Raw genomic sequence first — 288,358 nt, 5'->3', positions numbered from 1 at the left:
GAGCCACATAAAATCACCTTCATCTAACCTAGTGAATCATGTTTTTTTCTATTATACTTCTCATCAAGCCTTTCTGTGAATTTTTATTTAGATTTTAAATGTTGTTTGTCCAATAGTCTTTTCTGTAGGAATTTGGGCACATTTTAATAATGGTTCACCCTTTAAATTTAATTTTTATGTGTATTAAAGTGAGACATATATATATAATTTAAAAGTCAAATATTTCTATAAACACTTTAAATAAATGATATCCCCAACTCTTTTTACCCATGATTTCCATCTTCCAGAAGCAACCATTTTTCAAGTCATTTTAACTGTTTCCTCTAGTGTTTATATCATTTTAAAGAATCTGATTAAACTCTTATTTCTATCTGCTTGTTTGCTTTAGGTAGCATCTATTGACTGTCGTGATAGGTGAGAGGTCTCTGTAGTGATGGGTTGGCCTGGGGAGTGGCAGGCTTTACTCTGAGGTAACAGTGTGAACTCAGACATTTCATTGGGGGATCACTATAATTAGCATCTATAGTATTATCACTTTCCTATTTTGTTTATCCAAGGAAAATCTCCTAATCTCTCTGGGAGTGGGCAAAGCACGGTGTGGAATGAGAATATAAGCATGGATGGCCACCGAGGGAATGACAGTTGGACAGTTTCATTTTTAACTGAGTAGGTTTTTATTGAATTCTTTTATTTTCAGTAAAGTACCAAAATCCTCATCTGGCTTAACGTCAATAAACCCAGACTCCCTCTTTTCCAACCCATCCAGAAAATATATCTCCAGTCCATTGCCGATGATGAAGGAAGTATGGTCACCAAGTTACTTTGAGAATCTAAGTGTCTTTGAAAAAGAAAGAAAGAAAGTCCCATCGCATTTGGGATAAAATCCAAATTTCTCCTTATCAAGTTGGTTTTCTAACCACCCAATCTCTAGTAGATCTGAATCTACCGTAACTCTTATCCTTCCCTCCTCCCTCCCTTCCACCTTCCCTTCCTTGCTTCCTGGCTTTCTTCATTGCCCTCACTATTAGGATGTAAACTTGCTGTTGTCTTATAAACCACTCCAGTACCTAAACCAATATTTGGTGCCTAACTGCCCCTCAATAAAAACATTTTGAATGCTTGTTGGTAGAAAGCTCACGAATCAAACTTCCTTCACCAAATGCTTTGCTTCATCCTCAGCTGGGGGAATTAGCACTTTTATTCATGAGAGTAGGGTCTTTAGAAACAAGGTTTTGAGCTGCAACCCAGATTCATGACTTAATGTCATACAAATCCCTTGTCTGTGAGAATGATGGCAATAATACCAGCATCACCGAGTTGTGGGAGGATTAAGTGGCTGCCATTTAGAACACATTCCACAAATGTCAGTGTCCTGTCCTATCCCTGAGACGAGAAAAAATAACTTCCACTCCCTGATCCTGTGTATCTGTGAAGTGTGAGTGTTCTCAGTCTTTTCTCTCCCTTGGTCTGCCAGAGGGTCCTGGCTTTGCCTGCTCAGTTCTCGGTCCTCTTCATCTCTCTAAGGAAATTTCTGCTGTTGCCACATTCGTGGTTTTTTTTGTTTTGTTTTTTGCTTTTGATTTCAGCATTGCAGAATTGGAAAAAAAAGGTCAAAACATAGAAGGTTATAACTTTCCTGGTAGGCTGTGGAGAGAAATACAGTGGGAGTAAAAGAGGAACCGTGGGCTGTGACAGTGAAGGTGGAAGGTGAGGACAAAGGGGTTCCAGAGGAGTTCAGAGGGGAGTCTGTGTTTGTGGATGGGGGATGGAGAGAAATGGAAGGGACAGAAAGTCATGAATGAGGAGAAGGGTCCTCTCAGATGCTATTGAAAATAGCTAATGTTTATTAGGTGTTTCCAATCAGTCAGTTCAATAAATCTTACTTATTCCTTGTAATAATCCTATGAGGTAAATACCTAAGAGATATGGGGTTTTAGAGAATAGGAGACAACCTAGAATTTTTATAAGCTTTCCTGTGAAACATGGCTCCTTATATTCTTCTAGAGAAATGAAGAAACAATAAAATTCTTGTTTAGACTATACATTTCTGCAAGAGAGATTACTCTGAGATTGACCCATAGGGGTCACAGCTTCAAAAGATGACATGTAATCCATTTTACATATATTTCTCATCCCTTAGTATTAGCTATGAATACAACAGACCTTCTCTCTGCTATCCAATGCTGGAAATTCCTTTACTTTATAGGAGTGAAGGACATAAATTTTAAAAACTCTAAAGACAGAAACATTCAAAAGATGATCTCAAGTAAATTAAGCCATGGTCATTCTCTGTGGTGGGGACCACGACGAAAACAAGTGAGAAAAGAATAGTTGATGGTTTTTCTCCCCAACAATTTTGGCATATAATTATTTAAACCTGGGAGAAAGACCCCATATTTTAAAAGGAAAAGAAACCACACAATTGGAATTCAAATTTTATTCAAATTATAATTTTTTTTTAATCTGCTACTGGAATTAAATTAGTTTTCAATTAACTTCTCTTTTATTGTATTTTCTTTGATCCTGTGGAAGGCGGAAACTTTATTGATTATAATTATTTTTCTTTTAGAAATACTGTGCCTGGATAATAGTGGTGGTAAGTGGGTTTGCAATTCTGTAAATAAATAGATTTACACTCACATCAAAGAGTCAAAAGAATACATCCTAAAATATATACTTGTGTCTAGTGAGGGGTTCTTTTGTGCTTCTACTACCCACAGGTTGTCTTGTCTATAAGACTCATTTTTTCTTGTCTTTAATTGAAGGAGTAAAAAGCCCTAAGAATATTAAGGGGACAGCTACACTTCAGACCCATATGTTACCTTATTAGGCTTGGCTTTTAAGTGTGTTTAATTTTCATTTTCATTGCAAAGGCAAACTTCTAGCTCCCTGATCTTTAAAATCATGTGTCTGAATTATTTTAATTCATGTAAGCATAAAATAACACTTTTTATTGCACCATTTTCAGATGATTATTTTTTTTGACCAGTTGCCTTTTCAAAATAACAACAAAACAAAAGCATAGATTTGCATAACACTCATACTTTCAAATCAATTTCATATACTTTGTCACATTTTCTCCTTCTAAAGCTTTATGGGGTATGGAGGCTGGTATTATTTTCCACACTTTATAGATAATGAAACTGAGGTACAGAGAGTTTAACACACTGGCCCAAGGGCACATAGCTAATAATGATAAAATAGAACTATAACCCAGGCCTTCTCTTTTCTGATCCACAAAATAATAAATCATATGTGTTTTTTCAAGCCTTAATTTCTACTCTAACCAAGCTTTTTACCATTAGCTTTTACCAGGTGTTTATGTTATTATTACAACTATCATTATGTTCTAGTGGTGAGCCAAAGTTTGGAGCTAGAGTTACCTCTATTCCCTTGTTTGTTAAAGGGAGATGCTGACAAAATCTAGCTCATTGTGCTGTGAGAATGAAATGAGTTAACACAAATAAAGGGGCCTTCTATGTGAACCAACCTGGGGTAAAATCTTGGCTCTTTTGTACTAGCTGTGCAAACCTGGGCAAGTTACCTCCCCTTCCCGACTCTATAAAATAAGGACCGAGCTCAGCTCATAAGAGTCTTGAGAGGATTAACTATGATACTTGCAAAGCTCCGGTACAGTTCAACTATCAGATAAGCGGTAGCTGCCACTGCTGTTGTCTTCCTAGGTACTAGTCCTTGTCACCACTTGTTTCTGTTTTCCTCTGCTTGGTATTAAGTGCTGCGATTCAGGATTTCATTCCAACATTTACTTAGTTGATTAACATTATTAGTTACTTTGGGGATAGCTGTCCAACGAGATGGAAAAGTACTTAAACTACTCACCTACTTTTTCCCCATCTTTCCCACTGGATATAGTGAGATATTTTTCAGAGGCCTTAATAAAAATAAACCTAGTTGTCTGCTCCATCCACTAGATCCCACAGCACTTAGTTTGTACCTCTGTAATAGCACTTCCTTATGGTTTTTGTTTTTACTTCTATCACCTCGAAGTCAGATGCCAGCAAGCTGAATGGAACCATGGACCAAGCCTGCAGTGTCCCAGGGAACAGGGCTCTGCCCAGAATTTCAGGACCTTGTGCCCATGCTGGCAGCTAGAGAACTAAGGAGCAATTACCAGAAGTAACACCTTACATGGGTACACAGTCTACTGTCTGAAGCAGGGTGACCTAATCCAAACATGATAAAGTTAAATGGTGGAGACCAATATCTTAATCTAAGTATGTCAGGAACTGATGAATCAAGAATTGATGAAGCATGATCTGATGAATGAAAAAATTTAAAGTGTATATGAAGGAAAGGTGAAACTGGAGAAATTCTCTGAGCTAGAATTCAGGTAGTATCCGATTCGAGTTTTTATGTGCCTGCTTGGAGCAGGGGCATTTATGAGAACTGATGCAACGAAGGGAGCAACAGTGTCCCATTTATTCTGGTTTTCCCCGTGCTGGGCACTGAATGAAAAGCTTTCTTCACAGCCATGGCAAGCCCACCTGCAGCTGCCTCTTAACCCCTCACAGGAGGGTTGTCATGTTAAGTCTTTTCCTCCCGGCTTATTAGCAAGGTTCTTCCCATTTGGCGGAGCCCATGATTCTCCTGTGTATCAAACAGTCCCCACTGTTCGATATCCTGTGTTTCTTCAAACAGTTCCCACACACTCCAACAAGGAAATCCTCTTAACTTGGCTAAAATTTCCATGGTGGATAGGTTTTCTGTTTGTGCATCTTATTGTTGCTACGGTTTTCTTCTCCACTATTTACTTTGAGTCACAAATTTCTAATCACAAACGTCCTATCATTGATTTCCTCTGTTCCCATGCCTACCTGGCTTACTTCTTCCAACCTGCCTAAGAACAATTCACCCTTTCAATAAAAGAGCATTCGCCAAAGGTTTCCTTTCCCCTTTTCCTCTAGCATGGAGATGCACTTGCAGTACACATAGCTAATGATCATCCAAAGCAAAAATACATGCATAGCACATAAGCTACAGATCACTGGGACAGATGCCACCATGCTCCAATGTAATGGGTCTCAGGAGTAATTCTTTAGCTCCCCTGATATATTTCTCCATATACATACTATGGGAATTGCCTCTTTGCAGCTCCTGTTTCCCTAGGGAAGAGCTACTGATGACGTGCTTAAGACTCATCCTCTTCTATTTGTTGATTTGTAAACCCGCTGTAGAAGGTTAGCTTTAAACAAGATTTCAACCCTGTCTCTGGAACCCTCACCCTCAAAGAATATACAACAGAACCTTGCAACAGAATTCACTCTCTCTCACGGGCATTTATGCCTTGGTAGCATTACCTGCTTCTCCTATGTTATATGGAATCTGGAACTGGAAAAGACTGTCAGCATGAGAATAAATAAGTTACTGTTTTCTTGAGTAACTGCAGAGGAGAAATGGGTGTAATGCAAGGGTGTTATAAATATTGGAACGTGAGGTTGAGAGAACGGTGCTGAAAATAACTCTAAGATTTTAGGTCAGAAAGATCAAGAGGAAACAGCTCACATAATATTAAAATTTTAAATTATCCTGAAGCTATTTGAATTTTATTCTAGTCATCCCAGAGCTCTGGAGCCCCTAACATTAGCTGAGGAGTATATATGCAGGAAGTCTATGACTCTCACCCAGGAGATGTCCAAAATGAGCAACTTAACGCAGTGTAATTTTTCTAAGAGTATTTGGAGCACTTTTTGTTCCATTAATATTATGTCATACCACAGAAAACTCATATGAGCTACTGACTTATCAATTAGCATGTCAATTAATTGGCTCCTTAAATATGAATATATATTACATATATATATATATATATATAATCTACAATATCTGGCTCTAAGTGGTAGCCTAAGGAAAACTCTCAGCCTCTTTGATTTCAGATGATAGGCAGCAAAGGCATGGCTGTTAATTTTTATACCTGTTTTCTAATTCTGTCTTTCATCTTTCAGATATACATATGTGTGAATATATACAAAATATGTACTATATATATATTTCTATTGTATATATACCCATCTTTAATACTAAAAATGACTCACATTATGTAGTTTGAAGACTTCTATTACTCTGAAAATTAGAACATTTTCTCCTATTGTCTGCCATTTTTAAGTGACAGGCACCAATATTTCTTTCTTTAGTTCTTTAAATCCTTCTCTTGTTCTTCTCTCTTCCTCTTTTCTTTCTCTTCCCATCCAACCTCAGCCCTCTTCTCCCACTACCAACGATCCCACTTCAACCAGGCAATGATGTCTGCTCAAGTACAAACATCCAATATGACAACCTCAGAATTTCTGAGCTTCACCATGTCCAAACCAGAAACGCTCACTTTCCTTTCAGAAACTTATGCTAGATGGAAAGAAAAGATACACTTTTAGCTAAAGGTCCAATTAACTGAATGCCCAGAAAAACATAAATGCTCTATAAACATTGCCAATAATCTATTTCCATAAACAAAGGAGAACAACCACTTTCATATCTAGTCTTTTTATAACCCCAAACTCATGAAGACGAATGCTACTAAGTATCTATCATCTTGAGTGCTTGTTCTGTATCAAGCACTGTGTTAAGCAAAATACATTATTTTGTTTAATTCTCACTATGATGCTATGACAATAGTATAAGTAGTATTACTGTCATTTCTCAAATGAGAAAATTGAGATATAGGATAGATAAACAACTTACCCACAAGTCAAAAAGCTACTAAAAATGTAGACTTGAAACCCAGGTCGGACTCATTTTAAAACACACAGTTTTAGCCCCTGAACTCTAATGCCACCAGGGCTTTTTTAAGACTTTCAAAATATACTTTGAGGTAAATGAAAATAAAGTTCTTGATCAAATGGAATAAGAGACATTTTTTCACTAAACTCTAACTTACAAATGGAACATCTGCCTACTCGTTTTCTTTTCAAATAGAGTTCCATTAAGATAATAAAAACCAAGGGAACTTACAATGATTTTGGGGGTCATACTTAAAAGCAAATTTCTGATGTTTTATCACTTCAACTTTTAAATAATTCTGTAAGAGTATCTACAAAACATAGACATTTAACTGTATAATGGTATTATCATACCTAAGGAAATCAATGATAACTTTTAATATATAATAACTGGTTTACATTTTTTTTGAATTAAGTGCAGTTCTATGCTTAACAAATGCAGAATCAAAGGCCAAATGAGATCCATATATCATAATTAAATACTTAAAATTTTATACTAAATATTTAACCACTAAATAATAATTTTAAAACTATATGTCAAGCAAATGAATTACTAGATACATTATTTTTATTCGTCTACATTGACAAATATACCTTTACATAATAAAAAACTTGAAAAATATGCATACAGCTATGGTTCTTATATAATTGAAAGTTTAAAAAATATCAAAAGATTATTATTACTGCAAATGTCTGGGTGTTCCTTGGTCAGCTGGTAATGTTTGGACGTGTAATGAAATACAGATATATGTAATTCATAACTTATTTATTATATTTTATTTTTCTTGATTTCAACAGAAACACTGATTTTTATCATTCTGATCATGATTTAGTATAACTTGTGCTGTATTGATACATATTTTCAAAAGTTTATTAAATTTGAATATACTTCATTAAATGCTATCAAATTTTTTAATTAAAATTATTTTGTCTTATTTTCTTATAAAATATTCTGTCAACTATTAAAATCATAAAATTAATAATATTAAAATTTAAATCCATTACTTAAAATCTGATGTTTGTGCTTAATTTTTGAAAATTTTAATTAAGCCATTACTTTTTGATAAGACCACTATTCTCAGTTCTTGCAATCAATGCCCATCTTGTTGTTAATGTAAAAAACTAGTGTCACACTTCACCTAAATTACCTCTAGATCTACATACACACACAAGGTGAGTAAATACCAATGATTTTTTATTGTAAAAATTTCTCAGTCATCATATGCAACTGTTGTAAATTTCATGCTATGTCATTAGTACATCCAGAACCATGAATTAGAACAGGAAACTAAGCAAAATAAAGGACTCTCATCACTACTGAGAAACAATATTTCATTATACTGCAAAATCTATTGCAGTCATGCTATCTGGAAGGAAGCATCTGACAAGTTAATTAACATGTCTTTTCTGCCAATGAAGCATTTCTGCCTCTCAAATCCTTCCTGTACTATAAAACATTGTCAATTTTCAATGTTCATGAAGGCATAATCCCCAAACCTTCACCACATGTGGAGGCCATCTCCTGTGATTTCTAGGAAAAAAAACTAAAGACGTGGAGACGCTTTTCCCTGGTGCCTGAATGGAGCTGGCCACAAGAATAGATGCTTAGGACTATAAGCCATGTTATGCCAGTGCTGAGTGCCAGATCTCAAGTGACAGAGGTATCCTTTTTTTAAAGGTTGTTTTTTGTCTGTATTTTGTATTTTTGTGTATGTTTGTGCTATAAAGGAATATCTAACTTGCTGACCCAAGGAAGGAGACCCTTTTGTCCAGGTCAAGTTTAGGGGTCATAGGTTATTTCCAATGTTAGAGGAGCATTTGTTGAAGAAGCCAGCAATTCTAAAAACTTGGAAAGGTCCCTCAATGTTGTTTCAAGTTAACCTAATCAGGAACTCCATATATGATTTACTTTTGTCCAATTTGTTTGACAATGGTATGCAATATTTCAAACCCCATCTGTACTTCCCTAGCCCAGAAAAGTAAATCATCTGTGGAGTAGTGTCCACTGGGTCCCATCCAACACTGGACAATCAGACTAAAATAAACTTATAATATAAAAAAGTAAAGAAAGCTGTTCATCATTGCTTCTATGCAATTTTACTTTCCACTATACCAAGAAAACTCATCAATACAAAACCAATAAAAGAGATTTTAGGAATGGGAATTACTCTGAAGATTTTGCAAACCAGTGCTTAAAAAATAAATTTAAAAAGGTACCTATTCTCCATTCCAAGAATGGGAGATTTATATTCACCAAAGGAAAACAAATATGTGTCAAATTGCTACTTAATCCTTGTCCAGGCAGAATTCCATCAGGGCAAGGTGCATGATCAAATTGCTAGGATAAGTTACTGAAGTTTTAAGTATGACAATTCTCACAACAGAAGGAAAAATGGGCTATCAATATCCATATATTTAAGAATATATGGATAGTAAATGGGAGAAACAAGTTACAAAACTGTCTATTCTATTTCAGAGTATAGATGGTACTAATGTAATATGAAAAGCTTTATGCTGATACAGAAATTCTGTTAAAATGTGTGCATGTTTATTAATATTTGTTATATATGAATACACATACATGTAATATATATATACACACCTAATATATACACATACATGTAATATATATATATACACACACATACACGTGTACATGACTATGTTTGGATAACTGTACCAGAAATTTTATATAAACACCATGGATTGTATTCAAGTAAGAATGAAAGTAACTAAATAGATAAAGGCACTGATGTACAAGGACAGACTAAAATAAGTAAATATATGAAGTTTGAAAGTAAAAACATTAATAGCATAATCACATCACGCAACATCCGAAAAAACTGTAGCATGGATATGGAGGATGTCTTAATTTGTAAAGTAGAAGAAGAGCAACACATGAAAGTACAGGTCGGTCTTCCTTAATTATCAAAAATATTTCTTGGAAGTTAGAGAAGTAGGAAATAGAATGCAGGGAAAAAGATCTTTTGTGAAATGAGTCAGTGACAATTAGGGTCCTATATACACCATCACCAGTTCAGAGCACCAAAATATTTCTGCTAAATGTTTCCAAATTTGAATTTCAAGAAACCAGAAGGAGAGCATGAGTCATTAAGATGCCCTGCTCCAAAATTCCCTCATGTTTTAAGTACTACAAAATTCAGTTTGCTAAACTCAGAAGAGAACAAAAACATCTAATTTCTTACAAGCATTTTCTAGTGAGAATAGGGGGCGTTGTAGTTGTTTGATTCCTCTGTTATATGTGTCACTTGCAACTATACTAGAGATCCCATGCATAATGAGGGCATTTCAAATTAATAATAATAATTATAATGATGACAGTAACAATGTAAATGAAGTTTCTTTTCCAATCAGATAAGAAAGTCACAAGAGACTATTATTCCCACTCTAACAATAACAACAAAAAGCCAGATAAGCTACAAAAATCATAGTTTTTAAAACTCATTGAAGAGTTGAGGACACAATGAAACTTCAATGAACTAATGTCCAGAAAGTGCCAAGTTCTTCATAGAAGAGAAAAGAACAAAGGTGCTGAGGAAGAATGACATAGGGTGGAGTGTGGGAGGGGCATAAGTAGACATTAGATACAGACTTAAAGTGTTAACAGTCACTTGTGAGCTGGCACTGCAGATTGGAATTAGAACTCCACCCACAGACCAAATCCACACCTACCCGCCAATTCTTGCTCAAGTGTAAGGAGTAATACACTAAAAGCAGTGGGGAGTGGTGTCAAAGAATGAGAGCTAAGGAACAGCCCCACCGACATGTACAAGGGCTCAACTGAGTACAAATCTCCCTATGCGGGGGAGATATTCCACAGTTCTAAAAGCTTACAGCTCAGCTTTGAAGCACATGCAGATCTCTGGAGTCTTGGCAGTGCTCTGATCTCAAGCCTAGCAGAAGGAAAAGTCCTGATTCCAATCCTCGAAACGTTTGAAGACAGTGGGAAACAAAAATAAGCTAATGTTGAAGTAAGTCAAACGCAGCTTAACTAGATCATATAGACTCAGTCCCTGCTCTAGTGGCCTAATTTAAAAATGCTCCTTTCTAAAAGCAAATATTATTTACTTCAGTTCCTTCTTTCTTTTATACAAATACGTGGCAAAAAATGAAAGGTTATAAGACAACAAAAAAAGCAAAATATATGACCAATGGACAAGAGAGGAAATAGTGAATAGAAGTAGATCTAGAGAGAGCTCAAATGTTAGAGTTATCAAACCAGCAATTTAAAATGACCATGATTTTTTAAAAAGTTAAAGAATATAGTTAAAATGGTGGATAAATAAGCATGAAGAAATGTTAAGTTTCAGCAAAGACTTAAGAGATCTAAATAGAAATGTTATATGTCAAAATTGTGGTAAAAAATGGACTTAATAGACTGGACACAGCAGAGGGCAGTATCAGTACTGAAAGCAGATCAATAAAAAGCTTCCTAAGAGAAACATAGAGAAAAAAATAAAATAAAAATAGGAATTAAAATAGGAATTAAAACGAACAGAATATCTAAAATATGAGGGATAGTATCAAACAGTGTAATACATATGTAATTAGGCTGCCCCAAAAAAGATGAAAGAAAGAATAAGGCAAACTACTCGACGAGATAATGGCTGTTAATTTTTCAAAACTGATGAAAAAAAATCAAACTATGCATTCAACGGACTCGGTGAATTATAAGCAAGATACATACCAAAAACCGAAATAAAACTCGAGGTACATCATAATCAAGTTTGTCTTTGGAAACCATAGACGAAGGGCATGTCTTAAAGCATCTAGAGAACAAGGACACCATAGAGGCAAAATATGCCCCTGAGTTTCTCCTCTCATCTCATACTATACTTCCAGAACACTTCTGGGGACCAAATGGGGGAGGTGTTTCCCACACCAAGCAATTCTGTGACATGAGCTGGATGTCCTACAATTTCCTTCAGTTCTGACACTGTCCACCTGGGGTTATCATCAGATCCCACAGGTTAAGGTCTCAGTCCTGCAAGACTGAACCCTCACCTCCACTTCAGACATCAATCTCAAATCCAGGTAATCACCTCTGCTTTTTGTAAGGTCAACTGGCCCGAGGCAGGGGAACACAATCAGATTCACAGGTTGCATCAGACCGAAATTCTCCGGACCACCCAGTTCCAGAAACTGCCCTGGAGACATTCCGGACCACCCAGTTCCAGGAACTGACCTGGGGACTTTGAACCCGGCCCAGCCTTCCCGCCTTTCGAGGGGCGGGACTAACGGTTCCCCAGGATACCCAAAAAGACCACCAAATAAGGAATACTCTGCGCCCTCCCAGATTCACCACACCCCTCTCCCTTCTTCCCCTATAAAATCTTGCACGACCCTCGCCCGGGTGCGACTTCTCTGGCCCCTTTCTCTCGGACCAGTGAACCTCGCCCGAGAGCGCTCCCTAATAAAGCTCACTTGAAACTTTCCTCTGTTTCGCGGTGCCGTTTGTTAAGATCCGACCTTACACTTTGACCAACTGGTCATAAATTTCACATTCTTAAAACTTACTAGATTACCAGTTTATTATAAAAGGCTATAACTCAGGAACAGCCAGATGGAAGAGATGTATAGGGCAAGGTATGGGGGAAAGGGTAGGGAGCTTCCAAATCTCTGGGCACATCACCCTCCCAACACTGCCATGTGTTAACCAACCTGGAAATTCTCCAAACCCTTTCCTTTGGGTTTTTATGGAAGCTTCATTACACAAGCGTAATTGATCAAATCATTGGCTGCTGGTGATTAAGTCACTCTCAAACCTCTCTCCTCTCCCTGAAGGTCAGGAGTGGAGCTGAAAGTTCCAACCCTCTAATCACATGGTTGATTCCTCCTAGCAACAACTCCCCATCCTCAGGGGCTTTCCAAAGGTCACCTCATTAGCATAAACTCAGGTTGAAAGAGGCTTGTTAGGAATAACAAAAGATACCTTAATCACTCTTGTTCTTATCACTTAGGAAATTCCAAGGGTTTTAGTTTTAGGAGCTCTGTGCCAGGAATGACGATGAAGACCAAATACATATTTCTTATTACAAATCGCAGTATCACAGACACATTATGCAGAGTAGAATAATAGTTGACTTCTCAGCACAAACAATGGCAGCTAGAAGAAAAGGAAATAATATCTATAAGGTGCTGGGGGGAGGGGGTCAGTACTGTGAACTCAGAATTAGATATACAGCTAAAATATCCATCAAAATTGAAGGCAAAATAAACATTCTCAGGCAGACAAAAGCTGACCGTAGTGCAGCAGTCCCTTTCTAGTATAAGTGTGATACCAGATAGAATTCTGAAACACAGGGGAAAATGAAGAGCATAAAAGAAAGTAAGTATGTTTGTGAAAATAAAAAGTGTTTTAAATTTATATACATATAAATGTAAAGCTTATATAAATATAAATACATATAGTTTATATTTATTTCTGAATTTATTTAAAAGAATATGGGCTGCATAAAACACAAATTAAAACAATGTATCATGGGGCTGTGGAATAAATAACAATATAAAGCAAAAAGAGTACAAAGGGTAGAAGGAGGGTAAAGCAAATTTTATTGATGTAAGGTAAATGAAGCAATACAATATCACTTATAATGTGTGCTATAGCAAAGTGTGCCAACTTAGTGATACCTAGTGTAATGTCTAGAGAAAACATGTAAAATAATACAAAGACTTATATACAGCTAAAAATAAATGCATGAGATAAAATGGAATACTAAAAAATATACAATGTACCCAAAATAAGGCAGTAAACAGGAAACAGAAAACAAAATTAAGATGATATATTTAACTCACCAATAATTACATTAATTGTAGTGAACTAACTATAAACAGAGTGTCAGGATAGATAAAAAATTCAAAACCAAACTCTATGATGTTTAAAAGAAACACACCTTGAAAACAAAGACACAAGTACGTTAAAAGTGAAAGGGTGGGAAGATATACTATGCTAATACTAAGCATGAGAAAGTTGAAGCGACTATATTAATGTAAATAGATTTCACGAAAAAGAGTAAGACTAAAATAGATAAATTTCATAATGGTAAAATGATCATTTCAGTAGGTACATAAAAAGTATTTGACCAAATTTTCCACATCTTCATGAAAAAACTTTCAATGAACTAAGAATGGAAGAAAACTTCCTCAAGTCAGTAAAGTACATCTCTTTAAAAAATCTAGTTACCATCATAATTAATGATTAAATATTGTATATTTTTCTCCTAAGTTTGGGAATAAGGCAAAGATATCCACTTTCAACACTTCTAGTAAACAATGACTAGAGTACCTAGTCAATAATTAGGCAAGAAAAAAAATAAAAGGCACAAAGATTAGAAAACTTATTACTTGTAGATGATATGATTATGTACATAGAAAACTATATGGAATCTACAAAAATAAAATCTACTAGAACTAATAAATGAATTAAGCAAAGTTGCAGGTTACAAGGTCAATATGCAAAGATCTATTTTTTTTAATGCTAGCAAAGAAAATAGATTTAATTTAGAAAATTCAATTTTAATAGCATCAATAAACATTAAGTAATCTGGGAATCAATTTAATAAAAGGTGTGTAAAACATCTAGGATAAAACTGCAAAGCTTTGCTAAAAGAAAGTAAAGAACACCTAAATAAATGGAAAGATATGCCATGTTTGTGCGCTGTAAGACAATTTTTTAAGATAGCAATTCTCCCCAAATTGATCTATCAATTCAACAAGATCTCATATCATGATTATAGCAGGATTTGGTTTAAAAATTGACAAGCTGAGGGCTTCCCTGGTGGCGCAGTGGTTGAGAGTCCGCCTGCCGATGCAGGGGACACGGGTTTGTGCCCCGGTCCGGGAAGATCCCACATGCCGTGGAGCGGCTGGGCCCATGAGCCATGGCCGCTGAGCCTGCGCGTCCGGAGCCTGTGCTCCGCAATGGGAGAGGCCACAACAGTGAGAGGCCCGAGTACAACAACAACAACAACAACAACAAAATTGACAAGCTGATTCTAAAAATATATGTGGAAATGCAATGACTCTAAATATAGTCACAACCATCTTGGGAAAAAGACACAAATTTGGAGAACTTACACTACCTGACTTCAAGACTCACTAATGAACTGCAATAATCTAGAGAGTGTGGATGTTTTATTAGCATAAGAACAAACAGATCAATGGAACAGAATAGAGAGTCGAGACATAGACCTACAAATATAGAATAAAATGATGTTCCATCAAGGTGCCAGGTCAATGGAATGAGAAAAGGAAAGTCAATAAACAGATGAGAAATTCAGTTTTCTTAAATGGAGAAAAGGCTTGAACAGATATTTTAAAAATGAGTTAAATACGTGGCCAATAAGTACATGTAAAAGCACTCCAAACCACAACAGAATGCCATTTTACAGCTTTCACAATGGCTAAATTAAAAACAGAACAAAACAAACAGAAAAACAACATCATTAAATGTTGTCAAATATGGGGAGAAACCGGAACTCTCATTCTTTGTTAATGGGTACATAAAATGATACCATCATTTTGGGGAACTGTTTTGCACTTTTTATAATATATATATACCCTATGATCCAGAAATTTCACTCCTAAAGTATTAGCTAAGAGAAATAAAAATATATGACCACCAAAATATTTCTGTAAGAATTATGATAGCCACCTTGCTCATAAATGGCCCAAAACTGGAAACAAACCAACAGGAAAATGATTAAACAAACACTGGTGTAGTCATAATGAAATACTACTCAGAAATAAAAAATAATATACTACTGATACATATAACAACATGGATGAATCTTAAAATCATATTGGGCAAAAGAAGCCAGACACAAAAGAGTACACATTGAATATCTGCATTTATAAGAAGTGCCAGAAGGCAAAACTAACTATAGGTAATGACATCAGAAAATGACTGACCAGGAAAAGGAGGATGGGAATAGAGTTGACTGGGAAAATGCATTTGGAAATTTTTTATAAGTGATGAAAATGTTCTATACTTAGAGTGGTGGTTACAGTGGTGAACCCGATTGTCAAAACAGTCGAGCCAAACAATTAAGATATGTGCATTTGATTGTACAATAATTATACAACAATAGAAAAAAGAAAAATAAATAAATAAAAATTGTTCCTCTGGAAAGATTACTATTATTAGTGGGTAACTATAATTCTTGTAGAAAAAAGAGAAAGTAAAATGACCACTGAATAAAAGGCTTTCAATTAGAATATCCTAAAACTGTCTTTGATTGCTGTTTGCTTACACCCCAACTGTTTTCACATTCTTATCTCCAGTACTACAATAAAATAAAAAATAGGCTCAGCAAACATATAGAATTAGTGAATGTTCTATCATTCCTAGTGGCTGAAACACATTATTTATTCAATAAATACTTAGAAAGGGCATTTATCCTAAAATTAGGAAGTTATCAGCCCCACACTAAAACAGTGGGGTAAAAGGTAATTTCAGCTCTCTGAAAGTTTTAAAACCACAAACTTGACAGCATTCAAATTTTTAACTTCCACTTTTTCCATTATGTCCATTTCCTTTTTCATCACATATTTTATATAATGACTCTTTGCAAAACATGCAAACAGAATTCTTCTTTGAGTATCAATTTCTGTTGATTTCTTAGAAAACAAAAGGAGAAAACACACAGAGTAGCAATCCAATACATTCTTTATTGGCCCTGTCAACAGACACACAGACACTCATGCACTTGTGACTGAACAGCACTCCCTCATGGCTGGTAAATTATCCCTTCTCACCTATGGTTAATCTTTGGAAGAGTCATTTGTGAAGCAGTAGGGGAAGAAGGAAAAGCCTTTATACCCAGCTGGCAAGTGGAAAGAACTCTGTTGTCTTCACATTCAATAAATAATTTCTTGATTAATTTGAAAATTATCTATATAGTACTACCCACTGGAAATCTGCTCCAACTTAATCTTATTTTCCACTTCGAACAGAAATTTAGATATCTCAGCTATTGAAACAGGAACGGCACATCTCTTCCCTTCCCATGCTTACAGAAGACATCAGTATCAATCACCATGCTCTATCCTTCTGAGCCAGGTATGGCCTCAGAATCTTTCTTACCACAGTACCTGAGACAGCCACTACCATTATAGTGAGATGAAACTACTTGCCATCCTTGTTCCGAATTTCCATTAGTATGACCTTACTTGATCCAGATTCTATAGCTATAAAATGAGGAGAGTAATATTTATGATTTAAATCAAGGAGTCAGAAGTGCAGTACTAAAACCATCATGGCATCTTCTAGCTTCAAATGAAACAGAGACCATGTGAGTTAAAATGAATTACTATTTGCTATGCTTTTTTAGTGCATTTGGTGAAACAGGCTGAAAGTGCACAGGGATACATTATTATTTTCAAAGTGTTTTAACTTGCCTACCTCTAGCAAACTGGAAAAAGACATGCAAGTTTCCTAAAATGACACATAAAACTGAGATTTCAAACAGCTGTAGTCAAATCAAAACAAATATCCTTGTTTATGACATCAAAGAATTCTGTTTTTTTAATAAGTACTTCTTAAGCACTATTTCTTCCTTGGAGTAGACCTTCTAATATGTCCACCTCAAATTCACCATGTTAATGTATATTGCTAATATAGGAAACAACTTTTAGAACAAAAATGCTTATTTGTGTAATCATCTCTAATCTAATTCCTTGTTATTTTGAAACCCAAATTCTTTTTTCTCCAAGGTGACCAATTTACTAGATTGTAAGAGTCCTCTGGTCTTCTCAACTAGAAACAATCCCTTGTTGCAGACCAGTTATTGATACCAATAATTGTTAAATAAAAATGCAGTAGTTGTGTAGATAAGGTGGAAAAGTCAAATGAGAGTGATATAGAGTCAGAGAAAGCAATAGTCAGAGAACGGAAGAATATATCTACCATTTATATACTTTAAAAAATTGTTGCATTGAACATCCAGGCAAGAGACTGAAGACAGTCCCTTCTTGTGTTCTCTAACAAATATTAACAAAAGCTTTTGTTAGCTGAAAATAAACAACCAATAAGATTTTAGCTATAGAATCCAAAATTTAAGACACTGTAATATACTAAGATTAGAGAAATGAATATTTCTAGACTTCTCTTACTGCACTCACTACAAACTGAATTCTTAGCACAATTAATTCAAATCAAATATACCTTTTTTATTTTTGATAGCCCGGTACTTTCTGCAAAATTGTTAAGTTTATAACAAATACACTAAAAATCAAATTTATTTAAAATGTATGAGACTTTAAACTCTGCTAATTTTGGCAGACTAAGTCATATATTAAGAAGCTGATTTATAAAAACTATCAACAGTGATTTGGTACCTTTTATTAAGGATTCATCAACTGACTTTAGAAGTCCTCAACCTCTCCCTTTAATTTGGGTTTTCCTGGCTCATCAACATCAGTATTCTCCTCTGGGCACAGGGACAATATTCTCTATCCTCCCTGTAGTAAGGCTGGGTCATCGTGTCCATCTGTGACCTATTTTCTCCCAGATCCTTCAGCCCTTTCCCTTATCAGCTCTGCATTTCAGGGCACTGACCCCTGCAGCCTGTCTTTCCCAGGCTTGCAGTAGTAGCTTGAAGCTGGATTTGGCAAATGAGAGGTACTGGAGGAATATCAGGGCGTAGGAGGAAGGGAAAGACTTTCATGGCTCCAGCTCCCACCAGACAGTGCCACCGTGATTTCAGCTTCCAAAAGCAACGTGATGTAGATTCTGATAACACTGCCTCCTCCAATGAGAGGGGCTAACCGTTTCCTGTTACTGCTAATCCCTGAGGCTAGTTTAGTGTCCCTTGTTTGGCTACTCAGCTTTGTTATCATCTGTGTCATTTTCTGCATTAAATTTCTTGTAACAAATTCTTTATTTTAGATCCTTAAAGTAGTTTCTTTCTATCTGATGGGGCTCTGACTGCTAACACCACGTTTCTGAGTTCTGATCAAGGTAATATGAGCAGAAATGATGAGTAACGTTTCCACTAGAACTTCTCATGTGTGATCCTCACTCCTTTTTCCTTTCCCCTACTGAATAGAAATGACTGGCAGGACTTAGAAGACATGAGTCCTCAGCCCACTGTCATACATTGTATATGAGCAAGGAATTAAACAATTATTAAGTCTCTGAGCTTTCAGGGTGAATCTACTGCAGTATCTAGCATTTACCTTAACTAATACAGGTACCTTTCTGCTTTTCCCACACCCTGTGATTCTTGGGTCTCTATATTCACACATGGAATTATGATTTTCATATTTCCTAATATGCAAAATTAGAGTTTAATAATATTTACCAGGTAATTTAATTTTTGGATTAATTCTCAGTAACTCTCTCCAGAAAAAGTTATTAAAAAGGTGAAGTTAGACTTTGGTATATCTCATCTGTTCTTTAAGGTGAATCCTCCAAACTGTTGTGAACCGACCTCACGTTAACATAGCGATCTTATTGTCTTTTAAAATATGTGGACTTAAACAAAATAAAAAATTATGTTTTCTCATATATGGATAAGCAAAGATAGTCCAATGCTAGTAGGATGACTCAGGGGCATTAGGGATTTTTTTTCTTCTTCTTATTTTGCATCCTTGTTTTTTTTGTCCTTGGATTTATTGTCAAAGATGGCTCCCCACCATATCCACACTCCAACCTCAGGGAGGAGGGAGAGCAAGAAGAATGTAAGGATAGAGAAGTGGAGGAAGTTATTTTTATTCTAGATGTCCTAGCCAGAAATTGCATATATAACTTCTGTTTGCATCACATGGACAGAACCTACTCACGTTGTCATAGCTGTAAGGGAGATTGGAAATGTGTTCAGTCAAAAACCACTGTTCCTTTAGGAAGGGGTAATGTACATGAGGACTGGAGGGGTGACACAGCTGCTGCTTCTACCACAGAGGCCTGAAAACCAAATGAGATCAGACTGTTAAAAGGTTCTACATAAACATCAAGAAGAAAGTGATTCCCTACAACAAATACTACATTAAGGAAGCTGACGATCTTAGTGAAAGACTTTACTGAAAGATCATACACATTTTAATATCATATTTCATTGACTTTAAAAAGCCATCAATTAAATGATTATTAGATGTACCACTATCTTATAACCACTAAGAAAATTTCCCATTAAACTATGCCACAATGCTTTCTTATTATTTAGAATTTTTATTTTATACTTATTGTATTAAGTTTTCAAGTTTTATTTATATACGCATTTTAGCACATATCCACTGCTGTTTCCCATCTTTCTACGTACACAACAACTCTGTATTATTGCTGAATCATAATGTACTCTTCCTGATGATATTTTAAATAGCAATTAAACTCAATGTGTGTAGTACCAACATTGTGAATCATTCAATTGAAATGATGATATTATGAGCAACTGTGATCAAGTTTTCATATAAGTAGGCAATTACTACTAGATCACTGACCACTGCCTGGCCAACAATAATTATAAGGTGCATCCCAAACTTAAAAGTGTTCAAATGTTAAAAACAAAAAGTTCATCTTCAAATGAATGAAATACAGTAATTATAATGCATTATATGTACTCTCCCACTCTCCCTCTTCCAACCTCCACCATGTCTGTTAGCTATGTTTCTTTCTGAGCAACACAGGTTTTGTAAAGTAGGAGCACACCATCTTCTTTTAAAAGATTAAATTTCACCTTTGTTTTATGGTGTATATTTACATAATTTTGATTTTATATATGTTGGCTATTGTTTCTGTTTTTAGATACCACCTATAAGCATAGCAAGGAAGACTGATATACAGTAATGGAACAGAAGGTAAGTAATAATACCCTTGACAACAAAAATATAAAGATGTAGTAATAGGCAATTGAGAATTGGAGAGAACATGGAAAGATGAAGGAATATATAAGGGCACTAATTCCCTAAGTTTACATTCTGAAAATGCAAGCAGTGCTGTCTAACATTGGCAGATGATAAAGACTAAGATGGTAAATGAATCTTTAAATTTAATAAGACCTAAAAGGAAAATCACGACTATCAGAAATATGCAGATGGAGCAAAGGGAGAAGAGAAAGTGCAGACCAAGTGAACTGAGTTCTTCATCTTTAATGGTGGGGAATCAACAGATACAGTCTATTCTTTCTAGCATTCAGGTGAGGAAAGAGAAAAAAGGAGCTATTCATTTTCATCATATAACCTCTATCATTTTGGATTTTTTTTAACTTTTTAATTTCAATAATTACATTTTAAAAGTTCTTTTTCTTTCTCTTTTAAGAATAACTGAAAGTTTTTAATGATTACTTATTGTTTTCTCAATTTATATTCCATTTTTTCTTTGCAAGTTCCAAAAACATTTAACTTGTACACTTTATCTGATAATTCCAATCACTGAAGTCCTTGAAGATCTACATCTTGATGTTTCTTCCACATCAAGTTGCTTATTGCCTTTGGTTTGCTGTTGGTTTTATTTTCTTTGTGAGTTCATATTTTTTTAATCTAACTTTTGGGAAGGATTATCCTAAAGGCTTGAATTGGGTAAACTTCTCAGGGGCACTATTGCTCTGGAGCCTCATGAGTCCCATTTAAGGATTTTTTCTGGTCTCCTGTCTTGCAGTGAAACTCAGTCTTGGTCTCCAAGTGCCAGAAACAAGTCGATATTTATCTTAGGGGAAGATTTCCATGCATAGGTTTTAGTTTATTTTGTCCTTAGAAGTATCTCTTATTTTCTGTGATGTTAGTGATTCAAGTAGTACATTAAAAAATGTATATTTTAGCTTGAATTTTGTTGTATTATTGTGGGAGAGTCCTTCATAGTTTTCAGTCAGCTGTGCTAGTAGAGGTAGAAAAACATAAAATTCTTTAATGATTTATTAGTTATCTCTTACTGTGTAACAACTTATCCCAAAACTGGGTGGCTTGAAACAACAAGCATTTCTTAGCTCACAGTTTCTGTGGGTCAAGAATTCAACATGGGATTGGGAGGTTAGCTGGGTGTCTCTGGCTCAGGGTCTCTCACAAGGCTGCCATCAAGGTGATGGCTGGAGCTTCAGTTATTTCAAGGCTGGGCTGGAGGATGATATGCTTCCAAGCTCACTCACTCACTGAGGCCTCTGTTGGCTGGTAGCCTAGGTCATCAGTCCCTTGCCCCATGGGCTTCTCCACAACCTGACAGCAGGCTTCCCTCAGAGCAAACCAGAGATGGAACAAGCAAGGATGAGATGGAAGCCACAATCTCTTCGTAACCTAATCTCAGAAGTGGCATCCCATTACTTAGGTCATAGTCTGCTCTTTAGAAGAGAGTCATTAAATTTAGCCCACACTCAAAGGAGGGGATTACACAAGGAATAGAAGGCAGAAGTCATTGGGGGCTATTTTATAAGCTGCCTACCACAATTACAAAAGTACATAAGTTTTAACAGAAAAATTTGGATTTATATAAATCATTTTATTGACATATCTTTCCTTGAGTCCTTATTACTATGTTACTCGACTGAACTGCCCTCCACGAATCTCTTCTACCTATTTTATGTGTATGCCTTTAAACTATCTTTCCTGCTTACATATTTTCATCATGCAATTCCTCTTCTATAAAGCTTTCTTTAGCTCTTTATTTTTAACCTCTCTTCTGTTCCCCTGATCTATCCTATTTGATCAACCTTATTTCCTCTCCCCCACTAGGAAACAATTTGCCCTTTAACTGGTTTGTTCCTTGCCACTTCCTTATCTTTATTCAAGTTATTTTACATGCTTAGCTTTCCCTATTTCTAGCCTCCTAACAAAAAGTCTCATAATCCTTCAAGATCTGGTTTGTTCCATCTCTTCTATCTACGTCTTCTCTTCTTCCAAGCCCATAGAGTGACATTTTATTACCTATATCAGTCATTTGACAGTTAAACACATACTATTTTGTGGCAGCTCTTATATGAGTATTGCTTTCAACTCCCACTGATATTTAATGTAAATATAATATTTCTTCAGCTAGATTATTAGTACCTCAAAAGCAGGAATTGGTTTTATAGAATACTTACACCAGCCAAAGTGTACCTAGCATATAGATGTCAATCAAAAAACCATCTGAAACATTAACTTATACAGAAATAAATGAAAACTTTCATCTTTAAATCTACTTTTAACCTACGACCATCTGAAGTCTAACCTACCCAATGTATTAATGAATCTTTTTTTGTATTCCAACAAAATAAACGTTTTTTGGGGTACTCGTATGAAAAATTGATATCCAAACAAAAACCATCAATTAAAATCAAAAACGAATAAAAATCAGTGATGACTGACTTTCAAAGTTTACATGGAATTATAAAGAAGTTTTAGGAAAATCAAATTTAATGATCAACCTTTACAATCTTGGTTTTCACAACTGTGAGTGCCTAATTTTCTAAGTGCAGACATCCCTAAAGATGTGAGGGGGAAAATGACTGGGCTACTCATAAAAGACATGGAACATGAGTAGGAAAATAACCATAGCAGGGTCCTAAATGATTAAATAACCCTAAAAATGAAAAACAAAATTTAATCCTATTCCCACTCATGAAACAAAAATCAGGTTAAAATGTTGGTAGTCAGGGCTTCCCTGGTGGCGCAGTGGTTGAGAGTCCGCCTGCCGATGCAGGGGATGCGGGTTCGTGCCCCGGTCCGGGAAGATCCCACATGCCGCGGAGCGGCTGGGCCCGTGAGCCATGGCCGCTGAGCCTGCGCGTCCGGAGCCTGTGCTCCGCAACGGGAGAGGCCACAACAGTAAGAGGCCCGCGTACCGCAAAAAAACCAAAAAAACAAAAACAAACCAAAAAATTGTTGGTAGTCAAGTCCTCTTTGTGGCATAGTAAGACAGCATCACTGGAGCCTGGGCAGCGAGCGGATGTTTTCCCTATTACCTTGCTGTAGGATGACCTAATGCAAGGCAATAGACAAGAAAATGGTAGGTTAGCCATACTCCAACTTCAAAGATGGCTTTTGAGGAGATCTTCACTCTAAGTCCAGAAAACTTTCAATCTTATTTCTGTTACAAATTATGCTTGAACAAGTCACAGCAGGACACCCAGGATCTCAAGTGCTTTAAGAAAACAGAGGAACAGCACAATGAGGAAAACTAGAATTTTCTCTTTCTAAACACAATTTAGTTTTGAAAAAAAGGAAAACCTTACTAGGTTACAATGTGTTAAGTGAGGTGCCCAAGGGCAGAGAATGACTCATGGCAAGGCTAAGAATAAAACATGGGTTTTACACCCTAGAAAACATTTTTTTAAATAAAAATTAAAAACCTACGTGTAATTGAAAAAGTTTTCTTACATATTTCTAAGTGTTTCACAGAAAAGTTCCTCTTCTCTCTCTGCCTCTGTCTCTCTCTTACTCTCCCTCTTTCAATTTGAGGTCAGCACTTGCTAAAATGTTATTACTCTTGGGATATAGAAGCCTTAAATATACAGAGCAGAAAGGAGAAATGAAAGAGGGGAGAGAGAATTAAATGAAGTTAACATTTATAATTTTTGCTGTAGTTGGACTACACTAATAAGCATTTATTTTTAAAATAAATTGTCATGTAGTACAAAGAACATAAGTTCTAGATCAAACAATCTGAGTTCAAATGCCTGTACTGCCCTATGAGACCTGAGTCTCACTGAGTTTGAGCTTCAGGGTCCTTATCTGTAATTTAGGTTACTGCCCAGCCCAAGAGAGATATTGCGTGTAAAAATCCTTTGTAAACTCTAAAGCTTACATAAGTATTAAGTCATGTTTGGCTCCCAAGATTTTACATTTTTGCTCCTAATGCATGAAAGGATAGAAGCTAGCTCTAGGCAAAATTGTCAGATAGACCACATTTGATCTCATGGCTCCTCCATTTTCCGTTTCATCCTCTTCATTATTTCTCACCCATGTCTGCTGCTAACGGTAGAAATACAATTGCCTCTCCCCTTCTATTACTTTCTTCCTTTTCCACACTCAACCAAGATGAGAAGAAGGTCCATACCTGTATGTACACACACACACACACACATATATATAGATATACATATATGTGTATATCTATATATCCCTGTAGTATAGCCATAGAGGGAGGAAGCCTTATGGAAGAAGAAGTAAGATCTTCCTCCCTACTGGTAGCAGTTTACCAGTGGGCTCCCAAAAACAGTGTCCCCTTTGCATATTCCAGAAAATTTGCTGCTATGATGCAGATAGTGGACCATGTGAAACCGAAGACATATCCCAGTAAAAAAGGAGTTTGGGGAAAAATTAAAACTTTTTGCAGCCCTACTCATGGAATAAGATACCAATCACTGGCACATGCCTTCCATTTACTTTCTATTTTGTTTTTAGAAACAGCTTAAAGATAATTTCTGGGCACATGGCTATATTTGTAGGGCTCTAACTGACCTTAATGAAGTTCAACACTAGAACCACTAAGGTTTTTATGAAATAATGTTACTCAATATGAACAGTATCCTTTTTTTTTTTTTTTTTTTTTTTGCAGTACGCGGGCCTCTCACTGTTGTGGCCTCTCCCATTACAGAGCACAGGCTCCGGACACGCAGGCTCAGCGGCCATGGCTCATGGGCCCAGCCGCTCCGCGGCATGTGGATATCTTCCCAGACCAGGGCACGAACCCGTGTCCCCTGCAAGTCCAACAGTATCCATTTTTAAAGATGGAACTCCACGTGGTATTAAATAGCAATTTGAATTAAAATATACTTCAGCCAGATTTACATTTATAGGCTGAATGAGTGCCAAGGTATATTTTCACTTTTTTGTCTGGGAGACATTTTAAATGTATGAAAAGCCCTGCAATATGCAGAAAAACTAAGTGAAACAATAAAAAGCAGCCCACCATAATCTGAGCGACTTGTTCTGGTGATGTAAGCACCTGTAGAGTCTCTAGTATTTTTCTGATTACCATTTTAAAATGCATTTTAATAAGAATAATTACATACTCCAAGGTAGACTTCTATACTACTCTTGTACCAAGAAATTTGATAGCATTATGTATATAGACTTTAAAGGATCCAGGGGTTTCTCTCTATCTCATATGTATTATTTCCAAAACCACTTGATTCTAACCTGGAATATGCATAATTTTGACATCAGTGAAAACTGCTTCAGAGGTTGATTGCTATTAATTTCATATATTTTAATACTGTCAGTGTGTTCTTCATGTACCATATGTAACGCTATTTTTGTCCAACTGCATATTTATGCTAATAAGTAAAGTTCATCAATGATAAGAGACTTCACAAATGACATAGGAACTATTAACATTTTTTTGCTGACTTCAACAATTATTACCTAGCAATTTTAAAATCAATTTCCTATTGCTTGTAATATGTGCCCCTTAGTTAGGAAACTGCTACATCTATATCCTCCTAAAGTATACTTATGTACAATAAATTCCCATTGACATTATAGCAGTTTTCATTTTCATGTAATATTCCATCATTTTTCTACAATAAGGTAGTATTTCAACATGGCTAATTGAGACAATTTGTAATTAATTTACTTCTAGTTTTACCACTTTCATTAGAAAGTCTTGGCAAGCACCTGTCTTTGCAAATCAAACTTCCTATGTGGGCCTTTTACTTGAAGATGTAAAGTTCTTCTCCATGTCCTTCAATCCTTATCTCTTCATTTGAAGATGGGAAGTTCCTCGTCTCATTGTTTCTCAATTCTGCCGCTCAGGCCAGGAGCCTTTTGACATTCATTACACTGCCTGGCACACCCCAGCCTTAAACAAATTTCACTGCCTGCTTTCTCAGCCTCTACATCAGTGCTTCTGAGCTCTGATGGAGAAAATCACGCAATGGCTCAGATCGATTCCAATTTATGGCCTCCACATTCACTGGGCACTCACAACTGCCTGGCAAACTCTCTGTGCTTCTGTAGTCACCCTCTCTCCCAACCTCAAATTGGCAATTTCAAACATCCTCCCCGCTCCTCAAACCTTCCACCTCGTCTCCTGATTTGTCATTCTCATCACAGGACTCTTCTTCCCATCCAGAGCCTTTAGATCCTCCCTACTGCTGAACTGTCCCTCTCCCAAGCCTGGCTGGCCCCACGTGTGTCCTGTACCCCAGATGTTTGGCTTCCTCAGAGAACTTTGCCCTCACACTCAGGGCCTCTCCCTCCTTTTTGCAGCATCCCTCTTCTGCTTATGGCCTCCTTCCCACTAGCCTTGACCTTCCCAAGTGTTACCCACATTAAAATAAACGTTCTTGGGCTTCCCTGGCGGCGCAGTGGTTGAGAGTCCGCTTGCCGATGCAGGGGACACGGGTTTTTGCCCCGGTCCGGGAGGATCCCACATGCCGCGGAGCGGCTGGGCTCGTGAGCCATGGGCGCTGAGCCTGCACGTCCGGAGCCTGTGCTCCGCAATGGGAGAGGCCACGACAGTGAGAGGCCCGCACCGCAAAATAAATAAATAAACAAATCAATAAATAAACGTTCTTGATCTCTCCTATACTAGTTACTCCATTTACTCTCCTCCCATTCATTGCCCAATTCCTAACATCTCACCCCATCCCCAAACTACCAAAACTGCCCCTGCCAAGCCGCCAATGATCTCTTCTCACTGATCCAATATATGCTTCTTAATCCTCCTCTGATTCGATCTTTTCGGTCTCTGTGATACTATTTATTTTTCTTTCCTAAAATTCTTCCTTTTTGCATCTTCTATGGTACTACACTCTCTGGATTTTCCTTGTCCAGTATTCAATGCTCTTTCTAGCTCTCCAGTCGAGGTGTTCTGCCTATCCTCTTCAGGCAGGTTATCAAGGCTCCACCCTCAGCCTGCTTCTTTTGTTATGTTAAATACGGTCCTTTGATGATTTAATCTACTTCTGTAGACTCACTTACCGCTTATATGCTGATAACTTCCAGAATTATAACCCAGCTTTCTCTGCTGAAACTCAGACCCTTATATATAACTACTCACTAGATATTTCCACTGAGACGTGCAATAGAGTCCTAAAACTCGTATGTTCAAAGCATAACTGGACAGGGACAGGTTGCCTGCTGCAAATCCATCTACCCTCTCCTGGTTCTCTGTGAATTTCTCTGGTTTAGTAAGTAGCACCTCAAACTCCCAGTTTCTTAAGCCAGAAGCATATGTAAGTATGCACGTATAAATTGAGTTATATATATATATACACACACGCACACACACACACACACACACAGACATACACACACATGTGTACACATTTTTTATAACATCATTTCACTTTAAACATAAAATCCATGCAATTCTTCCTTCTCCATATACCTTGATTCTGTCAGTTTCTCTCTAAGCCCACTGCTGCTTGCCTAATTCACACCATCATCATACCTGGGTTAGTGCTGGTGGGAAGGAAGCCGTAAGCAGAAGAGGGATGCTACAAAAGCAGGAGGGAGAGGGCCTGAGTGTGAGGGCAAGTTCTCTGAGGAGGCCAGACGTGTGGGGCCTGGGACCCAGGCGGGGCCAGCCAGGCTTGGGAGGAGGAACTCAGCAATAAAGATCTAAATGCTGTCTCTCTCTGAATGAGAGGAGAGGTCTTGGGTTGAGAAGGACAAATCAGGAGATGAGGTAGGAGGTGTGAGGAGAGGGAGGATGTTTGAAATTGCCAATTTGAGACTGGGAGAGAGGGCACCTAAGGAAATCCTCTGTAGACTACCGTTATAGCTTCCAGCTCATCTCTCTGCCTCCCGTGTGGTCCTTCCTACATACCGCACACTGCAGCCAGACTGACTGTTTAAAACACAGACCTCCTGGGCTTCCCTGGTGGCGCAGTGGTTGGGAGTCCGCCTGCCGATGCAGGGGACACGGGTTTATGCCCCGGTCCGGGAAGATTCCACGTGCCGCGGAGCGGCTGGGCCCGTGAGCCATGGGCGCTGAGCCTGCGCGTCCGGAGCCTGTGCTCCGCAACGGGAGAGGCCACAACAGTGGGAGGCCCGCGTACCGCCAAAAATAATAATAATAATAATAAAACACAGACATCCTTTTTAAATACTTCAATCCCTTTCCATAATCCTCAGGAATTTCTAACCTGAGCATGACATGGAGACCATCACAGCCTTGGGACTCCTCAGGAGGTCCAGAGGTTAAGACTCTGTGCTTCCACTGCAGGGGGCACTGGTTCAATCCCTGGTTGGGAAACTAAGATGCCACATGGCAGGGCAAGAAAAAAAAAAAATTCAAAATCACTATCTTGTTCCTCCTCAGCCCTGCACCTCATCCCTTGTCACCCACCATCCCAATCCAACTGAATTCTTTGAAATGCCCCACAAGAGTAATGTTCTCTTTCCTCTCAAGCCTTAGCACATGTCCGTACCTCTGTCTAGAATGCCTGGATCTCCCTACTCAGCCCGCCCTCTTCCTCTGTGTAGTTCCTCTTCCTGTTTCCCCAGTCTTTCTTCGGAGGTTATCACCTGCAGAAAACCCTTCTGCTACACTCCCTGCCATAGGTTAGTTGCCCTCACAGTGGTTCCTCAGTACCCTGTGCTTTAGCCCTTTATTGGCATGCATACTGCATCATGATTTTCTCTTATTTTTTTATCCAACTAGCATCACGGCAAGGCCGGAGTAAGTGCTATGTAAACAGTTTTGAATGCATGAAAAATTAAGTCACCCTGTAGCAGGTATTTGTTGTACAAGTGTTTATACCTTATCCATGATTCATTTCCCAAACAAATATGGAAGAGAAGGCACAATGTGTGTTCTCCTTAGCTGAATAAGTACATTCATTTTAAAAGAGAAAGTTGAAACATATGATAATCACTCAGCAGGCGGGAGAGACAGAGTATATATTATATGAAACCTGGATGTGGTTTAAGACTGTTGAACTCAGGCAGGTCAGAAGCTGGACCTCTCTTATTTGCCATCAGTAATAAGGCCTATCAACCAGTGAATTGATGGCAGAAATGTCAGCAGTCACAGAAGCTAATGTGTAGCTCCTGTTATCTAGCTCATAGGCTCTAGCTACTAAATACACAATAGGTTAATAAAAGGGAGCAGTACAATAATTTTCCACGCGACCATCATTTTTCACAAGCAGCTGAAGATTAAGAAAATACTGGCCCAGCCCACTAGTTAAATGTTACACTTACTTAACACTTACTAAAATTTTAAACTCTTCTAAGTTTTCTTTCTCCATGTTAATATACAAGCTACAAAGGTATTCAACTCAATTCCTAAGCCAGACACAATTTTAGTATTTTCTGCTTTAAGTAAAAAGTCTGATAGCTTTTCTTTCATCTCTCTCTTCTTCTGGTAACAGACCTTTCCTATCTATCACTCCATGTAGAGTCTTTAGGTCTATTCAGGGATTAGCCTGGCAACTTCTTATGTCAGTACTAAAATGTCACACAGTTGTTGTTCTTTTAAATTTTATTATAGAAGTGGTATTACAACCTGGGCAAAAAAAAAAAAAATAGAAAAAATGACACCTTCCCCATCCCATGCTGCATAGGTATCAAACAACTACCTGGCTTCTGTCTTTACAAACTAATGTTCTATTTTTTGCTGTAATGCCCTACTTGTCCAGTCTAACTTGTTGAGACAGAATAAGTTGTTATTTACCGTTATGCAGAGTTGCCAGTCAGAATACAGGACACAAAGTTAAATTTGAATTTCAGATAAACAATGAATAATTTCAAATGTAATATCCCATGCAATATTTCTATTATACTAAAAATTATCCATTAATCAATGAAATTAAATTTTAACTGGACATCCTCTAAGTTTATTTGCTAAATCTAGTAAGCCTAGCTATGAGGGCTGAAGCCAGGAAGAGATCATCTCAAAAATCACTTTCTATTTCCTAGCCAGCCACATCCCACCCACCCTTCCCACCATCTCATCTCCTTACCTGAAAAGCCTCACCATAAAAGTTACCAACTCAGAGATGCAACAGGAAAGGGCTTAGCTGTTCAGGTCCAGATCCAAGCCCGACCTCCTCATTTTCCATTGAGGAAACAGGGGTTCAGAGTTCAGTGGCTTCAACAAGGACACACAGTAATGGGCTAGTGGAGCTGGAAGGGGTCCCATTATTCTGTTGTTATTGTTGTTGTTATTAGTTACAAGCCTTGCATTCTAAAGGTCTTAGACTGTGGGGGGGAAAAGCAGAGTCATTTTCTTCAGAATGCCACTAACAAAGATAGCTAAACTTGGTTGGGTGGGAGATGGTTATGTCCTCTCTTAGAAAGTAGAAAGGTCACATAAATATCCACTTAATTGAATTGCATGCAGTATAATGCTCAGCAAACCAGTGGTTAAACCAGGAATAAGAATATGTATATGGAGGTGTAGCAAGAGGACACAGAAAAGAGTTAGCACTAGAGGTGTCTACATGTCCAAGGAAGCAGAAAAGCCCCTGGGGACCCTGATGGTTTCTCCTCAGGACTGTACAAGAGCCTTTATAAACCAGTGATGGGCTTGCGTGGCACAACTGATACTTACCAATGTAAAGGCACATCAGAAGACAATCAACATAAAATGATACATGTATATCTGAACATATTCAACTTATTTATGCTTAGAGACAACTGCCTTTGTGGGTCCAAGTCTGGGCCTGGTCTTCTCATGAACTTTCACTCTACTCCCCCACAGATAAAACATCCATCTATATGGCATCTCTTGTGTGTTCCTGAGGTGTACTATAATTTTAATACTGTAAACTCTCAGACATATGATTCTCAAGAGCATACCCAGGCTCCTGAAGGACGCAGCCATCAGAGAATTCAATGGAAATAACACTCCGAGCAGAGAAAGGCCTCATAATACGTGAAGCTCAGAGCCTGTCTGCTGTCTGTCTTGAAGGTGAGCTAAGTGGGAATTTAGCATATGCTTTGGAACAAGAAGGAGTAACAGGTTTACATTGTGCTGGTGGCTGGAGTGATGTGATGTAGTCAGGCACAAGGGAAAGGCAGTGTACGTGATCAAAGGGATCCTGTGACTATGTAAACCACACAGAAAAACTGGCTTGGAACTAGAAAACCGAGCAAAAAGAAGACCTGGTCTACTAATAAATGCAATTCATGAAACTTAAAGAAGACAGAGAGAAATGGATTAGGTGCAAAAGCCATAGAGACATTTAGGACTGAAACTCAGATTGTGCCTGTTAAGACAGACATATACAGGGTACTGGAGCCAGCTCTGGCTAGCCTCTGGGGGCCAATGGTGTACTTCTCTTCCCAGCGTCTCATGTTGGTAGTTTGAAAGTGGCCATGGTAGGAATATTTATATATGGAAATTGACAAATGCTACTAATCAGTGTGTGTTTGTTTTGCTTTCCTGAGAGCCAGTTTACATACACAGCACTGCCCACTATCTAAAACCCAGTAGAAGAAACATGACAGGAATGGTATAGCACCATCAAGCCCAGGATGCCTTCAAAGAAGATGGCCTGGGGCCAGAGGATGTGTTCACTGAGGCAGAAGAGGCAGGCCCAGAAATAGAATTGGAAAGAAGAGTCTGGTATAATTTCCCCAGATTTAAAAGTCCTACCTATCTGAAACTAATTCAGAATAGAAATTTAAGCAGTTTATCTCAAATTACGTTGAGGTAGAGAAAAGAGAACATGTAAATTTTAAATAATATTTAGAAATCAATGCTCTGTAAACATGCACATTTTAATTTTTATTTTGTTTGCTTCCCGAATTTTCTTTAAAAACAATTTCAAATCCTGTGTTTGCTCTCCTAAGGAGTATTGTTTCTAAACCTTAGTCTTGATAATCCCAAATGATGTTTCTGGAGCCAGGGCAGGGAGTGGGACAGAGATACCAAAATGGCAAGAAGGATGTAAAGTTAAACTTTGCCCATTTCCAAACAGAAACTAATAGCTATTTGAGCAAGCAGAGCTATACCTGGAATTTGCAAAGCTGCCTCCAGAGGGTCCAGAGGACCCCCACACACCAGTAAAAGCCCCAAATACATGAACAGCGCTTCAGTTGGCACCCTCAGGGGTAGCCCCTGAATTTGCTCAACAATATCAAAATTGCCCATTAATTTGCTTTTCCTGTAACTTCAAGACAAGGACAAACCTTTGACAATCTGTGTTTGTATGGGCAAGCAGATCATCACTTTTACACTTAAGCAGGAGATAATTGCTAAGCCTATTCCAAAGAACAGAAAAGAAACACATTTCTTGTATTTTCTGTACCAAAAGTTTTGCCAATCCTGATAAAGAATTTTTAAAACAACTCTGATTATGAAATTACCCAGTATGTGCAAGAGAGAGCATTCATCTCTTTTGCTCTGATGAGAAATTATTTTACTTACTACTGCAAATGTAATCGTCAGTTTATAAAGAATATGTAAAATAATGACTAGGGATATTATCAAAACTAAGTACAAGTATACGGTATACTCTGTGTGTGTGTGTGTGTGTGTGTGTGTGTGTGTGTGTTGGGCTTTCTACTTTGAGCTCATGTAAAAACCTTCTTGATGTTTCTTTTTAAAAACTCATACTTAAAAACTCATTATTCAAGAAAATCTTCATTTTAAAGTGTATATATATATGTATTTACTGTTTTAGAGCAGGAAAATTATCATAGTAATCAATCAATTCGAAGCCTAGATGCTACAAATGAGGAAACTGCTGGTTTGTTAATGGAAGAGCTCAAGTCCAATCTTCTGGCTCTGAAACCAGTGTTCTTTCTAAGACTATGATACACTGCTTCCCTGAAAAGGAATACCTTAATAACTACTGACTGAGGGGTATAAAATATTAAAGTATGTGGTATATTTAACAATTCAGGTGGAGTGAGGGCAAAGCAGGTTAACCAAAAGCAAAATACTATGAAGCCTGGATAATCCTACCTGCAGCAACCCAAGAGAGCCTCAGCTGGTGGCTTCAGTTAGGGCCATCTGCAATCTCGAATCCTTCCTCCTAACTTCGTGGTGAATGACTTTGACCAAGTAACCACAACGGGTAATTGCAAGACAAGAAGGCCTCTAAAATGGCTTCTACTGTAAAATGCTCATTGCTAAGTGCATGGTCACTTTCTTATCCACATGAGTACTTTCCTATGTGCTGGCTTGCCAAGTAACTGCTATTACAGAATCTGCATTGCAATTGCCTGGTATTTGTAAGAAAATGTCCAACTCTCTTTTGACACATGGGAAGTCTTTATATACACCCACAGAGAGTGCTTTGACTGTATTTCTACAGGGACAAAGTTGCTTTAAATTTTTGCCTCAGCATTATTTTATGTTTTCGGGAACAATGAATGGCACTGAGGTACCAAATTTTTGTATCAATTGTTTTGACAGCTAAGAGCAAAGTTCAGAATGAGGTTTCTAATCCCCCATCACTTATTCTATTTCTAGTTTACACTGACCTATGCTTGAAAAGCACTTGTTATTACAAAAATTAAATAAATATTGAGAAATTGCTGATGATGCAGGTGTGGATCAGTAGAATTCCAAGGGATGCCATTCAAGTCATAATGGATGTGGATGGTGCCCCCTCTGGGGTTGTGCTATGTACAACCTGCATGGCCATGCGAGTGGCATCATCTCCTTGGGGGCTCATTTTCCTATAATTATAAGAGGTGATCTCATACGTTTCACACTCTTCAGCAACTACTACCTCCTGAGCCCAGTTTGGCAAACTCCTCCCCTGGGTCTCAAATTCACAGATACCATACCCAACAGAACCACAACTACTGGTCTGTGATGACAAAGGGAAAACTTTCAGCTTAAAACTATCAGAGGTAGAGGATCTAAGCGGGAATGTACAGGTTCAAATGCCCATCCAGCAACCTGAGCAAGTCACCTATGGACTCAACCTCACTCTCTTCAGCGGTAATGTGACAGTAGTGAAACCCGACTTTCCTCACTCTCTTACTGCAATGAGGTAATGAAATTGAAATCATCCATCGCAATCCTGTCATCTACAGGGAGGGCAGGGGATTCAACAGATATTAAAGAACCCTGAAGGAATTCCTATGATAGTCCTGAGATTTAGGCCAATAGTTGACCTAAGGACCACAATTCATTCAGTTAACCTAAGGGACTCAAGCACAACAGCTGCTAAATCATGGAGAAACCAACGTCAAAACGTGAGGAGACTGGGGAAAAAATGTATAAATAAATCGTAATAAAAAAATAAATTAATAATAAACATGCGTAATCAACCTCACCTGCAATCAAAGGAGTGCAAATGTAAACATCAAGCAGAAAATATTTCTCACTTATCAAATTAACAAATCTTAAAAAATATTGGGGAAGTTGAAATGAGATACTGTTCCACACCACTAGCAAGACTATAAATTGGCATAATTTTTTAGTAAAGCAATATGACAGAAGGATACTAAGCCATTAAAAAGTTAGTGTTCTTAACAAAAAGAATAAAATACCTAGGAATAAACCTACATAGGGAGACAAAAGACCTGTATGCAGAAAACTATAAGACACTGATGAAAGAAATTAAAGACAATACCAATAGATGGAGAGATATACCATGTTCTTGGATTGGAAGAATCAATATTGTGAAAATGACTATACTACCCAAAGCAATCTACAGATCCAATGCAATCCCTATCAAATTACCAATGGCATTTTTTACAGAACTAGAACAAATCATCTTAAAATTTGTATGGAGACACAAAAGACCCCGAATAGCCAAAGCAGTCTTGAGGGAAAAAAACGGAGCTGGAGAAATCAGACTCCCTGACTTCAGACTATACTACAAAGCTGCAGTAATCAAGACAATATGGTACTGGCACAAAAACAGAAACATAGATCAATGGAACAAGATAGAAAGCGCAGAGATAAACCCACGCACCTATGGTCAACTAATCTATGACAAAGGAGGCAAGGATATACAATGGAGAAAAGACAGTCTTTTCAATAAGTGGTGCTGGGAAAACTGGACAGCTACATGTAAAAGAATGAAATTAGAACACTCCCTAACACCAATCACAAAAATAAACTCAAAATGGATTACAGACCTATATGTAAGACCGGACACTATAAAACTCTTAGAGGAAACATAGAAAGAATACTCTTTGACATAAATCACAGCAAGATCTTTTTTGATCCACCTCCTAGAGTAATGGGAATAAAAACAAAAATAAACAAATGGGACCTAATGAAACTTCAAAGCTTTTGCACAACAAAGGAAACCATAAACAAGACAAAAAGACAACCCTCAGAATGGGAGAAAATATTTGCAAACGAATCAATGGACAAAGGATTAATCTCCAAAGTATATAAACAGCTCATGCAGCACAATATTAAAGAAACAAACAACCCAATCCAAAAATGGGCAGAAGACCTAAATAGACATTTCTCCAAAGAAGACATACAGATGGCCAAGAGGCACATGAAAAGCTGCTCAACATCACTAATTATTAGAGAAATGCAAATCAAAACTACAATGAGGTTATCACCTCACACCCGTTAGAATGGGCATGATCAGAAAATCTACAAACAACAAATGCTGGAGAGGGTGTGGAGGAAAGGGAACCCTCTTGCCCTGTTGGTGAGAATGTAAATTGAAACAGCCACTATGGAGAACAGTACAGAGGTTCCTTAAAAAACTAAAAATAGAATTACCATATGACCCAGCAATCCCACTACTGGGCATATGCCCAGAGAAAACCATAATTCAAAAAGATGCACGCACCCCAATGTTCATTGCACCACTATTTACAATAGCCAGGTCATGGAAGCAACCTAAATGCCCATCGACAGACGAATGGATAAAGAAGACGTGGTATATATATACAATGGAATATTACTCAGCCATAAAAAGGAATGAAATTGAGTCATTTGTTGAGAGGTGGATGGATCTAGAGACTGTCATACAGAGAGAAGTAAGTCAGAAAGGGAAAAACAAATATTGTATACAATGCATGTATGTGGAACCTAGAAAAGCGGTATAGATGAACCAGTTTGCAGGGCAGAAGTTGAGACACAGATGTAGAGAACAAACGTATGGACACCAAGGGGTGAAAGCTACGGGGCAGTGCGGATGGTGCTGTGATGAATTGGGAGATTGGGATTGACATGTATACACTGATGTGTATAAAATTGATGACTAATAAGAACCTACTGTATAAAAAAGCAAATAAAATAAAATTTAAAAATTAAAAAAATAAAGTTAGTGCTTTTTGTCTTAGGAATTCCATTTTTAGGAATAATCCTAAAGAAATAACCCAGAGATTTACATTAAAAGATATGCAAGAGAGGGGCTTCCCTGGTGGCGCAGTGGTTGAGAGTCCGCCTGCCGATGCAGGGGACATGGGTTCGTGCCCCGGTCTGGGAAGATCCCACATGCCGCGGAGCAGCTGGGGCCGTGAGCCATGGCCACTGAGCCTGCACGCCCGGAGCCTGTGCTCCGCAACGGGAGAGGCCACAACGGTGAGAGGCCCACGTACCGCAAAAAAAAAAAAAAAAAAAGATATGCAATAGAGTACATGTGCTTGGGAGAAATTGCCCTCCCCCGCCAAAAACCAAACCCTGTACTTCCAATAAAATCATGGTACATCCATCCAATAGACTATAAGGCAAAAACTACTTTTTAAAAGCAGAATGTTAAATGGCATGCAAAATGACTCTATACATGTCAAGTAAGGAAGGCAGGATATAGACTTGCAATATGTGTAGTTAGCATATGGAGTGTACTTTGTAAAAGGTAACTATAATCAATGGCAGTATTGAACAGGAAAACAATGACTGGACTATTTTTAAAAAGTTCAAAAATCGGCAAAACTAAACTATGGTGTTAGAACCAAAGACAGTCATTACCTTTGGGGAATAGAAAAGGGATAGTGATTAAGAGGGTCTTCTGGGGTGCTAAGAATGTCTTATTTCTTTTACTTGGGTGGCAGTTATCCTGGTGGGTTCACTTTGTGATAATTCATTGAACACACTTGCAGTTGACTCCTTTTTCTGTACGTGTGCCATACTTCAATAAAAGTTATACATATATTTGTTAAAGTATAAAGAAAAGCAAGGGAATGTTTGTCATACAATTCATAACACTGTTGAGGAGAAAGATTCAATCCTTATGTATGGATAATGTTCTACTTCCTGAAATGTGTGGAAGGTATATGGCTGATCTTTTCATTTTTTTTAACTTTTTAATGTATACAACACAACTTTAACTCCTACATACATATACTTTAGAGTACAAAAAAAAAGTTTTAGAGTATTTTTCTTTAAAAGAGAAAAGATATACAAAATCTTATGAAGTATATTTATGTATACCCTACCTGTGCATTTATGTGTGTGTGAAAGAGGCAGAGAAGAAGCATGATCTATTTGTTTATCAATCTGTTCATGGTAAAGAGATTGCAAAGATAATACACTAGAATGGTCTTAGTGTTTCTCTTAAGACTACAGGTTATTTTTATTTTATGTACATCTTTTTGTATTTTCCAAAGTATTTTTAACAATCATATTACTTTTAGAATCTGAAAGGAAAAATACAAACTCTTTCTACGATTGAAAAAAAAAATAATCAGGTGCCACGCACGTATCACGCAGGTGTCACGGGCAGGCAGGGTTTGTGGGTGGGGCCGCGTGCACAGAGGCGGGGCCGTGTGCAGAGGGGCGGGGCCTTGCGAATGTGATGTTTCAAACCTGGGCTTCCACGAGCACACAGACCAGCGTGGCCTCGGACTGGGACGTTTGGATTCTGACGCGGCCAGATGCGGCAGCTGGGAGGAATCCAGAGCTTCGCACCGCCTCCGCTGGGCTGAGGCACAACTGCGTAGGTAGGTAGCCATTCAAGTCTGGTCGGTTAAAACTTTTCAATTCCCCTGGCTGGGTGAGAAGGAAGGGGGCCTTCAGGAAGAAGCTCGAGGAAGCTGGAGAAAGTAGGACCTCCTTTCTTCCTTACCACTCGAAGAACGTTGCCTATTGATAACCCTAATAAGTAGCCAAGAAATCATTTCCTGCAGGCAGTTAGAAGACAGGGAGTTCCCGAGTGGCTCCCTGTCCCCTATACGCGGCACCCCCTATCACATTTGATGAGAAAGTAAAGGCCAAGATCCTATTTGGTTCCCGAGTAACAGACTTTTACTTTTTATTTTGTTTTGTCCTAACTTGTATTCCTTCATAAAGTGTATAATATGAGGACATTGACCTCTGGTCAAGCGAAAGATGATCACTAGTGCAGAGTCCAGATTTTATTACCACCTGTTTTCTCCCTAACTCATGATATTACTGTGTCTGTAACTCATCACTGAGGAACTGAAGACATCCTGTGTCACTGAGTGTGGTTTTAGGCAGAGAGACAATCTGACACAATTCTCTCTCTGACAACTGTCAGAGAGACAATCTCTAAGACACAGACCATTTCTTCATTTGTGTACTCTAACATCATACCTGGCATAAAATGTGTGCTCCGAGATGTTCGATGTATGAGTGACTGAATGAATGGTTGAATGAATAATTGTCTTTAAAAGGAATCTTCCATTCAAAGGTGGCTCGGCATGAGCAATGAAAAATTGTATCAAGCTTGTTTAAAGTTTGCTTTGCACATTACTTGTCTATAAAATATTTATAGGTATCAGTAAGAATCTCTGTTTTTGGAACACCAGCAGAATATTTACCACTTTTAGTAAGCCACTAGTTTTAAATAAATGCATAAAAATTTATTTGTAATGGTAAATATTTTTGTTTAATTCCCTATGATTACATTTAATGTGCTAATAATGTTATTATACACAACAAAGGGCTGTGGGTCTTTCACATGTCACCAGTAAGACCTTGGGCGCCATACAGGTGCTCTCTGTTACATATTATTGCAGGCCGGATGGACTCTTTTCCTCCAAATGGAAAAATAAATTAGGACCCAATTATAACATTTTACAGGTTTTTCCCCCCCTTCATGTGAGACAAGAGCTCAAGGATTTTTGTAAAAGGAAAGGTAAATAAAGGTAGAAGAGAAAAAGAATGCACTGGAAGCAAGAGATAGGCCAGAATCCTTCTAACCACCTAACTCTGCACACAGCATGTAGTTTTTCTTCATTGTCCTGATCTGAATAAGGAGTGAAATATTGATTCTGATATGGGAGAAAGGGATACGACCGGAGGCGAGACTGTGTTGTGTAGTATTTCAAAGAGGCTTTTAATTTTAAGCCTCTTTTTCAAGTGCATAGAAACAACGTAAACTGGTGAGTTGTCATGGTGTTTAACACAAATACATAATCAAGATAGAACTGAGATTTCTTTTATTCCCAAAGTGAAATTTTCGCTGAAGTACCTTTTCAACCCTATTATTATAACCAAATAGCTAAAACCTCCAATCTGGTCATTTTCAAAGATCTTTCCAAAGAGAAATAATTTTAAAGGCCATTCGAGAAAAATTCCCTCTCCTTTATTCTTTTTTCTTTGTCAGAGTTGGGAATGGAAAATAACTACTTGTAACAGTATCTGCCCTAAATTCATAAAGCTGTTCATCTTCTGAGCACTGAAACCAGTAAGCTGGAAATTAATTACAGCTTAAAAGAAAACAACAAATGGACATGAATAATAATCACGATATACAGGACCTTAAAATGGTCTCCAGGCATACACCCACAGTTCATTCCTTACAGCAGGAGAATTTTTTCTAATTAAGAAACACAATGGGACTTCCCTGGTGGCGCAGTGGTTGAGAGTCTGCCTGCCGATGCAGGGGACACGGGTTCGTGCCCCGGTCCAGGAAGATCCCACGTGCCGCAGAGCGGCTGGGCCCGTGAGCCATGGCCGCTGAGCCTGCGCTCCGCAATGGGAGAGGCCACAGCAGTGAGACGCCCGCGTACCGCAAAAAAAATAAAATAAAATAAACACAATGACTAAAGCCACATCTCTCCACACAGCATTTGACTGCAATTTCTTTTTTTTTTCCTTTTATGTGACATATCAGTTTAAAATAGATGAATAGGTACCCAAACAATGGAAGGCTATGGTAACAAAAGCCATACAAACACCATATGCTCATGGGTGTTTAAATCCTTTTATATCAGGGAGCCTGGATTATTGTCTCTCAACTAGTGTAAAATATATTGAGTCATCTTCCTGGAAAGTAACATTCAAGTTGTAACATTTTGCACCCATGAAGAGCCTCGTTGAATTTTTTTCAGGCTGTTAATAAAATATTACAGCAGTCTAGTTTAAAGATCACTGAAGTAGAGACTATAACTTATCACAGCTCTGGCTAAATTTCAAAATACACATGATGAATGAGCATGAGTGAGGGGTCCAATAGAAAGAGCATTTTCCTGTCTAATTTTTTTAAATTGCTGAGCAATAATAACAACACTAAAAAAGATGACAATAGTATAACAGCATTTTTCAAGCACTTACTATTACCAGGCAACCTTCTTCTATTACTCTTGTCAACAACTATGAGGCAGATATCATTAACTCATTTTGTAAATGAGGAAACTGAGAACACAATAGCCATTACCAATATCAACATCATTCCAGATTCTCCATACGATGGGAAAAATAACTGTGATGGCAACGATTCAGCTTTACCTCTACATTTTAGAAAGCCTTAAGGGGTAAATTTATTTACATACCATATGATGTGGTATACAGCTGTATACACCTAGGTATGTCTATTATAAAATGTTGAGGATTCATGTATTTGAACCACTAATATTTCACAAATTTTAGGCAACTTTGAAAGGTAACTGAGCTGATTTTACACAGGATAAGCATTAGAATGTGTCCCTTTAACCTGAATTAGCAGAAGCTGAAGCTGTAGTCACATTGCAGTCTAGAATTGCATGACACGTGGAAAACTGATACGGTTTTAAGTAGATCATTTAAAAAGAAATGTTTCAGGAAGACGAGTGTTATTATCACCGGCTAGAAACAGAAATTACCAATAGAAATCAGAGCTCTTGGCAATTTCTTTTCATAAATGAATTGGTTGTTCTATCTATTTACTTAAATAAATGATTTATTAAACTGTAATAGATACATGATAAAACAGTAATTAATTGATTAAAAATATTAATAGATAAATAAAATTTATTAAAGTAAATAATACAATTTATTCTCTCAAGATTTACTTAAGTTGCATGTGTGCTTTTCAAGGGTAAGCATTAATATATGGAATCAAAATTAAGACAGTAGGATTAAATTCCCTTTAACAAAGGAAGAGACTTGTATATAACTCTGTTTAATCTGTTGTTTTTAAAATGTGCTTGAAAAGACAGACTTGAAAATATTGGTCTTGCTTTTCTTCAGGCACCTTTAGTTGTTACTTATTAGGATGATAGTTCCACATGTTAGTTTAAAAGCTATTGGCACTCAACCTGGGTGGTGTTTCTCCACTAGAATAACTTTCCTTAGGAAATTCCAATTCTGGGTGTTCATCTGATTCCACATGCATGAATGCTTCAATGCTCTCCTACCAGTTATCACTTAAGCTCCTATTAGCCAGTATAACTCAAGCAGAAGAATTCAATGCTGTCTTTGAAGATCACCTAACTTACAGTTTGAAAAGACATTGTATTGTCACCCCTCCTTCCAAAAAAAATGTGCAATTAACTGGTTAGAAATCAGCTCAGATTTGTTAAGTTTGAAGGAAGGTATAAGGAGCAAAACTATGACATAGAAACCATTTCACACCTCTGTTCAACAGACATTTGGAAACCTAGGTTGAAGCACAGAAAAAAAGGAATGCAATAGTCCCGTGACCTCCACAATCAGCTCTCAGCATATATTCCCAAACGTAACTTATCTGTTCTGCTTTAGGCAGGTGTGTGTGTGTGTGTGTGTGTGTGTGTGTGCGTGTGTGTGTGTGTGTGTGTGTTGAAAGCCCATGGGATCCTACTCAGATGATGAAGATAATGGAGGAAGGCATCTCAATGTCCTTAGGTACTGGGAGCAAGGCTTAATTAAAGACTCAAAAGTTCAGACCTCACTTAATTCCCTCATCTTGTGTTAAATATGAGAGCCATTACCAGACTGATGGGCAAGACTTGATATACGTTAAAAATCACAACATTTATTAATTTAAACATTTCAACCTGACTGCCTACAGAATCCCTTCAGATGTTGCCCATACATTCATTGGTCAATTCCATGAATACAGAAAAGTATAATCTGCAGTTCACAGAGGCTCCGTCTTCTCATGCAGTTCCCATTTCTTCCCATTTTCCTCCCAGAGATTCTGCCTTCCATGGGCCTTCATGTTATTCTGTCTGTTGTCACAGAATTTGTTCAACCAGTACCCACACTACACTGGTCATCTGGCTTTGGTTTTATCTACCTGTTTTCCACTTATCTCTCCCTCTCCCTAATTCTCAATATTTTTCATTCTTCCAGATCTTTCGTATCTACAATATGCTGTCAAGAATAATGGGACAGAGTTGGGTTATGGGTGGGGAGGGAGAGGTAGTTTAAAAATGTCCCCCCAGGAGCCTGACGCATCTCTTCCTCCAGCCTTGAGAACACTGCTTCACTTTGGGACATTCATACCAGGAGATGTTACCTATGATGGTATGGATGTTTTAAAGTGAGGGCAGAGGAAAAATGATTCCATTAATTTTTGTAGCAGAATTCATTGAGTGAGCTCTTGAGGCCTCATTTCTTTTAAAGTTGGAAAGTAGGGATGCAGAAAGGGACTATTTCTACTTACCAATCAGAGATAACTCAGTAATGATTTAAAATAGCCTCTTTGGGTAAATATCTTCCTCCTCCCCAAGACGCAGGACAGGGGAAGCTTACCTTCATGGCAACCGAAATGGGAAGAGGCCTTGTGTCAATGCCTTCTCTAGTCCTCCCTGGCCTCTATTGATACATCCTTCTTTCCACCTTTTCCCCAGGATTGAGTGTTGACTTAAGTACGGTACAGTTGATCCTGAGTTCCTTGATCTGGTCCTCATGTCATCAGATTAACCAGTGAATATATCAAACAGTTGCAGGGAGATTGGGTCATAAAAAAGCAAGACTGGAGGGATTTTTTTTTTCCCTTACCATAACTAAACTTTAAAAAATTATGATAATGATAGCAAGCAAATCATTCATGCCCAGTGCAGTTTGTTCAGGCTCTTCAGGGCCTTCAGAAACACAGGCAGAGAATCTCTTTTACTCTACCTACCCTACACACAATCTAATAATTCCCAAGCCAGTCACATGAACCACATTTCATTTGTTTTGTGTGGTTTTGCCCTCCTGGAGAGTTCTGTAGAAAAACACCTTCTGATTTACTGTCAAATTTTTTCCCTGCCTTATTACTTGTATTCTCAAACAGAGCAGAGATTGTAGGTGGGGGAGTAAAGGGCATGTGTTTGGGAAAGTCTTACCTCTATTGCCTTGAACATATTAGAGATATTTTAAATTCCTAGCTAACTCTTATATCTCAATCACCTATACATATGTTTCTATTGTCTACTTTTTCTTTTGATTTTTGATTATGTTTTCTTGGGGTGTTTGAGGCATACTTAGTAATTTTTTGGGTTTTTTTTTGCTGTGTTGGGTCTTCATCGCTGCACAGGGGCTTTCTCCAGTTGCAGCGAGCGGGGGCTCTTCATTGCCATGCGTGTGCTTCTCATTGCAGTGGCTTCTCTTGTTGCAGAGCACGGGCTCGAGGCACGTGGGTTTCAGTAGTTGCAGCACGCGGGCTCAGCAGTTGCGGCATGTGGGCCCTAGAGCACAGGCTTCGTAGTCGTGGCGCATGGGCTTAGCTGCTCCACGGCATGTGGGATCTTCCTGGACCAGGGATCGAACCCGTGTCCCCTGCATTGGCAGGCGAATTCTCAACCACTGCGCCACCAGGGAAGTCCAGTAACTTTTTATTAAATGTTGACTATTTTGTATAGGAGACTGTAGAAGATCCAGGTGATGTATCCTGCTCTATAATGGATTCATCATTCCCTTCACTAGGCAGACAACACAGTAATTCATCTTAATTTAATCGGGGACTGTTGCATGTTGAGACTGGGTTGCAGGCCTGGAAATGGTCTATCTCTAGTTCACTCTGGTTCTCAAGAGTTTTCAGCTGTAAGTCTGATGTTTCTTTGAGGCCATTTCTCCTGCAGCTCTCACAAGACTGCCAAAACTTTGCATTGCTTTGCAGAGGCTTCCTACTTAGGTCTTTAGCATCCTGCCCCGTGTAGCCCCCCAAGTTAGCCTTTTCTCTGGATAGTAAACATCTCTGTGCTTGAATTTCCCCAGATATCTACCCAAAACCATACTGGTTTCACCCAGTACCCTAAGTAAAATGCTGAGATTCTCAGCCCCCTCCCCATACCAAATTGGCAAACATTGCCCTGATTCAAAACGGCTGTAAAAGTCAGCTCATTTCCATGAAGAAGTTATACCCTATCCATTTCTCATTGCCTGCCAGTACACTCATACTGATTACCTGGTATTTAATCCTGCTTTTCTACTTGGTCTCAACAGAAATTCTGGTCTGCTACAAACTACTCCACCCGGATAAGCAGAAGCTAACATGTAACTGAATAGTTTGAATGATATACTTTGGCAGGTTCAAACTGTTGAAATAGTAATTTTGAAATATGACTTTTTTTAAAGTTTGATACACATCAAAACTATTTTTTTCCCCAAGAAGTTCTTTGATTTCATGGTTCTCTTTTTCTGAGATCAGTGGGGAAATATTAGTGGATGATTGATATACAACCAGTTTTCAAATATTATTCAACTCTGTAAACCTGTAAATCTTCATTAAATTTAATTGAAACATGATTGAAAAAATAAAAAATGTATTTCTAAACTATTTTGATATCTTCTCTAGCTTAATTCCAAAATTAATTTCTCTCATAGACAAATGTATTGATTTGTCTATGAGAGAAATTATTTATTCTAGAAAAAGTATAATTATTTATACTAGAAAAAGAGTCAGAAGAAATCTTCAAATAATAGTACTAAAAACTATACAAGAAATTAAATTATTATTTTTCTTTACTTATTTTATTTTTCATGGGGGAAGAAGGGGCAGTGTAGTGTGGTTGAGAGGAGAGGCCCAGGGGACTTTCTTTGCCCCTTTACCCCCTTTTTATATCCCAAAGGAAAGTAGAGGGAAGCTGCCTCTGCCTTGAAATGAGGCTATGTGCTTCAAACCTGGGGACAGGGGTAAGAGAGGATCTGTGCTTTGGGCAACCTGAGCCAGAAGCAGAGGGGTATTGGGGAGGATACATGATGCTTATTGCTTTGTATGTTTCACTGGGAAGGAGGGCACCACCGACAGTAGCTCACAGATTTGTAAACTGAGCCTACTGGCTTCAAGAGGGGAGCAATGAAGTCAAATTAAATATGAGTCATTTGTGCAAAAATAACAAACAAATATATACAAGATATAAATAGTTCCATTTGAAAGAACTTCATAATTATCTTTAGTAAAATATCAAACTAAAACTCTGGCAAAGAATCAGGTAAACCCTACTTTTAGCTCAGATATTTATGATGTGAAATGGCTTGGCGTGCATAGGAAGGTAGATAAATAGTTCATATTCTAATCCTTCTCTCTCTCTCTCCTTCTCTCTCTCTCACTCTTTTTCTCTTCTCTGCCAGGTTCCATGGTAAGTGCATATAACATTGTACCATTAATCCACAGGCAAATCATACAAAAATACCTTATCCAATAGTTTCTCAAGTGTTAAAAATGCCTTTTATTCTTCAGCCTCTAAAGGAGAAGACAGTTTAGGGTAAGTTAAAAGGCACTGTAAACATACTAGAAAATATTACAATGACAATAGTGATAATTCTGTTATACAATATGTTTGGAGATTAGGGGATTTCTATGTTCACTCTCTACCTGTCTCCACCCCACCCCAAAAAATAGTTTACAGAGATTTATAATGATCTTAGGTGAAAATAAATATCCAGTTCAGCCTCAGGGGAAAATAATTTAGGAGCAGTCTCATATTCATGCCTCAGGTTCTATTGAGGTAAGAGTGGCAAATATTAATTATTCATGCATTACCCATGGTGCACCCATTTTATGGATCATGCACTATGTGACTGGTTATATATGATAACAGTGAAAATAGATTAGCTATCCCTCTTTGTGTGGATATTCTCCCATTTGACCAACTGCTCTCCAGGACACAAAATTCCCAGAAAATAAATATCCTGAGATTCAATTTTTATGTAAATATTAGTCGCCAACTTTTGAAATTTAAGAAGAAAAATGATGTGTGTGTGCGCATGCGAATGTAAACAAAGCTTCACAAGGTAAAGCAAAGCATCAATTATTAGAAGTCATTAGTATGCTTTATATATGAATATGATGTTTATAATTTGCTCATGATAGAGTATATATGCTATATGTAACACCATAATAGCTACCCTTTGTAGACAACTTATATGCTAAATGATGCATTAGTTCCTAACAAATGTTGCTTTGTTAATCCTTCAGTCATCCCTATGAGGAATGAACTGGATGAAAAACACAAGATCCATCAACGTAAAATAACTTACTGAAAGTTTCTTCAGCAAAGAAGGAACAGTTAGGATTTGAGCTTATATGTCCTCAACTCTAAAACACAGGTCCTGTCTACCATGCCATTTCACTTCTTGAGCTTGGAGCACCCTCCCAGGAAAGTCAGATAGCAGTTCTGAGCTCTTACTCCCAAGCTCCTATGAAGCACAACCCATTTTATTCACCTTTATAATTCCCCAGGAAAGAGCCTAGTATTTTCCCCTAGTAGGAACTCAACAAGTGTTGACTAAATGGATGAATGAACGTCTAACAATAGTCCATCCTCATAAACTTCTTTTTCGGGAAGCTCATCACATAGACTTTAAAGTATTTCCTTAGCATCAGATAAAGGAAGCATCTATCTACCTATTAGACTGCTTCATCAGTGCCAGCCCAGGTACCAGTTTTACCACAGCAACATGAAATATATACATCATTGGCTCAGTGCCAGCATGGTCACCCAACTACCTATACCAGACTCCAATGGAGTAGACTGACCTTGGACATACTTAGAGCACCAGTAAAGTAGCATTACCAAGAGAATAATTCTCTAGGAAAACCTTGCATTTTATCACTGTATTGTGTTACATAAGTGAAATCTCATTGATCTTAAGAAATGTACACTGAAGTAATAAATGGTAATGAGACATGATACATGCAACCTAACCCACAAATAACTCTGAAAAAAATAAATAATATAAATGTATATATGTGTATGTGTCTCTGTATACCTGTCTACACTACACACACGCACACACACACACACAATTATAAATAAGGGCAAAATGTTTAAAATTGGTAAATCTGGGTAAAGGGCAATTGAGAGTTCTTGATATTATTCTTACAACTCATCTATAAATTTAAAATTATTTCCAAAAAGTTAATTAGTTCATTTTATTTTTTTTAATATCTTTATTGAGTATAACTGCTTTACAATGTTGTGTTAGTTTCTGCTGTATAACAAAGTGAATCAGCTATATGTATACATATATCCCCGTATCCCCTCCCTCTTGTGTCTCCCTCCCACCCTCCTTATCCCACCCCTCCAGGTGGTCACAAACCACTGAGCTGATCTCCCTGTGCTATGCACCTGCTTCCCACAAGCTATCTATTTTACATTTGGTAGTGTATATATGTCAATGCTACACTCTCACTTCATCCCAGCTTACCCTTCCCCCTCCCCGTGCCCTCAAGTCCAGTCTCTACGTCTGCATCTTTATTCCTATCCTGCCCCTACGTTCCTCAGAACCTTTTTTTTTTTTGATTCTATATATGTATGTTTTAGCATACAGTATTTGTTTTACTCTTTCTGACTTACTTCACTCTGTATGACAGACTCTAGGTCTATCCACCTCACTACAAACAACTCAATTTTGTTTCTTTTTATGGCTGAATAATATTCCATTGTATATATGTGCCATGTCTTCTTTATCCATTCATCTGTCAGTGGACACTTATGTTTCTTCCATGTCCTGGCTACTATAAATAGTGCTGCAATGAACATTGTGGTACATGACTCTTTTTGAATTATGGTTTTCCCAGGGTATATGCCCAGTAGTGGGATTGCTGGGTCGTATGGTAGCTCTATTTTTAGTTTTTTAAGAAACCTTCATACTGTTCTTCACAGTGGCTGTATCAGTTTACATTCCCACCAACAGGGCAAGAGGGTTCCCTTTTCTCCACACCCTCTCCAGCACTTATTGTTTGTAGATTTTTTGATGATGGCCATTCTGACCAGTGTGAAGTGGTACCTCACTGTGGTTTGGATTTCCATTTCTCTAATGGTTAGTGATGTTGAGCATCCTTTCATGTGCTTCTTGGCCATCTATGTGTCTTCTTTGGAAAAATGTCTATTTAGGTCTTCTGCCCATTTTTGCATTGGGTTGTTTGTTTTTTTGATATTGAGTTTCATGAGGTGCTTGTATGTTTTGCAGATTAATACTTTGTCAGTTGCTTCATTTGCAAATCTTTTCTCCCATTCTGAGGGTTGTCTTTTCATCATGTTTATGGTTTCCTTTGATGTGCAAAAGCTTTTAAATTTCATTAGGTCCCATTTGTTTATTTTTGTTTTTATTTCCATTTCTCTAGGAGGTGGGTCAAAAAGGATCTTGCTGTGATTTATGTCATAGCGTATTCTGCCTGTACTTTCCTCTAATAGTTTTATAGTGTCTGCCCTTACATTTAGGTCTTTAATCCATTTTGAGTTTATTTTTGTGTATTGTGTTAGGAAGTGTTCTAATTTCATACTTTTACATGTACCTGTCTAGTTTTCCCAGCACCACTTATTGAAGAGGCTTTTCTCCACTGTATATTCTTGCCTCCTTTATCAAAGATAAGGTAACCAAAGGTGTGTGGGTTTACCTCTGGGCTTTCTACCCTGTTCCATTGATCTCTATTTCTGCTTTTGGGCCAGTACCATGCTGTCTTGATCACTGTAGCTTTGTAGTATAGTCTGAAATCAGGGAGTCTGATTGCTCCAGCTCCATTTTTCTTTCTCAAGATTGCTTTGGCTATTCGGGGGTCTCTTGTGTTTCCATACAAATTGGGAAATTTTTTGTTCTAGTTCTGTGAAAAATGCCATTGGTAGTTTGATAGGGATTGCATTGAATGTGTAGATTGCTTTGGGTAGTATAGTCATTTTCACAATGTTGATTCTTCCAATCCAAGAACATGGTATATCTCTCCATCTGTTTGTATCATCTTTAATTTCTTTCATCAGTGTCTTATAGTTTTCTGCATAGAGGTCTTTTGTCTCCTTAGGTAGGTTGATTCCTAGGTATTTTATTCTTTTTGTTACAGTGGTAAATGGGAGTGTTTTCCTCAATTTCTCTTTCAGATTTTTCATCATTAGTGTATAGGAATGCAAGAGATTTCTGTACATTAATTTTGTATCCTGCTACTTTACCAAATTCATTGATTAGCTCTAGTATTTTTCTGGTAGCATCTTTAGGATTCTCTATGTATAGTATCATGTCATCTGCAAACAGTGACAGTTTTACTTCTTCTTTTCCAATTTGGATTCCTTTTATTTCTTCTTCTTCTCTGACTGCCGTGGCTAAAACTTCCAAAACTATGTTGAATAACATTGACGAGAGTGGGCAACCATGTGTTGTTCCCAGTCTTAGAGGAAATGGTTTCAGTTTCTCACCACTAAGAACAATGTTAGCTGTGGGTGTGTCATATATGGCCTTTATTTTTATTTTTTTTAACATCTTTATTGGGGTATAATTGCTTTACAATGGTGTGTTAGTTTCTGCTTTATAACAAAGTGAATCAGTTATCCATATACATATGTTCCCATATGTCTTCCCTCTTGCGTCTCCCTCCCTCTCACCCTCCCTATCCCACCCCTCCAGGCTGTCACAAAGCACCGAGCCAATATCCCTGTGCCATGCGGCTGCTTCCCACTAGCTATCTACCTTACTACGTTTGTTAGTGTGTATATGTCCATGACTCTCTCTCACCCTGTCACAGCTCACCCTTCCCCCTCCCCATATCCTCAAGTCCGTTCTCCAGTAGGTCTGCGTCTTTATTCCTGTCTTACCCCTAGGTTCTTCATGACATTTTTTTTCTTAAATTCCATATATATGTGTTAGCATATGGTATCTGTCTTTTTCTTTCTAACTTACTTCACTCTGTATGACAGTCTCTAGGTCTATCCACCTCATTACAAATAGCTCAATTTCCTTTCTTTTTATGGCTGAGTAATATTCCATTGTATATATGTGCCACATCTTCTTTATCCATTCATCCGATGATGGGCACTTAGGTTGTTTCCATCTCCAGGCTATTGTAAATAGAGCTGCAATGAACATTTTGGTACATGACTCTTTTTGAATTTTGGTTTTCTCATATATGGCCTTTATTATGCTGAGGTAGTTTCCCTCTATGCCTACTTTCTGGAGAGTTTTTATCATAAATGGGTGTTGAATTTTGTTGAAAGCTTTTTCTGCATCTATTGAGGTTATCATATGGTTTTTACCCTTCAATTTGTTAATATGGTATATCACATTGATTGATTTGCATATACTGAAGAATCCTTGCATTCCTGGGATAAACCCCACTTGCTCATGGTGTATGATCCTTTTAATGTGCTGTTGGATTCTGTTTGCTAGTATTTTGTTGAGGATTTTTGCATCTATGTTCATCAGTGATATTGGCCTGTAGTTTTTTTTGTGACATCTTTGTCTGGTGTATTTGTCTGGTTCTGGTACCAGAGTGATGGTTGGCCTTGTAAAATGAGTTTGGGAGTGTTCCTCCCTCTGCTGTATTTTGCAAGAGTTGGAGAAGGATAGGTGTTACCTCTTCTCTAAATGTTTGATAGAATTCACTTGTGAAGCCATCTGGTCCTGGGCTTTTGTTTGTTGGAAGATTTTTATTTTTATTTATTTATTTTTTTTGCAGTACGCGGGCCTCTCACTGTTGTGGCTTCTCCCGTCCCGGAGCACAGGCTCCGGACACACAGGCTCAGCGGCCATGGCTCACGGGCCCAGCCGCTCCGCGGCATGTGGGATTCTCCCAGACCTGGGCACTAACCTGTGTCCCCTGCATCGGCAGGCAGACACTCAACCACCATGCCACCAGGGAAGCCCCTGTTGGAAGATTTTTTTTTTCCTTTTGCGGTACGCGGGCCTCTCACTGTTGTGGCCTCTCCCGTTGCAGAGCACAGGCCCCGGATGCGCAGGCCCAGCGGCCACGGCTCACGGGCCCAGCCGCTCCACGGCATGTGGGATCCTCCCGGACCGGGTCACAAACCCACGTCCCCTGCATCGGAGGCGCACTCTCAACCACTGCGCCACCAGGGAAGCCCTGGAAGATTTTTAATCATAGTTTCAATTTCAGTGCTTGTGATTGGTCTGTTTATATTTTCTGTTTCTTCCTGGTTCAGTCTTGGAAGGTTGTACTTTTCTAAGAATTTGTCCATTTCTTCCAGGTTGTCCATTTTATTGGCATAGAGTTGCTTGTAGTAATCTCTCATGATCCTTTGTATTTCTACAGTGCCAGTTGTTACTTCTCCTTTTTCATTTCTAATTGTATTGAGTTGAGTCTTCTCCCTTTTATTCTTGATGAGTCTAGCTAATGGTTCATTAATTTTATCTTCACAAAGAACCAACTTTTTGTTTTACTGATCTTTGCTATTGTTTCCTTCACTTCTTTTTCATTTATTTCTGATCTGATCTTTATGATTTCTTTCCATCTGCTAACTTTGGAGTTTTTTTGTTCTTCTTTCTCCAATTGCTTTAGGTGTAAGGTTAGGTTGTTTATTTGAGATGTTTCTTATGTCTTGAGGTAGGATTGTATTGCTATAAATTCCCTCTTAGAACTGCTTCTGCTGCATCCCATAGGTTTTGGGTCTTCATTTCTTCATTGTCATTTGTTTCTAGGTATATTTTGTTTTCCTCCTTGATTTCTTCAGTGATCTCTTGGTAATTTAGTAGCATATTATTTAGCCTCCATCGGTTTGTACTTTTTACAGTTTTTTTTTCTGTAATTGGTATCTAGTCTCACAGCATTGTGGGTGCAAAAGACACTTGATACGATTTCTGTTTTCCTAAATTTGCCGAGGCTTGATTTGTGACCCAAGATATGATCTATCCTGGAGAATGTTCCATGAGCACTTGAGAAGAAAGTATATTCTGTTGTTTTTAGATGTACTGTCCAATAAATATCAATCAAGTCCATCTTGTTAAATGTGTCATTTAAAGCTTGTGTTTCCTTATTTACTTTCATTTTGGATGATCTGTCCATTGGTGAAAGTGGGGTGTTAAAGTCCCCTACTATTACTGTCGATTTCCCCTTTTATGGCTGTTAGCATTTGCCTTATGTATTGAGGTACTCCTATGTTGGGTACATAAATATTTACAACTGTTATGTCTTCTTCTTGGATTAACACCTTCTTGATCATTATATAGTGTCCTTCTTTGTCTCTTGTCTTTATTTTAAAGTCTACTTTGTCTGATATGAGTATTGCTACTCCAGCTTTCTTTTGATTTTCATTTGCATAGAATATCTTTTCCCACTCCCTCACTTTCAGTCTGTTATGTGTCACTAGGTCTGAAGTGGGTCTCTTGTAGACAGCGTATATACAGGTCTTGTTTTTGTATCCATTCAGCCAGTCTGTGTCTTTTGGTTAGAGCACTTAATCCATTTACATTTAAGGTAATTATCAATATGTATGTTCCTATTACCATTTTCTTAATTGTTTTGGGTTTGTTTTTGTAGGTCTTTTCCTTCTCTTGTGTTTCCTGCCTAGAGAAGTTCCTTTAGCATTTCTTGTAAAGCTGGTTTGGTGGTGCTGAATTCTCTTAACTTTTGCTAGTCCGTAAAGGTTTTAATTTCACCACTGAATGTGAATGAGATCCTTGCTGGGTAGAGTAATCTTGGTTTTAGGTTTTTCCCTTTCATCACTTTAAATATGTCCTGCCACTCTCTTCTGGCTTGCAGAGTTTCTGATGAGAGATCAGCTGTTAACCTTATGGGGATTCCCTTGTGTGTTATTTGTTGCTTTTCCCTTGCTGCTCTTAATATTTTTTCTTTGTATTTAATTTTTGACTGTTTGATTCATATGTGTCTTGGCATGTTTTTCCTTGGATTTATCCTGTATGGGACTGTCTGCACTTCCTGGACTTTACTATTTCCTTTCCCATGTTAGGGAAGTTTGCAACTGTAAGCTCTTTAAATATTTTCTCAGTCCCTTTCTTTTTCTCTTCTTCTTCTGGGACACCAATAATCCGAATGTTGGTGCATTTAATGTTGTTCCAGGTCTCTGAGACTGTCCTCAATTCCTTTCATTCTCTTTTCTTTATTCTGCTCTGTGGCAGTTATTTCCACTAATTTATCTTCCAGGTCACTTATCCGTTCTTCTGCCTCAGTTAATCTCCTATTGATCCCTTCTGGAGCATTTTTAATTTCATTTATTGTGTTGTTCATCATTGTTTCTTTGCTCTTTAGTTCTTCTAGGTCCTTGTTCAATGTTTCTTGTATTTTCTCCATTCTATTTCCACAATTTTGGATCATCTTTAGTATCATTACTCTGAATTCTTCTTCAGGTAGACTGCCTATTTCTTCCTCATTTGTTTGGTCTGGTGGGTTTTTACCTTGCCCCTTCATCTGCTGCATGTTTCTCTGTCTTCTCATTTTGTTTAACTTACTGTGTTTGGGGTCTCCTTTCTGCAGGCTGCTGGTTTGTAGCTCCTATTGGTTTTGGTTTCTGCCCCCAGTGGGTGAGGGTGGTTCAGTGGGTTGTGTAGGCTTCCTGGTGGAGGGGACTAGTGCCTGTGTTCTGGTGGGTGAGACTGGATCTTGTCCTTCTGGTGGGCATGGCCACATCTGGTGGTGCATTTTGGGGTGTCTGTGAACTTAATATGACTTTAGGCAGCCTCTCTGCTAATGGGTGGGGTTGTGTTCCTGTCTTGCTATTTGTTTGGCATGGGGCGTCCAGCACTCGAGCTTGCTGGCTGTTGGGTGGAGCTGTGTCTTAGTGTTGAGATGGAGATCTTTGGGAGACCTCTCGCTGATTGATATTATATGGGGTTGGGAGGTCTCTGGTTGTCCAATGTCCTGAACTTGGCTCTCCCACCTCAGAAGCTCTGGCCTGACACCTGGCTGGAGCACCGAGACCATACCAGCCACATGGCTGGGAAGGAAAGGAAGAAAAAAAACACAACCAACAAGTAGAACCCCAATCCAAATCGTAAAAGCAAAAGTAAACAGACAAAATCACACAAATAAACATACACACACGGTCATGAAAAGAAAACAAACAACAACAACAACAAAAATACAAACTGTCAGCACCCTCGGACAGAGGGTAAAAGCAAACCTAAACAGACAAAATCACATAAAGAAACATACACATACACATTCACAAAAAGAAAAAAAAATTTTTTAATATTAAAAAAAATTAAAAATAAAGAAAGAGAGCAACCAAACCAATAAATCCACCAATGATAACAAGCACTAAAAACTAAGATAAACATAAAAACCAGAAGCAAATTAGATACAGAAAGCAAACCCCAAGTCTACAGTTGCTCCCAATGTCCACCACCTCAATTTTGGGAACATTCGTTGTCTATTCAGGTATTCCACAGACTCAGCGTTCATTAAGTTGATTGTGGAGATTTAATCTGCTGCTCCTGAGGCTGCATGAAGAAGTTTCCCTTTCTCTTCTTTGTTCACACAGCTCCTGGGGTTCAGCTTTGCTTTTGGCTTTGCCAAAACCTAAAGGCTCTTCCCCGCCCAGACAGGAGGGTGTTACAGCAGCAGCTAATTAGGGCTCTCTTGCTCACTCAGGCCAGGGAGAGGGAGGGGTACAGTAGTCATAATTCGAATGCAGGATGAGCCTGCAGTGGCAGAGGCTGGCATGACATCGCTAAAGCCTGAGGTGTGCTGTGTGTTCCCCCGGGGAAGTTGTTCCTGGATCACGGGAGCCTGGCAGTGGCGGGCTGCACAGGCTCCCTGGAGGGGAGGTGTGGATAGCGACCCGTGCTTGCCACGCAGGCATCTTGGTGTCAGCAGCAGCAGCATGAGCATTTCATGCCCGTCTCTGGGGTCTGTGCTGATCGCCCATCTCTGGAGCTCATTTAGGCGGTGCTCTGAATCCCCTCTCCTCACGCACCCTGAAACAATGGTCTCTTGCCTCTTAGGCAGGTCCAGACCTTTTCCCAGACTCCCTCCTGGCTAGCTGTGGCGCACTAGCCCCCTTCAGGCTGTCTTCACACAGCCAACCCCAGTCCTCTCCCTGGGATCTGAACTCCGAAGCCCGAGCCTCAGCTCCTAGCCCCGCCCGCCCCAGTGGGTGAGCAGACAAGCCTCTCGGGCTGGTGAGTGCTGGTCGGCACTGATCCTCTGTGAGGGAATCTCTCAGCTTTGCCCTTTGCCCCTATTGCTGTGTTAGTGCGTGGAAACTTTTCCTCCTTCACAGCTCCCTCCTAGACATGCAGGTCCCGTCCCTATTCTTTTGTCTCTGTTTTTTCTTTTTTCTTTTGCCCTCCCCAGGTACATGGAGAGTTTCTTGCCTTTTGGGAGGTCTGAGGTCTTCTGCCAGTGTTCAGTAGGTGTTCTGTAGGAGTTGTTCCACATGTAGATGTATTTCTGATGTATTTGTGGGGAGGAAGGTGATGTCCACGTCTTACCCCTACGCCATCTTGAAGGTCTCAATTGGTTCATTTTAAAGATACATCTCCTACCTCTGGGTAGATATAACTTTAAAACATGTTTGAGGAAAGTTAATCATTTAAAGGGTAAATCAAAGGATAAGAAATCTTTGTGGTTACTGTTCATTAATTGTGTGACTTTCTGCAAACAAAGCACTAAACTGTTCAATATATTTTTCTTCATTTGGAAACTGCAAGTGCGATAACCATTTACCTTGTGTATTATGGGGGAGGCAGTGGAGTGAGGTAGAAAGAACTCTGAGAGTTGCAAGATGTGGTTGAAAGCACTGATTCGCTGTGTGACCATGAGCAAGTCATTTCACCTGCATGAGACTCCATTTCTTCATCAGCAAAATAAGGATATTAGATGAGAGCATATTGGGAAGGCTGTCCATCTCTATCCTTCTACAATTCTGAGTTATAGTTTAAGAAATAAAATGTTAAAGTCTAAGAAGTAAGAGCCATATCAACAGAATTAAAGAGATGGCCGAAGTTGGGGGAAAAATTTTTTTTTCTTTATACATCTGTACAGTCTCAGCCTCTTAGGTAAATAGAAACTTGGATTACTTTTATAGAAGGACAGAGCAGTGTTTGCAAAGAAACAGAACTTTCTCTCAGAATGCCAGTGAATTTGGCAGACTGACTGCATTTGTGTTTCAAGAAGAAATGTAGCCAAATGTCTCTGAAGTACATTGAAACATGACTTGCCCTACCCTCATATTCCTCCCACAACAAATGAGTTACTGTTTTTACAATCAAATTAGATTAAGGATTTTTGAGAAGTACAGTTGTGTCCTCATGGACCACACTTGTAAAGAGAGCAAGTTGTATCATTATCACTTCCCCCAAAAGCTCTGATTTTTCTGATGCTTTTGGTTCTGAATGAGCCACACTTTATGTCAACAAAGAATCAGGGAAATTATTTATTTCTCAACAAAAACTAAAGTAAAAGAGACCAGGATAGGCACATCATAAATATTGTTGAATGAGAGTAGCAAACAATAAAAATAGGAAAAACAAAACAAAACAAAAGACAGAATAAGGATGCCACAGTGTCTGGAGAAGCATTCCATAGTGAAGTCAATCTGTAGAAAGCTAGCTTATATTTAGGTGACTCCCAACTAAACTGTCTAAGTTTCTGTAATATGGTACAGCAGGAAAAAAGAGGTAATTTTGAATTTTTCAATAAATGTACAATAAAATAAGATACAGTCATCTGTTTGTCCAGTTAAAAAATATTAACTGTATGCTTACTCTGTGTCTAGAACATTCTGAATATATAGCAGTGAACTAGCATACAAGGTGTAGTCTCTCAGGGAGCTTATATTCTGTTGGATAAAAGGTATATATGAATGAAATATATATATATATATATACACACACACACATATATACATATGAGTAAATATATCTGTGATAAGTGGTATGGTGAGATTTAAAATAGATATATGACTGAGCGTTGTTACTTTAATTCATTAGAGAAGGTTTCTTTAGGAATAGACATTTAAGTTATGATCTGAGTAACATGAAAAACAGTGAAGAGAACACTCTAGACCAACTAATGCAAAGGCTCCAAGGTGGGAATGAACTTGTTAAATTAGCAGAACAGAATAAAAGCCAGGTGGCTGGAATACAGTAGACAAGGGAGGAAATACGTGATGAATTTTCAGAGGTTGCAGGGGGATGAGGGATTTGTATTCTATTCTAGGTGTTGTGGGCAGCCATTTAAAGGTCTTAAGCAAGAACATGGTGGGATCTGATTTTCATTTAAAAGGACGACTTGGGCTGCTGTGTGTGAGAAAACAATTGCAATAGTCTAGGCAAGGGATCATGGGGCCTAGAGGGTATCGTCATGAATATGGAGAGGTGGACCCTTGAAAGAAATAGGACCTCATGATGGATTGGAGTTAAGTAAAGGAAAGGACCTCATGATGGATTGGAGTTAAGTAAAGGAAAGGATCAAAGAAAACTTGTAAAGTTCTGTCCTGGCCAATGGATGTGGGGGCATGTACTGGAATGGGGAACACTAGGAGATGAGCAAGATTTAAGATGAGATGAGATTTAAGAAACCTGTTTTGGGCTCGTGAGTTTTAAGATGCATATTAGACAAACCAAGTAGAGATGTCACATAAACAGTGGGGTACACAATTTTGAACTTCTGGGAGTATTACATATTACATAAATTATCTTTTTTGATTCTCACGTGATTCTCCTGTACCCAATCATTCCCGTTTCCAGAGGAGGAAAATATCATTTAGAGAGATTGAATAACTTCTCCTAGAGCATACAGTTCATAAGTAATAAATCTAGAATTCAAACCTTTCTTGCATCTCCAAACTGGATGTTCTTTCCACTGCGTAATACCACAATGAAGGCACCTTTCTAATGCTCTCCTCTCTCTGATGCAACACAGCAGTTGTTCACAGTGTACCAGGTACAATGAAGCACAGTTGCTTTGATGCCATTATTCCCATTTGGTGACTTGGTGATCAGCAAATGGTTTGGCAATTTCAAGTCTGAAATCCCTGGAATCCACTCGGCGTGGAAGTCCACATAATGTCCACATTATTTTTTTTCTGAATTTAATGACTTCTGGAATACAACAGGACCATCCTTACACTGGCAACTAAAGACCTTATGAAAAACAATTAAATTCTAATGCGTTTCTCAACAAAGTTGGTTCATATACTTGTTAACCATAAATCGCCGGTTCATTTTGTTACCATTTAAAAAGGAATCCTACCCAATAAAATAGCAGTAAAATTGAATACCTAGTTACTAAACTTTTAAAAATGTTTTCTAAGGTAGGGAAAGTATAAATCCCAATCAATGACGGTGAAATGCAGAGGAATTTATTATCCTATGGTCCAAAAGCTATGGAATTTGACATCGAATGTCCCAAGTTCAAGTCTTAGGTCTGGTAGATTCTCTTGGTGATCCCTCAAGTTGTTTAACCTCTTGCTTTCCTCATTAGTAAAATAAGGGTAATAATATTTATGCAAAAGAGTTGCTGTGAGAAACAAGTGGAATAGTCCAGTGAGATAACTTTGTACACTGGGAGTACCTGTTGGCTGCTATTATTATTCATATAACACTACACAGTATGTTTTATTTTGTATTTCTTAATAAGCATCATGAGCCCAATTCACTCTCCCTTCTGATAATGGTGAACTATTCCTTATGGTTACCTGGATAAAAGAGAAGAAAAATCGCCTGTATAGAGATGCCTCTCATTCTTCCTCCTCTCAAAAGTGAATCTCTTAAACTCCATCAGTCCCACGTTCCCACAGAAGCATGTTCATTATCGCTACCATACTACTCACACCAACCATGCACTCATATGAATAACAAATGTGTACTGAGGACCTACTATGTTCCAGGCTCTGAAGGAACTAAACATCAGTATAGAAAAAAGACTGTGATACATTTCTGCCCCTCCAGCAGTTCACAGTCTTATAAGAGAATGTCTCCTCTGTATAAAGTTATTTCTCTGTACATCCCTCTCCCCATCCTACACCTTTACTCCCAGCTATGAGCTCTAGAATGCCAAGAACACTGTCTTGGTCATCCTTAGTTTCCTTTATAACACATAGCACAGTACATTTCTCTTGGTAGGTGTCCAATAAATAATTATTGGATTAAAAAAAATCTTTCGTAGTGTGTTTTTTAAAATATCAAGGTGTACTAGTGGACTAACAAGCAAGATGTTTTTCCTTATGATGTCTCTCTGGTTACATTTAACAGCAAGTTAAAATTAGATCTTTTCTTTTTTTTTTTTTTAAGAAACAAAACCATAGCAACTGTGATGTTGAATGTTTCAAAGAGCAAATTTTTAAGGGTTCTCTTTTACTGGATTACCCATGTTTGAGCTGCCTATTTCAATCAAAATGCTAATAAATAATTTGTTTTACTAATAGCCATGTAAACCACTGATTGTATCTATGAAGCGATAGAATCTCCCACGTAAAACAGAATGCTTAATGAAATGTTTGTAGAAAAAAATAAATGTATTGAAAATCCACTGAAAAAATTTTTAATGGTTACCCCTTGGAAATGATTGAACATTAACCTCTCCTTGTTTCTAGTACGTGTATTTATTATAAAACTTTCAAGATTGTTCTGTTTCATATCAATATTTGCTGGAGATCTTTTCTTAAGGCATGCCTCTATGAGGAAATCAATCTTACAGTCTTCTAAATGAAAGAATGGGCATTTTTACAGAATGTTATCAGTGAATACTTCTTTGACATACATAATGATTGTCTGATAGTTTTCTCTAAATGTATTTTTATTGAAGTAATGATTAAAGTGTAACTCAGTGCCTCAGGAACACTGACTAATGTCATGTTAATCAACTTGACAACTAAAAAAATAAAATAAAAAAATGAAGAGGTTGATAGTTTAAATCTAGTGGTAGATGATTCACTTGAACTATCAGAGAAGAAAATGTACTTTACCCAAGACCAAATTTAAAACAAAACCAAACAAAACCTAGCGAAACACCTCTCACAAAGTTACAAAACCATACCTTAAAAAAAAAATCCAATTTTGTTTCTCTTAAAATGTTTCAATTAGCCTCTGATTCACAGCATCCATATTGATCAACATCTATTGAATTTCTACTCTATGCAAAGCATTGAACAAATGTCAAGATACATAAAGCACATTTCTACTTTTAGGGAGCTTAGTGGAAGAAATAAGTCATTCGTGCATAATTGCAATGTAGAAAATAGGACTATGAATGCCGTCAGTATTCTGAGGAGGGAGGGGCGGATAACTTCTGGCTAGGTTTGGACAGGTAGAATGAGGTGAGAACAGGAAGAGGGCGAATTCTTAGCAGACAGACTGAAAATAAGTATCTTTCTGGAAGTAACAAGAAGTTCCCCTTGACTTCAGAGCAGTTTACAGAAGGTGTGCTAAATAAATCTGGAAACACACATTGAGCTAGCTGGTGAAAGGCCTTAAATTCCAAATTATTTAAATAGAGTTGTATATTTTTTTTAAAAAGCGGTAAGTGAGCAGTTTCATAACTCTTCTGTACACATGCAACAATTTTTATAAAGAACAGGCTCTAAATCTGAAGCTGACGTCACCCTGTTTGGAACAACACTGAAAAATATTGGTTGGGTTTGGCCATGCTTTTTCAGCCTGTACATTTACACCCTTTTTTTTTGACATTAGGCTATTTATTCTGGGTTTTTGTGGGGACCTGAATTATATGTTTCTTGGACAAATTTGGAATACTTGCTCTTCCAGATGCTTGAAAATGTTACAAATGTTTTTCCTCTGATTGCTCTATATATACAGTGTAAACTTTTTCCCCCTCTATTATTGTTTCTTGTAAAAAACTGCACTGAAGAACAAAATTATGATTTCTATAGAGAGGTTTAAGGACTAATGAAGAAATACCCAGAAACCTGTTTCTTAAAAACAATAAAACTTTCTTTCTTGTAAAGAAAAAGGTGCAAAGTTGGGATGGGGGTACAGACGACTGACAGGAAGATTGGACTAGGGGAATTTGAAGGAAAAGAGGCAGAGGGAGGGAGGGAGGGAGGGAGGGAGGGAGGTGGAGGGGAAGAGGGAGAGAGAGAGAGGAAAAAAAAAACAATTACCTTCTACAAGAAGTGGTTGTAAAGATAAGTTTATATGTTCAAGAGATATGAAATAAATATGAGAGAAGTAATGCTGCTATAGATGTTAAAACTGTTACTAACTACAACCAACTACAGATATTCTGACACATTTTAGCTACTGCTGCTTGAAGTAGGGAGAATGTTTAGAAAAGATACGTGGGAGATACTATGAAAATTTTGAAATAGCTCACCGACATTTCCTGTTTGTATTTTCAAAGCTGATTGTAAGAACAGATATGAATCAGAGATCCTTAAAATCAGATATTTTGAGCTTTAAACAAGTCTCCAGTGCTTCACATCTCTTTTGCATTACAGATAGTATTTGACAAAGAGGGGAACACAAATATAATTTCTATAGTATTCATAAGTATCAAGCTTTATTTGGAACTTAGCCACACTGCAGTATATAAATTTACTAAAAATTTCACGTAACGCTTAAAAGAATCATACAATGCATGTGGGGCACTGGAGTTGTGCTACTTCCATTTCTGCATCTCTGCTACTGAAACTTATCAGTATAAATGTATATCTCAAGTGTCCATCCACTGGAGATCTTAATTCAAGGACTGAAGCTAACTTTTCTCAAACTAAACCATATGCGGCATAAAAGGGCAAACGTAAGATAGAGTTATGGTAGACAGTTTTTTCCTCACCACCCTGAGTAGCCACACTAGTGGTCCAAAAGATATATTGGATGCCAGCAATGAATCCAAGAGAGGAAAAGAAAACAGGACCCTTCCTGAAGTAAAGCTGCAGTAATGGGTCTCATGATGACCAGTCATGGCTATCTCCTTCAATATTGAGCATAACACAGACTGGCAAAATTTTTAATCTTTTAGGTGTCTTCCCCCCCATAGACACAAAACTCTAATACATCATTATAAATCACTGGGGAAATATTTTTCTAGTATTCAACTTTTGCTAATTAACATCCAAGACAGCTGTTACTAAAATTATTTGGAATGCCATCTTTCGTATAAGATAATTTGGATCATCATAGTAGATGTTTTGATACGTCCACGTTTGACCTAAACCTTTTTCTGATGACACAAGTACAGTGGTGGGGAGGAGGAAAGTGCCTCAAAAGTTAGAGTCATACATACGGTTTTGTATCTTCCTGTACTTTCCTTAAGAATCACTGTGTCAAATTTCAGGGTCTTTTAAAGATTTTCTGGGGCAAACCAGTCTTTCAAGCAAACAAATGAAAATAATCAACAACATTAACAAAATCATAAGATTTGACAAGCTAGTCAAGACTTTATCTTGAGTCAGGCACTGTCCCTGTAGTAGATGAAAAGAAGCAAGAATGTTAGCTTTTATCTCATTATTATCTTATTGTAATACTCAGCCCTTCTTTCTTGCATTTTCTCTTTTCCTTGTGTTCTGATGTGAGTTTCCTATTAGCTATCCTAAAGAACAGCATGCTTTAGAGGAAGTACCCCGGACTAGGAGTTAGTGAGTAGAAGTCCCAGGGAGGAAATAGCAATCCAGGTTCTGCTAATGTGACTTTGACAAGCAAATTACCCTCTCTATTCCTTAGTTTCTTTGAAAAATGTGGTCCTTACTCCTATTTATCCTACAGAGTTGTTTCCAGGACAGGATATGATAGGTGAAAGAGTCTTAAAAATAGGAACCAAACTGACTCCATCATTATTAGGTCTTAACACATTTTATGTTTTGGAACTAATCTAGAAGCAGAAATTGTATGCAGAAACCTTTGAGTCGAAAGACTGTTAGTTATATTTTTTGAACATAAGTGATTTAGGAAAATGCCTCATCTTCATATAATACAATATTGATACCATTGCTACAAAAATATGAATAGAGTAGACTGAAGATGAATATGTGACTCCATATTTAATGAGAAGGTGAAGGCCACGTTCTTCTGCTTTCAAGTTCTTTCTGAATAATAGTTACCTTTAAAGCTGTTTAAACTTGAGAGTCCCATTCGTAATAGAAGAAACAAACTGAGGAAACATTGTGCTCATAACATTTCTAGAAGCCTTTCAGAGGAAGCAGCTGTGGTTTCTTTAGACTCACAAGTCTATTATGCAGGTTAACAGTATATTTTATAATGAGTTCTAGACCACCTGCCTTTCTGAAGAAATTAATATTGAGATAGATTTTTTGGGGGGGGGTCCTTTTTTGTCCTCAGTGGCTATGCATAAGCTTTTCCTATTCAATGAGTTTGGGCACCCCATAAAAATGTTCATTCAACGTTGTTCAGCTATAGACGGTTATTTTTGAAAGACATTGTCTAAATGTGTTTTCAACAAATTCTTGGTGAATTCTGAGACTGAAACATATACTTCTCTAGTAAAACAGTCAGCAGATGATGTACATACAGTTTTACTTTAAGGTGATAAATACCTATAATGAATTAAACAGTGTTTTCAATGAATTTGACTATAGTCTGACTAAATTAAAGCCACTGGAATTTCAAAATTTTGTTGTAATTATGTGTCTTCTTCTCACCCCTACAGGTGTTTCAGGGGAAATCAATGGATTCAGGAAGCAGTAGGAGTTTAGAGAATACAGTAAATAGGTTCTATCCTGATCAACTTGTTCCAAAGATAAACACAAACAAGAAAATGTCCACCTTAGCAAACCCACCCAGCATCCTGGAAATGCCACAAGAGATTAAGAAAAGCTGTGGAGATAAACAGGTAGAAATCACAGCTGAGAGAATAAAAATGGCAAAGAGCATCAAAAAAAACCAAAGCGATGATTTAGAGAAAGTGGCCTTTAAACGGAAGGCAGAAGGTGAAGAAAAGCCAGCTGGAAAGAAAGAGGCAAAAGTAATAGACCTTGACAGCCCATTGCTCACCATGCCTCTGCCTCATATCCCCTTAAAGAATATCATGGATGTGGAGGTGAAGTTGGTCTACGTTAATGAAGAGGACGTGAGCTATGAGTTTGTAGAGTCCTACATGTCCACTGGGAATCGGCCAACATGCCAAGCTGCTGAAATAGTAGTAGACCCTTTCCGTGTACCTAATTTCACCTTTCTGCCTCAGATTGACAAATGGCTTCAGGTAACCTTAAAGGGTGCCAGCTCTTGCTACAGACAAAAGAAATACGCCGTGGCAGCAGGACATTTCAGAACAGCACTGGAGGTATGGGATTAAAAAACATAGATTGGTGATGGGAAGCTGTGAAAGGGAAAGTTGTGATTACATTGAGCAGTTCTGATTATACTATAATGAACAGCGATCATGGGGTGAAAATATTGAATGATATCAAGACTATGCAGTTCTCAGTTTACATAAATAAGATGTGCCTGCAAATTAATATGCTTGTGTGCACTTGACATACAGAAATCACCCCAAAAGCACATCTCATGCATTTTCTCTAACAAATTCTGCAGTGGGTAACATATATTAAAATGCAGTTGGTTTTGTAATTTAGATGTATACCTATAAAAACCATAAAGTTTTAGTACAGTGGTGATGGGTAGAGTATAGATTCTCTAGAAATAGGCAGTTAATGAATATACAAATTGTCCCCTTTTGATATGTAGTCTTCATGATTAAACATAACCATCTTACTTTTTAGCATGGGCTGATAATTTATGTATAATACTGATTAAAAACAAAACAACACCATTTTACCTTACCATCAAACTTCCCTTCCCTTCCCATTCTACTGAGCTTTACGAATAATTATTTTTCTCTCTGCAAGCAGGTAAGTTGGTCAATATCTTGGCATAAAGAAATAGCCCATGGGCTAAAATAAATGTGAGAATCACCAATAAAACACAAAAAAGGTCATGGGAAAAACTGCACCATCTCATGACCTACTGAACTTATAAAAGGACCAAAGTGTGTAACTAGAACTCCCATTGGCTTGGCAACATTCGTGACTGCATATTTAATTAACTACAAAAAATAGTTCAAGGCATTTTATATATGCCTGGTGGCCGCTGGAGATTTACAAAATGAGTTAAGACAAGGTGCCTCCCTCTAACAATTGGTGAGGGAGAGAAAGCAGTAAACAGTTAAATAGAGATGGCATAAAGGAGTGACTGATCCACCATGGAACCTGGGGCATGGGCAGGAGTCAGATGTGAGATGTTTATGATGGATATTTAAAAAGTATTATTTACACTGTTACTTGCAGGTTAAAAATGACTACATTTACAATGAATTATTAATGGACAATACTAGACAATGGTGCCACTAAATATTTAAAAAGAAATTCTAGGCACAAAAAAGGAGGCCCAAAGAGACATGAAGTGGTGAGACAGTGCACAAATAGATGCATCTATAAATGTATGTCCTTATAAAGGGTCATTTACACAAAGAGGCAAAGAGTGATGCACTATGTAAACTTCTGAACTACGTAAAAAGTGCCCCCAAATTAAGTTATCCACAAACCACTGAGAACCCTCTGCTGTTCTTTGAGCTAATGACCAGAAGCCACTGACTGGGAAAAGGAAGCTAAGTAAAGACTCCAGGAAGAACCGTGGGCACTTCTGCTAGGGCTATTTTCAGCTGAAATTTGGTGGTGGTGGGTGGGGCGGGTATGCAGGGCTAAAGGTGTAATTTTTTTTTTTGCGGTTCGCGGGCCTCTCACTGCTGTGGCCTCTCCCGTTGCGGACGGAGCACAGGCTCCGGACGCGCAGGCTCAGCGGCCATGGCTCACGGGCCCAGCCGCTCCGCGGCACGTGGGATCTTCCCGGACCGGGGCACGAACCCGTATCCCCTGCATTGGCAGGCGGACTCTCAACCACTGCGCCACCAGGGAAGCCCTAAAGGTGTAATTTTATAGATAAAGGAAAAGAATCATTTTGGCAATGGGAAAAAAAGGCATAAAATAAGAAAGAACATAAAATTCAAGTTAAGCCTATGTAGAAGTAAAAGATATTTGCAGTAACTGGAAGAAAATATCCGTTTTTCCCATAAAACCCAGTGTCCAAAAGTGTAAAATTTGAATCAGGTTTTAATGACCCCAAGATCTGTACTGCAACTGTACTGGAAAATGCTTGTGTTCTGACTCTGCTGTGCACATCCTCTCTCTCTCCCATTCCCTCTCCCATTCCCTTTCCCTCTCTCCCTCCCTCTCTTCCTCTCTCCCTCCCTCTCTCCCTCTCTCCCTCTCCCTCCCTCTCTCCCTCTCCCTCTCTCCCTCTCTCTCCCTCTCCCTGCCTCCTCCCCCTCCCTCAAGGGTTTTTAGGAAAGTGTTGGATGCTGACACAAATTACTGGTAATTAACAAAAGTAATTATTTTGAGACCAAAAGTTAGCTTAGACATCTGGCCTAGCTTTTGTCTAATTACCTTGGGAGTTAACTTTTGAAATCTTACCTAGAATGTCTCTTAATAAACCAAAGTTACTGCTAATAGAAAAGATTTTTAACCTCTTTAACTCTTTCCTCTCCTGAATTTAACTTCTCTTGAATTTAACTTCTTCAGTATTAAGTGTTCTCAGGTATTACTTAATGCACCTCTTGCTTTTCCTTAGGTCCTAACATGACTGAGTAAGATAAGATGGATGACAGAGATCAAGGCATAATGATAAGGATCACACCTGAAAGATAAATGCAACAATGAATATTTCAGTGTGTGAAGTTAGGATTAGATTTGGCTACAAGTGACAGAAACCCAAAATACCTGTGTCTAAAGCAAGAGAGAAGTTTTTGTTTGTTTGTTTGTTTTCGTATAAATGTTAGGTAGTCAAGCGCCGGTATGGTATGACCATCAGGTACCAGACTCTATTTTGTTCCTTAACGTGTGACTGTGACCTCTTAATCCAAAATGCCAGCTCCTGTTGGTGTCATCACGCCCACCTTCTAACCAGCCATAAGAGGGAAAAGGAAGGAAAGAGTCACCCTGCGTCCTTCCAAGCACACTTGATGGGAAGTTGCACACACCATTTCCATTTTTTTTTTTCATTGACCCGAATTTGGTCATGTGACCGCACAAAGCTACAAGGGAGGCTGAAAAATACGGTCTTTATTCCCGATGGCCCTAACATTCATGGTCACTAACATTCTAGCTGTACTTTCATGGGGAAAGCAATAATTATTAATAAAGACCTATAGGAAAACTTAAAGGTCTGGGAATGTGCTAATCGTATTTTTCTTATTCCTATTACTGAAGAAGAAGGGGAGAATGGGTATGGCTATGGAAGGATAACTAGCAACTCTCCCATGGAGTGAGTATTACATGGGAGGCATTGTGAGGCATATAAAATGCTTGGCAACTGAGTGGTACAGAGTCAGCTGTAGAAATATACAGAAGACTGGTTGTGGTTAAAGGTAAGACCACAGAAAAAGAAACAGAAAGTAAAAACTGGGGAAAGGCCCTAGAAATTTGTGAATATTTATTAATAGACACAATAATTTCCAACTTATCTAATCAACGCATTAGAATGTTCTGCTTAAACATTAGTTTCCTTGTGCTCTTGACAAAGTATTAACTCCTTTTGTTTCTATAACATGGTCACAAACTAGACAGGTAAATTTCTGATATTTTATAAATGAAAAAGATAAAAATGATATGCAGTGATTCAGAAGATAACAGTTTAGCTTCCCAAAAGCAGTCAACTTTAATCATTTAGGATTTTAGAACACAGGAGGCATTAACTTAAATGTGCTTGATGAAATAATTTTTCTGTGCTTCCTTTTTACTATGTAAAGTTGAACCAGTTAAGTAGGTTAGATTAGTCCTTAGCTCTGTGACTAACTCATCAATCCTTGTTAAAATCAGTCATCAGACTTCCCTGGTGGCGCAGTGGTTAAGAATCCACCTGCCAGTGCAGGGGACACGGGTTCGAGCCCTGGTCCAGGAAGATCCCACATGCCGCGGAGCAAGTAACCCTGTGTGCCACAACTACTGAGCCTGCGCTCTAGAGCCCACAAGCCACAACTACTGAGCCCGCGTGCCACAACTACTGAAGCCCGCGTGCCTAGAGCCCATGCTCCGCAACAAGAGAAGCCAACACAATGAGAAGCCCACGCACCACAACGAAGAGTAACCCCCGCTCGCTGCAACTAGAGAAAGCCCGCGTGCAGCAATGAAGCCCCAATGCAGCCAAAATAAATTAATTTAAAAAAATCAGTCATCACTTGCTCTTGTGTTTGAAATCACAGCGGAAATCATACCAGATGGGCAAAAGGTACAAACTGAAGATAAAAACCATAAATTCATATTAAACCACAGTTTTATACCTAGATGCTATTACCTATAATTTTTAAAGAACAACTATATAAATTCACCCCCTATTAAAATAGTAGGGATTCTATAAAAAATAAATAAATAAATATAAGACATTGGCCTCATGGGCCAATGAGGCATATCAGGCAATACACACTATTTCCAATAAATTGCTTGGCTGTCAACAAAAAGTAAGAAGAGATTAATTAATAAACATTCTAGCTGTACTTTCATGGGGAAAAGAATAATTATTAATAAAAACCTATAGGAAAACTTAAAGTCTGGGAATGTACTAATGGTATTTTTCTTGTCATTTATAAGTTAGCAAAGGTTCTAATAATTTTGTGGCACGCAACCTAAACCATACCATAATCTCAACCTTACTTATAGGATCTTAGTAATTGAGAGGCTTCCACCTTTTGAATTAGAACAGATCTATACCCACCCTTTAAGATTCACAGCTTCAAACAATCCCACTGAACCAGCCGAAGAAGTCAGACCACAACTTATCCCTCACCAAATGGAACTTTCAATTCTTCCAATTTCATCATGTAGGAACCCCTTGAGGGTTCCACCTTGAGGTGCTAATATTTTTCTTTTTTAATATCTTGGTGCTCCAGTCACTGATCTGTGAAGTTAGAGTAATAACTCACATTTATGGAGCTCTTTCTATGTGTCAGGTACTGTATTTTACATTCTGGGAATATTTACGTTCAATATTCCATTTCACTTTCACAATAAAAATGTGAGATGGGACTATTATTCTTCTGTTGCTAATGAGAAAACTAAGGGATAGGTAGGTTAAGTAACTTGCTCAAGGATCAACAGCTAGCAGTGGTAGTAACAGGAGTAGCTGAACCAAGGTGATCTGGTTCAGAGCTCACCACCTTAACCACTATGCCTTTGCTACTCGAAGTGAGTGTTTGCTGGAATTACAGAACTTTGGACTGTGCCAGACCTGCAGAATCAGAATCTGCATTTTAACAGATCCCAAATGGTCCTGGTACACACAGGCGTTTGAGGAGCATTACACTCTGTGAGATGCTGACACTAGACAAATTTGCCCTCCAATTAAAACTGTGCAGTTTGGTCCCCAATGGAAAAGGCTCTCTGCCCCTTGCTAATTTCATAGGAAAGAATTTCCTTTTAAGCAATTTTTTCTATAACGATTGTTCAGAATTGGGGGATTTCAAGGACCTTAAAACTCTTGTTAGAAGTTGGAGGGGGGAGAGGATTGACTTTGTATTGGTATTGTACAAGAACACTGCAAAGATTACCATCAATTATCATCATTATTTAATTAAAATATGGAGCAGTTGAACACCAAAAAGATAGAAAATAGAAAGGGCATACTCTCAAAAAAGGGCATACGCTCAGAATGAAGGATATTTTTTAAATAGATTATAATTGAATTTTATGAAAAGTTGACTAAATTGTTTTTTTTTTTCATTGCCCCTTGGATCAGTAAAGTATTGGTCTGAGAACCAGCTTTTGGGAACCACTGTTCTAGAACACATTCCCTTTATGGTAAACATTAGGTATCCAGGACCACTGAACCCGCTCCAGGGCCTTCTTATGCGATTACTTCCAGTGTAATGGAATTTGGTATGAGGCAGGTCCATTTTGGAGCCCATGCAAGGGGGTTTATTTAATGAAGTAGCAAAGATATCTCATTATAGGGCAGCCTCACCTATAATTGCTCTGCTGAGAATAATTCTGTAGCAGATCTCTAGGGCATGAAAATATGGACATCCCAGAAAGCTTAATTTAAATGGATTCTAACACTGATAGTTCCTAGTCCAACATAATCAGGGAATCAAGAGTTCACCAAATTCGCTGAATGCCTGAGCCGTCTTTTTACACATCTGTGGATTTGCAGAGAGATTCAGTATGCATTTCTTAAACTACTGCTGGGGGTCCAGGCCCATTTATTTAGATAATCATCAAAACAACCCTCAAAGACAGATATTATCATTCCCCTTTCACAGATAAAAAAACAAAAACAAAAAACTGATGCTCTGAGAAGTTAAAAAAACTTAAAGTGCCCCAGCTAGTTTGTGGAAGGGCTGAGGTCAAATTCAGGTGCCCTGGTTTCACATCTGGAATTCTTTACACTCTTGCTTTTCATACTTTAAAGTTTATAGAAGTTGTATAGGAATATTGTTAAAAATGCACGTGGTCTGTGGTAGAGCATCCAGATGCCTCATTTCAAATAAGCTCCCAAATGACGTCCATGCCGCTGGTCCAGGGACTACTCTGAATAGCAGAGATTTATGCCACACCACTGGTAGGTTTGTAAACACCTGCCATTGCCCATCTGGCAAATTAGCAGTAAGCACTTCGATGTATCTAGCTCACATAACCCTAGGTGGCCACAAGGATCCAGAGCTCTGATGGACAAAGCACTGAATTTGGAGTCAGATTATCTGTATTGGATACTGCTTCTGGTACCTAACTGCTGTGTGACTCTGAGCAACTTTCTGAACCTCTTAGAACACTGTTAAGCAGGAATGGTAAGAACTAATGGCCAACCACAAGGTGCTTTCACAAAGGACTGCTTGTTGGGAAACAATGAGGAACTCTAAATCCATGTTCAAGTTGTCATTGTGTTACACTGTTTTGTTTTGTTTTGTTTTAACATCTTTATTGGAGTATAATTGCTTTACAATAATGTGTCAGTTTCTGCTTTATAACAAAGTGAATCAGTTATACATATACATATGTCCCCATATCCCCTCCCTCTTGCGTCTCCTCCCCCCCCCAAATCCCACCCCTCCAGGTGATCACAAAGCACCGAGCTGATCTCCCTGTGCTATGCGGCTGCTTCCCACTAGCTATCTCTCTCACTTTGTCCCAGCTTACCCTCCCCCCTCCCCGTATGCTCAAGTCCATTCTCTAGTAGGTCTGCATCTTTATTCACGTCTTGCCCCTAGGTTCTTTATGACCATTTTTTTTTTTTTTTTAGATTCCATGTATATGGGTTAGCATACGGTATTTGTTTTTCTGACTTTCTCTGTATGACAGACTCTAGGTCCATCCACCTCACTACAAATAACTCAATTTCGTTTCTTTTTGTGGCTGAGTAATATTCCATTGTATATATGTGCCACATCTTCTTTATCCATTCATCTGTCGATGGACACTTAGGTTACTTCCATGTCCTGGCTATTGTAAATAGAGCTGCAATGAACATTTGGTACATGACTCTTTTTGAATTATGGCTTTCTCAGGGTATATGCCCAGTAGTGGGATTGTGGGGTCATATGGTAATTCTATTTTTAGTTTTTTAAGGAACCTCCATACTGTTCTCCACAGTGGCTGTATCAATTTACATTCCCACCAACAGTGCAAGAGGGGTCCTTTTCTCCACACCCTCTCCAGCATTTATTGTTTCTAGATTTTTTGATGATGGCCATTCTGACCGGTGTGAGATGATATCTCATTGTAGTTCTGATTTGCATTTCTCTAATGATTAATGATGTTGAGCATTCTTTCATGTGTCTGTAGGCAATCTGTATATCTTCTTTGGAGAAATGTCTATTTAGGTCTTTAGAATCTTGACATAATTACAGTCACCTAGGGGAGCTATTAAACATACACACACACACACACACACACACACACACACACACACACACACACACACACACACACACACACACACACACACACACAGGGGTGCCCAAACCCACCCTCAGAAAGTCTTATACAATTGTCTGAGGTTCAGGCAATGACCATGCTTGGGGTTCTGGTATTTTTAAGTTCCCAGAGCAGCTAAAAACAGTTGAGAACTGCTCACACAGAAGATCCTTCTCCTTTAAAATTACCTACAATAGATGTTAACCCATGTGTGCTTTTTTGAAGGGAATTAAGAGAAGTAATATCTAAACATTCTAAAGCTATTACAAAGCATCAAGAAAAATGTGAATGTCACTGTGGTGAAAACGTACTCTTTGGAAATTTACATTTAAAACAATCTTCTCATACTCACTTAAAAAGCAAATTAACTCAATGACTACTTTTCTGTTAACACTAATAAATAGGTTGATACTAAACACCAGTCAGTGGTTAGTTAGCATGTGTCTCTAAATTCATTTCATTAGTGATGACCTCACAAAAAATGAGTTACTAATCTACAGGAAGCCGAGCAAGATCTTTTCAGTGAGCAGGTTCATTTTCATAGTTTACGGGTCATCGTTAGGGGTTGGATTCAAATGACAGTTAACCTTAGGGTATTTTTTTTTTTTTTTTTTTTTTTTTTTTTTTTGCGGTACGCGGTCCTCTCACTGTTGCGGCCTCTCCCGTTGCGGAGCACAGGCTCCGGACGCGCAGGCTCAGCGGCCATGGCTCACGGGCCCAGCCGCTCTGCGGCATGTGGGATCTTCCCGGACCGGGGCACGAACCCGTGTGCCCTGCACCGGCCGGCGGACTCTCAACCACTGCGCCACCAGGGAAGCCCAACCTTAGGCTATTTTTAAATGCTGTTAACTCTGTTTACATTGTTGTGAATCAAAACTCAACCAACTCACTCACTGAAGTCTTACACAACCCTAAACTGTAATTCAATTTGATGATTCCATGTGGAGGTTCACACACATTAAAAAAAAAAGACGACTCGTATCCAAATATTGGATAATGTTGCCCAACATTTCTTCCACTATCCAACTTTCTAAATTTCTTGCAAGGCTTCCAAAGCCAGATGAAGTTTAGAACAGCAATCCTCTCTCTCTTTCCCCTACCCCTTTCCAGCTTTCATACACAACACAGGGTGATGTTCAAACAGACTCTGCATGTAATGAGCAGACGAGGTCCACTTAAATTTGTTCACAGGAATGTAGAACAGAGTAAGGTTGTGGTTACTCTTTTGATTCAGATGATCTAGAAGAAAGTTAGGGGAAAACTTTTATTTAATCATCTAGTTTAACACTTCGGTTGCCTCATTTGACATTCACTAAAATAGAGAAGACTTTCTTTCCACCTGAGAGATGATTCTGTTTCTATCAGAGAACAGGATGTAGATAGGCAGGGTGTAATAAAAAAAGGGGAAGCAAATTTTCATTACACTGTCTCAGTATGGTTTCATTATTTTGAATGAATTGTTATGAGTACTGAGAACATTGGATTCATATATACTTGAAGGCCGCCACCAAAATATATTTTATATCCAGAAATAACTTCTGGAGTACTTGCTTTGGGATATGATGATGATGATTCAAATTATGCTGCTAATCTATGAGTAATTAATCATTGATTTTATGGGATACGTTTTGCTAAGAAATCAACCACAAATTATTAAGTGACAACTTTCTCACTACTTTCTGTCAACTTGTTGGGTGATGTTGGGGTAAGATCACATTATACGACAGGGATTTGGTTCTCAAGGAACTTAGATTCAAGCTTTAGAGAAAAGTTCTATAACTGTAAGGAAATTAGAAATCTATCAAGTGTTCAGTGATGTGCAATGGCCGTGTAGAGCAAAGCTTTAGGATAGGAATGTTTGATGGAGTTTGTGATACACATTTATGAGCATGAACTCGGTGGCAGGCACTTTATCTATACTAACACCTCGAATTCTCACAGTAACCCAGTGAGTTGGGAACTATTATTATTCTCTATTAAAGATAAAAAGATAAAAATGCATAAAATACTCACAGAAATGTTGAGAGGATTTGTGGTGAATTTAAAGGTTTGAATGAACCTCAAAAATAAATAACTGGGGGCTTCCCTGGTGGCGCAGTGGTTGAGAGTCCGCCTGCCGGTGCAGGGGACACGGGTTCGTGCCCCAGTCCGGGAAGATCCCACATGCCGCGGAGCGGCTGGGCCCGTGAGCCATGGCCGCTGAGCCTGCGCGTCCGGAGCCTGTGCTGCGCAACGGGAGAGGCCACAACAGTGAGAGGCCCGCGTACCACAAAATAATAATAATAATAAATAAATAAATAACTGAATGGAAAAGCGGGTGGGAAGAGGGGACAGAAAATGAGTATGATATTGGAGATAAACATTGCTAACAGGATGGAAAACTTGAGGAAAGATGCATGAAACCTAATAAGGACAGCAAAGAGATGGGCAGGCCAGAGGAAGGCGTTATTGTGAAATAAAGGTGGAGAGATGGAGCCATATGCTGGATGGTCTTAAAAACCAGGCAGAGGAAATCGGAATTGGTATTTAAGGCAATAAGTGGGTTCTTGGATAGGGAAGTAATGATGTGGAAAAAAAAAAAAAAAGAAGGATTGCTTGAGAATCAATGAAAAAAATATTGAATAGTTACTACTTTATCAACACTATGCTGGTTACTACTACAGGAGCTACAAGGAAGTATAAGATTTCAATCTTACAGCTCTTTATCCTTTCTTCAGTTACATCTATAATATAACTATACTGTTCTTATAGCAGACATTTTATTTGCTATGATCCAAGTGCTGATTTTGGGAGAAAACAGCCAGGGGGATAAGGGTGTGAAGGAACTAGAAAGAGAAAACTCCAGGGTAAAATAGGAATGCGTAGAATGTTCCTATGGAAGAAAGTGCAGGGCAGAATAGGGAGAAATAAACCTAGAAGAGCTACCAGGTTGCCAGGGGTCATGCATACCTTGTCAAGATCTTGGACATTATTCAGTAAATAACAAGAGGCCTCCCAAAAGCATTACTGTGGGGAATGATGGTGTCAATTACATATTTATTTATTTTTGCTACATCACTCTAGTGTATGTAGAGAACAAAAACAGTGCTCAATCTCTGGGTTATATCTTATTACTGGGTTCTGAAATCAGTTTAATGGATTGTGACCAGCATTATGTTTAACATATCAATAGAATAGAAATACAATAGAAAATATCAGAGTTTATGAAATACTGGAAAGTTTTACTCTGTGAAAATTTTGATCCTGTTATATACCCAGGTATATCTATATCTATCCATAAATAGAAATGTACCTAGGAAGAGGAGAGAGAAATAAATTAATTGTGCTGTCTATCTAGCTCTGTGTGTGTTTGTATGTCCCTGTTGTGATGTAAAATGTATTTCTTATCATGGATCTTGGTCAAAAATATTTGAAAGCCACTGGTTTAGAGGCAGATTTAAGAGGGAAAAGACTAGAGGCCATTAGCAGGTTATACCATGACAATCTTGATGAGAAAAGTAAAGGGCAGAACCAGATAAGCAATAGTAAGTATAAAGAGGAGAAACCAAAATGAGGGAGGGAAGAAAGGAAGGGAGGGAGGGAGGAAATAAAGAGGGAGGGAGGGAGAAAGGAAAATGTTCACACCTTAGTGGCAGTTGAGAAACAAAGAAGCATTTTCTAAGTATCAAAGCACCACCAACTCAGGAACCTGAGGTGAAGAAGATGAATGCAATTTTGGATGTATTTTGTGTGAAGGCTGGTGACAAGCTCAGCTGGTGCAGCACATTTGTTGCCTAGAGACAGGTAGGTAGGAAGCACAGAGGAAAGTTTATGACCAAAGATAGACATTTGGAGGAAGCATCCATACTTGATGCCACCTGAAGTGTAACAAGAAAGAGAGATGATGAAAGAATCCTGGAAAATGTGAATTACCTCTCAGATTAAGAAATAATGAGACAACATTAATTGAGAGACCTCTAAGAAGTTACTCCTCATGGACTGGAGGCTTTAGGAAAACATCTAGTTACAGAGTTTCTAAAGGTAGCATTTAGAGTGAAAAATAATCTTTGGCTGTCAAAGGTCTACGAAGAGAACAATTTTAATGGGTATCACTGCAACTCAACTAGAAAGCAAGAATAGGAGTGGACATGAGCTTAGCAAGCCCGGAGATGAAGTATCTTGGATCTTAAAAGTTAGACTAACCTTGTTCATATGTACCGTATTTAGAACGTGGACTAAAATTAAGCCAGCAAAATTTATACCCTGAAATTTCAGTGACATGATCAGTCTTTGTACTCGTTATATGGTTGAGCATATGATATAATCTCAGTAATCTCTGTTAAAAGAATAAACCATCATCTGAAACTAATGCCTGATTTCATTGCTTGTAATCAAGGATGTGCTTCTAAGACAGCCTTTCTCAATAGAGCTAACTGCCAGAAGCAATGGTGAGATTTGGAAAGGGAAGAAGTAGGCACAGTGTCTAAAATGTTTACCTCGAATGGAAGACGAGAAATGGAACAGTATTTCGAAGGGAATATAGAGTGATGGGCTGATTTTTACTTTTTTTTAAGGATATGGACACTGGTCATGATTATATTGAAAGAGCCCTTAGAGACAGAGAGAGTAAAGGTAATGAAAAGATGACTGAAGGTGTGAGATCCCCCAAGGAAGCGTGAAAGGATGGGGGTCTGGAAACAGATGGAAATGTTAGATTTGAACACATGGAAACCTGTTCCCCTGTGATAGGAAGGAAGAGTTTTTAAGACTTGAGGGTAAGTTGAGAGAATTTTTTGATTTTTTAATTGAGTCAGAAGCAGTTGAGGAATTTGAGAAAGATTGGACAGATAGCAGAGAAAAATTAGACAAAGCCTAAATAGGGTTAAGGCAGAGGATTCAGGGATCCCTAAGAAGAGGGACCATGAATCTATAGTGAGAACAAACTGCAAAGTTATGTGATTTTCTACATTGTGTCTCTGAGCATCCACAAGTTTTCATGGACTCAGACGTGAGGTTTTGATGAAATGGATGAGAGGGCAGAGCTACTGTGATTAATGATGAGAGAATGTTTACCATGGTGGACTCTAGGTCTGGGCTGGGTAAGAAAGGACAGAACAGAGGGTATGTAGTGGCCCAGGGTCTGACAGTTAAAGAAAAGGCATTTGAGGAGAAGAGAGGGAAAGAGCTGAAAGGCTAGAAGATTTGGTCAAGGAGTCGTACTGGAGTATAAGATTTGAGAGGTTATAAGTTTCATGAGATCGGGCTGCTAAATTAGAAGAGTTCAGGAATTAAAAAGAAAAAAAAAAAAAGCGAGAGGCCAGGATACGAGATGAGTCATCCACAGCTGGATACTGGATATCTGAAGTCACTGAGGATGATGTTGTGACAAAGAGCAAAGAGGAACCATAATCCAGGTGTCAACTCTTAGTAAATGTGGGGAAATAATGAGGAGTTTGTTAGGTGACAGAGAGGGTAGGACAGCCAGATGACACGGTTCTGTGATACTGTGCTAAGGGACAGGAAGGACAAAAACCTCCACGTGACACAGGCTTTAGAGGACAAGGGCTCCTTGGAGGGTCCAGCTTAAATTGAAGAACATAGAAAGAACCTCTTGATAAAGGGTATGGGGTGATTTGTTTACAGTGGGAGGGACCATGACCCTGAGAGTAGATCGGAAAGGAAGGAAGGACAGATTTCAGAGAGAAGCCACAGAGCACAGCTGGAATGAGACTTTGGGAATGTCTCATTCAAAAGAAGGGTTGAAACATGCTTGGAGCATCAGGTATGAATTATCCCTCCCCTCCATTCTGACTGGTCAGTGGTCTAGCCCAGGTGTATCCACTTGTGCTCAGTCACAGAAAGCTCAGCAAGCCTTAGTCTGAAGGAAGAGAAAAGAGGGTTTTCATACCCAGCAAAGTAGAAGGATAATTTTCTTCTTTTTGTTACTCATACCTCTCCCATGTCCTTTCTTCCTATGTACAGCACTAATCAAAAAACAGTTAGGGTTATTAGAATTACTACAATGATAAATTGCTTTCATAATACATCTTTGAAGTTAATCAGCAAGGTTGTTTTTATATCTTGGCATGTTCATTTATATGTATTGGATTTTTCTCGTTTTTTGATATTTGGAATATTACTGAATAATAGTTTATGACTGCTTTAGGAGGAAACATATCAATACATATAGTGAGAAGCACACCTTTTTAATAAAAGAGTTACCTTAATTTACCTGAGTGCTTAAAAAATTAATTTAAAATATTGATAAATAAGAATTCTCAGTGGCTTTATTAACATACTGTGTGTTGTGTGTGTGTGTGTGTGTGTGTGTGTGTGTGTGTGTGTGTGTGCACACTCTGTGCTTTTAGTATACTCTATTTGGGATGTTTCCTAGAGCACTGGCTTTGAGATAGGGTGATAATTATTTGCTGGCATGTAGGATTTAAACACAACAAATAAATTATTTTAAATACCAAGCATAATGGTGAAAAATGAAAATTAATGAAACAGTCAATATTCACACTTACTGATGCCTTCCTAAGGTGTGAATGTTGAAAGCTGGTAACCTCACACCAGTTGTTTCTTCTGTTTTTATTTTAATCATTTTTTAACTTTAAAACTTCACTCAGCAATGGACCAAAAAAAAAATACTGGAAGTAGTTTAAAACAGCTCAGTCCTGATACAAATCTCAAATTAGGAATGAAGGAGATGTCCTACCATTTGTATGGGTTATGGGAGCAGCAGTCAAGTAACCACTTAAGCAAAAGAAGTAAGTAAAATATTATGATCTCTAGCACCAGAGACACATGTCATCGTAGAGTATGGGAAGCCATTGCTGGCACCAGAGGCCTGCTCAGCATTTCTGGCTCCCACAGAGCTGTCCTCAAAGATACTTTAAAGGGCTTCCCTGGTGGCACAGTGGTTGGGAGTCCGCCTGCCGATGCAGGGGACACGGGTTCGTGCCCCGGTCCGGGAGGATCCCACATGCCGCGGAGCAGATGGGCCCGTGAGCCATGGCCGCTGGGCCTGCGCGTCCGGAGCCTGTGCTCCGCAGCGGGAGAGGCCACAGCAGTGAGAGGCCCGCGTACCACAAAAAAAAAAAAAAAAAAAAAAAAAAAAAGATACTTTAAAATTGAGTTATTGTATATTTCTCTCCACTTTATTGGCATGAACACTGAGGGTGCATTCTAAAACAGTCCCTACTGCTAAGTAATGGATTCAGGCAGAATTCTTGTCAGAGGAGGTGTCCAGAGAACAGGATCTCACATGTGGTGACGTCCATTTATGGCATCATACAGTTGCTGCCACTGCCACTAGTTAATTTAGGCTAAGGAGGAATATGAAAAAATGAAAATGAACGCCAAAAGGCTTAGCTGAAGCTGGAGAGGTGTAGGTGGCTGTGATAGGTTTCTGACCTCCACTTAAGTGCATACTGATGACAGTTACATGCACAGTGCAATCTCAGGTCAATCATCAGCTCACCCCTACACAGCATGACTATCACAAGTGGGAGGTGTGCCACTCACTGTGTTTGAATTATATATTTTAACTTTCTCACTTATTTTTTGAATAGGTAATATATTTGCATAGTTCAAAATTCAAGAGGTATAAAATAGTATGCAGTGAAAAGTCCCCTTTCTAGTCCTATCCTCCAGCCACTCAATTTCCAAATGGGTAACCACTGTTTATCTTTTAAGTTAATAAATACAAGCAATATGGTAGTACATGATATTCTTTCTGCAACTTGATTTTACTTAGAAGTAAGTCTTAGAGGCTGTTTTATATCAGCATATATTTCCTCCTCTTTATCATTGCATAATATTCTATTATATGGAAGATATCTATTCCCCACTGATGAACATTTGGATTGTTTCCAGTGTTTTGCTCTTAGAAATAGTGCTGCAATTAATAACCTTGTACGCATGTCATTTTGCACAAATGCAGGCATGTCTGCAGGACACATTTCTTAAATTAGAATCCAAGAGTTTGCACATTTGAAATTTTAATAAATATTGCCAAGTTATACTCCCATCAGCTGTGTATGAGAAGACGTAGTTTTCTTTATTCTCACCAAACCAGTGTGTTTGTCTAGGAGTGCAATGGTTTTCAATTCAAAACAAGTTTGAAAAGTACCTTTTGGGCAAATGAGTTTCCCCCTATACAATTCTGGTAATTCTTTGCAGAGTAGGAGAAAACGACTTCCCTTTCATCTGTGTTGGGTTATAAACTTGCATTAGAACTCAGTTACCATCCTTTAGGAGTGCCCATGCTGACCTGATTGGCCATTTCTTACAGAGTGAGGTAAATGTCTCTAAAATGAAGTGCATGCTCATATTTTCAAGAAATGGGATAGTAGTTAAGCACTAACATTTAGAAAAAATATTCCTAGTCTATAAAAGTCAGAAAGCTCTTTATTAGTAGTAAGGTTCTTATATAAAAGCATAATTTCTCTTATATTTAGAGACTGTAAAATCTTTGGCACTTAAGGAATTGTGTATTATTTGAGGTTGTAACATTTTAGATTTTGATGTCGTTTCTAATGCATCAAGTCTAGCATTGTTCTCTCCTAGAAAATCCTTAGAGGAAAAATAAACATGGTAGAAGTTAATAGCTACCTAAATGTAGATTTCACTTGGAATATTCATCTAATAATGTGTTTTATAGGTAGCATATGGTAATGCAGTCATATTAATTCTGGATGAATTTTTCCGTATTAAATTTTGTTGAAAGTGTTACATTTTAATTACTGTCTGGTGTAAACCATTGATTTCAGATAGAAAAATAATGTGACTCCTCCTATTACATATTTACTCTAGAACAAGAAACAAAAAGACTGTCAATAATGGCTAAGTCAATAATGATACCCAACTTTGAAATTCCCTCTGACTGGTGGGAGTGATTTGATGGAAAGGCTGTTTTTATTCCATGACATCAGTGCTGAACTTTGAGTAGCAACTGCCTCCAGGATTACTATTCTTAAAAAAATACCTGAAATCTATAGATGGATTACAGATACATAGGTAGATTTTAAAATTCTCTTTATTCATTCTCCATCTCTAAGAAACAAAGGAGAGGAAAAAAACACTTCCCAGACAAAAAAAAAAGAAAAAAAAACAGTAGTTTTCTATTGTCCTGAAATTGCTTCCATTCAAATACTTACAGGTACAGACCTAACTCTGATTTGCTCTGTTGTTTGTGTGCTTAAGTCAGCATTTATTAAGTGGTCAGTGTGTGCCAGCTATTTACCGACTACACCTCTTTCAGTTCTCACAACCACCCAAGGAAGTAGGATTATCATTAGCCCCATTTTGCAGATAAGGAAACTAAAGCTCTTGGAAGTCAAATAACTTGCTTAAGATCACCCTGCCTGTAAGCAGTAGAGTTAGAGTCTGAACTTAGGCCTATGTGATTCCAAACATATGGTAACTATAACCACTATGTAATGCTGCCTACTTAGTAGTGGAGCCACTTTTCAAATAAAATCCTAAATAGAACCATGAGTGATATTCAAAATATTTTATAATCAACATAGCCAAATCACAGCATAATCATAAAAAGGGCACACACTAATGAACAGATGCCTACAACGAACAGCTGAATATGAGCTCAATAAATTTAGACAAATAAAGTGGAAATGTTCTGAGGCGGCTATGGAGGGCCTATGACTCACCTCTGTGGCCTGCCCATCACAGGAAGAAGCTCATTCCATCCTCACTTCCCCTTTCAACTCCCACCTCACAGAAACTGGGGTTTGGTAATAATGAAAAAAAAAAAAAAAAACTCTCATGAAGCCACATACTGTATTTATTAAAACATGAGCCAATAGAAAAGCTTATATTCCTTTTACTTGTACTCTTTGTAACTAGAGATTAATCCCTTTAAAAAATCTTTTGACTAGACCTAAGTCTAATATTTCTAGTATCATTTCATAGGGAAACCTGTCCTTGTATATTTCAGATTGGAAATATATCTACCTGCTAGGAAATATATGTCTCTCCTTTATGGTCATTTACTGAATGTTCACAACTGTATACTTACAATTCCCCTTTAGCTCAAGATTACTTTCCTTTTTAAAATGTTATGTAGAGAGTATAATGTCCAAGAGGGGATTTGGCTTTTAAACATTTGATTCATTCATTTAAATAGTTACCAGGTAAACTGCACAGTGGGAAACTGGATATTATTCTTACTGTGAGAAAATCAGACAAGTATTAGAGGGAAGAGTGTAAGACAAGCCTAGTAATCATGAACATTCATGTATTGGAGCCTCAACACATCAGTGATTGAGCCAGTTAGTACCTTAGTTTCTTTTCAGAAAGCACATGTGCTGGCTTACTATACAAAGAAACATAGCTAAAATAAAAGCAAAGGAACACAAGTCAAAAAGGGACTCAAATAGGGAAGGGGCAGAGGAAGTAGGACAGGAAACAGGAAACAAAGTAAATCAGAAGACCTATTCTGTGCTTACTAGGAGCCAAGGTGAAAAGGGAAAAGGAATTCATTTAGCTAGCTCACATTTACTAATTTTAAGTAATACTGACCCATAGGAAGAGATAGTCTTTTTATTACTACTGAGTTCTAAAAGAAATTTGTTATGTAGGAATCTTTATGAGGAGTATCAATACCTTTTGAGATCATTGATTTGGAAATATAAGTATACTTTTAGGAACAAGCAAAAGCAATGGCTCCGTTTTTGTCTCAAAATGCATAACTTTTGAAGGCTTTTACCTTGTGGCATTTGCATGCTTAATATAATCTTAATACTTATAGTATCATCATATACGTATTAACCTCTGGGAAATTTTTATTTTGTATTGCAATGTCAATCAACAAAGTTTTTATTATGTGCCTGTTCTAGGTACATTAGGCTCTGGGAATGCAGTCCAAAACAGTCATATTCTCTCCCTTCACGAGGATTCTTGTTCAGAAATAAAAAAGCAATGAAAAAAAATGTGTGTGTTCCAGTGAAGGAAGAATGAGATGCTATGGCATCTGATAGCATCTAAAGCTGTGGTTCCCAGATTTTTTATTTCATGAATGAGTATGATGTTTTTTAAATGGGGGTCAATATAGGTTGCCAATATTTTATTAGCCAAGAAAAGTCATTTAAAAGAGAACAATAAAAGGCACTGCGGTGGACCCTTTAACAACATGGGCTTGAACTGTGCAGGTCCACTTGTATGCGAATGTTTTTCACTAAATGAGTACTTCAGTACTGCGAGGTCCATGGGTGGTTGAATCCGCAGACGTGGAACTGAGGATATAGACAGCTGACTGCAAAGTTTTATGTGGATTTTTGACTGCGCAGGAGTTGGAGCCTCTGTTGTTCAAACGTCAACGGTACAGCCTTCTAACAACATCATTTCATTGAAAGGACACTCTAAATTAAAAATACAGGGGAGAACATAGTCTTAGAATGAAGGGCAGCTTGCCAGTGATGCGGGCCCAGGCGGCCACAGGAAGCCAAGGATACAGCATTACATTTAGTCTTCATGTCTCCACAGGCTCCTCTTGGCTGTGACAGTTTCTCATACTTTCCTCATTTTTCATGCCCTTGACAATATTGAGGAGTACTGCCCTATTCTAAAGCCTCAGAGTCTTCTGCTTCAGTTGGCAGAAGAGGAAAGAGACAGTGGAGGGCCACTTTAGAGTCACAGAAACCCCAGCTTACAGGAGTTGCCCATCCTTTTTACTTCTGGTATGGAGCAATGGAGATCACCTCTAGCATGCAGCGCTAAGGCAACATTTCCAATTTGAATATTCCATTGGTCAGGCTGCTGCAGGCAGCCCGGCTTTAGGAAGACCATCCAGGTGGCTGACAGTCTTGGTGCTCCAGCCGGGTGTCAGGCATGAGCCTCTGAGGTGGGAGAACCAAGTTCAGGACACTGGTTCACCAGAGACCTCCCAGCTCCACGTTATATCACATGGCGAAAGCTCTCACAGAGATCGCCATCTCAATGCTAAGACCCAGCTCCACTCAATGATCAGCAAGCTACAGGGCTGCACATCCTATGCCAAACAACCAGCAAGACAGGAACACAACTGCACCCATTAGCAGAGAGGCTGCCTAAAATCATAATAAAGTCACAGACACTCCAAAACACACCACCAGACATGGCCCTGCCCACCACAGAGACAAGATCCAGCCTCATCCACCAGATCACAGGCACCAGTCCCCTCCACCAGGAAGCTTACACAGCCCACTGAACCAACCTTACCAATTGGGGGCAGACACCAAAAACAATGGGAACTACGAACCTGCAGCCTGCAGAAAGGAGATCACAAACACAGTAAGTTAAGCACAATGAGAAGACAGAGAAATACACAGCAGATGAAGGAGCAAGGCAAAAACCCACCAGACCAAACAAATGAAGAGGAAGTAGGCAGTCTACCTGAAAAAGAATTCAGAGTAATGATAGTACAGATGACCCAAAATCTTGGAAATAGAATGGAGAAAATACAAGAAACGTTTACCAAGGACCTAGAAGAATGAAAGAGCAAAAAAGATGAACAACACAATAAATGAAATTAAAAATTCTCTAGAAGGAATCAATAGCAGAATAACTGAGGCAGAAGAACAGATAAGTGACCTGGAAGATAAAATAGTGGAAATAACTACTGCAGAGGAGAATAAAGAAAAAAGAATGAAAAGAATTGAGGACAGTCTCAGACACCTCTGGGACAACATTAAATGCACCAACATTCAAATTATAGGGGTCCCAGAAGAAGAACAGAAAAAGAAAGGGACTTAGAAAATATGTGAAGAGATTCTAGTTGAAAACGTCCCTAATATGGGAAAGGAAATAGTCATTCAAGTCCAGGAAGCACAGAGAGTTCCATACAGGAAAAATCCAAGGAGAAACACACCAAGACAGATATTAATCAAACAATCAAAAATTAAATACAAAGGAAAGCAACAAATAACATACAAGGGAATCCCCATAAGGTTAACAGTTGATCTTTCAGCAGAAACTCTGCAAGCCAGAAGGGAGTGGAAAGACATATCTGAAGTGAGGAAAGAGAAAAACCTACAACCAAGTTTACTCTACCCAGCAAGGATCTCACTCTGATTCGATGGAGAAGTCAAAACCTTTCCAGACAAGCAAAAGCTAAGAGAGTTCAGCACCACCAAACCAGCTTTACAACAAATGCTAAAGGAACTTCTCTAGGCAGAAAACACAAGAGAAGAAAAAGACCTACAATAACAAAACCAAAACAATTAAGAAAATGGTAACAGGAACACACATATCGATAACTACCTTAAATGTAAATGGATTAAATGCTCCAATGAAAAGACACAGACTGGCTGAATGGATACAAAAACAAGACCCATATATATGCTGTCTATAAGAGACCCACTTCAGACCTAGGGACACATAGAGACTGAAAGTGAGGGGATGGAAAAAGATATTCCATGCAGATGGAAATCAAAAGAAAGCTGGAGTAGCAATTCTCATATCAGAGAAAATAGACTTTACAATAAAGACTACTAAAAGAGACAAAGAAGGACACTACATAAAGATCACGGGATCAATCCAAGAAGAAGATATAACAATTGTAAATATTTATGCACCCAACAAAGGAATACCTAATATGTAAGGCAAATGCTAACAGCCATAAAAGGGGAAATCGACAGTAACACAATCATAGTAGGGGACTTTAACACCCCACTTTCACCAAAGAACAGACCTTCCAAAATGAAAATAAATAAGGAAACACAAGCTTTAAATGATACATTAAACAAGATGGACTTAATTGATATTTATAGGACGTTCCATCCAAAAACAGCAGATTATACTTCTTCTTAAGTGCTCATGGAACATTTTCCAGGATAGATTATATCTTGGGTCACAAATCAAGCCTTGGTAAATTTAAGAATATTGAAATCGTATCAAGTATCTTTTCCGACCACAACACTATGAGACTAGATATCAATTACAGGAATAAATCTGTAAAAAATACAAACACATGGAGGCTAAACAATACACTATTAAATAACCAAGAGATCACTGAAGAAATCAAAGAGGAAATCAAAACATACCTAGAAACAAATGACAATGAAACATGATGACCCAAAACATGTAGGATGCAGCGAAAGCAGTTCTAAGAGGGAAGTTTATACCAATACACTCCTACCTCAAGAAACAAGAAACATCTCAAATAAACAACCTAACCTTATGTCTAAAACAATTAGAGAAAGAAGAACAAAAAAAACCCAAAGTTAGCAGAAGGAGAGAAATCATAAAGATCATTTCAGAAGTAAATGAAAAAGAAACGAAGGAAAGAGTAGTTAAGATCAATAAAACTAAAAGCTGGTTCTTTGAGAAGATAAACAAAATTGATAAACCACTAGCCAGACTCATCAAGAAAAAAAGGGAGAAGACTCAAATCAACAGAATTAGAAATGAAAAAGGAGAAGTAACAACTGACACTATAGAAATACAAAGGACCATGAGAGATTACTACAAGTAACTATATACCAAGAAAATGGACAACCATGAGGAAATGGACAAATTCTTAGAAGAGCAAAACCTCCTGATACTGAACCAGGAAGAAATAGAAAATATAAACAGATCAATTTTAAAATTGGTGATTAAAAGTTTTTAAATCTTCCAACAAACAAAAGCCCAGGACCAGATGGCTTCACAGGCAAATTCTATCAAACATCTAGAGAAAAGCTAACACCTATCCTTCTCAAACTCTTGCAAAATATAGCAGAGGGAGGAACACTCCCAAACTCATTCTATGAGGCCACCATCACCGATACCAAAACCAGACAAAGATGTCACAAAGAAAGAAAACTACAGACCAATATCACTGAAGAACATAGATGCAAAATTCCTCAACAAAATTCTAGTGAACAGAATCCAACAGCACAGTAAAAGGATGATACACCATGGTCAAGTGAGGTTTATCCCAGGAATGCAAGGATTCTTCACTATATGCAAATCAATCAATGTGAAAAACCATATTTACAAACTGAAGAATAAAAATTCAACACCCATTTATGATAAAAACTCTCCAGAAAGTAGGCATAGAGGGAACTTATCTCAACATAATAAAGGCCATATATGACAAACCCACAGCCAACAACATTCTCAATGGTGAAAAACTGAAACCATTTTCACTAAGATCAGGAACAAAACAAGGTTGCCCACTCTCACCACTATTATTCAACATAGTTTTGAAAGTTTTAGGCACAGCAATCAGAGAAGAAAAAGAAATAAAAGGAATCCAAATCGGAAAAGAAGTAAAACTGTCACTGTTTGCACATAACATCATAGTATACATAGAGAATACCAAAGATGCTACCAGAAAACTACTAGAGCTAATCAATAAATTTGGTAAAGTAGCAGGATACAAAATTAATGTACAGAAATCTCTTCCATTCCTATACACTAATGACTAAAAATCTGAAAGAGAAATTAAGCAAACATTCCCATTTACCACTACAACAAAAAGAATAAAATTACCTAGGAATAAACCTACCTAAAAAGACAAAAGACCTCTATGCAGAAAACTATAAGACACTGATGAAAGAAATTAAAGATGATACAAACAGATGGAGAGATATACGATGCTCTTGGATTGGAAGAATCAGCATTGTGAAAATGGCTATACTACCCAAAGCAATCTACACATTCAGTGCAATCCATATCAAACTAGCAGTGCCATGTTTCATAGAACTAGAACGAAAACAGACAGATGGAGAGATATACCATGTCCTTGGATTGGAAGGATCAACACTGTGAAAATGACTGTACTACCCAAAGCAATCTACACATTCAGTGCAATCCCTATCAAACTACCAATGGCATGTTTCATAGAACTAGAACAAAAAATTTCACAATTTGTAAGGAAACACAAAAGACCCCGAATAGCCAAAGCAATCTTGGGAAAGAAAAACGGAGCTGGAGGGATCAGGCTCCCTGACTTCAGACTATAGTACAAAGCTACATCATCAAGACAGTATGGTATTGACACAAAAATAGAAATACAGATCAATGGAACAGGATAGAAAGCCCAGAGATAAACTCACACACCTGTGGTCACCTTATCTTTGATAAAGGGGTCAAGAATATACAATGGAGAAAAGACAGCCTCTTCAGTAAGTGGTGCTGGGAAAACTGGACAGCTACATGTGAAAGAATGAAATTAGAACACTCCCCATACACAAAAATAAACTCAAAATGGATTAAAGACCTAAATGTAAAGCCAGACACTATAAAACTCTTAGAGGAAAACATAGGCAGAACACTCTATGACATAAATCACAGCAAGATCCTTTTTGACCCACTTCCTAGAGAAATGGAAATAAAAACAAAAGTAAACAAATGGGACCTAATTAAACTTAAAAGCTTTTGCACAGCAAAGGAAACCATAAACAAGACGAAAAGACAACCCTCAAATGGGAGAAAATATTTGCAGACGAAGCAACTGACAAAGGATTAATCTCCAAAATTTACAAGCAGCTCATGCAGCTCAATATCAAAAAACCAAACAACCCAATCCAAAAATGGGCAGGAGACCTAAATAGACCTTTCTCCAAAGAAGATATACAGATTGCCAACAAACACATGAAAGGATGCTCAATATCACTAATCATTAGAGAAATGCATATCAAAACTACAATGAGGTATCACCTCACACCAGTCAGAATGGCCATCATGAAAAAAATCTACAAACACTAAATGCTGGAGCAGGTGTGGAGAAAAGGGAACCCTCTTGCACTGTTTGTGGGGATGTAAATGGATACAGCCACTATGGAGAACAGTATGTAGGTTCCTTAAAAAACTAAAAATAGAACTACCATACAACCCAGCAGTCCCACTCCTGGACATATACCCTGAGAAAACCATAATTCAAAAAGAGTCATGTACCACAATTGTTCATTGCAGCTCTATTTACAATAGCCAGCACATGGAAGCAACCTAAGTGTCCATCAAGAGATGAATGGATAAAGATGTGGCACATATATACAATGGAATATTACTAAGGCATAAAAAGAAATGAAATTTAGTTATTTGTAGTGAGGTGGATAGATCTAGAGTCAGTCATACAGAGTGAAGGAAGTCAGAAAGAGAAAAACAAATACTGTATGCTAACACATATATATGGAATCTTAAAATAAAAAAATGGTTCTGAAGAACGTTGGGGCAGGACAGGAATAAAGACACAGACACAGAGAATGTACTTGAGGATGCATGGAAGGGGAAGGGGAAGCTGGGATAAAGTGAGAGAGTGGCATGGACATATATACACTACCAAATGTAAAATAGATAGCTAGTGGGAAGCAGCCACATAGCACAGGGAGTTCAGCTCGGTGCTTTGTGACCACTTAGAGCATGGGATAGGGAGGGTGGAAGGGAGACGCAAGAGGGAGGGGATATGGGGATATATGTATACGTATAGCTGATTCACTTTGTTATACAGCAGAAACTAACACAACATTGTAAAGCAAATATACTCCAATAAAGATGTTAAAAAAAAGAATTAAGGGCAGACTTTCACCAAAAAAAGGAAATAGACAAAGAGAATTTTCAATCTCACCCTGAGGTATATATAATGTTTTAGCTGCAGACAAATCAAAACAAAACCCGATTTTAATTGTAATTTGTAGAATGTGCTACAAAAAGCATAGTGCTTTGAAAGAAAGTATCAGGAGTAGCCGCTTCGGAAAAGGAGAATAAGGAGCTCTCCTTAGAAAAGGTAGAACATTTCATCTGAGGCCCAGAGGATGAGCGTAAGCCAGACAGGCAAGGAGGAAAAAAACCAAAGCATTCCCTGTCGGGAAGGTTTAACACTCTCCCCTCCTTATTTGTGTTTTGCGGTTGCCCTAAAACAGTACCACCAGTTAAACACAATTTATTACCTTAGTCTCACTGATGAAATGAGACTCACTGACTAAAATTAAGGCCCTGGCAGGAGGACTGCATCCTTCTGGAGGCTCGACTTCCTTTGCCTTTTCCCACTTCTAGAGGAGGTCGCCTGCAGTCCTTGGCTCGTGGCCCCTTCCTCCATATCTACAGTGTAGTATCTTCAAATTCCTCCCGACTCTGGCATTGACTCTCTTCTGCCTCTCTTCCACATTCAGAGAACCCTTGCGATTACACTGAGCCCACCCAAATAATCCAGGATGATCTCTTTATCTTGAAGGCAGCCGATTAGCAACCTCCATTCCATCTGCAACCTTAGTTCCTCCTCTCCTTGTTGCACAGGTTCCAAGGGGTAGGATGTAAACATCTTTGAGAAGCCTGTATTCTGCCTACCACACCCTCTGACTCATGGAGAACACAGTATATGCTAAATTGCTTCCTTCTCAACTACTGGCTTGTGAAGAATTGTGAAGAGTATGAGATATTACTTTGCCTGCAAGCTAATAGGATGGCCTGCCAGAGTTTGTGGATGGCAGTAGAAGGCATGAGACTCCTGGGTCACAGACAAAGGACTTTACTATTCGTGGCAGAGCAAGCAGCATGCGCATCATCACATTTCCCTCAGCCCCCCTTATCTCCAAGTCCCACAGGAGTGATACAGATGAGGCCTGATGGATACCTACACCCACTATGGACTGTGTTATAGGAGAACAACCTCAAGTTTAGGGAAGCCGGATCATTTATAATGTGCAGTAAGCATGCCTTCCCTTTTTCTCAGAGGGAGACACTACCTCTTTTTTCCAAGGCTGTTCAATATACAAATATCCTTACAAAGATGATCCAGAACAAAGAGTGGTTACTGCGTCATTTGCAAGATGTATGAAAAAACTAGAGAACCTTGGAAAATTGTCCACAAATATCCCTACACTGCATCTGCTTTTAATAACCTGGTCTGCAGCTTCTGAAATGCAGGGACTAGTTCTTTGAAAAACATTTTAAAATCAATACATTTTAAGTTAAAAGCTTTTCTTTTCAAATATAATTTTTTCAACTTTTTACTTGTTCAAGTCAACCTCTATTTATACATTGCATTGAAATATTTTTCTAGTGCCTAATATGTTCCTTGTTATCCTTGCCTTATCGTCAGATAATTCTGTATGAAAACATGTTGACTTTTTGGCTAGTTTAATAAACAAATGACTAATGCAAAAAGACAGCTTGACCTCAGTTCATAATGAGGAAATAAATATTAGCAAATTTACTAATGAGGGCCCTGATACAAACAGGTAATTTTGAAGAAAACCAGGTGCCAATATGACCTTAATGTGAAATGTCATTCTATGAAAAGAGTGACTTGAGAGGGGGCCTTTACTAAGAAGTGGAAGACAAACAGATTCGTTCATTTCTACGTATTAAATCCAAACCCATTCTGAGAGCAAAAGATGGCTGCAAAGTTAGAGACCCAGTTAAATAAGCAAATGATTATACTTGGTATTAGAAGTATCAACATTTATGAATTTGCTAATGTGTCTATTCCCTCTTTTTCTGACATTCTTTTAAGTTAAAACTACTGATTAGATAGGTTTCTAGTTTTAAGGGCAAAGAAGGTTACAAGGAACATCTTAAAGTATCTAATGATAAAAATGAGTTGGATCAGAAGAAAAAGGAAATGAAATACATTTTAGCCTCTATGTGCAGAAATGATGGTAGATGCATATCAATAAGACATACTCTTTGAGCAACTTTTTCTTCGAAGTGGTAATACATAAGGCAAGTTGTCAATGTCCTCCTGTCTAGTTGTCCTGAGACCAACACTGTGATATCAGACCAAGGGAAAGATGGCAGCCTTTATTCCTAAAAGAGAGTTGCTCAGAAGCCAACTAGATCATATTTATACTCTACATATGTAGTGATTACAATCTTGCCACTCATATTTTATCCTATTAATGGTTCTGAAAAACTGAAATAAATCACCATCCTTACTTTTACCATATCCTTGTGCTTCACTAGATCATTGCTCTCAGGTTAAAGTTATCAATTTGTGTACTATGCTGACAAAAGAAGCTCTTACAAATTGCCAAGGAGCATGACAAACGGCAGCGGCTTTCCTTGACAGGTAAAACGCTGCAGAAATTCAGTGGAAGGCATTTAGGAACCACAATCAGAAAACCTGCACTTGAAATCTGGCTCCTCCCCATCAGACCTCTGTGAGCTCTAAGCCTCAGTTTCCTCATCTGCGAAGAAAGGACGAAAGTGTGACGCCCTGTCTCTGATCTCAGGGTGACATGATGTGGCGTTTGTGGGAGCACCTTAGCTCATAAGGGTAAGACTTTTTTTTTTTCCAATTTGGATTTCATTCTTTGTTTTATTTTTGTTTTGGAATTTTCATTGAGGGAGTTCAGCAGCACCTGTTAACAACAGGATTTTTAGTAAATAGTACATTTGAAAAATCAGTAAATAGTACATTTGAAACTATTTAATAAACAGTTCATTTGAAAAATAGTACATTGAAAAATAGTACATTAGTAAATAGTACATTTGAAAAAGTACATTTGAACATGTTTTAATCATTTGAAAAATCAGTAAATAGTACATTTGAAAAATAGTATATTTAGTAAATAGTACTATTTACTAAACATCATTTAGTAAATAGTACATTTGAAAAATCAGTGCATTTTCAAATAGTACATTTGAAAAATTTTTAGTAAATAGTACATTTGAAAAATGTACTAAAAATAGTACATTTTTAGTAAATAGTACGTTTAAATCAGTGATTATAATCCACAATTTAAGACCTGCTCAAGTCAGAAATCTCCAAGCAGGTCTCACAATCCCACCCACGCCTTAGGGCCTGCTGTGCGGAAAGGGCTGCATGCGCTGAGTACAGGAGGAGCAATTTACCGGCATCTTCCCATTCCCTCCTGCCTGGAGTCCCAACCCCTTCCCTGGCGCTCATCAGTGACCCATCGGTGCCTTTCTCACTGCCGACTGCAACACAGCTCACCATGCTATACCCCTGACGGTGACAGTTCCTCATTCTCACCTTTCAGGTCCTGACACAAAACTGCCACCACCATTTCTAAAGGTCCCCTCAAGTCACAGAGACTTTCACAGAGACCTCATTTCCTGCAGAAACTAACGGGCCCTAGCCTTGTCTCCCCTACAGCTGTCACTGATACAGGCAATCATGCTCTCCGTCTCCTCAGCTGTTAACTACACGTCCTCCTCTCCCTCCCAGTTCTTTCCTGAAGCTTCCTTTCAGGTACTGATTTCCTCAGCCATCCACAGATAAGAACATTTCAATAGCTAAGCCAAGATAAATTTGCAGCGGCCATCAGATGCTGCCTCCTGCCTCTAAAGGAAAGGAGAGTGCTCCGCACAAGATGGGTGTTTTCACAGCCTCTGTCAGTGTTTCCTCTAACTTTTAGTCACAACCTGAAGTGAATTATTACTTTGAAAGCAAGTTCGTCCCTTATGTGCAAACCAATTCTCTACCAAGGTAGTTTGAGTCTTATTTCTCCTCTTTGGTCTCCTCTGGAGCACTTGTCTATGATTTGGGCATGAGATAGAGGGAATCTCAAAGTTCAAAAGTCTTCTGGTCCAATTACATATCTACTTTTAAAAATACCATCACCGGGGCTTCCCTGGTGGTGCAGTGGTTGAGAGTCCGCCTGCCGATGCAGGAGACACGGGTTCGTGCCCCGGTCCGGGAAGATCCCACATGGCGCAGAGCGGCTGGGCCCGTGAGCCATGGCCGCTGAGCCTGCGCGTCCGGAGCCTGTGCTCCGCAACGGGAGAGGCCACAACAGTGAGAGGCCCGCGTACCAAAAAAAAAAAAAAGTACCATCACCGCCAGTGGGTTGTGCAGGCTGAAAGGAATTTGCTTCATCGTAGGCGAACTGTCCATCCTTGAACAGCTCTGACCAGGACAAGTGTTTAACTGAGTTCACTGAAATCTGACTTCCTGAGTGTTACATCCTCTGGCTATACTTTTTCCGATCAGGACATCACAGTATCTTCCATGGTCACTCGCCCGTCTAGTACTATTCATCACTGCTTCTCCATCATCTAACATAGGCTCCCAAAGCATAGCAGGCTCTTAAGAAACATTTGTTGAATGAATGAATGTTTGTGGCCCTTTCTACAGGACTGCAATTTGTATCTAAGACATTTATGAAATATAATCTTGGTCTTCTCCACGCTAGAAGTCCTTAGTTTTCAAAAGGAAAAGTTTCAAGTTCAAGTTACATTTCCTTTCCTCTGGGCTTTCTCCAGTGTGTCGAAATTTATCTCAGTAAACTATATAAAAATTAAAAATATAAATTACATAAAAAGATAAATTATAGTAAAGAGATAAATTACATTTAAATATACATTTTATGTATATGACTATATAATCATGTGTGTGTGAGTATAAGATTCAGTTAATCTACTTTTCTAAATAAAGTTATGTCAACGTATAGAGCACGAGTAAACAAAAACTAATTAAAAGCACTCTCTTAACTGAGAAAAAATATACCTTGGCACTCAAAATCTACTCACAGCTAAGTGGTTTTATTTAGTATTATTAACTTTTTTTTTAACATCTTTATTGGGGTATAATTGCTTTACAATGGTGTGTTAGTTTCTGCTTTATAACAAAGTGAATCAGTTATACATATACATATGTTCCCATATCTCTTCCCTCTTGCGTCCCCCTCCCTCCCACCCACCCTATCCCACCCCTCCAGGCGGTCACAAAGCACCGAGCTGATCTCCCTGAAATTTTTTGTTTTATACAGAGGCTTTGTTATAATATCATTAAACTATTTTTAAAAGAGAAATTTGAACCACAATTCTACCACCCTGCTGCAGCTGTTATCATTCTTGTTTCCCCCCATCTTGTTCATATATAAAAATAACTTTGTTATTGTAAATATATGGTATACATTTGCATTGTACTTTTTTCACTTAAAATTATATTGCACATATTTTTCATATTATCATTAATCTTTATTTTAATTTCATCAGCTTACAGTACTTCATCGATTTGATATACTATAACCATTTCCCAATTAGTCCTGATTTAAAATGTTTCCAGTTTTCTTATAGAAAATGCTGTTAGGAATATTACATACATATAGATTTTCTTCCTAAATATCTTGTCAAATTTAAAAATATTCACTTCTCTCTATTATCATTTGAAAGGATTTTTCAGTTTCTATGCGTATGAGTTTTGGTTATATGTATACTATTTATTTCCAGTTTTATATCAATGTAGTTAAAAGCTAAAGCCTGTAAAATTTTGACTTTTAATTAAAATTATTCATTAAGCCCTGAAACATAATGTTTATAAATTTCACAGATATACTTTAAAAGACATAGCCCCTTTTAAAAATGATTAGCATTTTTTTCATTCTAAGAATATTTATAAATACCTAATTGATGCCAGGCACCAGGCTAGGAACCTGTGATGCAAGAATGAACAGGACAGACCCCTGCCCTTATGGAGTTTAAGGTCTAGCAAGAAACAAAGAAGTGAGAATAAACTGTGGTAAGTATTATGATAGGACGGTTCAAGGTGCTACCACCCTTAGACCCAGGCAAAAAGGGTCCTTGGCCTCGGCCCCAGGTTTCAGAGAACCCCACTCTGGCCCTTCCCCAGCCATGCCCCTTTCTCACCAGGCAAAGAGACAGCAGGCATCTGTGGGGCAACCTGGATATGCCCATCTGGAGCCCACAACAACCATTAAACCTCCTGGGAATAGCAGGGGTGCCAGAATTCCCTGCTCAAAAGGTCCAAACCCACTCCTAGGGCCACAACAGACTTCTCTAGAGCCACCTGCTGAATGTGGAGCCTGTGCTTATGTGTCTACCAGTGAACACGTAAAACACAGCGCTTGGGGAAGGTTGTGAACAGGGACTGAATGTGTGGTCTGGGTTGCCCACACACAGGCAGAAGAAGCCCCTGGCAGCTCTGGTCGGAGGCAGGAATGGGAAGGGAAAGAGGAGTGGCCACAGAGTGAGGACAAGGGGCTAGGCCACTTCCCCCCAGAGTCATGTTCCAGCACAGAGCTCTGAAGATTCTGAAAATTCTAATTTGAACCTTGTTTTCCAGGTGGCTTTGAGGATATATTTGTCAAGGTAGGAGGATGGAACATATTTCATTTAATGTTTTGTTAGCATGATTGATAGTTTTAAAATATTTAGATATATGGGACGTAAGCCTTCATTTGTATTCTTGCCCCAGTCCTTAACAAATGTTGGGGCAGGCTTGGTACAAGGTACCACGGGGACGCCTAACAGGCGGATCTAACCTTCGATGGGGGTGTCATAGAAGGCCTCTCAGAGTAAACCATGGTTCAGGAGCCTAGGCTCAGACACATGATATTCCACTTACATAACCACTACATTTATAGGCTAAAGGTGGAAAAGTCATATGCTCATCTTAATAAATGCCAAAACTGTATTCGATGGAATGCAAGAGACAGTCATGTTCAAATTAACACTTAAAACCCTAGAATAACAACATAGGTAGCACAATACATGCTTTATCTATATGAAATTAAACACTGACATCACATATACATGTTAAGTACCAACGGTGTTCCCTTTAAATTTAACCAAAGATAAGAATTTCAACTATCACTCAATTCTTTCACATGGATGTTAAATCGCTAGCCCATTCATTTTGGCAGATGTTAACTTCTTTTCCCTTTTCCAATGGTTTAATGAACAGTTTTAAGTGAGAAGAACTGTGCCGTGTCATTTACTCCACCACTTCCTTAAAAGTCCTTTACCTTTTCTGGTTTGTCATTGTTGCTGGTCTATACACCCTCTTGAAGGCACGAGTTCCATAAAATTACTACCTGCTTGTTAAAATATACTTTTATTTATTTCAAATTTTCCTCTTTCAAGATTCAGTGGAAGCCTACATTTTCCTCCTTATGGTTTTGTATTTGTTTGGTCAGCCATTGCCTGGAGCTGGTGTTTAGACCAGGAAGCGACTCATTATTCTCCCAAATGGTTCCTGTGTCTCACTTATTAACCCGTATCAGCTGGAGGCAATGGCATTCCCTCTACCCTCCAGTCTTAACACACAGCCAGGAACTTGGCACAGAAAAAGTGTGATGGTGGAAGTTCTGGCCTGCCAGGCTACGAGGAGCAAGCGGTTAATTGAATAGAAACAAGTCATGTGGCATGTTTAATTTGAGTAAGAATACAAGTCTAAAGTTGTTTGCCTGGTCACTGCCAGGCATCTGTTAGCTACTGTGTTTACAGATTCATTCTCTCTATCTTTCTCTTTCCCGATGTCTCTTTCTCTTGTATTTCTAACTATAAATTCCCAGATAAGATTTTGATTTTTGATACTTGATACAGGACTGTTCTGAAACAGTGACTAAAGGAAAGACAAGATATCTTCACGAAGCAGCAGTTTTGGTGTTCCTTTCTGGCTTCTTCTCAAATTTTACAATAGAACACGTGAGAACTGGGATGCTGCCTATTCTCAAAGTGTACTTTCAGAGAAATTACCTCACTCCGAGCTTGTATGAGATACAATTCTCTTCTCCCCTACAATTTAGGATCCATGATAATTTTCTGGACATCAAGCATGTTTATGCAAAAGTCTTCTACTTTAACGAGAAGACAGGACTTGAAGACATGTGCTTTTGATCATCCCTGCAGGACCATTTTATCAGTTCGTAAATCAGGGAATCCACTCAGGATTTGTCTAGCGATGCCCTGTTTGCTTACATTCAAAGTCTTGGCACGATCAGAAATTGCCTAAAACTGATTCTCCCATTATTCATCAAGTATAGTTTGGACAACAAAAGTGATCTCCAAGATACTGTTTCCATAAAATAACAAAATTCTCCATGGTGGCGTCCCCAAATGTCTCCACTGGGCCTCACTTCCCACCATCCTCATCCTCCTTTCTTCTCCATCCCCATTAACCCCTACAGCCCCGGGTCTCAGTAAGAACCATCAAACGACAAGTGGCGGGCACTGAAGTGGCTTCACCTAGCATTTTGGAGTCTCAACATGAAAAGCCCATTCTTGGTTTCTCCTCCTTGAAGGAGAGGGCTCCATTCACCTCTGCAGTGCGCTTGCCTACTTTCTGACTCTCCAGCCTCTGCCTAGGCTTTAAATAACTACTTGATCCTCTGAGGAATTTCTTTTCTGACCCCTCCCTTCTTCAGGGTACTTCAGTGGATTCTGGTAAAAGGAGCCCTGGCCTGAGCCTAAGGGAATCTCTTACCTTAGGGCACTGCCAAACTGTAAGGCTTGTGTTCTGTCCCCTCCCAGACTTCTGTTCTAGAAAATCAAGTTGCATACAACCCCACACACCTAATGCATAATGAAAAGAACATTAAAATCACAAATAATTCCATAACTCAACAATGATAAACATTGTTGATATTTTAGGGTATGGTGTGGCATGGTATGGTGTGGTGTGGTATGGTATAGAATATGTAATACATGAGACATAATTATACTAAACAATTATTCATTGTGTATATAAAATTCAGTTTTAACTAGGTGTCATGTATTTTTATTTGCTAAATCTGGAAACCCTATTACAGCTCTAATCCCAATAGGCTTGTTTTCCTTCACATATATCCTGACCAATAATTTCACATTTTCACTAAAAGAGTGTTTCAGGAGTAATTTTTCCCAGGACATCGATAACATTTGCTACTCACGCACTGGGTGGAAAAACTGTTTCCTTTATTGGTCAGTAGTATGTTAATGAAGAAAAGGAGAGAGATTTTAGTTTACACTTCTATGTTACCGATTGGGAGTTATAGCTTCAACATGTACTAACTACTTGATCTCTGTATACGCCAATTATTTCTGTTGATTCTGAATACTAAGTGATGAAAGAAGACTTTTATTTAAAAGTAGATAAATGATAAAGTTGCCAGACAAATATCATACAAAGGAGAAATAAATTCATGTGGAAAACATATAATAATATCATTGCTTTTTCTTCCTTAATGCATTTTAAAAAATGTGAGAAACACAATTTTTGTAACCCTCTATACAAAGGTAAAAAAAAATGTTATTTTATCAATGATGGGGTTTCATTTTAGGGATGGAGCTTAGAGATTATTTTATTAATTTTAAATTTTTTGGCTTATTTTAAATGAGAAGTTCATCATGGTTATGTTTTTTTTCTTTTTTATGTTCACCATAATATTATCGACAATGCACTCCTTGAACCTAGAAGTGATTTCAAGTCCTAATGAGGACTGCATACAAGATATTTGTGACTTGTCAAGCTCACCAGAAATACAGAGAATTGCACCTGAACTTCTGCCCTATCTATATCAACTCACTGTCGATCTTTTGACAGTATTATATTTCAGACAGTAACTTTATAAATTTGGGCACCTAGAGAAATTCTTCAACAAACTAAAACATTTTCAGGCTGACATTAACGCTAGACATTTTTAGGTATCACATGTAGGCCAGAAATGTAAAATGGGTTTGTGCCGCAAACTTTTCTAAGTTCTTGTAATTAGTGTAACCATAATAGATGGAAAATAATGGCAAGATTTCCTTCTTCTCATCTGCAGACCTGTTTCCTTCTATTCATCATCACCAAAGGCTAGTGTGAAAGATAGCCTAAAGGTTGGGCATTGGAGAGTCTGCAGCTGCTCAATGGGTATTTTTGGAAAGTGAGGTGGCATCAGGGCTCACCAGGACCCTTGAAGGAAGATCTGCAATACTAATTCGGGGAAAAGCAGTTCTCATTCATTTGGCTTGTTCTGATATCATTTCTTGGCAGTAAAAAGAGGCTAAGTTAATGTGCAAATCTGACAATTGGGAAGTCGATGAGTTAAAATAGTACTTGATATCATCTCTCCCTTCTGGTCATCTGGCGTCTGTGCTATTTTGAATATTATTTTCAGTGTTGAAATGATTTTACATGGTCAGAATCACTCAAGGTACGGTCCACAGTAAATATGACGTGGCAACAACGAAAATCAGAATCAATGCATGTTTCTAGTTGGTTCAGCCTTCAAATATATTTAACCAGTTGGTGTGTTTTTTATACAAAGAACTCCCCATCCTAAGGATATGTTGCTTTTAACTGTTTTTCTTTTTTCCCTCAATACATTTGTCCTTTTAACTTTGCCCTGACTGATAAGGGGCAGATTCCTATAGAAAGATATACACACTTCCTGTCTGAGACCCAGCACTATAGTACCAGCACTGTAGTAGCCAGCATTTAAATAGTACTGGATTATTTTTAAATGCAGTAATTTAACTATATATAAAATAAATAACTAATAAGAACCTACTGTATAGCACAGGGAATTCTATTCAATACTCTGTAATGACCTATATGTGAATAGAATCTAAAAAAAGAGTAGATATATGTTTATGTATAACTCACTCACTTTGCTGTATACCTGAAACTAACACAACATTGTAAATCAACTAGACTCCAATAATAATTTAAATAAATAAATAAATAAAATGCAGTAGTTAAGAGAACACCCTCTGGGCTCTCAGTTATGTGAATTTGAATCCAAGATTAGTTGTTTACTATGGCTTTGTGACCTTGAGGAAGTTATTTAAACTGCCTACACCTGAATTCATCTATCAAGTGAAAATAATAAGGTGAAAATAATATTGTATCTATCTTATAAGGTAATACAAGTAAAGGGCTTAGCAGAATTCATGGCATACGAAATAAGTTTCATTTATTACTATAAGAATATTATTAACAAATTTAAGTTACATTATAGTATAAGTCACTACAGAAGTGTTATAATTATCACATTTCCTCATGAATTTTCTCCCCTCACATATGACTAGCTAAAATATTGAGGTAGAAATATATTTTCTCCTTCATACATTTTTCTCCTAGGGGTTCCTGCTATTAGCTAGCATATAGACACAGACAGGAGATGGGAAGTGTTGTCTTTGTGTTAAACCTGTATTTCCCAAACAAGTTTAATACAGAAACTCACTTCCTATTTGTCTGGGTGAATCTTTCCCTTTCTTTCAGAAATGGAAAACATTTTCACAGAGCCTTTAGGAGACTCTGATGCCAGGGTATTATTAGTGAGAGAGAAAGTAATCGTTCCCTTCTTGTGCACTTGGACGGAGAGCCATCAAAGTAAGGTATCCCCTGTTCTCACATCCCTTGAAATCCTGATAAGTTCTCTAGCAAAAGTAGTCCTTTCTGTAATGTCTCACCACCTGCTCTGGGAAACAGTATGCCGGCTTTTACGCTGAAACTTCAGTGGTTGTGCTTTAAAGAAAGTTTTATCCTTGTGTGGAGGGATGACTTGTGTGTACTATAAAAACTTTTCTCTGCATAGATCCATAAATATTGCTTTAAATCCCTTTCAGGAATTCAGATCCTCTTATCATTGCTTTTATGCCTCTTTTTCCCCTAAAATATTTAAACTTGGAAACGATACTATTTTTACTAAACTCTCACCCTTTCTACTTTTTTTCAACTAAAGTCATGAGAGAGAGATGAAGTCTAATTTGTAACATGAACTATATACATTTGGAATCAGCAAACAAACCTTGTGAACAAAACATTTCAGAAAGAAACATACAGAGATAGGGGAAACATACTGAATTTGAAATGAGAAGAATTATTTTTAGTTTCTTCCACTGCTACTTATGAACCCTGTGACCTTGGGCAGGTTACCAGATTTCTCTGAACCTCAGTTTTATAACCCACAAAATGGGACTCAGTGGCTGCCTGACCTGATTCTTAGAGCTTTGGTGAAGAGATAATGTATACAAGGGTTATATAAATTCGAAATCCCCATGCAAATATTTTTAGTAGTACAGGATTAACTGTTCAGCTGCTCTCCAGAAACCCCCTTGAAAGGTTCTGAAGAGTTGCTGCCCTCATAACCGGGGATCATGCACTGCCCTGCCATGTTCACTACTGCCAGAACATCATACACCACATAATCTTTCTTTTGACATTCGAATATATTGATAAGAGAGGGATTATGCAAAAACATGCTGACATTTTACCTGAAAGATAAGTGAATAATTTTCCTTTATCCTATTTTTAAGAGCAAACTCTTAAAAAAGTCACAATACTGATTAATATAATCCCCTCATCTACATAATATAATATATTCTTCAAACTTTTTACTATCCGTGACTGGCTATAAAATCTCAGCTATTTTAAATGATTTTTTTTCAGATTTATAACATTCTATAAAAATTTTAGGTACAAAAAAATATTTTCTACTGAGCTAAAACTGGCCTAGCCTCATGTGTGTTTCTTTAAAAGCTTTATTCTCCATGGCCTAACATCAAGGTGTTAGTTTAAACATGTATTCTGAGAAGGAAAATATCCACTGGTATTGCTAATGTAAGGAAAAACACAAACTTTATACTAACCAGAATTTTACACCTGACATAACAGTATGGATTAAATGATCCCAGAGCTCCATTCTTTCTGGGCCTAGAAAAAAAAAAATCTCTTGACATCCACAAGCATTAATTTCTAGTATGCTTTAAATATGCAAATAAACATCTCTGAATGTTTAAAAAGAGAATTTTAAGAGACAGTGAGACATACCTGGATTTGACTAACTTAATAGTAACATGAGTAACATATACATTGAAACAGAGTATATCAGCTCACACCAATAATATAACTACATTGCCTTCTGATCAGATGTGCTAACCCTGCTTCTTCCTCTCCTCAAATTCTTTTTAGAAACATTTATCTCAAAATTGAGGTATTAACCAGATGCCAGCCCCACTTGAACTAAGAAGGAAAGAAGATGGAAGTTGCCTTAGGATAGCATTTCCCAAAATGAATTTCACAAAATTCTAGGCCCTCAAGATGTTCTTTTTAAAAAAATGAGTTTGTTGCAGGAAGGGAATTCTATGGACAAATAAGTTTGTAAAATATTGTATGCCGTATCTTCCTCTTAGATATTTGCATGTCTTAGTATACATTAGCATGTTAAGTAGTTTTAATAGCTCTAAACTACTAAAACTACTTAACATATCACCTGCTTATTTGATCTGAGAAACGTTTTTGATCTAATAACTCCTTAACTTTCTGTGGAACATACAATTTCAGAACTGTTTCTGTCCTGAAGGAACCTGTGGTACTGAAAGAAAAGGAAAAAACCAGTGGTAGTAGAGACCCAGACTTTTATCTTGTATCATAACCCACGTGGCACACCTTCACATGAGGGTGAATGGATGATGAATTTGAAAAAATAATTTAGAATTTAGAGAAAGAAATCTATTTCTCTCCTTGTAGTAGATTAAACTATTGGTTCCAATTCTTCTCTCCCACCCCCACCCAGTCATAGCATTATTCATCCACATCCCACCAGTCTCAGCCCTTGACATGGGGCTTGGCCATGTGACTTGCTTTGGCCAATGGGATGGGAGTGGACCTGAAATGATTGAGGCTTTAAATGTGCTTGTCCAGTTGTCTTACTCTCTTCTACTCCTGCCTTTTCCATGAGAAGATCATGTCTCAGATAGCTGCTGTTAAAAGCCCTAGTTAACCTAGAGTTAACTACCATCTTAGAGCCAAGCCTAGCTGAACATAGCCTAGATTGGCCAACCTTAGCCAACCTAAAGGTGTGTGGACAAAAAATAATTGCATATTGTTGTATGCCAGTGAGTTTAGGGGCTAGTTTGTTCTACGGTGTTTTCATAGCAATTGCCGAATTATATACTGCTCCACAGGAGTTTGCTCCTAAATAATTAATACTGCTATAAATGTCCATAACAGCTAAAAGAGAACACGGTAATGAAATCAAGTGATGTATCATAGGACGCTGAATTTGTGGATCATTGTTTTATTAATTCCCTTTATTCTTAAATTCTTGAAAATGATGTCCTATCAAAAGCATAAAATTTTTTGATATCTTACTTCTCTTAGTACGGTTATCCCAACAGTTTTAAAGAAAATATACCCTCCCAGACAGCTCAGCTTTCCCCACTTAAACAAAATGAAGTAATGAAAAACATTTAATTGACAGGAATATAAATTTTAAAAGAAATACGTCTGCAGTTTAATATATTAAAACCAAGGATTCCACAGAAACCCCAATTATTATCAAATGTCCTCAAAATATTAATTTTAGTTTTACTGCTATTCAGCAAAGGAGATGAAGAAGTACATCAAAAACTCTCCTGCCTAAGGAACTAGTCATTCTGACATGACAAACTTTGGCCCAGCAGGCACCTCACTGCTACCCGTGAGGCCTTCATCCCTGGACCCCAGGCAAAGACCCCGTGTTCTTGACAAGAACTGTCCTCTTTTTCTCCCCAGAGCACCTCCATTCTCTCTTCTTTTTCTCATTTTTGTGCATCATCTCTCATCCTTCTTCTCTCCATTTCTACACGTTCTAGATTCCTCTGCTTCTAGTCATCCCTCTTTCTATAAAATGGGTGATTGTAGGAATTAAGTGATTCTTGTATATAAAAGTGCCTTCCCTGGTTGCTCAACAAATATTGATTTATCTCTCTATTTTCCTGACTATCCTACCTATCCTACCAATTCCATAATGGTAGTCCAGCGAGCTACAGATACATACATACATACATACATACACAGATATCTATATCTCATTAGACTACTATATAATCTGTCTCACTGCATGTATGAATATGAAAGAAGTAGTCATAAATAAGAAACCAGCGTTAACGATAACTGTTGGGATTCACACCTGTCCTTCTAGGATTTGACTGTGACTCACATTAATGGCCAGCTGAGGAACACACTATCTAAGAAAAACAGGATCTAGGTGAGACAGCAGATCTGGATTTGAATCATAGCTTTAGAACTTACTGTCTGATAAGTTAGTACCCTCTCTTCAACCCAATCTGCTCACCTGAAAATTGGGAGTAATAATATTTAATAGGATACCATCTATAAAAGATAATATCTAATGGAATACTATATATGAAGAGCTTAGCAAAATGCCAAACACACAGCCAGCACTCAATAAATGCTAGCTATTATAATTATTGTACAAGAGCTGAGTTTGTAAGTCATAGTATATTTACTTTATAATATAAACACCTTGAAACAAGCACACTATTAACATTATCTTCATTTTAAAATCACTACCTTTATGAGCTGAAATGCAGAGACAAGAAAGAAGGAAGATTTATTGTATTAATTCATCTCACATCCACCATGTTTCTAATCTGCTTTACACATCAGATAGCTAGAGTTTAGGGGTATCCCTGAAAAAAAAAAACTGAAGATTAATGTGTATCATTTACATGCTTCAGAGCATAAGCAAATTACTGGCTGGTCAGATCAAGGTGAAACACAGTGGAATGCACTCACTATAGCCACGCCTCTATTTTAAGGCTATCTGTAAGGAAAAAAAAAAAAGATTGAAGCATAGCTATTTTAACAAATAGGAGTAGGAGTGATTAATTACTTTTTACTGTCATTCAACAGTGTGTCACCCAGGGAGCAACCTCATTTCTCCAATTCCGCTATAAATTTAACAGCGGTCACATCATGGCCTACTTGGCTGAAAAGCATTGCTCCTGAAACCCTGATGGTACTTTTAAGTCTGCTGATGTGTGAACATAATTCTCTGTGTCTCTTAGCTCCACATACCCTGTCTCTCCCAGGGAGTCACTTTAGTAGATCTATGTGGCACCATGTGGAAAGTTACAAGGGACGAGCTCTCTGATTCTTTCCTCTTTCATGTAACAAGATGAGATAAAATTTAAAACCAATGGGTGTTATTCTACGGTGTAGATATTCTTTCCACTCTGTTAAGGGAATATAAAAAGATATTTATTAAAATTGAAAACTATTAGGTATGGGACCATTGCAGTCTGAACATTTAGTTTGGTATATAAAAAGGGATTGTGAAGATCCCACTGAAAAATTTGCAGGATAGGATGGTGGTTAGCCATTGTGCCTAAAGCCCATCCCTCTATTTGCAGTAACCCACAGGAAGAAGTTTCTAAAAAGTAGGATCATCGCAAAGGCCTGCCAGACACCAGGCAGAATTTCCAAAAAACAAACCCTCAAGGAAGAGCAGATGATGAAAAGTAGATTATCACCTATATCTACTGCATGCCCAACTCAGAGACTCATGTTCAAGGACTCATTTCTGGGGCTCTAAGTGCTATTTCATCCCCTAATTCCAGTATTAGTACTCTCTTTTTGTATCTATGCATAAATGTTAATCCCTTCAACATTTAGGAAGTGGAAATGGACAAGAAATGGTTTATTTCACCTTGAGATATGAAGTTAATGGGAAGAAGAGGTGGTGAAAGAAAGAGCAGTGAACTCTGGAGGTTGAAATTTCTTTGGTTTTTGTTTTCTTATCCTTACAATTCTCCCAGCAAAGAAAGTTCTATAGGTAAGTTCTAACAGTGCCAAGGTGAGCTGCAAGGAGAACCAAGAAGAAGCTACCAACCCAGTCTCTAGTAAACATTTGGCGTGGACCAGGCTCCTGTGCAGTCAGACCTTAAGAAAGATTCTACATGGTGGGAAAAAAAAAAAAAAAAAAAGGAAGCATTAAACTCAGGTGGAATACTGAAGTCATGTTTTCCAAGAGAAAACCACTGGAAGTTTTCATCAGCAGTTCTACTGAATGTCCAACAGAGGTGTTAGGTACCAAGATTTAAAAAAAAAAAAAGAAAATTCAGGAACAGAATAATTTAGAACAAGGAGCCTGATGTGGAGGAAAGAGGACTTTCCATTAAAAAAAAGAAAAAAATCTTGGGGCTTCCCTGGTGACGCAGTGGTTGAGAGTCCGCCTGCCGATGCAGGGGACACGGGTTCGTGCCCCGGTCCGGGAAGATCCCCCATGCCGCATAGCGGCTGGGCCCGTGAGCCACGGCCGCTGAGCCTGCGCGTCCGGAGCCTGTGCTCCACAACGGGAGAGGCCACAACAGTGAGAGGCCCGCGTACCGCAAAAAAGAAAAAAAAAGAAGAAAAAATCAGTTGTAGCCCCTGTTAACTGGGAAAATCACTAGACTTCTCTTGGTATAAGATTTTTTTTTCTTTTTTAAAAAAATTATATAAGTTTCAGGAGGTTAACATTATAATTCAACATCTGTATACTACAAAGTGGTCACCAGCACAAGTCTATTTACCATCCATCACCATGCAGTTGACTTTCTTCACCCACAGGTTTTAATACCTGTCAAATGGGAAAATTTGTTTTATCTACTTTGTGGAGATACTAAAAAGCTAGATGTAATTATATACATGAAAATCTCTTAGAAATTTTAAAAATTCATGAGTAAAGGAGTCTTTAATATCTTTCCTGTTTTAGAGATTGTCCTCTGTAATTCTGATTTGATACTATCACTTATTGATTCTTCTTGCTTCCAGTTTAAAATTATGCTGCAATTTAATTTTTGATTTCTTTATAATTTATTTTCTTCAATTCCCTAATCTCACTGTTTCAAAATAACAAATGTATACTGCCTTTACAAATTATCTTTTCCATTTAGATTCAAGGGAATATCTTCAGAATTCAGTGCTAGAACAGGGAAAGAAATGCAGAACATGCCAAGACACCAGGCATCATGACTGATCTCATAGAAATTAACAAGAAAAAGAGTAAGAGCATAAAAGACAAATGGTAAAGGATCTGACAGATAATCCATAAATAATGAAATATAAATGACTAACAAATATGCAAAAAAAGGTCTAGTCTTACAAGCAACTAAGAAAAGCAGGTGGTAACATTTTAAAGAATAAGAAGAAGCCAACACTTTCTTAAAGAGTTACTGGCAAGAAAGATGGAAGTAAAAGCGAATTCTCTTCCTGAGTAAAGCACACAAGCACACAACACACTTCTATATAAAAAAAACTAAAATAAAAGCCCAGGACCAGGTGGCTTCACAGGTGAATTCTATCAAACATTTAGAGAAGAGCTAACACCTCTCCTTCGCAAACTCTTCTAAAATATAGCAGAGGGAGGAACACTCTCAAACTCATTCTATGAGGCCACCATCACACTGATAGCAATCAATACCAGACAAAGATGTCACAAAAAAAGAAAACTACAGGCCAGTATCACTGATGAACATAGATGCAAAAACCCTCAACAACATACTAGCAAACAGAATCCAACAGCACATGAAAAGGAACATACACTATGATCAAGTGGGGTTTATCCCAGGAATGCAAGGATTCTTCAATATATGCAAATCAATCAATGTGATACACCATATTAACAAACTGAAGAAGAAAAACCGTATGATCATCTCAATAGATGCAGAAAAAGCTTTCAATAAAATTCAACACCCATTTATGATAAAAACCCTCCAGAAAGTAGGCACAGAGGGAACTTATCTCAACATAATAAAGGCCATATATAACAAACCCACAGCCAACATTGTTCTCAAAGGTGAAACACTGAAACCATTTCCTCTAAGATCAGGAACAAGACAAGGTTGTCCACTCTTACCACTATTATTCAACATAGTATTGGAAGTTTTAGCCACAGCAACCAGAGAAGAAAAAGAAATAAAAGGAATCCAAATCGGAAAAGTAGAAGTAAAACTGTCACTGTTTGCAGATGACATGATACTCTACATAGAGAATCCTAAAGATGCTACCAGAAGACTATGAGAGCTTATCAATGAATTTGGTAAAGTAGCAAGATACAAAATTAATGCACAGAAATCTCTTGCATTCCTATACACTAATGATGAAAAATCTGAAAGAGAAATTAAGGAAACACTCCCAAAAAGATATTTTATTCTTTTTGTTGCACTTTTTGCAACAAAAAGAAAAAAATATCTAGGAATAAACCTACCTAAGGAGACAAAAGACCTGTATGCAGAAAACTATAAGACACTGATGAAAGAAATTAAAGATGATACAAACAGATGGAGAGCTATACCATGTCCTTGGATTGGAAGAATCAACACTGTGAAAATGACTATACTACCCAAAGCAATCTACAGATTCAATACAATCCCTATCAAACTACCACTGGCACTTTTCACAGAACTAGCACAAAAATTTTCACAGTTTGTATGGAAACACAAAAGACCCCAAATAGCCAAAGCAATCTTGCGAATGAAAAATGGAGCTGGAGGAATCAGGCTCCCAGACTTCAGACTATACTACAAAGCTACAGTAATCAAGACAGTATGGTACTGGCAGAAAAACAGAAATATAGATCAGTGGAACAGGATAGAAAGCACAGAGATAAACCCACACACATATGGTCACCTTATATTTGATAAAGGAGGCAAGAATATACAATGGAGAAAAGACAGCCTCTTCAATAAGTGCTGCTTGGAAAACTGGACAACTAAAAATAAAAGTATGAAATTAGAACACTTCCTAACACAATACACAAAAATAAACTCAAAATGGATTAAAGACCTAAATGTAAGGCCAGACACTATAAAACTCTTAGAGGAAAACATAGGCAGAACACTCTATGACATAAATCACAGCAAGATCCTTTTTGACCCAGCTCCTAGAGAAATGGAAATAAAAACAAAAATAAACAAATGGGACCTAATGAAACTTAAAAGCTTTGGCACAGCAAAGGAAACCATAAACAAGATGAAAAGACAACCCTCAAAATGGAAGAAAATATTTGCAAACCAAGCAACTGACAATGAATTAATGTCCATAATTTACAAGCAGCTCATACAGCTCAATATTGAAAAAACAAACAACCCAATCCAAAAATGGGTGGAAGATCTAAATAGACATTTCTTCAAAGAAATACACAGATTGCCAACAAACACATGAAAAGATGCTCAATATCACTAATCATCAGAGAAAAGCAAATCAAAACTACATTGAGGTATCACCTCACACCAGTCAGAATGGCCATCATGAAAAACTCTACAAACACTAAATGCTGGAGAGGGTGTGGAGAAAAGGGAACCCTCTTGCACTCAGATATGATTAATCTTCTCATCCCAAATCTCAGTTAAACATGGTAATAATTGTGCTAAAACAAAAGGAGGGGGATAAAAATGAAAGACCTTAACATGATTATTTTTTAATTAAACTTTACTTTGAGATAACTGTAGATTCTTATGCGGTTGTAGAAAATAATGCAGAGAGATCCCATTTACTCTTTATGCAGTTTTCTCCCACTGGTAAGCTCTTGCAAGACTAGTACCATCACCAAAATATTAAGATTCAGGCATTCCACCAATCTTAAAATTTCTCCAACTTTACTTGTACTCGTGTGTGTGTGTGTGTGTGTGTGTGTGTGTGTGTGTGTGCGTGTCTTTACTTCTGTGTATCTACCCACCAAAGTCAAAATACCTTACAGTTTACAGTTCTAACACTACAAGGATTCCTTCCTGTTGTCCTTTTATAACCACAACACCCATTCCATCCCTAACCCCACACAATCACTAATCTGTTCTCTATTCCTGTAATTTTGTCATGTAATCATACAGTATATAACCTTTAGGGATGGGGTTTTTTTCACTCAGCATAATTCCCTAGAGATTCACTTAAGTTGTTGCATTATCATTCACTCATTCCTTCTTATAGATGAACAATACTTTACAGTATAGCTGTACCACCATTTTTTTAATCATTCACCATTGAAGGACATCTAGATTGCTTCCAATTGGGGCTATTATGAATTAACTTGCTATAAACATTCACATATGGATTTCTGTGTGAACATAAGTCTTCATTTCTCTGGGATAAGTGCCTAACGTTGAGTTGTACAGTAGTTGCATGTTTAGTTTTTTAAGCACCCGCCATATTGTTTTCTCCACTGGCTGTACCATTTTACATTCCTGTCAGCAATGTGTGAGTGATCCAACTCCTCACCATTCTCAGATTTTGGTGTTGTCACTATTTTGTATTTTAACCATTCTAATAGGTATGTGGTGATACCTCACTGTAGTTTTAATTTACATTTCTCTGATGACTAATGATGTCAAACAATAAACATGTTGAACATCTTTTTATGAGCTGATTTGCCATCTGCATGTCCTCTTCAGTGAAAAATCTGTTCATGTCTTTGCCCACTTTCAAATTGGAGTCTTTATTTTTTCTTAACTGTTGAGTTTTGATTCCATTATGGTAGCGAATATACTCTGAATGATTTCAGTATTTTTCAATTTGTTGACGTTTACTTTATTGCCCGTGATATGCTCTATATCGGTGACTTTGCCATGGGTGCTTGAGAAAAATATGTATTCTGCTGTTGTTACGTGGAGTGTTTTACATATATGTCAATTACCGTTGGTTGACTGTGTTGCTCAGATCTTTATGATCTTTGCTGATTTTCTTTCTAGTATTTCTATCATTTGCTGAGAGTGGGATATTGAAATATCCAACTATAATTATAACATGAGTATATTTTAATACGTTTTAGATTTTAATTGAAAACATAAAAAGAAGCACAGCATATGAAAAAGAAATGTAAAGATTATATACGATACATAATTTATTATAAAAACATGAAAAGGATGTTAGGAATATGAAAAAATTAATGGCAATTATACATGGTGATAGGGTTATGGGTAACTTACTCTCCATCTTTAGACTTCTTTGTAATTTCCAAAGCAATATAAAAACCTTAAAAATTTCTGATTGGATGAATGATATACACTCTTATTTGTAGCTAATTGATAACTCAAATAATGCCACATTTTTCAAGATTTATTGTTCTCTCCTAGACCTTCAGGGATCACTCAAAATTATGTCCCAGGAATATGGTGGGCAAACACTCACCATACAGTATTCTAATAAGGGAGAATCTATTAGCAATATCAATCTTACTAATGATGATACTAATTAAAGAAAAATGTGTGGCTGTATTTTTAAGAATGGAACCATAATATAATATTTAATCTTGGTTATTTCTGCTATTATTGGGCTTTATATTATTTTTATCTGTGTTTTTAAACAAAACTTGAAATTCCTTTTTGCCACAATTTCTGAAAATAGGTTTGATATTTATTTCTTAAAAGAACTTTGCGATACCTTAGAAAAAGGTTTTGTAACTCTGAAGTATTGCCATCCTGTTTTCAGAAAACTATCAAATATATTTTGTAAAATACGTATTTTTTTAATAAAATTTGAGCTGTGATTCTAATTTACTACTGAAATTTCATTTTAATCTACCTTCTCATGAAAACAACAATACACATAAGAGTCTTCACTGCATTTTCCCTTAAATATTATGCTTTTAACTTGTCCATGCTTCATTCAAAAGTATTTTAGGCTTCTTTTCAAAACAAAAACTAACACATAATTTTTGTTTCCTAATTCAGTCTTCTCACTGATATACTATATCAGGTAGTTTAAAAGTTTTTATTGCCTTATCTCCATGAGTTATTTCACCAAAAAGGTAAAGTGTATAGGTTTAGACAAATATAATTTGAACTAAGTCACCCTTCCTACATTCAAACAAATACATCTCACATTAAAGTTCTTCATCTTCTAGAAAATTAACTTCGCAGTCCCTACAAATGTCTGCATGAAAATTTGAAAATTCAGCAAAATATCTGTAATGTTCTTTATAATCCTGACACCAGTACTTTGTCTATATTTACTATAATTCTACCTTTAACTTCAACATATTTACAACAATTTGCAAAGCTTATTTCAAAGATGCCCCACTTTGGCAAATAAATAAAGCAACCTTTGATAAAATCAGAAAGTACTCTATCTTAGAGTACTTGACTGATAAACCAAGATCACCACAAATATACATAAGCCTACCCAGCAGGCTGCCTGTTCTCCCATTTTAATGTGAACTGAAAAATTATCCCTGTCTCTCCTTGCTGTCTTATAGTTTGGCTTCATAAAGTATACTCTTTAGTGTGTTAAGATTGATCATTTTATTCCTTTTCTGGCCTTGAATCTCACAAAAGTAGAGAATATTGAAGACATTAGGTCAGGCATTTATTCTTCACTTTATCTCAATGTTCATAGGCGAAGTCTTTAATATTATTAAATCTGAAGGTCAGCTTCCTCTTACCATGTAGGATCTGAGTGTCCTTGTAGATGCTACTCCCTGAATGGCCCACATATTCATCCCACAAAAAGCGTGCCTGAGAAAGGAAACATGCCTGCTCCACCACAACAGAGAGGGACACAGCGGAGGAAGGGGCAAAGGACACATACACTGTGGGGCTTGTTTGTTTCTCTTTTGTTTCTTTAAGATGTTATGTGAAAAATCCATGAGATGTGAGCATTTAAGACTTGAAAAAAAAATGCTGATTTAATTTAGAGGATAAAATTAATCAAGAGGTTTTAGAATTTTAATATGATGATATGCTGGCAAATAAAACTACATAATTTCTACTCATTTTGTTTTCTACTGATTTGGGCTTTATAAAGAGCTATGTCATCCAAAAACCTTTTTATTTTCCCCCTGAAAAACTGTTGCTTTAGGTATCTCTGGGTCCTACAGGATCAGGTTGGCCCTACAGATCAGAGGAGAGGTGTGGTCTCAAGCTGTCATGTTCAAACTATAACATTTTCTCTTAAATGATATTTTATTCCAACTATATTGACATTCGTGAGGTCAGACTCTCGGGAATAGTTACCAAATCAGTGTTAAATGCTTTGTCTCTTTTATTATCAATTTTATCAGGTAATCTTTATAAAGCAACCAGACAACATTGACTGAGGTCATTTACTTTGTATCTTCCACAAGAGTCTTTGCTTTTTTTCCCTCCAAATAATTGAGAACTGTACTCTGAGGACCCTTATAAGAACATAAATAGAATTTGACTCTTTTCTAAAGGATAATTTGAGGGGAAAAACTTTTACATTTGATTGTGTGCATATAGTTGTTCAGGAAAAGGAATAATAGATTACATATCTAAAGAGCTCTTATAATTAGTAAGAAAAAGATTATGGAAATAGGCAAGGAATAGAAAACAGGAATTTACATGGAATTAAAAATAGCCAAAATTTATTTAAAAGACCTATCTAATGCAAATTAAAATGTAAGGGCAGTAATTTTTGTCTGACAATTACTAGTAATTACTCAATAACTATATATTGACTGAATGTATGTATTATAGTAACAAATTTCTCCCATCAAATTGGAAAAGACTTTTAAAAATGATATGAATTCTCAGACTTGACAGGATACCCAGGCAAAAGATAGTAGCACCAGGTAACTACCAATTCAAACTAGGGGTGTTTAACATCTAGATTCACCTTCAGCTCGTAGTTGTTGGATAAAATTAAGAAGAGAAATACATTTTCGAACAGAATATAGTCATTCTCAACCCATTTGCACTTTAAAAAATAACTGACAACAATGTTAATGTAAATGAGGTTGCAAGGCAACCTCAACTTACTCTATAAAAGAAAGATTAGGGGACTTCCCTGGTGGCATAGTGGTTAAGAATCCACCTGCCAGTACAGGGGACACAGGTTCGAGCCCTGGTCAGGTAAGATCCCACATGCCGCGGAGCTACCAAGCCCATGCGCAACAGCTACTGAGCCTGCGCTCTAGAGCCCGCGAGCCACAACAGCTGACTGAGCTCGCGTACTACAACTACCGAAGCCCGCGCGCCTAGAGCCCGTGCTCTGCAACAAGAGAAGCCACCACAATGAGAAGCCCAAGCGCCACAACCAGAGAAAGCCCGTGCGCAGCAACAAAGACCCAACGCAGCCAAAAAAATTTAAAAACAGAAAAATTAGTTTAAATAATATCATTTAAATGCAAAGGATTTAGAATACAAGAAATTTTACACTAAGGTATATATAAATAGGTATTAACTCCAAATATTACTATCCCTGGTAAGAAAAGCATAGAGGATACAGAAAAGAGCAAAGAAGCAGATAATCGGAATAAGGTCACTAAACAGAGGTGGAGTTTCTCCTCCCCCATCAGCCTTGATTCTAAGACACAGTAGAAAACTCTGAGGGGAAAAAAAAAAGTGCCGATCTATCCTTGTCATATTATTGACACTTCTTAATGTTTGGGCTTCTCCTCCCAAAATTAATTATTTTCTTCTTCTACAGTTTATCTGTGGTGCCCAGAAACCACTGACTTCCTGGAATTTTTATTAAGAATTCCACATTCCTGCCATGTTTTTCAGATACTGTGGCCTCCGCCAATAAATTCTAATAAATTTTCACTTCTTTTCTTTCAATAACATCCTAGCGAATATGATTCAGACTCAAATTAATCACCGATCATGTTAATGGCTCCTAGGAGTTTACTTCCGATACCCCTTATTATATTAAATCAACTTGATAGTGTGCTAGATCATTGCTCAGCTGGGTTTTCATAAAAGCATTGGTATTTAATATGATTTATATCTGGTTTTCTGCTAATATCTCTGCTTATTGTGTGCTCTATTTTTAAAACAGACATTCTTAGCTAATGGCACCCGTTTAAAATATATCATACTTTAAAAATATTTTACAGGAAGCATTTTACAGTAAAATACGTTACTTATATTACAGTCACTTAATAGTGAACAGGAACAATTTATTTAATTTACAATCAAAATGTTAATATTTGACTTGTAGTTTGGAAAAAGTACATGTACATATATATGTTTTGCTTGTTTAAAAGATCAATTATATGTCAAGATTATTAGAAAATTTAAAGCACTGTATTTTTTTTAAAGCTTTGCAGCAAAGGGGCAGCTCTGGGAAAACCATTTGAAGCATCTGCTGAAGATGTAGCAAGTGTGGCAAGTTTCATTGAGACAAAGCTTGTTACATGCTATCTACGGATGAGGAAACCTGACCTTGCCCTGAATCATGCGCACAGGTAAAATGAAGTATTAATAACTACAAGTAAGTACTATCCATGCAAGCAGAGGGTATTATGTGAGCCTGTATGATTAACTTAGATTCCATTTAAATTTAAAGACAAAACAAAAAACATTTCTTTACTACTCCATTTATGTTAAACGAGGCAATCATAGAGATCACAAAGGGCATCTCAAAACCTAATGGAAGAAAGAGAGCCATAAATAATTATCCATAAAGCCAGACAAAATAAAAAGGCAGATACCTGTAGTAGCAAATTACAGCAGGAAGAAAGGAGGGTACGAATAAGGTTAAGTAAGGAAAGAGAAAGATCAGAAGGATTTCCAAAACTGCCCAAAATACAGAGAATGGTAGAAGGAAATTCCAACTGTGAAACATGAGCAAAGACTCGAAAGCTTATCGCTTATTTGGAGATACCATAGCTGAGTCGAAGGATGCTATGCAGGGGTGAATGTGACGGCTGTCCAAAGGTGTAAAACACTTTTTAATCTATGTCCTTAAAGATTTCTTTTATATGTTTCTATCCCTCTTCAGAACTCTGTTTTAGCTTGTGGCTTCCTAGAATCCTCAGCCCTATCTTTTTTTTCTATAAAAATGTCCTGTTTCCTAAAGGTCTTGCTCTTATCATGGGTAATATTCAGTTTAATCTATGGCAAAGATAAAGTGATTATGTTATGTCTTTCAAATAACTCTTTTCTTAGAATTATGAAGCCTCTACCCCTCTCTGCCTGGCTTAGAGTGATTGACCTAAATATTTAGTCTTGTTCATTTTCTGATCTCACACATCCTGGACTTCTTTTGGATACAAATGATAAAACTAATATCAACATGAAAACATAATGCCTGCCCTGTTAATAACCACGAGGAAACACAATTATCAATTATATTAATACTCATTATGTCAGCAGGAGATCTGCCAACATGCTAAAAATCATTTACAACTCTACATCCACAATGATGTAAGAGTTCCGCCAAAGATTCTTCATGGCTCTAAGGAGACCTCAAGCTTGTAGGCTTAAGCTTGACATCAAGGACAACAAAACCACTTTTAAATTCATAAGATAACCTGCTTGAAAGAAATTTTCTTGCTTTAAGTAAACTGCAGAACCTAAACACAGATTCTCTTTGACACCAAAGAAAATTAGACTCTAGTTTCTGGAAACACCTTATGCAACCATCATTTTCAAACCCAATATCAGGACATATGGTTATGTCAAAGAATTTCATTCCATTTCCCTTTGAAAGGAAAAAGCCACTTGGGTGACTTGTGAGCTCAATGGAAAAAATTATTCAAAATTGGGAATAGCCCAGAAAATCTATAGGCATACATAAACAACACTGAATTGAGATGCACTTGAAAGTAATTATTTATCACCTTCTCCACGGTTTTCACTACACATAAGAAGTGCCACCAAAATGGCCTGCATATTAAGGCCTCATTAATATCTCCTGCGGGCGCAAGCTGCAGCTAATTAATATCTCCTGGATATTAGAATGGTTTGATGGATTTTCAAATCATTTTTAATAATAAAAGGATTCAAAATGGTATGGTCATGTCAATATTTAATTCAGTGTTATAAAAATAAGTAACAAACATTAATCAAAATTGTACTATAAGAAACAAGGATGCAAGGATTAGTTTCAATAGATTCACTATTTAGGCTTAGAAACTTTTATTTTAAAACTAAGCATGCTCTTTCGAGACCTTGAAAATTACTGAAGGGAGGATATATAATGATGAATAGTAAACTAATCTTCCCCATTATGCTAGGATTAACTTTTGTATCCTTTTTATTCTATTGTAAAATAACTTTTGCTTCTTCTAAGTTGAACATTAAGAAATGGAAATCAATAGAGGTTAAACAGTCAATTCATACAATTAATAATGCACCAACTGAAATAAATCATTTTGCTACCCAGCAAAATGTCATATTGCAGAACTGCAGAAGACAGTGCATATGATTCTAATATTTAAATGTTTTTAAAGAGCTCAGATTTTAAAGTAGAGCCTGAAACATAAATATATTTCTCAAAATAAATAAATTAATCAGGATACTCAGTCTATAAATAGCCTACAACCATTATACATTATATATTCAGTTATACACTGAATGCAGAATCTTGCTTTTGTATTATTACCACATTGTGATGGTTGATACTAATCACGGAGCAAAATTAAAATATTCCCTTTTTGCATTTATTTGCATTTGCTGAAGCATCCTTTCTTTAATTTTATGTAAATGTGAGGTCTACTGCATATCTTTAGGAGATTTGTTAACACAAAAATTAGTTTGAAAACCATCACATAGTTTTGCTTCTGATAAAAAGTAACTGCATGTTGTTCTGTCATGTAGAAGACTACAAGAACCATAACTTTATGGTTTTAGGTTCAACAAAGATACATTTTGAAATTAATTAGCCAAGTGTTGACATTTAAAATATGATAATAAGTAATACAAAGGCTTTAGAAACAACTGTTAACAAGTTTTTCTTTTTTTAAATAACATATCCGAAGTGGCAAATATGGGTATCATTTTTTTTTTTTTTTACTTCAACCAAAAGTGATGCCTAGACTCATCAGTCAAACATATCAACTCTGTGCTCACTTCATCAAACTAGTATCATTGTTTATCAGAGGTGTCTTGAACATTCCTAAGGCTGATTTCTAATTACTGCTATCTTATCAAGAATAGAAATCCTACTATAACTCTTTTCCTATCATACAATTATATGTTTATTTGTATAATTGTAAAGATTCTAATGATGCATATCAACTTTTTTGCATATTTCCCACCTTTACATTGCTGTTGTTTGCTTGTTTTTGCTGCAGAATTTTGATGCCACAAGGTGGCAGGCAAGATGAAGTCTAAAATAGCAAATATGTGGAAATGAGCCTCTTTTCAAAATTGTAATGGTGTCATCTACATTCACTCATTCATTCAACAAATATTTATTGAATGCTCACCAAGAGCTTGTGCTAGGCAGTGGGGGTGGTAGTTGTAAACAGGAAATATGTGGTGTTTATGCATATTAGAAGAGGTAGCAAAGTTTAAAAAACAAATACTAATAAATATGAGAAAAAAGAGTGTGTGATAAATGCAACGAAGGTAATAACATAATTTCAAGTTGCAGAGGCAGCATTGTATGTTAAATCAGAGCATGGAGTCTGAATCTGACTGCTCAGGTTTTCATTCTGACTCCCCCACTCACCAGTTAGCCTGAGTTTAATTCTCTTATAATTGTGTTATAATAATACTACCTATTTCACAAATACTATATCACAAGGTTTTGTGAAAATTAAACATAAACCCATAGATTCTCTACTCCACCCATGATAGAGTTACTGGTACTGGGCCTGCCTTCCTGCTATAAGTAAGTATAAAACTGGACAAAATATATGAGACAACTCTGTTTAGGCACTGGAAAATGGTCATAGCAGGACTTTGATCCTTGAGAGAAGGACAGTATACATGGTGAGCCCCACAATTTTCTTAGCTTTTTGCTGGGGTTGTTTTCCTGCCCTTACTCAGGGAGTTGGAGATCACATTAAACGTTAAACTGAAATCTCAATGGGCTGAGGAGGCAGAGATTAGAATACAAGACTGCCAAAAAAGCTGTAATTTACAGGGCAGGTGACCAAAGGAGAAATAGCTTTGTGAATAGGTTGGAGTTAGAAGACTGCATGAGGATTTGCTGCAGGTTCTTGGCCAATATAAGAAGTGAGACGTCAGGTAGCAGAGACTGCCTGCTATGGGACTAAGTGCTAAGTGAAAATACCAGAGGACCTGCAGTGATGGGAGATACTGAAATACCAGTGTGAAGAGACCTCACTGAGTACCTAAGGCATTCAGCTCAAACCCCAGAAAGACCCATGCTTTAAGAGTTAGTACCATGACCTCCAGAATGGATCACTCCTTAGGATTAAACTCAAAGGCAAAACAGACCTGCCTTAATAGAGACTAAAACCATGCATGACAAGAACAAGAGTATTTTTCATTTAATTGCCTGATAGGAAAAATATTCAACAACTTTGCAGGGATGATGTCATAATCTCAATTCCTTACAAAGTTTCATCCAAAATGTCTAGCATAAAATAAAAATTTCTGTACATTCAAAGAAATAGGGAGATGAGACTCATATTTAAGAAAATAAATAGTCCGTACAATCAGACCCCAAGATGACCCAGATGTTAGAATTGGTAGAAAAAGATTTTAAAGAAGTTACAAAAAATAGATCCAAGGATCTTCAGGCAAAGATGATCATAATAAGTGAAGAGATGAGAATCTCAACAGAAAAACAGAAACTATAGAAAAAAACCAAATGGAGATTTTAGCATGGATTAATGAAATATCTAAAATAAAAATGTACTGATTGACCTTGACATCAGATTGAAGACTTAGTACTAAAGAAAGGATTAGTGAACATGAAGACAAATCAGTAGAAATTACCCCATATGAACACAGAGGAAAAAAAGATATTTTAAAAAATTAACCAATGCTTCAGTGACCTATCTATCCTTAGAGACAGTAACAAGCAATCTAGCATACATGTAACTGTCCCAAAGGGAAAAGAAAGAAAGAAAAGGGCATAAAAGTAATCAGTAGAAGTTTTCCAAATTTGTTTTTAAAAAAAGTAAAATCTAGTTAGCCCCAACTAAAATAAATACAAAGAGAACCACATCTAGAAACAGCATAAGCAAACTTTTGAAAACTCAAGACAGAGAGAAAATATTAAAGGCAGATAAAAGAAAACAATATGTTACACACAGGGACAATGATACAAATAACAGGTGACTTTTAATCAGAAATAATGGAGACCAAAATACAATGGAACAGGAAGTTTAAAGTGCTGAAAGAAAAATGATGTCAAACAAGAATTCAACAACAACAACAAAATTCTTCAAAAGGAGAGTGAGATATAAATACATTTTTAAATAAGTAAAGTTAAAATTAATCTTGAGCAGATCTGTACTTTGAGAAATGATAAATAAGATATTTCAAGCTGAAGTAAATGACAGTAGAGTAAAATTTGGATCTACAAAAAGGAATGAAGAGCATCAGAAATGGTAAATAAGTGAGTAAACATAAAACACTATATATCTTCTCAAAATTTATTTAAGGATGAATGACTAAGGAAAAAATAGTGTTCTATCATATTATCTAAGGTAAAAATAATAAGATTACATATTTTGATGTGCAATATTTGACTACAATATCACAAAAACCTGTGGGAGGAGGCACAAATGGAATTTTACTACTAAAGTTTTTACATGAGGTAGCACAATATTAACTCTAAGTAGCCTGTGTTAAATTAAAAATGCATGTTATAATCCCTAGAGTAATCATTAAAAATATTACGAGTACAGCTAGAAAGCCAATTATGGACTTAAAATTATATACTAAAGAATATTTAATTAACTGAAGTCAAGAAAGGAGGAAGAGAAGAACAAATAATGGATGGGACACTGGAAGATAATAGCAGGACAATAGGTTTGAACAAAATCATTAATAATTACATTAAACATACTCACTAATTGACTAAACAATCCAATTATAAGGCAGATATCATCAGTCTGGATTAAATCACAAGATTCAACTATGTTCTATCTACAAAAAGACATAGTTTGAAAGTAAAAGGAAGAAAAATGACATACCATACAGTAAACATAAAAATCTGTTTTGCTGTCAGACTTGGCTATGTTACTATCAGACAAAGTAGGTCTCAGGGAAAAGAGTTATTACCGAGGATAAAAATAAGGCTCAACAAAATTCTGAAAATTTGAAATCTGACAGAGCTTTTTCTCTGACTATAATGCAATTAAATTAGAAATCATTAAGATATCTAGAAAAACCCCTCCAAGTACTTGGAAATTAAGCAATACACATCTAAATAACCCATCAGTCAAAATATAAGAAAATAAAATAACAAAGGCATGGATTTGAATTTCTGCTTCATCACTTACTAGCTTTGACTTTCACAAGTAACTTAACTTCACTTTGCCTCAGTTTTCTCATCTTTAAGTAAACTGGTTAAAATCACTCCTAAATCTTAAAATATATCAGATTTGTATTTTGTTTCAATCCCACCACCAATAACGAATGCAGATTATTTTCAATGGTAATAACAGCAATAAACTCTATATATGCATAGAGGACACTATTATTTTTAAAATACCCTTTAGATGTGAAAAGATGTTCAACATCCTTACTTATTGGAGAAATGCAAGTCAAAACTACAGTGAGATACCACTTACACCAGTCACAATGGCCAACATTAAACAGTCTACAAACAACAAATGCTGGAGAAGGTGCGAAGAAAAGGGATCCCTCGCTACATTCCCATTAGTGGTAATGGGAATGTGCTGCAGTCACTATGGAAAAGAATATGGAGGTTCCTCAGAAAACTAAAAATAGAATCACCATATGATGCAACAATCCCACTCCTAGGCATATATCTGGACAAAACTATAATTCAAAAAGATATATGCACCCCTATGTTCATAGCAGCATTATTTACAATAGCCAAGACATGGAAACAACCTAAATTAAATGTCCATCAACAGACAAATGAATAAAGAAGATGTGGTACATATATGCAATGGAATCCTACTCAGCCATAAAAAACAGAAAATAATGCCATTTGCAGCAACATGGATGCAACTAGAGATTATCATACTAAGTGAAGTAAGTCAGAAAGAGAAAGACAAATACCATATGATATCACTTATATGTGGAAGCTAAAATATGACACAAATGAACTTATCTACAAAACAGAAACAGGCTCACAGACATAGAGAACAGACTTGTGGTTGCCAAGGGGAAGACAGGGTGGGGGAAGGATCAACTGGGAGTTTGGGGTTAGTAGATACAAACTATTACATATAGAATGGATAAACAACAAGGTCTTACTGTATAGCACAGGGAACTATATACAATAGCCTGGGATAAACCATAATGGAAAAGAATATAAAAGAAGAGTGTATATATGTGTATAACTGAGTCACTTTACTATACAGCAGAAATTAACACAACATTGTAAATCAACTATACTTCAATTAAAAAATAAGATAAAATAAAATACCCTTTTTGAACCCAAGATATACTGAATAAAGTAGACAATTTGGAATATTCTATGAAAATACAAGTTTGGGGGGCATCATTATTTATAACTTTGAGGATAATTAAAATGCTCAGAGGTGATATAAGCTTAAACCATTACAGACATTCATGAGTTTTAGAATAAACTGGTTCATAATAGAAATAACAGAAATTTTGAAAATTTCTTGCAGATCTCACGAAATGAGATATTTAAAATACAACATGCTCCTCTTTACCATAACTGAATGTTCAAAGTTTGGCCAGGAGTGACATGAGAAATATGGCAGAACAGGATGTTCCCAGCTTGTATCATCTCCTGGCAACAATAACTTGGCCGCCATTCACAGACAAAAAGTGTCTTTGTGGGAGCTTTGGAATCCAGGCAGGACACTGTGAAACCTCAGGGGGGCCCACAACCAAGGAAGTCTGTTTTAATAAAGCAGGCCCAAACCAAGGGGGATGGCACCCCTATAGTGTCCCTAGCAAGACTCAGAAACAGTTCTGACCCCTGTGGATTTGTCTATAGCCCCCTTTGACCTTGGTCCTGCCACCAGCACAAGATGCCAAGGAACCTCGGAGAAGTCATGCCTGCCTATGCCTCAGTAATAAACCCACAGCTATGGACACTGAAGTAACTCATGATCTGACTCCATCTCCTTTCAGCCACCATCCATAAGCAGTCCTACCAGCCCAGGGACATGGCTGGAGACATACTTATTTGCATCCCCAGAGATCCTGAAATGTCCCTCTGACACAGCTCTAGCCCTTCCCCACTGCAGTCAGGGAACAGTTCTACCCACCTAGGGATCTGGTGGGAGACATGACCATCCATGCCTTCAGAGCTATGACTTCAGATCTCATTTCCAGTTGTGTACCCTGAAGCAATCTTGGGCCTCAGTTCCAGCTCCTATCAACCATAGTCCAGAGCCAGCCAGTGTGTCCAGGGACCCACCCAGTGGCCCAGTAGAAGCCCTCCCAAGGACTCAAAGAGAGGCATATCATTCCACATACCTGATAACAGGACCACTGTCTGAAGACCCAACTGCAGACCCTGAAGTGGAACCTTGTCCCAGCACCAGCCCTACTAATCAAGGTTCTAGAGGCAGTTCTGTCCATCCAGGGATGAAATAGGATCCACCCCAGCCCAAATCCCTGGTGAAAGGCTCACCAAACACAGAGCCCATTGTGAACACAGCAACAGCCAAGTAACCTAGCTCTAATCCATCTCAGCTGTAATTCTGCAGGTAATCTCATCAGCCTGGGAAACCAATAGAAGCCAACATTGGAGCACCTAAATATTTAAGGCAAACATTAACGACTGAAGGACTAAATAGACAGCAATACAATAATAGTAGGGAACTTCAATACCCCACTCTCAATAATGGATAGATTATCCAGACAGAAAATCAATAAGGAAAAAACAGACTTGAATAACACTATAGACTGAATTGATATAATTAACATATACAGAACATTCCATCGAACAGCACAAGAATACACATTTTTTCCAAGCACACACAGAACATTCTCCAGGATAGATCATATGTTGGCCCACAAAGCAAGTCTTAACAAATTAATGAAGATTGATATCATATAAAGTATTCCTTACCAACCACAATGATATAAAACTAGGAATAATAATGGGAGGAATACTGATAAATTCAGAAATACATGTAAATTAAACAACATACTCTGGAAAATCCAATAAAAAAGAAATCAGAAAATATCTTGAGACAAACAAAAATGAAAACACAACATACCAAAAACTTATGTAATGCAGCAAAAGCAGTTCTAAGAGGGAAATTTATAGCAGTAAACAACTACATTAAGAAAAAAGGAAGATGTCAAATAAACAAGCTAACTTTACACCTCAAGGAACTTGAAAAACAAGAACAAACTAAGCCCAAATTTAGCAAAACGAAGGAAATAATAAAGATTAGAGCAAAACGAATGAAAAAGAGACTAGAAAAACAATGTAAAAAATCAACAAAACTAGAAGATGTTTTGAAAAGATAAATAAAATTGACAAAATTTTAGCGAGACTAACCAAAAAAAGAGAGAGGACTCAAAATTATAAATGAACGAGAAGACATTACAGCTTATATCACAGAAATACAAAGGATCATACGAGACTACTATGAAATATTATACACCAACAAATGGGCTAGCCTAGAAGACATGGACAAATTCCTAGAAACATACAATCTGCCATGAAAAACATCAGGAAGAAATAGAAAATCTGAACAGACTAATAATAAATATGCATTTTGAAGCAGCAATCAAAAGCCCCCCAACAAAGAAAAGACTAGGACCAGATGGCTTCACTAGTGAATTATACCAAACATTTAAATAATTAACATCAGTCCTTCTCAAACTCTTTCAAAAATAGAAGAGGAGGAAATACTTCCAAACTAATTTTACAAGGCCAGCATTACTCTAATACCAAAGACAAATAAGGACACTACAAGAAAGGAAAATTACAGGTCAATATCCTTAATGAACATAGATGCAAAATTCCTGAAGAAAATACTAGCAAAGCAAATTCAACAGCACATTGAAAGGATCACACATCATAATCAAGTGAGATCTATTCTTGGGATGCAAGGTTCCCAGGACATACACAAATTAACAAACATGATAGATCACCTTAAGAAAATAAAAGATAGAAATTATATGATCATCTGAATAGATGCAGGAAAAAAGCATTTGACAAAATTTAACATTCTTTCATGATAAAAACTCTCAACAAATTAGGTATAAAAGGAATGTACCTCAACATAATAAAGACAATATATGACCATCATACTCAACAGTAAAAAGCTGAAAGTTCTTCCTCTAAGATCAGGAACAAGATAAGGATTCTGACTCTTGCCATTTTTAATTCAACATAGTACTGGAAGTCCTATACAGAGCAATTAGGCAAGAAAAAGAAATAAAAGCCATGCAAATAAGAAAGGAAAAAGCAAAACTGTCTCTATTTGCGGATGATATGATCTTATAAATAGAAAGCCTTAAAGCCTCCGCAAAGAAATTGTTAGAACCAATAATGAACTCAGCAAAGTTGCAGGATACAAAATTAATATACAAAAATTATTTGAATTTCTATACACAACAGTGACTAACCAAAGAAGAAATTAAGAAAACAATCTTATTTACAGTAGCATCAAAAATAATAAATAATACTTAGGAATAAATTTAACTAAGGAGATGAAATACCAGTACACTGAAAACTGTAAGACTTTGATGAAAGATGGAAGAAGACACAAATAAATAGAAAGGTATCCTGTATTCATGGATTGGAAGAATAAATATTGTTAAAATTCCATACTACCCAAAGAAATCTATAGATTTAGTGTAGATTTATACACTAAATATAAAAAAGTTCAATGGCATTTTTCAAAGAAGTAGAAAAGAATCAGTCAAAATTCATGTGGAACCACAAAAAAACTGAATAGCCAAAGCAATCTTGAGAAAGAAGAACAGAGCTGAAGGCATCAACTTCCTGACTTCAAACTATATTACAAAGCTATCAAACCATAATGGTACTGGCATATAAACAGGCACACAGACCAATGGAAAAGAATAAAGAGCCCAGAAGTAAATCTGTATACGGTCAATGAGTCTAAGACAAGGATGTCAAGAATACAAAATGGGAAAAGGATAGTCTATTTAATAAATGACATTGAAAAAACTGGATATCCACATGCAAAAGAATGAAATTAGACCCTTATATTATATCATATACAAAAATCAACTCAAAATGGATTAAAGACTTAAATTAAGACCTGAAACTGTAAAACTCCTAGAAGAAATCATAGGGGGAAATCTCTTTGACATTGCTCTTGGCAGTGATGTTTTGAATATGACACCAAAAGCACAGGCAACAAAAGCAAAAATAAATAAGTGGGGCTATGTCAAACTAAAAACTTATGCACAGCAAAGGAAATAACAAAATGAAAAGGCAACCTATGAAATAAAAGAAAATATTTGCAAACCATATATTAGGGGTTGCAAACCATGGCAAGGAGTTAGACATCCAAAATACAGAGGGAAGAGATATGGGGATATATGTATATGTATAGCTGATTCACTTTGTTATAAAGCAGAAACTAACACACTGCTGTAAAGCAATTATACTCCAATAAAGATGTTAAAAAATTTATATAGATAGATAGATAGATAGATAGATAGATAGATATATGGAACTCTTACAACTCAATAGCAAAAAAAAAAAATGCTGATTTTAAAAATGGGCAAAAGATTGGAACAGACATTTTTCCAAAGAAGACATTAAAATGTCCAACAGATATATGAGCATCACTAATCATCAGGGAAATGCATATCAAAACAATGAACTACCACCTCAGACCCGTTAGAATGGCTATTATCAAAAAGGCGAGATAACAAGTATTAGCAACGATGCGGAAAAAGGGAACCCTTGTGCACTGTTGATGGGAATGTAAACTGCTATAGCCAAAATGGAAAACAATATGGAGGTTCCTCAAAAAATGTTAAAGGAACTACAATATGATCCAGCAAGCCCACTGCTGGACATATAGCCAAAGAAACAAAGTCAGTATCTTGAAAAAACATCTGCATTCCCATGTTCACTACAACATTATTCACAATACCCCAGATGTAAAACAATCTAAGTGTCTGTTGACAGATGAATGGATAAAGAAAATGTGAAATAGATACATACACACACACAATATTATTCAGCCATAAAAAAGCAGGGAATCCTGCAATTTGTGACAATATGAATGAACCCAGAGGACATTAAACTAAGTAAAATAAGCCAGACACAGAAAGACAAACACTGTATGATCTCACTTATATGTGGAATCTAAAAAGTCTAACTCAGAGAACCAGAGAGTAAAATATTTGTTGCTAGGGCCTGAAGGTGGGGAAAATGTGGAGATATTCGTCAAAGGGCATAAACTTTCAGCATGGTGACTATAGTTAAAACTGTATTGTATACTTGAAATTCGATAAAAAGATGCTGAGTGTTCTCACCACACTGGGGAAAAAAAAAAACTATGTGAGATGTGAGGTGACAGGTGTGTTAAGTGATTGTAGTAGTCATTTCACAATGTATACGTGTATCAAACTATTACATTTTCCACCTTGAATACATACAGTTTTTGGCAAGTATGCCTCAATAAAACTTGGGGGAAAATTAAAATTAAAATAGCTAAGCTAAAAGAAAAAAAAGTGGCCATTAAATTCAACAAGTCAATAGCATTCGATGAAACAAAACAATTCTCACAATCTTAGGTGAACTTAAAACCACAATACTAATAGTAAAACAAAAGAGGACATTGCTGGAGCCAGTTTCTTGATATGAAAAAATGTTTAGGCTACTAAGTATCAGTGTTGATACTACTTATAGGGAGATAATAATAGGAAACACAAAAGAAAAAGATGTGATCTTACCTGAAATATACATAACCCTGGGTACCTCACAGTGCTTTGCTTTGAGAAAACATATGGGTGACTATTTTGTGGACATTGCCATTCATAAAAAGACATTACATTATCCATGCTGTTTTTCTAAGGAAAAGGCTTTTCTTAAGGAAAGGGCTTCAGTTTAAATATGCCTGCTCTTCCTATTCCTATCCTCTGTGTTCCCTAAATTACAGGGTGTTACTTTCAGTTGAATGAAATAAGCATAGTCTGTATGTGTTTGTGTGCCCGTGTATGCTTGTATGTTTGCATGAGCTTGCAAGTGTGGAGAAAACAAGGGGAAATCATGGCATGCCATTTTAAGGATATCAGGTTGGACTTTTAGCAAGTAGGCACTTTGCCTCTTTGAGAAGTTAGGCATATTAAAATACTGTATGAATCATTAGTACATTTATGTCTCTTTCTATTTTACCCCCATAAAAATATATTTACCTATGCAATAAAAAGATGCTTTCACCGAAGATTGTATTAAACACTGCAAGTTTTCCTTTCAACCCTAAAAAGGAATATAAAACATGCCAATTTCAACCCTAAAAAGGAATATAAAACAGGGCAAAGATTGTGTTTACTGTTATCATACTGCAAAGAACAGGTACAATACCTCTCTGCAGTGCAAAGCTGACCACGTTAAGCAATTGTTCTCGAGCAGGAACAAGAACAAGCATTCATTGCACACCTGCCAGGTAGCAGGTGTGAATTAGGCATTTCATATGCCATTTCAGTTAATCCTTCCAAATAACTTCCTGAGAAAGTTTCCTTACTACCATTTACAGATGAAGGAACTACATCCCAGCAAATCTATGATATCACAGTAATTTTTCTTTCTCCTAGATATTCTGGCTGTCATCACATTTCATCCTAAATTATGAAAATCATAGCATCTTTAAAATTTGAAGGGGTTCCCATACTGACGGTGGTGGCAGTGGGATGTGGTGGGCATTTTCCCTGTAATTAGAAAATCTAGGTGCAACTACCATTTCACTGGTGGTTTTGCAAAAGCCTTGATTTCCTCGTGTATGATCTGTGGATAATGCTGCTTAGCTTGGCAAGTTAACTGTACAATATTGATGCAACATAGCCTTTACATCACAAGATTCTAATATAATTACCATTTTTCACCCTTCCTTTACCTGAAGCCCGCCTCTTTTTGTGATCATCACATGAATCAATAAAAACAGCCTTGTAAGGTAAATACATGGCCTTATTTCTGAAAGAAATAAATAATAAGAAAAAAGATAATGAAGATTAAAGCTAATAAATTCCAGAAAACAATTAAACATGGCCATATATTACCCAAGGAATATAAATGGCTAAGTGTCCCAGAGTCACTATGTGCTTATCTTAGTAAGAACCCAAGAAATAGGACACTGATGGCTCAGATACCTTATTAGAAATTTATTTTCTGCAGAAGGAGGAAAGGAGGAGAAGGAGGGGAAGGGAAGAGAGGAAGAGAGGAATGGGAGGAGGAAAAGGAAGAGATAACAATGACCATGTCTGATATGAGAGGAAAATTTGAACACGTAGTAAAGGCAAAAAAACAAACAAACAGAAAAAACCCACAAAACTTATTGACCCCTTCTTAAGTTTTCAATTATAGGAAGGTTCTGAAGCTGGGTCAGGTTCCTTGAGTTGCCTGTCCAAGTTGCAAAAGATGTGATAAAAGGATCATACTCTGTTTATATTACAGAGTAATATAAACAAATATAATAATGTAAATATGTAAATGTATTTACAACCTTTCATGGTTATATCTGTACCACTTTTCATTATAACAAAGCCTGCAACAGATTAATTAAAATAACCCCACCTACAGCATTCCTCTACTGCCTCCATGACCCTTTGCCATTCCTCCCATGGCTCCTCACCGGAACACATCACCTCCTACCCTTACATTCAAGTTGACAGCATTTTACTTTACAATCATCTTGCTTGGTGTTTTATTTCTTATCCTAGCTTCCACTCTTTTTCTTCTAACAATTTAGGCTAGTCTTAACTCTGAGGTCAGTTATCTATTCAGCTTTCATCTTTCCTTTCCACTTACTCATTGAGATAAAAATGGTTCATAAATTAAGAAGCAGTATATTAGTGTATGGGAGTGGTATCTGATGCAACAATGCATCTGTCAATCAGGACCTCTATAAAACTTAAATCTACCAGTTATTGTTGGTTTATTCCCTTGTTTTTGATTTCCATATGGTTCTTGGAAAACAGAACAGACAGCGCTAATGCCCAGTTCCCATGCTGAGTACTGCCTTCAGGAAACGTTCATTTCGGTCCTCGAAGCTGGCAAGAAGGCTGCACAGACACTCCTTGTGGGTGGCTCTGTTCTTACATTATTTAAGAGGATTCTTTTATATTTGTTTCTCACTTTCTAATACACCAGCTTTTTTTTTTTAACATCTTTATTGGAGTATAATTGCTTACAGTGTTGTGTTAGTTTCTGCTGTATAACACAGAAAATCAGCTATATGTATACATATATCCCCATATCCCCTCCTTATCCCACCCCTCTAGGTGGTCACAACCTACTGGGAAGCAGTTACACAGCACAAGGAGATCAGCTTGGTGCTTTGTACACCAGCTTTAAAATCCATTCTGATGGGATGAACAAGTCACTTAGCCTTTCTGCAATTTCTTCCTCTGTAAATTCTCACTGGGATATTAAAAGTAATGAGGTACTTAGAATTTTGAAATGTTCTAAAATTTGTAATTGGTGTGGCCTGGGGTAAGTACACATAATGAGAAAGATGAAATGTTTGTTGCTACTTCCTGAAAGGTCAATTAATTTTTTAAAATGTTCTAGATTTTAAACGGCTAATTCTGTAACTACAAGTAAAGAAGAATAGAGGAGCTGCAAGTTTGCTTGTAATGCAGTGAAACAAGCTTCAGAAACCAAAGTCCTGGAGTTGAATCTCTGCACATCATTGAGTAACCTTGACTTTCACAAGTCATTTAACTTACCTTTGACTCAGTTTCTGTATCTCTGAACAAGGGATAATAACAATACCTTCCTATACACTTGTAAAGGGGGTGAAAGGATATTATAGATATGAAAGTGTTTTGCGGGGCTGGGGGGGAGCACAGGGTGGGATGAATTGGGAGATTGGGATTGACATATATACACTATCAATACTATGTATAAAATAGATACCTAATGATAACATACTGTATAGCACAGGGAACTCTACCCAATGCTCTGTGGTAACCTAAATTGGAAGGAAATCCAAAAAAAGAGGTGATATATGTATATGTATAGCTGATTCACTTTGCTGTACAGCAGAAATTAACAAAACATTGTAAAGCAACTATACTCCAATAAAAATTAATTTAAAAAAGAAAGTGTTTTGAAAATGGAAAATGTTTGTGCAAATCTTTTTTTTTCTTTTATTTACTAAATCAGAGTTTCTAAAAGTATTCCATCTGTCCTGCAAGATGTTCCACGAAAAAGAAAAGGACTCCAGTCTAGAAGTTCATGAAACAGGAAACCCTAATCCTTTCTTACAGGTTTATCAAGCACACTAGCACATTAAGCCTGTGAAAAGTCCTACAGTCGAAAAAGTGATTTAATTTTTTTATTTTAACGTTTTTTATTTTAACGTTTTTATTGGAGTATAATTGCTTTACAATGGTGTGATAGATTCTGTTTATAACAAAGTGGATCAGTTATACATATACATATATCCCCATATCTCTTCCCGCTTGCATCTGCCTCCCTCCCACCCTCCCTATTCCACCCTTCTAGCTGGTCAAAAAGCACTGACTTTCTCCAAGCTTACGCCTTCCCCTCCCCGTGTCCTCAAGTCCATTCTCTAGTAGGTCTGCGTCTTTATTCTCGTCTTGTCCCTAGGTTCTTTATGACCTTTTTTTTTTTTTAGATTCCATATAATGTGTTAGCATACGGTATTTGTTTTCCTCTTTCTGACTTACTTCACTCTGCATGTCAGACTCTAGGTCCATCCACCTCACTACAAATAACTCAGTATCATTTCTTTTTATGGCTGAGTAATATTCCATTGTATATATGTGCCACACCTTCTTTATCCATTCATCTGTCGATGGACACCTAAGTTACTTCCATGTCCTCGCTACTGTAAATAGAGCTGCAATGAACATTGTGGTACAGGACTCTTTCTGAATAATGGTTTTCTCAGGGTATATGCCCAGTAGTGGGATTACTGGGTCATATGGTAGTTCTATTTTTAGTTTTTTAAGGAAACTCCATACTGTTCTCCATAGTGGCTGTATCCATTTACATTCCCACCAACAGTGTATCAGAGTTTCCTTTTCTCCACACCCTCTCCAGCATTTATTGTTTGTCGATTTTTTGAAGATGGCCATTCTGACCAGTGTGAGATGATATCGCATTGTAGTTTTGATTTGAATTTCTCTAATGGTTAACGATGTTGAGCCTTTTTTCATGTGTTTGTTGTCAATCTGTATATCTTCTTCGGAGAAATGTCTATTTACATCTTCTGCCCATTTTTGGATTGGGTTGCTTGTTTTTTTCATATTGAGCTGCATGAGCTGCTTGTAAATATTGGAGATTGATCCTTTGTCAGTTGCTTCATATGCAAATATTTTCTCCATTCTGAGGGTTGTCTTTTCATCTTATTTATGGTTTCCTTTGCTGTGCAAAACCTTTGAAGTTTCATTAGGTCCCATTAGTTTATTTTTGTTTTTATTTCCATTTCTCTAGTAGGTCGGTCAAAAAGGATCTTGATTTATGTGATTTATGTCATACAGTGTTCTGCCTATGTTTTCCTCTAAGAGGTTGATAGTGTCTGGCCTTACATTTAGCTCCTTCATCCATCTTGAGTTTATTTTTGTGTGTGGTGTTGGGGAGTGTTCTAATTTCACTCTTTTACATGTAGCTGTCCCGTTTTCAGCACCACTTATTGAAGAGGCTCTCTTTCCTCCACTGTATATTCTTGCCTCCTTTACCAAAGATAAAGTGACCATATGTGCATGGGTTTATCTCTTGGCTTTCTATCCTGTTCCATTGATCTCTATTTCTGTTTTTGTGCCAGTACCATACTGTCTTGATTACTGTAGCTTTGTAGTATAGTCTGAAGTCAGGGAGCCTGATCCCTTCAGCTCCGTTTTTCTTGCTCAAGATTGCTTTGGCTATTCGGGGTCTTTTGTGTTTCCATACAAATTGTGAAATGTTCTGTTCTACTTCTGTGAAAAATGACAGTGGTAGTTTGACAGGGATTGCATTGAACCTGTAGATTGCTTTGGGTAGTAGAGTCATTTTCACAATGTTGATTCTTCCAATGCAAGAACATGGTATATCTCTCCATCTATTTGTATCACCTTTAAATTCTTTCATCAGTGTCTTATAATTTTCCACATACAGGTCTTTTGTCTCCTTAGGTAGGTTTATTCCTAGGTATTCTATTCTTTTTGTTGCAATGATAAATGGGAGTGTTTCCTTAATTTCTCTTTCTGATTTTTTATCATTAGTGCATAGGAATGCAAGAGATTTCTGTGAATTAATTTTGTATCCTGCTCTTTACCAAATTCATTGATTAGCTCTAGTAGTTTTCTGGTAGCATCTTTAGGATTCTCTATGTATAGTATCATGTCATCTGCAAACAGTGACCAGCTTTATTTCTTCTTTTCTGATTTGGATTCCTTTTATTTCTTTTTCTTCTGATTGCTGCAGCTAAAACTTCCAAGACTACATTGAAAAATAGTGGTGAGAGGGGGCAATCTTGTTTTGTTCTTGATCTTAGTGGAAATGGTTTGGTTTCAGTGTTTCACCATTGAGGACGATGTTGGCTGTGGGTTTGTCATATATGGCCTTTATTATGTTGAGGTCAGTTCCCTCTATGCCTACTTTCTGGAGGGTTTTTATCATAAACTGCTGTTGAATTTTGTCCAAAGCTTTCTCTGCATCTACTGAGATGATCATATGGTTTCTCTCCTTCAATTTGTCAATATGGTGTATCACATGGATTGATTTGCATATATTGAAGAATCCTTGCATTCCTGGGATAAAACCCACTTGATCATGGTGTACGATCCTTTTAATGTGCTGCTGGATTCTGTTCGCTAGTATTTTGTTGAAGACTTTTGCATCTACGTTCATCAGTGATATTGGTCTGTAGTTTTCTTTCTTTGTGATATCTTTGTCTGGTATTGGTATCATTGTGATGGTGGCCTTGTAGAATGAGTTTGGGAGTGCTCCTCCCTCTGCTATATTTTGGAAGAGTTTGCAAAGGAGAGGTGTTAGCTCTTCTCTAAATGTTTGATAGAATTCGCCTGTGAAGCCATCTGGTCCTGGGCTTTTGTCCGTTGGAAGATTTTTAATCACAGTTTCAATTTCAGTGTTTATGATTGGTCTGTTCATATTTTCTATTTCTTCCTGGTTCCGTCTTGGAAGGTTCTGCATTTCTAAGAATTTGTCCATTTACTTCCAGGTTGTCCATTTGATTGGCATAGAGTTGCTTGTAGTAATCTCTCATGATCCTTTGTATTTCTGCAGTGTCAGTTGTTACTTCTCCTTTTTCATTTCTAATTCTATTTATTTGAGTCCTCTCCCTTTTTTTTCCGGATAAGTCTGGCTAATGATTTATCAATTTTGGTTATCTCCTCACAGAACCAGCTTTTAGTTTTATTGATCTTTGCTATTGTTTCCTTCATTTCTTTTCATTTATTTCTGATCTGATCTTTATGATTTCTTTCCTTCTGCTAAATTTGGGGTTTATTTGTTCTTCCTTCTCTAATTGTTTTAGGCGTAAGGTCAGGTTGTTTATTTGACATGCTTGTTTCTTAAGGTAGGATTGTATTGCTATAAACTTCCCTCTTAGAACTGCTTTTGCTGCATCCCATAGGTTTTGGGTGGTCATGTGTTCATTATCATTTGTTTCTAGGTATTTTTTGATTCCTCTTTGATTTCTTCTATGATCTCTTGGTTATTAAGTAGTGTATTGTTTAGCCTCCATGTGTTTGTATTTTTTACAGAATTTTTCCTGTAATTGACATCTAGTCTTATAGCGTTGTGGTCAGAAAAGATACTTGATACGATTTCAATTTTCTTAAATTTACCAAGGCTTCACTTGTGACCTGAGATATGATCTATCCTGGAGAATGTTCCATGAGCACTTGAGAAGAAAGTGTATTCTGTTTTTTTTGGATGGAATGCCCTATAAATATTAAGTCCATCTTGTTTAGTGTATCATTTACAGTTTGTGTTTCCTTATTTATTTTCATTTTGGATGGTCTGTCCATTGGTGAAAGTGTGGTGTTAAAGTTCCCTACTATGAATGTGTTGCTGTCAAGTTCCCCTTTTATGGCTGTTAGCATTTGCCTTATGTGTTGAGGTGCTCCTATGTTGGGTGTATAAATACTTACAAATGTTATATCTTCTTCTTGGATTGATCCCTTGATCATTATGTAGTGCCCTTCTTTGTCTCTTGTAATAGTTTTGTTTTAAAGTCTATTTTGTCTGATATGAGAATTGCTATTCCAGCTTTCTTTTGATTTCCATTTGCATGGAATATCTTTTTCCATCCCCTCACTTTCAGTCTGTATGTGTCCCTAGGTCTGAAGTGGGTCTCCTGTAGACAGCATATATATGGGTCTTGTTTTTGTATCCATCCAGCCAGTCTATGTCTTTTGGTTGGAGCATTTAATCCATTTACATTTAAGGTAATTATTGATATGTACGTTCCTATTACCATTTCTTAATTGTTTTGGGTTTATTATTGTACGTCTTTTCCTTCTCTTGTATTTCCTGCCTAGAGAAGTTCCTTTAGCATTTGTTGTAGTGCTAGTTTTGTGGTGCTCAATTCTCTTAGCTTTTGCTTGGCTGTAAAGGTTTTAATTTCTCCGTCAAATCTGAATGAGGTCCTTGCTGGGTAGAGTAATCTTGATTGTTGGTTTTTCTCCTTCATCACCTTAAATATGTCCTGCCACTCCCTTCTGGCTTGCAGAGTTTCTGCTAAAAGTTCAGCTGTTAACCTTATGGGGATTCCCTTATGTGTTACTTGTTGTTCTTCCCTTTCTGCTCTTCATATTTGTTCTTTGTATTTAATTTTTGATAGTTTGATTAATCTGTGTCTTGGTGTGTTTCTCCTTGGATTTATCCTGTATGGGACTCTCTGTGCTTCCTGGACTTGATTAACTATTTCCTTACCCATATTAGGGAAGTTTTCAACTACAATCTCTTCAAATATTTTCTCAGTCCCTTTCTTTTTCCTCTTCTTCTTCTGGGACCCCTATAATCCAAATGTTCGTGCATTTAATATTGTCCCAGAGGTCTCTGAGACTCTCCTCAATTCTTTCCATTCTTTTTTCTTTATTCTTCTCTGCAGTAGTTATTTCCACTATTTTATCTTCCAGGTCACTTATCCGTTCTTCTGCCTCAGTTATTCTGCTATTGATCCCTTCAAGAAAATGTTTAATTTCATTTATTGTGTTGTTCATGATTGTTTGTTCGCTCTTTTGTTCTTCTACATCCTTGTTAAACGTTTCTTGTATTTTCTCCATTCTATTCCCAAGATTTTGGATCATCTTTACTATCATTATTCTGAAATCTTTTTCAGGTAGACTGCCTACTTCCTCTTCATTTGTTAGGTCTGGTGGGTTTTTACCTTGCTCCTTCATCTGCTGTATGTTTCTTTGACTTCTCATTTTGCTTAACTTACTGTGTTTGGGGGTCTCCTTTTCACAGGCTGCAGGTTCATAGTTCCCGTTGTTTTTGGTGTGTGCCTCCAATGGCTAAGGTTGGTTCAAGTGGGTTGTGTAGGCTTCCTGGTGGAGGGGACTGGTGCCTGTGTTCTGGTGGATGAGGCTGGATCTTGTCTTTCTGGTGGGCAGGTCCACATCTGATGGTGTGTTTTGGGGTGTCTGTGACCTTATTATGATTTTAGGCAGCCTCTCTGCTAATGGGTGGGGTTGTGTTTCTGTCTTGCTAGTTGTTTGGCATAGGGTGTCCAGCACTGTAGCTTGCTGGTTGTTGAGTGAAGCTGGGTGCTGGTGTTGAGATGGAGATCTCTGGGAGATTTTCGCCCTTTGATATTACATGGAACTGGGAGGTCCCTAGTGGACCAATGTCCTGAACTTGGCTCTCCCACATCAGAGGCACAGCCCTGACGCCTGGTTGGAGCACCAAGAGGCTGTCATCCACATGGCTCAGAAGAGAAGGAAGGAACGAACGAACGAAGCAAGAGACAAAATCAAATAAACGTTATTAAAATAAAAAAAATTATTAAGGAAAAATTTTTAAGTAATTAAAAAAAAAGAAGGAAAGAAGAGAACCAAACCAAAGAACAAATCCATGAATGATAACAAGCACTGAAAACTATACTAACAACAAACGGACAGAGAGAACCCTAGGACCAATGGTAAAAGCAAAGCTATACAGACAAAATCACACACAGAAGCATACTCATATACATTCACAGAAAGAGAAAAAGGGGAAAATATATACATATATATCTTTGCTCCCAAAGTCCACCTCCTCAATTTGGGGTGATTCTTGGTCTATTTAGGTATTCCACATGACTATCTCTGGGGTCCGTGCTTTTAGCCACGGCTCGTGCCGGTCTCTGGAGCTCCTTTAAGCTTGCTCTTAATCCACTCTCCTCGCGCACCAGGAAACAAAGAGGCAAGAAAAAGTCTCTTGCCTCTTCGGCAGTTCAGACCTTTTCCCGGATTCCCTCCTGGCTAGCCATGGTGCACTAGCCCCCTTCAGGCTGTGTTCACGCAGCCAACCCCAGTCCTCTCCCTGGAATCCGACCAAAGGCCAAGCCTCAGCTCCCAGCCCCCACCCGTCCCGGCGGGTGAGCAGACAAGCCTCTCCAGCTGGTGAGTGCCGGTCGGCACCGATCCTCTGTGCGGGAATCTCTCCGCTTTGCCCCTCGCACCCCTGTTGCTGCGCTCTCCTCCGCGGCTCCGAAGCTTTCCCCCTCTGCCACCCGCAGTCTCCGCCCACGAAGGGGCTTCCTAGTGTGTGGAAACCTTTCCTCCTTCACAGCTCCCTCCCACTGATGCGGGTCCCGTCCTTTTTCTTTTGTCTCTGTTTTTCTTTTTCTTTTGCCCCATCCAGGTACATGGGGAGTTTCTTGCCTTTTGGGAGGTCTGAGGTCTTCTGCCAGCGTTCAGTAAGTGTTCTGTAGGAGTTGTTCCAAGAGTAGATGTATTTCTGATGTATTTGTGGGGAGGAAGGTGATATCCCCGTCTTACTCTTCCATCTTGAAGCTCCTCCCGTTTGTGCAAATCTGAACCTTAAAGTCACCATCGTGTTTTATTTTCAAACACATCATGTGACTAACCTAAAATTTTACAAGATTCTAGAATTCACAAACTTCTTTTCATGAGCACATTTGCTCTAGTTAACAGTGTTTATCAACAAAGTGAAAACTATTTTGATAGTCCTCACGTGGTTGTTTTTAGCCTCCTAATTTGTTGCCCTTACGTGCAAAAAGATTTCCACACACGTCGTTAAAAAATGGACTAGTTTAAGACCTAGAAGTGAGGAAGTCTAGGGAAATACAAGCTCCTGGTGAACATTAGATGTCCAAAAAATGTTAGAAATAATTAACTTTGAGGGAAAATGGAGGACTATCCACATTTCCAAATTCAACCAACACCATTTTAAGGGATTAAAGCTTATTCCTACTGATTCTGCTTCCCATAGACTAAAATGTAAAATTGACATTTCGGTCTTATTCTCAAAGCAACTTCCTTCAATGTTTTCTCACACTCTCAGTCCTACAGGTCTTTCTGGGGATCCTTGGGGAAGTCACAACATAGGCCATTACATATAGGGCTACAAGTAGCAAGAGAGAAACCTGGAACAGGTCAGTTTGGAGAAGGTGAAAAACATAGCCTAGATGCCTACCCCTATTCATTTCACAGCTCTTGCCAGCCTGTGTTTGATATTTAAAATTTTCTCTTTACTTCTTTGGATTCCAGATAGAAATCTCGTGTTGGGTGAGCCTGACTTGCTCTCACTCTCACAGTTTACCTTAAAAGAGCTGACTACCTTACAAATAAAAGTACAACTCTCCTATCCATCTTACTTTTTCACAACTGACGAATGTGTATATTTCATGGATATGGAATTTTCATGGATATTCCATTAATATTTTATGTCATTGACAACAGAGTACTAGCCTCAACAAGCATTTTGCAGATTCTGAGCTTGTACTGTTACTGCTGTATATACCCAAACCCTTTCTCATTTCCTCTTTTGTTGCTATAGCAGGAATTCCTCACGTTCATCCTGTGACCTTTCCTGATTTTTCATAGAAGTCTGAAGAGCAGACATTTGTTAAGTTACAACCGTTAAAGAAGAGATGATTCCTTAGTGGCATTGCCTATGCTCTGCTCACAGGTCAGAGCTGTGACATATATATTTCTTAAGAATCTTATTCACTGGAGGAAATGCAGACCATGTGTCTTTCCTAGGTCACCTGGGGCAAAATAATTTGGTAATCAGATATACATGGTCTTATGATATTAACAATTATTAAGCTTTTAATAGGAAAGATGATTTTCCCACAGAAGACAGTTAATTTCACAGCAGTATTTGGTTTTTTCTAAGTGTTTCACAATAAGAGATTAGGAGAAGAAAGAAATCTAATAATATAACTTTACTATGTATTTAACCTCATTCTTTTTGATTTTTTAGACTTTTATTTCCCATAAACTTTCCTTATAGAACCTGTTCAATACATACAGGCTCTGAGAAAGCAGTTTTTGGTTTTTGCTGAAAGAAAATAATATGAGAATAACATTGATAAATCACATATACAGACCCCAAAAAAGAAGGGGGAAAGGTATTTGGTTTTAAGACTGAGGGCAAAAGGATAGTGTGATATAATGCAAATTATTAAACAAGTATGTCCCATGTGCCTCTTCATCTTCTTTCTTGTAGTTAAAGCCTTCATGCAAAGTTTACTTGTACAGTGGTCCTCAAACTGGCCTTCTGACCCCATTATATTTTTACACACTACTGAGGATCCCAGAGATTTTTTTGCTGTATGTAGGTTATATTTAGAAAGGTTTATCATATTAAAAAATAAAATTTTAATTATAAACTTAAAAATATAGTTACTAATTTAATAACAATAAACCCATTATATGCTAACATAAAATGCATACTTTATTAAAAATAAGTATATTTTTAAATGCTCACAGGAGTAGCGTTGTTCTACATTTTTGCAAATCTCTTTAATATATGGCATCATAAAAGAAAACTGGGTTCTCATATCTGATTCTGCATTCAATCTGTTGCAGTATGTTTGAACTATATGAAGAAATCCAGTCTGACACAAGATGTATTGTTAGAAAAGGAAAGAGAATGTTAATAGACTTTTCAGATAATCCTGAATATTCTTCTTTGACACTATACCAAGACTTGACAAGCAGTAGTTTCTTAAAAATTAATTGCAATGTGGATTCTGAAACCATATCGATCAACTTGTACTCCGCTTCATTAAAAGCCATTGGTCTTCCTTACACTTTGAATGGGTTGTTTACCCATGCATGAGTTAGTAACATTATACATTGGTTATGTGGGAAATAATGCATCACTTGCAGATTTCTATTATGCAATAGTAAATTTCAAAAATCCCACATGTTAATATCACCAGTATCATCAGAAAAGTCTTTAAGCATTGGGTGGCTGTCAAGCTCACAGTGACAGATATAAGTTTTCCAAAATTCTAATTTTTGCTTGAAAGCTCAAACTTTTAGCACTGGCAATAAATACTGTCAGTTGTGTTCCTTTAAGTGACAGGCACACTCATTTCATTTTCAAGAAATGTATGCCAAATTCCAAGTCTGATCATCATAGTTTGCTAGTTGTTCTTCCAAGTAAAACATGATGTTCCATGGAAACAGCATCTAGGTCAGCTCACAGATGCAAACAATGGCATGAGTGCACAAGTGCTTTTCCTCAAGGCAGCCATCATAGCTTGTTATGCTGGACAGAAGGGTTTTCTGCATATGTCCCTTCTCATCACACCAAATATTAAAAAGACACATACTCAAGGGTTGAGATATGTAATTTTGGGGGTGGCAAGTGCATACAATGGTGAAGAATACACTCAATTTTTCTACAACCATTTGCTATCACTGATTTGATTCCTGCAAAAGAGCCAGCAGTTTTACCCACCATGGCTTTTGCAACATCAGTGCGAATATCAACACAGTGAAAAAGGAAAACGATATCTTAACATTATTATAAAAATAATAATAATATTGTAACACCCCCCTTGGCAATCTGAAGACCGCACTTTGAGAACCACTATACCAGTTTATAGCATACATACTTAGGATCCTCCCAGCCTTTGTATCTCTCATCTTTCTTCAGAATAGTTGCAATGACTGTCTTCTTAAAAAGTGTTTCTAAATGAGGTATTACTTCACACCAGTCAGAATGGCCATCATCAAAAAATCTACAAACAATAAATGCTGGAGAGGGTGTGGAGAAAAGGGGACCCTCTTGCACTGTTGGTGGGAATGTAAATTGATACAGCCTCTATGGAGAATAGTATGGAGGTTCCTTAAAAAACTAAAAATTGAACTATCACGTGACCCAGCAATCCCACTACTGGGCACATACCCTGAGAAAACCATAATTCAAAAAGAGTCATGTACCACAATGTTCACTGCAGCACTAGTTACAATAGCCAGGACATGGAAGCAACATTAAGTGTCCATCGACAGATGAATGGATAAAGAAGGTGTGGCACATATATACAATGGAATATTACTCAGCCATATAAAGAAACAAAATTGAGTTACTTGTAGTGAGTTGGATGGACCTAGAGTCTGTCATACAGAGTGAAGCAAGTCAGAAAGAGAAAAACAAATACCGTATGCTAACACATATATATATGAAATCAAAAAAAAAATGGTTCTGATGTACCTAGGGGCAGGACAGGAATAAAGACACAGACGTGGAGAATGGACTTGAGGACACTGAGAGGGGGAAGGGTAAAGTGGGACGAAGTGAGAGAGTGGCATGGAAATACATACACTACCAAATGTAAAATAGATCGCTAGTTGGAAGCAGCCACATAGCACGGGGAGATCAGCTCGGTGCTTTGCGACCACCTAGAGAGGTGGGATAATCACAGTGGGAGGGGAGACGCAAGAGGGAGAAGATATGGGGATATAGGTATATGTATAGCTGATTCACTTTGTTATACAGCAGAAACTAACAAAACATTGTAAAGCAATTATACACCAATAAAGATGTTTAAAAAAATGTTTCTATCATGTGCTTGCTATGTAATCCCTAAAGCCTTAATAATTTCTTCCATAAAATAAAAATCTTTTAACGAATGAACAAATCCTTAATAGGATTCTGCCTTCCCCTATAGTGAATTTATTACTTTAGCTAAGCAAATTTACATGGCACTTTTTATTACAGTTTACCATACTCTATCACCAAGATATTTGGGGGCCACTCTTCCAATTTGGATTTTCTACCTCTCTTCCCTAAATGTAATCACTTCAAAGTGCAGCTCAAGACTCACTTCGTCCAGACGTCTTTCCAAAGTTTGCAGTTTCCGGTCATTTTAGATCCTCTACACAAACCTTTTGGTTTTTTCCATTGCTTTCATGTGCCCACAACTGTTTCAAGTTTCACTTTATTTACTGTTGGTTATGTGTGTATTTCTGTAATTTTTACAAATGGATTAAGACTTCTTTTGGAGGCTAGTTGCTTAGAACCTAACATAGCTTTTTAAACAAACAAACAAACAAATATATGCTGTTGTATTATATTCACAGAAATGGCAGCACTTTTAAAGATATCTGGAAAATGTATTCTTTCCAGAGTAATGTGAGATGACACCTTTTTTGGCACAGGTCACAACAGGTTGAGACACAGTACTTCCAGGCAAAGAGAACTGGATATCAAGACAGGAGATTTAGTCACCTTTGTCAACAAAAGAGTTAATAAACATATTAGAAAACCCCTTTGAATTTCAAAGAGAAGCCATTAACATTCTCATTTACAGTATTAGTAATTAGTAGACTTCCCTAATTGGAGTCACTTTGAGTGGTGACTCCCCTTATTTGGTCTATAAATAAACATTGTATCCAAAATCGAGAGCCTTTCCCATAATCAAAGTCCATATCCAATTCAAATTTGGCTTTCAATCTGTAAACTATAATACAGTATATAAACTAAGGGTTTGGCTAGAACGGTCACCCTATATATAAATGCAATGCTCGTTGTGGTACATTTCCACCAATTTTGTTAATTCAACAAAGGAAGATCACAGGCAATTGTCAGAAGTCCAAATGTTTCATCAAGCATGAGTCACATTAATATTTATCCTTTGGTATAGGAGCAAAAGGGGGCTTTATCGTAGGTAAAGTACTGTTCCTGGAAGACATTTATTAGTCTCCAGATCAAAATATCATGATGTCACTATGAACAATTTTAAAACTTAATATATGAATAGTTTTGACTGTGCTATCAAAAATCCCTCTAATTCTCATATTTTAAAAGAAATAAGCATCCCATTTCATTATCCAGTAAAACGATATAATAGAATTCACTATAATTTATTTCAGTTCATTTTAAAGATTCTTGCATAATTGCTGGTTGAAGACAGCATGAAAAATAATAGAATGCAGGCAGACATTTATTTCCATACAATGGGGCTACTCAAAATATTAGTTTAAGTATGTATTTACCCTTCTGGTTCTTTTCTTTAGAACCTGTACAGTGTCTGGCACATGGTTTACTCTCAATAATTGTTGCTGAATGAATCATAAGTAATTTCTGGTAGGTTAGAACAGAGGGGAATTTAGTAATTGTACTTTTCAAAGCAATCATTCTAAAATGCAGCCCACCCAAGTAACACAGAGAATAGAAAAAAACATGTGCTATTTGTCATGCTGTTCTTGAGCCACCGCCACCACTACTCCAACTCAATATTACACAGACAGATGAACAGGGCTTTACATCTACAACTTTGGTTTCTGAAACTTGATAGCTTTTCTACAAGAGAGTTGATAGCTGGTATTTGGCTCATGAACCCTACAGAAAAGATAATAGGGCCAACACTGTATTCTTTTTTAAGAGAAAACGTCAAAAACAAAAACTGAAAATGTCAAAAGATAGGTTGATATACTGTATTACTTAAAGACTGTTTTGTTGGGAGAACTGACCAAGTGATTTACTAACAGCTTTTACTGGACAGTCTTTGGCTTACAATGTAGATGAAAAATAAATGGGAATCCATTTCATGTTTACTGTATCTAGGCATTTGACAGATGGAGAAAAAAATGGGAAGACACAATTACAGTCTAGAAAAATGTGGGGTTTTTTTCAGGTTTTCAAATTATGAAAACTAATTTTGTAGTGGGAATTTTTTTCAAAGGGTCTTCTTATCTATATCTCTACATCCTTTTATTACATAAACTGCCTTTCATTCCTCATCACATCTGCACACAGGTAGGGATTATGAAATTGTGTAAAGCTGACATTCAAATGGCATATAGGTGCAAAAGTCAGTGGAGAGAAGACCTGAGTATATTCAGGTCAAAACACATGTAGATCTCCCCGCGAATCTTAGACAAGATTGGGTTCTCTGGTGGCTCCTGAGGAAGACTGTGTTCAGTCACTCAGTAACGTTGCTTTATTCCACAAACATTCATTGAATGCCCATTGTGTGTCACGAATTTGCTAGAGGTCTCCAATACTGAGTAAATAATAGAGTGAAAAAACGAAAAGGAATAGAGAGAAAAAGAAATGGTTTTCGTTGGTCAAAAAAGGCGTATCATTGCACACTTCTAAAGATCCAGTAAGGTGCCATATTTTTGATGATTATTTGATATATGTTAACTGATGATATTCATGTTGATGAAGAATATGGAAGACTAAAATGAATATGGAAAAATATGGAAGCCCTAAAAGCTCCTTCTAAAGGTTCCTATTTCTTGGTATTGATGACCCATTAAATCTGTTATTTGATTCCCTTAATCTTCACTCTAGTTTTCTAAACAAGGAAATCTCATTCTCAAATTCTAAAGTAAAATATACTTAAACATTGATCCTAGTCATTATTTAATGTGTATTCACTATTAGCTTTATAACGAGGACATACAATATAACATCTCCCTTCTAACTATGTATTTTTCAAAACTGTGACAATATAGCAATTTTTTAAGATATTTATCCTATTGACTCTTTGTCATGTCGAGAAATTAGGTATTTGTTGCTCACTTGAGTAATTCCATAATTCAATATTTTCCACATATAATTAATTGTAATTTGGGGGATAAAACATCAGGGATGATATTCAAGTTACTCCCCTATTTGGCTTCTTCTTTAAATTTGTTTTCTTCTGCTGTGCTATGTACATGCTGGGATCTCTAGAAATAGTTGAGAATGATTTCTTGTTGTTGTTTCCCTAAAGAGTTAAGTTTGCTTTCATACTTTTGCAAAAACATGCTTTGCCTCTAATTTGGCAGAGCTATATGCATTATTTGACAACAATCTACTGTAAATTTCTTATTTCAAAAGCCAATGCCTTTAATTCTAATTTTATGCTCTAATACTTCATAAAATAGTTCCATTTATCCCATGTAAATTAAATTGGGTCATTTCATTGTTCTGTCTTGCTTGTCAATGTAAGATATTTAAAGAGAGTATATGTACTTCTCGATTCTTCTCAATACGTTAAGGACTGTTATACTTTATTTTGGCTTTTAATTCTAATTATCAATCTTTCGTAGTGAAGCAAGTGACCAAATAAAATACAACCACTAAGATTTCATTGAATCCTTGTGTAGTGACAGCACTATTGCTTAAGTTTCCTTTACATTCCTATTCCTTTCACCCACCCAGGAATTCTGGTTACTAGATTGAGATTTGGTATTATACCAACAGTCCATGGGGAAAGAAGTTCTAAGAAGCAACCACATGGAACAATTGCTGATCTTTCTATAAATCTGTTACTTAGGACACAGATTGTTACATTATAGGACATCTTTGGATAAGGTAATCTTTCCTGTTGTGCTACAAAAAATATTTGAGTTGAGCAACTGGCTTATTTAAAACAAAATCTATGCCCTTCTTTCCATTAGCTACCAGCAAACCTAGAAGAAAACATGTAGTCCATGTCAACCAAACTCTTAGAATCTTGTGACACGTCTTTTATGTACTAACGTCATCTAGGTGTCAGCTTAACTTCCCTACATTTAATCTTGCTTTCCTCATTCAGTTATTTTTTTATTTTTAATTGTGATGAAACACATGTAATGTAAAATTTACCATCTTACCCATTCTTTAAATGCACATTTATTTTGACTTAACTTCATAAATATTCTATAAGCTGCCTTAAAATCTACCTAAAACAGAACATAAATAAATAATAAAATAATCACTCATTCTTCAATATTAGGTATTCTGAGATTTTTCTACAATATTTTAATTTTTTGGACCTTGTTATGAACTCTTTTTTTATTTGTTAATGGTATGAATGTAACAAACACTGCTTGCCTATCTGAACAAAAATTATCTATGTGGGGAGACAATTCTCCTTGGGTTGTAAACAAGGCATTGACTGGCCTTTGCTCTGAACTATCGTTTCAAAGATGACTGTGTGATAAACAACCTTGGAAGAAAAGGCAAGTCTGCTTATAGGCTTGAAAGATGAAGATAGTGTCTCCCTCTAGACCTATAAACAGGCATGCTTACAATCCATTATAAAACATCTGTATTCTCTAAGCTCAGGAGTCCTCTCCTATAATGCAACCTACTGAAATATGAAGGCTGAACCTGGATTTCTTTGCATTGCTATCTGGGAATTTCAGCTCAAGGAACCAGTACAACAAAAGACTGATACATTGGCTACTGCTGTTGCTATGAGTAAGAAACTGTCCTTTGTCTCTAGCCTTGGAGGTTCAGGTCTTCTACAAGTACCCATGAAACTATGTCATGTTAACTTGTGAGCCTGAAAGTGGGGGGAAACTCAGACCCCTCACAGTGATCAACAATGTATTCTAAGAGATTTTTTGTGAATATCCTTGAAAGTCATTTAGCCTAATCTCCCACTCAGTCAAGAATTTCTTCTACACATCCTGACAGATGGCATTCTAAATGTCACTTCAGTGATTCCAGTAAAAGAAACTCTTCTCAAAGCCTACTGCATCACTGGTTGTTAAGTCCCTCCTTTTCTTGAATTGAACTACCTGTATCTCTATAATACTGGGTTTTGCCAGATCTCATCTGTTTTTACATAGAATAATTATTCTATTTTCCACACGGCAGGCCTTTGTATCCGAAAGTACTTACTTAGTCTCCACTAATCTTACTTTACTCTCTAAACATATCAATTTCATTCTATATTCTTCACACACTATGTTCTCTAGATCCACTGGACACTCTAGACACAACCCAAAACGGTTGTGATTCCCACAGATGTGTCTATATAGCTAAAGCAGAATTCAGTGGAAATATCATTTATCATTTGAACAGAATGCCTTTGATTCATTTAACATAAATTTTATGTACAGTTTTTGTAGCTCTATCATATTGTTCTATCATGTTTAGCTTGTGATTAGTTAAAATATTCAGACTTTTTCCACATGGCCACACTCAAGCCATGATTATATTTGTAAAACTGATTTTTAGAATCCATAACATAAGATTTTTAACCTGCCCATATCATTTTGAATTTTGCTTCTGTTATTAATGATATTATTCTTTGTTAGGTAAAATTTATGCCATCTAAAACATTTATAGGCATCCTTTCAATCTCTTAATCTTAGTCACTAATGGAAATATTATCCACAAAAAGGGCTAAGGACAAGCCATTAAACTTGCATAATAATCTAGACTATACTTCAACAGTACTGGTCAGTTGTTCAACAAGTTATAATCTATTGAATTATGCCATTATCCAGCATAAATATCACCATCTTATCCACAAGGATATCATGCTTTGGCGAAGTAAAAATGTTTCATATCCCTGGCATTCTCTAGGTCTACCAACTATTTCTAAAAGAATATGTCAGCATTTCACTAATATATTAAGAATGTCATTCAGGAGAATGAGTCACTGCTAGTTTACTTTGCTAATGACTAAGCAAGGTAAAGGAAACTGAATTTAGGAATCTTGGCCTAAATAAGAAATTGCTTCCCTGATCCCTAATCTCATAAAAAGACTAAAGCACTAAGCCCCTGAAGTAGTGATAACTAATGTTCTCACTCACAGGTTTCAGGCGTTTGATTGAGATGTAGAAGCAAAACACATCTGTCTCTGGGGCAACAGGTATGAAATTCTCCTGCCTCCATTGCCACTTTTGGATGTGGTTGGGAAAAGTCTATAACTTTATTGTGGTGATGGTTATAAACATCTCAAAATGCATCAAACTGTACACTTTAAAAAGGTGAATACTACTATATGTAGATTATACCTCAATAAAATTGACTTAAATAAAAGTACATTAAAATAAGAAGTTAATTTTCTAAAAATTAGAGAATAAATGTAAAGATGTAAAAAAAGAACATGAAATCAATATTGCCTTTAAAAACAAACTGAATTTTGAAATGGTAATAATCACCATTAAAACTTAGGTCTAGAAAGATCTCCCAAGGAATCTGAGTGAAGTAAAGGTATCTATCTTAATCCTTGACTTTAACATTCTGTTTATCAATTGAATGCTTTTTTTGAATAAGTAATTAATCCAAGTCATCCCTACAAAAGAAAAGGACAAAGGACACAATCATGTTGATAGATCCAGAGGACATTTGAAAAAAAATTAAGCATTTATTTCTGATAATTGGAAAATAATACTTTTTCTCAAATTAATTCATAATCATAATTATCAGTGAAGTACTACAGCATCCCTAGATCACCTCACTTATTTAAATTCCTTTTAAAAAAATTTTAGCCTATGCAGTAAGAGAAGGAAAAAAAATGTAAATATTGAAAAGCAGTACCAAACTTCATTATTTGCAGATGATGTGAATAAAACTAAATTACTGCAATATTAAAAAACAGAGATACAAAACTAAGTAATTTTAAAATACATATCTAAATGCTAGCAATAAGAAGTTAGGAAGTATAATAGAAAAAATCCCATTCTTATCAGACATACATGTGGTGCTTCTCAAACTTTACTGTGCAATCAAATCACCTGAGGTTCTTGTTAAAATGCAGATTCAGTCGGTTTAGGGGTCAAGACTTTAGAGTTCTAGTGAGCTCCCAGGTGCGTGAGTGCACACTCACACACACACACGAATATTATCGGTATAATTCCCATCGATAATTTTTAAACTTTAGAATTAATAAGAAATTTATAAAACCTCTCTATTTTAACATCTTTATTGGAGTATAACTGCTTTACAATGGCATGTTGGTTTCTGCTTTATAACATATACATATGTTCCCATATCTCTTCCCTCTTGCGTCTCCCTCCCTCCCACCCTCCCTATCCCACCCCTCTAGGTGGTCACAAACCACCAAGCTGATCTCCCTGTGCTATGCGGCTACTTCCCACTAGCTATCTATTTTACATAAAACCTCTATTTTAAAAAAGGTAAAGGAAGGTTAAAATATTACTGGAAGACATAAAAGAATATTTGAATAAAGAGAATGTCAGGTTCCTGGATTGGAAGACAATAGTATAAAAATGTGTGTTCTTCCTAAAATTGCTTAATGCCTTTAACACCAGTGAAAACCACTAAATGTGGGGGGGGTTTGCAATTTTAAAAAATGAAGATTATAAACTTCATCAAAGAATAAAAATGCCATATTAGATCAATTTTTTCACAAAGAGATCATTAGGCAGTTCTTTCCCTTCCAGAGAAAATTGACAAGAATTAAAGAGCAGAAGCAAGAAGAACTACAATCTTGCAGCCTGTGGAATGAAAACCACATTCACAGACAAAATGAAAAGGCAGAGAGCTATGTACCACATGAAGGAACAAGATAAAACCCCAGAAAAATAAGTAAATGAAATGGAGCTAGGCAACCTTCCAGAAAAAGAATGCAGAATAATGATAGTGAAGATGATCCAGGACCTTGGAAACATAATGGAGGCAAAGATCAAGGAGATGCAAGAAAGGTTTAACAAAGACCAAGAAGAATTAAAGAACAAACACCAAGAAGAATTAAATAACAAACAAACAGAGATGAACAATACAATAAATGAAATGAAAAATACACTAGAAGGAATCAATAGCAGAATAACTGAGGCAGAAGAACGGATAAGTGTGCTGAAAGACAGAATGGGGGAATTCACTGCCATGGAACAGAATAAAGAAAAAAGAATGAAAAGAAATGAAGACAGTCTAAGAGACCTCTGGGACAACATTAAACACACCAACATTCCCATTATAGAGGTCCCAGAAGGAGAAGAGAGAGAGAAAGGACCAGAGAAAATATTTCAAGAGATTATAGTCGGAAACTTCCCTAACATAGGAAAGGAAATAACCACCCAAGTCCAGGAAGCGCAGAGAGTCCCAGGCGGGATAAACCCAAGGAGAAACACATTGAGACACATAGTAATCAAATTGACAAAACTTACAGACAAAGAAAAAATATTGAAAGCAGCAAGGGAAAAACAACAAATAACATACAAGGGAACTCCCATAAGGTTAACAGCTGATTTCTCAGCAGAAACTCTACAAGCCAGAAGGGAGTGGCATGATATATTTAAAGTGATGAAAGCGAAGAACCTACAACCAAGATTACTCTACTGGCAAGGATCTCATTCAGAGCCTTTGGAGAAATCAAAACTTTACAGACAAACAAAAGGTAAGAGAATTCAGCACCAACAAACCAGCTCTACAACAAATGCTAAAGGAACTTCTCTAAGTGGGAAACACAAGAGAAGAAAAGGACTTACAAAAAAAAAAACAAAAAACAAAACAATTATAAAAATGGTAATAGGAACACAGATATTGATAATTACCTTAAATGTAAATGGATTAAATGCTCCAACTAAAAGACGCAGGCTCGCTGAATGGATACAAAAACAAGACTGATATATATGCTGTCTACAAGAGACCGATTTCAGACCTAGGGACACATAACAGACTGAAAGTGAGGGGATAGAAAAAGATATTCCATGCAAATGGAAATCAAAAGAAAGCTGGAGTAGCCATACTCATATCAGATAAAAGAAACTTTAAAATAAAGACAATTACAAGAGACAAAGAAGGACACTACATAATTATCAAGGGATCAATCCAAGAAGAAGATATAACAATTATAAATATATATGCACCTAACATAGGAGCACCTCAATACATAAGGCAAATGCTAACACCTATAAAGAGGGAATCGACAGTAACACAATAATAGTGGCGGGGGGGGCCTTCCCTGGTGGCGCAGTGGTTGAGAGTCCGCCTGCTGATGCAGGGGACACAGGTTCATGTCCCGGTCTGGGAAGATCCCACATGCCATGGAGCGGCTGGGCCCGTGAGCCATGGCCACTGAGCCTGCGCGTCCGGAGCCTGTGCTCCGCAACAGGAGAGGCCACAACAGTGAGAGGCCTGCGTACTGCGAAAAATAATAATAATAGTGGGGGACTTTAACACCTCACTTACACCAATGGACAGATCATACAGACAGAAAATTAATAATGCAGAGTGTCATACAGGAAACAATAGCTTTAAATGACACAACAGACCAGATAGATTTAATTGATATTTATAGGACATTCTACCCCAAAACAACAGATTACACTTTGTTCTCAAGTGCACAAAAAACATTCTCCAGAATAGATCAGATCTTGGGTCTCAAATCAAGTCTCAGTAAATATAAGAAAACTGAAACCATATCAAGCATCTTTTCCAACCACAATGCTATGAGATTAGAAATCAATTATAGGGGAAAAAAATGTAAAAAACAAATACACATGGAGGCTAAACAATACCTTACTAAATAACCAAGAGATCACTGAAGGAACCAAAGAGGATATCAAAACATGCCAGAGACAAATGACAGTGAAAACACGACGATCCAAAACCCATGGGACGCAGCAAAAGCAGTTCTAAGCGGGAAGTTTATAGCAACACAATCCTACCTCAAGAAACAAGAAAAATCTCAAATAAACAATCTAACCTTACACCTGAAGGAACTAGAAAAAGAAGAACAAACAAAACCCAAAGTTAGTAGAAGGAAAGAAATCATAAAGGTCAGAGCATAAATAAATGAAATAGAAACAAAGAAAACAGTAAAGATGAATACAACTAAAACCTGGTTCTTTCAGAAGATAAACAAAATTGATCAACCTTTTTAGCCAGACTCATCAAGAAAAAGAGGGAGAGGACTCAAACCAGTAAAATTAGAAATTAAAAAGGAGAATTTACAATGGACACCACAGAAATACAAAGCATCCTAAGAAACTACTACAAGCAATTCTATGCCAATAAAATGGACAACCTGGAAGAAATGGACAAATTCATAGAAAGGTATAACCTTCTAAGACTGAACCAGGAAGAAATGGAAAATATGAATAGACCAATCACAAGCAATGAAATTGAAACTGTGATTAAAAATCTCCCAACAAACAAAAGTCCTGGTCCAGATGGCTTCACAGGTGAATTCTATCAAACATTTAGAGAAATGCTAACACCCATCCTTCTCAAACTCTTCCAAAAAATTACAAACGAAGGAACACTCCCAAACTCATTCTACAAGGCCACCATCACCCTGATAACAAAACCAGAGAAACATACTACAAAAAATGAAAGTACAGACCAATATCACTGATGAATATAGATGCAAAAATCCTCAACAAAATACTAGCAAACAGAATCCAACAACACATTAATAGGATCATACACCATGGTCAAGTGGGATTTATCCCAGGGATGCATGGATTCTTCAATACACACAAATCAATCAATGTACTACACCATATTAACAAACTGAAGGAGAAAAAACATATTGATCATCTCAACAGATGCAGAAAAAGCTTTTGACAAAATTCAACACCCATTTATGATAAAAACTCTTCAGAAAGTGAGCATAGAGGGAACCTACCTCAACAAAGTAAAGGCCATATATGACAAACCCACAGCAAACATCATTCTCAATGGTGAAAAACTGAAAGCATTTCCTCTAAGATAAGGAAGAAGACAAGGATGTCCACTCTTGCCACTATTATTCAACATAGTTTTGGAATTCCTAGCCATGGCCATCAGAGAAGAAAAAGAAATAAAAGGAATACAAATTGGAAAAGAAGTAAAACTGTCACTGTTTGCTGAGGACATGATACTATACATAGAAAATCCTAAGATGCTATCAGAAAACTACTAGAGCTAATCAATGAATTTGGTAAAGCTGCAGAATACAAAATTAATGCACAGAAATCTCTTGCATTCCTGTACACTAACAATGAAAGATCAGAAATAGAAATTAAGGAAACAATCCCATTCACCATTGCAACAAAAAGAATAAAATACCTAGGAATAAACCTACCTAAGGAGGTAAAAGACCTGTACTCAGAACACGGTAAGACACTGATGAAAGAAATCAACGATGACACAAACAGATGGAGAGATATACCATGTTCTGGGATTAGAAGAATCAATATTGTGAAAATGATTATACTACCCAAAGCAATCTACAGATTCAATGCAATCCCTATCAAATTACCAATGTCATATTTTACAGAACTAGAACAAAAAAATCTTAAAATTTGTATGGAGACACAAAAGACCCCGAATAGCCAAAGCAATGTTGAGGGAAAAAAACGGAGCTGGAGGAATCAGACTCCCTGGCTTCAGACTATACTACAAAGCTACAGTAATCAAGACAATATGGTACTGGCACAAAAACAGAAATATAGATCAATGGAACAGGATAGAAAGCCCAGAGGTAAATCCATACACCTATGGTCAACTAATCTATGACAAAGCAGGAAAGGATATAGGCTGGAGAAAAGACAGTCTCTTCAATAAGTGGTGCTGGGAAAACTGGACTGCTACATGTAAAAGAATGAAATTAGAACACTCCTTAACACCATACACAAAAATAAACTCAAAATGGATTTGAGACCTAAATGTTAGACCGGACACTATATAACTCTTAGAGGAAAACATAGGAAGAACACTCTTTGACATAAATCACAGCAGAATTTTTTCTGACCCACCTCTCAGAGTAATGAAATAAAAACAAAAATAAACAAATGGAACCTAATGAAACTTAAAAGCTTTTGCACAGCAAAGGAAACCATAAACAAGACCAAAAGACAACCCTCAAAATGCGAGAAAGTATTTGCAAATGAGACAACAGACAAAGGATTAATCTCCAAAATATACAAACAGCTCATGGAGCTCAATATCAAAAAAACAAACAATTCAATTAAAAAATGGGCAGAAGACCTAAATAGACATTTCACCAAAGAAGACATACAGATGGCCAAGAGGCACATGAAAAGCTGCTCAACATCACTAGTTATTAGAGAAATGCAAATCAAAACTACAATGTGGTATCACCTCACACCGGTCAGAATAGCCATCATCAAAAGATCTAGAAACAATAAATGCTGGAGAGGCTATGGAAAAAAGTGAACCCTCTTGCACTGTTGGTGAGAATGTAAATGGATACAGCCACTATGGAGCACAGTATGGAGGTTCCTTAAAAAACTAAAAATAGAATTACCATATGATCCAGCAATCCCACTACTGGGCATATATCCGGAGAAAACCGTAATTCAAAAAGAGTCATGTACCACCATGTCCATTTCAGCTCTATGTACAATAGCCAGGACATGGAAGCAACCTAAATGCCCATCGACAGATGAATGGAAAAAGAAGGTGCGGTATATATATTCAGTGGAATATTACTCAGCCATAAAAAGGAACGAAATTGGGTCATTTGTAGAGACGTGGATGGACCTAGAGACTTTCATACAGAGTGAAGTAAGTCAGAAAGAGAAAAACAAATATCGTATATTAACACAAATATGTGGAATCTAGGAAAATGGTACAGATGAACCAGTTTGCAAGGCAGAAATTGAGACACAGATGTAGAGAACAAACGTATGGACACCAAGAGGGGAAAGTGGTTGGGGGGGAGGGGGGGCGGTGGGATGAACTGGGAGATTGGGATTGACATATATACAGTAACATGTATAAAACAGATAACTAATAAGAACCTCCTGTATAAAAAATAAAGAAAATTAATTTTTTTTAAAAAAAAGGGTATGGGGCTTCCCTGGTGGCACAGTGGTTGAGAGTCCGCCTGCCAATGCAGGGGACATGGGTTCGTGCCCCGGTCCGGGAAGATCCCACATGCCGCGGAGCGGCTGGGCCCGTGAGCCATGGCCCCTGAGCCTGCACGTCCGGAGCCTGTACTCCGCAACAGGAGAGGCCACAACAGTGAGAGGCCCGCATACCGCAAAAAAAAAAAAAAAAAAGGGTATGTCATTTTAGAAAGCATTGAATAAAACAATAAAAGGATAAAAACTAGGCTTTACAATCAGCACTAGCATTTTCATGCCAAATATCTAACTGGGCATATTATAAGCACACAGTGAATGCTGCAATAATTATAAGGCAACCAAAAGTAATGAACTGCCAAATATAATATCTCATCTCAAATTTCTAAACTTCCTTTTATAGGTAGACCTCCACCTGTCAGGGCAGACTGGGTCCTGTCTTTTTGGTCCCTCTTCTGAAGCTGTGATTTATGTGGCTTAGTAAAGGGTGGTGTTATGGTTTAAGAGAGCCTAGTCTAGTTTAGCAATAGTGATTTCTAAACTCATGTCCTCTAATGTATTTCTTCAGCACCAAAGAAAGGACTTGTAATTACAAGCAATTTTTTAAAAATCTATTCTTTTTAAAAATTACACTGAAACAGTGTTTATCTCATCAACCCTCACTACCCACAAAAATCTCCTCCTCCACCAAGGCCACTCTGATCATTCCTCCTCTCCCTCCTCCCTCTATTGTATTAAACCCTTCTCTCACACTCCTCCTGTCCACCACACCCCATCCTTTTCTTCAGCCTAATCCATTTTTATCAAAAGAACACATCCGGCAAAGCGAGATTCTTTGGAGAATAGCATAGCAAAACCAAAATACCACATCATGGGCAAAGAGATGTCAAAGACAAGAAATGGTCATTCAGTAAGGATTTTGTCTCATCACATTTGCAGACATTTGCTTAAAATGCATAAGTGAATAAAGATTACAAAGTAAAAGGAAAGAATTAGCTACAATGTGGAAGAAAAAGTTCTGGTCAGAGTCGGAAGACCCAGGCCCCTAGACAGAGCACTGTTCTTTTCACTCTGATCTAATTTTACAAGATTACTTTTACACAGATAAAATACACAAACATGCTTTATAAATGTCCTTTTTCCTGAATTAATATAAAGTATTAGTAGTAGATATTAATAGTTCAGTATGGATGTGGAATAAACTTATGTAATAGGCTTTAAATTTCCAATATTTTAATCAACAAAGCAAATGGTCTGTGTTCTTGGGAGATTAATGTATTCATTTGTACAAACTACTAAGCATAGAATGCAGTGAAACTTTACTAACTCCGGCCCCGCTAATTCAGAAATCATAGAGAAGGAGTAAGGTAAAATATGAAGTGCTGTAGCTAGAGATGGGAAACATAATAATCAACTTGAAGCAGCATTGCAACTAACTACTTTATGATTTTAGAGAGGTCCCTTAGCCTCTCTGGATTCTGTTCACTTGTGTTTAAAGTGAGCTGAATTATTCAGTCAATCCATCTCATCGTCATATAATTCTGTGATTCTATGTACGTCAGATAGATGCTTCTTTTTTTACTTTATTCTTTCTATAAGCAATGTTTCTGGGAATGGAATTATTCTTGTCTGGATTTTTTTTAGTCTGGAGTTCATGAATAGCCTTAAGGGGTCACATGAATTACCTAAATTTGGGCAACCATGTTTATGTGCATTTTTCTGGACAGAGATCCATAGCTTTCATCCAATTCTCAAAAAGCTCTGTGAACCTCCCCAGAAAAGATTAAGAACCACTTACTTCCATAATGAACTAATTCCAAGTGATTCTCAGCAACTTGTAAAAACAGGCTCACAAAAAGATTGCTTAATAATCCTGTGCTGGTTCTGTAACATTTGTATCTTACATCAATAACACAACACTCTATTATGATATAAGCTACCCCTTAAAATTTAACAAATGGCTGTCTCCTCATTCGGGGATGAATCATGGTCTATATCTGTCTAGTTCACCTCATTATATCAAATGCCTTGAACAGTGCCGGGTTCTCAGTGAGGCAAGGAAGAGGAATGGCTGCCAGTTTATCTCTGGAGGAAGAGGGCAGCTATGGAGTGATCATCATCTCATCTGAGCTGGAACTGAGACTGCAGAACTCTGAGATAATGAAAAAATCAGCAAGCAAGGATAGATAATCTTATCCAAAAGTCAAGCCTTGTAATTTCAATAAAAGAAAATGGAAACCCAAAATGAACAAGGGTCTTACCAAAAGTGGCAAGTTCAGGACCAGAATCCTTAGCCAATGGTACAGGGCTCCTTCCATTCCACTACATTGTCCAGCTGGGGGAAGACACAGAACCCAATGTGGAGTGCAAGCAAACATGTTATCCAAATTCCAGTTCCTTTCTTTTAACTGAAATTCAGCAGCTAACAATCTTCCCCTTCATTATAGGTAGACATACCATAAATATGTCTACCTGTGATCTTTGCCTGATTTATTAATATATAACAAACAAAATAACACCATGTCTTATATGTAATATAAGTGGATTCAAATTTGTTGCCATTGTTATATCTATAAAAGTTAGCCTGTGTTATAAATATAATTGCTTTTATCATGCAAACTTAATTTTTCAATAATGCTTGTTTATTTGTCTTAACTGACAATTACAGGAAGAAAAATGATCCATTTACTAGTATCTTTTAACATATATAGTATGTAAAATTGAATGAATGTTATTTCATTCCTATACACTTCTGGTAATTGACTTTTAAAAGCTCAATAACATTTGCGTTTCTTTTATCTTTTCAGGAGCATTGTTTTAAACCCAGCCTATTTCCGAAATCATCTTCGTCAGGCAACAGTGTTTAGATGTCTGGAGAGATATTCAGAAGCTGCCCGGTATGTTTGTTACAACTTTTGTGAACTTACTTCGAGTTAAACTAATTTTATTCTCAGCTTCTGGTAATAGCGTAATAGAACTTTCCAGTTCTCACATGGAATATGATTTTACCAGAATTATTGTCTTATAAACGTCAAACCAACAATTATTGACTATCTTTTTCTTTAATTAAAGCCACTCTGTGTTCATAGCTCTTAGTAAAATTCAAACTTTCCAGCCATGAGGTCACTGATAATGATGGGAAAACTTCCAGGGAAGATTAGAAATGAACTTGACCTCTTGCTCTCAAGTACATTCCTGATCCTGGTTGTAAGGACACAATTTTGTGGCTATCTCTTTCTTGAGTTCTGGAAATAAAATCCAACCCACATAAAAAGGATACCAGCTGCCCATTTCTAGAGAAGACGGCATCAGTTATAACACCAAAGGTTGTTAGAGGTGTCCTAAAGTGTTGTCTCTTGGACCCACAATATGTTTCATAAAAACCTGGTGAGGAAGCTCCTGATATTCTCCTCCCCAGAACCTAGACTTACAGCAAAGAATTGCAAGATTTGTGCAACAGCCTCAATGCTACACTCAGAATTCCTTTGCACCTGTGACAACCAACGCTTTTTATTCCTGAGTCAAGATCATCATATCAGACTCCCCTTCTCTTTGATAAATTCTCTCAAAGAATTTTCTTCATCTCTCAATGTATAGGTACCTATTGTTTCTTACCCATCCACTTTACCACCCCAGGAATTTATCAAGAAAGTGTGAGTGATTTCTATACATACTCCAACCATAACTCCTAGGGAGAAAGCCACAGTAATAGGAATGGGGAGCCTAGGTTGCTGGTGGCTACTATCTCTAGAACATTTGCAAATAACATTTGCTTGGAAAATGAAGTTTAAGAAATTTAAATAGATAATAGAATGATTCCATAAAATTCACACCATGAGTTTGACATGAATTCCATTTTATAAGTCGGTCTTAAGAATTGCTTGAACTCAATTAAACGATGGATACGGAAGGCAGAATTAATCTCAACTACTCTCACTTTGCAGTCAAACAACCAATATGCCACAATATCTATTTACCTGTACGTCAGTGTCCACTTTTAAAAATTAAAATAGGTCTCTATCAATCTCGTTTTTACATTCTATTTTTCCCTATACTCTTTTCCTGAATGTTTTATCTTACATTACCCACATACAACTTCTTCCTACTTTTTTTTTTTTTTAGTCCTACTTTTCATTTTGTCTACTGAGTTGTCCCTGTGGCTTATTCTCTTCCCACATACACTATGCAAATGAGAGGGAATTTAAGCGATGATAGTAAGCTTCCTTCTGTCCCACGCTTTGTAAAGGTCACTAGCTACAAATGAAGCTAATAAGCTCAGCATAAACAGATACAGTTATTTGTAAAATAGTTTTCTTTAAGAGGTGGTTCACTAATGTGTCTTCTGACTCTGATCAAGAGATAATAGGAGAAAGCTAGATGCAACTTCAGAACTAGATTGTAACTAGTTAAAACTGCTAGTAGTGTGCTGGGTTAGCTTGTACAGACTCTAGAGAGCCCACTGTTAAATATTCAGGAATATTGGGAGAGCCAGTTGTTAACTGTAGGAGAAATTAGCATTGCTGGGAGAATTTACACTACGAAAATTGGCAAATGCTACAAACCCAGGATTTTGGAGTTTGGGGGAGAGCCAGATACCAGTAGATCACTGACTATAACTTAATTGTATCAGCCTAACTGCTTGAGTTAAAGTGGTGATAAAAATTCTTTATGGTTCCTAAAAGAAATGAATAAACAATGAGAACTTGAAAATTAGGAATTTGTCAGTACTTACCATGTAATATTGGCACTAAATATCCATTTACCTTGACATGTATATCCCTGAAGTGCAATGTGTATCTGTGTAATATCATTTGATGACTAACTTGACAATGATCCTTGAGAAAATTCCTGATAATTGTTGGCTATACTGGTGTGGACTTTCCAACAGAGAAGCAGATACAAGTGTTTTCCATCTTGGTTTCCTTGGCAATTATAATCCTTAATACAGAGTATTAGTCATCCTCTTTTCCCCTCAAGGGAAAGAATACTATGAACCACGAACACGAATATCTTAGTTTCTCTTAGCTATTTGATTTCTAGTGTTAAACACAAATCAATGTATTAAGCATTCATATTTATCAATCAACTGCTTGGATACTTAGATAGTTTGGTTCAGGTCTCTTATAAGCACACTATATTAAAACTAATTGAAAAAGCCCACATATCAAGGTTATTTCCTCTGAGAAGCCAATCAGTCGTGTTTCTGAGATTGAGAAGCACCCACTAAAGAATGCCATTACCATGTAACTTAGGAAGTCTTAAAACCATGATTCCCAGTGAAGTAGATCATCTTCCATCTGGTCCAAGACAGTGCATTTACAACCAGTCCCTGGAAGCTGGGTTATCTAAAATTTTCTCATCCTAACCAGCTCCACCCAGGAAGGAATTTGCAGAGAACAGTCCAGAAAACATTTCCAGGACAGCTTCACAAAATCCCAGATTCTCAGCCAGAGAGGTTATAGGAAATGTGATTGAATAGAGGGTATAAATCAATGGGCATATTGACTGATTACGACAGGTATTATGACAATGGGCAGGTCCTTTTATTTTATTGGTCAATATCTTTTCAGAAACATCATACCAGAAGAAAGAGCCCGAATATATAAATGGTAGGAAGCTAAATAAAAATAAGGATATTTTATTTTGATATAGGCTCTGCAGGGATGCTGGTCACCCTTGAGAAGACACCTAGCACCAGTTAAATTGATGAAATCACATTTTCATACCATAAATCTCAATTGAGATTACTGTAACCCCCTGTGAGGCCTGTGAGGCCGTACCTGAAATAGGCCTTCCCTGAAATAGCCAGTAGCCTAGCTCTTTAACATTGCTCTGTTTCCGTGCCTATAAAAGTGTACGTGTTGAAATAAAATGTTCTTGCTCAAATCTGTCCCTCCTCCAACACACACACACACACACACACACACACACATCTGGCCTACTTTCATAAGAAAGATGATAAGCCAAGAAACAATATGCAGAGATGTAAAAAGGCACACAAACAAAAGTCAAGACTATCTTATGAAGGAACTAATAACTTGATAATACGAACAGCACCATGTCTTTCATCTCTGTATGCTCACTGACTAGCACAGGCCTTGGCGCAAACCAAGTTTGGGGTTTACAAATTAAGCTAGCTAGCCTCTGAGTTTGTGATTACTAACCATTTAGCTGCATCAGTAAGGAGCTATTACATGAATTTCTTGGTACAACCCTGGTTGAAAAATAAATATAAGAGTGTGCACGTAGTAGTAAAGTCATGTGATAGGGTCATGCCTCCTACAGTGAAGATTCACGAGGCACAAAACAGATGACACTGCACCGAATCTTTATTTAAGACCATCCTGTGTAAGAGGAAGCAAACAGAAGGTAACACTAAGTGAGAAAACACAACGAAGCCTCTTCATCCATCACTAAGGAAGAATTAGCTCTGTGTTTCTACGTACGTGAACTAGACTAGGAGACACTAGAGCAGGAATAACACATTCAAATGCTTACAAAGCCCACGCATATGGTATGTGAATTATAAGATAAAAGGGTGTTGTATGAACTACAGAAGACTGGAGCTCACTAACTACAGGGACTGTACAATTTCTCTCTCAGACTGAACACTGTTGAGAGTGAAAGTGGGTGCATTTAAGAATTATACTAGGAAAACAGGCATAAACCAGGACTATCATTAGCACACTGGCCATATGGTCACCCTACCACTGGCCCTTCTGAAGGGAGTAGCCTTATTCAAGTCCAGCTAATGCTACTGTATAGAAATATAGGTTCAGTGTTGCAGATTTTTCAAGAAATAGTATAATAATTCAGAGCTTTCCAAGAAATTTCTTGACTTTTAAATGTTGGCAATTACTTCAAGTTTTTCAAACACGGTGTCATCATAAGAAAGCTGAAGTAGTCCCATTCAGGAAAATGTAATCCTCTGAAGAATCAATTGGCCAGGTGACCAATTTGCAGAATTCACCAAATTTCAAGTTTACTAGAACCTTATTTTAAGAAATAATCTTACTGACAAATTAATATGAATACATTTTCTTATGTACATATTCCTCATGAATATATTCAGCAAATCTTGTTAATTTTTGAAAATTTTCAGTTTTTAAAAGCTATGGTTATAGAATGATTTATTCTCATAAATATGTTCTTCTTGTGTGTATGATTATTACTATACTGTTCTTGAATATTCTATGACTATTTTCTTCTTATTAACATAACCAAAATTTTAATTTGGAAGTTTAACAATTTATACTAATTTCTTTCTCATATTTTAAAAGCCATTTTTTTTGTTTTTAACATTTCATCATTTTTAAGATCCATTCCCCAATTTTTGGAGAGTGAGCAAATTTGCCTGTGTGATCAAATGCATTTTTAACTGTTTATAGAATTTACAACAACTTGTATTTAATGAGGAGATTTTTTTTTTTTTTTTTTTTTTTTTTTTGCGGTACGCGGGCCTCTCACTGCTGCGGCCTCCCCCGCTGCGGAGCACAGGCTCCGGAAGCGCAGGCCCAGCGGCCATGGCTCACGGGCCCAGCCGCTCCGCGGCACATGGGATCCTCCCGGACTGGGGCACGAACCCATGTCCCCTGCCTCAGCAGGCGGACTCTCAACCACTGCGCCACCAGGGAAGCCCTAATGAGGAGATTTTAATAGCATTCTACTTTATCTCCTGAAGCTAGAAAAAGCCAAGATAGGGAAAATGAACAGTGAGCAACACAGCACAATCTGGGCTGTGGATCCCACAGAGGGGAGACTGAAGAACAGAGAGAAACCATAGGCTGCAGAACCCTGGAGCCCTCCTGGCTCCTTCGAATCCATCAGTAGGATTAATACAAATTTTTTAAAGAGTTAAAATAAGCTGTCTTAGTAGATAAGCATATTTATAAATTTAACAAATTGGTCATTTGACAAACTCATCATCTGATGAATTGATCGCGAGCCCACAGAAGGCTGTGGGCCACATCATCAGATTTGAAGCCGGGAAGTCAAGTCCTCTCTCCAGCTCTAAAGGGATACCGGAGTTTAATTCCTCAACAGTAAAAGCTGAGCTTCCTCCTACCAGCATGAGGATTCCTTCCCGCATCAAAGTTTGCGCAAGGGCAGTTGGGGGAAGATTTTAGTCTAAAAACAGCAGTCCACTGTTAGAAAAAGGTGTTACCTTACAGAGTTCAACAGCTTTAGTTTACTATCTACAACAAAACTGGTCTGCTCTATATTTTGAAATAATATTATTTAGTGCCGTGTAATGTATGTAATATTGTGAGAAATAGAGTAAATAATACAATATGTAGTATAAAATTTTTTTAATCTTTGCCCTGCTTAAAGTACTGCACTGAATGACACACTGGATTTCGGAGCTCTTGTATATTACATGTGCTTTTCAGGATTAAAAAAACAAATTGGTGGGCTTCCCTGGTGGCGCAGTGGTTGACAGTCCGCCTGCCGATGCAGGGAACGCGGGTTCGTGTCCCGGTCCGGGAGGATCCCACATGCCGCGGAGCGGCTGGGCCCATGAGCCATGGCCGCTGAGCCTGCGGTCCGGAGCCTGTGCTCCGCAACGGAAGAGGCCACAACAGTGAAAGGCCCGCGTACCGCAAAAAAAACCCAAAACAAACAAACAAACAAAAAACAAATTGGTGAGATGCCACCAAGTTGCATCTGTCTGCTTGTTAATACACTAAGAATTTTCTCCCTCATAGCTATTTCTCAGCTTTGCCTCTCTCACTCTTGACCTCTGACAGTGCCTTTCAGTTCACTCCTATTTTATCATTTTGGCTACCTGCTATTCCCATCCTCCTTCTCTGCACTTGCCTTTTTTCTTGTTTCATGATGCTTACCTTTTCTGAAAAAAATAAAAGTCCCTTCTTTGTGAGTATCCCCTTGCTTCTGGTCATTAATAAGCCATTGTCCAAGCATCTCATTCATTAAGACTTTGACTTTCCTTGGTAATTGCCATTGTTTTAACTAATTAGTAGTTACATTTGTTTCTGCTTTATCTTATTTTTGATAAATTAGACAAATTAGAGTATCTGAATTTTCAAGAAATCTGCTCTATAGATGAATGTACAATGAAAATCTCAAACAATAAATTCCTTAAAACACAGATTCTTTTAGAAATGAATTGTCAGCTATGGCTAAGGTGTGACACATTAGAGTATCAATGTTTGAATGAGAATTAGTTTAAACACTTAAGGTCTGGGCTCTGCATGGGTATCAGGATGTTCTAGGGATGTTTCTTTGCCAGGTAGTATGTTACTGTCAAGCCAAATCAAAACATGGTATTTCAAGATGCATGAATTCATAGCTACCCTCACTGACAAGCCCAACAGTAGAGGTTAGTAGAGGTGGGAGTAGGTAAGCTTCCTGAGACCCAGCAGGGGATTTGGGGATTTGATTTTGTTGTTGTTTTCTTAGGTAAGTTGGTCCTACTGGAAATTAAAAACAATGCATATATAAATCACAATCTGTCAAAAGAAAAGGGTGACCCCAAAATAAACTGAAGTGTTTGTTCAGAAATCTGGTAACATAAAGCAGTGGTGTTGCTGGAGATAAGCAGTCACTCAGGGGTAAGTAGTACAGTAGCAACAAGGAAGAAACTGTGTCAGCTTTTTTGGTGTCATGGAACTCTATGATTTTAAATGAGATTATTAGGTATCTTGCAAGAGAGGAGAATATACTGACAGGCAGACTCAAGACAAGTGATTGTGAAGAGATGATAGTAGTGTTGGGAGCTTATTTTAACAGTTCTGATTCAATTGGAAGTGTAAAATCCATTCATTCACCATGCAAGAGGCTAAAAATGTATCACAGGGTTTTTGGTTAAAGTAAGTTCTCATTTATGCCCACAAATAAATGAAGACTATAGGCTAATTTTTATTCTTAAATTGGCCATCTGCCTGAAGGGCTTTCTTTCTTTTTACTGGAGGCAGTTCACCACTGCGAGAACAGCTTTAGTGTGGTCTGACATCAGTCATATGTAACATACAGTTAGGCCATGATCATTCCACCACTAAATCGACTTTCCTTTTCCCTACACATGACAAAGCTGCATGAACCCTAAGCACTGTGAAAATGTCGCTTCCTTATGTATTTCTAAAGCTGACATTAATAAAGAGATATTTAGTCATTTCACATGACTTAGGTTAAATATAAGACTACAGCACACCCAATTTTTATATGTGTAAGGTGTAGTGTTTGTGATTTCAAGGAAAAAAGTGAACACTAAAATATACTACAGCTTCAAGTTTCTAGCCATCTATTAGGTATTAAGGATTTAACATTGCAGATTTATAAATGTCTAATTCTACAATAAAAATGCTAAATGTAAGGCTATAATGACATCAGGTGGATTAAAAAGTAATTCTGTTGCCTTAAGAAAAGCTTTGGACATGATCCAAATTATAAGTAAATTACTGCAAAGACACATAATCTTACATAAATACAGAAAAAGATTTTACATCAGGCTGTTAACAACAACATCTGAAAATCCATCAGAGAAAAATGAACATTGATTGAATTTGTGAATTCTCCATCTTGCTGATGTTTATCATGGTATTTTTGTCCCTTTTCTCTTTTGAATGGTATGCTATGCATTTGCATTACCTTTAAACATTTCTAAAATAATTTAGAAATGCACAATTCTTGGACTGTGCGCACTGTCTGCAAATATTGGTCTAGAAAACATGTAGCAGAGTACAGAGAAAGATTTCTCTTTTTTGCTATAGATCCAACCTTGCCTCTTTTAAAAAGTGGGTGGAGCAATGAAGATAATGTAAGAGAGAATGCAGAAAAGCCCTAGAGTGTCACGTTTAAAATATGAAGAAATAAAGATCTCTTCCCTCCCTTCTTCCCTTCAATCAGACATCCATCTGATTCCATATTTTCTACAATAACAGAATGTAGAAAATCAATTAAACATTCAAAAGTTTAATCCAAAGGAGCTACAGTTTAACTCAGAGTTCTGTGCTGTCTTCTAATATCTAAGTGTTGCCAAGTGAATCAGAGTATAGTCTGTAAATGTTAAAATTATGATAAATGGATCAAAAGCTCCATGTTTTTAATCTGTAACTTGGAGATAATAATAGCATCTGTGTCACAGAGGTTATTATGAGGATAAATGAGACAATTTATATTGTGCACTTAGCACAGTACTTGGCACATCATAAACTCTCAATAAAGAATGAGCTATTATCATTGTTTCTGTTGTTAACAATTAGAGCTCTTTGAAGATAGCTGAAGCTACCTCAAGAGACAATGAGTTTCTCAACACTGAAACCAGAATTTGTTGAGCAGTCCTGTAGCTGAAGTACTGCACTACGAAAGACGAGCTTGCACCCCAAGACTATTTGATCCCATCTCACTCTGAGTCAGCACATCTGTGTTTTTGGAAAGACCACTGTTAACATAGGGGTTGAAGGACAAGATTCTCGCTGCTTTAAGGAGTTAAAAGAGGCAAGACTGTGACTTTAAAAAAATTTTGTGTATGAATATATTATGAATGTTAGCATCCTGTTTCAGTCTGAGTGACGTTCCAGTTATTCTTTAAGGGAGTCACAATGTGGAGGTCTCTGGGGTTGGCAGGTGGAACTTTAAATCACACAGAGAAAGAGAAGTGTTCAGTCACCTGGTTTTTATGCCAATTCTCCCTTTTTTCCTTTCCTCAGTTCTGTCAAAAATAGCAATACCTTGACAAAAGATTTAGGCTGGAAATACTAACACTGCCAGAAACTGAAATTCTTCACCCTTCTTTTTAATAGCCGCATTGGTCCATCACACTATTTTGCACATAAATTAATTTTGATGCCACTAATTGTGAAAACTGCTTATAAGTCAAAAGTTCTGATTTTGTATCTGTCTGCTAAGGAGGAATCACCTACACTAGAGAATTACAGTCAAGGCAGAAAGAACTGTGTTCTACTCCCAGGGCTACAAATGACTGGCTATGTGTGACCTCGGGCAAGTTAATTAAGTAAGCTCTTTGAGTTTCAATTTCCTCAACCATAAAATGAAGATAATAATACTACCTTACAAAGTAAGCATAAGGATTAAATAAAATAATGAATATAAAACACTAAACTCAGTGCCTGGCACATAATAAGTCCTCAATTAATTATTGCTGTTGCTATTGTTGTTACAAGCTTTGAAGAATGAGGTTTAAAATCCTAATACATTCACTCTGAATTAATTCTATTGAGTGAAACTTTGGTATAAACATTATACTACTCAACTACTACCCCAATTTATCTCCATTTTAGCAGCTATCATCTATGACCTCCTGCTCTTTGCCAAACTTTATGTCAGATGCTTGTCTTGCATCATCTTTGTTCCTCACAACTCTGCAAAGAAATTATATTCTGCATTTTTTAGGTGAGAAAACTTAAGCTACAGTTTGAATGACTTGTCAGAGATCACACCATTGATAAGTAGCAAATCTGAAATCGAGCTTAATCTTATCATCAAATGCCTATTCCTGCACACACACAAAAAAACACACTTGGCATTGTCAGACTTTTTCATATTTGCCATTTGGGTAAGTTTGAAATGGCATTGCCTTATTGTGATATACATTTTCTTTTTTATTATTATTACTAATAAGCCTGTGCATTTTTTTTTTTTTTTTGGTACGCAGGCCTCTCACTGCCGTGGCCTCTCCCGTTGTGGAGCACAGGCTCCGGACGCACAGGCTCAGCAGCCATGGTTCACGGGGCCCAGCCGCTCCGCGGCATGTGGGATCCCCCCAGACCGGGGCACGAACCCGCGTCCCCTGCATCGGCAGGCAGACCCTCAACCACTGCGCCACCAGGGAAGCCCTAGCCTGTGCATTTTTAATATTTATTGGTTAATCATGTTTCCTCTTCAGTGATATGTTAATTTGTGTATTTACCTTTTGCTCATTTCTTATTGAATTGTCTTTTTATCATTAAATTTAGGAAGCTTTATATATTCTGTATACTAATAACTTTGGTAACATGTGTTGCAAGTAATTTTTTCCAACTTATGGCTTGTATAATCATACTCTTCATGACATTTTTGATAAAAAAAAAAGCCTAAAGATTTAGTTTTAATGTAGTCAAATGTATCAAATTCCTTTATGATTTGCACCGTTTGAGTTTTAAGAAATATTCCTCTATTCCAAGCTCATCAAGATAGCCTCCTGTATTGTCTTCAAAAATTTTAAACTGTTCTCTTTGCCTTTAAAGTTTTGACCCAATGCTAATTGATTTTTATGTATGGTGTGAGGTAGGAATCTATTATCATGTTTTTCCCTCAACGGACATTCAATTGTCTTGACATTATCTTACTAAATCCTTTCGCCATTGATCTTCAACGTTGATTCTGTCTAGATCAGTTTTACACATATGAATATGCTGATTTCTGGTCTGCATTCTACTGATTCATCTATCTGTCTGTTGCACTGCCAAGACTACACTATCCTACATAGAATGGTTTAATAAGATATCTTGATAGCTAGTAAAGCAAACCTCCCCAACTGATTCTTTTTCAAGAATGTTTTACCTATTATTGGCCTTTTACTCTTCCACCAAAATGGTAGAAAGAGTGAATCTGAATTCCAAACCAGGATGGGGTAACTTCTGGTTAGGAATTCCCAAGGAAGACTTTCTTACTTTTTCTTGTGCTCAACCAGGATTCAAGGTCAAGGCTGGCATGCAGTTCCACTATTTTGCTCTGTAAGAGTTTCTCCTAGCTCTTTCATGGAAAATGTTATCTCTTAAAGAAACCATTATGCAGGTGGTCTTCTATTCAATCTTCACTATACTTGGACCTCAGGCTATGTCTCCTTTCCCCTATGCACATGTCTTCTTAAAAGTCAGCTACTAGAAGAGTAAATATTAACCACAAGCAAACCAGCTGTCCCAAAATAGGAGAGACAGAAAAAGAGAATCCCAAGTTACTGGAGGAGAAATCTCTGAGCAGAAACCTCCATGGAAACCAGTGCTAGGATAGGAAAACCTGAACTGTAACTGACAAATTTCTGGAGGCTCAATGTTGAAAACTTTGAGAGGTTAAAAATGTCAGGGTGTGTGGGGGGCTCCAGTCATAGGGAGACCCCTACACTTTTGTGAGTTTTATCTCCAGGTCCTCACAGTGAATATGGGAGGAAAATTCCACCATGCTTCCAGCAGAAGGAAGGGAAAACAAACCATTTTGAAATATGCCAGAGCATTCTGTTCTCTTTAGGAAGTCCTGCCTTCAAGTGAACCTACTTTACCAGAGCCTGACATACCTGAAGGAAGAGAAATATCCAGCTCCAGCTCATTCTAGCTTTCCAAATGAGGAAAGAGGAATACCCAACTCCAGTCCTTTTTTGCCATTGCATCACACCTAAATGGGGTTACAAACTGGGAAGCACTGGTGAAGTTCACAGTCCAGGAGCCCAGGTTCACCTAATGTAAATCATAGACTGAGACCTAATCATAGAACTTCAGAATGCTTCCCCTCCCCCAAAACCTCACCACTACATACCAAAAGCCTATTTACTGCAGTTCCTTCTACCTAAGGAACTACCCATACTTCATGTCCCCCTTGTAACAGAAAGTTGTAATGCATACTAAAAAGCTAGAAGACAGAGTGTGAAGAAACTGAACAAGCATCAGAACCAGAATGATATGTAGCAGGAATGTTGGAATTATCACAATGGGAACATTTAAAAATACATAATTAATATACTAAGGGCTTTAAAAAAAACAAAACATGCAAGAACAGATGGATAATGTAAGCAGAGAAATGAAAATTCTGAGAAAGAAACAGAAATACTAGAGATCAAAAACAATGCAACAGAAATGAAGAACGTCTTCGATGGGCTCATTAGTAGAGTGCATATGGCTGAATAAAGAATCTCTGAGCTTTGAGGACATGACAATAAGAATTTCCAAAATAGTACACTGAAAAGCAAAAAGGAAAGGGAATGAAAAAAAAACAATATCTAAGAACTGCGGGAAAACTATAAAAAGTATAACATATATGTAATGGAAATACAAGAAGGAGAAGAAAGGAACAGAAGCAACATTTAGAGCAATGACTGAGAATTTCCAAATATTATTGTTAGACACCAAAACACAGATCAAGGAGCTTAGAGAACACCAAGCAGGACAAATGCCAAAAACCTACACCTTGGCATATCATTTTGAAATCACAGAAATTCAAAGATAAAGAAAAAATTCTGAAAAGAAGCCACAAGAAAAAAAAATCTTACAAATAAAGAAGCAAAGATAAGAATTACATCTGACCACTCCTCAGAAACCATGCGAGCAAGAAGGAAGTGGATGAAATATTTAAAGTGTTGAGAGAAAAAAACCCACCAACCTAGAATTATGTATCTTGCAAAAGTATCCTTCAAAAGTGAAGGAGAAATAAAACTTTCTCAGACAAACAAAAATTGAGAAAATCTGTTGCCAGTAGATCTGCCTTGCAAGAAATGTTAAAAAGAAGTTCTTCAAAGAGAAGGAAAATGATATGATATAGGGCAGAAACTCAGGTCTATTATACATAAATAAAGGGACAGCATGAGAGAATGAATAAGTGAAGGCAAACTAAAAACATTGAATTTTTTTTACTCTCAAATGAGCTAACTGATAAGTTTATTGAAAATAATAATAGCAACAATATATTCAATTATGAATGCTTGTGTCTATGTATATAGGCACCTATGCATGCTTAGAGATTAGTGAAATGAATGACAACAATGATACAAGGGATGGGAGGGATGAATTGGAATATTTTGTTATTTTAAGGTACTTGCACTATCTGTGGAATGGTATAGTGTACTAGCATATTTGAAAGTGTACTTGGATTAGTTGTAAATGTATATTGGAAATTCTAGGGCAACCACTGATAAAAGTAAAAAAAAAAAAGTATAATTGATATGCTAAAAATGGAGGAAAAAACTGAATCATATAATATGCTCAACCAAGAAGAGAAAAGGCAGAAAAATTGTGGAAGACAAAAATAAGAAAAATGGCAATATAAAAAGTAACAAATATGGTAGATATTAATCCAACTCATCAATAATCATTTTAAATGTTAATGCTCTAAATATACCAATAAAAGACAGAGACTGTCAGAGTAGATAAAAAAATAATACCTAACTATATCCTGTCTACAAGAAACTCAATTTAAATATAAAGACATATACAGATTAAAAGTAAAGGGATAGAGATATACCATGCTAACACCAATCAAAAGAAAGTGGGGGGCTTCCCTGGTGGTGCAGTGGTTGAGAGTTCGCCTACCGATGCAGGGGACGCGGGTTCGTGCCCGCAGTCCAGGAAGATCCCACATGCCACGGAGCGGCTGGGCCCATGAGCCATGGCCGCTGAGTCTGCGCGTCCGGAGCCTGTACTCCACAACGGGAGAGGCCACAACAGTGAGAGGCCCGCGTACTGCAAAAAAAAAAGAAAAAAGAAAAAAAGAAAGTGGGAGTACCTGTATGAATTTTAAACAGACCAGACTTCAGACCAAGGAAAGTTTCCAGGGATAAAGAGGAACATTACATAATGGTAAATGGATCAATACTTCAAGAATATATGATAATCCTTAATGTGTATGTACCTAACAACATAGGATCAAAATATATGGGACAAAAACTAGAGAAATGCAAAAAGAAATAGATGAACCGACCATTATAGTTGGAGATTTTAAGACCCCTTCATCAGAAATGAAGAGATCCAACAGGCAGAAAATCAGTAAAGACACAGTTGAACTCAACACCACCATCAATCAACCGGACAAAATTGACATCTATAAACTACCTCATCCAACAGCAGCATATTATACAGTTTCCTCATTCTCACAGGAAATATTCACCAAAATAGACCACTTCTAGGCCATTAAATACACCTTAACAAATTTGAAAGAACAGAAATCATACAATGTTTGCTCTCAGACCACAGTGGAATTAAACTAGAAAAGAATAACAGAAACATAGCTGGAAAATCCTCCAAATACTAGGAGGTTAAACACACTTCTGAATAACACATGAGTCAAATAAGAAATCTTAAGAGAAATTTTTAAATATTTCCAACTAAAAGAAAATGAAAATACAACTTATCAAAATGTGTATGTGCAGCAAAAGCAGTATTTAGAGTGAAATTTCTAGTCTTGAACGCATATATTAGAAAAGAAAGATCTGAAATCAATAATCTAAGGTTTCACTTTAGGAAGGTAGAAAAAGTAGAGCAAATTAAATCCAAAGTAAGCAGAGGAAAAGGTATAATAAAAATTAGAGCCAAAATCAATGAAATTAAAAACAGAACATTATTAGAAAAAAAATCAACAGAACAAAAACTGGTTTACTGAAAAGATCAATAAAATTAACCAGCCACTAGCTAAGCTAAGAAAAATAGAAGGGCACAAATTACTATGTCCAAAATGAAAAAGGGAACATCACTACAGATTCCTTAGACATTAAAAGGATATTAAAGGAACACTATGAACAACTCTATGCCCACAAATTTGATAACTTAGATTAAATGGACCAATTCCTTTAATGACACAATTTGCCAAAATCCACAAAGAACAAGTAGACAATCTAAAATGGCCTATACCTATTAAAGACATTGAATCAATATTTGATAACCTTCCAGAACAAAAACCACCAGGCCCAGGTAGCAGATTCACTGGTGGATTCCGCCAAACACTTAAGGAAAAATTATACCAATTATCAACAATCTCTTCCAGAAGATATGACCAGAGAAAATACTTTCTAACCCATGCCATGAAGCCAGCATTACCCTAATCCCAAAATAAGACAAAGACATTACAAACAAACAAAAAAATATATATATATATCTCATGAACCAATATCTCTCATGAACACAGATGCAAAATCCTAAACAAAATATTAGCAAATTGAATCTAGCAATATATTAAGAGATTATATACCATGACCAGATGGGATTTACCTTAAGTATGCAATGATTGTTCAGCATCTGAAAATCAATTAATGCAACCCATCACATCAATAGGCTAAAAAAGAAAAATTACATGATTATATCAATAGATGCAGGAAAATCACATGACAAAGTCCAACATCCACTCATGATAAAAAGCACTCAGAAAACTAGAAATAAAGGGGAACTTCCTCACCTTGATAAAGACTACCTACAATAAAAACGTACAGGTAACATCATGCTTGATGAGAAACTTGAAGCTTTCCCACTAAGATCAGGTATAAGGTAAGGATGTCCCCATTCACAACTCCTTTTCAACACTGTAATGGAAGTTCTAGCTAAGGCAATAAGACAAGAAAAAAAGTATACAGTTTGGGAAGGAAGAAACAAATCTGTCTTTATTCTCAGATGACATGATCACATGTGTAAAAAATCTGAAAGAATTGACAAAAAACACCTGCAACTAATAAGCAGTTATAGCAAGGTTGCAAGATACAAGTTGAACATACAAAGGTCAATTGCTTCCTATATACCAGCAATAAACGGGTGGAATCTGAAATTTAAAACACATTACCATGTACACTAGCATCCAAAGAAATGAAATACTTGGGCATAAAACTAACAAAATATATTTGAGATCTACATGAAGAAAACTATAAAACTCTGATGAAATGTATCAAAGAACTAAATAAATGGAGAGATAGTCTATGTTCATGGATAGAAAGACACAATATTTTCAAGATGTCAGTTCTTCCCTCCTTGATCTATAGATTCATTCCCAACCAAAATCCCAGCAAGTTATTTTATGGATATCAACAAACTAATCCTAGAGTTTATAGAGAGAGACAAAAGATCCAGAATAGCCAACTCGATCTTAAAGGAGAAGAGCAAAGTTGGAGGACTAACACTACCCAACTTCAAGATTTACTATAAAGCTACAGTAATCAAGACAGCGTGGTATTGGGAGAAAAAATAGATACATAGATCAATGGAATAGAACAGAGAACCCAGAAATATACCCACATAAAAAGAGTCAGCTGATCTCTGACAAAGGAGCAAAGGCAATATAATAAAGATAGTCTTTTCAACAAATGGTGCTGAAACGACTGGACATACACACACACGCACTCACACACACACAAATCTAGACACAGACCTTACATCATACACAAAAAAATTAACTCAAAATGGATCATAGACCTAAATGTAAAACACAAAACTATAAAACTCCCACAAGGTGACATAGAAACTATGTTACTACAATGGTAGTTAAATGTCATTAAACATTCGTCAAAACCCATAGGATATACAACACCAAGAGTGAACCATAACATAAACTATGGACTTTGAATGATAACAATATGCCAGTGTAGGTTCACTGATTGTAACAAGTGGATAATGAGGTGTGGGATGTTGATAGCGGGGGAAAGTGTGAGTGTGTAGGTACAGGGAGTATATGAAAAATCTCCCTACCTTCTACTCAGTTTTGTTGTGAACCTAAAGCTGATTTTAAAAAATAAAATTTATTAATTAAAGAATTTTTTTAATTTTCATAATTTTTTAAAGATCCTCTAATGAATGCTAAAGTTAGTAGGCAAACATTTGAGGAGAAACATGATATTAGCATAGACTCAAAATATCTCCCCAAATATTTCTCAATTGAAAAGGGAAACCTAGTAACTTGCTGGTGAAGAAAAACGGCAAATACCACCTTAATCATATTAGTAAGGTTAATATCACCAGTAATAAAACATCAACAGTGTACTCCCTGGTTGTATGCAATGAGAAAGACAACACGTTACTTCTATAGTATTCTTGCCTAAAATACATAATTTCACTCTAATCATGAGAAAACATCAAGTTCAATTTGGGACACATTCTATATAGTAACCAGTCATTTACTCATTAAAAGTATCAAGGCCATGAAAGAAAAGGAAAGAATGAGAAAATATCAAAGACTGGAGGACACTAAGGAAACACAACTTAAAACGTATTGTGGCCTCCTTGACTGGATCCTGGAACAGAAAAAGAGCATGAAGGAAAAAAACTGGTGAAATTTGGAAACGTCTGTAGTTCAGTTAATAACAATGTGCCAGTATTAATTTCCTGGTTTTATTCATTGTACTATGGTTATGTAAGTTGTTAAAATTAGAGGAAGCTAGGGGAAACTGGGTGGAAGAATATATGTTAACTCTCTGTTCTATTTTTGCAATCTTTCTGTAAATTTTAAATCTTTCAAAAAAAATTTAAGAACACCTGTTTGTTATGTTTGTTTTCAGTCTGTGTTGTTTAAGAGTATCAGCTGTTCTGAATAGGGTTTCTCTGATCATCTTATCCACCATAGTCCCAAATTTGAAAGCCAAGACTTAACATTTTAAAGACATATTTATCATCTTTCTCTCCCAGCCTATTTTGGGATATCCTTTGCCTGCTATAATTTAAGAACATGTTCTTTTTCTACATTTTATATCTCCTACAGAATCCATCTTAATTTTAGCTTCTGAAGCTTATTCTGCTATTCTTTTATACTTTTCTTTAACTACCTGAATCACAAAATCAGGTGCTAATAACTTCATGAGAATTGGGGTTAGACAGTCGGGATCAGCAATCCAGTATTATCACTTACAATTGTGTTGGCTTCAGCAAGACCCTTAGTCCCTATGAATGAGTATAATAATGCTAGTATCTGGACTCAAGTCTCTAAAAGCTATGATGAGAACCAATTTTCTCTTTTCCCCCAGGTTCCCTGACATCACAGTCTCTAAATTTTTTCCCACTTCTCTAACTTTTCCTTCCCAATCTCTTATTCCTAAACCCACTGCTTAAAAATCAGTATTTTCTAAGGTTCTATCCCCTTGACTCTTTTTTAAAATTGTGCATTTTCTTTTCCTTGGCCAGTCAATTGCCTCTCCTGGCTTCAACTAATCAATATACTAATGACTCCAAAATTCATGCCTACATTCTCAGATCTTGCTCCCAGCCTCCACATTTATATATTCAAGCACCTTCTGGTTATCCCCATTTGGCTGTATTATAAGCATCTCAATCAAAACATGCTCTAGGCTTCTCTGGTGGCGCAGTGGTTGAGAGTCCGCCTGCCGATGCAGGGGACACGGGTTCGTGCCCCAGTCCGGGAAGATCCCACATGCCGCGGAGCGGCTGGGCCCGTGAGCCATGGCCGCTGAGCCTGCGCGTCCGGAGCCTGTGCTCCGCAACGGGAGAGGCCACAGCAGTGAGAGGCCTGCGTACCACAAAAACAAAAGAAAATGCTCTAAACTGAACTCTTTATTGCTCTCAAAAACTTAACTCTCCAGTATCTTTATTGTTGAACATAAGGGACTGATTAATTAAATAGTGAAAATACCCACAGAGTACAATGCAACCATTTTAATTAATGGACAGATAATATTTACTAATGTGGAAGATATTCTCAACATATCATTCATTTTTAAAAGCAGGTTAAAGAACAATATGTATAGTATGCTTTATTTAAAGAACAAATTTGGACACATCTCTCTCCAGACTAATTACTTCAAATGGCTCTCCATAATCTACAAAATAAATCCTGGCAAAAAATTAAAGGTCTCAGGCTTCTCTGGTGGTGCACTGGTTAGGGGTCCGCCTGCTGATGCAGGGTACACGGGTTCGTGCCCCGGTCCGGGAAGATCCCACATGCCGCGGAGCGGCTGGGCCCGTGAGCCATGGCCGCTGAGCCTGCGCGTCCGGAGCCTGTCTGTGCTCCGCAACGGGAGAGGCCACAACAGTGAGAGGCCCTGCGTACCGCAAAAAAAAAAAAAAAAAAAAATTAACGGTCTCATAATTAAGACCCTGTTTCTCTCTCTAGACCCCTTTACACACATACATACAAACACACACACGCACACACACTTTTCAATACTGACATACTACCCAAGCACAGCATGCTGTTTCATGCTTGTGCACATTTTCATATTCTATCTCAGAACAGCTTTTCCCTCTTTGGTCACCTCTTTGGTCAGGCGATTGACTGGCCAAGGAAAAGTGGGCCTTTCTTGGGGCCCACTCCCCTGGGAAGGTTTCCTTGTCTCCATTTCCTCCAAATAGGATCAATTATTCTTTTTTCTGTACTATTTTTGTACCTTCTTTTTACAGCTACTAGTGCATATTTTGTCATAACTATTTCCTTAAATGTCAATTTATCTTAAAAGACCATGGGTTTCTTTAAGATGGAGAACTGACCAATTCACCTTTCATACCTTCACTACCCATCTTCACGACTCAATCACATTAGTCACAGTATATATATTCGTGGAACTAAAATTAGAATGCATATGAAAGCACATATCACAAATAGAGTGCTCTGAAATGAAAAATGGTATTATTGCTATTTAAATTCATGCTGTAACAACTGACATTTTAATCAGCATTACAAAGAACAAATTCTTCCAGAGGGGGCTTCTTATCTAGATTAACAAAATCTAGAATCTAATAGTAAAGTAGGTAAGATCCCCTTAGACCAGATGTCTATATATAAAAATACAGAATAAAAGAGAGGCACCATCTTCCAAAACTTTATAAAAGCCAACAAAAGAATTTACTGGGAATAATTTGACCTAGACTCTGTAATGAAAATTTTATGGTTTTTATCCACATCTTACATGACTTGAGTTTCCCCAAGCCTTATCAACTCATGAACACAAATCAAACCATAATAATGGCAGCAACTCAATATACTGGCTTATATCCCCACCTGCATAATATAAGACTTTATTTCTCCCCCAACTTTCTTGGCATTCTTGCAAACTGACTCACATGCACTCCAGAAAAAGGATACAGTTGAATAACATACATGAAGAGGTTAGCATTTAATGTCGTTATCGAAGACCGCCACCCCCCAAAAAAAGAGGTAAAGTCAAATATCCTTCAAAGTCTATTGTCCACTATCATCATGTACGTGGTTTTGCATATACAACATATATACGAATATGCTCACAAAATAGGTAATGTTTATTGTAATGTTCACTATATAATTCCAAAGAGATAATATATTCAGAAACCATCACTCGAGGATATCTCTGCTTGGAGTACTTCAGCAAATTAATGAAGATTCTCTTTGTTGGCACTTCTTTTTCATCCTCATCATTCCATCTTCCATAGATGACTTTATCAGTCCATATAACTCTTCCTTAGCCCTCATTTATCTAAGGTTTTCCTGTAAGGCTTGGAGGACTGCCCACTTGCCAGGCAGACGTTTGATCTCTTTGCCATTGATCAGGGAAACCGTTACATCTTTCTCACATTTTAAAAATAGGTTTCAAACTTGCAATGATTATTGCTGATTTGACTGACTCCATTCCCTGCCTGTGGGCTTAAGCTTATTGAATAAAATGGTGAGCTCAAACTGGGCTCTATTTAAATCTTCATCTTTCCTTTTATCTTTTGATCAATATTTTGGAATCCAACTAGGTTAAATGCATGCATAATGTGACCTTGCTATTACTGGGGTTTCACATCAGTCTTGAGTCTCTGGGTTCCTCACCAAGGAACTGGGAACAAGTTCCAACCCCGGGGGCTAAAGGAACTCTCTATCTGCTAGCATAATGTGGATACTTCCTTAGGGATCCCGTAACATTCTTTTCCTAGGTTTGTTGTGTTCTAAGTGTAACTGCTCAAAAGAATATCTTTGAGTCATGGGTCTCTAACAATTTATTTCTGTGAAAGATTTTGCTTTCCTCAAATAAATTCTGTTAAATCCTGGCCATGGCACTAGGTTCCTAAATCCCTGCCTCTCCTGCATGAATGATTGCATGCATTCAATCAGGGATGCAAGCTCTAACCCTTTTTTTTTTTTTAATGTCAGAGAGGGTTTTTCCTCTAAGAGTTTTATTTATTTTTTTTACATCTTTATTGGAGTATAATTGCTTTACAATGGTGTGTTAGTTTCTGCTTTATAACAAAGTGAATCAGTTATACATATACATATGTTCCCATATCTCTTCCCTCTTGCGTCTCCCTCCCTCCCACCCTCCCTATCCCACTCCTCTAGGTAAGCTCTAACCCTTTGATGGGAAGAGTCCTTTCCTGAAACAGGAAGAGCTGAAATGGATCCCATCTGTACAGGGCCTTGAGACCTCTTGTGTCTCACCTTTTGATCATCCCCAGGTCAGTAGTAGCAGCTCAGAAGTTCATTAACAGGCTTATTATTAAATCTCTTGTATCCAGAATCAAGTGGATTACATGAGAGCAATACGAAGCAGGGTCTCCACTACACTCACTGTGAATATTAGACGCTTATAATTCACATTGAACCACCCTGGCCTTCACTCCTCCCTGCCAACACACCTAGAGCCCCATACCTTCCTTCAAGGGATACACTTATTCTCTTAAGGTTTTCATGAAATTTAGAATTTTAAGATGTTCTTGCTGCAGTCTACTCTTCTGTGAACTGGTATGATTTGTTTCTCCATGCCCACAGAACTGTTTCCTTCTTTCCTTAAAAAAACAACTCACATAAAAAATACTTGCCAGCTGTTATTGCCTTCTGAAATTATTTATTTTTAAATTTATAAATATGCTACCATTACTTAACGCCTATGGGCACATTTGCAAAACCAAAAACACAATTTAAAAAATAAGGCAAACTGTGGTTTGGAATAAAAAAAGAGAGCATTGTCTCTGCCTATATTAAACCCCCTTCAAGCAAACATCTAAATAAACAGATGGACAATGTACTGTGCCCCCAAAGAAATGTAAATGCTTCCTCAAATCAATACCATGAACAAGTTCAGGGGTGCAAAAGCTTCTCCTGAAAATGAAAGGGTGATCATCTTGTAAACTTAACATCTGCCATGCTAGAAGCTAACATCTCCCTTCTAAGGTCTTCCATGCATTCTATCCCAAAAGCTCAATAATGTAAATACTACTTTAAATGACACATAATAAGTTCTCAATAAACAAACAGTTGTTTGTTTTTAATATGCAGACCACTTTAATTCCCAACTCTTTTGCTTTCCTTATGCTGATCGCCATATCTGGAATCTCTCTCTTTTTTTTTTTTTTTTCCTTCAACCTTGCTGCGTTCCCTTTTTATCTAAGGAACAGTCAATAGAAATTTTACTTATGTTAATGTAGTTGTTTGTGTGTGTTGAATAATCTACGAAGTAGTGAAAATACATCAACGTTTATTAGCCAGCCTTTCTGATTCCAATCTATAAATTAAAAGTTACAAAATGAGCATTCGGAAAGCACCATTTCAGCACAAATCAAAGGCTTCTATGGATTACATCTCCTGAAAAATTCTATAAGAAAGTCATACAGCAAGCTGTCTGAGGATAAATACACGTATCTCTAAGAAAATATATATCCAACAGAAAAAATGCACATGTATATGCATTTTTTCCATAGACTCCTGAGTCAGGGAAAAAGTTAAATCAAATTATAAGAATCTATTGCAGAACATTACTAAGTGAAAGAAGCCAATCTGAAAAGGCTACATACTGTAAGATTCCAAGTATATGACATTCTGGAGAAAGCAAAGCTATGGAGACAGTAAAAGTTCAGTGGTTGCCAGTGGTGGGGGTGAGGGAAGGGATGAATAGGTAGAGCACAAAGGATTTTTAGGGCAGGGAAAATACTCTGTATGATGCTGTAATGGTGGAAACGTGTCATTATACATCTGTCCAAACCCATAAAATGTACAATAAGAGTGAACCCTAAGGTAAACTATGGGTTTGGGGTGATTATAATGTATCAGTGTAAATTTGTCAATTGAGACAAATGTACCAGTCTAGTGGGAAATGTTAATAATGGGGCAGAGGGTATATGGGAGATCTCTGTATCTTCCTCTCAACTTCACTGTGAACCTAAAACTGCTCTAAAAAATAAAGTCTTTAAAAAAAAAAAGAATCTATTGCAGACTACTATATAATCAGCTGTGCCTGGAAGAAGGAATAGAACAAGCAGAAAATGAGATTCTTGTCCTTGAATAGCTTACAATTCTACTGGAGAAAAGGTAAACAATTCTCTCTACAGAGTATTAAACAGGTTCATTGAACCATGGAGGGTGGCATGCCACAATGCATTCATGCTGTAAAACATTTCCCCTTAGATGATAGGAGATCACATCATTTATCATCTAAATTAGGAAAATTCTGAGAGTGAAAGAGGCCCTATTAATTACCCTAGGACAACAGGCATAGACTAGGACTGTCTTGGGAAAACCCAGGTGTATGTTCACCTTAAGCATGGAGTCAAAAACATAGGCATCACAGTGCTGACCACTCTATCCTGAGGATTCCCCCCGAGCAAACATACTGCTCTCAAGATGTTTATCCATCAAGGTAGTCTAAAGTGTAGAGGAAGATGAAGAACAAGGGACCTAGAAGCGGTGGAGATCACTTTGTTTTTCTTTTCTATTCTCTTCCTTCTTTTTTTTTTATTGGGGTATAGTTGCTTTACAACGTTGTGTTTCTGCTGTACAGCGAAGTCAATCAGCTATATGTATACATATATCCCCTCTTTTATTGATTTCCTTCCTGTTTAGGTCACCACAGAGCACTGAGTAGAGTTCCCTGTGCTATACAGTAGGTTCTCATTAGTTGTCTATTTTATACATAGTAGTGTATATATGTCAGTCCCAATTTCCCAATTCATCCCACCTCCCTCTTCCCCCTTGGTGTCCATACATTTGTTCTCTACATCTGTGACTCTATTTCTGCTGTGCAAATAGGTTCATCTGTACCATTTTTCTAGAGTCCATATATAGGCGTTAATATACGATATTTGTTTTTCTCTTTCTGACTTACTTCACTCTGTATGACAGTCTCTAGGTCCATCCACATCTCTGCAAATGACACAATTTCATTCCTTTTTATGGCTAAGTAATATTCCATTGTATATATGTACCACATATTCTTACCTATTCCTCTGTCGATGGACATTTAGGTTGCTTCCATGTCCTGGCTATTGTAAATTGTGCTGCAATGATCATTAGGGTGCATGTATCTTTTTGAATTCTGGTTTTCTCAGGGTATATGCCTAGGAGTCGGATTGCTGTCATGCAGCTCAATATCAAACAAACAAGCAACCCAATCAAAAAAATGGGAGGAAGACCTAAATAGACATTTCTCCAAAGAAGACATACATGGCCAACACACACATGAAAAGATGCTCAACATCACTAATTATTAGAGAAATGCAAATCAAAACTACAATGAGGTATCACCTCACACTGGTCAGAATGGCCATCATCAAAAAATCTACAAACAGTAAATGCTGGAGAGGGTATGGAGAAAAGGGAACCCTCCTACACAGTTGGTGAGAATGTAAATTGATATAACCACTATGGAGAACAGTATGGAGGTTCCTTAAAAATCTATTCTCTTCCTTCTACTGACTGTTTCTCTTTTAAAGATCCTAGTTCTTATATATCTCTCATTGCTAGTCATGCACTTTTTGGCCTGGGTCACACCTCAACTGTCTGTAAAAGTTGACTGCCCAGCCTGGTCCATACAGAAAGAGGACCAAAGGGGATCAGAATCACCAAGACCTGCCCTTTCACCAGGAGGCACGTCCAACTCATTTTCTCTTAGAAGTGGACTGGATGAGACCATCACACTTTATTTACAATGGGTGAGAGCACCGCACTTTTCCAGCTACTCAGACATAAACTCTATGATCAACATCTTGGTGTGTCCTTCCTGCCCCCTGCCACCCATCATCAGCCACAGTGCCTTTCACAAACCGAGTGGTCAACAGCTTTTGTTTGAATGAATGAGTAGATAAATGAGGTGATAGCTATGCCTAGAGACAGGAGAATAAGAGCTTTTCTACCCTCCTCTACCTGCACAGAAATATCCAAAGGAGCAAGCAAATATCCTAGCATGTGTGCCATAGTTTGCTTCCCAAATGCACATTTTTTTCCTGAAGGAATAGATCTCAAAATATTTAACGTAATTCAGCAGAAAAGTTGGTTTCACATGTAGAATCCCATTTTAACTTCAACAGCACATATGTGCCTCCCTTCATTTAACAAAATCATTAGCAAATAGTTACTGACCACCTACTATGTGCCAGTCACTGTTCTAGATGCTTGGGGATATGGTAGTGAGCAAACTTTCAAAAGTCTCTGTCCTTATGGATATTTCAACTCATTCATTTGATAATCGTGTAGCAAGTCTCTGGTGAATTCATAATGACGAATGAGATATGATCCCTGCCCTCCTCAAAACTGTACTATATCAGAGATGCCTTTAAAGAATAACAATAGAGGGCTTCCCTGGTGGCGCAGTGGTTGAGAGTCCGCCTGCCCATGCAGGGGACACGGGTTCATGCCCCGGTCCGGGAGGATCCCGCATGCCGCGGAGTGGTTAGGCCCATGAGCAATGGCCGCTGAGCCTGCGCATCCAGAGCCTGTGCTCTGCAACGGGAGAGGCCACAGCAGTGAGAGGCCCGCGTACCGCAAAAAAAAAAAAAAAAAAAAAAAAAAAAAAATACCAATAGCTAATTCACAAGGGATAGTTGAAGGGCTCTAAGAAAAGCAAAGTGTTATGACAGGCTGGAAGACAAGAATAAAGAATATTTAAATGCAGTAACGGTTAAAGTAGGCTGCACGAAGAAAGTGGCACCCTCATTGCACTCTCACAAAACTATACTACCTATATTAGTTATAAGGTTCTGTACGTTTTTCAAGTGCAAGAAATGACTTTACTGATAATGAGAAAATCAATACACTTTTGAAGCAGTCTCAATAAGCCTGTTTGGATATAAGCCCCTCAGTGAAGCAATGTGTATTTCATTTTCCTAAATACCAGTGTTAGTGCCTGGGCAGAATAAGAATTTGCAAATTGAGTGCTTCCCAAGTATCAGGCACTGCTCAATGTGCATTACATATAATGGCGCATTTAATCCTCCTGACAATCCTATGAAGTTGGCAACTGTTATTATCTGCACGGTAATATGAGGAAACTGAGGCACAAAGAGATTAAGTCACTTGTCCAAAGTTATACAGAGAACAAACGGCAAAGCTGAGATTCAAACAAAGGCAGTCCAGCTCCCACATCTGAGTTCTCAATCCCTGCACTGGATTGCCTCTCCCTTAATCTGATGAAAATAATTTCTTCAAAGTTATCAATGAAGATAATGTCTTCATCTTCAGAAAAGACACAAATGTACAAGACCATTCAATACTGCAACCAAAAGAAGTGACTAATGTGTCATTTTTTGGTACTTTAAGTCATTGAGGGAAACATTTTGGGCACAGGAGATTTTTTGATACCTCACAAATTATCTACTTATTTTGAGATGTACCGCTGCCTTGAAAAAATTATATGCTTGAATGAAGGAAGGTATTGAGAAAGGGAGAAACTGAATCCTATAGGACTGACCCGAGGCCAGGGGAAGGTGGGTTTCATCGTGGGGGATCTTTGGTGGCCAAACTACAAACAGAAAACAGCGGAAGGAAAGAAAAGAGATGCCAGAACAGAGGCATGAACTATTTAAAGGGCTCTAGAAAAGTGCAGAAAGCAAATCTGAACACATCATAATTCTGCCTAATGTCCTCACTGAATACATATCATGCATAAAAATCAGCAAATGCTTTTATGTTACTTGTATAACCTTCTGCTGTCTTGGAAGAAGGCGCCCGTCTTCCACCAGTGAGCTGTTAACACTTGGAGAACAGATTCTTTATTGTATCTTGATGAGATTTTCACAAATAGGTTTTGTTTTTAGTAATGGTGTTTTGTTAAGGTGGTTCTTCTATTTGGATTAAATTGAGAATGCTACCCATAAAATTGTTTTTAAAGATCCATTCTCCTCGGGTCACAAGTGTCCTGTGTAACAATTTCGACCGTATAAAGATGTTCCCCAGGTATAAGCTACCCCTCTCCGAGCTCCTCATTCAACTCATTCTGACCTTTCACACCATTCCTATCCTTTCAGTACAGAAACCAAGCTTGCCTGAGTTGGGAGCATCGGATTCAACCTGCGACCCTCACCATCACCACATTCACCCTCTGGTTGACAACACTAATGTTAATAACAATGGTATCAACCTAAAATGTGTAGGTTTCATTTCACAGATTTCAAACCGTTTTACAAATATTATTACTTTTACACGCACACACACCCTTCCAGAATATAGGTATTATTAAAAATCATCTTCATTCTAGAAATGGACCACAGAATGTTAGGAGGAAGACTTGGATTAAGTGACTTGTCCAAGGTCAAGCATGTTCTAAAAGAGTAAGAGGCATGACCCCATGACCTGGGTTCAGCCTTCACATACGACCACACACGCAACATTCCCTCTTTCCTTTTCTCCCTCACTATCTGGTGCTTAGGCTATTACACCTGAGGGAACATTTTCTAAGACGAACACGCTCTTCCACCACTGGGCAGATTTCTTCTGGCTTTTTTGTTTCATTTTGGAGCCAAAAAATTACCCTGCTCAAGATCGGTAAGGAAAAATGCTCTTGATAATGTAGTCTCGACTAAGAAATGTTATGAAGTAAAAGACAACCTTAAAAAATTGAAAACCTGTTCCATCAACCTTTTTAAAAAAAAAAATGTATTTATTTATTTATTTTTGGCTGTGTTGGGTCTTCGTTGCTGCGCGGGCTTTCTCTAGTTGCTGCTACTCTTTGTTGCAGTGCGCGGGCTTCTCGTCGCAGTGACTTCTCTTGTTGTGGAGCATGGGCTCTAGGCACAGGGGCTTCAGTAGTTGTGGCTCACGGGCTCTAGAGCACAGGCTCAGTAGTTGTGGCACAAGGGCGTAGTTGCTCCACGGCATGTGAGATCTTCCCAGACCAGGGCTCAAACCCGTGTCCCCTGCATTGGCAGGCGTATTCTTAACCACTGTGCCACCAGGGAAGTCAACAGTTTGGCAAGAAATTAGCATCAAGGAACTCCAACAAAAGTTAATAAAGTCTTGTAAAAGATGCACAAGAAAAGAATGGCATTATGGAAATAGTACATTACCAGAGTTAAGAGGCCAAATTTTGATGACAAATATATCTGTTTCAATTCTGACCCTTTCCCTGCTTTTTTGGAAAACTAGTCTCCTCAATTTGAGGAACCTCAGTTTCCTCATTTCATAGCTTGGTTCTAAGAACTCAATGAGATGTAAAAGCAATTACTATGTACATGGTAAGCTCTCAAGAAATATTGGTTGCTGTTACAAATAACGATACTATTACTGTTGTTGCGTGTAATGTTTATCAACTGAGAATCTAGAGACAGGCAATATTTGAAATTCCAGGCTAGTAGGCAGACAGTGAACTTCAGGAAAAACTCTCATCCATTACTGGACAGTCTTGCAGGAGCAAGCGTGGCTAGAACTCCATAATAACCACATCTGGAATGATAATCAAGGTAGGAACGTATAATTAGATTTGGTCTGCAAAAGGTAGAGACTTGGTCTCGGGGACAACTTTCAAAGAATTAAGCAATTAGTTACAGAGGCAGACTTGTTACAAAGGTCCAGAGATGAAACTATAACTTCTTCAATGTCCACCAACTACTGAAATGCACGAACCCACAGCATTATAGGAGCTGGGCCTCCTGCTGAACCACGCATGACTTAGGGGTAGTGGAGTGGGCGAGAGGATGACCAGGGCAAAGCACAAACAAAAGCAGATATAAATTACTGAGCACTGTATTCGTCAGGTTCTCCAGCGACACAGAACCAATAGGAGATAAATATACAGAGAATTGGCTTATGCATTTATGGGGGCTGAGGAGTCCTATGATCTGTAGCTGGCAAGCTGAAGACTCAGGAGAGCCAGGGCTACAGTTGTAGTCTGAGTTTAAAGGCCTAAGAACCCAGAGAGCCGATGATGTACATTCCAATCCAAGTGTGAGTCCAAAGGCAGGAGAAGACCTGTCTCAGCTTGAAGACAATCAGAAAGTGAATTCTCCTTTACTCAGCCTTTTTTGTTCTATTCAGGCCTTCCACAAGTCAGATGAACCACCACCACTCTGGGGAGAGCAATCTGCTTTACTCAGTCTACAGATTTAAATATTAATCTCACCCCCAAACACCCTCACAGAAGCGCCTAGAATAATATTTAATCAAATATCTGGGCACACCGTAGCCCAGTCAAGTTGATACTTAAAATTAACCCCACAAGCACCTACTATTTACCAGGTACTGTAAGAGGCACTAGAATGGTAGTTCCCTGTGGTTTAGTCTAGAGCTGCTTCCAGTGCTGATGGAGATGTTCTGTGTCATTCAACATAGCAGCCACTAGCCACATGTGGTTATTGAGCACTTGAAATGTGCCTGTGTACCTGAGACACTGAATTTTAAATTTTAATTTTAACTCATTTAGATATAAATAGCCACATATGGCTTAGTGGCTACCATATCAGGTAATACAGGTCTAGGGAAAGAGGGTAATAAACAAGTAAACCAACAAGTAAGTTACACAATGTGAGACTTATGCAGGAAAAGGATAAGGTTCTGGCTGAGGTAGGGCAGAACTTGTTTAGATAAAATGGTCAGAGTAGGCCCCCCTGAAGAGGTTATCGATGTTTAAGCTAAAGCCTAAAGGCCTAACTCTTGAGAAGCAGCAGCCAGATGAATAACTGAGGAAACAGAATCCAGGCAGGAGGAACCACATGCACAAACGTCTCAAGGTAGGAAACTTTGTATTTGCTTTGAGCAACTGAGTAAGCCACACTTGACTGGAGGATGATGGAAAATGTGTTGAAGAGGAAAACAAGAACAGCCTATTACAAGAGTGGGAGGCCACCATAGGAGCTTGGGTTTTATTGAGGTAATTTACAATTACATTTTTTAAAGATCATTGTGGCTGACTGCTGCATGGAAAATATATGAGCCTGCAAAAAGATGCATCGTGTGTGTGTGTGTGTGTGTGTGTGTGTGTGTGTGTGTGTGTGTGTGTGTGGTTGCTTGAGTGAATCTGCTAGTTTGGCTCTCCTCCCAAACAGAATATAATCTTTTTAATACTAGTGTGTATTTGTATTCAAAAGGAATATGCACTTTGCATCAATGTTAATTTATGTGAAAGTAATGGCATGTATATACATACACTCTTGAGCTTTTTGAAGTACAAAAAGAAGGAAACAACATGTTAAATATGTTGAAAATAAAGAAGAATTCTGTAGTTAAAACTATCCAGTAGGGCTCCCCTGGTGGCGCAGTGGTTGAGAGTCCGCCTGCCCATGCAGGGGACACGGGTTCGTGCCCCGGTCCGGGAAGATCCCACATGCCGCGGAGCGGCTGGGCCCGTGAGCCATGGCCGCTGAGCCTGCGCGTCCGGAGCCTGTGCTCCGCAACGGGAGAGGCCACAGCAGTGAGAGGCCTGCGTACCGCAAAAACAAAAAAAACCCAAAACTATCCAATAGATACATTTCTAAGAAGTACCCATACCAGTTACATAAATGAAATAGCTGCATACAAACTCCATAAGATTGTCCTTGGACTCCTGAGAGAGGTCAATTTCTGGTTGTAGAAGAAAGAAAAGGAGGAGGAATTTGAAACAAGTTGAAAAGACAACCATGAAACTGACTAATGTCAAGCAAAGAGGACCCACAGAGAAAGATTAAAGCAATTGGAGTTAACTAACCTAGGGAAGAGGAGATTAATAAATTATTGTGAGGATATGTAGAACTGCTATTCAGAGGATAAAGTCTACTTGGGGTTGCAAGTATCACTGGATCGAAAGCTGAAGCCTGCAGACTAAAACTGCAGAAGACGCTGTTTATGGCTGTGAAACTCTGGAATCAGTGAGGAAAGCAGAGTAATATCCTTCCATGAAGGTCCTTAAAACAGAATAGATTCTCTTCATCAGTCTCATTTGAAAGATTTAAGTGTGATCCTGCCCAAAGGCAAGGTGCTGAACCGAATGACTTTTCAAGGTCCTAGCCAGTCGGCCCAATGAGACCACGCAGCTGAGGGTGTGCTATGATTTTCTTTTGTTTATCCATATCTTACTGTTTTACACCACCATGTGGCCACACTGAGTAGAAATGCTATAAATTTTGAATCTGAACATAGGCCTTGAGAAATGTCAATAATTCTCATACTTTTAGAATTGCACAGTCTGTTTAGAAATATTCAATGTGTAAAGTCACCTGGCATGAATATCTTTATATTGTACACAGTGACCCTTTTTCAGTATTAATTTGGAAAACAACACTGATACTTATCGTATAAATAATAACATGTCAAATTCTTTTATTGTGTATTTGCTATTTGATAGAAATCGTATTTGATTCACAATAAGCTGAGTTCATGACATAAAAATCTTTTATTTTAGATGCATATATATTTGAAAGCCAGATTCTGACCCTTTTATATTTAACAGATGTATTAAGTAAATGAGACTTCAGAAAAAAACTTTTAAATGAATTCAAATACAGTATCAAAAGAATGGTAGATTTGCTTGCAGAAAAACAATAATTGTTGACACATTTCTACAGACATCATGTTAAAAATAATTTTAGGGCTTCCCTGGTGGCGCAGTGGTTAAGAATCCGCCTGCCAATACAGGGGACACGGGTTTGATCCCTGAGCTGAGTGTTGCATTGGATTTTACATTGGACAAATTAAATTGACAAAGCCCAGTCTATCCCTCCATTCCCATGTCACCTCTAGTATAAAAGCTTTCTGTTAAATACAGACAGTGAGGTAGACCTAGGGCCAGACTGCTTGTGTTACAATCCTAGTAAACTCTGTAACTCTGTAGGCCTCAGGATTTTTGTAATGAGAATTAAATGTAAATAAATTAAATAAGGCTTCATCACTTAATCAACAAATATTTACTGAGTGACGACTACACTATGCAGTGCCACACTAATAGTGCCAGGCACTATCCTAGGCACTGCAGAGAGAGCAGTGAATCAAACAGACAAAAACCTCTGCCCTCTGGGAGCTTCCATTCCAGTAAAGAGCCAGATGGTAAATATTTTAGGCTTTGTGGGCCATAAGGTCTCTGTCACAATTATTCAACTCTACTACTGTAGCACCAAAGCGGCCACAGGCAAAATGTAAGCAACGCACAAGTGCATGAGCATTGCTATGTTGCATTAAAACTTAATTAGCAAACCCAAGTGGCAGACTAGGTTTGGCCCACAGGCCATGGCTTGCTGACCCCCACAGTAGAGGAAGACAACAATAAACACCACCAAGATGAAAAATAATAAAATAAACACGATGTGGAATGGAGATAAATACTGTGGAAAAAGCAAAAACAAACAATGGTATGGATGGTATTGGAGTGTGTCAGGGTAATCCTTACTGAGAAAATAACACCTGATAAAGACCTGAAGGAGGTGAGCAAGAGAGTCAGGGGGTGTCTAGGGAAAGAACATTCTAGACAGGGACTGTCAGGTGCAAAATCCCAGAGGCAATAGAGTACCTATTCTTTTTGAGGAAAGCAGGTGGACAGTTTGGAGCAAGTAGGAAATAAGATCAGAGAAGTAATATGTGACCAGATGGCATGAGGCTCAACTGCCGTTTTAAAGACTGGTTTTCACTCTGAGTGAGAGAGAAGCCTTTGCAGTTTTAAGCACAGCAGTGACCTACTCTGGTGCACTAATTTTAATGGGATTGTTCTGTCTGCTGCGTTGAGAATAGACGGAGGGAGAAGCAGGGAGTCCAGTTTGGAGTCTGTTGCAGTAATCCCGGTAAGACATGATGGACCAGATGGTAATGCTGGAGGTGGTGAGAAGAGGCAGGATTCTGAAATAGGTCAAAGATAACCTGACCAGAATTTTGTCTTGGATTGGATGGGAAATGTGAGAGAACGAGGGGAATCAATGATGACTCCAAAATTTTTTGCCTGAGAAACTGGATAGATGGAGAAGACTACTAGAGCTTGGGGAAGAGGAAAAAAGGAAGATCAGGGTCTCAGGTATGGAAATACCTATTACGTATCCAAGTAGAGATGTTGAAAAGCAGCTTTTGTAAGAGTCTGCAGATCCAAGAAGAGGATTAAACTCAGGGTATAAATGTGTGAGTTGTCAACCAATGGGTGGTGTCTAAAACCATGAAACTGGTGAGATCACCAAGTGATTAAGTACAGAAAGAAAGAGAATGGGTCCAAGCATTGGGCCCTGGGGAGCTCCAAGTTTAGGAGTCCAGAGAGAAAAGGAGACAACAGCAAAGGAGACTGAAAAGAGCAACCAGTAAGACTGGAGGGAAATCATAAAGAGCAGAGTGGGAAGTAGGTACTGGAAGAGAGAACAATCGCATCAGTTACACCTGAGAGTATGTGTAAAATGAAGACTGAGAATTGAGCCACTGTTTAGGAGTGTGGAGACCATTAGTAGCATTGACAAGAGCAGTTTCAGTGAAGTGGGAGGCATAAGAGCCTTGTTGGAGTAAGTTTTTTTGAGAGGAGTTTTTGTTCTTTTGTTTGATTGGGTTTTCTTTAAGAGAAAGAATTAAGTTAACTGGAAGGGAAGTGAATCAAGAGAGGTTTGGGGGCTATCTTGTTTTGTTTTAAGGTGGTAGAAAGAACAGCATTTTTGTGTGTTAGTAGAAAAGCCCCAGGAAAAAAAGGAGAAATTTGAAGACAGAGCAAGAGGGAAAGAGAGAAAGAGAGAATTGCTGGAGCAGTTTCCATGGGTGGGCAAGACAGGATGCGATCTGGTGCAGAACTGTGGGTGGGCTGGATTCACATTCTGCATGTAAAGGGCTTATCATGGTACTCACTCAGCACTTAGTAAATCTCAAAACCCACAGATATTAAACTACTAGAGTCTGTCATACAGAGTGAAGTAAGTCAGAAAGAGAAAAACAAATACCATATGCTCACACATGTATATGGAATCTAAAGAAAAAAAATTGGTTCTGAAGAACCTAGGGGCAGGACAGGAATAAAGATGCAGACATAGGGAATGGACTTGAGGACACGGGGAGGGGGAAGGGGAAGCTGGGACGAAGTGAGAGAGTGGCATGCACATATATACACTACCAAATGTAAAATAGATAGCTAGTGGGAAGCAGCCGCATAGCACAGGGAGATCAGCTCCGTGCTCTGTGACCACCTAGAGGGGTGGGATAGGGAGAGTGGGAGGGAGGCTCAAGAGGGAGGGGATATGGGGATATATGTAAATGTATAGCTGATTCACTTTGTTGTACAGCAGAAACTAACACACCATTGTAAAGCAATTTTTCTCCAATAAAGATGTTTAAAAAAAGCGTTGGCTAATGTGATCTTACCATTCCAGTGCAGCTACAACATTCAGTAGATTAATGAAAATAAGTTGAATAGAATAAAGATGATGACAGGAGGACATTCAGAAGCAACAGTGAATCACACTGACTAGCATCTAGGATATTGGTCTAAAGGTAAACAAAGATACCTGAAGAAAAGTAAGAAGAGTGATGGGTTACTGTTTCCTTTTGACTCATGAGGTGAGTTAGCCAAAACCAGGATCCCACAGGTACTTGACTCCTTGTAGATACTCTGGGTTAATTAATTATCTTTGCCCTTTCAAAACTCAGCATGATGAAAAACCGCTACTCTTGCCTCACAGATATTGCATGGTATACGTAATGTTATTTCCATGCCCTTTTCCTGTTCTTCCACTAATTTTAACACTGATACATAAATGCTAAGCTGTAGGACAGAACCATGGTAGGGAACCAGACAAAGGAAGGTGGGTGGTAAAAGTATAACTGCCATTTCCACTGGGAATAAAATGGGGTTGGAGCAACTACAACCTAAATTGTGTTCCTAATATGAACACAGCTCTGTGCCAGGTACTGGAAGAAATACACTATACTTATGAAAAATATCCCAGCAGACATGCAGCTCTATGAAACCATATTTTGTTATTTAACACAGGTATCTTTTCATGATTATAATAATTGTGCTTCACTGAGGGCAGGTAGCAAATTTCAATGAATCTTAATTCCTCACTTATTTCAATATAAATTTGGAGATGTGTTCCTTGGGAAAAAGACTTGAGCCCCCAGGTGGCATAAAATCATACTTCAGAAAGTAGCAGTTTGGTGGACTTCCCTGATGGCGCAGTGATTAAGAACCCATCTGCCAATGCAGGGGACACAAGTTCAATCCCTGGTCCAGGAAGATCCCACATGCCGCGGAGCAACTAAGCCCGTGTGCCCCAACTACTGAGCCTGCGCTCTAGAGCCTGCAAGCTACAGCTGCTGAAGCCCACACGCCTAGAGCCCATGCTCCGCAACAAGAGAAGCCACCGCAATGAGAAGCCCGCTCACTGCAACGAGAAGAGTAGCCCTCGCTCCCCGCAACTAGAGAAAGCTGCAACGAAGACCCAACACAGCCAATAAATAAATAAAAATTTTTTTAAAATCATGCAAATAAATAAAATTTAAAGAAAAAGAAAGTAGCAGTTTGACAACACATTATAATAGAAAAAGCAACTTTTGGAAAACATTAATAAAAATGCTAAAACTCCTAACTTTACAATGGTGAACTCAAAACCAACTCACCAAAAGCTTTACAAATGCAGGAAAGCCCTAGAAGCCCACTGTCGTGACCTACCTCCTCATCTCTCACAATTGTTCCAATCCAAGGATGGCAATAACTAATATAATAGAAACAATCGATTCAGATTTTGCTTAACTCAAGATACTGTGTCTATGATCCAGGATTATCTTTAACAGTTTTTGCATGTTTCAAAATTGTAAAGTTTCTTTCCTGAACTCTGCTCAGTAATTTTAGTACAATATGTATGTTGTCCCTGAAATATTTAAGGAGGCCTGTGACCAGAACGTATAGAAGCTGGCCTCTGACTATTGACTGACAATTACATCAATGCCTGCCACCTGTTGCTCAACCTAATACTTTGTTTATCTTAGAGTTAGGCAAACCATGCCAAATCTGACCCAGCACATATGTTTAGTAAATAAAGTTTTAATAGAACACAATCGCCCTTATTTTTTAACTTATTGTCTACAGCTGCTTCTGAAAGGCAAAGGTGAGTAGTCATGGCCCACAAAGCCTGAAATATTTACTGTCTGGCCCTTTACAGAAAGAGGTTGCTCACCCCTGGTTTAACTAATAGCTGGGGTCCTCATTAAGCAATGTTTGCTTGAGCCATATTTACATATCCAAATGCTGAGGGAAGGAGGAATCAGAGTGCAGAATCAAGTCATCACGTCAGAGGACCCAACTTGTATGAATACAGTGTGCGCTGTCCTTGGCAGTGAGACTTTACATTCTTCCTTGATTTCTTATAAATCCAATTTATAAAATAGATTTCTATTAGGTGACAGGCATCTACATGTCAAGTAGACTTCCTTTTTAGGTTGTCAAGGGAAGAAAATTTTTACAAGTGTTTCAATCAAAATGCAAATATTTGAAATTTACTTTGCCCCTCTCTAGTCTGATTTTTATAACTTGTTTTCTACCCTGTACATGTTCATGCAATATGAAAACCTCCTAGCTCGCTTTATCTTATCATTAAACTAGGGCTTTGAAAAATATAAAAGGATTTCTGAAAGATAAGTTATTCTTAAATTATTGCTAGTTATTTTGAAATGTCAATGGATAGCTTCTTTCCAATACCACATGTGTAAAAAGAGAAATGCTGAGCTGCGTAATCCTTCAAATGGTGGTATTTTTTCCCATTGTTAACCTTTAGAGTCCTAATTTTTGTCTGTCCTGAGCGAGAATCTAAACATTCTAATTCTTCAGCAGAGTACCATAGTAAGTTTATAGCTGCTCTGCCTTAGACAACATATATATTTACGGAAGGAAAATTTCTAATTCAATTTACAATTATGTCAGGAAACAACACGTATCTTGCAGGCAAAGATAAGAAAAACATTCAGGGTACACAGTGCTAGGTCTGCTTAAATAAATAAACTTTTGGTACTAGTGATTAGGTACACAGGATTATTATATGTCTAATTGGCCAACGTGACAATTTGGAATTACTTCCAGTCACATTTAATTGGATTTGGAACCTCTGGAGAAAAGAAAGGCCTAGCAGAGAAACAGCCATAAAAGTAAACTGTTTTTCCAAAGGGTGCTAAGCAATGAATTAATATCCATTGCACAATAGTTTTTAATATGCCCTCAGCTTAGTAAGACTAATGCAGTGGTCGTACACACTAGATTCCAAAACTAATTCAATTAAACACAAAGGCCGGGGGAGGGGGGTGTTTGTTGAATTGGAAAATTTTTTATTTTCAATTTTAAGGAGACTACTTTAATCAGAGGTGAATAATCCTCAATTTAGGTAAAGTCTGAGATATGCTTTAGTACCAGTATAATAGTTAGCTATATATGCTACGCGAGGTTTGAAGCTGTTCTAGAGTCTATAAAATATATGTTACTCTATAAATGCTTTGAAGCTTAATAAGAGGTAACCAAAACAAAGCATTCTCTCATAGTCTTTAAATATTCTTATACTGTACAAACAGAAAAGCAATGTAGAAGACAAATGGTGTGTTGCTTCTTTTACAGTTTTAGTTTTGGTACCAAAAAAAAAGACCTACTTTCTACATTCTAAACTGTGCCTTATGCTTTGCTTAATATTAGTCTAGTCACATTTATACATTACAAAATCTTCTTCTTCAGTATTTATATATACTGCCTGTTATAGTTTTCCTTCTGTCCTATAAATTTGTTTTTTAAAAAATCTGTCCTTGTTCTTAGGAGTGCCATGATTGCTGACTACATGTTCTGGCTCTGTGGAGGAAGTGAACAGTCTATAAGCAAGCTCATCAAACTATACTGGCAGGTAAAAATTGATGTCCCAACTAGGGAGGAGGAGCCCATTTCATTTTTAGAACCAAAATGAAGGATTGGTGCTTAAAAGACTGCTGAAAAAGGTAGCTCTGGGCATATCAATCAGAAGGACACTACTCAGTAGTAATGTATTTATAATGAAGTAGATTTTCTGAGACTAATTTTAAGGGCAAAATTCAAGGTTGTTAACCCTTGGCCCATACTTCAGTTTTACAACCCAATATAAATTTTAGACATCTCAGGAACTACTTTCCCAGGCATGCTACTATAATGACATGATCCTTTAAAAAATGAACACTGTATTTTCATAGATTCTTCTTAATCTATGACCTGTAAAAGCAGATGCTAGAAGTACTACCAATTACATAACAAAGGAAAATACAAAGATCCATTGTATTTGTGGGATAACGTAGTATTTGAAACACTTAACCAGTACTAAACTGCATATCATCTTTTTTATTTGTTATTCAAAATGGCAGGAAGAAGTCATACCAAAGGTCAATTAGATGTCAAGAGGAGAGTCAGAATTTCTTAGAATTTTTAAAATTTAGAATTTACTAGTTCAGTCTCCTTCGCAACATACAAATCTGTTCTTAACCTATCCTCTCCCCACAAATTGTCAATGACTTTCTGACGAAATATATTCAAAGTGAAGAGCTCACTTATCCCCCAAAAAACAACATCTAATTTGCTAATTATTAAACTGTTTTCCTCATTAAAATAGATTTCTACTCCCTTAAAACTTCCATCAAGTAGTTCCCAGTGAGGCCACATGGACCCAATGGAAACCCACTTCCAAACGAAATATTTTCAAGTATTTGAAAATCCAGTACAGACGCTAACTCCCTCCTCCAAATCTTCTCGTCTCCAAACAGTGTGTGGCCTTTTTTTTCTTTGTATTTCAAGATGGTTTAATGTTATTGAACATGAACCTTTTCAACCAACTAGAATAAGATCTGCTAAAACACTAATATGAAAGTGAGAAATAATTGTCAACAGTCGTCTGATACTTCCTGATTTTTCCCACATTTTCACTATTGTGTCTTGGCCCCTAGTTTTCTGTTTCTATATCACATGCTGTCTTCAGTAAACAATAAAGTATTAGGTTTATCATATAAAATTCTCATTAATTTGTATGGTTCTGTCTAAATATTTGGAGCTCAATTTACCTAAAAATAAAGATTTAAATTAGTCCTAATATACTTGACACCTGTAAATTGACCTTAAAGTAGATAAAATTATTATTATTTCAAAAAATTATTAATTTGCTAATAAGTGCAAGACTTTCCTAGGGGAGTCTGGAACATGCAAAATAGTAGCAGTTGCTTATGTATGTAAGTAAATAGTTGTAAAAAAATTGCTAGATATGAAAAATAAGCAAATAATGTCTATTGCATAGATACAGTAAAAAGAAAAGGGCTTTTTATTAAAGTATTTCAGAGACTTTTGAAGAAAGGTGGGAAAGGAGTTGAATCTTGAGGGTTAGATGATATTCAGCAGGCCTGGCATTTACTAGTTCGCAAACGAATGTTTGTTTCAATTTATTCATTCATCAAACAAATATATATTGAGTACCTACTGTTTTATCTACATTGAAGCAGGAAAAAATAGATTCAATGTTGGTGCAACCTAAGATAGGTTAAGAGCTTGAAATTTTTGTAAATAAATTTTTGTCTGTTTTCTTTAGCTTTCAAAGAGCATTAATATCCCTATTTTATTTACCTAAAATAAAATAAAAATTTTTTACTAAAAAATATCTCCACTTACCAATACGTGCATGTTTGCTACACAAAAAAGGAATAAAAAGAAGACTATTATTTTACTATTCTGCATTAATAAAAGTAACAAAAAACTATTTGTCCTTGTATTCTCTTTTTCTCCTTTAATTTGAAGCAACGTGGTATATTGAAAAACAGTCCTCATCTGGAAGTCAGATCTGACTCAGTCCAAGTTCTAACACCAACATCTAACCTAAAACAGGCTAGTCTCTAGGTGCTTCAAGTAGAAATTAAGAGGTAACTGGCATAAGACATTTGAGAAGGTCTATGCTTAAAGCCCATCTTAGCTCTAAAACCTCATGTTTTCAGGTATATCCAAATATGATGTCATACACCTACTGAATGGGAGAAAATATTTGCAAATGATATGACTTATGAGGGGTTAATATCCAAAACACATAAACAACTCATACAACTCAACATCAAAAAACAAACTGATTAAAAAATGGGCAGAAGACCTGAATAGACATTTTTCCAAAGAGGACCTGCAGATGGCAAACAGGCACCTGAAAAGATGCTCAACATTGCTAACTATCAGGGAAATGCAAATCAAAACCACAATGAGATATCACCTCGAACCTGTCAGAACAGCCATCATCAAAAAGACCACAAATAGCAAATGTTGGCGAGGATGTGGAGAAAAGGGAACCCTCTGACACTGTTGGTGGGAATGTAAATTGGTGCAGCCACTATGGAAAGCAGTATGGAGGTTTCTCAAAAAACCAAAAATAGAATTACCATATGACCCAGGAATCCCACTCCTGAGTATATATCTGAAAAAAATAAAAACACTAATTTGAAAAGATACATGCACCCCAATGTTCATAGAAGCATTACTCACAATTGCCAAGATATGGAAGCAACCTAAGTGTCCATCAACAGATGAATGGATAAAGAAGATGTGGTGTATATATATATATATATATATATACACACATACATACATATATACATATATATGTATAAATACATATGTGGTGTATACACACACACACACAATGGAATACTACTCAGCCATAAAGAAGAATGAAATTTTGCCATTTGTGACATGGATGGACTCGGAGGGCATTATGCTAAGTGAAATAAGCCAGACAGAGAAAGACAAATATTGTATGATATCACTTATATGTGGAATCTTAAAAATACAATAAACTGGTGAAGATAACAAAAAAGAAGCAGACTCAGTGATTATCAGTGGGGAGAGGGAAGAGGGGAGGAGAAATATAGGGGTAGGAGATTAAAAGATACAAACTATTATGTATAAAATAAGCTACAAGGATATATTGTATGACACAGGGAATATAGCCAATACTTTATAATAACTATAAATGGAGTACAAGCTTTAAAATTTTGGAATCACTATATCATGCAACTGTAATTTATATAATACTGTACATCAACTATACTTCAATAAAAAAACAAATATGATGTCACAAATTTAAGGAAATTTGTAACATAATTACAAATGTAATTATGTTATGGAAAAAAGTAACATAATTACAAAACACATCCTGCAGATAAGTTCCATAAACAAAACCCTTCTAACCTGCCTCAACATCGGCACACCACACCAGTAACTCAATAGTTATATACTTCCTTCTGCTAGCCACCCTCTCCCTGATCTTAATTCAAATGCATACATCTTCCCCCAAACCTTGCTCTGTTCTAAGTCAGAAGGGGTTTTTGGAACAGTGCCAGAGAGTATGCAGTCCATGCCAACTTTAAAGACAGGGCTGTCCCACTACCCAAACCACCATGGCAATTACACTGTTGAATGTAAGAACGCCCCACACATCACAGATTAGAAATGATGTCTGCATGTACATTTGTAGACATCCATTAAGGCTGAAGAGATAGGGGCTATTTTCACTACTTTTGTAAGTGGAGAAGTTACTATATATCTGCCTTTCAACCACATAAAATCCCTACCACCCTGGTCAGTTATTCTCTTAGAGATGTTAAACAGGAAATGGAAATTTTCAGAATGTAAAAATTTAAGAACAAGTCTACACCTACTTTCACAGATCGTTGACTTACAATCCCTTAGATGCAGAAGAACAGACCTTTGCCTTGGTGAGCTCAAGAACACCTTTTAATTGCATTAGGAATACTTTTCATGTCAGCAACTCAGCAAGGAAAAAAGGCATAAAGCTCTACACTATATGACAGCTCACACTGGGATGTATCACTTTCATTAAAAGTGTTTGCACCCGTTATTCTATAATAGTATCACCTCTTCAGAGCTAGAGAGAGTTGGAAATACCTTGTCACACCGTACCTGCATTCATACTTCTACAACCTGATACTCATCCTCTGTTATCAGCCAGCCTTCTCTTCTCAAACACCCCCAGACCTCATCACTATTCTGAACTAATTAGCAAAATGGAAAGTCCCTAGTCAGGCTGGGAATTAGCCATTTTGAAGCAGCGACTCTTGTGTATTTATATATTGTTCCTAAAGTAATAAAATTACTCCAAGAAGAACTTCAGAGTAAACTCTAGTCTACCTCCCAAGCCCCCTGACCCTTAGATCCAAGGATAGATTTAATAGCATCAGGAACTGAGCTAGATTTAATAGCATCAGGAAATGTAAAAACAGACAAGCCTTCCTCTTCCACTCCTGTTTTCTTGCCTTCGTTTTCAGCCATGCTCTCAGACACGTGAGTTATCTGCTGTGCAGCTTTATCTCCTGCAAAGTGAGGAACAGAGCCAACTCTGGTCTGCATCACTCAGCAAAGCGGAGTGAGAAAAGGTGATAACAGCTACTTTTGTTTCAGTACTCCCATGAAACGAGTACAGAGGAACCCCACTAAACAGGGGCAAGCTGCCTGATCAGTTCATTCCCCATCTTGACTGTTCATTTTAAATTTTTCTTTCTTTCTTTCTTTCTTCCTTCTTTCCTTTCTTTCTTCCTTCCTTCCTTTCCTTCCTTCCTTCCTCTCTCTCTCTTTCTTTCTTTCGAGTCATAAACCCCTCTGAGAATCTGATTCAACTGATAAGCATCCACTTAAAAACAATACTCATAAACACATACACAGAAAAAAATGTGCTATTATTTATCTCATTGCATTGGAAATTGATCTAAACATAGTTAACAAAACAGCATTGACAAGGAATTATGGCTTTCTCACACTTGTGAGAAGGTTGTACACTTTTTCAGGAATAAGAAACTGAAATAACATATTTGACATTGCATCAATGTCAGTGTTTCATTTAATAGCAGTAAGAGGTAAAATTCTGATTCACAAAGTCTGATAGCAAATGGAGTCAGAGCTCCTGTAGCTCACAATATCTCACATGGGGCATGTGTCAAGAAATACCAAAATTCATATTACATCATTTCCTTTGTCCTCAAGTCAATGAGCTTATCTTTGTTAACTTCATATTATCAAGGCTATCTATGTCAGCAATTTGTTTCCATTCTAAAGTCATCTGGACAAAAAATGACCTTCATACGACATAAGCCATTTGCAGAGTGTCTGTAGATTTTTGTCTCTAGAAACTCTCCAGACTTTATCAGTCTCACCTCCAATATTAGAAAATTCAGATTTCTGTCTGACTCCAGCAACCTCATTCAGAATAGCAGCTCGACCAAAAAAACTCATCATTCTTCAGCAGTATCTCTAATAGTAAATTCAGCATTTTGATCAAAAGATTTGCCTCATTTATGTAACTAAGATATGAGCCGTTATAAAGCTAGTCCTGGAATGAACTTCTCACATCCAATTTGTTCTAAGAAGGGGTTTCTTTTCTCTTAAAAAAAAAAAGTTAAAAGGAGTAACCAAACCAAATATCTCCTAAATTTCTTCTCTGGATTGCCAACACACTTCTCTAGCAGGAAAGAACCTCATGGTGTGCTCTTATATCTTGACAAAGATTTACTGAAAAGGCAATGATTTGAGTTCTTGGCTCTGAGGAAGTTGAAGACTTTCACAGCAGTAGAAGGACCTCTTCGGGGATTGTTGGAAGGGCTGTTGACTCTAACACGGGCCCATGTAAAAAGCCTGACATGTGGAGCATCTTTCCTTAGTGAAGCAGCAGAGGCTGAGGAAGTGCCAACTTCTCGGGTCCTCCATCTGTGCAGAGAATACCAAGACTTCCCATCCAATTCAAGTTGTACTTGGCATTGAAATTGTGCACCATCTTAAAGATATCAATGGCCTAAATGGTTTCCAAGGTGGGCTCACCAAAAAGAAATATTTTTTGGTGTAATCAGTCTACTTTCAAGGGACAAAATCAGGAGCTGGCTGCCCTGAGAGACAAAAGATTTTCCCCAGGCACGTGCTTGAGGAAGATGGTGCACAGTTTGTGGTCCCCTAAAGCACTTCCATGGCTTTCGGGGGTTCACAGACCATAGGATAAGACACTTGCACTACTCCTTCTCTTTCCAACAGCCCTTTTTCACTTTGGTATTGGGCCTAACAGGAGACATTTACTGCTTCCAGCACTCAAAGCAAAAAATAGCACCCAGAATGTTAGTGTCATATAGTGCCTCCTCAGACTGCACTGTAGACATTCAAGCTTGAAACCTTTCCAATCCAGTGTCTCCAGACTCCTCTTAAGTTAGTGGATAGCCTTCTTCTTTACGTTCAGATTGTATTTGTCATTCATACTCATTCAGCACGTATTTATCAAGTACTTATTAGTGACCATGTGTTAAGCACGGTGCTATGTGTTGGATATACAGCAGTGAAAGAAAGAGACATCACCCTGTCTTCAAAAGCACATATTCTAGTGCAAAATACTTACCAAGAAAAACAACTGGGACTTAAAGGAGACATCACTTCTTAACCTGTTTTTCTTCCACAATACCGTCAAAGTACCAAAAACCATCATGGTTTGACATGAAACTCAAACCAATAAAATTGAGAATATTTTGGTATAGTTGTTTTGTTTGCAATTTAAAAATTCAGTGCTTATGTTAATTCAACAAGTATTTGTGTGTGTGTGTGTGTGTGTGTGTGTGTTTTAAGTTCAGAATTGCAGACAACCTTTGTGCTTTAGTTGAGTTGGGGATTCATAGGAATATTTGGAGAAGGTTACAGTTTTCCAAGAGTCTTTTGTCTCACTGGTCTCTGTGCTCACAGGTGTCTTCATGCAAATTCTAAGGTCTTAGCTATTAGCTTCTTCTTTCAGAAGTGGTGATCAAGGTAGCAGCAAGCTAAAGGCTTTCTCTGCACTAACCAGAGAATGATGTAGGCTACCTTAACACTGAACAGAAGTTGACCTCTTAAGACTTAACTTTACTATCCAGTTCTTTGTTTTTCTTCTTGATATTGCAAAATCATCCCAATATTAGTCATTTACCTGGTAAAAAGTTATGATATCTCAACCTTAGAATAAAAATAAAATCTTTAATATGAAATTACAGGCAAAGTAAGGTCAAGGAACCACAAAATTTTTATTACCTTTAACAAAACACCTACATATTCTGGAGAAGAAAAAATGTGTTCTCTCTAAAGATTTTCTTCTTGTGAAAATTTTTTCCACAGAAGGAACAAAATAGAAATACCATATGAGCATTTCTCTTAAATGGCCTGTACTTACAGTTTATTTATTTATTTATTTATTTAGCCTGTCAGACAGAGAGTTTATAAAATATTTGGACAAGGCGTGCCTGAGTACAATCTAGGGCTTATAGTATTTGATTTTTGTTGTTTTATATATATATATTTATATATAGATAGATAAATATATTCAATAAAGCCTTTATTGAATTTGTTACAATATTGCTTCTGTTTTATGTTTTGGTATTTTTGGCTGCAAGGCATGTGGGATCTTAGCTCCCCGACCAGGGATCAAACCAGCACCCCCAGCACTGGAAGGCAAAGTCTTAACCATTGGACCACCAGGGAAGTCCCTAGGGCTTACAGTATTTGGAGTAGATATAATCTGAGAAACACCAAAGCTACTAACCTAAAAATATTTTCCCTATCAATTGCCATATATTATGCTTAAATTCCCACCATTTGGCATTAAGTGTCTAGTCATCCCCAAGTAATATGAAAAAGAAATTTTATCTAGAAGTGCTTAACTCATTAATGGGTGACCCCTAGACACAGTTGTGGGAATTAGTTTGAGACTTTCCTCATTTCTTTGGAAACATGAAAACAGAATCCTGAAGGAAAAAGATGCGGAAGGAAAGGTAAGCTCTGATGAGGAAAGGTGGCAACGTTCTGGAATATAGGGAATGTAGACTGAGCAGAGGGGTCTTATGGAAGCAATGGATATCTGTGCTTCACTCTGTGAAGGAAAGGAAGCAAAAGGAAACAGGCAATATAGAGCAGTAGAATGAAGTCAAACCTCAGATCCACAAGATATAACTTCTAGTTCCAATGCTAGGATTCAATTGTGGGTAAATCACTTCATTTCTGTATTAGTCAGCTACTGATACAATAATGCTGTATAACAAATCACTCTAAAACTCAGTGACTTATAATAATCATCAGGTTAACTTGGGTTTGACTGATCTAGGTTGGTCTTGGCTGGGCGTGGTTAGGCTTAGCTCTAAGCTGCAAAGAGGCCCAAGTGTGATCCACATGTCTCTCATCCTCCTTAGACCAATGGCTACCTGATGTCTGTTCTTCTTATGGCAAAATGCAGGATTCTAAGAGAGAAAGAAAAACCACAGAAGCACATTTCAAGCCTCTGCTCATACCATGCCTGAAACATTCCATTAGCCAAAGAAAAGCATGTGGTCAAGCCCAAGGACATAAATTCTTCCGCTTACTGCAAAGCCATGACAAAACTATTGATATGATATTGCTATAGGGAGGGGGGAAATTGAGACCAGCAATGCAATCTACCACAACTGCTCTAGACTTTAGTTTCTGCTGCTATATGATGAGGAGGCTGGCTTAGGTAAATGGTTCTCAAACACTGGTCCAGCTGCATCAGAGGCACTTGGGAAAACATTTGAAGTATTAGATCCTTAGAGTTGGGTACGGTCCTGAAAATCATATTTGCCTACTGACCCCCTACTAGGTGACTCCACTGCATAGTCATGTGCTAGATGGTCTCTAAGACCATTTATAATTATTTTAAAATTAATAACCAACTTAGCCTACCATAGAGTTTATGTAGGGCTTCCCTAGGTGCAAAGGTAGAATGGCAGATGACCTGCACAGGTGATGCTGCCTACCCGACAACGTAACTGATATAATCCATAAGCCCCCGATTCTTCCCTCCCTCAGTCTTTCTACTATATATAGACGCCTCCAGTAAATGAGGCAAACTGTGCTTCCCATTTCTAAAGATCAACAACTGCTCTCCCCCTCTCACCATGATGTCAGTCAGGTTTTCTTGCCCACGTCCCATCCTGAAAGCAGACTCCTTGGCTGCATCAGGATCCTTTCCCACATTCAATGTTACATCTGGACAACAATGGGTACTGCAATATTTTTTAGTCACTTGCCTACAAAGAGATTTGTCCATTAAGCTAGGCAATATTAAAGTTCTCATTTTATGAATTCTCCTACTTTTTAGTTAGAAGACAGGCTAAAGAGGAAGTGTCCAAATTGAGATGAGAGGTAAAAGAGAGCTTCTTTTCCTAGGTCTTAGATAAATGTAGAAATGAATTTCTCATCTAATTATTCATTCCTGTTTATATATTCTTTAATGATATGTTTCTATGGTTACCAGCGTTGTTAAATGCTGCCTGTGTTTCATTTTGCTTTGATGCTATTTGAGGTAGTATGCCAGTAAAAGAGGTTCACTTTTAAATGAAAGATGTAATTGAGGCATGTATTTGATCCAAGGTTGAGTGTTCCCGTGAAGGAGATAGTGACCGTGACATTATTTTCTGTTTGTATAGTTTTGCATAGTTTTTCTGTTGATGTTCTGTGAGTGTCCCAGGGACTAGGAAGGAAGAAAGGAAGTAAGGAAAGAAAGGAAGGAGGAAGACAGGGAGGGAGGGATGGAGGAAGGAGCCTCAACCATACACATATTAAACTCATGCCTACATATCAGTACTATATATTTGATGGCATTGATTTGACCAGACTGTCAAGTAGGTAAGGTTGCTTTATACCTGCTCCATCCCCCCCTTCTCCCCACACTGTCCCTCCTCCTCAGTCCCACATGTACATGTGAAGAGGCAAAGCCTTCTTCGAAAAATGAGTCAAACACTCAAATACTTTACCTCAGTGTGAATTCTAGTCAAAGTGCCACCTTTTCGGAGGTGGTCTGCCTTTAAAACCCTAATTCTCACTGAGAAATAAACGGCTTTGTGTCCTGCTAAAACAAGTCAGGCATCCTGATCATACAAGAATGTGCAGACAGGGGCTTCCCTGGTGGCGCAGTGGTTGAGAGTCCGCCTGCCGATGCAGGGGACACGGGTTCGTGCCCTGGTCCGGGAAGATCCCACATGCCGCGGAGCGGCTGGGCCCGTGGGACATGGACGCTGAGCCTGCGCGTCCGGAGCCTGTGCTCCGCAACGGGAGAGGCCACAGCAGTGAGAGGCCCGCGAATGTGGAGTGGAGACAGAGCCTCAGAATGTGCCCTGCAGGGGGCAGCACACTTCACCTGTACATCAGCCCTATCTATCTGCAAGTTGGTAATTCAAGCTCCTTCGAAAAGAGTGACATTATACCAAGCAAGAAAATTAATCCTCAGCCACTCCCGAAGAAATATTTACTTAGTACTCTTCTTCAGAAATATGTGTGTGTGTGTGTGTGTGTGTGTGTGTCTTTTTCATGGTGCTGGTTTGCTTTTACAGTAATATCCATAGGTGATTAAACAGAGTCAGCTTTTCCTTTTCTTTTTTTCCCTCCTAAAAAGTTTTTTGGGTTTCCGACAGTTCTTATGGGAGAAAAAAAAAGTAACCTCTAAATTTCTTTTCATTTTCCTTCATTTGAGAATGATGTGGGTTTCAGAAATCTAAGGCAATTTGGGCCTTCTTTTACCTGAACAAATTTAGGTATAACTATTTGATTCCCAGAAGTCCTGTGGCTATTCTGCTCAGTTGCCATGAGGTTATTTTATTTATTGATACACAGAGGCTGTGCCTTCCAGTTCAAATTTGTGAACATGTTGACTCCTTCTTTGTTTTCGTTTGCATCCGAAAATCAAAAATTGTTATGAGCAAAACCAAATTTAGAGGGGTTTGTGGTTATCTTTCATATTTCCCACAGATACTTATGGCTTATTGATTTACAAGCTTGCTGATAAATTGAGGTCACATTTTTTTAGCAGTTGGAGATGTGGAATAACTATTCCATGAAATTATTAAATTTTTTAAGCTGTGTTCACCCAGGTATAAGATAATCTGTGAAGCTCAAAGCTTTTAACGTTTTTATTTCTATTCAGCCATCTTTTTGATGGTATTACACACCAATTAAAAGTAAATTCTCCTCTTTTCTTGAAGTCATATGATTGTATTTTCCTCACTGATTTTTTTTCTAATAGGTCTTTATTGGAGTATAATTGCTTCACAATACTGTGTTAGTTTCTGTGGTACAACAAAGTGAATCAGCTATATGTATACATATATCCCCACATCCCATCCCTCTTGAGCCTCCCTCCCACCCTCCCTATCCCACCCCTCTAGGTGGTCACAGAGCACCGAGCTGATCTCCCTGTGCTACGCAGCTGCTTCCCACTAGCTATCTATTTTACATTTGGTAGTGTATATATGTCAATGCTACTCTCACTTCACCCCAGCTTCCCCCTTCCCCACCGTGTCCTCAAGTCCATTCTCTATGTCTATGTCTTTATTCCTGCCCTGCCACTAGGTTCATCAGTACCTTTTTTTTTTTTTTTAGATTCCATATATATGTGTGAGCATATGGTATTTATTTTTCTCTTTCTGACTTACTTCACTCTGTATGACAGACTCTAGGTCCATCCACCTCACTACAAATAACTCAGTTTCGTTTCCTTTTATGGCTGAGTAATATTCCATTGTATATATATGCCACATCTTCTTTATCCATTCATCTGTTGATGGACATTTAGGTTGCGTCCACATCCTGGCTATTGTAAATAGTGCTGCAATGAATATTGGGGTACATGTCTCTTTTTGAATTATGGTTTTTCTCAGGGTATATGCCCAGTAGTGGGATCGCTGGGTCATATGGTAGTTCTATTTTTAGTTTTTTAAGGAACCTCCATACTGTTCTCCATAGTGGCTGTATCAATTTACATTCCTACCAACAGTGCAGGAGGGTTCCTTTCTCACCACACCCTTTCCAGCATTTATTGTTTCTAGATTTTTTGATAATGGCCATTCTGACCAGTGTGAGGTGATTCTCACTGAGGTTTTCTCATCTGTAACGTGAGATAATAATGCTTGTTTTCCAGTGTTGCCTTAACAAATAAACAGAATTTATTTACAGCACTTAGCCAATGTCCAGTGAACACACTATTAATAAATGAGTTTTCCAGATTTATCAATCAATTAAACAAAATCTACATAGGTAGAGTGCAAGAGCAGGTTGCTCTCTGGTGAGAGTCAGTTCATACAACCTATGTCTTGTCTTCATATTAAACATCCTAGGATTCTTTCAACTTCTTCTACAATATACATTTTTTTCAAGGGCAACCTTGACTTTTCCACTCAAAGTTGTCTTGCATAGCAGCCCGAGAGATAAAACAAATTCTTGGTAGAAAAAGCAGTACAAGCCTGGGAACCCAGTTCTTGTCCCAATCTTACCATGCTGTGGGTGCCAGCCATCCATACCCTAAGACCACCAGTCAAGAAATACAATCAAGGATTTCCCTGGTGGTCCAGTGGTAAAGAATCCACCTTCCAATGCAGGTGACGTGGGTTCCATCCCTGGTCAGGGAACTAGGTTCCCACATGCCACAGGGCAGCTAAGCCCGCGCGCCACAACTACTGACCTCGCGCGCCTCAATGAGAGAGCCCGCATGCTGAAAACTACAGAGCCCATGCACCCTGGAGCCTGCACGCCACAACTAGAGAAGAGACAACCCGCACGCCACAACTAGAGAGAACCCCGTGCGCCGCAAGGAAAGATCCCGCATGCCTCAACGAAGATCCTGCATGCAGCAGTTAAGACCCGATGCAGTCAAAAAATAAAAATAAAAAATAAATAAGTAAAATATAAAAGAAAAAGAAATACAATCAGAAAACAACATACATACAGTTAGCAAAAGGAATACCTACTTTCAGATAACTAAACAAAGTATAGAGATGAAACGTGCAACAACCACAACAAAAAGGGTCCTAAACTGTGTTGGCATTTACCACTGAACACGGGCTAAAGCTTGTTAGTAATACCCAGTTGTGCTTATGAAATAATTACTGGTTATACAACTATGTATTCCTGATACCTTTTGGTGATTCATTTTAAGTCATCAAGAATAAAAGCTCTGTGGCATCCTAAAGAGTCTGGAGGCTGCTGAAACCCATACTTGTAGCTCTGAGTTTCTATCAGCTAGTGTTTCTCCAATGTGCAAGCAGAAAATTATTCAGGGTCTTTAGAACAAGAACATATTTTATATTCTATTTCCAAATTATATGTGCTTTGCCATTAAATAAGTTAGACCAACCCAAGCACATTATTAACTTCCCACATCAAGAAGCCGTTCATTTAATTTTTGTAAATGTTTCTCTTTGAGAGAGGCATGCTAATTGATAGCATATGCTAAATCTTATGAGTGGCTGGTGGACAAAACAGTCTCATTATGGCCAGTAGGAGTGAAGGATCAATATTCTCTTTTGTGTTAGGATTGTTGTTATGAAGAGGATCTTGACCTGGTTTAGTTTTGATGTGGTCCATTTGTTTCTTTGTTAGCATTAGAGTCAAATTCTCCTTGTCTCTGAAGACAGGAATTAGACAGTCATGAAAAAAGAAAATGGAAACTAATACTTGATCTTACACTTCTAGGAAACAATCTAATTACAAAGACATGAAAATTCTCTCAGTGTAAGAGAAAGCATTGGTTCAAGAGACTTGTGTTCTTGTCTTGCTTCCATCTCTAATTTTGTGACCTCAAGTGAGTCACCAGAACTAACAAGCCTCAGTTTCCTTGATTATAAAGTTGAGTGATTTTAAAATAATATCTTAGGTCCCTTCTATCTCTTTAGTTCCATGCTGAAGGGGCATGGAAATAAAATCCTGCTACAAAATCTAAATTATTAAAAATTAATACAGGGTAAATTTTGGGCATTAAATGCTGAAGTTATTCAGCTAATGGAAGCATCATATATAATCAAAACCTTAGCCCTAACCCGACTGGCGAGTGAACAGTGGAGTACGTACACACACACACACACACACACAATATGTGGTATATATATATGTTCTAAAATTCTATAATACTCTATACACTGCAAAACTAAGATAAATTAAATACTTTAGAAATTAAAATGGTATATATTGTGACTTTTAAACAGGACAGGTTGCAAAGTAGAGAATTCAAAACAGCTATATAAAAATTTGCTTACCTTCGGACAAGTTACCTGTCCATAGAATATTTGGTAATTTTCATAAAATGCAAATAAAATTTTAAATACCTTGATTTACACTGCATGACAATATTTATAACTTTCATATCACTGGGCTAATAAACGCAATGGAAAAGCTGCCCAATATTCCTTTATATTAGAAAAATATGGAACTTACAGTCAAGGTTGTTTAATGAAAGAGCGCTCATAAACCCAAGGAAATATTTCAGCATTAAAATGTTGATTATCACGGCAGGGACAAACAATCAATTATTACATATTTTATTCCAACATATCACTATATTAATAAAATTATCATAACAGTGTCAATCCAGGCTATTTCATAAATGATACTATGAAGAGGTTTACAGGTAAGTCTCAAAGTAAGATACTCTGCTCCTTAAGAAAATCTGCTCTTTAGGTTAAATCTAAATTTCAAGAAAATCGAAATCTTTCTAATTAAATCCATATATATTCAAAGGGATTAAGTTTGAAAAATATTGCTTAAAAATTTTATTTTTCCATTTTCTGGAAAATTCTAGGTATCATTCAAATTTTCATCATTATTAATATAATAAAAAAGAGCCATATTAACCACTAAGGGCTAAAGGTTCCCATTCAATCATTTATAGCTTTCAAGTATAGCACTGCTTCCTTTGAATCTAATAATGTCAATTCTGAAGATAAAACAACACAGTCATATTCGTCCACCAGGAATACTTACTTAGATGGACTTCAGGAGGATTAAAGGGTAGGATATATAAAAAAATTTATCACACTGCTAAATGAAAAGTTATTTTATCTCAAAGTAGCTTTTCTTTCTTTACTTTTTTTATAACACATAAGGCTTAGTAGAAAAAACAATGGATTATGAGAGATTCCAATTTTCCTTTATTATTGTATATTAGGGTAGACTAATTACTACAACAAACAACTCCAAAATTTCAGTAATTTAAACAATAAACGTTGATTTCTCACTCACAGTATAGTCCAATGTGGGTGTTCCTGGTTGGTTCTCCTCCAGTCAGCAACAGGAGAACCCATACTCCTTCCATCCTGCAGCTCAATCTTCCTCCACATCCTGGGAGTCTTCCTCTCTAGGCAGTTGATAAGGAAAGAAAATAGAAGAGGTTTCTATTCTAAGCAGGGTTTTATGGACTAAGCCTGGAAAGAGTAACATTCCTGCCTACAAATTGGCCTTCACTCAGCCACATGGCCACACCTAGCTGCAAGGGAAACTGCCTAACCACGTGTACAGGATATATATGTGTGAGAGAGTGTGTGTGTGTGTGTGTGTGTGTGTGTGTGTGTGTGTGTATATATACATATACACACACATACACATATATATATTATAAAATTGTTCTAAAATTCTGTAGTACTCGCATACACTGCAAAACTAAATTAAATACTTCAGAATTTAAAATTATATTTATTATGACTGTTTTTAAACAGGAGGGTAAAGCCCAGGAGGTAAAAAGATAATTTTCCAAAGAGAAAGTGAAATATAATATTCGAGACCCTAATTCTAAATTCCATAAAATTAAAAAGCTGTTAATCCTTAGAAAAGTCACTTATGCCTCTCCAAGTCACTTAAGTCATCTGCAATTCAGTGAATCGAGCTGGAAAATTCCCAAGGTTGCTTCCAGATCTAATCTTGTAAGTAAAGCAATTTACTGCAATTATGGTCAACCCAGATACTGGGAGCATTAAAGGAATAATTTGATAATAATATATAATAATTTTATCACATTTTCTAATTAGTGATAACAGGGATTCTACTTACTGATTCACCATCATTGGACACATTGTTAAAAGTTACAATTTATCCAAATCCTCCAGCAAAAAGATACGGGAAAAAATATCATGATCCTGTCATCCTGGAAATGTTTGAGGTTTATGGTTACTGCAAGATTTATCCTGAGAACTTTGGGTGCTCTTAAAAATTCACCAGGAAGAATCAAGCCCCTTGGTTTAGAAGGAGACAAATTTTGTTTCTTTTCTTTTTTGCTAGTCATCTTTTCCCTCTACTTTGCTTTTCCTTTACTCTTAATGGCCTGTCTCTCCCTGTCTTTCCTGGTTTACAATTATCCTAGGCAAGTTGATTTCTGAGGTAGCAAAGGGCTCTTTTTTGCTTAGCTGAAGTATAAGGAGAAATTATTATGTTACTGTTTGTAGAGGAAATGAGCTGCCCACAGACACTCTTGGTTTATGTAACTATAAGCTTTAAAACTTGCTAACAGGAGGATAACAGAGAGTTAGTAGGACTTGCAAATGTAAACACCTGATTTCAAAGCTCTTTTTTGTGTAGCAGCAATGAAAGCATAATTAATAGCAATGTACACTTAACAACAGGACACCTGGACTGATTGTTTTCCCCATTCTCTGCACATGTGCAACATTTATTGACACCGGAGAAACTCACACATTGGGAAAGAATGACTCAGTTGCAGAAAATTTTTGTCAAGTTAAAAACTATCATTTGAAATCTGCCTTCATTTTCAGTGAAGCTTACTTTTTTACAAGCTGCAATTTCTCATCTGTTCTCTTTATTTTCAAAGATTTTCAAAAGAAAATCTTTGACTGATAGTAAAAAGTAAATTAAAATTTATATTTTAATATCTATCATCCTTACAAAATATTTCAGTTTTTAAAAATCTTTAAATTTAAAATCTTCAATTTGCACGTATTAGACTGTTCATACATCATTAAAAATCTACAAACAACAAATACTGGAGGGGGTGTGAAGAAAAGGGAACCCTCCTACACTGTTGGTGGAAACATAAATTGGTGGAAAACAGTATGGAGATTCCTCAAAAAACGAAAAATAAAGTTGCCATATGATCCAGCAATCCCACTCCTGGGCATATATCCAGACAAAACTATAATTCAAAAAGATACATGCACCCCTATGTTCATAGCAGCACTATTCACAATAGCCAAGACATGGAAACAACATAAATGTCCACCAACAGATGAATGGATAAAGAAGATGTGGTACATACATACAATGGAATACTACTCAGCCATAAAAAAGAATGAAATAATGCCATTTGCAGCAACATGGAGGGACCTAGAGATTATCATACTAAGTGAAGTAAGTCAGAAAGAGAAAGACAAATACCATATGATATCACTTATATGTGAAATCTAAAATATGACACAAATGAACTTATCTACAAAACAGAAACAGACTCACAGACATAGAGAACACACTAGTGGTTGCCAGGACGAGGGGGTTGTGGGGAGAGATGGACTGGGAGTTTGGGATTAGCAGGCACAAACTATTACACTTGATCTTAGCCAAAAGGCCAAGAAGCGACAGGCACGAACTATTATATATAGAATGGATAAACAGCAAGGTCCTACTGTACAGCACAGGGAACTATATTCAATATCCTGTGATAAACCATGGCATAAAAGAGTATAAAAAAATGTGTGTGTGTGTGTATATATATATATATATATATATATGTATGTATAACTGAATCACTTTGCTGTACAGCAGAAATTAACACATTGTAAATCAACTATACTTCAATAAAATACATTTTTTAAAAAATGGACATAGATTGCTCATGAAAGACAAGTCCAATTCTAAATTATCAAATTATTACCATCACAAAATGAAAACCTGATATTTTGGTGTCCAACCAAAAACAGTCAAAAATTCCCACTATTTTAAATAATAATAATTATAATATTTATAATTATAGTAATAATATTTTAAAGCTAAATTTTTTCTAGATTGCTTCACAAATGAGTCATTCAATAATGTACCAGAAATGTTATATATCTGTATATTTATATTTAAAATATAATTTAAAAGTTTAAATATGTATATTTAAAATTATATCACAATATTTCTTCTTGGGGCTCTAATAATTTCCTCTGAGAAAGTATCTCCATTGAAAGTTCAATTCTTATTCTTGCATACACACTCTGCTCACTCACCCACTTCCTTACTCATCTTCAAGATGGAGGGCAGAAGCCACAAAAGAACCCCATTTCTACTGGCTCTGAGTGGGGAGCTCTAGAGGGAGGCCATGCTCTAGCACACACCCTCCTGAGTAGAGAGCCCTGTGAAAGCCTGAATGCCATGCCCTGAACATCAAGCCAAGAGCACAATGCCTTAAACAAGCAGATCAAGCTGCCACACACTTCAGCCACTTGCAAAAAAAAAAAGACTAGTGTAGGCTTTTGGGCACGAGTTTTCCTGTCCTGCTGTGTGATGGCTTAGCAAAGCTACCCTGCCAGCAGTTACTTAAGCTGCCAGCAGTTGAAAAAGAAATGGGATGGAGAGAGTGTTTTCTTCTGTCCTGGCCTTACTGGGATACTGTTAATACCTTTCTGGAAGCAAACTAGAGGATTAAATACCTTCACTAAATTTTTTGATCCAGAATTTAAAGCAAAATATCTTCAACAAGATATTCAGAGACACCACAAGGAAAGCTATTTGGATGTTAGGAAGTGTTATGGGCTGAATCACGTCCCCCCACAAAATTCACATGCTGAAGTCCTAACCCCAGGCTGTAGATTGTGACTGTATTTGCACATAGGGTCTTTAAAGAGGTAATTAAGTTAAAATTAGGTCTTTAAGTGGGATTTAATCCAATATGACTGGTGTTCTTATAAGAAGAGGAGATTAGAATACAGACACACCCAGAGGGAAACCCATGTGAAGACACAGAAGAAGGTACCTGGCCATCTACAAGCCAAGGAGAGAGGCCTAAGAAGAACTCAACCCTGCAGACACCTGGATCTCAGACTTCTAGGCTCTGGAACTAGGAGAAAATAAATTTCTGTTATTTAAGCCACCCAGTCTGTGAAACTTTGTTAGGACAGCCCTAGCAAACTCATACAGGAACTAACAGCTTACAAAAGGCAGTAAAGTCAGATCAAGACCTTAGATCTGAGGTCTAGAACAGCTCCCTTCTTCGGCACCTCACTCCACACAAATCCAGGTACAGCTACTTACTTTTTTGGTCTGGACAGGCCATCCCAGGATTGGTTCCAGCAATAAACGTATTCTAGCATATTCCACGTTCCAGCAATGAACAATGAAGCAAGGACCAAGCTGGAGAAAACATTCTTCTACTCAATATAAAGGATCTTTACTTTCTTTTGGAGGACCAGAACCTGGTACCTAAACAGCTTGAGTTCTTAATCCACGTCTCTGAATTCCAGACCTGCTGCCTGCATTGCCACTGTTGGCCTTTCATAGTAGCATCCAGGCCTCAGCACCCAGACCTGCTGCACCCTCAGAATCCACTGCTACATAATCCATGGCTACTTCCATCTAAGTGCTGGCTCCGGGTTTGGCATCACAATCATATTCTTTCCCTTCTAGTTCCTCGGACCTGGAAAGGACAGCGTTGTGGACAATATAAGTTCTTTCCCTCAGCCATTCAGAAATTTGTCCCACACCAAATTTAAATTGTAAATTAAAACTGGAATGCCTTTGAGGACAGATGCTTCTTCAGAGGTCCTTTGACCTGAATAGTTCAGCATTTGTATTGTTTTACTTCACTGTCTATTCAGAATCCTAATCATAGCCCGTAAGAAAGAATGTGACTTTAATATTGGACTTTGCTGGTGTGCTTGAGTGTGCACTAGTTATCTTTCTTTAAATCATAGCCATATGGTAAATTTTCTGTTTTGTTATGGTTCCCTTTCATTGGTGGGCATGCAGTGGGCATTTCTTGGAAATGGCCAATTTTTATTAAAATGCTTCTAGAAGAAAATTTTTTTTTTAAATTGTAAATTAAAAAATTGATCATAGGGGCCATTTGAAGTCACTGAGGAATGAAGCAAGCAATCAACAACTGAAATTCAGTTTCTCAGTTTCAAATCAACTCCTTATTGCTGTTAATATTCGTCTAAAACTTGTTTACAATATACTCTACCAGTAATAATATAAATTGCTGTCTGTTAAATGATTTTTCTTTGTTGGAAACTTCAAATCTATTATTTTTCCTTATTGGTTGTTGACAATTTTTAGTTGTCAGGGAAAAAAATCATTCCTATAACTAAATTTGGATTTTTGTAATATTCTTTTATGCTATTTTCAGAAAAATGATATAACTATAGACACTTCTACTTTTTATTCAATGTTCAAGCCTTGTTAGAAGGAAAAGTTGTAGGAAAGGAATAAATTCCTTTTAAAACTTCACATAACTTTCCTTTTGGTCTGTTTCAAATAGTAATAGACCTAGTTAAAGCAGGAAGTTCAGGGTGATGGCAGGCTTTATGAAGAATGGTATCTTGCATGAACAAAGAAAATTTAAAGAAATTCTTAAATAGCTGAATCCATCTCAAATGGCTCTTGTGATCTGGAGGGAAGGAAAGCTTTGCTAGGAGGAAGTTGAGAAAGTTTTCTTTTTTTTTTTTTTCAATTCCAAAAGGCTTTGCCATGTATTGGAAGAAGAAAAATATACAGTTTGTCTAGTTTGTCATGTTATTTATAGACAATACTTAAATCTAGATATTTTGATTAATTTTTTAAAGTAAAATTGCTCATCAGTGTCTGTTCATAACTACATTAGACTTAAGAATTTGATTTTTAAGATCAAGTTTAAAATGACAGCTCAGAAAACAGGATTTTTATTTTCATCTTAAAGCAAGCTCAGTTTAGAGGTGTCTGTTTACAAACTTTCTTCACTTAGTTGGTTTTCTTAATATGAAATAGGATTCCCAGAACTAATTAAAAGTTCATTCTAATGAATATTCAAGACCAAAATATGTTATCTTTGCAGTACAGTATATAGATTTTTAAATCATCCATAAAGGTAATCATATTTTTTTATATTCTTAAAGTCATGTATTGTTATTGAGACCAAATGGGTTGTCTGCTTCCTCTCAGGCCATGATTGAAGAAGCCATCACCAGGGCAGACTCTTTCTCAGTTATGTACACACCATTTGCAACAAAAATCAGAGCTGATAAAATAGAAGAAGTAAAAGAGGTTTTCATAAAAACTCATCCTGCATATGTGGAATATATCTACACAGGTAAGATTCAATATCTTCAAAGTATCAGCTAACAACTTATTTCCTTAAAAACAAATACAGGCATGTTTCTGCTTTTTTGTTGATTATTTCAGTTTTAGGGATTTTTTTTTAATCTGATGAGCTGAAATGGAAAATTATTTTAAGGTTTTAAGTAGAGCTAGCCCTATAGGTCTAGCATAATATTCCTTGTGCCATCATGTTTCTTTTTTTAAGACGAGAGGTAAAACCGAGAAACTCTAAGGTAATAAAAAATGAAAGAATAACCTGTAGTAAAATGTCACCTTTCCCCATATACTTCATCAGTAAACTAGGTGATTATAGTATTTTCCTGAATGTGGATTTTTTTTTCCTCCAATCCCTGCTATTTCTACTTTCCTTCCTCCAACTATCTCACACCTCAAACGTCCCTCTTTTTTTATGTTCTCGGGCCACTGGTATCCAAGTGAGATCTGGATAGCCAGCCAAGTGTACACAGAGAACACAACACTATTGGGGTCCTTTTTTCCTCTTTTTGTCTTTGGAAGCCACTTGCTTTCATTCATTCATTCCAAATACTTTTTACTATCTACCATGTTCCAAGTGTTATTCTGAATTAAGACAAGAATTTTCTTGTACTAAATTGAGCCAATCTCTAATGGAGATGGAGATTTCCAGTCATCTAAGATACTAAGAGTTGTCAAAAGCTTTTGTTGTTTCTGTTTTACTGTCTTTAAATCACTGAGTCAAAACAATATTAAAGAATATTTTGGGGCTTCCCTGGTGGAGCAGTGGTTGGGAGTCCGCCTGCCGATGCAGGGGACATGGGTTTCTGCCCCGGTCTGGGAGGATCCCACATGCCGTGGAGCGGCTGGGCCCGTGAGCCGTGGCCACTGAACCTGCACGTCCGGAGCCTGTGCTCCGCAACGGGAGAGGCCACAACAGTGAGAGGCCCGCGTACCGCAAAAAAAAAAAAAAAAAAAAAAGAGTATTTTGTTATTTTCAAAATAAATAAATTAACAATCAGCAATGACTACCATATTAAGCAAAACCTCTAAATACACACATCTAGTATCACATCCTCCTGTTAAGGCCCCTGCATTCCTTTTGTCAGGCTTTTGGGGCCAAGTCACTGATTTATATGATTAATAATATACTCCACTAGTGATCACGTTTAAGGTACCAGGCACTCTACATTCATTATCTCTTGTTACTCCCATAACTTAAGAAGTGAGTAAGATGATTCTCATTTAGAAATGAGAAAACAGCTACCAGAGAAAATAGTTTTTCCAAAGATACACAGCAAATCAGAAAATCAGTGGCTGCAGGCCTTGGATCTGAACCTATATCCTCGCATTGAACCACACTATTTCCATCTGATAGAAGCCGAGGTGTGACGGAAGCATTAAATTTAGGTGCTATGGAATCCTTATTTCTTCCACAAGGCTTCAAGCTCTTCAGAAGAAATATATTTTAAAAATATAACTAGGGATGATTAAATAGTGAATCCCTAAGGAACAATGAAAATTTAAAGGCAGAGAAAGGGAAGAAAAGAAATCACATGCGTGCTATAATGAACACTGATGCTGATTTACTTAGTTCCAGCATTTTATAAGGAAGTAGATAAAAATGTTTCAGAACTCACAATTTTTGCTAATTGTTATAAATCATTTTGTTATGGATATCTTCAAGGGTTTTGCGGGGGCGGGGGCAGAGAGGGGAATCAATACCACACAAAAGTTATGTCAATCTAGTATCATGGAAAATTAATCCAATTCAGCTATTTCCATATCTACTCTCAGATCCTCTGGTAATAAAGAGAGATTCATTGAGGAGATTACCAGTTTGCCAATTTCTCTACTGGTAGAATAAGTTTAGTTATATTTAACCTACTTCCCAGAGAAGTCATGAAGATTAATTAAGACTTAGGAAGCACTGTTCCAACTGAGGGTTTAAAAACAACAATAACATTAATGAGCCAGATTCACATCTCATGTAACTCCATCAAACCTGTTATCAAGATGAATTATGATCTGTTGGCAAGATGATTCATGCTAAAGGATCTTATACTTTGGAAGAGAAGATAATTATAAGTTACTGATGATTGTTCCTATCATTATATAATTACTAATTGCTGGAGTGTGACAGTGCTATATGAGAACAGAGAGAAGACAGTTTCTGGAGGAGAAGGGGAGGTAGTGAAGGCAATCTCGAATTTTAAATTTCATTAGGAGTGGTGAGGCCCTTCGCTCTACAGAATGGGTACTTTGAACTAACAGGCTATTACACTGATGACATTATTTGCCTCTGTTGCAAATGATTAAAGGGTCACTCCAAAGCCATTGCTGGAATGACAGTGAAACCACTATTATGAACTATATGTGCAAGTCTTAGTGGCATCTCTTCTTTTCCCCCCAGGTAATGCCAAGGTGAGGAAGGGGGCGGGTCAAGTGTGATCTTTAGCTTCTGGATATTTCTCACAGGAGGTGCAGAGTGGTGATTTGGGCAGGCATCAGTAGCCAAAGGCAGCAGCTAGAAAGTGAGTTACACAGAGACATAGGGCCTAGGAGGGTAGTGCCCTTGTTTTGTTGGCACGTCCCAAATACCAGGATACTCCTTTTATCTGCCTTCTATTTAAGAAGCTTCCATGTTGCCAAAAATGTATTCAGTTATTTATTTCAACAAAGAGTCATGCAGCAGGTGTGACTGGACAATCACACAGCAAATGTGTGCAAACATGAGGCTTTTTTTTTTAACCTACACATATTCATCTTTGGTCTGTCCAGAGCCAAAAATATACTCTATCCCACCCCAAAGGACTCAATCCCACCCAATCATTTCTAAAATTTAGTCTGCCTTCAGTAACTATCTAATCAAATTCACCAGCTTTTTTCCCCTTTCCACGGGACTTTCTTCTCCTACTAGTCTGGTTTCAACTTTCTCAGAGCTCGAGCCTACCCAAGGGTCCAAAGAAGCTCATGGGCATGTGAGGAAAGAGTCCTCTTGGAAGTCTTGTGCAGGTTGGCACAGCTGCTGATTATATGGCTAGTGCAACTTGAGACAGCTCTGTTGGCTTGAGCAGGACTTGACGGGCTCATTTATGTGACACATTAGGTCACCCAAGGGCACTATATGGGTTTCCCATGCTACCTCCTGGTGTAAATGCTTCTTTACATGTACACTAACCACCCCTACCTCACAAGTTGGACCAGACTAGAACTACTTTCTAAGATTCCCTCTCCCTGCCAGAATGTGGAGTTCTAGATCTTACTCTAGAAATCCCTTCTACTCCACTGGAGACTGGAAGTCATTTTAGTCCTCTCTCCAATTTGCTATGTTATTCTGCCGTTTCTCTTCTCCTTTTCTCCATGCTTCAGAATCCCAATATCCTCAGGACAAGAAGAGGATCTACAATGGAGATGGGTGGTATATTCAGTTATTCATTTAGTCATCAAACATTTATTGAGCAGGCACTATACTAGGTAGAGCTAGAATATACCTGCTTCTAAGAAAGAATATGACTCTAGTAATTTATACTTCAGGGTGAAAATTGGACTATATTTTTCCTCTCTTCTAGAGAATATTTCACTTAAAACCTAAGCTCTAATTGTGGAATGGAAGGCTGAGTCTAATTAAAAGAATGATGGAGGAGAAAACAGATGCAGGAGCAGTTTGGGAATAGAAGTCCTTGCCACCGAAAGTGGCAAAAACTGGCTAGTTGTTTACCAAACTATTCTCTTCCCACCCACCCACCCCCACCACCCATGCACGTAACTAGAATACATTCCCAGCCTCCTTTACAGTTCAGTGAGGCTTGTGACTCAGTAACAGCCAATGTAATGTGGACAGAAATAAACTGGGAGTATGACACTCCCAGGCCTGGCCCATAAACCTCTGCCACGCAGAACTCGCTTTCCCTAGCCACTGACTGAGTAACTAGGACTGCAGAACTAAAGAAGCTACGAGGCAAAAGAAGCTTGGATCCCCGAATGACCATGTGGAAGGCAACCCACTGAATACCCACACCAACGAAAACCAAAATTCTCTTGCTTTAGATCCCTCAGATGTGGAGGCTCTTTGTTAAATCAGGTAGCTTTACTCTAACTAATATACTGCCTTACATCAGTGAAGCAGGCGGCTTCCTACTCCATCTGCAGTGTACACAATAAAATTCACGTGAACTCAGGGGAGGATGGATAAACATTCCTCCATGTGCAGTCAAATTCATCCTCAGAAACACTCGGAGTTTGTGTACATTCCCTTCTACCTCCCGTTCACTCATCCTTCCTTGGACAACTACAGGTAAATGTTCTCATACATATGTGTTTGTACCCACTCACAGAAAAGGAACATTTGAGGAGAGACACAGATTCCCCATGGGAGACAGAACACAATTACGTAGTTTTCATTGCAGCTAGAGAAATTGAGGCCATAAATAAGAATTACAGAAATCATCTAAATAAACAATCAACAGATGAAGGTCAGAAAATCTGTACCTTGAAGATCTTGGATGAAAAGCCTACCTACCAAAGTTCTGCTGGATAAGTAGGTGTTATCATTAAAACCTGGAGACTAATACATTTAGTTCTCCCAGCAGAGGCTGGCAGACAACCCTCCAACACAGAAACTCTGCCCAACTCCAGGTCACCTTCATCAAGCCTAGATAGTATTGAGTTCATTACTCCTTGGTCATGTGACAGTGCCATGAGCCCAGTAATAGCTGGCAGAGGTGGTGGTGATGAGCAGGAAGAATATTCATGATAGAGATCCCCCAGGCAGTGTATTCTTTCTAGCTAGCCCCTAATTCAGAGTCATCCTTATCATGGATTTCCACATGAAAAATAGATGTAAAGGGAAAAAACTATAAAAATGAATTCATTTTGAAATGTATAGAGATCTAAGTATTTTTAATATTTTTACTGAATGGACCAACTAAATTAGTGATTTATTATGAGAAAAACCCACTTCACCCTCAGTGGCAGGCACTAGGACTATACTGCCTTTATAACTTCTACAAGACTGATGAGGGAGGGTTAAAATTCAAATCTACCTTGTAGGACAAGCAGGCTTACATATCCTCAGGAACTCACTGTGCATTCTTTGCTATTTTGGGGATGTGGTAAGACCCACCAAAATCTTAAAGCCATATTATAATAGAGCTATACTGTATTATGTTTCACAGAGGAAAAAATCACTGAAGTTGTAGCAGTGTAGCTATCCATTTTTCTTATTTAAGGAAAAATCCAGTTTGATTCATGCAGAGTAGTCAGGGTATATAAAACAAATAATAATTCACCAGCCCCAGAATTATTATGTTTTCATTTATAAAGATTTTGCTTGAGATTTTAATTCATATATTCCAATGAAATAACACAATTCTTGTACAGTTCTTATTCTTGCATGATTGTATTTTAATAATAAAGTAATACAATAAGCATATCCTGTCTCCACTTGACGAAAATATCAAGATTTATTTGCTAAATAAAATAAACATTCAGTAATGGATCTGTGCTTAGTAATGTTTAATAGAAAAGTTTTCTGGATCAGATATCAATTACTTTAACACTTAGGTAGATAGAGTCATATTTTGTCTCTCCAGTGCAATTTAACTCCCAAGAGTAAATATGTATGTTCAGAATAATAATATACTGTTTTAAAACAGACCTTTAAAAATTGCTTTTCACTGAAATTTATAACCTTGTTCTTGTTCAGTCATCATTTACCAGTAAGGATAACACATTCTATGCTCTCTAAAATATAAAGTTAAAATTTCTCATTTTATTCTTTCTTCTTTAAAATGTTATAATTTTACCATGATCAAGAGTTTCCAAGATTAGACTATTTTCCTCTTTCTAACTCACTTTATCAAATGGAAAAGTTTATAGAATTAAAGAGCCTACATCCCCAATATCATTATGAAAGTGTTACGGCTAGGTTGGTTATAAAGATGACAAATCATCTCATGTTTGTACCACAGAATTCTTTTTAGAAACAGAGCACCATTCCCAAAGAAAAGAAATTCCTCATATATGGGGCTAAATTCTCTGTTCTTAAAATATTAAAACGTTGGTCTTCCCAATGGGAAGTGTGGTGTTCTGGCATTGTTCTATCTAATCAAAGTAAGACGTCTCAGTGAGCAGCTCACTTGTCCTTTGCAGTAGCAGGTTATAACACCATTTGCCTCTGGTCTCCCTCATCTACTGTCTCTTACCATCTATGATTGCATTCTGCCTTTTAATTGCATAACTCTCTTTTAATTTCATTTTAGCTATAACAGGTAACAATAACCAAGGGATTGTACTATTTTACTTTCTTCTTGTTAGTCTGTACTTCTTAATGCATCCAGTGTGGACCAACTTCCCAGGAGTTGGATTCATCTCTACGATCGGTAACTTGTACCTTTAGTAACTCATCACAGTACAGCTGCAGCTCCACACCATGGGTGGCCACCCAGGAATCAAAGATTCCTCACCCTCCACCCTGTTATCCTTTCTCTTCCCAAACCACATGTTTCCATGAGCCAGGACCATTCTAGCAAATCTCACTTCTGACTCTGATTCTGGGATTTTCTTTTCCTCACACACTGCTGACACCAAATTTGTGGGGTTTCCACACCACTTCTCCAGCTCTCAGCCACCAACTGCTGTTTTAACAATTCAGTTCACCTTTGGTACTCACTATCCAGAGTTAGCACAGACGTCACAGATTAAGGGCTCGATCCTACCAGACTGCCCCACCACCACTTCAGATGTCAGTCACAGGTCCCAGGCCTCCTGTACTTCTGACCAACCAGCCATAAGTTGGGGGTTTCTAATGACCCCCAATTTAGGTTCTATAATTTTCTAGGATGACTCATAGAACTCAGAAGTGCTTTACTTACTATTACTGGTTTATTATAAAGGATACAACTCAAGTACAGCCAAATGGAAGAGATACATAGGGCAAAATAAGGTGGGGTGTGGGTGTGTACTCTCACTGGTTGCATGACTCTCCCAGCACCTCACTGTACTTCACTAACCCAGAAACTCTCCAAACCCCATCATCTCGGGGGGTTTATGGCGGTTTCATTATGATTGATGAAATCACTGGCCACTGGTGATTAACTCAATCTCCAGCCTGCCTCTCCTCCCCAGAGCTTGGGGAATGGGGTTGAAAGTTCCAGGTTTCTAATTAAGCCTTGGTTTTTCTTGAGACCAGCCCCCATCCTGACAGAAGCTATCTAGGGGCCTGCCAAGAGTCACCTCATTAGAACAAAAGACACTCCTACCATCCTCTATCACTTAGGAAATTCCAAGTGTTATAGAAGCTCTGTGCCAGGAACTGGGAAGAAAGACCAACTATTTTTCTATGATACCACACCATCTCTCACACATCAGAGATAATATCCTTGTGTTTTTTACTCTTGGGTGCAGACCACTATTCAGCATGGCTTTATCTGTGAGAATCCAGTACAGTCTGGGTTGATTTTGTATCCTTCCAGAGATTTTCTTTTGATTTTTCCAAACCACATGGAGTACTACCAACCAGAGAGCCTCTATTTCTAGAGCTGAGATTTCCTGGGCCATCTAGGTAGTATAAATTCAAACCTTATGCCTAGACTTAAAATTCCCAGAGGGGAAAAAGAATCCTACTCCAGACCCCAGATAAATCAGACAAGTTTATTTTGTTAACTTCATCAATGGTTGGATTTTTTTTTTATCTCCATCATTCACTGGTACCCCAGTCTCACCTTTGTTTAAGAATGCACCATGTTATGTTATAATTGACTGTGTATTTGTCTACTGCATGCAACAAATGGTAAGCAACACCATGGCATTCATTATCTTACCATTTTATCATAATGCCTGACATTCATATAGACTCTGGTAAGGGGAGCCTATAAATATTTTTTAGGTAAATTAGGTAATCAATTCTTCATCTAAGCTATATATCTTATTAAGATTATTTCTAATATTTCATCATTTTGTTGCTATTATGGATTAAACCATTATATTCATTATACTGTATATTTTATTATACCTATATATTTTGATTGACCTTTTAAAATCTTATATCTGTTTATTTGGGGGTCTGTATATTTCCTTTTTTGATCCCTTACTGAACTCTTGTCTATACTAATAGATTTTCAGTTTATCCTCTTGAATTTTCTATATAAATAACCATCTATTCTTAAGTTATGACCATTTGGCCCCTTCACTTCCAAATTTTATATCTCTCATTTTTATTTCAGGTCTTATTCCTTTGGCCTGAAATTCCAAAGCTATAGAGAATAATAGTAGTCAAAGGCAGTCATTTTGTTTCTGAGTTTAACAGGAATAAAACAGATTAAAAGGAGTTTCACCACAACTAAACTGACTACTAATAGTGAATAGTAAAGAGTAATACCTAATAATCAAGATAACCTCCTTTTTTAGATTTCCATATGTAAGCAATAACTTATCAAATACAAAACCAAAGCCTTGCTGACTTTCAAATTTTACATATTAACTACAGGAAATCACTGAGTCATTACCATAAGATCATTTGCTTATGAGCCATGATAATTCATGAGTAATAATAGTTCTTATACATGATAATCATGATAATTCTTTGTTTTTTAATTGTCTTCAACAATTGCACTTATTAAATAAAAAGCTGTAGAACTCCAAAACCAATTTCAACAGAAAACAAAAGAAAATCTCTGGTCTCAGGAAAAGAAATTGCTGTGCTTCTCTGGGATGGTAGTTTGTTGTTGTTGTTTTATCTTAGGAACACTGTGAATGAGACAGTTGATCTTCTTTACTTCTAGAAAGTATACAGGAGCTTATAAAATACATTCTATGTATTAATCTCACCTATGGCTTCATCACCGATCTCTTACTTTTCCTTCTGATCTGTTTTCTTCAAGAACTCTTTTACACATTTTTTTATGCTGTATGTATTTATTTAAGGAAAGTCATTACACTTCCAGAGTGAGATATAAACAAATAAGTAGATTACCAGTCCAGATAGTAAGGAAAACTAAGGCTTTCAGATTATGTAAGACTTTTATTATGCAGTATTAGTTAACTACCCAAGGGTCACTTTTTGCAAAATGTAGAATCTAATCGAAAGTGAAAAAAATCATAATTATGATATAGATCAAGAAAAATGATGCTAAACATTTTTTTTAGTTATTTCTGAGATATACATTTTAAAGTAATAACTAGAATTATGACATAACATTATACAAGAACATATAAGATTTTTAGAAATTTCATGTAATGTCTGAAACATTTATATTAACATATTTCCATACAAATATAAACATTTATTTTTTATTATCTCATATACTTAAGTCTAGTTATTAGTAATAGTATTACAATAATGTTATAATAATAGCATCACTAAGTCAATTTTGGTATCTTTGTACTAGATGTAAAAATTATTCTTAATCCTCAAACTATTATGTTTCTTAAATAAGGCAATTATTCTTCTCAGATAGTCAACTTGAAGAATTTATAATATGTCTTACATCTCAGCTATGATATTTTAAGGATTCCATAGTATTTGTAGATATACTGAACTACGAGCTAAATCCCTCTATCAGAAATCTTTTGTTTCAAATAATAGGAATCACAGCTTAAACTGATTTCAGTATATTTAAGTTTTAAAGGGGTAGGAGGAGGCATGAAATACATTGATTTATAATACAACTACAGGGGGACTACCTTTAAGCACAGCTTGATCCAGTAGTTCACTCACTGCTCTATTTTCTACAGTCAGCTTTCTTCTCAAGTTCTACCTGGTATTCCATCACCTGTACCTCAAGGTGGTACCTGCATCTCAAGGTACCTCAAGTGCTAGTATCTTGAGTCATAGCAAAATTCCCAAATGTCATTACAAACTTCAAATCACACTGTCCCAAGAAGCAGTGAATATCTCTTCCACCCAATTCCTGGGACTCACTCTTCCTCATTGGCCCAAATTACATTATATGCTTATACTTGAACCAAAACAGGTCAAGGTAATGCCATGGATTGATTCGTCTAAGTCAAATAGGTCTCACTTTTAGAGTAGGTAGGGAAGGAGAGAATTCTCCAAGGGTAACAAAAGAGGGAAGGTGGGAATGCATGTTAGGTATCCAACCAACCAACGTCCATTCCAATGGCTTCAGAAATACAGCCACTTAAGGGCATTAGAGCAACAATATATTATTTCACTAACTGTGAATTTAATAAATATTGAAGGGAAAAGCAGTATCTTTCATGTTAGTTTGTCTCAAACCTACTTTGTTGGGGATGGAATTAAGGAACTTCCCCAGAATAAATACAATACAGCTGATTAAACATAAAACTTTGGAATCAATAAGAATTCCAGGTGAAATAAAAATGAACTATGTATAAAAATCTTGTGTAATTATTTGTTTTTCAAAGCTTATAAATGGGTTATGAGGGGCAACTTACATATACAAAGATCAGTTTTGGAGAAGTAGAGCAGAAATCTGAAGGGAAAATTAGGAATCTTAGGAATGAAAACCAATGTTTTCCACTTGCATCTATAACTCTGAAATTATAATGAAGGTCAAAGGGAAAATACAATTTATTACACAAAGATTCATTATACAAATAGCTTTCTCACACATCAACTGCAAAAACCAAAATACACTATCTATGTTTTTAAAGTGGAAACTGTTTTATTATTTATGGGAGCAATAATGATGTTAGCCGCAAAGTTGCTGCCTTTTGCTATTTTCTTGCTGATGTGAATTTGTGGATAACTTCCGATATAGAAGTACTGGCATTAAAAAGTGAACAAGATAAAACTCAGAAAATGACTGGGTGGGAAAGCAGTAATGACAAAGTGTTGGCATTATGAAGGGACTGGAGAAGCTAAACTCTGAAACTGATCACTAAGATGAAGTCATATAAAACTGACATGGTCCCATCTCACACTGAACAACTGGGACCTTTAGAAATGAGATTTTGCTCTAGTCTAAAATGTCAGAACATTTTGTTATGGACAAAGGGCAGAGAAATGACATAGACACTGGAAAATAGAGAAGGAAATGAAACAGAGAAAGGAGATGACAGAACCCTAACAAATCTTCATATTTCTAAAAGACTTTTAAAACCTCTATGATTTTTCTTTTTTCAATATTGCTTTGAGAAGTTTATCCACAATCTGTTGACTGTGGTTACGATGAGGTGTCCAACAGAAAATACTGATGATGGTGGTATCTATGTTTTCTACTTTATGTCCAGAGAGCTCATATTTTATTTTACAGATATTTAACTTCATAAAAAATAAGCAGTCCCTCATATATAGAGATGAGTCTGCTGACCTACGATCAACAGTTCACATTTTTGCAGATGCTTTTCTGGTGCTGCTGACAGTTTCATTAAGCCAGCTTCTCTGTTAATCCAATCTTCTTTGTGACTAAGGGTCCATATTTCCCAGAGAACAAGCTGCAGCAAGGGCCCAACCTGAGCGTGAAACTAAGTTTTCAATCTAGGCAGAGCTGCTCTGTTCATCTGAGCATCAACTCCACTGAGTTACCTAATACATATTATTTTACCTCACTCCCCCTTCGTAAATTAAACAGAAACCACTTAAAGTTTAGGTAAAATAAATAAAGATTGTGTGATATTCTTTTCTAAGTTTAGTGACAGAGAAATAAATCCTATCTCAGAAGCTCTGAACATTTCGTTAGCTTTGAATTTTTTTAAGTTCTATTCTTATTTGGACGATTAAAAATTCAGGATTGAGAAAACTTTGTTTTTTTATTCAACTCAAGTATTGATTGAGCACCTACTAGGTGCTTGGGGCATGAAGATAACGTGAAGATGTGATCTTGAAGAGGATTAAAACTTATTGGAGAGATGAGACATACCCCCATGAAACATTAGGAGATTCACTCTAGAGTGAGTGGTATGGGTGTTCTTTTTTTTTTTTAACATCTTTATTGGAGTATAATTGCTTTACAATGTCGTGTTAGTTGCTGCTGTATAACAAAGTGAATCGGCTATATATATATATATATATATATATATACCCATATCCCCTCCCTCTTGCGTCTCCCTCCCACCCTCCCTATCCCACCCCTCTAGGTGGTCACAAAGCACTGAGCTGATCTCCCTGTGCTATGCAGCTGCTTCCCACTAGCTACCTATTTTACATTTGGTAGTGTATATATGTCCATGCCACTCTCTCACTTCGTCCCAGCTTACCCTTCTCCCTCCCCATATCCTCAAGTCCATTATCTATGTCTGCCTCTTTATTCCTGTCCTGCTCCTAGGTTCTTCAGAAACTTCTTTTTTTTTTTTAGATTCCATATATCTGTGTTAGCATACGGTATTTGTTTTTCTCTTTCTGACTTACTTCACTCTGTATGACAGACTCTAGGTCCATCCACGTCACTACAAATAACTCAGTTTCGTTTCTTTTTATGGCTGAATAATATTCCACTGTATATATGTGCCACATCTTCTTTATCCATTCATCTGTCGATGGACACTTAGGTTGCTTCCATGTCCTGGCTATTGTAAATAGTGCTGCAGTGAACATTGTGGTACATGACTCTTTGGGGGGTTTTTTTGTTTTTCATTTTTGGCTGCGTTGGGTCTTCATTGCTGTGTGCAGGCTTTGTCTAGTTGTGGTGAGCGGGGGCTACTCTTTGTTGCTGTGCAGGGGCTTCTCACTGCAGTGGCTTCTCTTGTTGCGGAGCATGGGCTCCAGGCGCACAGGCTTCAGTAGTGGCTCGCGGGCTCTAGAGCGCAGGCTCAGTAGTTGTGGCACACTAGCTTAGTTGCTCCGTGGCATATGGGATCTTCCTGGACCAGGGCTCGAACCCGTGTCCCCTGCATTGGTAGGTGGATTCTTAACCACTGTGTCAGCAGGGAAGCCCCACACGACTCTTTTTGAGTTATTGTTTTCTCAGGGTATATGCCCAGTAGCGGGATTGCTGGGTCATATGGTAGTTCTATTTTTAGTTTGGGTGTTCTTTAAGAGTTCGGGTGGGGGGAGTACTGAAATACTCAGGTAGCCCTTTATGGACTAGGTGGGACTTAAATTAGGCACATCTGGAAGTACAGTAATCGACTGAGTAAAAGAAATATTGAGAGATTAGGTAGATGTTTCTGGGTGGAAAAGCACAAAGAAAAATTCAGAGGCAGGATGAGCACAGGCTAGTACAAATTAGTGAAATCAGCAGACCTGATGAGAAAGGTTTATACTGGAGAAAACATAGGAATGAAGAATAGACTGTGAAACACATCCACACAATTGAGAGCCCTGAATACCAGGAAAGAAGCACTGAAATTCCTGAGGAGTGATGTAACCAGGACAAAGGTGATATTTCAGAAATATTCACTGGGTGGTGGTGTGGAGATATATTGGTGTGAAATCATACTGGTGGCAGCGAGGCTTGTTGGGAAACGTTTTCTGTAATCCAGATGCTATGTGATCAGAAATTTGACCAGGGTGGTAGCAATGATAATACAAAGAGCGGGGTTAATATGAGTTGTATTACAGTGGGCAGATTTAATGAGTTTTTGAGATTCACTAAATGTCAGGGAATACGAGGAAAGAAAAGTTAACAATGACTTCAAAATTTTAAGCCAGAATAATTGGGTGAATAATGGCCATCCCTTCAATATGCTGGTGAAAATTAGGGATGAGAGATGTTGTGGACATTTAAAAAATCACTTTCAAGGAATATATTTGCTGTATTTGAGGTAACGTTTGTAATGGTGAGCAAATAGCAATGTCCCAGTAGGCATTTGGAAATGCTGTTTGAAATTGGTGAAATTTTGCAGATGAGACTATGGCTTTGGATCCCTAGTCTTTTGATTTAGAACAAGGGTCTCCAATCCCCAACCGGTACCGGTCCACGGCCTGTTAAGAACCGGGCCGCACAGCAGGAGGTGAGCGGCAGCGAGAGTGAGCGAAGCTTCATCTGCCACTCCCCATCGGTCTCATTACCGCCTGAACCATCCTCCGCTCCATCCATGGAAAAATTGTCTTCCCTGAGACCGGTCCCTGGTGCCAAAAAGGTTGAGGACTGCTGGATTAGAAGTAATAGCGAATGCCACAAGAATAGAGAAACTGGACTTCCCTGGTGGCACAGGGGGCTCTGGTCCGGGAAGATCCCACATGCCGCGAAGCAACTAAGCCCGCGCGCCACAACTACTGAGCCTGTGCTCCAGAGCCCGTGAGCCACAACTACTGAAGCCCGCGCACCTAGAGCCCATGCTCCTCAACAAGAGAAGCCACCACAATGAGAAACCCGCGCACCGCAATGAAGTGTAGCCCCCGCTCGCCGCAACTAGAGAAAGCCCGCGTGCAGCAACAAAGACCCAACTCAGTCCAAAATAATTAATGAATTAATTAACAAAAGAAAGAATAGGAAAATTCCCCCGAGAGTGTTAATATGAAGAACATATCAGTGAGCCACAGACAGCTAGGAGGTGCACTGAATGAGATGCAGGAGAAAAAGGGAGGAAGAGGAAGCAGCATGTATATGTGTAGGAGAGATGGGGAGACGCACACAGAGAAAGAGGCAGAGAGAAAGACAAAGAGAGGGAAACAGAGAGAGAAAGAGAAGAGACTGTCACTGAACTCCAGGGAGGTGACTTCAGGGAGGGAGGAAGGTCAAAGAGCATGAATGTCTTGAGTACCTGAAAGCTGGTCAGCTCCAGCCTCCTGAGGTACAATAAAAGGTTCTTGATAAAGGGCAAACATTACCCTCTTTTGCTGAGAGTTGGACATCTTTCATTTGGAAGATAAAGAATTGAAAGATCATGTTTCTACGAGAAACTTAATCTGCATAATCTATCTTTGATATTCTTTTTTAAAACACCTGCTTCCCTAATGGTACAAATTTGGAACTGCATCATACCTGCAAATTGATTTTTTAATAATAAATTTGGTCCTAGTCATCTAAATTTCATCTGCAATTGTGATAAATTGTAAAGGAATGCATGAAGGGATTTATTTCTCTCAAGTTCTCTTCTCACGTGACAGGAGCAAAGAAGACATTTTTAATCAACTCAACCTTCCTACCAAAGGACAATATATTCTGGTTAACTTTCATATCCATCAGAGGCACAGGGCTTTTCGGATGTAGGTAAAGGTTTATGAGCATAAAATTGAGAACAATTAGCACTCAAATTAATGTTACATGAGATTCAACATCTGGTAAGTGTGTCGTCATTTTGGGTCATAGACCACTTGCTAGGCTAAATGTTCATACAACTGCAATTTACTCTGCATACAAATGGAATAAAAATGATACTTTAAAAATATTTTTTAACTTAACAGTATGTATGTAGGGACCTCTCTCATTTCGAAACTTTGACTAGAATTGAACAACGGATTGAACAGGATGAAACATACAGCATCAAAAGGAACAGAAAATACATTTTTGCAAGTACAGTTTATAACAAATTAGCTATAGTGCTAATATTAGTTTCTCCAGTTCATCTAACCACTGTCACTATTAATACAGGTCTCCTCTTTATCCATCAAATATTTAAGAGCAAGAAGAGGTCAACCTCTCAAAGTCTTTGTGCTATTTATATAACAGAGCCCTCAAACATCGGCTGCTTCTGGCAATAGAGGGGCGTCAGAAAATGCCAGATCTCAAGATGCCTCCTGCAACTCACCACAAACACCAGCCCATGCACAGCACACCGTAAACTATTCTGAACCTCAGGACTCCGGGGCCTCCAAGAGCACTTTAATGTACACCTTAAAGTCCCAGAGGTGTCCTGCAGGGAACCCTCTCTGAGCTGGAAGCAGGTGCTGGCAGGAGGCTTCAGGGTACCTGAGATCCAGCAGCTTCTATGTCAACAAGCTACATATACTCTGGGTCTGTGGGGAAGTCAGAGCGTCCATAAAGCCTACCCACATCCATTCAGGGGGCCTCTGGGCATCCAGAGTTACCCAGAAAGCCAAGGCTCTCCCCAGAGGATGGCCCCAGACTTCACCACCAGCATGGCCAGGAGCGCTGAGGCCTTCTAGGTCAGGGAGCAAAACCAGATTAAAGAGCAAACCATAGCCAGGGAACACATACCTTCTCCTGCCCTCCAACTCCAGAGTATGCTAATTCCTAAAAATACTGACAATTTAGACATGTCAGCATCTTAGAGAGTGCTAAAGAACAACCGCAATCAAAAAAAAAAATGTTATGACCATTTATCAGGAGAATGAGCTAGTGTCCATTTTACTTTTACTTAATTGCCTTTTCACATGATCCGGTTATTGGCCACTTCAGTAAAACTGGTAAACTCTTGGTTGGGTGTGTCTGTATCTGCAGATTTCAAAAGCAAAGAAACTTTCTGCACTCTTGAGATGGAGATGCAGAAATCACATTTTACCCTGTTTATAGAAATGAGCCATCCGTTTAAAAAGAGGCAAACACCAACTAAAGAAGCATCTAATACTACAATCTGCTTTTAAAGTGCCTAAAAGTTACACTATTAATTCTAAGAACCCTTGAGCCTTTGCTGTACTTTTCTAGATAGAGTAAGGAAGTGTTCTATCTAGAATTGTGTCTGTTAAAACCATCTATGTATTGACATTGCCCTGCTTCTGTAACATGCTTCCCACTGACTGTCAGAGTGATCATCACTGTCGTAGGATCGTTTTGAGAGTTAAGCCCTGTGCTTCAACGTTCAGCAGCCTGACTCTCAATTCTGGTCCCTCCATTTGCTGTGTCGGGCAAGTTTGTAATTTCTTGAAGCTCCAGTTTGGTCATCCGTAAGGTGGTCATAATAATGTGTCCTGCTCTACACTGTTGCTGAATGAGAAAGATAATCCTGATAATGTGTATGGCACAGAAGAAGTGTCACATACATGTTAACCCTCAATAATATTTAGTGGTTACCAGATCCTGTCACCAAACACTAAATCATGTTTAATATATTTTTGCTCGGTGCTTGTGTTTAAAAGATATTTTGTAATATTTTCTTTTAATTATCAGCATACATGTTAACTCTCTGTTTGACAGCCGTATGCTATTTACTTAACCAAAATGTGCCAAATAGCTTACTGCAGTGTTTTCCAAACTGTGCTTTGAAAAATTGGGATTCTGTGGAGGGGTTCAAGGTGGCTACTGTGTGGGGGGTATATAGAATGGGGTACAGTGATGAGAGTTGAGTGGTCAGTGATCCAGGCTTCAAATGGAACAGCTCTACCTTTACCAACTTTGAATATTGGGCTTCTCAGTAAATTGTAGTTTGAACAAAGGGTTCTGCAGCTAAAAATCAGAGGGGGGAAGTCAGAGAGGGTGGATAAAAACACTCATGGTTTACTGTGTCTATTATTTCTTAAAGAAATACTACAGATAGCAAAGACTGTATTTGAAACACTGCCATTTGAGTTCTGACTCTAGGTTAAAAACTGGCATTTAAATCATGATTCAAGGATATTTGGAATTTCATCTTTCTCCCTTTCTGGCAGTGTTAAATAGGGAGGGCTCATTAAACCCTCTGTTCATCATCCTTCATTTGAGAAGTCTATTGTAATAAACCAAAGCATTATTACCCAGAATGAAAATGAATGAAGTAAATCTGGCCTCCAAGACCCCAAGGCTGACATCTGTCCCTGTCCCAAAAGTAATCCAAAGTCAAGCAAGCCTAAAGCAGAGTGCAGTGGTTACGCCCACGGTCTCTGGAGTCAGACTGCCCAGGTGTGAATCCTGCCTTGTCCACTTATATGCGTGTTTCCAGACAAGTCACTGCCCATCTGTGTACCTCAACCTCCCGGTTATTTGTAAAATGAGGACAAAAGCACCACTTATGTGAATGTTTCGTGAGGATTTAAAGAGAATGCACACAAAACAAACATGATTACCAAAGGGGAAAGGGAAGGAAGGGAGGGATAAATTAGGAGCATGGGATTAACAGATATAAACTATTATACATAAAATAGATAAGCAACAAAGATTTACTGTATAGCACAGGGAACTATTTTCAGTATCTTGTGATAACGTATGATGGAAAATAATCTGAAAAAATATATATATATATAATTGAACCACTTTTTGTACACCTGAAACACAATATTGTAAATCAACTATATGTCAATAAAAAAAATTTTAACAGAATGCACACAAAATGTTTAGAACAAGGGAAGGTAGAAAATAAGTACTAAGTAAATATTAGCTCTTCTAGTCATTAAGAACAGTTTCTTTTAGAACCATTTTCTTGACGCATGAGTTATTTCCAAGTCTAATTACAAAAGTCAGTACATTTATCATTTTAAATTTCCTTCAACTATAGGAGGGAGAGCAACTAAATTAATTAGCCTTATATTTTAATTCTTACTTGGTAATTTTTCTCTTTCCTTTCATATAACATTATTTTCTTAAACAAACTGTGGACAGAAAAATCAAATTCTCTTGAAAGGTGTCACACAGAAAAATATTAAGCCTGCAACCTGGTCCTGAATTTTGTATTATTTTGAATATGGGGAAAGAGGAACACATAACCTAGCCATATTCTATTGCTATACTTTGTGTATGTTTATATTTTAATAAAAATATGAAGGATAAAGTATGATTTTGATATATCATCTATTTGACCTTTTGATGCACATACTTTTACTTTGTATCTTTAATTTTTTCCGAGTATAATTCTTGAAATCTGGGGGGAAAACACCCTGAAAACAATAAAATGATAAATTCTTTAGTTCCTTTTCTGTCATATTTCAGACCTTCAAGGACTCCACGTGTTGCCTCAGACAGCTGACTGGTCATCTTTTCCTCCTCAACAGTATCTCTTGACTCTTGGGTTCAAAAACAAAGAAGATGGGAAGTTTTTGGAAAAAGTATCATGTAGGAAGTTACCAACATTTACAGGTAAGTCACCTGGACTGGTTATCTTTCAATACTGTTTTAAATTAGGAATTGTGCATTATTCATTAAGCTTTATTCATCACAAGCCTAGCATAGTAAGGCCTGGGCACCAAAATGTTTGTTGGGTCATACTTAACTCCTTCCGATCTTCTTTGTGGGTTAGTTAACAATACCTGGAATTCTGGTTCCCCCAGCAGTGCCCACCTCCCTCACTCTAACCATCTCACCGCAACCACATCACCACCCATGCCTGATCATGGGGCACGCAAAGATTACAAGCTTTTGTCATCACCCATCAGCAAACACAGAAGAAAATTGTGCAACAAAACTATTGTATGTAATCAAACATATAGCCAATGACCACCTTAAATCACTTGGATTATCTGCCATTGTATTAATATCTGTTCTACTCTTTTCTTATGTAATTAACCAAGATCTCAGATCTCCTGAAGAGTATTATAGTTAAATGGTGCTCAGCAATTCTAGTTGAAACTTTCAAAAATCAAGTAAGCATTCAGGTGAAGTCTCATACTTATGGGCTGAATTCATGACCAGGTTGAATTTATCCCTTCAGCTCTACCCACATAATTAAGGATTTGTGTTTTGTCTGGCACTCTGTCCTCTGAGGCTTATCTCAGCTTCGAGCTACATTCAAAGTCAGTGTAATCTGCACACTTGAATAATACCTGGGAGGAACAAGACAAGAATCAGACACATTTATGATGACATTTTTTTCACAACTCAGGAAAAGCATATTCTGCAGAGAGAGGTGAATTGTCATAGGCTGTCCCGTGGATCTCTCAATCAAGAAACACAACAAAAGGAATAAATGATAGTCTCTAAAGGGCAATGTCTCCTCATAGATCTTTCACTGTTATACTTCTGGTCTTTGAGATGGGACTCGTTTCTATACTAAAGATTTCATATCTATTAATATTGAGGTATCTGTTTATAGCTTGCTAAGGAAAGCATTTTGAAATGGAAGTCTGGGGGGAAAAAGTATAAAAGTTTATTGTTACAATTTTTAGAACATAAAACTCCCTTCGGTCTGCTGACAAGAGAAGACACAGTGAGACACATGCAGAGAATGGGGAAGCAAATCTTGCCAATACTGGATTTTATTAGAAGCACCCAATCGAATGTAGGTATATAAGTCTTTTATATTTTTTCAACATATAAATATCAGACAATTCTAGAAGTATGGAAAGTTTATGGTGTAAATATTGCAAGTGTCGGAGGATTTTAGAAACTTTCACAGTCAACCTTATTTGCAAAACCAAACAAAGTTTAGCTAATGATTTTATTCCTTTTATATTTTAAAATATATTAATCATAAAGCTACACTTCGCAATTTCCAGCATTTCTCAGGCTAGAGCCTTTTCTTTGTGGCTTCCTGATATCTAACTGAAGGCTGAATTGAATCTCTTGCTTCAAATCAGTAACAAAATTTTAGTGAACACAGTGCTTTCCCTATTTCATACATTTGGCTACTGCATATAACCATTTTGTTGCCTACATAAGAATTCAGAACACTGAAAGCTAGCTCCTCCACATTAACTGATACACCGGATGCTATTCTAAACATTGGCAATTGATCTTTTTTGTTGTTGTTAACATCTTTACTGCAGTATAACTGCTTTATAATGTTGTGTTAGTTTCTGTTGTATAAAAAAGTGAACCAGCTATATGCATACATATATCCCCATATCCCCTCCCTCTTGCGTCTCCCTCCCACCCTCCCTATCCCACCCCTTTAGTTGATCACAAAGCACCAAGCTGATCTCCCTGTTGCTATGCAGCTGCTCCCCACTAGCTATCTATTTTACATTTGGTAGTGTGTATATGTCAATGCCACTCTCTCACTTCGTCCCAGCTTACCCTTCCCCCTCCCCATGTCCTCAAGTCCATTCTCTACGTCTGCATCTTTATTCCTGTCCTGCCCCTAGGTTCATCAAAACCTTTTTTTTTTTTAGATTCCATATATATGTGTTAGCATAGGGTATTTGTTTTTCTCTTTCTGACATACTTTCCTCTGTATGACAGACTCTAGGTCCATCCACCTCACTACAAATAACTAAATTTCATTTCTTTTTATGGCTGAGTAATATTCCATTGTATATATGTGCCACATCTTCTTTATCCATTGATCTGTTGATGGACACTTAGGTTGCTTCCATGTCCTGGCTATTGTAAACAGTGCTGCAATGAACATTGTGGTACATGACTCTTTGAATTATCATTTTCTCAGGGTATATGCCCAGTAGTGGGATGGCTGGGTAATATGGTACTTCTATTTTTACTTTTTTAAGGAAGTTCCATACTGTTCTCCAAGGTGGCTGTATCAATTTACATTCCCACCAACAGTGCAAGAGGGTTCCCTTTTCTCCACACCCTCTCCAGCATTTAGTGTTTGTAGATTTTTTCATGATGGCCATTCTGACTGGTGTGAGGTGATACCTCACTGTACTTTTGTTTTGCATTTCTCTAATAATTAGTGATGTTGAGCATCCTTTCATGTGTTTGTTGGCCATCTGTATATCGTCTTTGGAGGAATATCTATTTAGGTCTTCTGCCCATTTTTGGATTGGGTTGTTTGTTTTCTTCCTATTGAGCTGCATGAGCTGCTTGTATATTTTGGAGATTAATCCTTTGTCAGTTGCTTCATTTGCCAATACTTTATCCCATTCTGAGAGTTGTCTTTTGTCTTGTTTATGGTTTCCTTTGCTGTACAAAAGCTTTTAGGTTTAATTAGGTCCCATTTTTTTATTTTTGTTTTTATTTCCATTTCTCTAGGAGCTGGGTCAAAAAGGATCTTGCTGTGATTTATGTCATAGAGTGTTCGGCCTATATTTTCCTCTAAGAGGTTGATAGTGCCTGGCCTTACATTTAGGTCTTTAATCCATTTTGAGTTTATTTCTGTGTATGGTGCTAGGAAGTGTTCTAATTTCATTCTTTTCCAGGTAGCTGTCCAGTTTTCCCAGCACCACTTATTGAAGAGGCTGCCTTTTCTCCATTGTATACTCTTGCCTCCTTTATCAAACATAAGGTGACCATATGTGTAAGGGTTTATCTCTGGGCTTTCTATCCTGTTCCATTGATCTATATTTCTATTTTTGTGCCAGTACCATACTGTCTTGATTACTGTAGCTTTGTAGTATAGTCTGAAGTCAGGGAGCCTGATTCCTCCAGCTCTGTTTTTCTTTCTCAAGATTGCTTTGGCTATTCGGGGTATTTTGTGTTTCCATACAAATTGTGAAATTTTTGGTTCTAGTTCTATGAAAAATGCCATTGGTAGTTTGATAGGGATTGCATTGAATCTGTAGTAGCTTTGGGTAGTACGGTCATTTTCACAATGTTGATTCTTCCAATCCAAGAACATGGTATATCTCTCCATCTGTTTGTATCATCTTTAATTTCTTTCATCAGTATCTTATAGTATTCTGCATACAGGTCTTCTGTCTCCTTAGGTAGGTTTATTCCTAGGTATTTTATTCTTTTTGTTGCAATGGTAAATGGGAGTGTTTCCATAATTTCTCTTTCATATTTTTCATCATTAGTGTATAGGAATGCAAGACATTTCTGTGCATTAATTTTGTATCCTGCTACACTACCAAATTCACTGATTAGCTCTAGTAGTTTCCTGGTAGCATCTTTAGGATCCTCTATGTACAGTATCATGTCATCTGCAAATAGTGACAGTTTTACTTCTGCTTTTCCGATTTGTATTCCTTTTATTTCTTTTTCTTCTCTGATTGCTGTGCCTGAAACTTCCAAAACTATGTTGAATAACAGTGGTGAGAGTGGACAACCTTGTCTTATTCCTGATCTTAGAGGTAATGGTTTCAGTTTTTCACCATTGTAAATGATGTTGGCTGTGGGTTTGTCATATATGGCTTTTATTATGTTGAGGTAGGTTCCCTCTATGCCTACTTTCTGAAGAGTTTTTATCATAAATGTGTGTTGAATTTTGTCAAATGCTCTTTCTGCATCTATTGAGATGATCATATGTTTTTTCTCCTTCAGTTCATTAATACGATTTATCACATTGATCGATTTGCATATACTGAAGAATCCTTGCATTCCTGGAATAAACCCCACTTGATCGTGGTGTATGAGCCTTTTAATGTGCTGTTGGATTCCGTTTGCTAGTAATTTTTTTTTTTTTTGCGGTACGCGGGCCTCTCACTGTTGTGGCCTCTCCCGTTGCGGAGCACAGACTCCGGACGTGCAGGCTCAGTGGCCATGGCTCACGGGCCCAACCGCTCCGCGGCATGTGGGATCTTCCCAACCGGGGCACGGACCCGTGTCCCCTGCATCGGCAGGCAGACTCTCAACCACTGCGCCACCAGGGAAGCCCCGTTTGCTAGTATTTTGTTGAGGATTTTTGCATCTATGTTCATCAGTGATATTGGCCTGTAGTTTTCTTTCTTTGTGACATCTTTGTCTGGTTTTGGTATCAGGGTGATGGTGGCCTTGTAGAATGAGTTTGGGAGCGTTCCTCCCTCTGCTATATTTTGGAAGAGTTTGAGAAGGATAGGTGTTAGCTCTTCTCTGAATCTTTGATAGAATTGTCCTGTGAAGCCACCTGGTCCCGGGCTTTTGTTTGTTGGAAGGTTTTTAATCACAGTCTCAAATTCAGTGCTTGTGCTTGGTCTGTTTATATTTCTTCCTGGTTCAGTCTCAGAAGGTTGTGCTTTTCTAAGAATTTGTCCATTTCTTCCAGGTTGTCCATTTTATTGGCATATAGTTGCTTGTAGTATTCTGTCATGATCCTTTGTATTTCTGCAGTGTTAGTTGTTACTTCTCCTTTTTCATTTCTAATTCTATTGATTTGAGTCTTCTCCCTTTTTTTCTTGATGAGTCTGGCTAATGGTTTATCAATTTTGTTTATCTTCTCAAAGAATCAGCTTTTAGTTTTATTGATCTTTGCTATTGCCTTCTTCATTACTTTTTCATTTATTTCTGATTTGATCTTTACGATTTCTTTCCTTCTGCTAACTTTGGGGTTTTTTTGTTCTTCCTTCTCCAATTGCTTTAGGTGTAAGCTTAGGTTGTTTATTTGAGATGTTTCTTGTTCCTTGAGGTAGGATTGTACTGCTATAAAGTTCCCTCTTAGAACTGCTTTTGCTACATCCCATAGGTTTGGGGTCATCATGTTTTCATTGTCATTTGTTTCTAGGTATTTTTGATTTCCTCTTTGATTTCTTCAGTGATCTCCTGGTTATTTAGTAGCGCATTGTTTAGCCTCCATGTGTTTGTATTTTTTACAGTTTTTCCTGTAATTGATATCTAGTCTCATAGTGTTGTGGTTGGAGAAAATACTTGATATGATTTCTATTTTCTTAAATTTACCAAGGCTTGATTTGTGACCCAAGATATGGTCTATCCTGGAGAATGTTCCATGAGCAGTTGAAAGTGTATTCTGTTGTTTTTGGATGGAATGTCCTATAAATATCAATTAAGTCCATCTTGTTTAGTGTAACATTTAAAGCTTGTGTTTCCTTATTTATTTTCATTTTGGATGATCTGTCCATTGGTGAAAGTGGGGTGTTAAAGTCCCCTACTATGAATGCGTTACTGTTGATTTCCCCTTTTATGGTTGTTAGTATTTGCCTTATGTATTGAGGCGCTCCTATGTTGGGTGCATAAATATTTACAATCGTTATATCTTCTTCTTGGATTGATCCCTTGATCATTATGTACTGTCCTTCTTGTCTCTTGTAATAGTCTTTATTTTAAAGTCTATTTTGCCTGATATGAGAATTGCTATTCCAGCTTTCTTTTGATTTCCATGTGCATGGAATATCTTTTTCCATCCCCTTACTTTCATTCTGTATGTGTCCCTAGGTCTGAAGTGGGTCTCTTGTAGACAGCATATGTACGGGTCTTGTTTCTGTATCCATTCAGCCAGTCTAAGCCTTTTGGTTGGAGCATTTAATCCATTTACATTTAAGGTAACTATTGATATGTATGTTCCTATTACCATTTTCTTAATTGTTTGGGGTTTATTTTTGTAGGTCGTTTTCTTCTCTTGTGTTTCCTGCCTAAAGAAGTTCCTTTAGCATTTGTTGTAAAGCTGGTTTGGTGGGGATGAATTCTCTTAGCTTTTGCTTGTCTGTAAAGGTTTTAATTTCTCCATTGAATCTGAATGAGATCCTTGCTGGTTAGAGTAATCTTGGTTGTAGGGTTTTCCCTTTCATCACTTTAAATATGTCCTGCCACTCCCTTCTGGCTTGCAGAGTTTCTGTTAACCTTATGGGGATTTCCTTGTATGTAATTTGTTGCTTTTCCCTTGCTGCTTTTAGTATCTCTTTTTTATATTTAATTTTTGAGAGTTTGATTAATATGTGTCTCAGCATGTTTCTCTTTGGGTTTATCCTGTATGGGACTCTCTGTGCTTCCGGGACTCGACTATTTCCTTTCCCATGTTAGGGAAGTTTCTGACTATAATCTCTTCAAATATTTTCTCAGACGCTTTCTCTTTCTCTTCTTCTTCTGAGACCCCTATAATTCAAATGTTGGTGTGTTCAATGTTGTCCCAGAGGTCTCTGAGACTGTCCTCAATTCTTTTCATTCTTTTTCTTTATTCTGCTCCCTGACAGTTATTTCCACCATTTTATCTTCCACGTCACTTATCCGTTCTTCTGCCTTGGTTATTCTGCTATTGATTCCTTCTAGAGTATCTTTAATTTCAGTTTTTGTGTTGTTCATCACTGTTGGTTTGCTCTTTCGTTCTTCTAGATCCTTGTTAAATGTTTCTTGTATTTTCTCCATTGTGTTTCCGAGATTTTGGATCATTTTTACTATCATTACTCTGAATTCTTTTTCAGGTAGGTTGCCTATTGCATCTTCATTTATTGGTCTTGTAGGTTTTTACCTTGCTCCTTCATCTGTGACATATTTTTTGTCGTTTCTTTTTTTTTTTTTTTTGATGGGTGGGGCTGTATTCCTGTCTTACTGGTTGTTTGGCCTGAGGGGTCCAGCACTGGAGTTTGCAGGCAGTTGGATAGAGCCGGGTCTTGGTGCTGAGATGAGGACCTCTGGGAGGCCTCACTCCAATTGGTATTCCCTGGGGTCTGAGGTTCTCTGTTAGTCCAGCAATTTGGACTCAGAGCTCCCACCACAGGAGCTCGGCCCTGACCTCCAGCTTGGGAACCAAGATCCTGCAAGCCAGTCGCTGGAGGTTCATCCCGTCCCCTTAGCTGTCTGTGGTCCCCCACCAGTGCCTGGTAGGTGCCCTAATTGTATGTAGACACGAATCCTAGTCTGCCATCTTGACTCCACCCTCCACCTGGCAATTGATCTTTATATACCCTTAAGGTAAATTATCTAATCCCTTCCTGTGACCCAGGGAAAATATGCCCTTTCTACTTTCAGTCTTAAAAAAAGCCCAAAATAAGACCTGAGTTGTGCTGTGCCATTTTACAAAATTTAAGCTATTGTATTGAAAGTACATAAAGAGGGCTTCCCTGGCGGCAGAGTGGTTGAGAGTCCGCCTGCCAATGCAGCGGACACGGGTTCGTGCCCCAGTCCGGGAAGATCCCACATGCCGCGGAGCGGCTGGGCCCGTGAGCCATGGCCACTGAGCCTGCGCGTCTGGAGCCTGTGCTCTGCAACAGGACAGGCCGCAACAGTGAGAGGCCCGCGCACCGCAAAAAAAAAAAAAAAGAAAGTACATAAAGGGAACTCCTCGTAATGGGCTCTAAAGGCTGCAGATTTCCCCTTTTAAAATATTTTTCAAAAGGCCTTTAAGCTGGAAATTTTTAAGAATTCTTTTTTTGTGGTTTTAGTATTACATCGTTGATTTGATGTTCTTACCTTACAAGGGGAACCAAGGGGGTTATCACAAACAGCTACTTAACATCTGTTCAGCAGTTTACCTGCTCAGTAACATTATTCAGCATTTTACAAAAGCTATAAAACCCCTAATTTATTTGCATGATTTGTAATTCTACGCATTACAAATCCAAAAGCACATTTTTACTGATTTTCCTACCACATAGCTTCCTTCCCCTTCCTCACAACTGTGTTCCACTCAACTATCTCCCCTATACTACTACTACTACTAAAAAATCCATCTCTATCTTAGTCATCTTACGCTGTCATAACAAAATAGCATTCTAGAGGCTAGAAGTCTGAGATCAGGGTGCCAACATGGTCAGGTTCTGCCAAACACCCTCTTCCTGGTTTGCAGTCGGCTAAAGACCCTCCTCCTGGCTTGCAGTCAGCTAAAGACCCTCTTCCTGGCTTGCAGTTGGCTACTTTCTCTCTGTGTCCTAACATGGCAGAGAGCAAGCTCTCTGTTGTCAATTCTTGTAAGAGCACTAATCCCAAGATGAGGCCCTACTCTCATGACCTCATCTAACCATAATTACCTCCCAAAGGCCCCATCTCCAAATACATCACATTGGTAACTAGGGCTTCAACATAGGAATTTTGGGTGGACACAAACATTCAGTTTATAGTGATCTCATTGGATCTACTGCAAATTTTGGGTCCTGTTCTCCAATTCACAACCTCTTCCAGACCCACACACACACACCCTCACCAACCACCCCATTCTAATTAGAGACACACACACACACACACCCCCCTCATCACTGTCATCATCAGGCTCTTGCAAGCAGGGGAAGCCTTGCTAGCAAGAACCATCACCATATAGTATTACTTCACCTCATCTGCACATGGTTAGCCTTGCAGTGCCAGCGTGCTGGATGTTGGGGAGGTAACCTGTCTGTGCCCCGGCTCTTTGGGGCGATGCCCGCCGTGCCTTGCTACTTGTCAGATACCCGCCACATCATCATCTGTTGCCAGCTCAGATCTCCCAGTGTGCTGTGAATGCAGGTTAGGCCAATCTAGGCATCATGCACTTTTTAAATGCTTCTAACACATTTTCTTCTCACGTTTCAAAGGGCATTCTGGCCACTTAGAAATGTGTATATGCATGAATCTCTATGTGTCCATAAAGCAGACTTGAAAACCATAATGAATAAGATTCTTAGCATCTAATGAATGACTCAGTCTTCTTTAGAATGAGTCAGCACCACTTTGTTAACTGTGAGGGATTTCATCAACTTTCTTTTGTTTGCATCTATGGGAAATAGTTTTTGGAAGACTGTCTCAAAGAGCTTGAATGAAATTGAAGCAAGTGAGCCCACAGGTACCCAGGGACCACAAGAATATCCAAATATTGGCCTGTAGGTTTCTCATTATATGCCCAACCACAGCTTCATAAAGCAGGACTGAATAAAATTGGCTGCAAAGGTAACCTAGCTAATGAAGCAAGAAATGAGTTGGTGAGCAGAAATTATTCCTACATGGTACAATTAATTGTAACCCAAGAATCCCTCAACAGTGCTTTTAGGATCCCCTGAGGTGGTTTTGTTTTTGTTTTTGTTTTTGTTTTTTGTCAGATGTCAAATGCCATCCACTTGAGTAAGCACTGCATTGTCCTTATTAGCTGTGACCCTAGCTTGTGACACCTGTGGATGAAGACTTTCGTCCAAGGCTGTGCTCTGGCTGTGTAACCCTAGGATATCACTTAACCTCTGAGCTGTTTTTTTCTCATTTATAAAATAAGCTGTTATCTGCCATGCTCACCTCCCAGAGTTGTGAGACCAAAAGTATATAATCCACATTGAAGCACTTTGTAAAGTATTAAGAATTTTTAGAGTTTTAATTAATTGTATTGGTTTTCATTTGCTATGACAAAAGGACTGTTTTATAGACCCTTCTTTTTCTTTATAAATGCTGTATACTTTGAAATTACATACTCTTCTAAAATGAAGACTGTGCAAGTGTCCTGTGGATCTTGAATTCTTTTCCTTAGATCACTGATGCACTCAGATCTCCTCACAAAGGCAGGATTAGAGGTGTCATCTCTAGCCATGGAGTAGATCTACTGCCCACAGTAGGGCTTGTCAGGGAACATGAATTTTCACCTCTTGCTATGAGGTGGTAGAAAGAGTTGGTGAAGGAGACAAAGACATTCCTGGTATAATGCTTCTCTCAGAAAACAATTCTCCTTACACTCTGACACCAGTTTCCTTACCTTTATAGATTCTTTTGTTAGGCACACAGCCCATGGCTGTGTGACAAGAATGACTCTGGCATTTTCAGAGTTATTGTCTAAAATGTTCTCCCACCTTCCTATCTGGTGTCTTTTAATCTCACTGAACATCAACCCCATTCAACCAGTAGCTCTGCTCTAATGGTATTTTTTCTTCTATGGTTCTTTGTGCTAATTATTTCACGTGCCACTGAATGCTGCTGTGCTTTTCCATGTATTAACTTTACAGGCTGCTGTCAGTTTGCACCTTATGTACTGTGCTTCCTGGGGTGTTAAAGAGTTAAAATAATAAAATCTCTTGCCAGGCATGAAGCTTCCTTCACAGGCTGACTTGCCAAAAAATGACCTAACTAACCAGGTTTTGAATACCTTGTTAATTTTACTTGTAATTTCCTCCAAGTGAAGCACAAAAATTGTTTATATATGCACATTGGAAATGAACAATAATATGTGTTTCCTACCCCTTTTCTTTGCAATTAATGTTTCTATATGTTATGGCAAATGGAAATACATTCCCAATACTTGGGCTCTGCTTTTCAGCAATATTATGCTGTGCCACTTACGTTCCAAACGTTCATCCATACCTGCTATTAAATCTAGACAATTGTCTGGCTGAAGCTTTCATCTGAACTTGCTATTTACCTAACCTTCACTGTACCTGTGTGGCCACTTCATTACACTCTCTCCAGCAGCTAAGGAGCTCTCTGGTCACTTCTGAAGTCTCATTGAGAGGGCTACTTCCTTTTAGATTTAGCCCTTGTTAGCATTAAATGTGAGTTAATTCCTTCATTTTTCATTATTTCCTTGATTTTCTTAAAGCAACAGCATCAAAGCATTCCTGCTGGCATTTATTAATTTTTATTTCTTTTTCACTTTATCTCTCAAAAGCCCCAACCTTGTATAGGTAAAATACTAATCTGTAGTTTCCTGATGACCAAAACTGCATTTGGCTTGGGGTGGGGGGGTAGGGGGAGGACCATTAGCAGTCAACTGTATCCTTTCCCTAGTGTCCTATCCATAAGGAGCACTTCCTGTTTTGCTATGCATCCAACAATCCAGCTAACAAAGCACCACTGCCTTCCACTATTTTTATTGTCCTGATGTTTTGGAAAATTACACTGATAGATTATGTTTCCAAGCAGGCCGCAGTTGTTTCTGCACTTTGGAGTTGAGTCACTATACCACTTTCCTACAACCAGCCCCACTGTTTATTTTAAAGAAGGACAAAGAAAGTAATTTTTCTTGGGAAAGAAAACTGTTTCTCCTGCAACTTGCTTTCCTCTATTTGACAGTATCCATTGTTTAGCTACATGTTTAAACTCTGTGGGTAGGCTGGCTATTTCTTCAATTCAGAGAAGGGATCTCAAATCCACAATTTGCAGTCATTGCTCCTATAGGTTTATAGGTTTTCAGATAAATGATTAATTGGAAAGAACAAATTAGCAGGGATAAAGAGACATTAGTCAAATGGCAGAAAGAGATGTTAGGAAGCAATACAGCAAATACAATGCAACAGTGCTCAACCTTTCTTTATTACCAAGATTCCAGGAAAGCGCCAAATTCTAGAGGTTGGTGTCAGTCAAGGTATGTGTATGACATTTCAGAAAGGACTGCCTTCTAAATTCAAGTTAAAATTTCGATGCTCTTTAGTAATGCTAGTTTCTAATAATTTTTCTCCTTAGAAGAGAATATTTTAAGAAGGAAAAGTCACGTCTGCCTTCTCTAGTTTCTGGGAGAAAATCTGTTTTATAAGTATGCACAAACTCAAATAGTCCTTGTGCAGATACTAAGCTTTAAGGTAGTAGTTTATTCTCCAACTTCTGTTTGAGATATTTGAATATCTGAATTTTTGTATAGCTAAAATTCATATTTCTAGGGCCACATATCAAGAGATTGTGATTCACTGAGTAATGTCCAGGACTCTTCCTAGTTAACCAACAAGCCTAGTAATTCAGGTGCAGGTGGTCAAAGAGGAAACCTCCACTCCCCGACCGCATAAAGGGATGCCGCTCTTCCAGGCTTCTACTTCTAAGCACCAAGATTCAGAATGTCATCACCAAACTAAATCCTCCTGTGACTTACCATTTCTCATCACCCTCCAAACATGACAGGAACCCTTAGATGCCCCCTTATGTCAGAAGTACTTTTTCCTAAACAGAAATGTGAGAATTTTACGATAAACTTTGTGCCACCTATCAAGCAGTACAAGTTGTATTAAACTTTTTAGAGAAGGTAACATGTCCTCTCTATGGCTGGCAGTAGCAAACACAGAGGTAGGCCACCTTAATTATAAGTGTGCCCCATTTTAAGAAAGCCCAAAATACCAGTAGATTCATGGAGGTTGGTGTTCCTTACAAGTGCACAACAGTCTATTTCAAGATGGATCAGGTCAGTTGCTGGAATGGTCCTAGGACCCAGAATAAATCACTAAAATGCCACAAGGAGAGGAGCCAGAGTCCATGGCCATCCAATGAGAGCTAAAGATAAAAGCAGAGCTGGAGGTTTAATGTAAGCCACTGGGCTAGACAGAAATCCACTTGCATAACATTTTTCAGGATTCAACTTGCATAAGAAATCTTCCTTTGTATAAACAAGACAGTGGGCAACTCTTAACTCTTATGATGCCTTGGTGACATAGATAAAATCACCCCCACTCAATGGACACAGCTCTGGGGGATCCCCACTGGGAGAGTGGAGCTCAGGTTCAACTTCAGTCCTTCTTTTCCCCTCATCCCAGATTCCTTAGGCAGGGCCACCCGCAAATCCTTCTCAACAGTCCTGCCAAGCGTTCCCTTTTATGTATCAACACATTCATCTGTTTGAAGGAAGGGTACAGACAATTCTCTAAAATAATAGAAGAAAACATTTATTTGCACTAGATACCATTACTTCAGGGGAGCTAAATATGTTATTATTTAGCTGACCTGACTTCAATCCCCGGGGAGAGGTTATTTTTGTGGTTTTGTTCTAAAACATTTCCTTCTACTGGGAGACTAGGGGAGTCTTCGTGCGTGCTCAGGTGTGATGGAGAAGTTGCAATATGCCAGCCTCCTCAGCCGGCTGCAGAGAGTAAAGGAGCAGTCCCAGGTGATCAATCAAGCAATGGCCGAGCTAGCAACCATTCCCTATCTACAGGACATCAGTCAACAGGAGGCGGAATTGGTATGCATTTGTTTTTCTTTGTTTAAGGCTTTCACAAGCCCTGAGCCAATAAAAGAGTGATATGGTCTGAAAAAGAATGTGACAATAAATGCAGTGCGAGGGCAAACTCCCCAACCCTCATGAAGCATTCTAATGAAGAAACTGGAGGAGGAGGAGGAGGAGGAGGAGGAGGGGAGGTGGTGGTGGTGGTGGTGGTGGTGGTGGTGGTGGTGGTGGTGGTGTGTGGGTGTGTGGGTGTGTGGGTGTGTGGGTGTGTGTTTTATTTGCCCACCCTAACTAGCTTCTTTTTTTTTTTAATAGCAAGAACTTTGTAATGTATGAAAATATGGAAGAGGGCTGATTATTCATATTTTGAGTCAGGCTTTTTTGTTTCAAGTAAAGTGAAATTTTAATACATTGTTTCTTAACTCCAAGATATGTTAATACAGGATTCTCTTCAATGGAAAAGGAAGAGGAAAAAACAGTAATTGCTGGATAGAAAACTGACCCTACAAAATCATCCATAGAATTTTCTTATTTACTTCTAATGTCACATATATGCTGGCAGTGCCAACACTCGCACACATATGTCCATTTAGTTAAGAGAGGTGTCTTGAGGGGAAAATGTAGTCAAATGGTGGGGTGTTTTGTTTTTTTTTTTTTAACTGAATTGACCAGTTAACTCAGAAAACACAGAGCCTGTCAAAAACTAGTTCAAGAAATATCTTATAGAACAAATCTCCAAACAGGTGTGTATATTATAACCATAATTTATATTAGAAACAATAGCACCTCATTTGAAAAACAATTATTAATCAGTGTGATGGCCATTCAAGGAAAGGTAAAATTCACTCCATATAAACCTCCTAATGTGTTCCTGGGAAGGGCTCTTTGAGGCTCTAATTGAATGTAGCGAAAACTAATTATAGACCTGAATTGAATTCACATAGCAAGGATGAGAACAACCCAAACTTAGCACATGTAATTTTCAGATAACTAAAGGAACCCTCCCTCTTTGAGCTTTTAAAATTGTTACAAATTAATCAAGAAATGAACCGCCAACATTTATAATGTTCATCTGAACCTGTTAAAAGTATATTAAATAAATACTGATATTCAAAGTAAGCATATAAAACCGAGTAGTTTTATATAATAAATATTTTATATAATAAATAATAAAATATTTTATATAATAAAATAATAAAACTCCACATACTAAACATTAAAACTATGAGAAAAAAAGTCTATTAGTCAAGAATTTACTAAGTCAAAACTGGCAATAATACTTTCTAAACCTGTATGGTTATGTGCACAGAACACCTCCTAAAAGGCTAAGTGTTTATCCTACCATTCGTAAGGCATTCAGGAGTGCAGTAAGTGTGGAGCTTTCAAAGTGCATATTATAGCCAATTTTAGATGATTAATGCTCCTCTGAGATAAAAGAAAGCAAAGAAAATGTTAATTTAAGAAGCTGGCATAATGTTGATCCTGTCTTCCTGAAAAGCACATTCAAGATTTAAATGGGAAATACAAGGGAGTTTTCTGCACTTAGGTCTCTTAACCACACATCTGCAGCCTTCTTTTTCCTGGAAATACTTATATTTCTAAATATACACAAAGAGCACAAAACTAGCATTATTAACATCACTAACTAATGTATTAGTGCAACATTCCACTACCCGAAACCTTGGAAAACAGGATTTCATGGGATATTTTCATAATTTATATACCTACTAGAAAAAAAGTAAATGTATAGGATGTATATGTGCAAGCCAAATATTTAAAAATCATGTCTCTTGCAAGGGTTCATCCCCTGAAGTAACAGATTTTACTTTCCAGCTTCCAAGCATAGGTTAACCTAGATACAAATCCTCGAAACACCTTTTATGATGCTATATAAACAGTGACTACTCAGTAGAAGAGTTCTGAGTGACTCAACTCTCTACCCTCCTGCTTAAGCTCTGCAATATCTAAAGAACAGAAAGATTATCTAAGGGTTCATCATGTTTGACGCCATGGTGAACTGAGCTGGTATATGTTCATTTTCAGAGAACTTTCTTTTTTAGCTTTGAATATTACATGGCTTCATGTGGCCTCATTACTTTGCAGCCACATATAAAGTGTGTGTATAGGATTATTTTAAATTGGAATATGGCAGTTCGGGGCAAAGGGTGGAATGTTTTAAACTTGCCTTTGAAATGGAACCTTAAAAAGTAATCCTGGTTATTTTGAAACTTTAGAAAAGAAAAGCATAGTAAAAGAACATAATGAGCTAGATCCTTTAAGAGGCAATAAAACAACACAATTTTAGTATGGTCCTCTGGTGAGCTTTTGCACGATGCCTAGAATTATGATACATTAGCCTCAGGAGAAAATATTAAAATGTGTTCATGTACTACATGCCATTCCCTGAGAGAATTAACTACCTCCTTCATTCTTTACAACCCAAATCCGTTTTTACAAAACATCAACACTTACTACATTAAAATCTATATGTTTTCTACAAATTTTCAAGAATCTTTCCATTGTTTCAGCATTTTATATCTGCAATAATACTTGGTAATGACTGAAGCAGAGATGAGGTGGCAGTGTTCATTGTCGGAAAGTTGAGTAATAAAATCATCAGCGTACAAATGATTTTTTAATTAGGTTTTAATCTGTGTATTTAGAGAAGTTATTTCTGTGTGAATTCCACCCTGATAATTTTTATCTTGGTGCCACAGCTGCAGTCACTAATGGCAGATGCTATGGACACCCTTGAAGGAAGAAGAAACGATAAAGAACGTGTGTGGAATACAATTCAAAAGGTAAAACTTTCAGCTGAAGAAAAAAGACATATTATTCTCAAAGAAAATGTCCATCTTGGGTCAAATCTGTTTAAAGGATAAAAAGAAAAGGAAATTCCTGGGGTTGCTTTATTGGTTGTTTTCTTTTTAAAATAAATGCAGCTCTCTCCCTGGAAGTGTAGCCAAAATCAAATATGGATTTATTTAATCTGTTTCCTAAGGTCTGCTGCTTTTCTGACTGTGGTCATATGCTTTTATGGGTCTCTTATCACGCTCATTTTCATATTGTATTTTCGTTATCTGCTCCTTCATTATTGGTTATTATAGATATTTTTAAAGCCCTTTCATCAATGTTTTAGTTTGCTCCCCAACCCTTTCTCCCATAATGGCCACTTGAGGAATAATGGCTACCTTTCAGGGAACTACAAATGAACTAGCACATTGATGTTTGGGGTGAAGGAGTAACAGACGGGTTGTTAGAAGTAGAACATCCCTTCATTGGTTACCTGAGTTATGCAAAACAAGCACTGAGATGCACCTGGCCCCAGCTACTCGGGAGACTTGTGCGATATCAAGGGCCCCTCTGGCAATGCAGGAAGCAGTAAGTAGTGTTGGGTCTCCAGTCCAGCTAAAGGTGATAAATTCTGGTCAATCTACTCCCCACTCAGTCTCCTCCAATCACGGTAAGAACCCACAAAGGGAGAACTGGTGCCAGGAGATGTGAGAAGAGCAAACCAAAGAAGACTTCAGTTTAAGAGGTGAAGTCAGCCATGAGGGATTCCAATGCATCTGCAGAAATGTGTGTCTTCTGTAATCAATTCAGAGGCCCTATGATAAATGCATAGAACAGAAATCAACTGAGTTCAGCAAATATTGGTTGGATATCTACTGTGCCTGAAAGAACACTGTATGTTAAGGATATTGTGCTAGACAAGACAAACACAGCCCCTGCCTATATGGACCTACCCATCTAGGAAAGAAGACAGTTATTAAACAGTTACTTATAAGTTTACTAACTATTATATTTAAAAAGTGGATGTTCAATGATCTGTGGGAACAAAGACAGGAATATAATCTGGTCTGAGAGATCAGAGAATCCATCTCTGATAAAGTGATATTTATAAAACATTTAAAGGACAGTAGTAGTTATCCAGATGAAAAGGGAGATTTCTACACAGAGGAATAAGTTTGTACCAAGAATGCTACGAAAGCATGGCAAATTCAAAAACTGACAAAGGAACGAGGAACGTATTTCAAAATGAAGTGCAGAGGCAGAAGAAGTCAAATCACAGAAGGTCCTAAAAATTACGTTAAGGGTTTTTTAAGGATTTGGTCCTAAAAACTATGTTTGGGGAAGTATTAATATTTATCTGATAAATATTTTTGAGACATCGCTAGGGCTGTTGTGGGAAAACAGATCGGGGCTACAGAAATTTGGGGAGGTCAGTTATAAGGAGGTGACTTGATGTACAGTGGTGGGCACAGAGATGGAGAGAAGCAGACAGATGTAAGAAATATTCAGGAAGCAAATATACAGGCCTTATTCACTGATTGCATATGGGAGTTTAGAAAAAAGAAAAGTTAGAATGATGCCCAGACATTGGGCTTGAGCCACTAGGCAGGGAATAGGAAGAGGTTCGCTGGTGCAAAGGAAGGAAATACTTCAATGAAGCAGCTTTTGGCTGAGAACATAAACTCTTTCAGAGTCCACAGAAACCACACCAGGTATTTGAAAGGGAATTTAATATACAGAATGGTTAACTGTGTATGAAATAGGTAACTGAAAAGGAAAACAATAATTCGTTACCAAGGAAGCAATAAAAGGAAACAGCTACCAACCCCTAGGGCTGGAGAATCAAAGAGAAGAGGTTGCAATTACTAAAACTTAGAAACTTGGAGCAGGGACCTGGCTGGGCCAAAACTCAGATCTCCTACTAGGAGGTGCTATTTAGCTGGTGCTAGTGTCCCTGAACTTGGAGGAGGGTCGTGAAGGGCTGAGACTTAGACTTCTGAGGAATGGGCACTAACTCACTAGTGCTGATGGGGAGTGAAGGAAGGCAGTTTTAATGGGGGTAATCTGGCAACTTTTGGAAAAACCAAATTCCACTGCTACTACAGAAATGAATGTATGTTTCTGGAGCAAAGAAACTTTGCTGAATAGATGCTCACGGGAACTCCAAGCAGACAGGAAGTCCGCAGCAAATAACCAGGAAGCAGCAAGTCCCTCCTTTCTCCTTGGGTTTTACAGTGTCCCTCTATCGACCCCTATTGATGGAGACAAAGAGCTGGCAAAACAGAAATGGGGTTTCCAGAGTTCCAGTCCCAGCATCAAGGAGCTAATTACAGAAGGGTGGGTTTGGAGTTAAGAGACAATAGGCTAATAACTAGGTCAAAAGTGCACTGAACTTAGGGTGCCGGCAAGATATCCAAGGTGAAGTACAGGAGTCTGGAGTTCTGAATAGAAAATTGAATAGAGATAGAGTTTTCTAAGTCATTGGCAAATTGGTGGTAACTGAAATCATTTGAGTGGATGACATGGCAGAGAAAGAGCGTATAAGAAGGAGAGGTTTGGGGAGCACATTTCAAATTTAGGAGGAGACTAAGAAGGAATGGCAAGACGAACTGGAGCTAGAGGTAAACGAAATCCAATGCTCATGAGAGTCAAGTGATATAATTAAATATTTCTGCTGACTACAGAAATAATTGTTTAGCACAGGGGGTAGCAAACTACAGTTCACAGGTCAAAACCAACCAACCACTTATTTTTGTAAATAGAGTTTACTGCACACAGCCATGCCATTCACTTAAGTATCATCTATGTCACCTTGGCCAAGTTGAGTAGTTGCCACAAAGACCATATAACTCACGAAGCCTAAAATATCTACTATCTGACCCTACACAAAAAGTCTGCTGTACCCTTATACCCGGCTTTAAAGCATTATCCCTCCCAGAAATATTTGCATTTGTACAGTAAATATTTATAGTTGCAAATCCAAGAGAGAACAGAATAGTCCAATTATGAAATTCCAAGGACTAGCCAAACAGGTGGAAGAGTGATTGACATGCGTCTATACCTGTCTGCATCTTGTAGACAACCACCAGTTTCACCTCACCCTACACTAGTGTTCTGATGCCCACATTCATAGGAGCATTTAGCCTACAGCTTCCCGCTTTGCCCTTACTGCAGTTATCTATGGCTGTGTTAAAAAATCATTCCAAATATAGTGGTTTAGAACGACAACGTTCTCTCTCACAGTTCTATGTGTTGACTAGACTTAGCCAGGTGGTTCTTGCTCAGTGTCTCTCATGCAGTTCAATCTCGTGGCTTCTGTGCCTGGGACTGGAGGAGTCACCTGAAGGCTAAAATGGACTGGACTCCAAGATGGCTCACACATGTGGTGACAGCTGATACTAGTCACCTGAGACACTGAGTGGAGTGCCTAAATGTGGCTTCTCCACGTGAATTAGGCTTTAAACAGCACAATAGCTGGGTTCCAAGAGGAAGTATCTCGAGAGAAAGGGAAGTATTTAAAAACCACCAGTCTCTAAAAGGCTAGGCCCAGAACTGGCATAGCAACTGCCACCCTATTCTATCGGTCAAAGCAGTCACAGGCCAGCCCAGAATCAGGGGATTGGAGAAACAGATTCCAATTCTGCAAGGAGGAGTGATATGTGCATTTGTGGAAAGAATGAAATGATAGCATCCATCTTGGAGATAAGCTTTAGCAGTAGAGCCATGGATCAGGGCCCCGGGCTGGAAAACATACCTGCAAGCAAGCAGGAGTCAGGAGAATAGTCAAGTCAAGGCCTCTGAGACTGGAACACATCAGAGCCACTCAACCCAACCACTGGGTATCTAGAAAGACTTACTGGTGAGCAGCCAATCTTTCCAAATTAAAAGCCCTTAGCTTTCTAAATGGAAGCTCCTGAGAGGTCTTTAGGAAGATGTGAATGGGAAGGAATGCGGTGCCAAATTTTTCCCCAGGGCTTTTAATTTGGTCCGTGTGACTCTACAGAGCATGATCCTATCACTTTCAGACGATTCCGGTAGCAAGTAAGTAATTTCCTTTTACTGCTACAGAGTTCATCTGCGTGTGCAGGAAAAAAAAATAATAATTTTTAAAAAAGCTAATTGTACAAGCTACACTGTGTTCTGAGCCCACTAGAAGTTGATATCAGCATCACCACCTCTGAGATCTGTTATCTGTAATAGAAACAGCTGTTGTACCTAATGAAAACACTTGAAATTTTCATCTGAAGCAGAATTACAGCAGCACCTCCTAGTTCCACGGAGTTAAAGGGTCTGTCAGAATCCCCATTACCTAACACAATTTTCAGGGCTCCACTTCGTTACAGGTCTATAAAAAGACTGTCAAGATGAAGCCTGATTCGTGAGGGCTGACCTCCTGTCTATATTTTGTTATCTTTGAGATTTCTCTAAGAACCCGGAAAGAGAAAGAATGAGAAAATTCTGGGCTTTTTTCCTGATTCACCAGAACTAAAATACTGTGTATTCTTTATAGAGTTTTAGGAAAGTGGCTCTTGTTTTTGTATGGCTTTACAGAGTATTGGCTTTCCAGTAATTAATTCCAGAAAGATATATGTATGTTGGTTTAGCTGTGCAAATACAAAAATAAGCAGATTGTGTCCAAAAAAAAGGGTAAATTTTCTTGTGTTGGAAAGTCCCATGCCATGACAGGACTCTTTAAATAAATCACACTTTGCTTAGTTTTAGTCTGTAACAAAAATACCTGAGAAAACACACCCCTCTAAATATCCCACAGGTCCTGTAGGCACACTGCTCATTCCTGCATTCAGTGATTGGGGCAGACACTGTCCTAGATGCTGGAGATACAGCAATGAAAAAGCAGTGCCCTCATGATGTGTGCATTCTGCTAGAGAAAAGTAGGCAATAAACTACCTCAAGAAATATGGAATATAAGTAATAAATGCCATGGCTGGAGAAAGCTGGAAAGGAAAATGGAAAGTACAAGATGACTGCAACTGCAATAGAATACTCAGGGCAGGATTCACCAAGGTGATAACTGAACAAATATCTGAAAGAAATGCAAACCATGCAAATATCTGGTGAGAAGCATTCCAAGTAAAGGAAACAGCAAACTCAAAACCTTGAGACTGGAGGGTGCCTGGTACATACAAGGATCTGCAAGGAGGGCAAGGTGTCTGGAGTAGAATGACACGAGTAATACGAGATGAAGTGAGAGAGCAGAGGAGGTAATGTTTTGTCAAACAGAAAAACAAAAAACACTCTAAGCTGCTGAGGTGAGAAGACATGGAAGGGGGCAATGGTGGAATCAGGAAGACCAGTTAGGAGGTTACTGCAATGATACCAGAGAGTAATAACGATGGCTGGAACCCAAGGTTGCGTGGCTTGAACCTTGAACCTAGATAGTGGCAGTGGATATGAGAAGTGGTCTGATTCTGTCTTCTATCCATAAGAAGAACAAAGACTTATTTACAGGGAGGCTAGTACAGTAAAAAGCACTCTGAACTAGCGATTCAAAGACTGGGTCTGTCACAAATTAGCTCAGAAGCCACATCCTTTCTCTAGGCCTCAGTTTTTTCATCTGTAAAAATAAAGATATTGAGCTAGAAGATTCAAAATCCCCTCCCAGCTCTGAATAAATGGGTCTTTTGAAAGCCAGATCATCAAAATGCAAGAAGAGTTAATGTTTACTGAGCTCTTAATATGGGTCAACACTCTCCTATTCACTTTACATACAGCAACTCACTAACCCTCACATAAGGTAAAAGGTATAATTTATTCAACAGAGAAGTTTACCAGTTTTCCTAAAGTCACACAGCCAGTAAGTGGTAGAACCAGGACTTGATCTGGCCTTAGAGCCTAATCTCTTACTTGATAGAAGCCCAAGCTTTGTGCAACCTGAAAAAGCCCGACTGACCACCATTTTTATATATGGCTGAGCGTTCAGGTGTGAAGCCACATGGGGAATTATGATGGCCTCCAATCAAAGTGGAATCTGGCCATAAACTAGCCCAGTGTGTCTCTCTTCAATTCTCAAAATAAAGTTCTTTCAATCTGAGCCAAAGAAGTCACTAAGGAATTTTCGGTTTAGTCTGCCTTTGTGATCTGCCCATATAGGATCCTCCTCCTCTGTACCTTAGTTTTCCATCTCTAACCAGAAAGAATGCAGAGCCTCAATCTACAAAATCTTGACCATGAATTCAGCTCCCACTTGTGGGACCTTGGGCAAGTCACAGCCTACTGAGAAATACAGTGTGTTCATACCCTTACCACCTACAGAGCCTATGATTCTGTGTTACTTAGCATTGAATCCTAAGGCCCATTATGAACTAAGCCTGAAGAGAAATAGAAAAAGGAATCTTTAGAAAAAGGAGTCTTTTAAAAAAAACGTGCCAACTGTTAAGTTGGAACATTCTTATTTCTTCTCACCAGAGACTCAGTTTAGAGAAACATTTAAGCAACACTGTCTACAACTCAGAAGACAAAGCTGCTGGCTCTTAATTTACAAAGTCTAAATTTCACACTGCAAAGATCAGAATTTAATCTGGTATGCCATAAAATATTGTCTTATTCTGATCCGCCTCTAGATCTCTGATTTGAGACTAAATAAAGAGAAATAAAACTTTGTTACTTTGCAAGTAGTGAGAGAAATACTTCAGCATCTAATCATTATCCTATGAATTTTCATGAGAAGAAATGCTACCTTACCATTTCTTCAAATATTAAAATATAACACAGTACATCATAATCTTTAATGAGTCCAGTGAATGGAGTTAAGGTAGAGATCTTTAAACCATCCATATGAACTTATTCAAAATGATTTAGCTTTGGGGGTTCCTTTATCTCTTGAAATCTTAACTTATAAATCATACTCATCTTCACTGTCATACAGGAACGACATTCATCGATATAGTAATTTGGTCTTTTAAGATAAAAATGGGATAGAATTGTATGTCACTTAACAACTCTGTTCTGTGCAAGGCTGTTGACATAGGCAGAGCAAGAAGCGGAGAGTGCAAATTCAGAGATGGGCTGGGGCAGTTGGTTGAAGACGAAAGAACAAATTGGAACATTTTATTTACTTTCCACATCAGCATTCAAACCTGAGTCCTTCCAGGAGCTCCGCTGAGAGAGATTGCCCATGTGGCACTATCATTCATCAGCCAGTCGTCTGGGCTGACTAATATGCAGTTGGGGGCTGCAGTTGTGTCTCTGACAGTGCTGCTGTCTTTTCAAAGATTCAGCAACCGCACCACTCATCTGCAAAGCAGTTTGTCCAGCAATCAGGCTTTTCCTGTGTGTCTTGTTCTTTAAGGAGTCTCCACAGATTTACTGCAATTTGACTGTGAATCTTCTCAGCTTCTGGTTATGGGTTTCCTCGTTAGCATATCCCCAAATTCCTTTAGAGCGTGTGCTCCGAGCACTGCTAAGCAGTTCCGTCCGTGGCATAGTGCAGATCATCGTGCACAGAAACCAAAGTGCTCTTGTTGCTGACCAGGCTGAGGGGAAGGGGCAGGGAAGCAAGGCCCAAGGGGCTAAGAGGACAGGTGCCGGGATAAACCACTGAGGTTCCGGGGACGAATGAGTCTGTGCCAGTAGGCTTCTAAGTCGACAATCGTAGTGGAGGAGCCACCGGCCAAAGCCCTGGCAGATCCTCCTGACTGAGGTCAGAGGCTGAGCCCTGGGGCTCTCAGACCTGGAGGGAGGACCTCATCCTCACATGGACAGCAAAGTCACGTCTAGCCTGGCGAGCGGAGAAAGCCAAGAGCCTTGGTTTTGGCCATGGCCACTGTGCAACACTCCAAACAGATGCTGAATTTCAATCACCATTTAAACCAAACAATATCTTTCTCCTCCGACTTAAAGGAAAAAAATATGTGGTTAATTTGTTAACCATTTTCAACTGCTGCGTTTGCTAATTACTCACTTTCCACCTGTACTTGGCCTCTCCTCCAAAACTGGGAGTACCTCTTTTATATACTTTGTTGGCTGAAATTATTCTAAAACTTTGATGATTTGGCAGGAAATTTCTGCAGCAGAAGCATTTCTGTGCAGGAGTCGGATCTAGCATGGCCCTCAACTGGGGAGCATGAATCCAGGAGCTGTGTCTTTTTACCAGGAGCTATCAAGGGGCAGACAAAACTAATCAGCCATTTATTAGGTGCTCATATACTTAATAAAATACTGTGATATCCAGCAAATTATCAAACTCTGTTAGTCTGAAGTTTGCTTTTGAATAACTATCACAATGGAAACATGCTATAGAAAAATTTATTTCAGGTAAATAATTAAGTTAATGTGATAAAAAATTAATAATGTGATGACAAATATCATCAGTGATTACTACTGATCTCTTAGTATATGCCAAGCACTTCAAGAAGTTATCACAGAGACTTCCCTGGTGGCGCAGTGGCTGAGAGTCCACCTGCCAATGCAGGGGACACGGGTTCGAGCCCTGGTCCAGGAGGATCCCACATGCCGCAGAGCAACTGAGCCTGTGCGCCACAGCTGCTGAGCCTGTGCTCTAGAGTCCACGAGTCACAACTACTGAGCCAGTGTGCCACAACTACTGAAGCCCACGCACCTAGAGCCCCGTGCTCTGCAACAGGAGGGGCCCCCGCAATGAGAAGTCTGCGCACCACACCGAATAGCCTCTGCTCGCCACAACTAGAGGGAGCCCGTGCGCAGCAATGAGTACCCAATGCAGCCAAAAATTAATTTTAAAAAATTTTTTTTTAATTATCACATTTAATGACTGCAACAATCCTATGAGAGATATGTCATTATCTCTCCTTTGAAAGACGAGGAAAAGAGCTTCATAGAATTAACAAGGAAACAAGCCTACATTTGTTAGGGACAGTATTTGGTTTTGAATCAGGTTTGTTTGGGTCAAAGTCTGTTCCTAGTCATTAGCTAGAACACTTATAGTAAACCAAATGCAGCTACTAAAAGTCAATGGCACAAAGAACATTGCCTGACCCAAGCTCAGTTTCTGTAAGACAACCAAAGAGATGATCTTTGAGTCAGCTTTTCAGCAGTGAGTGGGATAGGAGCATTGCAGGCATCTGTTCTTCTCTAGATCACAGCTCACAGACCCAGCTGGTGACTTACCCAGACTGTTTTACAGCAGCTGCCTGACCAAATCTGAACCCTGGCACCCACTATCCGCTGGATCATGCTACTCTTACTGTCCTCCTTCACCACCTCTCCCTTTATAGACATATCTGTTTAGGGTGCTTTGAGAGGTCACCATTTTCCTTCTTCCTGCAACATCAGCACCCCAAGAAAACAGCTTGTAAGTCTCGTTATTCCTGTAATATATTTACTGTTGCTCCAAGGGTCACTTTCTGGTGAGATATCTGAATAAGTATTTTGAAATGCACCAGGATCTCAATGAAAACATAATTTCAGAAGCTGTAACCCCTCCACACCTTACCTCACAGCACAGAGGCCTTGTGGCCAGGACTGGACAGCACACTGTTTACTCCTCCACTTCCAGGAACCCCTCCCTGCCTGTCCTACTAGGGAGCTAATAATATAGGGAGGTGACTAAAACAGAAATTGGAAATGCTCAGATGACTCCAAACCTATCAGTGTTTGTCTCTCTGTAAAGGCTTTTCAAAATGAATCTTTCAGAAGTTCAGTGAAATATTCTGGGGCAAGGGAGAGGAGCATATATCTCAATTTCATTTTGAACTGAAGAGTTTGCTGTTCATTCTAAAAGTTACTTTCTCTAAATTACCTAATATCTCTTTTGCCTGGCAGCCCAGCACTTACTGCATGTATTTTACACATTAAGTTTTGCAATCCTTTATAATTCTAGAGAATAACAAAATATCAGCTTATACCACTTGGTAGCTAAATGAACAATAGGACATCTTCTCATTCTGTATTGAAAGTGAGATTAATACAGAGTTCAGAGCAATTGGCTTGTCACTCTTTCAGTCATTTATAGTGTACTCATTATATCTTTCATCTTTTGGAGAAGGATAAAAATAAAAGTACCTTTACATGCAGCCCTAAAGGAAGGTATGGGGTCATTTATTATTCCGATTATGACTTTATTAAAATGGTGCATGGGGAGAAGGGAACAAGACTGTAATCAAAAACACATACAAATGCCATAAGCACCAACACGCCCATATCTCTTAGCATCATTAAAACTGGATGTGTAGGGCTTCCCTGGTGGCGCAGTGGTTGAGAGTCCGCCTGCCGATGCAGGGGACACGGGTTCGTGCCCCTGTCTGGGAAGATCCCACATGCCGCGGAGCGGCTGGGCCCGTGAGCCATGGCCGCTGAGCTTGCGCGTCCGGAGCCTGTGCTCCGCAACGGGAGAGGTCACAACAGTGAGAGGCCCGCGTACCGCAAAAAAAAAAAAAAAAAAAAAAAAAAAACTGGATGTGTAAAACATATGTGTACTCTGCTAATATGGCTTTCTGCTGGAGAAGAGATTCTGGAGAAGAACATGAGGTGGCTGGTGAAAAGATGCATATGGACCAATGTTAGAGATCCTAACCCAGAGATAGGATAAAGTTAGACCTCTTTCTTACTGAATTGAAAGGAATTCGAGAAGCTTTAAACTTCCCAATACCTCTTATGGAGAGGAGACCCCCTTCAGCTTCATTGATTCACTTCATCATACTGATGATGATTTTCAGAAGGAACTGGGAAAACAGATACAAGAAATAAAAGTACATCTCCCTGAGGAACAGAGGTCAGAAATCATTTTTTTAAAGCCGTGACAGCCGTGACAGAGCTTCCACTTTCAGGAATATGGAGGAGACATGCTTTTCCCTATCCCTCACATTAAGTGAAACCTTGGACATTATATACAAATATAAGACTCTGAAAGGTGGAATGAAAAGGGAAATGACCGAGAGACATGGGGACCTGAGCAATAACATGGTGATGAGTTCATTGGATTTTTATTTATTTATTTTGCCTCATACATTCCACACTTCTTGATGACGAAACCCAGTAACCCAGAAACACTAACATGTGCAGACACACACACACACAAAACCAACAAAATCCAGCTCCCTCCAGCCAAAGGACAAGGAAAAAGGCAGCCTAGCAAGACAGAAAGCTCTTAGGCAATAATCATCCTACTCCAGCCAAACACCACAGAAAAAAGATGGTGATCCAACCCCAGCCATGTCAGCAAAGCCCAAGTGAAGAGTTAGACTTCTTCCCTCACTGGGCTATAATGTGTCTCAACCTTCCCACCTGAAAAGGGTGGTGTCAAAGAAACTAAATAGGGAGCCTAGATATTCGTCCCCACTGGGTGTGGTGTCAGAGGAGGCCTAGTAGACGGTCAGGATTTTCACCACCCACCAACAATCATGAGCCTGCCTCCTCGATGTGATGTCAGTGGAGGTCACATGGGGAGCAGTGATGAGGTACTGCTGGAGAGGTATCAGTGGAAACCTAGTGAGGAGCTTGAATGCTCATGCCAAGCCAGAAGTAATGAGGAACCCCTCCCTCAAGTGTCAATGGAGGCTGAGTGTTGAACCTGAACTTCTATCCCCACCTGGCAGTAATGAGGCAACGTCCCTCCCACCTCTTGCCATAGCAGTGTCAGAAAATCCAGCTAAAGCAGAAGGCTTAAATAAGATCCAGACTCTCATAACGTTAATACCTCAAATGTCCAGATTTCAATCAAAGGTCACGCATCATACCAAGAAACAGGAAGATTTCAAACTGAATAATAAAAGACAATCAATCGATGCTAACACAAAGATGTTAGAGCTATTATAATTATCTGACAAAGATTTTAAAGCAGCCACCATAAAAATGTTCTAATGAGCAATTAGAGACATCTTAAAACAAATTTTAAAATATGACATCAGACTATACTACAAAGCTATAGTAATCAAAATGGTATGGTACTGGAACAAAAATAGACACATAGATCAATGGAACAGAAAAGAGAGCCCATAAATAAACCCACACACTTATGATCAATTAATCTATGACAAAGGAGGCAAGAATATACAATGGGGAATAGAAAGTCTCTTCAGTAAGTGGTGCTGGGGGTCCCCGTGGCAGAGAGCAGGGTGAGAGGCCAACCGTGGCCTTCACCCCAGGCCCTCCAGGCCCCCTGGTCTTGGGGCCAGCAGGTGAGCTGGGTGTCTGGGGACAGGCTGAGGGCTGTGTCCCATGGAGCCCCAGAGCCCTCACCACGGCCACCCACCAGCTGGGCCCAGGCCTTGAGGCAGCAGTGAACCCCTCCCCACATCCCCGCCTCTGCGACCTCATGGCGGCAACATCTCCATGGGTCGCAGTCCACAGAGGCTTCAGCAAGTGAAGGATATGCACACTGCCATTCAGGCTTGTCAGCTCCCCCATCTCAGCTGTCCTCTGCTTCCTGCATCTCTCCAGTCTCCTAAATAACCACCACCACTTGCCCTAGAAATGGGATCTGGGCTTGGACCCAGCTGATTTGATTTGAGCTTTAAGCTCCCAAGTCCTCCGGCCTATCAGCCACCCCTGAGAGACTGAGGTTGACACCCAAGGAGACACCCATTCCACATCCCTGGTACGATGTCTAAGGAGCTACTATCTGGATTTGGAGTCAAGACTACCCTCACCCTTGACTCACATGTTCCTCAATGTGTCTGGCACAGAGAGCCAGCCACTGTTCTAAAGATGACTTCCTTTTATTAATCTTCCTTTGAGAGCAAGAGGCTAATAAGAGAAGGAACTTGCAGAGCAGTCTTCTAAAGAGTCAGAAAGAAACAAGAACACAGCCAGAAAAAATCGGGACTTAATAAATAACATGCAAAGGAAATCATCAACAAACAAAAAAATAACCTACAGAATGGGAGAAAATATTTGCAAACAATGGAACCAACAAGTGGTTAATTTCCAAAATATACAGACAGCTCATACAGCTCAATATCAAAAAAACAAACAACCCAATCCAAAATTGGGCAGAAAATCTAAATAGACATTTCTCCAAAGAAGACATGCAGATGGCCAATAGGCACATGAAATGATGCTCAACATCGCTAATTATTAGAAAATGCAAATGAAAACTGCAATGATGTACCACGTCACACTGGTCAGAATGGCCATCATCAAACAGTCTAGAAATAATAAATGCTGGAGAGGGTGTGGAGAAGTGGGAACCCTCCTACACTGCTGGTGGGAATGTAAATTGGTGCAGCCACTAGGGAGAACAGTATGGAGGTTCCTTAAGAAACTAAAAACAGAATTAACATATGATCCAGCAATCCTACTCCTGAGCATGTATCTGGAGAAAACCATACTTCAAAGAGACGCATGCGCCCCAATGTTCACTGCAGTACTATTATCAATAGCCAAGACATGGTAGTGATCTAAGCGTCCATCAATAGATGAATGGATAAAGATGTGGCAGATATATATATATAGATATAGATATATATATATATATATATATATCCACAATGGAATATTACTCAGCCATAAAAAAGAAATAATGCCACTTTCAGCAGCATGGATGGACCTAGCGATTATCATAATAAGTGAAGTAAGTCATATGGAGAAAGTCAAATATCATATGATATCACTTACATATGGACTCTAAAACAATGATACCAATGAACTTATTTACAAGACAAATAGACTCACAGACAGAAAACAAACGTATGTTTACTAAATAGAAAGGAGAGGGGAGGGATAAATTAGGAGTTTGGGATTAAAATGTACACACTACTGGGCTTCCCTGGGGGTGCAGTGGTTGAGAGTCCGCCTGCCAATGCAGGGGACACAGGTTCGTGCCCCAGTCCGGGAAGATCCCACATGCCGCAGAGCGGCTAGGCCCGTGAGCCATGGCCGCTGAGCCTGCGTGTCCGGAGCCTGTGCTCCGCAACAGGAGAGGCCACAACAGTGAGAGGCCCACGTACCATAAAAAAAATAAAATAAAATAAAATATACACACTACTATATATAAAATAGATAACCAATAAGAACCTACTGTATAGCACAAGGAACTATACTCAGTATCTTGTAATAAGCTATAATGGAAAAGAATCTGAAAGTTATACATATATATGTACAACTGAATCACCTTGCTTTACATCTGAAACTAACACAACATTGTAAATCAACTATATTTCAATAAAAATTTAAAAAATAATTTTTAAAAAGTGGTTCTGGGAAAACTGGAACAGCTACATGTGAAACAATGTAATTAGAACATTTTCTCACACAATATACAAAAATAAACTCAAAACAGATTAAAGACCTAAATATAAGACTGGAAAGCACAAATCTTCTAGAAGAAAACATAGGCAGAATATTCTCTGACATAAATTGTAGCAATATTTTTTTGGATCTGTCTCCTAAGCCAAAGGAAGCAAAAGCAAAACTAAACAAATGGGACCTAGTTAAACTTAAAAGCTTTTGCACAGCAAAGGAAACCATCAACAAAACAAAAAGGCAACCTACTGAATAAGTGAAACATATTTGCAAATAATATAACTGATAACAGGTTAATATCCAAAATATATAAACAGATCATACAACTTAATATAAAAAAATACCTGATTAAGAAATGGGCAGAAGACATGAATAGACATTTTCCAAAGAAGACATACAGATGGCCAACAAGCACATGGAAAGATGCTGAACATCACTAATCATCAGGGAAATGCAAATCAAAACCACAATGAGATATCACTTCACACCTGTCAGAATGTTATTTGTGTTCTTTTTGAACACAAATATGTGTTCAGTGTTGGTGAGGTGTGGAGAAAAGGGGACCCTTGTGCACTGTTGGTGGGAATGTAAACTGGTGCGACCACTATGGAAAACAGTATGGAAGTTCCTCAAAAAACTAAAAGTAGAACTGCTATATGATACAGCAGTTCCATTCTTCTGGGTATAGATCCCAAAAAACAAAAACACTAATTTGAAAAGATACATGCATCCCAATGTTCATAGCAGCATTATTTACAATAGCCAAGATATGGAAGCAACCTAAGTGCCCATCAACAGATGAATGGATAAGAAAGATATGGTGTGTGTGTGTGTGTGTGTGTGTGTGTGCGCGCGTGTGTATAAATATATACGCAAACAATGGAATACCATTCAGCCATCAAAAAGAATGAAATTTTGCCATTTACAATAACGTGGATGGACCTACAGAGTATTATGCTTAGTGAAATGTCAGAGAAAGACAAATAGTCTGATATCATTTATATGTGGAATCTAAAACACAAAACAAATGAATATAACAAAAAAGAAACAAACTCATAGAAAACATACTAGAGGGAAGGGGGGAGGGGCAGATAGAGGTAGGGGATTAAGAGGTACAAACTACTACGTATAAAATAAGGTACAATGATATATTGTACAGCACAGGGAATATAGCTAATAGTTTATAGTATAAATGAAGTATAATCCATAAAAATTTCAAATCACTATATTGTATACCTGAGACTAATATAATATTGTAAATCAACTATACCTCAATTAAAAAAATAGAGAATCTCAGCAAAGAAACAGAAGACGTAAGAAGAACCAAATAGAAATTTTAGAACTGCAAAATACAATAACCAAAATAAGAAACTCAATGGAGGGGCTCAACATCAGAATGAAGGGGAAAGAGGAAAGAATCAATGAATTGACAATAAGACAGTATAAATTATCCAATTGGAACAACAGAGAAAATCGACTGAAAAAAAAAAAAAAGAAAAGATCCTCAAGGAGCTGTGAGTCTAAAACAAAAAATCTAATATTCATGTTAACAGAATCCCAGAAGGACAGGAGAAAATGGACAGGAATGAAAAAGTACCCAAAGAAATAATAGCTGAAAACCTCCGTAATTTGGCAAAAGACAGAAAACTATAGATTCAAGAATTTGAGGGGCTTCCCTGGTGGCACAGTGGTTAAGAATCCGCCTGCCAATGCAGGGGACACGAGTTCGAGCCATGGTCCAGGAAGATCCCACATGCCACAGAGCAACTAAGCCCGTGCACCACAACTACTGAGCCTGCGCTCTAGAGCCCGCGAGCCACAACTACTGAAGCCCGCGTGCCTAGAGCCCATGCTCTGCAACAAGAGAAGCCACCACAATAAGAAGCCCACACACTGCAACAAACAGAAGCCCCTGCTCACCACAACTAGAGAAAGCCCGTGAACAGCAAGGAAGACTCAACACAGCCAAAAATGAATTAATTAATTAATTTTTTTTAAAAAAAAGAATGTGAGTGAATCCCAAACAGGATAAACTCAAATTCACACCAGGATGCAGCATAGTCTAACTTCTAAACCTTAAAGACAAAGAAAGATCTTGAAAGAAGCAAAAACAGAAATGATTCACTAACTATAGGGGAAAAACAATTTGAATGACAGTGAATTTTTCAGTAAAATATATGGGGGCCAAAAATAAGTGGCACATTTTTCAAATACTGAAAGAAAAGAACTGTCAACACAGAATGCTATACTGAACAAAAATATCTTTCAGGAATGAAGAGAAAATCAAGACATTCTTAGATGAAGGAAAACTAAGAGAATTTGTCATCAGATAACTTACCCTAAAAAATGCCTGAAGGAAGTTCTCTAAATAGAAAGGAAACAATAAAAGAAAGAATTGTAAAATATCAAGAAAACTGAAAGAACACAACAAGCAGAAGTATGAGTAAAAACAATAGACTGTCCTCTTCATTATGTTTAACGGTGCAAGCAAAAATAATAACACTGTGTAATGTGATTCTAAATATACATGGAGTTCTGTTTTTCACTTCCACATATAAGGAGCTTGGAATTCACCACTCCATCCTAAAAACAAGTAAAAAGCTGAACAGACTGAAAAAATCAATAACTCTTCTTGGGCAAACAAGAGACTGGACAACACAGGACAAATCACTGCTCCCAAGAAGGGAGAGACTAAGAGGTGAATGTAGGGAGATGTGGCTTTCTGGAGCAGAGACTCGTGAGCAGAACCTGCCATGGGAACCAGTGCTGGGGTTGGAAAGCCGGAATTATAACTGACAAATTGCTGTGCCAACAACTCTTGAGTATTAAAATGTCTGTGGGGGGGGCTTCCCTGGCGGCGCAGTGGTTGAGAGTCCGCCTGCCGATGCAGGGGACGCGGGTTCGTGCCCCGGTCTGAGAAGATCCCACATGCCGCGGAGCGGCTGGGCCCGTGAACCATGGCCGCTGAGCCTGCATGTCCGGAGCCTGTGCTCCGCAACGGGAGAGGCCACAACAGTGAGAGGCCCGCATACCGCAAAAAGAATAAAGACTAAAACATAATCATAGGACTACAGAATGTCCCCTCACAGCTGAGGACCACATTACTAAAGGTCTATTTATAGCAGTTCCTTTTACCCAGTACATCATGTCCAGCTAACAAAAAAAAATTACAATGCATACATACCAAAAGGCCAAAAACACAATTTGAAGAGACAAAGCAATCATCAGAAGCAGATATGGCAGAGATGTTGTAATGATCAGACTAGAAATTTAACACAACAATGATTAATACACTAAGGACTCTAAAGGATAAAGTAGACAGCATGCAAGAAAAGATGTGTAATAATAATAGCAACAATATATTCAATTACATATGCTTATGTATATGTTTTAGGCATGTGTGTTTATATAATACATATATACATATATAATATATAATACATATATAATATACATATATGTATATATAATACAAATGCTTATGTTTGCTTATATATAAATAAAATGAATGGCAGCAAAGATACAAGGGACTAGAGGAAGGAATTAGGATTATTTTATTATTATACAGTACTGACACTACCTGTGTAGTGGTATAGTGTTGTTTGAGAGTAGACTTGGATTAGTTGTGAATGTATATTGCAAACTCTAGGTCAACCACTAAAAAAAGTCAAAAAAAAAAGAAGTATAACTAATATACTAAGAAAGGAGAAAAAATAAATGAAGGAAGGTAAAGAGACATTTAAAAAGGCAAGGTTTCTTTTTTTTTCAATATTTATAGACTATACTCCATTTAAATTTATTACAAAACAGTGGCTGTGTTTCTCTGTGCTGTATAGTATATCCTTGCTGCTTATCTATTTTTTTTTAACATCTTTATTGGGGTATAATTGCTTTACAATGGTGTGTTAGTTTCTGCTTTATAACAAAGTGAATCAGTTATACATATACATACGTTCCCATATCTCTTCCCTCTTGCGTCTCGCTCCCTCCCACCCTCCCTATCCCACCCCTTCAGGCGGTCACAAAGCACCAAGCTGATCTCTCTGTGCTATGCGGCTGCTTCCCACTAGCTATCTACCTTACCTTGGTAGTGTATATATGTCCATGCTAAAAAGGCAAGGTTTCTTAACTTCAACAGAACTTAAAACAAAGATACCAGTAGACTGAAAATATCTGTATATCCTAGAACTACTAAATATGTTATACAAAAAATAGACTAAAAACACTCTAAATATATTAAAATGAAATTATAAAAAATGTTCAAGTATCCATAGGAAGGTAAGGAAAAAAAAGAGAAGCAAAAACCAAAGAGAACAAAGAGAAAGCAAAAAATAAAATGACAAACTAAGTCCTAACATACCAACAATTATATTAAATGTAAATGGTCTAAATACAAGAATTAAAACACAAACTGGCAAAATTGATTTAAAATTATAATCCAACTATATACTGTCTACAAATTCACTTCAAATATAATGACATAGCAGGCTAAGAATCAAAGGTAAAAAGATATACTATACAAATATTAATATAAGGAAAACAGTAGCGACTATATCAATATCAGACAAAGTAGACTTCAGAGAAAAGAAAGTGGACAGAGAGGACATTATAGAGAGAAACATTATGTAATAATAAAAGGATCAGTCCACCAAGAAGACATAGCAATCCTAAATGTGTATGCACCAAACAACAGGGCTGCAAAATATATGAAACAAAAACTCAAGGGACTAAAAGGAAAACTAAACATGTCCACAATTATAGTTGGAGATTTCAAACGCTCTCTCTCAACAGTTGATAGAACAAGTAAACAGAAAAATCAGAACTCAGTAACACCATCAACCAATGGGATCTAACCAACATTTATAAAATAATCCATCCACTAACAGCAGAATACACATCTTTTCAAGTGTCCATAGAACATATACCAAAATAGACCATATCCTGGGCCATAAATAAACTTTGACAGATTTTTAAAAACTGAAATATTAAGGAAGGTTTTCTTCAACTACAGCAGAATCAAACTAGAGATCAATAATAAAAAGAGAACAGTAAATGTTCTAAATACTTGAATAGTCCATGAAACAAAAAAAGAAGTATCAAGGAAAGTGAAAAAATACACTGAATTGAATGAAAATTAAAATATAACATATAAAACTTTGTGGGATACAGTGAAAACAGCACTGAAAGAGAAACTCAGAACACCAAATGCATACGTTATAAAAGAGGAAAAAAATCTCAAATCAATAATTGAAGCCCTGGGGCTTCCCTGGTGGCGCAGTGGTTGAGAGTCCTCCTGCCGATGCAGGGGACACGGGTTCGTGCCCCGGTCCAGGAAGATCCCACATGCCGTGGAGCGGCTAGGCCCATGAGCCATGGCCGCTGAGCCTGCGCATCCGGGGCCTGTGCTCCGCAATGGGAGAGGCCACAACAGTGAGAGGCCCACGTACCACAAAAAATAAAAATAAAATAATTGAAGCCCTGACTCAAAAACCTAGTAAAGGAAGAGCAAAATAAACCCAAAACAGAAATATAAAAGGAAATAATAAAGGTAAGGCTAGAAACCAATGAAATGGAAAACAGGAAAATAGAGAAAATCAATGAAACAAAGAGCTGGTTCTTTAAACATATCAATAAAATTTACAAACCTCTTGTAAAACTAATGAAGAAAAAAAGAGAGAAGACAAAATCATCCATATCAGGAATGAAACAGGATATCACTACAGACCCTGCAGAAATCAAAATTATAATAAGGGACTACTACAACTAACTCTACGCATAAAAATTTAACAATGTAGATGAAATGTACCGATTTAGCAAGAAACACAAAGTACCATAACTCACCCAATATGAAATAAGTTGAATCACTCTGTAACTATTAATGACATTTAATTCATAATTTTTAAACTCCCCCAAAAGGAATCTTTAAGCCCAGCTGGTTTGACACCAGTTCCACACAATCTCTTTCAAAAAGTATAGGAGAAGGAAGCACTCTCCAATTCATGCTATAAAGTTAGTATTACCTGATACCAAACAGACAAAAACAGTACCAAAAAAAAAACCAAAACCAAAGAAAAAAAAATACCCCTAAACCCTGCAAACTAATATCTCTTATGAATATACCTGTAAAAATTTTTTTTAAATTTTTTAAATGTTAGCAAATAGAATTCAGCAATATATTAGAATTATATGCCATAACCAAGTGAGGTTCATTCCAGAGATGCAAACAAGGCTATCTGAATATTTAAAATTCAATGTAATCTACCATATCAACAAAATACAGAAAAAAAAGTCACATAATCATATCAATTGAGGCATTAAAAAATTGACAAAACTTAACATCCATTCATGAGAAAAACTCTCAGACAACTACAAATAGAAGAGGATCTCCTCAAATTGTTAAATAGCATCTACAAAAATCCTAGAACTAACATACTTAATTGTGAAAGACTGAATGCTTTCTCCCTAAAATCAGGAACAAGACAAGGATGTCTGCTCTCAACACTCTTATTCAACACTGTGTTAGAAATTCCAGAAAGGCAAGAGAAAGGAAGAAAAGGCATACATATCAGGAAGGAAAAAATAAAACTTTGTCAATAATGTAAGTATTATTGTCAACACAGAAAAACAAAAAAAAAGTAAACCAAAAAAAAAAAAATCTTAAAATAAGTGAGTTCATTAAGGTTACAAGGTAAACATACAAAACTCAATTGTATTTCAATATACTAGCAATAATCAGGGACAGTAAAATGTTAAATATAGTACCATTTACAAATTTCAGAAAAAGTGAAATGTTTTGGTGTAATTCTAAGAAAACATACACAGGACTTGTACACTGAAAACTACGAAACTGTAACGAAAGAAAGCAAAGATCTAAATAAATGGAGAGCCATGCTGTATTCATGGATTGGAAGACTCAACGTAGTATAGACATCAGTCTCTCAAAATTGATGGTTTAATGCAATTCCTATTAAAATCTCTGTAAGAATTTTCATAAAGACAAGACTATTTTAAAATTTATGGAAAGCCACAGTAAACAGAATAGCTAAGACACTTTAGAAAAAGAGTGAACTGAAAGGAATCAGTCTACTGGATTTCAAAACTTTTTATATAGCTACAGTACTCAAGACTTTGTGGTATTAGTGGAATGTAGACACAAAGATCAATGAAACAAAATTGAAAACCGTAAGTAAATTCACATAAATATGCTCAATTGATTTTTTTATAAAGGCACAAAAGCAATTCAATAAAGCAAAGATAGGCTTTTCAATAAATGGTGCAAGAGTATTTGTACATCCATAGGTGAAAACAAACCAAAAAACAAACAAAACACTTGACCTAAGTCTGACACTTGATACAAAACTTGACTCAAAATGTAAAACTTTTAGAAAAAAACATAGGAGAAAATCTTTGGAATCTTAGTCTATGCAAAGCATTCTTGGATGTGACACCAAAAGTATGATCCCTAAAAATCTAATTGATAAATTAGACTTCATCAAAATTGAGAACTTTTGCTCTGTGAAAGATTCTGTTTAAAAGGATGAAAAGACAAGTTACAGAATGACAGAAAATATTTGCAAACCACATGCTCAAAAAAAGACAAGTATTCCGATTTATAAAGAACTCTCAAAATTCAACAGTAAAAATTTAAAAAGTTAATTCAATTTGAAAGTGGGGAAAAGACATGAACAGACATTTCACCAAAGAGCATGTCAAATAAGCACATTAAAACATATTCAATGTCATTAGCTATTAGGGAAATGTAAATTAAAACCTCAGTGCAATAAATCACTCCACACCTATCAAAATGGCTAAAATAAAAATTAGTAGCAGCACTAAATGCTGGTGTGAATGCAGAGAAATTGGGTCACTCACACATTGCCGGTGGGAATGTAAAACAATACAGCCACTGAGGGAAACAATATAACAGTTTCTTTAAAAAACTAATTATGCAACTAACAAATGACTTAGCAATTATACTCCTGAGCATTTATTTATCTCAGGGAAATGAAGTCTAATGTTCACACAAAAACCTGTATACAAATGTTCACAGCAACTTAATTTATAATAGCCCAAAATTGGAAGTAATCTAGATATCCTTCAAAGAGTGAATCATTAAACTGTGGTGCTTCCATACCATGGAATACTACTCAGCAATAAAAAGGAACAAATCGTTGATACACACAACAAACTGAATAAATCCCCAGAGAATAATGGAGTTATATACTATATGATTCCATTTATATAACCTTCTTAAAATGAAAAAATTACAGAAATGGACAACAGATTAGTGGTTGCCAGGGGTTAAGGAGGTGGAGCCAGGAGGAAAGTGGGTGTGGTTATAAAAGGGCAACACAAGAGATCTTGTGGTGATGGAACTGTTCTATATCTTGACTGTATCAGTGTTAATATCCTGGCTGTAATATTCTACCAAAGTTTTGCAAGATGTTACCATTAGGGCAAACTGATAAAGAATACACAGATTCTTCCTGCATTACTTCTTACTGATGCATGTGAATCTGCAATTATCTCAAAATAAAAAGTTTAAAAAATATATACTCAAACCTCCAAATAAATTATGCCATTCAATGTGGAAAAATAAAATTTTATTTTATTTTTTAAAATATTTATTTATTTGGCTGTGTTGGTTCTTCACTGCAGCACACAAGATCTTCCTTGCAGCACATGGGCTCTTTCGTTGCGGCGCTCGTTGGGGGACACAGGCTCTTCACTGCAGCGCGCAGGCTTCTCTCTAGTTATGGCGTGCGGGTTTTCTCTTCTCTAGTTGTGGCGCGGGCTCCAGGGCACGTGGTCTCTGTACTTTGTGGCACACGGGCTCTCTAGTTGAGGCTCAAGAGCTCAGTAGTTGTGGCGTGCAGGCTTAGCTGCCCCACGGCATGTGGGATCTTAGTTCCCCCACCAGGGATCGAACCTGCATCCCCTGCATTAGAAGGCAGATTCTTTGCCACTGGAACATCAGGGAAATCCCCAAAACTAAAATTTTAAAAAGCCATGATGCATTGTTTCGTGAACGAAGTGATAGCAAGGTTTCATAATTGCGTTTTAACTGTATACTAAACGTAATTTCTTTAAAGTGCTATCATTATGGGAATTTTCAATTAGGACTTGGTAATCCAGTTTAGCTGGAAGTTTTTTGCACATTTTGTAACATATCACAGGTAGATGACCTAGATTTCCACATTGTACTTTTTTATGACTAAAATACCAACTAACATACAAAATTCACTAAATTTAAATGGAGAAATATGAGGCTTGTTTGCCTGTTTGAATGCTAGCCAAAAGCTAAAGGAAACTGCTATACTATGAATAGCAGAAACAACTCTGTTTCAGAAACTAAGTTTATTTTAGAAATTAATTTCAAGCCTGTTTGAAAACAATTGTCATTCTAATAAGAATTAAAATTCAAACCATTTTGGATGATAAATATTTAAAAGCATTTGGTCTAGAAACTAAACTGGAACAGAGCAAGGAAACTAATGTTATCAAATCCACTGTGGCCCACACTGCTAACCGCTGGAAAAACATCCTCGTTCTGTAACCACCACTACAGTCATAGAAACATGATATTTATTCCTGAGGATCCAATTCTTATTTCATCTATCTTTTGTCTTCTTAGAAGACATCTTTAAAAGCTTTATTTAAAAAAAAAAATCCTTTGTGCACCCAATTCCTGATGCATGAACATGTACAAACATACCTAATCTTCTCTCCTAAATCCAGACTACATGAAATCCAATAGGAAGTCCCATTTCAAGCCCAGTGTCTTCCTTTTCTGCATAATTTACCCATGCGTTTATGTTTGAGATCAACCTCCTCTAATTGCCATTATTGGAAAGAAACTACACTGTTTCCCAAGGTATATACTAAGCCTGTGCAGGGGGCACCACCAAAGTAGGGAGCATCAACCGACAGGAAAAGTGAAAGGTAGAAATCATCAAAAGTTATGTATGAGGGGAAAATTAGAACTTAATTGAGCTATATGGCTTAGTACAGATCTCCTCAACTTACACTGGGGTAACATTTCAATAAATCCATCATAAATTAAAAATACTGTGAGTTGGAAATTACTTAATACATCTAACCTTCTGAACATCATAGCTTAGCCTAGCCTACCTTAAATGTGCTCAGAACACTTAAATTAGCCTACAGTTGGGCAAGATCATCTAACACAAAGCCTATTTTATAATAAGTATTGAGTAGCTCATGTAATTTACGGTACTGAATACTGTACTGAAAGTGAAAACTAGGACGGTTGTATGGGGACAGGATGGTTATAAGTGTATGGGTTGTTTACCCTTGGGTCACGGGGCTGACAGGGAGCTGCAGCTCACTGCAGCTGTCCAGTATCACAGGAGTATCAGACCCCATACTGCTAGCCCAGGAAAAGACCAAAATTCAAAATCCGGTCTCTATTGAATGCATATTGTTTTTGCATCATCATGAAGTCAAAAAATTCTGAGTCGAACCATCATAAGTCAGGGACTGTCTATAGCTGTATTAATTTGCTAAGACTGCTGTAACAAAGTACCACAAACTGAGTGGCTTGAACAACAGAAGGTTATCATCACAGTTCTGGAGGTTGATAGTCCAAATTCAAAGTGTCAGCAGGGTTGGTACCTTCTGAGGGCTGTGAGGAAGAATCAGTTCCATGCCTCTCCCCTCGTTTCTGGTGGTTTGCTGGCAATCTTTATCATACCTTGGCTGTAGGAGCATCACCTCAACCACTGCCTTCATCTTCATAAGTTAGTCTCCCTGTGTGAGTGATTGGGTCCAAATATCCCGTTATCCAGTCATTTGCGGTTAAGGCCCACCCTAAAGACCTCATTTTAACTTGCTGGCCTCTATAAAAACCCTATCTCCAAATAAGGGTACATCCTGAAATACTGGGGGTTAAGACCTCAACACAGGAATTTCGAGGGAACGAAATTCAACTCATCCCAGTAGTGTTTCATTTTAAATGACTCTGGGAGGGAAAGGGCCACCCAGATCTTCACAGTGACTCTCCTCCCTCTCACCACATCTGAATGACTCCCCTTCCAAAGCTCTATTAGGCCATGGCTGTGTGTCCCTTTCTGTTATCATCTCTTCTCAGCTTTGCTTGTGTTGAGCTTCTTGTCATTTTTTTCCTTAGTTTGTCCCCATTTCTAACTCTCTATGTTCTAAAACTCAGTTTCTCCCCCAGCAATGCCCTTGGTCTCATGGCCAGCCTTTGCATAAGAAATGGAAACTGGTACTATTGCTTTCACCTCTGGCTCACATGCCTTCAATTACCAAATGAAAATAGGTTGGATCAATGTGCAAATGAAGCCACAGTCAGCCCCACAAAATGAGAGTGAGTCAGTAGCAATCCTCCTTCACAAGAAAGCTCTCAAGTGAACAGAGGGTCTCCTGACCTCAGGGCATCCCCATACTTCCCACCTACACAAAAGATACAAACCAATTTTATAGTAAAAGATTACTGGAGAAAATATTCAAGTACTTTTTATCACGCCTATACTGAAAGTGACTATGAAGTGGTTTTATGTGGGAAAACATTTTAATCTGTAAAAACGTTGTATTTTATCCTGGAATCTAGTAGAAAAATCTTAAGTTTCGATATGCTAAAAAAATCATTAACTGAGAAAACGAATAATCTGATGATTGAATAATCTGAAGCAGTTAATAGGGTAAGAAAGAAAGTGTGCTATAAACTACCTTCTAGTGTTAAGCTAATCCGTAATAGGGGTCCTTTGGATGCAAGATAAAATATTGATACATCTGGAGAAAAAGATATAGGTCTTATAGATATGATCATTTTATAAGTAAAATATAATGAAGTACTGAGAACCCTAGTATCCATGGGTGTTTATATCAACCAGTTCGATACCTTTCTTTATATACAAAACTACAACAACAGAAGTGGTTGGATCCCTCTCATTTCCATAGTGCTTCTCCAATGTGGTACAAGGCAAACTGCAACATGTCCTTCTTCCACTGAGCACATTTCTGTAGAGTGAATCCAGGCCAAACTAAACATCATTAAAGTAGTACCTTAAAGTTGGAATGGATGTTAAAAGCTTCTTTAATCCAACCCCCAGCTCACACATGACCCAAATAAATCATACCTGCCCAAAAAGTCATCTAATGTTTGATTTCCAATCTCTGGTGATGAGGGTCACTATACCTTACCCTAAAACCCCTTCCATTTTTTATACAGTTGTGAAAATATAATATCTACTTTTTTATTCATTTAACTATTCATTCAGCTGTTTATCACTTCAACAAATATTTATTGAGAACCTATTATGAAACCACCAGGCACTACACAATGTGCTATTATAATCCTTGTAGAGGACTTAGACATTTATGAAGAGCTTTCCACAAACATCAAGCCATTTAATCCTCACAAAAACCCTGTAAATAGACTCTGGTTATTAATTTGTTATTTCCACTAGAGATGAGAAAATTAAAGTTCAGAATTTAAGTCACATCACCAGTGAAAGAACTGAGAATCAAACTCGTAATTCTAGATAGTACTCTTTCAAATGTATAAACTAACACAAATTCATCACCCCTTCACATAACGATGCTGATATACCTAAAGGTATCACAGATTCCTGTTATGTATTCTCTTCTCCCCAGTAAACACCTCCAGATCCTCCAACGTTTCATCATACAATTTGGAGTTAAGACCCTGGACATACCCAGAACCGAGCATGATAGCCCATATGAAACAGGACCTGACCAGAAAAGGGAAAAAACTATTGCCCCCTTTGAGACACATTTTAAATATTGTAGTCTATAATCAGATCAGTTTTGGGTAACCAGGGAATACTGTTGATTTACACTGAATTTGCAGCTAATATGTACTATCAAAAACTCATATCTTCCCATTCCTTTCTCTGCCCCCTCTTAATTTTGTCTGTTATATAGTGGAATTTTGAGATCTAATCACAAGACTTTAAAGTATGTCAAACACCTACACTTAGCACAGTTACTGAGGCAGCAACCTCCACAGAGTGGAGGTCAAAAACACAAGAACTATTAGATAAAGTTGTTTAGCTTTTAATTTTATTTCACTTTTATAGGTATGTTTTATTTAATTGTATTTTTTTCTATTTACTGGGCATACACTTCCAGATTCAAGTATTAATACTACCACTAAATAATAGCAATTCAAACCTATGCAAATACTTCACGTAAATTGTTTAATTTAATCTCATTAGGACCCTGTGAAGCAATTGACGATGAAGAAACTTTCGTTCCAAGAAATTAAATAAGTTTGCCCAAAAGTCACCAAGAACATGCTGGAGCTGGGATTCCAACCCAGATATATCTGACTTTGACCCAGCAGGCTGTCTCTCTGCCATGACCACCTTTTTGTTCTGAATAACTGAAAGCGTCATTTTTTGTTTGTCTTAGGACTGTTTAACTGCCAAAATGCTTTTCACATGGTAAACTACAAAATAGTGGGTTGTTTTTTCTTTTCTATTAGGAGTTTTCATCATTCTGACTTTTAGCCTAGTACTAGGCTATTATTATAGGTCCATTTTTTTTAACACATTCTTGATTATGGGACCTTTTTCTACCTCTTACATTTCTCACTAATCAAACTCATCCTTTTTCCCTAAAGCTGTTCATTGAATTTTATTCCTTACCTCATTAAGATACCATCAATGTCTCAAATGAGAAACTTCAGAGTCATTACTAATTCTGCTTGCCTTCTAACCCCAACACAGAATTTTTCATCAAGACTATAGCTCTTACTTCCCAAACATCTCTTAAATCCTTGATGCAGGCCCCAACAGTATTTTTCATATCATATTGCACTGGGCCCTAATTGATCCACCTGCTTCTAGTCTCCCTGGCTGCATTCCACCCCACACAATGCACCAGATTTATCTTCCTAACCACATAGCTAAGTATTTTTCAACTTTTTATAAGCTGACCCCAATCTATATTTCCTGCTGTGTATATCTCTACTCTCTGTTCCCCCATGCCCACATCTATGCTATGTGACCCACCCCTATCAAATAGCCCATGTTCTTTCACAACCTTGCTTTTTTGGATGTCATTTCCTCTGTCTGGAATGAGTTTCTTGTCCTGGCAAAGACCCAGCTCCTATCACCTCCAATACACCTCCACATTCCTTCAGATAGAACTCACTGTTCTGACATTTTTGCTAACACAACTTTTTGTACATAATTCTTATATAAACATTCATGCTTTGTTGCAATCATGTTTTCATTAACGGCCTCTCCTACATGAATGAGTTCCTCATAAACAACCATCTCGATATTTTTGCTTATCACCTTAGTACAGTGCCAAATATTGTACACAGTAGATGTTTAATAAATATTTTCATGAAAGAATGAAAGTACTTCCTTTGAGATCTGAGCTGACTAGAAATTTTCCTGTAATATATATTGGTCTGTTTAGTTACCTCCACATTTCTTCCTAATTGGTATTATTTGTTTTTGTACTGTTAGAATTTCAACTTTGAAATCTCCTGTACTTCTCAGGCTGTCTTCTCTTTTATGGTTTCAAAGTCATCTTTGTTCTGAACTTTTGACTCCACAGTAAGTCATGACTGACAGACTTTTGTGCATAAGAATTTAAAAATCCTCAGAAACTAGCAGATAACAATTTCCTAACTCTTTGATGAGGATTATGATTGACAACCATATGATAGGTGAGAATCTGCCCTTTTACTAAGAACTTCAGTTCCCCTCAATCATCCGGAATCCCCAAATTCTCTACAAACTCATTTGGTCTGATATTCACATCTCAGTAATGCCAAGTCAGCACTGGCGCACAGATAGACAAGAAAATGTTATCTGCCCATTTTGCAAATGGGAAAATTAGACCCAGAATGACCAAGGAGACTATCTGATATAGTTAAGCAAGTAGACCCTATACTAAAAAGAAGGTCTAATAAGGCCTCTGCTCCAAAAACTGGCTCATTTCCTTCCTTACATATTTCTTTGTGTTTTATTTCCCTAAGGGCTTTATAGAAATTTCTATCATTTGCAATCTGTTCTTCTTAGTTATATGAATCTATTTTCTCTTCAACCATCATTTTTCTTTCCTTGACTTAAAAAAAGAAAATAAAGAACCAGCTTTACTAAAAACATGTTGCAGCTCTCCTACACTTCAGTAAGTACAGAAGCTAAAACTGACTTACTTTACTGCATGTTCTGTCATTCATCTAATGGTATAATCTAAGAGAATAACCTCTGGTTTGAAAATTGTAAGGGCACATCTTAAGACTGGACAAACTTAAATCTGATGTGAGTACAAGTCATGGAATTTTTTGGCTTGGTGTGTCCTTGGAAATTATCCAGGCTAACCCTTTCTTTACTAAAGGCTGGTGAAAACTGAAGCTCAAAAAGGCCAGTGACTTTTCTGGTGTCACAGATCAAGATTATAAGCCAGGCCAAGAACAGAACTCAACACTCCTGACTCCTTTCCCAGTGCCCTTTCTACTTTTGGTTGTTTCAAGTACGGAGACCACACCTTGTTATTACCTTGCCTAGACTCAAAGCTAAACAATGGTAATAGAATGATGGGATATGAAAGTGATGAATCTTTAAGAGAAAAGAAAGCCTTCTGATATGCTTCATACCAGTCATCACTTTGAGTATGGAAAAACACATGGGTTTCTGAACACACTGATGTCTTCAGCTCTATTATCAGAGAGTAGGACTGTTGAGGGTCTACCATATCCTAGTTATTGGGAATAGTGAACACCATGGACCTAGCTGCCCGCCTTATGGAGCAAGCCCAGACGGGAAGATAGATATTATATAAATCATTATAAACAATTAAGTAAAAACTTACAATATGCAAAGAGATGAATCAGCTGCTGTGGGAATATGTTACTGAGAGCCCCAACCTGGTCTGGGTTATCAAGAAGTATGTCCCTGAGGCACTGATGTTGAACCTGAAATCCAGAGGATATGTAAGGGTTCCAATGGGAGTATTCCATCAGAGGGCATAGAATTAGGAAGATCAAGGGTGCAGAGAATGCTGCACGGTTGTGTTTAGAAAACTGAGAGATGTACCACAGGGCTAAGGCAAATGTAAGTGACAGGAGACAGAATTAGAGACAGAAGTGTAACCAGATCACCCAGAGCTGTGTAGATCATGTTAAGGGCTTGGGAATCCCTTAGGCATTTTAAGCAGGGGGAAATGTGACCAGATATACATTTTAAAAAGATCATTCTTTTTATTAGGAGAATGGGTATTATTTATTAGGAGAATGAGTATTATTAGGAAATGGGTTAAAAGGATAGCACGTAGACAGACCAGGCACGAGGTGAACACCTAGGCACGAGGTGAACACCAAGGCATCTCAGTTCTGTTCTCATAAGTACTGGAAAATAATTTCTTTCTATGGACACTTGAGTCTGTAACCAAATGTGGGAGTCTAAGAAAAATGGCTCAGCCTCCCAACCAGCCAGCTCTGCTGTTATCCCTTTTGACCACTGTCCAGGAACTTACATGTACATAGTCTGTACTCTAGACCTCCCAGTTTAATTCAGCAGTACTCTCTATTCCAATGACATAGCTTGTGTTTCTTCTTTGTCTTTTTTAATGAAAGGCAAACCAGTTAGTCAACACTGCTCTTAATAAACACAATCTTTAAAAAAGATAGCAGCCACCTAATGGATATTTTAAAACAATTATTTTTCTGTATCATTGAAGGAAGTTTTTCTTGTTGCATTAGGGTTGTAATTGTAACTGTACTTGGACTGACTGCAAACATTATCACTGTAAAGAGCTTTGACTTAAGCCATACATTGTCAGCACAAATAACATGAGTGAGTAATCAACTCTATCGAAGTAACAGTCAAGTGCTATCCATCGTGTTTATTTTGATTGTGCTCTGTGTTAATTTTTCACTTATGGTTTTGGGGTAAGTTGGATAGTAAAAATGGATGGAATACACAGAATAATGCATTGACTTCATGAAAGGATCCAAAAATATTCTGTCAAATCATTTTGATGATTGCTGCAATAATCAGATATCATAAATATGTACTTTTGGAAAAATTTACCTGAAGTAATTTTAGGTTTTCAAAAAGAATTGTTTTCACATAAATAAATTATCTTATTTTCTTAAGGAAACCAATGGACAGTTTTCATCACCTTGTGTGATACAAGACCTAACTATAACATATAAATGAGTGCTACCATTTATTACTCTTTTTGACAATCTGAATTATCTTTTGGATATTACTCTGAATGATAAATCAAGTGATTTAAAAGTAGAGCTCAAAATTGGAAAATTGAACTTGTAAGTGCTTTTATCTTAAGTAGACAATATGTTAATATACCTTGAAGAGTAAGTGCTCTAGCTTTGAGCTAACTTTACGACAACAGGGTCTTCAGTGAGTGATTTTAGACTAATACAATATGCAGGTCTTGGGAATCAGGGTTAAGTATGAATTGTTATTCATCATGAAAGCCCAACTCAGCAGATATGTAAACTGTTTTACTCTGATAAATAGTATAATACATTCAACCAACTGTCACTGAATAATGATAAGTTTTCTTTGGAGAAAGACAAATAATTTATTTCTAAGAACTACTGTTTTGTATATCATTATTTTATCTTATTTTATTTCAACTTTTGATTTAAAAGAGAAATGGCTCTTGCTAAGAGAATGTGGAATATTCATTTTTCTCCCAAGTTGGCCTGGGGTATACCAGTGCTAGAATCTCTGGTTTTGAGGGGAGTAGATTTTGTTTCATTATTCTTTTAGAAAATTGAATAATTTTTCACCATTTATTCCTTTTCGAAATCCCTGGTTTTACTGACCAGTAAAGACAGCAGGTGATGATAAGCCCCAGTCCCATCCCCAATATATAGGACTGAGTGGTAAAGCAAATTCCTGCATGTCTGCTTCACGTTCGTAAAACAAAGGACCCTGAAATTAAAACAAAAAGGGGGCTTTTACATTTAATTGTGTCTGTCTCCGCCAGTTCTGTTCCAACATGGACCTGTATGTGCCGTTTACTTTTTAATTCCTCACCATTTTCCTAAGTACACAAAACCTGGGGAAACAACCATGAATCTTGTTGTATCTGTTTATTTCTTCTAGGTTGGACGAATTGAAGACTTTCTATACCAATTAGAGGATAGTTTCTTAAAAACTAAAAAACAGAGAACTGCTCGAAGGCAAAAAACAAAAATGAAGCGGCTTCAAACTGTGCAGCAAAAGCTGGTCACTGGAGAGCAGGCAACACCACCGAGACGTTCCAGAAAAAGGGCCAATGGCATCCCGCCAGCCTGACTGTGACAGCCCAGCAACAAAGGCCTACGCCAAAAGAATGAGGTGGTGCCCCTCTTGGCAAAGAGGGTCTACACTTCATTAATCTCAACTGGCAGCAATAAATGTTCTCAGCAAGTTTGGCCTGACTCTTGCTCAAATTCGTCTTTCTTAGTTAAACAGCTTATAAAACAACCATTGCTGCCTCTTTCACCTGTCTTGCTCTTTCAACGTTGACTAAAGTACACCAGGTCTACCCAAGTCCACTTACAGTATATGTGCATATTCATGTGTATTCATTAAGGATTAGTCACATACCATATACAGATATGGATAATATAAATGCAGACTTTTTAAATTATAAAATGGATAATATACTTTCTCAATCCTTATAGAGTTACCCTATGTGGTACGGCTGATATCATCAGTTATTTCACTAACATCTGTATCCTTTCCTCTGGATCCTTTATATCCCCTCCCCTTAAATGACTCAACACAAATGCATATATTTGACAAGATAATGAGTCAAGAGCCATTACTCAAGACCTCAGTTAACAACAAGGCGGTTTGAAGATAGAGTAAGAAGATGGGACCCATATACAGAGTAAAATAAACATGAAAATGTAAATTTTAAAAATAATGGAAAAAATAAGATCTCAGAGTACATTAATAACATGAAAAGGAAAAAAGGGAATAAAATATTTAGTGCTGAATTTTTCATTATACGGTGAGATTGTAAAGGAATCAATAATTTAGCCTTACGTATATGTTAGATCTGTATAGTCGTAATTATGCAAGATATAAATATTTTGAAACTTTGAAATAAATTACGACCTTGATTTCCCCGTGGACCATTTGCTTAATTCTCACCTCTATCAAATAGTTTCCTCTTTTACCCCACTCCACCCAGAGATCATCATCATTGCCATCATGTTCCCTCAGGTTAGTTATTAATATAATGGTAGTCAGTTAAAGACAGGGGCGTTTAAGAAACTCCATTTTGTTTCTAGACTCACACCAGCAAGGCATCTCAGTTCTGTTCTCATAAGTACTGGAAAATAATTTCTTTCTATGGACACTTGAGTCTGTAACCAAATGTGGGAGTCTAAGAAAAATGGCTCAGCCTCCCAACCAGCCAGCTCTGCTGTTATCCCTTTTGACCACTGTCCAGGAACTTACTATTAATAAATATATATATATATATTTATATCCTTATAACATTTTATATATATATATATCCTTATAACATCTCTAGGAAACAGAACTTGTTGAGCTTTGAATTTAACTTGTGTTAAAATTTTATTTCCAAAAGAATTTCTATGTTCTGTAATACTTTAATTAATTTTTTAATTGGGATGGAATCTTAGCACTGCCTGTTTTCTGAAAGCCCTGTTGATATTCAGTAGCTGTTCAATTGCTTTATCTTTGTTCTTCAAAAATTAGTGTTCTCTCATTCCACAGTGCTAAAAGATTATATTTGAAAATAATATAGTTACAATTATTAGATTATGGTTTCACTGTTTGACCACTTCCCCCAAATCCAATACTAAATATCCATTGGTTGTTTTTGGCTGGGGCTTGGGTAGGGAAAGGAAGGCAGTTCCAGTTGGTCTTAGGAAGGATGATATAAAATGGAAATTCAAAAGAAACTTTTTTTCAGAAAAAAATTAATCAACACTCATAGCTCTTCAACAAGGTATCAAATAATTAGAATTCTTAATAGGTATAATAGCAATGTCCATAGGAATGAATTTCGCTCATTGTTTCAACATTAGTGTCAAGGGCCTTGAATAGCAATAACGCAGATGAAGGATTTGTAAAGCAATATATTAGTTTTAAAAAAAATAATACCAGAGAAAGCAAAGTTTACAAAGTACTTTCAGAATGCTTATTTTATATCCACTTCATAAGAATTTCTTCATGTATGCATTTTCTCCCTTTACAATTGAAGAAACCAACACCCAAAGAGGTTAATGCCTTGCTTGACTCTAAAGACTTGTTCTGTCCCATACTTGCTGTTTGAAATGTGATCCATGAAGCAGGAGCACCAGCATCACCAGGGAATTCATGAGGAATGCAGAATCTTAAACTCCTCCCCAAACCTACTACCTCAAAGTCTGTACTTTTAACAAGCTCCCTAGGTAATTTATATATGCCCATTAAAGTTTGAGAATTGCTCTTTTATCATATTGGAAAATATTTTCCTGTCTGTTCAAAGTTAACATGACACAGGGCCTGATGATATGCTACTCTTAGGTTTTGGTCCAAAAATATTCCCTAATATGATCATTTCTGCAAAGGTTTATGCACCAAAAGAACGAAAAATTAAAAGTTCAGTAATTACAGAAAATGTGTTTTTCCTCTGCCATTTTATTCTAAGATAGATAGGATTTTATTCTGTAACAGTTCAAAAACATGAAGCAAAACAAAAGAAAGACATATGGGCCAAAAAGAAGTGGTATACGCTTGATGATCAGACCAATTTAAATATTATTAATTGTATAGCTAGTCCATGACCTAAATGCTTCAATCATTTCCTCTGTCTCCCCCTATCATTTCTCCTATGTCCCGCCATCATTTACTGACATATCTAGATGGGAAGCAGAGCTCTGCTGATCTCTAGAGCTAGGGGCAACTTATCTTTCAAAATATCTAAACAGATTCTTTCCAACTTGTCTACATCAGGGTGATTAATTCTGTCCATAAAATGTATTTGAGGAGACTGCCACTGGGTATTATTCTGTAAGAAATAGTTCAAGTTCAGGAGTCCCACCCCCAGAGGAGGAATCCCAAAGGAGGCCACCTATGATCACATGAAAATCCTGTGTGTTCTGATCCATGTCTTCCTTAATGTCAGGTACTTGATCATTCTCAGTCATTCCTTCATCATTCTTCAAGGCACTTTGGTATTGTTTGTATGTGTAGGGGTTCAGAATATGTCATCCTAAAATATGCTACATTGGCATACTTATTATTTTGAATTAAAGGTATTTGAGAAACTGCCAATGCAAGAAGAACATTCTGAACTTCCTTTGTCCCCCGAAAGCAGGAAATAAATCTCCCATGTGAAAGGTACGCTTCTCTGTAAAAGGAGGTAAAAGACATCCTTACTGCCAAAGACAGGGAAATCGGGGAGATAAAAGGCTATATTAAACAAACCTCGTTATTTCTTCACTGTTTACTAACCCCAGCCCAAACACCTCTGTCTTGGTAATTATAAACAAATTTATTGTTTCTTTGTCTAAAAGGTACAAAAGCTTCCTGCTTTGGTCACTTCTTTGAGTCTCATATCTTGGTGAGGCTCCTGCACATACATACGTATATTAAATACGTTTTTC

The 288,358-nt window shown here is 37.7% G+C and overlaps 1 protein-coding gene across 1 annotated transcript; it reads left to right on the top strand.

The window, feature by feature from the left end:
* Positions 1-64,396: 64,396 nt before the first annotated feature.
* SPATA16 (spermatogenesis associated 16) lies at positions 64,397-285,044 on the top strand. The gene is made up of 10 exons (XM_060149017.1): positions 64,397-65,011; positions 116,091-116,236; positions 158,771-158,860; positions 196,480-196,564; positions 217,621-217,768; positions 236,418-236,564; positions 237,590-237,702; positions 249,628-249,792; positions 252,495-252,578; positions 284,853-285,044. The coding sequence occupies exons 1-10, from the start codon at positions 64,397-64,399 to the stop codon at positions 285,042-285,044; spliced, it is 1,785 nt and encodes a 594-aa protein (XP_060005000.1).
* Positions 285,045-288,358: the final 3,314 nt, after the last annotated feature.

The sequence above is a fragment of the Lagenorhynchus albirostris genome, chromosome 5 (assembly GCF_949774975.1).
Source record: "Lagenorhynchus albirostris chromosome 5, mLagAlb1.1, whole genome shotgun sequence".
In the NCBI taxonomy this organism is placed as follows: Eukaryota; Metazoa; Chordata; class Mammalia; order Artiodactyla; family Delphinidae; genus Lagenorhynchus; species Lagenorhynchus albirostris.
The sequence above is the reverse complement of the archived record's forward strand: the minus strand, read 5'-3'. Positions and strand labels throughout refer to the sequence as shown.

Excerpts from the sequence above, each read along its gene's own strand:
- SPATA16 (XM_060149017.1), top strand. The coding sequence starts at position 64,397 with ATGGATTCAGGAAGCAGTAGGAGTTTAGAGAATACAGTAAATAGGTTC. Across the intron at positions 158,861-196,479 it reads AGATATTCAGAAGCTGCCCG|GAGTGCCATGATTGCTGACT; the intron begins GTATGTTTGTTA and ends CCTTGTTCTTAG. Across the intron at positions 217,769-236,417 it reads TGTGGAATATATCTACACAG|ACCTTCAAGGACTCCACGTG; the intron begins GTAAGATTCAAT and ends GTCATATTTCAG.